The sequence below is a fragment of the Vulpes vulpes genome, chromosome 1 (assembly GCF_048418805.1).
Source record: "Vulpes vulpes isolate BD-2025 chromosome 1, VulVul3, whole genome shotgun sequence".
NCBI lineage: Eukaryota > Metazoa > Chordata > Mammalia > Carnivora > Canidae > Vulpes > Vulpes vulpes.
The window spans coordinates 8,756,643-9,032,822 of NC_132780.1; the positions used below are offsets into that span (position 1 = coordinate 8,756,643).

At 50.4% G+C, this 276,180-nt stretch overlaps 14 protein-coding genes, 1 non-coding gene and 2 pseudogenes across 44 annotated transcripts; 10 read left to right on the forward strand and 7 right to left on the reverse strand.

Moving 5' to 3' along the window:
* Window positions 1–18,602: 18,602 nt before the first annotated feature.
* Window positions 18,603–23,732, reverse strand: LOC112928301 (large ribosomal subunit protein eL36-like; annotated as a pseudogene).
* Window positions 23,733–24,237: 505 nt separating this feature from the next.
* LOC112928300 (interferon lambda-1-like) lies at window positions 24,238–28,318 on the forward strand. The gene is made up of 6 exons (XM_026009924.2): window positions 24,238–24,408; window positions 24,673–24,744; window positions 25,750–25,899; window positions 26,005–26,082; window positions 26,174–26,266; window positions 27,772–28,318. The coding sequence occupies exons 1-6, from the start codon at window positions 24,238–24,240 to the stop codon at window positions 27,871–27,873; spliced, it is 666 nt and encodes a 221-aa protein (XP_025865709.2). The 3' UTR covers window positions 27,874–28,318.
* A 5,115-nt stretch (window positions 28,319–33,433) lies between these two features.
* On the reverse strand, window positions 33,434–45,355 carry LRFN1 (leucine rich repeat and fibronectin type III domain containing 1). 6 transcript variants are annotated; one of them, XM_072752173.1, is made up of 5 exons: window positions 45,209–45,355; window positions 42,605–42,637; window positions 40,138–40,192; window positions 38,299–39,741; window positions 33,434–35,174 (listed from the first exon to the last, which is right to left on the reverse strand). In XM_072752173.1, the coding sequence occupies exons 4-5, from the start codon at window positions 39,702–39,704 to the stop codon at window positions 34,253–34,255; spliced, it is 2,328 nt and encodes a 775-aa protein (XP_072608274.1). In that variant the 5' UTR covers window positions 39,705–39,741; window positions 40,138–40,192; window positions 42,605–42,637; window positions 45,209–45,355; the 3' UTR covers window positions 33,434–34,252. The 6 variants fall into 6 exon arrangements, with proteins under 6 accessions (XP_072608274.1, XP_072608250.1, XP_072608281.1 ...); XM_072752149.1 differs by having other exon boundaries at window positions 42,520–42,637; XM_072752180.1 differs by lacking the exon at window positions 45,209–45,355 and adding an exon at window positions 45,005–45,169.
* Window positions 45,356–50,772: 5,417 nt separating this feature from the next.
* On the reverse strand, window positions 50,773–58,508 carry GMFG (glia maturation factor gamma). 5 transcript variants are annotated; one of them, XM_026010084.2, is made up of 7 exons: window positions 58,254–58,371; window positions 54,500–54,596; window positions 54,333–54,382; window positions 53,448–53,497; window positions 51,687–51,769; window positions 51,142–51,215; window positions 50,773–50,961 (listed from the first exon to the last, which is right to left on the reverse strand). In XM_026010084.2, coding segments are annotated over exons 2-7 (330 nt in total). In that variant the 5' UTR covers window positions 54,501–54,596; window positions 58,254–58,371; the 3' UTR covers window positions 50,773–50,889. The 5 variants fall into 5 exon arrangements, with proteins under 5 accessions (XP_025865869.1, XP_025865867.1, XP_025865866.1 ...); XM_026010082.2 differs by lacking the exon at window positions 58,254–58,371 and adding an exon at window positions 56,207–58,101; XM_026010081.2 differs by lacking the exon at window positions 58,254–58,371 and adding an exon at window positions 55,051–55,138.
* A 460-nt stretch (window positions 58,509–58,968) lies between these two features.
* SAMD4B (sterile alpha motif domain containing 4B) lies at window positions 58,969–98,542 on the forward strand. Its single transcript, XM_072752230.1, has 13 exons — window positions 58,969–59,111; window positions 72,940–73,342; window positions 83,402–83,872; window positions 89,178–89,417; window positions 90,074–90,183; window positions 90,344–90,430; window positions 91,065–91,407; window positions 92,168–92,253; window positions 93,015–93,133; window positions 93,680–93,878; window positions 94,076–94,199; window positions 96,121–96,204; window positions 96,414–98,542. The coding sequence occupies exons 2-13, from the start codon at window positions 73,147–73,149 to the stop codon at window positions 96,440–96,442; spliced, it is 2,088 nt and encodes a 695-aa protein (XP_072608331.1). The 5' UTR covers window positions 58,969–59,111; window positions 72,940–73,146; the 3' UTR covers window positions 96,443–98,542.
* Window positions 98,543–98,734: 192 nt separating this feature from the next.
* PAF1 (PAF1 homolog, Paf1/RNA polymerase II complex component) lies at window positions 98,735–110,966 on the reverse strand. The gene is made up of 15 exons (XM_026010078.2): window positions 110,849–110,966; window positions 103,248–103,577; window positions 102,614–102,643; window positions 102,423–102,515; window positions 101,986–102,107; window positions 101,839–101,905; window positions 101,626–101,727; window positions 101,438–101,543; window positions 101,269–101,337; window positions 101,084–101,187; window positions 100,886–101,002; window positions 100,655–100,783; window positions 99,570–99,675; window positions 99,373–99,463; window positions 98,735–99,295 (listed from the first exon to the last, which is right to left on the reverse strand). The coding sequence occupies exons 2-15, from the start codon at window positions 103,292–103,294 to the stop codon at window positions 98,892–98,894; spliced, it is 1,587 nt and encodes a 528-aa protein (XP_025865863.1). The 5' UTR covers window positions 103,295–103,577; window positions 110,849–110,966; the 3' UTR covers window positions 98,735–98,891.
* Window positions 103,862–107,996, forward strand: MED29 (mediator complex subunit 29). 2 transcript variants are annotated; one of them, XM_072752257.1, is made up of 4 exons: window positions 103,862–104,077; window positions 104,631–104,689; window positions 104,949–105,033; window positions 107,430–107,996. In XM_072752257.1, exons 1-4 carry the CDS (start codon window positions 103,862–103,864, stop codon window positions 107,703–107,705), a joined length of 636 nt encoding a protein of 211 aa, XP_072608358.1. In that variant the 3' UTR covers window positions 107,706–107,996. The 2 variants fall into 2 exon arrangements, with proteins under 2 accessions (XP_072608358.1, XP_025865864.1); XM_026010079.2 differs by having other exon boundaries at window positions 107,360–107,675.
* Window positions 110,967–113,127: 2,161 nt separating the features above from the next.
* Window positions 113,128–115,703, forward strand: ZFP36 (ZFP36 ring finger protein). Its single transcript, XM_026010075.2, has 2 exons — window positions 113,128–113,281; window positions 114,042–115,703. The coding sequence occupies exons 1-2, from the start codon at window positions 113,243–113,245 to the stop codon at window positions 114,993–114,995; spliced, it is 993 nt and encodes a 330-aa protein (XP_025865860.1). The 5' UTR covers window positions 113,128–113,242; the 3' UTR covers window positions 114,996–115,703.
* A 2,890-nt stretch (window positions 115,704–118,593) lies between these two features.
* TRNAI-UAU (transfer RNA isoleucine (anticodon UAU)) lies at window positions 118,594–118,686 on the reverse strand. Its single transcript is given in 2 exon segments — window positions 118,594–118,629; window positions 118,649–118,686. It is a non-coding gene; the product is annotated as a tRNA-Ile (tRNA).
* A 384-nt stretch (window positions 118,687–119,070) lies between these two features.
* PLEKHG2 (pleckstrin homology and RhoGEF domain containing G2) lies at window positions 119,071–129,094 on the forward strand. Of its 2 annotated transcripts, none has more exons than XM_026010073.2 (19): window positions 119,071–119,826; window positions 120,484–120,610; window positions 121,435–121,706; window positions 121,783–121,883; window positions 122,655–122,721; window positions 122,865–122,911; window positions 123,155–123,305; window positions 123,575–123,712; window positions 123,874–124,074; window positions 124,508–124,600; window positions 124,691–124,777; window positions 125,137–125,170; window positions 125,264–125,365; window positions 125,487–125,534; window positions 125,614–125,652; window positions 125,814–125,830; window positions 125,955–126,131; window positions 126,241–127,165; window positions 127,244–129,094. In XM_026010073.2, exons 2-19 carry the CDS (start codon window positions 120,502–120,504, stop codon window positions 128,797–128,799), a joined length of 4,164 nt encoding a protein of 1,387 aa, XP_025865858.2. In that variant the 5' UTR covers window positions 119,071–119,826; window positions 120,484–120,501; the 3' UTR covers window positions 128,800–129,094. The 2 variants fall into 2 exon arrangements, with proteins under 2 accessions (XP_025865858.2, XP_025865859.2); XM_026010074.2 differs by having other exon boundaries at window positions 119,096–119,826; window positions 121,438–121,706.
* Window positions 129,095–132,568: 3,474 nt separating this feature from the next.
* Window positions 132,569–142,010, reverse strand: RPS16 (ribosomal protein S16). Its single transcript, XM_026010072.2, has 6 exons — window positions 141,925–142,010; window positions 135,317–135,621; window positions 135,081–135,182; window positions 133,071–133,167; window positions 132,902–132,949; window positions 132,569–132,779 (listed from the first exon to the last, which is right to left on the reverse strand). Exons 2-6 carry the CDS (start codon window positions 135,362–135,364, stop codon window positions 132,634–132,636), a joined length of 441 nt encoding a protein of 146 aa, XP_025865857.1. The 5' UTR covers window positions 135,365–135,621; window positions 141,925–142,010; the 3' UTR covers window positions 132,569–132,633.
* On the forward strand, window positions 137,222–139,725 carry LOC112928570 (uncharacterized). Its single transcript, XM_026010396.2, has 4 exons — window positions 137,222–137,445; window positions 137,921–138,079; window positions 138,201–138,245; window positions 139,325–139,725. The coding sequence occupies exons 1-4, from the start codon at window positions 137,302–137,304 to the stop codon at window positions 139,577–139,579; spliced, it is 603 nt and encodes a 200-aa protein (XP_025866181.1). The 5' UTR covers window positions 137,222–137,301; the 3' UTR covers window positions 139,580–139,725.
* Window positions 141,836–170,658, forward strand: SUPT5H (SPT5 homolog, DSIF elongation factor subunit). 6 transcript variants are annotated; one of them, XM_026010068.2, is made up of 30 exons: window positions 142,060–142,213; window positions 142,563–142,640; window positions 147,957–148,122; window positions 152,194–152,259; window positions 152,803–152,814; window positions 153,304–153,373; window positions 153,488–153,556; window positions 153,654–153,719; window positions 153,976–154,006; window positions 154,342–154,410; window positions 158,713–158,964; window positions 160,275–160,364; window positions 160,473–160,543; window positions 162,078–162,183; window positions 162,410–162,503; window positions 162,596–162,732; window positions 163,191–163,346; window positions 163,443–163,589; window positions 164,416–164,562; window positions 164,649–164,774; window positions 165,640–165,724; window positions 166,057–166,176; window positions 166,268–166,370; window positions 166,460–166,587; window positions 166,687–166,792; window positions 167,215–167,373; window positions 167,491–167,659; window positions 168,213–168,416; window positions 170,053–170,148; window positions 170,226–170,658. In XM_026010068.2, the coding sequence occupies exons 1-30, from the start codon at window positions 142,103–142,105 to the stop codon at window positions 170,367–170,369; spliced, it is 3,378 nt and encodes a 1,125-aa protein (XP_025865853.2). In that variant the 5' UTR covers window positions 142,060–142,102; the 3' UTR covers window positions 170,370–170,658. The 6 variants fall into 6 exon arrangements, with proteins under 6 accessions (XP_025865854.2, XP_025865853.2, XP_072608412.1 ...); XM_026010070.2 differs by having other exon boundaries at window positions 142,212–142,300; XM_026010071.2 differs by lacking the exon at window positions 142,060–142,213 and adding an exon at window positions 142,235–142,307.
* A 1,437-nt stretch (window positions 170,659–172,095) lies between these two features.
* On the forward strand, window positions 172,096–180,460 carry TIMM50 (translocase of inner mitochondrial membrane 50). Its single transcript, XM_026009923.2, has 11 exons — window positions 172,096–172,248; window positions 173,117–173,276; window positions 173,818–173,849; window positions 174,077–174,098; window positions 177,452–177,510; window positions 177,602–177,721; window positions 178,112–178,216; window positions 178,311–178,409; window positions 178,780–178,936; window positions 179,285–179,391; window positions 180,250–180,460. The coding sequence occupies exons 1-11, from the start codon at window positions 172,141–172,143 to the stop codon at window positions 180,349–180,351; spliced, it is 1,071 nt and encodes a 356-aa protein (XP_025865708.2). The 5' UTR covers window positions 172,096–172,140; the 3' UTR covers window positions 180,352–180,460.
* A 3,816-nt stretch (window positions 180,461–184,276) lies between these two features.
* DLL3 (delta like canonical Notch ligand 3) lies at window positions 184,277–212,248 on the forward strand. Of its 14 annotated transcripts, none has more exons than XR_012000402.1 (11): window positions 192,049–192,381; window positions 199,343–199,507; window positions 199,589–201,606; window positions 203,059–203,083; window positions 203,230–203,283; window positions 203,390–203,464; window positions 203,607–203,680; window positions 208,972–209,017; window positions 209,254–209,295; window positions 210,356–210,575; window positions 210,674–212,248. XR_012000402.1 is itself a non-coding variant. In XM_072752366.1 (11 exons), exons 3-11 carry the CDS (start codon window positions 199,922–199,924, stop codon window positions 210,840–210,842), a joined length of 2,385 nt encoding a protein of 794 aa, XP_072608467.1. In that variant the 5' UTR covers window positions 192,049–192,381; window positions 199,343–199,507; window positions 199,589–199,921; the 3' UTR covers window positions 210,843–212,248. The 14 variants fall into 14 exon arrangements, 8 of the variants coding, with proteins under 8 accessions (XP_072608520.1, XP_072608467.1, XP_072608478.1 ...); XM_072752366.1 differs by having other exon boundaries at window positions 208,972–209,012; XM_072752377.1 differs by having other exon boundaries at window positions 208,972–209,012; window positions 210,356–210,476.
* Window positions 212,249–216,865: 4,617 nt separating this feature from the next.
* On the reverse strand, window positions 216,866–218,062 carry LOC112928386 (EP300-interacting inhibitor of differentiation 2-like). Its single transcript, XM_026010066.2, has one exon. It carries the CDS (start codon window positions 217,961–217,963, stop codon window positions 217,433–217,435), a length of 531 nt encoding a protein of 176 aa, XP_025865851.2. The 5' UTR covers window positions 217,964–218,062; the 3' UTR covers window positions 216,866–217,432.
* Window positions 218,063–218,116: 54 nt separating this feature from the next.
* Window positions 218,117–219,404, forward strand: LOC112928385 (ferritin light chain pseudogene; annotated as a pseudogene).
* The last annotated feature ends 56,776 nt before the right edge of the window (window positions 219,405–276,180 follow it).

Consider the following 276,180-nt stretch of genomic DNA (forward strand, 5'->3'; position numbering starts at 1 on the left):
ATACATCTGTGAAGTCATCACCACAGTCAAGATAATAAACATGTCCATCAGCCCCTAAAGTTATCTCTACCATGTTGTAACTCATCCTTCTTACACTTTCTTGTTTATTAAGCACTCCCAAAATAAGTCAGCAAAGTGTCATGTATACTCTATGATTATATTTATAGGCCACTCTGGAAAAAGCAGAACAATAGGGATAGAAGACAGAACACCGCCAGGGCATGTCCCAGTTTGGCCTGCACTGGCCCTAAAAACCTCTCGGGCTGGGCTGGTCTCTGCAGGCTGTTGGTGACAAACACAGAAATCATCCTGCAGGGTTAGTGCCCATCTGGGAGTCTTTTCCTCTTATTTTATTAGTTTTCTATTGCTGCCCTAACAGATGACCACAAATTTAGCAGTTTATTTTTTTTATTTTAAATAGGCTCCATGCCCAATGTAGGGCTCAAACTCACAACTCTGAGATTAAGAGTCACATGCTCCACCAACTGAGCCAGACAGGCACCCCAAATCTAGCAGTTTATTTATTTAGTTTTAATATTTTATTTATTTATTCATGAGAGACACACAGAGAGAGACAGAGACACAGGCAGAGGGAGAAGCAGGCTGCTTCTCTGCAGGGGGCCAGATGTGGGATTCTATCCCTGGACCCCAGGATCATGACCTGAGCCAAAGGCAGATGCTCAACCACTGAGTCACCCAGGTGCCCCCCAAATCTAGCATTTTTTAAAGATTTAATTTATTTATTCCTGAGAGATGAATGGAGAGAGGCAGAGATATAGGCAGAGGGAGAAGCAGGCTCCCCTTGGGGGCCTAATGTGGGACTTGATCCCAGGACTCTGGGGTCACAACCTGTGCTGAAGGCAGACACTTAACTGACTGAGCCCCAGGCACCCTGAGATTTATTTTTTTTAAGATTTTATTTATTTATTCATAAGAGACACACACACACAGAGAGGCAGAGACACAGGCAGAGGGAGAAGCAGGCTCCTTCTCTACAGGGGGCCGGATGCGGACTCCATCCCAGGACTCCGGGATCAGGCCCTGAGCCAAATGCAGACGCTCAACAGCTGAGCCACCCGGGCATCCCTATTTATTTATTTTTTTTTTTAAATTTTTATTTATTTATGATAGTCACACAGAGAGAGAGAGAGAGAGGCAGAGACACAGACAGAGGGAGAAGCAGGCTCCATGCACCGGGAGCCTGACGTGGGACTCGATCCCGGGTCTCCAGGATCGCGCCCCGGGCCAAAGGCAGGCGCCAAACCACTGCGCCACCCAGGGATCCCTATTTATTTATTTTAAAGAGAGAACATGAGGATGAAGGTCAGAGGGACAGGGAGAGAGAGAACCTTAAGCAGACTCGTGCTGAGCACAGAGCCCGAGACAGGACTCATCTCCTGACCCGGAGATCAGGACCCAAGCCGAAACCCCAAGAGTTTTGCTTGACAGCCATCCAGGTGCCTCATTGTCTTTTGGTTTTCTTAACAGTGACTTTCTTTCTTTTTTTTTTTTAACAGTGTCTTTCAAGAGAGAAAGTTTTTCTTTTCAGTGAATTTCAAGTTATCAATATTTTCTTCTATAGTTTGTGCTTTCTGTGTCCCATCTAAGAAATTCTTATCCCAAAATCACCAGGATTTATTTTTCCTAGAAGCTTCATAGTTTTAAATTTTACATTGAAGCCTATGATTCCTTTTGAGTTAATTTTTGCACATGGAGTGACAGGCCATGATGAGTTTTATTGGCTTGTTTGCATGAGGATGCTCAATTATTTCACCTTTCATTTCCATCACAATTCCTTGGCACCTTTTGCAAAAATCAATTGACCACACATGTGTGAGTTTCGGGACTCTGTTCTGTTCCCTTGATCCACCTATCTATCCTTCGCCAATACTACGCTATTGTCTTGATATCACTAGCTTTATCATAAGTCTAGAAATCAGATGGTGTGGGTCTTCCATTTCTTTTTCTTTTCAAAGAAAAGAAATAAATTTAGGTATTTGCCTGTCGTTTTCCTAAATTAAAAAAAGCCTCCTCTGATTCTGATTCGGATTTCATGGAATCTGTAGGTCAATTGAGAAAGAATTGACAGCTTGACAATTTTGAATCTTCCAACCTATGAAAATGATCTATTTATCTTCTTTGATTTCTCTCATTAATATTAGCTTTCAGCATACAAATCTTGCACATATTCTGTTACATTTATTCCCAAATATTTTGTATTTTTTGTTATTGTAAATATCATTTGTAAATTTTCAGTGTCTAATTATTCATTGGTAGCATATACAATTATAGGTGACTTTTCAATAATGACCTTGTTTCCTTTTTTAAAAAAGATTTTATTCATTTATTCATGAGAGACACAGAGAGAGAGAGAGGCAGAGACACAGGCAGAGGGAGAAACAGGCTCCATGCAGGGAGCCTGATGCGGGACTGATCCCGGGACTCCAGGATCACACCCTGGGCCAAAGGGAGGCATTAAACTGCTGAGCCACCCAGGGATCCCCATGATTTTGTTTCCTGTGACATCATTAAACTTACCAATTCTAGTAGTTGGATTTTTTTTTTTTTTTTTTTTTGTAGATCCTTCAGGATTTTCAATGTAGACAATCAGGCTGTCTGTGATTAAAGATAATTTTATTTCTTCCTTTCCAAGATGAATGTCTTTTATTTCTTCTTGCTTTCTGCATCGACTAGAAACTTCAGCAAAATATTGAATAGGATGGTGAAAGTGGACATCCTGGCATTATTCTCAAACTTATGGGAAAATATTCAGCCTTCCACTATTAAGTATGATACTAACTTTCTCTTATCTATTTTCCCTTCTTTGGATGTGGAAATTATGCCTGGAGTTATGACAGCTGTTTTACCACCAATGAGAGAAAGGCCAAGAAAGTCTATTTTTACATTGTTGAGCCACTAAAGTAAAGCAGTCATCTTGAAATGTGTTGTTATGTGAGAAAAAGAAAATTCCGATTTGGGGATATTCTGTTTCTTGCAGCCTAAGGTATTCCCAAAGTGATATATAGTCAGTAGTTGCCCAGGATAGGTGGAGGGCATTAACTCACAGCCAGGTAATTTGGGGTTGACCAGATGTCCAGAATCAAATGCCTGTTTCAAATTTTCAGAGTTTCTGACACTGTTAGGCTCTTTATATGGTTGAAGAAAGAGATAAAAAATTTAACCAACTTATTCTGGCTACAAGTGGATTGTTCTGTCTGAGCAAACTCTAGAGTTAACTGACATGCCCCACCCTTCCCAGCATCAGAAAAGGCAAGACTGGGGCGCCTGGGTGGTTCAGTCAGCTAAGTGTCTCACTCTTGGTTTCAGCTCAGGTCCTGATCTTAGGGTCCTGAGATAGAGCCCCGCATCAGGCTCTGTGCTCAACATGGAATCTGCTTGAGATTCTCTCTCCCTCTGTCCCTCTGTCCCTCTGTCCCTCCTGCTTGTTGTCTCTCTCTCTCTCTCTCTCTCTCTCTCTCACACACACACACACAAATAAATAAAGAAAGAAATCTTAAAAAAAAAAAAAAAAAAAAAGGACAGGGGATGCCTGGGTGGCTCAGTGGTTGAGTGTCTGCTTTCGGCTCAAGGTGTGATCCTGGAGTCCCAGGATCAAGTCCCACATCGGGCTCCCCACAGGAAGCCTGCTTCTCCCTCTGCCTATGTCTCTGCTTCTTTCTGTGTCTCTCATGAATAAACAAATAAAAATCTTTGGGGGGGGGGGGAAGGAAGGACATCCCATGAGGGCAATCATGCATTCCTGTCTTCTCATCTACCCCACAACCTGCTACCTCTTGTGGTCAACCTGGATTTGCACAAATTTACCTCGGCCTCTCAATCTCCTACATTCACCTCAGTCCCTTTCTCAACCTCTACAATCTGGCACCCAGCCTTAACAACCCACCACAACTTCCAGTGGTAATGTTTGGGAAGCCTTTTATTTGATGAGATGAGAACAAATAATGGGTCAAGTGGCATCCTTTCCAATCTCCTACTGTGTCATCCTGAATTGTAGAAGCTGGGATGCTAAAAACATTTTCCTAACTCCCTTTTCAGTTCTGGATGCAGATGATGATCTGCTAACTAGGTGCATTCACAGAGATTTGAAAGGGAGAAGTGAGGTGCAGGGTTTCCAACCGCTGTTTTGATTTTGTTCTAGAGCAGCATCCCCAGTTTCAAGATTCATAGATGACAAGAGGCAGTGGGACAAGCTCATGATTGCTGAGTCCCAGCCACAAGGCACATTCTTGAAGTCAACAGTCCCACCAATAACCTCATGATCCTGCATCTTCTTGTAACTGTAGCAGAGTTACTCATCAGGGTTCAGTCAGGAAAATAGAACCACTTTATATATTTCAAGTAACAGGGTTTAAATTCAGAGATTTGGTCTCACGGGTGTTTGGAAGGCTGACTGAGCAAAAAAAAAAGAGACATCAGTGTAACCCAATATCAGCAGTGGAATAAAACAGCTATCACCTCTAGCACTGAAGAAACAAAGAATATAGATGGTACTCCTAGAATCCAGGATCTTTGCGACAAGGCCCCACTGGATGGATTCTCAGATCATCAAGACCTGGTTTTGGAACCTCCAAACCTCCAAGGAGGCACCATGGCCACTCATGCTCCCTTCTGAAGGGAGCTCCCTGCAGCAGGTGCCCAGGCTCTGAGTTGAGGTTATGTGACCACCAAAGATACATTCCATGAAGCTGGTTCTTGGACCATTCAGGGTGCACAGCATATTGGACTATTAGTGTGTTTTAGGGGCTACAGAGCAGCTAGTACTAAGAATGCTGCAGTATTCCAGCTGGAGCTAGAGCTGTCCATTGTGTAGTGGATGCCATGATAAATGACCCAGATCCCCATTCAAGAATGAAGAACTTACTTCTCCAGATGCCAGGAGGGCTTAAATGTCAGCTGTCCTTGGGAATCGCCTGAGTTGAAGAAAACTGCTTCACCTAAACTCACACCTCCTCCAGGGGCAGCCTGCATCCGATGACTGGTAAATGTGGGAGTCTAAGGACCCAGATCGCTCATCCCAACTCAAAACAATTCTGAAAGACCATTCAGAGCTGCCACAGGGTGGTGGGCAGTCTTTGTTGGGAATATATCACACCTCCACATCCCCCCTGCCCAATCCTGCTACATTTCTCCTCCCTCCCACAGCTGTTGATCCTGGGATCCTCCCCAGTCTTCTATCTAGAACCCCAGCTGCTCCTGGAAGGATGCTGATCTGAACTAGAAGTGAGAAGAATGTTCCTGTTCCTTCTCCTCTCATTGGCAGAGCTTAATCAGAAGACAGCAAAGAATCCAGGAAAATGCAGTTTGCAGGTTTTCTGCCCTATAATCATGGAGCATGGAATACACATGGAGTAGAGACAAATGAGCTTGGGGCTGAGACTATAGAAGAATAACCAGTCCTCAATTTGCTTCTGAAATCAATAGTCCCACAATAGTCCCTTGAATTCCCTGATTATGGGAGAAATAGCAGCTCTCTGGTGGGCAAGCTCTGCAGCATTTGTTGGAGGGTCATTCCTGGACACCAACCCTACAGCTTTCTCCTCCAACCCTTTAAGTGGTTTTATAGGTGTATTAATCAGGGTTCTCAAGAGAAACGGAACCAATAGGAGATCTATAGATATAGAGATATTAATACATATAATTATCATATATTATTGTGATGTGTTGTGTGTATATATATATATATATATATATATATATATATATACATACATACATGGAGAGAGATTTATTTTAAGGAATCAGCTCATGCAATTATGGAAGCTGACAAATCCAAAATCTGCAGGGTGAACTGGAAAACTGGATACCCTGGGAAGAGACAAGGTTGTAGTTCAAGTCCAAAAACTATCTGCTGGGAGAATTTTCTCTTGCTCAGGGGAGGCCAGTCTTTTGTTCTATTCAGGCCTTTGATTGAATGAGGCCCTCCCACGTCATGGAGAACAATCTGCTTTACTCAAAAGTCCATGGATTTAAATGTTAATCTCATCCAAAAACACCCTCACAGAAACATCGGAATCATGTTTGGCCAAATGTCTGGGCACCATGGCCCAGCCAAGCTGACACATAAAATTAACCATCACAGTAAGTTCCTAAATCTTACTATAAGCCCCCTTTTGTTTAGAGCAGTTTATTCCTCCTACAAATGAACCATGGCTGATATAAATATCAGTCTTTTTGCAAGATATCTGTTAGCCACTTCAAAGTCTTTCTCTTTGCAAAGTCTCTTTGTTGAAGTTGAAGAGTCAGAAAGATAACCTGGCGTGAGATCACTTGGATTCAGGTCCCAGATCTGCCACTTACTAGGTATATGTGACTTTGATCAAATCATTTCACCTCTCTGTACATCACTTTCCTCTGAAATAAGATAGACAAAAATAGCACCTAGCTCATAAGGTTATTGAAAATATAGGTATTTAATATATGTAAACCACTTATAATAATGCTTGGCACATCATCAATGTTCAGTAAACGTTAGCTATCATTCCCATCATCACCATCTGTGGTCCCGAAGCTTTGTCAGCCACTCAAGCTTAATGATTTCCCCAAACACTAGGATAGGGACTCTCGGCCAGTCTTTCCAAGAAATTCTAAGTCAGGGGAGGGAAAATAGGAATAAGGAAGGGAGGAAGGGAACTGAGACAGGCCAATAGATCCAAGCTGTGGGGGAATCTAGCCCCAAAACCAATTCAAGGCAGGGGAAAAAAGCAAGAGAAACTTATTTCTACATTATTGTCAGAGAACACCCAAGAGCTGAAAATTTTTCTATCCATGAAAATCCAGGTTGTTTGTACTAGAACCAGAAGTGACATTTCAAAATCTGCAAGGCATTTTGGCAACACCAATGGAATAATTTATTCAAAAAGGGACCATCAATCAATTTTCATCCTTTGGGTGAAGAGATATTGAGGGAAAAGATACTCACACAGTCTCCAGTATCATTCCACAGATGACTTATTAATTAGAAGGAAGGAAAGAAACCTTCACAAGGGTGAAATCTGGCACACTTCACCTTAACCCAATCACCAAAAAGGAGACAAACTGAAATTATGTTCCTCAGGATGTGGTGCATTGAGGGCACAATGCCGTCTCTGAATTATTCTTGGCAAACAAATGTTTAACCTGAATTTAAATCATGAAGAAACAATCAGACAAATCTAAGCCAAAATATTCTATACAACAACCATCTTTGGACTTTTCAAAAACATCAGTGTCATAAGAGAATAAGACAAAACAAGAAGTCTGGTGCGCCTGGGTCGCTCAAGGGATTGAGTGTCTGCCTTTGGCTCAGGTCATGATCCCAGGGTCCTAGGATCAAGTCCTGTGTCAGGCTCCCTGCAGGGAACCTGCTTCTCCCTCTGCCTATGTCCCTGCCTCTCTCTCTGTCTCTCATGAATAAATAAATAAAATCTTAAAAACAAAAACAAAACAAGAAGGCTGTAGAGATGCTCCAGACCAAAGGACAGAAAGAGACATGTCATCAACATCTAAACACAATGCATGGTCCTTGATTGGATTGGATCCTGGATTTGAAACTATATATATATTTAAAGAACAAAGATATTATTGATATCACTGGATAAATTTGAATATGGAGTGCAAACTAAATAATATAGTGTTGATCCTGTTACCGTAATGTTAAAATTTTGGAACATTGTGATTCATGTCAGAGAATGTCCTTGATTTGAGGAGATTCATAGGAAGTATTTAGGTGTAAAGTACTGTGATATCTGCAATTACTTTCAAGTGGGAGAGAGAGAGAAAGGGAGGTAAAATGTTAACACTGGTAAATCTAGGGGAAAGGCGTAGGAATGTCATTGTACCTACTATTACCGCTTTTCAGCAAGGGTGCAAAATTTCAAAATAATATATTGGAGGCAAATCAATAACTCTATCTTAAAACTTTTACCACGTTTCAAACAATTATAAGGCTTTTTCCTACTCCTTGGGGTCTTAGCCAGAGGTACATTCTAGTGGGAAGTGCATCTCAACCTGCCATTTCTGCTGTTCTCCACATTGGCAACCTCACCATCCCGCCAGAGGTGTGTGGCAAGGACCACTAAGGGCCCGGGCTGTACCCATTCTCCACTTAGCAACAGAGTACTGATTTAATTGCAGATGGCAATGATCCCAGCTAAAAGATATTTACCAGCCTTCCTTGCAGCTTTCTAAAGGGAATGGACAGCTGGCAGTTGCCCTTCATCCCCTTTCCTCCTCCCGTGAAATTGTCACTTTGAACTTGCCCTGGGCTGCAGGAGCCACAATGAACAAAGGAATGACCTGTAGAATGGAATCTTTGTTGAAATACAAGTTGAAGTTATGATTAAAAATGCCAGGCATTGGGGCGCCTGGGTGGCTCAGTTGGTTGGGCATCCGACTCTTGATTTCGGCTCAGGTCATGGTCTCAGGGTTGTGAGCATTGGGCCGGATGGTAAGAGAGTGACTATAAAGATGGAAAGAATTCTAAAGGGTACCCTAGGTCTAAGAAGGAGTACCCAAGGAAACACAAACTTTAAGCGGGGGGTGTTCCCCCCCCACTGGATGGTGGGGAAGTTCTCTGGGTCACCAGGGTCAGAGCTGGTCAACAGTCATGATGTGGGCAGAAACAGCACTCTGGGAGCACACAAGCCAAGGCTGGTGAGTGACTGCACAGAGGGAGTTAAGGGGTTGTGAAGGTGCCTATGGAGCTGGGAGCTAAACAGGACACCATCAGCAGGGTCTGGCATACTGCTGTGTGTGGTAAGGCCAAGGCAGCTCCAGGCCAGGAGTATGGGATGAGGATTGTGTCATCAGGTCACTAGACACTCAGCCCCACAACCCTCACCCTAACCCGTTCTACTCCCCAGCATACACAAGCTCAGGGCAGAGGGCAGGGTGTGAAAGCAGCGACCTGTCTGGGCACAGCCTAAGCCAGCTGAGGCTCCCAGATACCCTACTGCCACCCAAGTTTCCAGAAGCTGGAGATAGCTGTCCCCTGCAGTAATGTGGCCAGGAGAAACCAAGCAGGACCAAGCAGTGAAGAGAAAAGAAACCTAGCAACTAGAAGCAAGATAGGTAACCCCTTTGCCAGGCTGAACAACTTCCTGGCTGGCCAAGGAGAAATACCAAGACCCAGCTCCATCATCAAAGAGCAGGCAAAAATAGTGGATTTGGAGCCAAGAAGCAATAAACTTAAAACTTATACAAATATTCTCTCCCATATTTTGGTAATTTGCCACATTGTGAGGCCCAGCTTTCCTCAGGTAGAAGCCAAACAACTCACACCTCCAGGTTCTCTTTCTCCTAAGAAGTATTTCTGGAGACATATGATCTGGGCTCCACCAATCAGATGCATCTAGGTCAGCTTGGGTTCAAAAGTGAGCCACAATACCCAAAAGAAATGAAAACATATACCACACAAAAACTTGAACAAATGTTCACGGCAGCATTATTCATAATAATAGCCAACGAGTGGAAACAACCCAAAAGTCCACCAAATGACGTGTGGATAAACAAAATGTGGTATATCCATAGGATGGAATACTGTGTCAGCCATAATGAGGTACTGATATGTTCTAACATGGATGAACCTTGAAAACATTACACTAAGTTAAAGAAGCCAGACACAGACATACTATATGATTCTATTTGTATGAAATGTCTAGAGTGGGAAAATCCATAGAGATGAAAGTAGATTAGTGGTTGCCTAGGGCTCTGTAGGGAAAAGGGGTTGGGAGAAAATGAGGAGTGAAGGCTAAAGCATATGGGATTTCTTTGGGAGTTGATGAAATGTTCTAAAATTGATGGCTTTGCAATTCTGTGAATATATTAAAAATCCATGAAATTGTACACTTGAAATGGGTGAATTACATGGTATGTGACTTATATCTTGATAAAGTGGTCACCAAAAAACATATACTATGATGTCAGATAGGGCTAGGGAGTATGAAATACATGAGACCATCCAAAGTCTGAAGCCTTTGCCACTTATAAATCGTTTGACCTTGGGGCACCTGGGTGGCTCAGTCAGGTAAGTGTCTGACTCTTGATTTCAGTTTAGGTCATGATCTCAGGGTCCCGAGATTGAACCCTGCATTGGCTCCACACTCAGTGTGGAGTCTGCTTGAGATTCTCTCTCTCCCTTTCCCTCTGCCCTTTCCCCTCCCCGACTTGTGCTCTAAATAAATAGATAAATAAATAAATAAAATATTTTTTAAAAATAAAAACAAATGGTTTGACTTGATTGAATTGCCTCGCCTTACCAATCCTCCATTTCCTCGTCTGTAAAATTGGAATGATAATAATATCTTCTTCATGTACTGATTGTAAGAACTAAATGAAGTCACTAACAGTAGCTGGGAGATAATAAGTGCTCAATAAATATTGGATTGTGTTCTTTAAAAAAAAGTGAACCACAGAGGAATTGGCCACAAAAGTGGAGAGCAGTCACCTGGTGGCCTCTGCAACAGAAGCCTCTAGTTCTTTGGGGAAGGTTGTGAAGGATGCTACTAGAGTCTGGTCCTGACAGAGATTCTAAGCAGCAGGTACAGGGCTCTTCCCCCCAGAGACCCTTGTGGTGCAGTTAGGGGTTTTTCTAGGTTATTAGCTTCATAATCTGCCTCTCTGCCCTCTCTGATAATCCGTGAACCTCTCGATGTCCTTATCACATGTCTTTGCTCAAACTATCCAGTTGGATCCTGTTGTATGCAACTAAGAGCCTGACACCTACAGGGAGAAAGGAGCTTGTTCAAGAGACAGCAGTGAAGCCATCTGGTAGAGGAGGGGGGTGAAGAGGTAGATGAGATTAGAAGGCCTGAAGGGGTGAGCCCTCAAAGGGCTTTGTTAGGCATGAGAGGTGATTTGAACAGAGGGGGGACATCATCTCTGGCTGTATGTGGACAGTCACAGACTGGTGGGGAGGACCTGGGGGGATCAGGGAGGGGGCTGCTGTGATTGATTGCCTGGGTAGGAGATATCCACAGACAGGGCAGGATGGGGATAAGAGGATCAGAAGTGGGTGAATTTGGAAACACTTTGGAAGTAGAGTCAGTGGGATTTGCTGATGAAAATATGGGAGAAAGACAGACAGAGTGGCAGAGACATAGAAAGGGAGAAAAAGAGGGAAAGAGAGATATGTCCAGGATGACTTGATGGTTGCAATGAAGCCTCAATTCATCAATACTGGAGAGGGTGATCATGAGGTGTCTGTATAATCACGGGTATAAAGCATTTTGCACATTTCATGTACTACTGTCATCCCTATTTACTATGGGGTGTGTTTGGGACAATGTGCGCAAACCCGTCATCTTTGTCTTGGGACCCCCCCAAAAAAAAACCCTCCATGTGTCTCCCGAGATTCCAAGAAATGCCTCTGCCATGTCCCAGTTTCTTTAAAAACTGCTGCCCCCTTACAGGAAAATAGGGCATGGACTCAAGATAACTTCCCTCTCTACCATCAGCTCCAAGGTTCTAAGGATTTACCAGTCCAGGAATCTTTTTTCAAGGAATTCCAGGCTCCCTGCTCTAGCCTCCTTTCAGTTTCTCTTTCAAATTCAATCTCCCATCTCTCACATCCTGGCCACTGCCCACCTGGCCTTCCAGTCCTGCTCAAACCCTGCCTGCAAATTCTAAATTCAGATGGTGCATTTGCTTCACTTATGTAAACTAGTATTGTCCCTCCAGCCAATCCAGTGGTTCATGGGCTTTGCTTGCTTTACAGTCATCTGGAGAACTCTCAAGATACCAATGCTTGAGCCACAGTCCCAGACGTTCCCCTGGTCTTAATGATTATACACTATTCAGTGGTTCTCAGACTTTAGTAGGCATTGGAATCACCTGGAAGTCTTGCTAGCACATAGATTGCTGGAACCTATTCCCAGAATCGCTGATTCTGTAGTTCAGACAATGAGCATCTCTGACAAGTTCCTAGGGGAAGTTGATGCTTTTGGTCCAAGAACCACACTTTGAGAATCCCTGCTCTACACCAAGAGGTAGTTAAAACTCTTGCTCCCAAGAGTGTGATCACAGATGATTGGCATCGCCTTGGGAGAGTGTTAGAAATGCAGAATCTTGGGCCCTGTCCCCGACCTAAGAATCAGAAACTGCGTTTTAACAAAATCCTCAGGTGATTTGTACACTTGTTGAAAGTTTAAGGAGCATTAAGTTCAATCTCAGTTCTACCTATTATTAAGGTAGGGAGATTTGGGATCTGTGGGATTTTTTTAAATTTTATTTATTTATTCATGAGAGACACAGAGAGAGAGGCAGAGACACAGGCAGAGGGAGAAGCAGGCTCCATGTAGGGAGCCCGATGTGGGACTTGATCCCAGGTCTCCAGGATCGCACATTGGGCTGAAGGCAGCGCCAAACCGCTGACCACCAGGGCTGCCCTAACTGTGGGATTTGGAAGTGTCTTCTTGAAGCCTCAGTTTCCTCATGCGTAAAGTGGGGGTAACAGTAATCACTACTTCATAAGATCATAGTAAGCATTAAATGAGTTAACCCAAGTATAACAGTGCTTAGCATAAGATAGCACCAAATAAATGTTCGCTGATTTTGTTGTTATTGTCAGTTCTTTGTCAGCTCCACAAGTTTTTCTAATATGCAGCCAAAGATAAGAAACACTAAGCAGGGCTAAAACCTGCCCCTTGGGGCCCCAGGAGCTATGGAGATGTAGATAAGTGTGGAAACAGAATGAAATTGAGATGCAGATACCAAGCTAGGGGCCAGAGCCCGAAAACAGCAGCAAAGTGCCACAGACTGCAACCCAAGAAATCAAAAGCTGAACCCAATGGGGGAAACTGAGACTCCAAGAAAAATCACACACACAGAAAAGAAGTAGCAATTGTTTGTTTCTACAGCTAGAAATTAGAGGCAAACCTAGGTGAGGTTGACTTTCCTCCCCTGACCAACTATTCACCCATCCATCTACTCATCCATCCATCTTCTCATCCATCCATCCATCCATCCACTCCAACTCATGGCCAATCCTGCCTCCCCTCTCCCTTCCATGTCCTTATCTCTTTAGTCCGTCCATCCAACAAGTAGGACCATAGGTCCACTCCTGGTCCTGGTGACACCTTCAGGAGCCCACAAACCTGGGAAGAGGCTGCCGTATCGTGAGGTTCTCGTCATCAGGCATCAAGAGAAAGGGCTATCACCTTGGCAAATCTTCTTCATGGGGGTTACGAAGGCAAGCTCTGGGATTAGGCAAACCTGTATTTGAATCTGACTCCACCACCTACTAGGTTATTGGCCTGAAACAGATGACTTGACTTCACTGTGCCTGATCCCTCATCTGAACAGTGGGATGTATTTTTTAAAAAATATTTTATTTATTTATTTGAGAGAGAGAGAATCTAAAGCAGACTCTGCACTGAGTACAGAACCCAATGTGGGGCTCGATCCCACGGACTGCAAGATCATGACCTGAACTGAAACCCAGAGTCAGATACTTAACTGACTGAGCCACCCAGATGCCTCAAAAGGGGACATATTTAGAATAGTGGTTAGTATAAGGTAAACATTCGAATGTAGCCATCTATGATGGCTTATGATTTCCTGTCTGTCCTGCTGAAGGCTCAACTCTGTCACTCCCACTCCAGGCATGCCTCTCTCTGGTCCTCTGTGGACTCTCTCACAGAGCTCTTACTATTGCTCATCCTGTGGGTTGAGGCCCCTCCTGTCCTGCCACTGTCCTCAAAACTACTCCATGCTGAGGGATCAAAACAGTTAACACTTGGTCATCCTGGGCACAGAGTAGGGACTCAGTAATATTTGATGAGAGAATGGATGAAAGAATTCTTAGGTACTTAGTGGTCCATGGCTCCCACCCTCCACAGGATCTGACACTGGGTACGCTGCAGCAAGTGAGGAGCTAGGGTTGCTTAAAGATACATGTGAGGGGCAAAGCTGAGCCGAACAGCGGGGTCAGGTGGAGGGAATAGGTGATTGGTGAGAAGGAGACCTACAAGCAGGCTGAACGGAGACCTGAGGACACGTACTTGAGTGGCCCAGATGGCAGACAGAGGCAAGGAGCAAGTCAGAGAGAAGGAGCAGAGTCCAATGGGAGTCTTAGCTCTCTGCCTCACCCGGCCCTGTCATCTGGCTCTCCTCATCAGCCTCTCTAACCTGTCCACCCTCACCTCTCTCCCTCTCCTAACTTGCCTTGGATTCTCTCACTCTCCTGTCCCAACACCCAGCCCCTCCCTACATTTAAGGTTCTCACCTGTTCTTATCCAGCAGTCCCTCCCTTCACCTGTCTTGCCTCCCTGTTCTCTCCTCAGTCACTCCTCACAGATCTCCCCCTTTATCTTTAGTCCTCCACCTCTGTTGTTCTAATCTGTCCACCTTTACTTACTCTCCATTTGTCTCTTCTCTCATATCCTTTTTGCTGACAGGGGCTGCTTGTTTCCCACCCAGGACCCCTAAGTGGCCCTCAGGGCTTCTAGGTGCCCTGGAGTGAGGTCGGAGCTCTGGACCTCAGAGCGGGGATGGGACTTGGGAGGCAGAGGGATATCTCAGACCTGCATGGAAGAGATGAGCAAGAGGTGGGGAGGAGAATTTAGAAACAGCTGTGTAGAAGATGGAAGTCTACTGGGATTGGGATCTGGGGTGGAATGAGGTTCTACAGTACGAGCTGAAAGCTGGTGGAGCCAGTCCACCTCCTCCACCCTTAAGTGACCCAAAGTGCCCCTTTCTGCCCATGTCTCACTGTCTGCCCTTGAGAACGCACCCCTGTGTTTTTTCTCAGGGTCTCCTCCCCCACCGACACTGCAGTGGGGGTCCTGAGAGATACATCAGCGAATCCAAGGTGTCACCATGTGAAGGGTGGGCAGTGGGAGTGGAGTTGAGACCCCATTCAGGGTCCCCTGATGCAGCTCTTCGCACCCCCACGTGGAACCTGTGTCCTGTATCCCTTCACCCAGACCTACCCAGACCACCCAGGTCGAGTTTGGCCATTTTCAGGACCATTGCAAAGCAAGAAAGGCAAATTGCAGAAAAATGTATTCCATATGATTGACACCACTTTTGTAAAAGTAACAACAAGAGTAAGTGGCATGAACCTGCATTTGCTAGAAGTATAGAGAAAACTGTGAGTTAACAATGGTTATCTTAGGGGGTTCGAGTGGGAAACGGAGGGGTGGAGAGGGAAGTAAGAAAGAAATGGAAACAATATCAGCTGAATGGAAAAACAAGCATGGGATCTTTTTTTTTCTTTTAGTACATTTTTATCAACTTTAACTTGATTTTTTTTATTTTAAATACTGAAAACTTATAAGAAGTTGTAAAAATACTTCAGAGAAGTTTCCCGAATCCATCATGTAACTATAGCCCACTCTCAAAACTAGGAACCTGACATTGTCACAATACAATTAACTAGATTACAGACCTTACCGGGACTTCAGCTGTCAAATGCATTCATTTCTTTTTTGTATGTTTTTGTGTATGATTCAGTGACATTTTATCACATGTATAAATAAACATCACAATCAAGATATAAAGATATCTTCTCACTCTGAAGAAACACGCAAGGGCCACCCCTTTACAGTCACACCATCCATCTGCTCTTACCCCTGACAACTCCCAATCTGTTCTTCATCTCTATACTCTTGTTGTTGTAAGAATGTTATATAAATGGAATTATAGGGCAGCCCTGGTGGCTCAGTGGTTTAGCGCCGCCTGCAGCCCAGGGCGTGATCCTGGAGACCCAGGATCAAGTCCCACATCGGGCTCCCTGCATGGAGCCTGCTTCTCCCTCTGCCTGTGTCTCTGCCTCTCTATGAATAAATAAGAAAAATAAAAAAATTAAAAAAAATAAATGGAATTATATAGCATGTAACCTTTTGAGATTGGCTTTCTTCATTCAGTACAATATTCTTAAAAGCCATCCAACTTGTGTGCCTTTCTAGTCCCTTCCTTTTTATTGCTGCATACTATTCCATTGTACAGATGTGTCAATAATGGAATACTTAGCTGTTCACCTGTTGAAGGAAAAGTGGATTGTTTCTAGCTTGGGGTTACTATAAATTACTAATATCAAATAGTTTAGCTAGTACTAAGAGTTTAATGAGCTATTAAAAGTGCCATAAGGGGTGGGGCACTTGGTTGGCTCAGTTGTAAGAGTATGTGACTCTTGATCTCTGGGTAAATGAGTTCAGACCCATATTAGGCATGGAGCGTACTTAAAAAAAAAAAAGTGGGCAGTCGGGGTGGCTCAGCAGTTTAGCGCCACCTTTGGCCCTGGATTGTGATCCTGGGGTCCCACGTCAGGCTCCCTGCATGGAGCCTGCTTCTCCCTCTGCCTGTGTCTCTGCCTCTCTCTCTCTCTCTCTGTCTCTCATGAATAAATAAATAAAATCTTTTTAAAAAGTGCTATGAATATTCATACTAGATTTTTGTGTCAACATTCATTTTTACTCCTCCAGGATAAAATGCCCGTGAGTGTGATTATGGAGTATGCAGTATAAGTGTTTGTGTAACTTTTTAAGAAGCTGCCAACTGTTTTCTAGAGGGGCTGTACCATTTTACATTCCCACCAGCAATGTATGAGAGTTCCAGTTTCTTTGAATCCTCACCAGTATTTGGTCTAATCAGTATTTTTTTTTTAATAATGGTCTAATCAGTATTATTATACTTAGCCACACTAATAGGTGTGTAGTGGTTATTCACCATTTAATCTGCATTTAATTCACCATTAATCAATTAATTCACCATTAATCTGCATTTAATCTGCATTTCCCTAATGGTAAGCAATACTGACATCTTTTCTTTGTATTCATATGCCATCCGAATAGTCTTTTTAGTGAAATATCAATGTCTTCTGTCAATTTTCTAATTGAATTTTTGAATTTTTTAAATTGATGAGTTTGAGAGTTTTTAAAAATTTATTTATTTTTAAAGAAAGAGGGAGAGAAGGTGAGTATGCGAGGGAAGGAGAGAGAATCTCAAGTGGGCTCTGAACTGAGCATGGAGCCATACATGGGGCTCAATCCCATGACTCTGAGATCACCACTTGAGCCCAAACCAAGAGTCAAATGCTTAACCAACTGTGCCACCCAGGTGCCCCTTGGGAGTTTTAAAAAATATTCTAGATACCAGTCCTTATCAGATATATAGTTTGCTAATATTTTCTAGTCAGTTACTTATTTTCTTGTCCTCTTAACAGTCTTTCACAGAGTAAGTTTTAATTTTGATAAAGTCTAATTGATCCTTTTCATTTTTTTAAAAGATCATGCTTTGAATGTCAAGTCTAAAAACCCTGTCAAACATACATATAGACCATTTACATTTAATGTAATTTTTTAAAGATTTTATTTTATTTCATTATTATTTTTTAGAGAGAGTGCACATGAGCAGTGAGGCAGGAGCAAGGGGAAAGGGAAAGAGAGAACCTCAAGCAGGCTCCACACTCAGCACAGAGCCTGACAGGGGACTTGACCTCACAACCCTGAGATCATGACCTGAGCTGAAATCAAGAGTCAGACACTTAACCAACTGAGCCATCCAGGCACCCTTGACATTTAAGGTAATTATTAATATGATAGGACTGAAGTCTGCCATTTTTTTTCTGTTCCTTTTATTTTTCAATATTTGCTTTCCTTTCTCCTGTCTTCCTGTGAATTACCTGGGCAATTTTTAGTGTTTCGTTTTGTTTTATCAATGGTGATTTTGCATATGTCTCTTTGTGTAGGCTTTTTAGTGGTTGCTCTAGGATTTCAATATACATATAAATATAACTTATCATGATGTTTTATTATTGACATTTTACCACTTCAAATGAAATTCAGAAATATTACTATTCAGGTCCCTTTACCCTCTCTGCTTTATACAGACTAATATATAATTAGTCTGAATAAGTTTACAGACTAATACATAACTATCTTAAATATCTCTTAAAATACATTGAGAATAACATCAGACAGTAGTATAATACTTTGCTTTCAAACATTCAACATTATTTTAAAAACTTCCAAGGAGAATAGTCTATTATATTTACTTACATACTTACCCATTCTATACACCTTTCTTCGTTCCTGGTATTCTAAGTTTCCTTTGGTTTTCATTTTCTTTCTGTTTAAAGAATGTCAACAATTCTTTTAATACAAGTCTGCTGGTAACAAGTTTTCCTGGTTTACTTCACTTAAAAATGCCTTTATTTCACCTTCTTTCCTAAAGAATATCTTCACTAAATAAAGAAGTCTGTGTTAACAGTTCTTTTCTTTCAGCAGTTGAAAAATGTGCCACTTGGGGCGCTAGGTGGTTCAGTCAGTTAAGCATCTTGGCTCAGGTCATGATTCCAGGATCCTGAGATTGAGCCCTGCATTAGACTCCCTGCTCAGTTCCGGAGTCTGCTTCTCCCTCTGTCCACCCCGCCCCCCCGGCTTGTGCGCGCGCTCTCTCTCTCTCAAATAAATACTTTTTTTTTTTTTTTTTTTTTAATGAAAACCTCCACTTTCTCCTGGCCTCCATGGATTCTGAAGAGAAATCTACCATCAGTCCAACAACTGTTGCCCTATAAAATGTTATGTGTCATTTCTCTTTGGTTCCTTTCTTTATTTCTTTTTTCAAATTCCAAAAAGTCTTTATTATATACAGAGGGGAGGGGTTCAGTCCTTCTGGATTGCTGCCTTCCTTGTGGCTTCTCAGACATTGCTCATTTCTTCTCTCTTTTCTCTCGGCATGGGTGTGTGTCTCCACCCTTTTCTTGAAGAACTTAAGACACAGTTGTCCTTGGAGACCTTGCGCAGCTCCATGGAACGTCACTCATATGGGTGAAACCATACACCTCTCAGATCACATCCTGCATGAACATGGTGTGCTTGGTGGGGCGCCTGCGGCGGTGGCTATGCCTCAGCTTGCTTATATTCTTAATCACTTTGCTTGCGTTGTTGAGGCCCTCTCCATAGGGTAGCGCAGAGCTGTGGCTGCTGCTCCTCGGTGGCTCCTGCAACAGAACGCTGGCTCCTAACAAGAGTCTTCGTCCTTAGTTTTCAGAAGTTTGATTATGATGTGGCTTTCTTTGCATTTATCCTATTTGGGATTTATTCAGCTTCTTGAATCTGTAGGTTTATGTAGTTACCAAATATGCAATATTTCAGCCATTATTTCTTCAAATATATATATATATATACACATATTTTTTAAAGATTTTATTTATTAATGAGAGACAGAGAGAGAGAGAGAGAGAGAGAGAGGCAGAGACACAGGCAGAGGGAGAAGTAGGCTCCATGCAGGGAGCTCAACATGGAACTCAATCCCGGGTCTCCGGGATCATGCCCTGGACTGAAGGCAGTGCTAAGCCACTGAGCCACCCGGCCTGCCCTTTCTTCAAATATACTTTTTAAGATTTTATTTATTTGAAAGAGAGAGAGAGAGAATGCACAAGCAGGGGCAGCAGCAGAGGGAGAGGGAGAAGCATACTCCACACTGAGCAGGGAGCCCCATTTGGGCTCAATCCCAGGACTCTGAGATCATGACTCCAGCGGGAGGCAGATGTTGAATCGGCTGAGCCACCCAAGTGCCCCAATTTTTTTTTCTCTCTGTTCTCCTCCTGGAACTTCAATGATGTGAATATTAGATATTTTGTTATTGTCCCAAAAGTCCCTGAAGCTCCTTTTGTCTAAAGAGGTACCTTTTAAATTAAAAAAAATCTACTTATCTTTTGTGTAGACTTCGATCTATTTATTCCCTGTTGTTCAGAGTGGATGACTTCTTTTCTTTTCTTTTTAAAGATTTTTACTTATTTGAGTGGGGGGAAGGTGCGAGCTGGGGGAGGGACAGAAGGAGAGGGAAAGAGAATCTCAAGAAGACTCCCCAGTAAGTGGGAAGCCCAGTGCAGGGCTGGATCTCAGGACTCTAAGATCATGACCTGAGCTAAAGGCAGATGCTTAACCAACTGAGCGACCAAGGTGCTCCAGAGTGGATCATTTCTATTGAGCTATTATCAGATCACCAGCTTTTTCCTCTCATATCCATTCTTCCATGGAGAAGAATAAGCTTCTTCCAATGAGTTTTATTTCAGTTATTGTATTTTCAGTTCTAAATTTTCCATCCAGGGGATCCCTGGGTGGCTCAGCGGTTTGGCGCCTGCCTTTGGCCCAGGGCGCGATCCTGGAGTCCCGGGATCGAGTCCCACGTCAGGCCCCCGGCAAGGAGCCTGCTTCTCCCTCCTCTGCCTCTTTCTCTCTCTCTCTGTGTCTATCATAAATATAAATAAATAAATCTTTAAAAAATAAATAAATAAATTTTCCATCCAGCTATTTTTCTTCTAATTTTTTCTGAGACTATATTTTTTTGGAGGGGGGTGCAGAAGGAGAGAGGGAGAGAATCTTAAGTAGGCTCCATGCCTAGCATTGAGCCTGACAAGAGGCTTGATCTCACAACTCTGAGATCATGACCTGAGCCAAAATTAAGATTTGGATGCTTACCTGACTGAGCCACCCAGGTGCTCCTAAGACTCTGTACTTTTAAATTTTTTCTCGAAAAAAAAAATAATAATAAATTTTTTCAAGAGGGTTCATGAGTGCTCCTTGAAGCATTTTTACAAATTACTTTAAAATTCTTGTCAGAAAATTTTATTATCTATATCATCCTGGTGTTAGCATCTACTTATTGGCTTTTTCCATTCTATTTAAGATTTTCCTGATTTTTGAAATATTGAGTATAATAAATTATTTTCTCTTGTACCCTGGATGTTTAGGGTATTGTGAGACTGCAATTCTTTTTTATTTTTATTTTTTTAAGATTTTATTTATTTATTTGACAGAGAGAGAGAGAGAGAGAGAGCACAAGCAGGGGGATCAGCAGAGAAGCCCAATGTGGCACTCCATCCCAGGATGATCCCGGGATCATGACCTGAGCTGAAAGCAGATGATTAACCAACTGAGCTACCCAGGTGCCCGTGTAATTCCTTTTTTTTTTTTAATTTTTATTTATTTATTTATTTATTTATGATAGTCACAGAGAGAGAGAGAGAGAGAGAGGCAGAGACACAGACAGAGGGAGAAGCAGGCTCCATGAACCGGGAGCCTGACGTGGGATTCGATCCCGGGTCTCCAGGATCGCGCCCTGGGCCAAAGGCAGGTGCTAAACCGCTGCGCCACCCAGGGATCCCCTGTAATTCCTTTTTAAATGTGTTACTGCTGGGGCAATAATCAGAGCTCTGTTTACACATCCCTAGTACCACTCACTTTGCAAAGTGGCTCAATCACAATTTTTAGAGTTTTGAATAATCTGTCATATAGTTATTGTAAAATGGTGTTAGGGCTCTTGATGGGGTGGGGATTGCTGGTGATGAGCCCCAACCATAGTTTCAGGGAACTGAGAGCTAGGCTAGATGTCTGAGATAGCTTATCCACGTGGCTGGCAGTTGATGCCTAATGAAGTTGGGAGCATAGTGGTCACAAGGTGGTCATCCTCACATGACAGCTAGCCTTCCTCCTGAGTGAGAGTCTCAAGAAAACCAACCAAGCTGGCTTTTTTTGACTTAGACTCAGAGGTCATGCAGCACTTATGGCTATACATGAGCTACTAAGACCAACCCAGATTCAAGGGAAGGGAACAGAAACATTTCAAAGGTTTTGAAGACCTGTGTCAAAACTATTGCAGTCTTCCTTCTGACTGCAAAGTATTTACAATGTTTCCACATGCAATTTACTCTTCCTACAACGTCATAACTCTCATCTATTTTGCATCAGGCTCATAATCAAAGTCCATGGCCTCATCATTTAGATCAGAGCCAAGTGTTGAGGAGGTCCTATTAATGCCTGGATATTGGAACTCTGGAGCACTTCTGGAGTGAGGGATGCAGTTGCAACTATTTGGGAAAGCAATGGATGAGTATTTAGGACTGCACTGCTTATTGTGGTAGTCACCAGCCACAAACAACAACTCAATTTAAATTAAAGAAAAATGAGGGGCACCTGCGTGGCTTAGTCAGTTGAGCATTGGACTCTTTATTTGGGCGTAGGATGTGATCTTGGGGTCGTGGGATGGAGCTCTGCCTTGGGTTCTGCCCTCTGGTCGGCTTGAGATTCCCTCTCCCTCTCCCCTCCCCCACTCACATGAGAGCTCTCTGTCAAATAAATAAATAAGATCTTTAAAAAATAATTTAATTAATGAATTAAAGAAAAATGAAAGAAAACCCCACTAGCCAAATGTTAAGCACTAAATAGCTCCATGTGGCTGGTGGTTACTGTATTGGACAGCACAGACAGAACACATCCAACCTTGCAGAAAGTTCTATTGAACAGTGCCAACCAGACAATATAAGTTCAGGTATACCCTGTGCCCCAGAAATGCTACTCTGAATATATGTCTTAATTTGGAGTCTCCCAAAAGCATGCCCTAATCCAAGGGGACAGGGGGTTTATCTGGGAGGTATCCCCAGGAAACACAAGTCAGCAAGGAAATTGGGACTGAAGGGAAAAAAGCCAAAAATGGTGCAGGGTCTGGGCTACTATGAGGCAAGCCAGGCACCAGGGCATTTGCCTAAAACTGAGAGTGATCCCCCAGCCACCCTGTTTTCCCATGCTAGTCCCAGCCCTGAAAGGGTGACTGTTATGAGCAACTAGAGCTCATTCCTACTGGGCGGGACCCTCCAGGCACTTGAGGAGTCATGCAGGACACACCTTAGAATCAACCACTAAGGAAAAGGGAAGAAAAAATATTTATTCACCAGCTCCCAACTGTCACTGGTAGAAGATTGCCCCTGGGAGAATTAATCCTGGCTCTTCCAGTCTGTTCTGTTGGCGGGCAGGAGAAAGACCGCAGAAGGAGAAGAAAGATTACAGGCATACATACAAGGTGAGAAGCTGTCAAGGTGTTCAAGAGCTACCCACCAGATCTACAAGTGAGTGAAAAAAAAAATGAGCTGATGGGATATGGTGGGGGGCACCAACTGGGGTGCTATGGTATATCCTAGAAAACCTCCCACTAAGAGGATATGTATGAGCCTTATGGTGATGGGGAGCTAAAGACAACCTAAGTGTCCATCACTGGGGCAGTAGATAAGTAAGAGGGCTGTGGGCACACCATGCAATATAATGTAGCAGTTACAGAGGACTCGGTGTATACCACTATCTGGAGAGACCTCAGAAACACACTGCTATTTTTTTTTTTTAAGGAAGAGTTAGAAGGAAATTTATAACACAATCCCATTTATATAGATTGGAAATACATATACACACACAAAATCAGAAATTATAAAGATACATCTTTGCAGCTATATAGCAAGTGCATTAAAGTGGGTACCTGTGGGTAGGTGGGGTGGGAGTGAGGAACGGCTACGGGAAAGGTGGGGGAGAACCTTAGAGAGTCTTTCATGGGCCAATTGTGATTCTATGTTATAATCTGAAGAGTATGATTAATAACTCTCTGCACCTAAGGGCCAAGAAAAAAAATAAAGGAATGAAAAAATATGAAGTGCCTGCACATCAAAGCAATTCCCTACCTGCTACACAATTATTATTACCTTGGGGGGTGAGTTTACAAGGCAACCAGACTCTGTCTGCCTTCTGGAAGCCCTCCTCATTGCCTTCTCCCCAGGCAGCCCCTCCGGTCCCTAGCAAGTTCTCTGGCCCCCAGCAAACGAGGAGTTCCCTGCCCTTTCATCCTACCCAGAAGGAGAGACAGGAGAGCTGCTGGCTGTGACTCCCAAAGGTTCCCGTCTTCTCCTCTGGCTGTTTATAGAATGGGGGAAAGCAGACGAGACTCCGTTCATAACGCAGCTCAGCCATGACCCAGCTGTGGGATCTCAGGCAGGTCATTTCTTCCTTCCTGTGCCTCAGTTTTCTGGATGGTAAAATGGGGACAACCACAAAATTAACAACCCACGGGAATGTTCAGAGCATAAAATGAGTTCCCAGAACAAGCTTAAACCGATGGGGGGAAGCTCCCTCTCTCGCATCCAAGCAGCCTCACCGCACACGCCCTGCCCCAGTCCCTGCCCTGCTGTGACGGCTTCCTATCCCCCTACCTGCCTTGGCCTCATTCAGTGGATTCCCCAAATTCTGGGAACCCCTAAACTAGGTCTGAGACTCCTTAAGATCACTCCTGGGCTGGAATTTCAGTTTCTCTTTCCTTTTAGGCCAGCTCCAGGCTCATCTGGCCCCACCCACACCTGTGATTGTGAAAATCGCAATTTCATTTGCCTTTTCACTTTACACACATCAGCCAAGATTGCTCATTTAGCCTGGCTAAAAAGCAGAGCCATGCAGCCAGGGAAGGAGTTACCATCTGACCATGGCCCTTGCATGGGTGCTGGTGCTAGTGACTGCAGGCCTGAGCTTGGCCAGAGCAGGCCCTGTCCCCACTTCCAAGCCCACCACAGCCTGGAGGGGCTGTGACATTGGCAGGTTCAAATCTTTGTCACCAAGGGAGCTGGAGGCTTTCAAGAAGGCCAAGGATGTTTTGGTGAGTCCCCATTGTTATGGATTAACCTCTACTCCTCCTGCTTTGGACCAGCTGCTGCCTTGGGACTGTGGGCCTGGGCCGACCTCCATCCTCCTGCTGTGGGCTAGCCTCTAGCTTCTCAGCTATGGGTAACCTCTGTCCTTTCTGCTGTGGATTAAACCCAAGCCCTCCTGCAAGGCCAACCTTCATCCCTGCTGCTCTGGGCTAGCCTCCAGCACCCCCCCCCCCCCCCATTGTGGGCTAACCTCTGCTCTTACTCTCTAGGAATATTCACTAAAAAACTGGAGTTGCAACTCCCGCCTCTTCCCTAGAAACCGGGACCTGAGACAGCTACAGGTGAGCTGGAAGTGAGGTCACCTTTACCCTCACCTGGCCCCTCTCCCTCGCTCCCTAAGTGGCCCCTCACCGCCTTAATCTCACCTGTTCCTCTCCCTCTCTTTCTAGTCTCAACTCGCCAGTCCTCTGCCCCACTCCCTGTCCTTCCTCAACTGCTCCCCTGACCCTATCCCTCCCTTAGGGCCCTTTCTATCACCTTTCTGCCTCTCCCCACATCCCTATCTCTTTCACGTGCCCCCATTACTTCCACTCTTACCTAATTGCTTCTTGTTTTTCTCTTCTCTCTCCCGGGGCCATCTCCCACCCAAGTCCTTTGCCGTGGCCGGCTTGTCACTGTCTACTCTCAATGCTGATTCACTCCTTCTCCCCTCCCACCTGTCCTCCTCACCACTGACTCTCACCTGTGCCCCCCATCATCTGTCATCCAAGGATCTTTCCCAGAGTCCACGCCTCCTTCCTTCTTCACCTATGCATCCAACTGTCCTCCTCCACCTGCTTCCTTAACCTATCTCATTTCATGCTTCCCTGTCCTGTCTTTTCAAACTTCTGTGACCCCCTGAGCCACCTTCCACTTGTCCCATTTCACTCTTTCACCTGTGTCTTGCCTTGGGTTTCCACCTCACCTGATTCCTTCATCTGCATCCTTCCTCACGCCTTCCCTCCTCCTGCCTCCCTTTCACCTGACCCATCACCTGTCCCCATTCTGTGTCACATATCACCTGCACTCCCAACCTGTCCCATTCTTTTTTAAGATTTTATTTATTTATTCATGAAAGACACAGAGAGAGAGGCAGAGACACAGGCAGAGGGAGAAGCAGGTTCCCTGCAGGGAGTCCAATACGGGACTTGATCCTAGGACCCTAGGATCATGCCCTGAGCCGAAGGCAGCCACTCAACCACTGAGCCACCCAGGCATCCCCAACCTGTCTCCACTTAATGGGGCCTTCTTCTTGCCTATACTTCCTCACCTTTCCACCTCTCCTGTTCTTTGTCACCACTCCTCAGGTGTGGGAGCGCCCTGTGGCCTTGGAGGCTGAGCTGGCCTTGACACTGAAGGTCCTGGAGACCATGGCTGACAGGTCCTTGGGGGACATCCTGGACCAGCCCCTTCACACACTGCGCCACATCCACTCCGAGCTCCAGGCCTGTGTGAGTGCTCGGGGCACCCGGGCCCTGTCTGTGGATTCTGGGCATAGGGGACCTCACCCCGCCATCCCAGGCCCTGCCTCACACACCACCCTCCTCAGCCCACGGGTCAAGGCTCAGCCCCCAGCAGGCCCCCGGCCCCGAGGCCGCCTCCACCCCTGGCTGTATCGGCTCCATGAGGCCTCAAAGAAGGTGAGTGACTCGAGAGGGGGATGGATGCCTGGGCCCTGGGTAAGGGACGGGTGGATGCACAGGCAATGACAACCATGTTCCCCTATCACAGGAGTCTCAAGGCTGCCTCGAAGCCTCTGTTCTCTTCAACCTCTTCCGCCTCCTCAAAAAGGACCTGGAATGTGTCGCCGTTGGAGACCTGTGTGTCTAAGGACCAGGACCCTCCCCTTATTTATGCATGAAACCCCAGGTCTACCCTAAGTTATTTCCTCTCACCCCTTATTTATGGAGCTGTAGTACTGACCTAGCTCCAAAACTAATCCTTGTTTTTCTACTTTTATACTTTTTTGTGTGCATATGAACCATTAGGAATTGGAACCTTCTGGAATAGGTGAATTCTTTTTTTTTTTTTTTTTTGTAAGATTTTATTTATTCATGAGAGGAACAGAGAGAGACAGAGACACAGGCAGAGAGAGAAGCAGGCTCCATGCAGGGAGCCCGATGAGGGACTTGATCCTAGGACCCCAGGATCACGCCCTGGGTCAAAGGCAGGTGCTCAAACCACTGAGCCACCCAGGTATCCCTGGGATAGGTGAATTCTTGAGTGTGTGTACAATTGTGAGTCTGTGACTGAGTGTTGGCGTCTTGGTGGTGTCAGTAAAATGCAGAACGGGCTGTGTATATATATGTGTACCTGACGTCTGTGACTGTGTGTGTGTACAGATTTAAGTGAGGGTCTACCTGAACCTGAGTCTGATACCGGATGCATAAAGGCAAATTCATATGTGTGCAGTTCTGTGTGCGTGTGTGCACATGCTTATATGCCTCTCTGTCTATCCCTACCTGTGTGAACTGGACATCGCTCTTCTCCATGGGTACCTAGGACAGATGGAGGTCTATATCAATCAAGATGCTTTATCCTATAATGAATATCAGAAACCCAACTCAAATGGGTAAAGCAAAAATGAATTTATTATCACACATAACAAAAAATGTCAGTAGGCCGGGCTGTTCTAGAACTGGTTAATTCATTATCCAAATAATGGCATTTGAAACCAAATTCTTCCTATTTCTGTTGACTGATTCTTATGCTGGCTGCCTCATGGTCTCAAAATGGCAACCACAGCTCCAGCTGTTACAACCAACCACCTCAGATTTAATGCAATAAAAGGACAACAAAAAAAATAACAATAATAAAAATAAATAAATAAAAAATAAATAAAAGGACAACCATTTTATCCTGCTCATAGATTCTGTGGGTCAGGAATTTGGACAAGGCTCAATGTGAATAGCTTGCCTCTGCTCCAGTGTCTGGGACCCTGATCCTCCTTCCAGAGTTTTGTTTTGCTTAAAGAGTTATTTATTTATTTATATACAGAGATAGGGAAAGAGAGTGTGAGTGGGGGAAGGGGCAGAGGGAAAGGGAAAGAAGTCAACTCTTGGCTGAGTGGGAATCCCAATGCCCAGCTCACGCCCACAACCCAGACATCACTACCTGAGCTCAAATCAAGAGTTTGGGTGCTTGGGACGCCTGAGTAGCTCAGTGGTTAAGCATCTGCCTTCAGCCTAGGGCCTGATCCTGGAGTCCTGGGATCGAGTCCCACATCGGGCTCCTGCATGGAGCCTGCTTCTCCCTCTGCCTCTGCCTCTCTCTGTGTGTCTCTCATGAATAAATAAAATCTTTAAAAAAGAAAATGATTTTGAAAGAAGTTGAAGAGGACAAGTCACCCAGGTGCCCCTCTTACACAGTTTTCAAAAGCAACGAAAACCAGGGCACCTGGGTGGCACGGTCAGTTAACTACCGGCTCTTGACTTTGGCTCAGGTAGTGATCTTGGGGTTGTGGGATCGAGCTCTGCCTCAGGATCCTCTTTTGCTCGGAGTCTGCTTGGGATTCTTTCTCTCCCTCTCCCTCTGCCCCTCCCCCTGCTTGCCTGCACTCTTTCTCTCTTTCTCAAATAAGTAAATAAAATATTTTTTAAGCCAATAAAATAGGGACACCTGGTTGGCTCAGTGGTTGAGCATCTGCCTTCGGCTCAGGTCGTGATCCTAGGGTCCTGGGATCGAGTCCCACATCGGGCTCCCTGCAGGGAACCTGCTTCTCCCTCTGCCTGTGTCTCTGCCTCTCAGTGTGTCTGTCATGAATGAATAAAATAAAATCTTTTTAATTTTTTTTTATTTTTTAAGACTTTATTTATTTTTTCATGAGAGACACAGAGAGAGACAGAGAGAAGCAGAGACACAGGCAGAGGGAGAAGCAGGCTCCATGCAGGGAGCCTGACTTTAGACTCGATCCCGGGTCTCCAGGTTCACGCCCTGGGCCGAAGGCAGAGCTAAAGCTTTGAGACACCCAGGCTGCCCTAAAATAAAATATTTTTTTAAAAAAATTTTAATAAAAATAAATACATAAATAAATAAATAATAAATAAAATAAAAGCAAAGAAAAACTTCCAGAGAAACTCCCTATTGGATGTGCATGCTTGTCTCATTGACTAGAATTTAGTCACATTCCCAAGCCTAAAGAAATCAGTGGCAAGAAAGATAGAAGTTGCCCAGCCCATGGCATGAATTTCTTTCTCCTTTGCCTGACACCTGTTTCTCAGGATTCCCTTGCAATTTGGGATGGCCATCCAACTGAAGAGCTTCTTAAATTAGTTAATTTATGTAAGGAATTTAAAACAGTTCTTGGCATGGGTTAAACTCCATATATGTGCTTATTGCTTTATTTTTTAAAGATCTTATTTATTATTTGAGAGAGAGAAAGCACAAGCAGGGGAGAGGGAGAAGCAGGCTCCCTGCCAAGCAGGGAGCCCAGTGCAGGGCTCAATCCCAGGATCCTGGGACCATGATTTAAGCTGAAGGCAGACACTTAGCATACTGAGCCACCTAGATGCCCCTGTTACTCTTATTATTTTAGAATTATTTTTGGGGCACCTGGGTAGCTCAGTGGTTGAGCATCTGCCTTTGGCTTAGGTCATGATCCCAGAGTCCTGGGATTGAGTCCCTGATCAGGCTCCCTACAGGGAGCCTGCTTCTCTCTCTGCCTCTGTCTCTGCCTCTCTCTGTGTGTCTCTCACAAATTAAAAAAAAAAAAAAAAAGATTTTTAAAAAAGAATTTTTTTCTTCCCTCATGCAGTGAAAACTCTTCCATGTGTTCCCTTCCTTCCTGCCTAGTTCACTAGTATGAGAATGTGAGATCTGGAGCTGTGGTGGCCATTTTGTGACCAAGAGGCAACAAGCCTAGACTATGAAGCTATTCTTCTAAGGAACGTAGAACTAAAGAGTAGGAAATTGGGTCCTTGGCAATATCGATGAGCCCTTGCACCAAACCCCCAAACCTCCTAACTCTAGACTTCTTGTTAAATGAGATTACCAAATGTCATGTTAATTGGGTTTTCTGTCTTTCGCAGCCAGATGTATCCTCACAAATCCATCTCTGTACACCCAGCATAGAACCTAGAGACGGTGGTCAATTAATATTTGATAATATGGGGTGCCTGGCTGGCTCAGTTGGTAAAGCATATGACTCTTGATCTCAGGGTCGTGAGTTCAAACCCCATGCTGGGTGTAGAGCTTACATTATTAAATTATATATATTTATTACATTACTATACATTATTAAATATGTATATATTTAATAATAAACATTTGAATCATATAGGAAATATCTAAATTCTGGCATTGGGCCCTGTTCAATAGGAATGCTGGAATTAAGGATGCAAATCGCTTCTTGGAGATGCCAAGGCCTAAGAAAAATTTTTGAACTGGATGTATTTTGATTTTGTCTGTTTAGCTTCCACTTCTCCTGGCAAAGCTCCTCAATTTTCCTTTGGGGAATAACCCTGTTTTCCTTTTTTTTGTAAGGATTTTATTTTTATTTATTTGAGACAAAGACAGAGACAGAGACAGAGAGTGCACACAAGTGGGGGGAAGGGAGAGGGGCAGAGGGAGAGGGAAAAGTAAACCCCCTCACTGAGCAAGGAACCCTTGTGTGGGGCTTGATCCCAGGACCCTGAGATCATGACCTGAACTGAAGGCAGACACTTAGCCGACTGAGCCACCCAAGCATCCCTAAGCCCATTTTCCTACTCTGTCATTTGGTTGAACACATAACTCATATTTGCTCAATCAGAGCACTCCATCTCCAGAGCACAGTGGCAAGCCCTCCCTTTGCCCCCCCTCATGATAGCTTCTGCATCAACTGTTCCCTGCACCTGGGACATGTCCTACTACTCTCCTGCCACCGCAAAGTCTTCACCTGGCCAGTTCCCATTCATCCCTTATGTCTCAACTAATATCACCTTGTTCAGAAATCCTTCTGCATGGTGCATTGGGGTTCCTATTGCCTTTATAGGCCTACGAGCTTTCCCGTCCTACTTTTCTGGTGACTATTTAGGTTTGATTGTATGAAACTGCCAATGATCTGCCATTTCTAACCTACAAAACTGGAGATTTCATGTGGTTCAACCTAATAGTATTTTAGTAACCCCTTCTCCTCCTGGGACACAAGGCAGACACACATGGCCCCCCACCTGGCCAATCAAAGCATTACATTGCCTTGGATACTACAGTCAGTGCAGGGGCTGCACATGACTCCAGTCAAGCCAATCAGAGCCCGTCCCTGATTTTTTTCTCATTTAGGATTGAAGGAGGTTTTGCCATTTTACCTTTGGGCTATGGTGCTGGAAGCATCAAAGTTATAAGTAAATGGCTGCCCCCCCCCCCCCACCTGTTGTTGAAAAGGATGAATCTGAGCTGGGAGAAACAAGAGAAGAGAAATGAGTGAGAAAAGTATTTGAGTGGAATTGAGTCTGGAGCCCAGTCTGGGCTCCAGACTCAATTCTCTAAGGCCAAATTCCTTGTAGCTTTACCCTTAATTGTCTGCTTCCCAGATATATGAGCCAACAATGTCCACTTTTTATGTCTAACCCAGGGAAGCTGAGTTCCTGTTACTTGCTATCTAAAGACTCTGACTAATACATGTCCCTGAGCCTCTGGGCTCCCACAGTCTCCTTCACTTCTCATAGCAATAGGGCTGCGATGGTCCCCAGCTCCAGGAGGGCAGGGACTGGGTCTTTCTTGGTTACTTCTGAGTCTTCAGTGCCCAGCATGGGGCCAGTCACAATAGAGATACTCAAACATTCCCCTTGGGTGATACTATACCTCTCTCACCTAGTGTACCTGTTCCTTGGGTTTAGAGCCCTCAGTTTTTAAAAACAAGCATGGCATTGGCATTGAAAAATACTGTTCTACAAATGAAGGGGTTACAGGTAAAGGAAGGCAGGAGGAATGTTATCCAAAGGGCTGAACCAGGGACTATGTTGGCTCTGAGCATGTCAACGGGTCATACCAAATCCTGAGGTGGCGGTTCCTGATTCTGTTTTGAAGGCACATACACCCCACCCCAAAGCTGGAGTATCCACAGAAAATCAGACCGTGTACTACCTCTACAGAAAACCCTCCATTGGCTTCTCATAGCTCTGATAATAAAATCTTGACTCTTGACTCCAGCCCACAAGGCTGTGCAGAATCTGTTCCCTGCTTGCCTCTAGCAACACCTCCCCTCCCCCCCCCAACCCCCCTACTTGCTCCAGTCCAGACATCCTATCTCGAAAACATCAAGCACACTCTTTCCTCAGGGCCTTTGCATATACTATTTACTTTGCCTGGAATGCTTTCCCCTGGCTCTTCCTACAGGGGATTTTTTTTCAGCACCAGCATCACATTCCTTGAGCCCCCCACCCCCAACCTAAAGTAGGCCCCCCAGTCAGTCCCTGCCCCATCCCGTTTTCATTCTTTCCATGGCACTTATTTACCACAAGACACATTTACATGCTTGTTTACTGTCATCCTCATCTGGAATATAAGCTCCATGGGGCAGGGGTTTCTTATATAACTATTCTGTTCACTGTTGTATCCCCTGCACAGGGCCAGGGACACAATACATGATCAATAAAGCTTTATTGGGCGAATCAGAAGCAATATAGTCAGATGGTGGGGTGTGCAGTATTTGGAGGCAGTAAACTCTTCCATCATGGCTCTGCCATTTAGTGGCTGTGTCATCTTGGGCAAACTCCTTAACCTCTCTAAACTTTACTTTCCTCCTCTAGAAAAGTGGCTGCACACGCTACACGTATCTGTTGCAGAGTATAAATGCAATCATGCTTACTATCCAAGTAACTCCATTTTGCTGGGTTCTGGGTTGCATACTAATTGCATCAGGGAGGGTTAGTGAGCACAGTGCCTGGTGTGTGGGAAGCCCTCAGTATCCAGGAGTCGTGATGATGGAGATAGAGAAGTGTGGCTGGGCCACTGGGTGAGGGAGCCTCCTGGCCGGTGAGTCTCTGGTGCTCTGTCCTTGCTGCCTCCCACCCTGTCTGCCCAGTTCCAACCCCCTCCCTCCTGCTCCGTTTCTATTTCTGTCTTTCTCTCCTCCTCCCCAGGCCTCAGGGGGCCCCTAGCTGGCAAGAAGCCTTCTTCCTCCTTCTCCAGGATCAGGAAGGAGTTTTCACTGCAGGCCTCCCCATCCCCAGGAGCTGGGGCACCCCACCCTCCCTTCTCCAGCCACGAGCCTCAGCCTCACCTGAGAAACTCCCCTCCCCACACCATCCTCTGTGCTTCCAGCAGTCAGATCCCAGACAGTGGCCCCTGAGCATTTGCCCTCATCCCCTCCCCAAGGCTGACTTTGGATACCCATGCCTAGCTAAGTAAGGTCTTTGGGACCATCCCCTAGCCTCCAGGCACCAGAGGCCATATAGTGTAGTAATGAGGAAAAGAAGTCAAACTGCCTGCTCCCCTATTTCTTCACTTGGGGGCCTTGGGCAAGTGACTTTACTTTTCCCTGGTTCAGATTCCTAACTGTAAAATGGGACCAAACAGGTCTACTTCGAACAGCTAGCTGTCCAACCGCAGAGGAGCTGTGCTTAGCTCAATGCCCATGCGTGGAAAGGACTTCCACCAGCTGTTCCGCAGAATTCTGTGGTTAAAGAACACAGACTCAGAAGTCGGCCTGCCTGCCTTTTCAAATCCCCATTTTGCTCCCTTCCGCGTGGATTCTATGACCCTGGGCAAGTTACTTTTCTGGGCATTTCCTCATCTGCAAAACGGGATAACAGCACTGACATTTAAGGGTGACATTTAACATTGTTGAGAGGATTAAATGAGTGCTTGGCACATAGTAAGCCCTCACTAAATGTTAGCTAATTTTTATTATTCCACACCTCTATGCCTCTCCCGGGACAGGAAACTATGGGGAGTCTCCCTGGTCCCAACTAGCCATCCTCCCTTCAGTCTCACTTGAGTCCTTATGCTGTAATCCAGGTCACACACACACCCCAAGACACACAGACACACACAGAGGTCAGCAGAGCGGCCTCAGACACAGAAAAAAGTTTAATTCTGCTGCGGCGGAGGGTCCCGGCTCCGGCAGGGAAGGGGGGTGGATTTGGTTTTGGATTTTGTTCATGTGGGGATTTACCTGGGGAAAGAGGAAGGAATAGGGGAGTCTGGTCCTTCCAGTGGGACCTGCCCGGGGGAATGTGTAGTGGGAAGAGGTAATCGGGAGAGAGAGGGAGACTGGACAAGATATGGCAGAGGGGGAAGAGACATGGGACAGAGAAAGAAGAGACAAACAGAGAAGGACAGAGACAAAGACGACAGAGGGCGGGACAGAGACAAAGGGAACAGAGAAAGGGGGACCCCAAGCCAGACCCGACAGGACCAGGGAGGTGAACGGGGTGGGGGTGGGGGCTTTGGAGGCCGCCGCGGGACAGAATAGATCTAGTCCAGCCAGATACAAGAAATGGGCCCCTCGCCCCCGCCCCGGGTCCCGGGCGGGGGGAGGGGGCTCGTGTCTCAGTGCTGCAGTGTCGGGGGGGCCCTGCCCCTCCCCGCGCTTCGCTGTGTAAGGCACCGGCTCCAGCGAGGTCCGCGAGCGCGCGGGGGGAGGGGCAGGAGGGGCGAGGAGTCCGTGGAGGAGGGGGGCCCGGCTGCCCGCCCCTAACTCCCCCGGGCTCGGGGGCGTGGCCAAGGGCCGCGGCCGAGGCAGCCCCGCCCCCTCCGGGGAGGGGGAGGCCGCGTCTCCGCCTCCAGTCCCACGACGGGGCGCCGCGCCGTCGCCCCAGTCCAGCCCCGGCGTCCGGGCGTCCGGGCGTTTGTCCGCGGCGCCCAGGCGTCCCGGCGCGCGCCCGCCGCTCACACGGTACTCTCCAGCATCCACTCGGTGCTGGTGAAGGCCAGGCGTGCCCTGGCGGAGCCCAGCCCCAGGTCTCCGTCCTCCCCGGCCGCGCCCCCTCCGGCCCCGTCCAGGTGCGGCGTGGACCGGTGGCGCTTTGTCCGCCGGGCGCGGCGCGGGTAACTGTGGCTCTGGAAGAGCGCCCCGTAGTCCCCGTCGAACGAGTAGCGCTGCTGCGGCCTCGGCCGGGCCGGGGCGCCCCCGGGAACCAGAGCTAGAGTGGGGGGCGCCGAGGCCGGCGGCCCCAGGGCCCCGGAACGGCTCCTGCGAGGGCCCGCCGCGGCCCGACACTCCTCCCCCGAGGTTTCCTCAGACGGCAGCAGGCACAGCGAGGTGGCCGAGCCGCCCAGGGAGCGTCCCAGGATGGTCTCCGGCTCCGCGGAAGCCGCCTCGGCCGCCGCGGCCTTGGCCTCGACCGCCACTGCGGCGGCGGCGGCGGCGGCGGCGGCAGGGGACGCGACCTCGCGCAGCGCCTCGTAACGGTCCTGCGCCGGCGGGGGCGGGGCCTGCGGTGCGCCTGCGCCGTTGGTCTGCGAGCACACGTGGCTGACCCGTGGTGGCGACCGCGAGGTACCCTTGACCCGGCGGCCGTCCCCGTCGCCGTAGACCTTATAGCGGATCATGAGCAGAACGATGAAGACGAGGACCGAGGCGACGATGACGCCCCCGATGGCGATGATCATGGTGCCACCCAAGAAGTGGGCCCTCAGGGGACGGCAGGGCGCGGGGTCCCCAGCGGTGGTAAACTGCACGCAGCCCACCACTCGCGTGGCCGGCAGTGCCGTGGCCCCGTCGTCGTAGACAGCCAGCACGCAGAGGTCGTAGGCGCGGCCTGCAGCCAGATCGTTCACCAGGAAGGTCTGGCTGGTGGATGGGATCATCCTGTAGGAGTAACGGCATCACCCCTGGGTTAGCTCCACTGCGAACCGCACCGCTTCGCTAGCATGTCCCACCCGTGGGGACCAGTGGGGACCAAACCATGCGTGCCCACCGGCATTTCACCCTCTATGGGACAATAGCAGCCATTCAAGCAGCAAATCCCCATCCCAGTCGGGACCCCTGCTACAGGCCACGCCCCTCTTCTTCATGCCCAGCCCTCGAACCACTCCTTGTGGTGTCTGGTCACCTACTGGGTAGTATCTGCGTCCTGTTCCCTCATCTACATATCCTGTCCCCAGCAAAGGAGGAGTGCTATGGCTTTTAAGTCCTGCCCTCAAGGAACATGCCTCCTAGCAGCGGCTCACTTTTATTGGGACAACTTCCATTCAAGGTCTCTAATCTACCTATTAACACCCTTTAAGGGGCCCTGAGACTAGAGGCTGCCTCCTGTTTCCTGTATGTCCCATCCTCACTCAAGTGGGCGCTGAGGTCAACTCACACCCTCTGTCTTCTATTGGGACAATGGATGCTCTTGTCGTTCCTCTTTTCTATGTATTCCCATCATTCCAGGAAACTATGATACAAGCCACGCCCCTCATCTGCATGTCCCACCTGTGTCTATCTCCCAGGACAATTACTAAATCCCTTAACTACATATTCCCACCCACTAGGGGGCCATGGCTATCGGCCACTCCCCTTTTGATTGACCAATGGCTTCCAAGCCACACTCCCACGGTCTACTAGGGATGGCTTCCTTACTGTGCCTAGGACCATGTCCACTCTTTGCAATCAATCACTCTGTGTGCATGCTCTGCCCTATACCACCAGAGGTCATGAAATCATGCCCCCCCCCCCCCCGGGTAAATTTCATCTGTAATTGGGTCAAATGTAACTAAGCAAGCATGCCCCTTTCTTGTATAGGCCCCTGCCCTCCAGTGAGGGACAGTGTAAAGAAGTGGTTATGATGACAAAGTCTGGGACCATGTGTTTGAGTCTCCCCTCTGCTAGCTCTGTGACCTTAGGCAAGTTTTTTAACCTCTCTGTGTGTGCCTCATTTCCCCAAAATGGAGCTATTAAGAACTCCTTCATCATAGAGATAGTGTGAGGTATGAATGAGTTAACACACATCATAGAGATAGTGTGAGGTATGAATGAGTTAACACACCGGGCACCAAATAATTTCATCATTATTAGCTTGCATCCCACCCAGTGTTGGCCAGTAATGCTTACTGTGCCTCACACTTTACTGCCAATTGCACTCTTCCCCATCTGTAAGGCCATTCCCACTACTAGGCCTTGACCCTTTTCTGTTGGGCACATCCCTTCTGTGCTGTTGGCCACCTTCAGCCTTGGCTAAGCCAGGACTGCCACATCCACATTAATTTGCATGCTCAGCACTCAACCTCACAAGCCCTCCTCACCTACAAAACTCTTAGTGGGTCACCAGAGACAAGCACTGCCACCTCAGTGGCCTGGGACCATGTAGCAGGAGTGCCATCTTCTGAGAGAGGCCACACCCCCATCTCCACAGGCCTCTTACCTCTCAGAAACTTCACATTCCCTCCAACTAGGCCACCTCTGCCACCTCTGGTCCTGAAGCCCACCAAGAGCCACCCTTCAACCAAAAGATTTCAAGTAAGGGCCCCACCCCCTCATAAAGGCCCACCCACATTTCCAACTCACCCCCTGGCTGCCATTTCCCACAGTGCCCCCCATTCCATCCGACCCTGGTCCCCTAGCTGTAAGTTTTCCTCTTCCTCTCATCCCCCCTCCCAAAGAGCCTTGGATTCCTCTTGCTCCCCCAAAGTGACCAGTTGCTAGGGGCTCCCCACTTTTCAAGGACAGAGGCTGGCTCCTTAAGAAAGCTTCAGCCCATATGTCTCTAATTGGCTGCAAGACCTAAGCAAGCGCAGAGCAAGCTTCTGGTTGGACGTTACCTCCGCCCATGGCAGCAGCGAGGAGGTTAACCCCTGCTGCACCATAGCATAGGCATCTGCAGTGGGGAACCGAGGACTGGAACCATGGCCTTAAGAGGAAAGAGACCAGGGGTTTGTTGCCCTGCTGGGGACAGAGGGCCACTAACATCTGCATACATGGAGGGTCTGAGGGTCTGTGAACCTCTTCCCACTCTACCACATAATGACCAAGGGTTAGAAACACAAAGAATGAAAGAAAAGAAAAACAGGGGTGGAGAGTCACAGAAACCAAGAGTTATTCACAGAAATGTATTATCCTTCTCCTCTAATCACTGCCCGGCAAACTAGGTGCTCAATAAATGCGTGTTCGATGTCAAAACGGCAGGATTAGTAAGAGAAGAGTAAGGCCTGGAATCCTGGCTCTACCACTTTCTCTGTGACCTTGAGCAAGTGATTTTCCCCCATCGAGTCTCAGTTTCCCTGTCTATAAAATGGGAAGGGGGGATCATCACTGCACCATGGCCGAGTTGGGTAGATCGAATGAGGTAGCAGAGGGCCTAGCACAGAGCAGGGGCTCAGTTCCTATAAGGGAAGGAGGGAGAAAAGGTACAGAGAGAGGCAAAAGCAAGAGAATAACAGATGATGGGAGAAAGTCCCTTTTTAAGGTCTCTATCATGCAGATCTATCCCCACCAGGGCAAGGGCTTCTAACCGGTGGATGGTGGAAATAACTTATGGGTGTCTATAAAATGGGAGAAGATATCATCACTGCTTTGCAACAAAGTGGGGAAGAGCAAATGATCTTTTATATGTTCTTCTCATACTTTTTGTTTTTCTGTTCCAGAATGCACCCAATGGGTTGATAGAGTTACACTGGTGTATAATCTATAAATAGAAATAGAACTATAAATATGTAAGTGTGAATATATTTTGTGTTCCAAAATGTTTAACTAACAAGGTACACAATCAAACACCTTTGGCCAGCAGTGATGTAGACCATGAACCCTAGAGTCCAGGCATCATGCTGGGATTATAACTCCAGCGCCCAGCCCTGGAGATAATGAGAGAGAAGGAGACAGGCCAAATGAGAGCCCAAGGCAACTCTGCATGGCCATCTAGAGAACCCCAGCTGAGCAAGAAGGCCAAGGGCAGTGGGCCGGTAAGGCACAGGGCCCCTAGAATAGGTGGGGGTCCCGGGGCTGCAGCACCCACCTGTAGACAAGGGAGTCATCCGCGGAGCTGTTGTACTGGACCTGGTACATGCGGATGCCGGGCACAGGCCTCTGGGCTGGCCAGCGGATGAGCACCGAGTTCGAGGTGAGCTCAGCCGCCACGAGCCTGCGCTCAGCAGCCGATTCGTTGGCACCGGGTCGGCCTGGCGTGGCGATGTCAGAGGAGCCGGGCTCGGTGAGGGGCGGTGGGGCGGCCGGCGGGGGTGCCATCAGAGGCAGGGGCACCACGCACACCTCCACGGGGGCTGTGGCTTCCCCGGCGGCATTGGAGGCAATGCAAGTGAAGGTGCCACTGTCCCGTAAGGTAGTGATGGTTACCTCCAGCGTCCCGTCCCCCCGCACCCGGGTCCGACTCGAGTTTCCCAGCAGCCGCCCATCGGGCGCTACCCAGTGCACCACCGGCTCCGGATCACCCACAGCGCGGCACCGCAGGCTGACCGCCTGGCCCTCCACCACCAGGGCCCGGCCCCCCGCCTGCCGCGTAATCAACGGGGGTTCACACAGGAACTCCTCCTCCGGGATGGACCAGAAATAGCGATCGGTGAGGTGCTCCGGGGTGGCGCACGTCTCCAGGTCGTCCTCCCGGGTCAGGCGCCGCAGCCAGAGCAACTCACAGTTGCAGTGCAGGGGGTTGCCGCCGAAGCTGACCGTGAGCGGTGTGGGCGGCTTGGGCCCCGAGCCCTGGGACCTCAGGAAGAGCCCATCAGGGGGCAGTTTATGGAGGCGGTTGGAGGTCATGTCCAGGCGAACCAGTTTGTGCAGCTGCACGAAGGTACCTTCCGCGATGTGGTCGATGAGATTGTGGTCGAGCGTGAGGGTGTTCAGGTTCACCATCTGGCCCACGGCCTCCCAGGGCAGGGCCTCGAGGTTGTTGTAGGACAGATCCAGGTCCTCCACCGTGGACAGGAAGGCATCGAAGGCGGCTGACTCCACCCGGCGGATCTGGTTGTTGCCGAGGATCAGGTGGCGGAGGTTGCCCAAGCCGCGGAGCTGGTCGCCGCGCACCTCGGCCAGTCGGTTGCTGTCGAGGTGCAGGGCGCGGAGGGCGCGGAGGTCGGCGAAGGCGCCGGCGGCCACCTGGCCGATGGTGTTACGGGACAGGGTGAGGTGCACCAGGCTGGTCATGTTGGCGAAGTCTCTGCGGCGGACCGCCGCGATGAAGTTGTCAGTGAGCCGCAGCTCCACCACGCGCCGGTCGATGGCCGGCGGCACGAAGAGCAAGCCCGTCTTGGCGCAGAGCATGGTCAGCGTGGGCGCCACGTTCTGGCAGATGCAGCGGCCGGGGCAGGGCTGACCACGAGACGCCCCAGCCCAGAGCAGCAGCAGAAAGGGCAGGGCAGCGGGCGGCGGCGAGAGGAGCGCCGAGGAGAAGGGGCCCGGAGCCATGGTGCAGGGGGAAGGCGGGAGGGGTGGGGCGCGAGACCTGCAAGGGAAGGAGACAGGAGACGGTTACCCCACCGGCGCAGGACTTGGGTCCTGCTAGGAGTCAGACCCAGGTCCCTCCCTCCCTCCCTGACTTCCCGGGCTGCATGGTGGCAGGACCCATCATCAGCTGGCATCCCCTTATTGCTAACAGACAGTATTTCCGGGCTGGTTGGTAAATGACACTGCCCCACCTCTGAGTGTCCTAATCTTTATTCTGATGCTCTTCTAGGAGGCCCAGACCTCTCATGATTTCCCAACCAGAGGGGTGACACCTGGCCCAACCTGGGCCTTCCAGTACTCACTAAATATTTGAAAAATCACAGCTGACTAGGGTTTAAGGTCATAGATTTCAAAGCCATAGTCCCTGGGTTCAAATTCCAGCTCTGACACTTACTAGCTGTGTGACCTCGGGCAAGTGTCTGAACCTCTCTGAATCTCGGTTTCTTCATCTGTAAAATGGAGAGAAAAACAGGCCTTACCTCTGTGAGGATTAAATGGATTAATGAGCATAATGTACTTAGAACCGTGCCTGGTGCATAAAATGTGTCCAATATGCCAGTAATTATTTTCACCGTGATCATCAAGTATCCGATGTGTGCCAGGCATAGAAGTGTGCACTATTATTAAGAATAAGTGCTCTGAAATCAAACAGACTCAGGTTCAAGTCCTGGCTCCCCCCTTGCTAGCTCTGTGACCCCAAACTAATGATTTCCCCTAAACAAGGCCATAATTTCCTGATTTGTAAAATGGGATGATAATCATACCATCTTCGGTGGGTTGTTGCAAGGGTTCAGTGAGCTCATTCATGGGGCCACTGAGCACAGGGCCTTCCACAGAGTAAAAATATTCAATAAATGTTAAGGGTAACCACCCCCCCACACACACCCCTGGGAGTGGCAGAGGGAATGTGAAGGTAGGAGGGGATGAGAAAAACACATTTTCCTGCTCAGCCTTGGGAAGTCCTTCTCTGAACCTTTGTCCAGGGCCCTGGTAAGCTCCCAAGCAGCAGGCAGGCTTTCATGCTCACATCAGTGGGCACATACAGGGCCCCATACATGCCCACACTCACACACACTCACACACTCTCACACACTCACGCTATGCCTCTGCTCCAGGCAAAACCTTCCGGCGGGGATTCCCCTGCGGCGCCTGCAGCCCACGACATGTCAGCTCCCATCACAACACGGGGTGGGTGGGGGGGGTGAAGAAGAAAGGATGGGAAGGGGGCGTCCCTGAAACTGCTTTCACCCCACCCCGTACCCAGTCCCTGCTGGCCCACCTCCTAGGAATCTGCAGTTTGGGGCTGTGGCCTGCTGTGGCCCTGGATCCCCTAGCCTATAGGTAGCTGGACCAAGAGAGTCAGAGAGAGAGGTGAAGAGACAGGGAGAGACAAGTGGGGGGCGGGGAGAGGGGTAGAATGGAGTGGCAGAAACAGACAGAATGAGAGAAAAAGAGAGACAAAGGCACAAAAAAAGGAAGAATCTGAGGGGCGCCTGGCAGGCTCATGTCGGTAGAACATGGGACTCTTGATCTCGGCGCAGTGAGTTTGAGCCCCACATTGCACTGAGCACTTACATAAATAAGTAAGTCTGTAAATACGTAAACGGAAAGGAAAGAAAAGGAAAAGAGAAAGAGTGAAAGGAAGGTGCACAGGCAAGGAGCCAGCCTGAAGCCAAGGCAAACTGAGGAGCTAATAGAGGAGACATACAGAGAAGGGCACTGAGATCAAGAGAGGAAGAGAGGAAGAGGGAGCCAGAGGAGGCAGGATGTCCTAAGACATTACAGAGAGAGACCAAGACGAAGCCAGAAAGAGATAGAGATGGAGAGCCAGTGCCGGGGCTGGAGCGAGCATAAGAGGCAGAGTCAGGGCATCCCACCATCTCTGAGCGCCCCCCTTTAATTTGTCTTGTGCTCCACCTGGGAGACCGCTCCATCTGAGTCAGAAAACCTTGGCCTGAGCAGCGGAGCTCCTGAGCTAGGAGGCCCAGCTCTGCACCTGCTTGGCTGTGGGGTCTCTAAGGCTCGGAACCCCAACCTATGAAACACAAGTACGTGGTTTTGCCTCCCACCGCTGGGGTGGGGCTCAAGTTGAAGGAATAATAACATCAATGGAACTAGCTGGTGTTTATTGAGAGGCAGCGTAGCATCGCAAGGAAGAGCCGGGACCTGACTGGTCAGGCTCATACCCCAGTTCCCTGCTGAGGCCACTTGAATCCAGTGACTTCCCCTCTGTGTGCCTCGGTGTACTCATCTGTAAAATGGGGATAATGATAGCACCTACTTCATGGGGTTGTTGGAAGTATTCAGAGATAACACAGTATAACATATTTAGAATAGTTCCTGTCAGAGTAAACCCTGTGTAAATATTAGCAGCCATTATTATTATTATTATTTATCATTTTCTCTGGCTCTCTCTCAGCCACCAGCAGGTCAGGCGACCAGGAGATCTTCCCGTACGCACGCACATGTGCACACACGCACACACACAAAATGGTAAACTGTGTTTATGCCACTCTCCAAATGCAGGGGGTCACTTCATGTTGTCAGACTCTCTGTACCCTTTTCCGATGTCATCACAAGGCTTCCCTGTCCCAGTGACCGTACCCATCCAGAGAGGAGATGCCTCCAGGCCTGAAACTCCCACTACCACCCACGCCCTGGCTCTCCCACCAGCCCTGACCCAACCATGCTCGTGACCTTGTTGTCACTGTCCCCCCTAAGATTCCCCCCACTCCCACCCCTTGGACACTGCCATACCCTGCCCTGAAATCCATACCAGGCAGGGCTCCAGGCCTTCAGCTGGCTCAGAACAGGCCCAATCACTCCACATCTCTCTCCCCAGCCTGAAGGACCCCACTCACCTCTCTGCGGGGAGTCAGGGCCTGGGCCGGTACCTGCAAAGGAATAAAATGACCCCATTAGCATCCTTCGGGCTCCTCTCTGAAGACCTGCCTCAGAGACCATCTCAGCCACGGAAGTCCCTGGTGTGATCATTCTCTCCACCCTCCTGCTGCAGACTCTGTATAGTCTCAGACAGACTCGGCGAGTCATTTCTGGAATCCAGGGAGTCTGGGCCTCAGGACTGTTCACCCTCCAAACCTAGGAGTCCAGGACTTTAACCCTTTGTCCTCTGTGGGCTTGCCAGGCCAGACTCCAGCCCCCTCCTCCCTCAAGACTGTGGTGTCTGCAACCCCAGACTCTTCCTTCTTCAAACTCCAGAGTCCAACTCTTGCTTTCTTCCTTTCTCAAGGCTCAGGAATCTGGCCTCCCAGCTGCTCCTCCTCCAGATCCAGGATTGAAGGCGCCCAGCCTCTTCCTTCCAGGGTTCACATCCCAGTCCCCCAACTTTAAAGAGCTGAGTGGTATGGAGGATAGGAAAGAACCAGAGGTCCCCATCCTCACCATTACACCACTGTCATACCAACACATGTAGACATGCCAAAACCCACATGGACCCACAATACAATTCTCTCCATCTGGATTTCCATGGACACACCAGCATGGTGTGTGCGCCCACCCTCCGTGGGCCCTTGGCCTGGTGCGTGGACACACTTGTGTCCTTGGACTCTCGGATGGACCCCAGCATACCACAGGTCACACCACACAGGCCCCAATCTCACTGGGCCAAGAACTGAGGTCAGCCTTGTGCCAGAGAGACAGGCACATGGGTGCATATTGCCCTGCACATATGTTTGAACCTATATAACCCCAATCCCCAGAGACCAACACTGACACATAAATGGACTCACAACAGAGACACACACCCTCAAGGTGGACACACCTGCGGCCACAACCACATATGTACAACACTGACTTTCCTTTGCACATTCATACATACTCATGTACACATACAACAGAGGAAGCCATGTGCCCCCTTGCAGACAACCAGATACGTGCACCTATAACAGATATATGCTTGCACACTAGCCAACACACAGGGGCACACACATATAACATATACTCACTTGCACATACAAGTGATACACAGGTACATTCTCTTAAATGCCCAAACACACTCATACACACTCATACAACTTCACATATCCCCATGATGCATGGTCACAAAACTGATACATTCCCACACCAACAGATGCACAAACATACACGCTGGCTGATACACACCTCACATACATACACAGAACTACAAGCATACACAGACACACAAAACTGATACACACTCAAACAAGCACACAGGCACAGAAAGATGCACCTTGCACAGACATTCTGGGATGTTCACTCATTCCAGACACATGCTCACACAACAGCCCTGTGAGGGATTTACACACTTCCAACATGCACATAAAATACTGAACCACAGTAGCATAGGCAACAGATAGGCATAGATTCACACTCACACACAGTCATGAACACACGTCCCTCCTAGCTCTGAGGTACCCGCACCCCACCTACTTCCCAGGCCAAAGAAATCCTAACATCCTTCCCTCCCAGCACATCCCACCCCCCCAACGGAGGCACAAGCCAGGCCTGAGGTCAGAGTTCAGCAGGTGGAGTCTCAAGGGTTGGGGGGCTGAGTCCTAGAGCCCGGCTACAAGGCTGTCCTCCCACTGGCAGCCCAAAGGTCCCCCGGCCTGGCCATCTGTATGCCGGCAACTCCGGCCCCATCTGCCAGGGATCTGGTCGGGTGGGGGGGTGGGGTGGGGTGGGTGGGGAAGGGCCGGGTCTGTGCCCCTCCCCTAGGCCCATCTGTCCATCCCTCGGCCTCTCATCCCTCCATCTGTCCACCTACCGGCCGCCCATCCCCCCCCAGTCACCGGGAAGGGGAAGACATGGCCGTCTCCCCCAAGGACCGCCGAGGACCCCCCAGCTGACATGGACCCAGGGAGCGGCAAACTCCCCTCCCCCAAACCCACACAGAGGCCTGGACCCACAAGGAATGAGCCCCAGCCCCGGCCGGGAACCTGACATGGACGCACAGACACACACCCTCGGAGACATACAACCCGCAGACACACACACACACACACGCACACACACACACACACACACCACAGATGGACACCCGAACGGGCACACCCGGCTACACAAACCCTAGGATGGACATCCAAGCTGGACACAAACACCCAACGCAGCCAGCCCCGCGCACACTCGCTGGAGGGGGGGCGGGGGACCCACACCTGGGCACACAACCCACGCACACACACCTGCACACAGCCCCTGCGATGGGCGCGCGACAGCCCCCCAGACACACAGCCGCAGGGGCAGGCACTCGGGGGGCACACGCGCGCGGCCGGACACAGCACCTCGGCTCGACACCCAGCACACACCCGGATGGCCACACAAGCAGGGCGCCGCACACGCCGGCGCCGGGCACACTCAGGGCCGCGCGAGCGCACGCCGGGCCCGCCGCAGCGCCGCGGACACACTCGCACGCTCGCGCGCTCACACCCGCGCCGCCACCGGCGCCCCCGCCCGCCGCCTCCCGGGCCGCTGCGGGCCGCGCTCACCCAGCCCGGGGGGGCCCCGGGCCCGGCCCCGCCGCCGCCGCCTCGCTCCGCGCCATGGTGGGGGGAGGGCCGGGGGAGGGGGCGCGGTGCCGCGGGGCCGCCTCCCTCCCGCCTCCCGCCCTCCCTCCCGAGCCGCCGCCGAGCTCCGCCCTCCGCGCCGCCCGCCGCCAGAGCCCCGCCGCCGCCGCCGCCGCAAGGGGGGAGGGGGCGCCGGCCGGAGGGGGCGGGCGGGACGGCCGCACCGCCCGGACCCCCGCCCGGGGCGCGCCGCAGACCCCTCGCCGCTGCGGAGCCGCCGGCCCGCCCCCGGCCCCTCCCCCGCCCCACCCCCAGCCCCGCCGGCTTCCCCCGAGACCCCCCAGGCCACGCCCCAGCTGGCGTGGGGACTCGGATCTCCCAGCGGAGACCTGGGATCAGGTCCCCAAAGCCAGGAGAACCCGACCCCATACCTTACCTCCTCTGAGGACCCCAACCGTGGTCTACAGCCACCCAGGACCACAAAGCATGTCCTGCTCTCCTTGGTGACCTCAGACTCTGCCCCATACTCCAGCGGGGACCCCAGACCATATCCCAGCACCCAAGGGGAATCCAGAGCACCCCCCGCAGGGACCCTAAAGCATACCATCACATCCATTAGACCCCAGACCATGCCCCAACTTCCAGAGGAGACCCAAACCGTACGTCAACAGCCCAAGATCATGTCTTACTCCCTTTGGGGACCCAAACCATATCCTACGGCTCTTTGGGGACCCCCAGCCATGCCCTTCCACTCTCTAGGACCACAAACCATTCCCTGACCCTCAACAGGGACTCCAGACCATGTCTAATTTCTAGAGGACCCCAAAATGTCTTATTCCCCCTAACTTACCTCATTACCCCCATTAGACCCCAGACCATCCTCCCCTCTAAGGCAAGGCTTAGTTCCAGAACCCCTGATTTGCCCCAGATTCTTTCTCTGCCTCCTTCCTGTTCCTACTCTTTCTTTTGGACCCTGCAGACCCTTCCCCCTCCCTGTAATTTCCTTGCAACCCAGGATTCCTTGCTCCTTTTTTGGTTAGGCTCCTTTCTTGCCTAAATCCTACCCACTAGCTGACCCCACCAGCCCCTCCCCACTCTCCACCTCTTTCTGAGATACTCATCAGGCCCCCAAACCCAACAAGGCCTCCCCTCCAAATCTGCCTTATTGCAGTCCCCCAGCTCCCTGGCAGCTCAAACCCTTCCCATTTTGGATCCCACCGTATCAACGTCCTCTGCCAAACCCCTTCCCTAACCTCTTCCTAGTTATGTCACTGCTCCAAGCCAGCCCTGTCCCTCAGATCAACAGCACCTCTGCAGAACCTCCTTTTCAGTAAGGAGGTTGACCCCCACTCCCCATTAGATGCCCCCTGGGGACATTCACATCCCCCCTCTCTCAATCTCCAGATTCCAACAACTCCACTCCCATCACCACCTCCACCCAGGCACTATCTCCATCTCCCAACCTGGTTCCTGGTGCTCCCTGATGGGGTGTGGAGGTCCTGGGCTGGGAGGATAGAGAGAGAATCGTAACAACAGCAAAAGCGGACACGCATCCAGCGTTACTGTGTGCCAGGAATGGTTCTAAGGGCTTGACCCACGATTCCATTTACTCCTTCCAGGAACCAGATGAGGAGGTCCCATCACATCCCTATTTTACAGATGAGGAAGTTAAGTAATTTGCCTCAGGTGACATAGGTAACAAGTGGCAGAGCAGGGTAGAGGTGAAGGGAAAAGAAGGAAAGGGTGGGCCTGGGATGGACAGGAGTGGATAAAAGGAGATCCGCAAATATGGGGAAGCAAAGTGGCTGAACCCAAACAGGGAGGGCCCCACTCACCTCTTCTTTTTTTTAATAAGATTTTATTTAGGGATCCCTGGGTGGCGCAGCGGCTTAGCACCTGCCTTTGGCTCAGGGCGCGATCCTGGAGACCCAGGATCGAATCCCACATCAGGCTCCCGGTGCATGGAGCCTGCTTCTCCCTCTGCCTGTGTCTCTGCCTCTCTCTCTCTCTGTGACTATCATAAATAAATAAAAATTTAAAAAAAATAAGATTTTATTTATTCACGAGAGAGGCAGAGACAGAGACATAGGCAGAGGGAGAAGCAGGCTCCCCATGGGGAGCCTGATGCCGACTCAGTCCCAGGACTTAGGATCACAACCTGAGCTGTTTCCCAGCTCCAACCATGACACCTTGCTATTCCCCCAACACACCAGCTCAGTTCAGTCCAGCCCCTGGGGTCTTTGCATCATTTCCCTTTCCCTGGCGATTCTTCCTTTTCATTCAAGTCTTAATTCAAAGATAATCTTTCCAGAGAGACTTTCCTTTAACCTCCTAGGTTTACACCTCCACCCCCTACCAATTGTCCTGATGTCTGCAAATGACTCTAAAATCCATAAAAACCAAGATGGGTTGATGGATGGGGATGTGATAAAGCAAGCACAATAAAATGTTGATGATAGAATCTAGGTGGTGGGTATATGGGTGTTCACTGTGTAAAATTATTTCAACTTCGCTGCATGTTTGAAATTTTTCATAACACATGCCGGGCCGAGGACTCTTCTAGAGACTACAGAGGCAACGAAAAGCGGCCCCCCCCCCCATTTTTATCACATCATCTCATTTCCTATATTGCACTTATCATGCTTATTAATAATCTTGTCTCTTGGGCAGCCCAGGTGGCTCAGCGGTTTAGCGCCGCCTTCAGCCCAGGGTGTGATCCTGGAGACCTGGGATGGAGTCCCATGTTGAGCTCCCTGCATGGAGCCTGCTTCTCCCTCTGCCTGTGTCTCGGTGTCTCTCATGAATAAATAAATAATCTTTTTAAAAAATAATAATCTTGTGTCTTTATTGTTTGTTTGTTTATTGCTTATTCTCTGGTCACTGACATATAAGCCTCCTGAGGGGAGTGGCATGGGCACCAATTTTCTCCAGTGTCCAGAACGGCCAATAGCACCCAGGACGGGCTCAGTAAACACGTGTTCTTGAATGGCTTTCAGAAGAGGGCCTGAGAGCTAGGCCTCTTCCAGACTCACTGCGGAAGCCACACAGAAGTGACACAGAAGCCTGGGGTCACTAGAAGGGAAGGGGGGAACCCCCCAGCAGTTGGAGAATGCCCCGTATGGCCAGGAAATGTGAGTTGGCCTGAAAAGAGGGCAACAGGTGGAAGTTTTCTAAGGTCTTAATTCCCGCCGCAGGCTTACTAATAGAGAGCAGCAAGCATTCTCACACTTCCACAATTAGGCCCCGCCCCAAGCCTAGGCACCACACCCACACCCACACCCCCGCCCCCCCCCCCCCCCGCCCCCGTCTCCAAGGCTCTGTCCAAAGCAAGAACCCCAGCCTATCTGACCTCAGGATGCCCCTCAGGCCTAGCTCCTACTCCCTTCGCCCCAGCACTTCTCCCTGTACCTTAAACTCCACCCCGAAAGCATCTAGCCTTCCGTCTAGGCAGTGGCCCCTCTTGCCTAGTTTAGATCCTCCTTTCTCAGTTCCGCCCTAAATCCCGATTCTTCCTCTCCAACGTAAGCCCTACTTTCCTTGAAGGTTAGCAGGGAGAAGCGCCCCAGGGAAAGCCTAGAGCCTGGATTCAAAAATTAGACAGGCTGGATCTGTCGAAGCCGAGGTGAAGAAGGTTGGTGGAAAGAGAGGAGGCGGTCTGGTCCCTAGTTTGCTCGGGGCCCCTTGGAGGAGGGGCCCCAAACCTGGAGCCACGCCCCCACTGTGCCGGCTCCCCATTGGATACTGTGTTCTGCTCTGGCCTCTCTGATTGGTCCCTCCGCGATCCCTCTAGCCAAACCTACTCTGCATTGGGCAGTCCCGAGAGCCCCCCTCGCTGATTGGTCCTTGCTTTCCAAACTCCCTGCTCCTGATTGGGCGACTCCTGGTACATGCCTCTTTCTGATTGGACTGTTTGCAATCATGAGCCTGGAGGCTGACAGAAGGGAAAGAGGAGAGGGAGAGGGGAGGAGGACGAAGGTGAGGGGGTGAGTCCCCTAAATCCCCTGCCTGACAAGAGTAGCCATTACCACCAGATTAGCCTTGAGTTAAAGTTCTAACTGTGCAAACCACTAGCAGTGGGGGCTTCAGGCAACCAATGGCTTCTGTGGCTCAGTTTGCTCATCTGTAAGTTGGGGATAATGATAACGATCCTCATGGGGTAACTGTAAGGATTAGATGAGTTAACACTTGTGAAGTGCTTGTGGAAATGCCTGGCACCTAGGAAGCCCGCAATCACAGAGTTAACTATTAGTATTAATCTGATCATGTAAGTGCATGACCTTGGACAAGTCCTTTGGCCTCTCTGCGCTCTGCAGGCCGGCGGTTGCTTGACCTCTTAATTGAACGACCCCTCCTATCCCCAGCCTCCCTCTTCTTCCACCCCTCGCCATCAGAGACTGAGGCTGTGATCAGAGGGAGGAGTAGAGATGTGCCTGGCAGAGATGAGGTGGGGAGGGCACCAGGACGGGTGTCAGAGAGGAGCTCAAATCCGGCGCCCCACAAATACCGGAGTGGGGGGGCTTGTGTGTGCGCGATTTCTCTCTGCAAAGGGCTTATCCTGGCATGGGGCAAGGGGGCAAAGGATGGGTAGAGTGGATGGTTTGTTCTGGCCAGGAGAGCTGGGGAGGGGTTGGAGCTGGGCTCCTGGACCCTCCCTCAGGAATGACAGGGCTGGGGGAGGGGCAGCCCAGGCCCAAGGTCATTGTGTCACTGTTACCATGGCAACGAACACCTCTCAACAGGGAACCTGAAAAGGGGTGGAGGGGGGAGCTCCCAGGTCCTTGGATCTGGGGACAGAGAGAAGAACAGAGACCGGGAGAAGCTCAGAGAAAGAGTGATTTATCTCTGTGAAGTCCTGCCCATCTCAGAATTCTCTGTCTGGTACACTGTGAGTGCTCAATAAATGTCCCTCAGACACAAGATAGAGAACCTGAGAGAGTCAAAAGCCCAGAGATGCCAGAAGAAAGAAGGATCTCTGGCGTGGGGCGGGCAGAGTGTCCCTTTCCTGCCCTTCAACCTCATACCCCTCAGGGGTCCACTGAGAGCCCAGGATCCTCTCACCTTCCCCAGCCTTGGGCCCTCAGTCCTCCCTAACCACACAAACCACCCACCCCAGCAACTCCCTTATGCAATTATGTTTGATCCTTCAAGTTCTTCCTACCTGGGGGCTCACTGAGAACAGTTTTCAGTGCCAGCTAACGCCTGCTAGTTCCTAGAGCTGGGGTGGGGAGTGGGGAGGAGGGGAAACAGGTGCTCTGTCTCCTTCACTCTCAGGAACCCAGGTGTCTTTATTCCCCTCGGAGTGGCCCCCTCCGGGGCTCAATATTCCCCAATTCCTCCAGGAAACCCAGCCCCCTCCCCCACCTCCCACCAACTCCTCCCCAGGAAACCCTACAGGCCCCTCCCCTTCTTTCCGAGAAACAGGTATTCCCCCCCCTTCCTCCTGGGACTCAGCGGGCATCCATTTGGTCTGCCTGCCCTCTGCTGGCCGAAGGCCGGTACTGCAGGGACTGCCGGCTAGCGCTCACAACTAGATACAGAACCAGAGCTGAGAGTGTTCCTGCATTTTAATTTCCTTAGGGTCTCAGAGTTCCAGTTCTTGGGGTCCCAGTCCCCAGTTTCTTCAGGGACTCCGACATCAGGAATTCCGTTCCCCAGCCCAGAGGTCAACGAAAGAAGGACAACTTCTCTTGGAGCCAGGCCTCAGTGAGGTCTTCCGTGGTGCGGATTTCAAACACCTGGGCAAGGAGAGGCCTCTGCATTAAGACCCACTCAGGAACTGAAGGAGTGAGCTCTAGCTCCCTCCTCCCCTCAGAACGGGTGCCCAGACCCTCAGCCCATCCTCCTTCAGACCCAAAAGCCCAGACTTTCCCCCTCCTCGTCCCTAGCACTGGGGAGCCTCAGCCCCAGGCCCAGACCTTTGTGAGCTCTGCAGTCTGCACCAGCCTATTCTTACTCCCTGCATACATCATCTGCTGTTCAGGCTTGCAACCTGTGTGGAAAAGAGAAAAGAGCATAATTGGGGGACCCTGGTTATCACTAAGGCCCTAGTAATGTCATGCAGGCCTTTAAGTTTTCCTAGGGTCCTGGGAGTTGTTCTAACATGTTCTCTTGAAGCTATACCCAGATTGTGGGGGCTTTGTTTGGGGGGGCTTGTTATTCTGAGGGTCCCTGGAAATGGCTGAGAGGCCACACAGGAGTTAGATTCTAAGTAAAAGGGTAGGGGTTAACTTGCTTATACACCTTGGGACTAAGGAGGACCTGTGGGCTCTTAAGGAATCTGAACCCCTGCCTCCACCCCACTACCCTCCCAGCACTCACACCGCACACACACACACACCACGTGCCATACACTCACACAGTCACCAGTCACACACACCTGCACCCACGTATATGTTCTCACACACCCCACACACAGACTCTCAGACCCTCTTGTGGGGACAGGTAGAGAGCTGTGCCTCACCCACAGGACTGGAGAAGATAAAGCATAGAGGGTAGGACACTCGGCCATCCTCGTGCACGTACTTGTAGCTGTAAACCACGAACCTGCACCAGTGAAAGGGAATTCAAATTCAGTACTTTTGCCTGGAGCCCGAGGCCCAATACCCATTACCTGAGTTCACAATCTTGAAATCTTGCCTAAGAAGCTAGGGTTAACAAATGAAACCCAGGATACTGGCCTCAAAATGATGAAAAATAATAATCACAGGTGCCTGTTTGATTCATAATAACCCTCTGACATAAGTGCCCTTATTATCCCCATACTACAGATGGGAAAACAGAGGCCCAGAGTCACTTAGCCAAGGTTCCGTGGATAGAGGGAAGATTTTAGCCCAGGGAATTCAGTGCCAGACTGTAAGGGCTCAAGCACCATGCTGTAATGTCCAGAGCTCTAGACCTCTGGCCTGAGACCAGAGCCGGATCCACAATTTGCCAAGCCCAGTGCAAAATGAAAACGTGGGGCCTCGTGTTCAAAAGGCAAGAGAAGAGCTGTTCCCTTTCCTCTGCAGTCTCTCTCCAAACTGGTCGTGGTCTTACTAAATTTGCTACTTGTCCTTCTGAAGGAGGGACCATGTAGGAGCTGAAGGAGGCTCCAAGTCCCCAGCACAGGCTCCACTATCCCATCAGACTCGACACAAAACACAAATTCAAAGATAAAACTATTTTAAGGGGGATCCCTGGGTGGCTCAGCGGTTTGGCACCTGCCTTTGGCCCAGGGCGCGATCCTGGAGTCCCAGGATCGAGTCCCACGTCAGGCTCCCAGCATGGAGCCTGCTTCTCCCTCCTCCTTTGTCTCTGCCTTTCTCTCTCTCTATGTCTATCATAAATAAATAAATAAATCTTTAAAAAAAAAAACTATTTTAAAAAAATTCAGATGGCAGGCAGCTGCAGAGCAGTAAGCCCTGTGTTCGAGACTCCCTTCTGTGTATGGGGCCCAGTGTGACCACACTTGTCAGACAGCTGGGGAGCTGATCCCAGCTGAGATCTAGAGCCTGAGAGTGAGGGTCAAAATCCTGGGGAGCCCAAAATTCACCCCAGTGGAGATGAAAAATCTACACAGACTAGATTTTATAGGCGTGTCAAAGAGCTCCTCCTACAGAAAGCACCAGACTTAGGTGGCTTCACACAGAATTCTCCCCAATCGTTAAAGGTCAAGTGACTCCTCTGCTACCCAGAGTATTCTCAAGCATTGAAATGAGGAAAATTTCATTTTTTGTTTAATGATGTAAGTGTAATCATGAGACCAAAGCCCAACAGTTTGTAAAAAAAAAAAAAAAAAAAAAAAAAACAAATAAATAAAGAGCAAGGTCTAATATCACATGTGACTATCAGTGTAAAATTCTGCAATAAAGGGACGCCTGGGTGGCTCAGTGGTTGAGCGTCTGCCTTTGGCTCAGATTGTGATCCCGGAGTCCTGGGATCGAGTCCTATATCAGGTTCCCTATAGGGAGGCAGAGGGAGACAGAAGGAGACATAGGCTTCTCCCTCTGCCCATGTCTCTGTCTCTCTCTGTGTCTCTCAAGTAAATAAATAATAAAATGTAAAAAAAAAAAATTCTGCAATATTAGTATACAAACAAAAAGTCCTAGGGTGTGAATTCATGGCCTCAATCCCAGATCAGAGCCTGTGATTAAGGCTGGAATCTGAAGGGTCCCTCAGTCTGTTCCTTCGCCACCACCCCCTCTCCCAGGCCTGACCCTCCCCCTTCCTTCCCCCAGGGTACCTGGGCTGTCTCTCTGGCAACTCTGTTTTTAGTTCCTCTGGAGAAATGTTCTGGGGGGGGGGGGTAGGGGGAGAAAAAGAAAAGACTGTCATTAAGTCAGCACAAACTATGTGCCGAGGCACTTAGTTCAAGAAACACCCATAGATCAACTCATTGACTTCTCCCACAATTCTGTGCAGTAGCTTCTATTCTTATCCCCCCCCTTTACAGGTGAGCAAACCGAGGCCCAGACTTGTTAAGATGCTTGGCCAAGGTGGCAGATAGTGAGCAGCATGATTCAGATTTGAATCTGGATTCAAATCATAACCATGTTGCTGCACTGCCTTTCGGAGGACCTGAGAGAGCCCAGCTCCTAGCCAATCCCCCTTGCCTGTCAAACATCCCCAGCCTCAGCCTCCATGGGCCACCCCCACCCCCACTGCCAATCCTTACAACATTATAAAGTAACTCTTATCCCCGTGGGACTGATAAAGACATCAAGGTGAGAAAAGGTGAGGTCTACCCTTTTAGGAAGGATTCCTGCTAGGCTTTTGACTTATCAGGAAACTTTCATTTTGGTGCCAATAAAATATCGTCGTTGTCATCACTGTCATCATTTCATCAAGCATATTCTAGATGCCAGGCCCTCTTCTAAACCCATTATAAGAATTAAAGCATCGAATCCATAGTCAACCCAAAGGGGTAAGTTCCAGTACCCTCGTTTCAAAGATGAGGAAACAGAGACCCATGCAGATGGTGTCTCTTGCCTAGAGTCACAGCTGAGCTGGGATCTGCCCTCCAGGCCTTTCTGGCCCCCGATGCCAGGCTCCTGGCATCGTCCAGCCCTCTGGTACTCCCAGGCCCACCCTGCACTTCTTGGAGGTCCCGTCCATCCCAGACCCTCACCTGAAATTCTTCCTCAAGCACCACCATCTGCCGGTCTTTATCCACCTTCACTGGAAACAGATGGCACATAGGGGTTAGACGCCCCTCCCATCCACTGGTGACACCAGCCCAGACTTCCTTGTCCCCACCCTCTCTGCCATCCTTCCAGGGGAGGAGATGACACTCACTTATTATGGCCGCATTGTCCGTCTCTTTTCTGAAGCGAAATTTTCTCAGCTTTTCCTTTAGCTCTGGGTCCACCTCGCACACCACCAGGGAATCGGACTGCCAGAGAAGCCCAGGAAGAGCTGAGCTGGCCTGCTCTCTGCCCCCGCCCCTTCCCCAAACCTCAGTTTCTCTATCTACTACTAAAGAGGTGGGCCCTGACAGCTCATGGGACACCTCTGGGGACATTAGGCGGCACCTTTCCTTGAGGCAGGTGCCACCCCTTACCAGCGCACACACCCCAGTTGGGGCTGCCCAGTAGAGGCTGGGTTCCAGCCCTCTAGGCAGGTGCCCTTGGGGAGCACTCGAGGAGACCCTGGGGATTTGCTTGCTCTGGCGTTAAACCCGGAACCAGCATCTCTCTTCCCCCAGCCAGGCCCTTTGCCGCAGTTGGGGTCACCCACCCAGCCCCTGACCATCCCACAGCCTGACCTTCACCCCCGCACTCTCCCAGACCCAGGCCCAGCCCCGCCCCAGCCCCCAGCCCTTCCCATACAACCCCTGGCCCCCTGACCATGACTTTTCAGTCCACAGGCCTCTTCTTTTTCAGTTCCGCTGTCTTCTAGAGGTGGGGACCAGGGCTTCAGGGGGCGGGGTGTGGGGCAGGGGAAAGGTTTCATCCAACACCACATCCTGTTTATGCCCATTCTGGGACAACTGTCTCAGAGGGCTCCTCCCCTTCCTTCCTTCCCCTCATCTGCCAGGACCTCCCAGCTTTGCAATCACTCGGACCGGGGTTCGAATGCCGCCTTGCTGTGTGACCCCAGCTAAGTAACCTCACCCCTCTGATTTAGGATCCTTGTGAGGATTAAAGAGCTTCACACACCTCCTAGCATGGTGGACATGCTCAATACATAGTAGGTAACAATGAGCTCTTTAGCTCCTCCCCTCCTCCAGGAAGCTTTCCTGGATTGTCCCCCTCTGGAATATTTTAATTCCAGAGTAGAAAAGGGGAGCTTAGGGATGTTTGGTAGGCAAACCGCCACCTGGATTCCACAGTGCCCAGGTAATGGTGACTGATTCAACCCCAGGGGCCTAGTAATGGGCTCTACAATGATGGTGTCCAATTCTGTCAGACCCGTACCCTCTTTTTTATTAAGTGCATTTGTGTTGCTCCCTTTCCAATCATGAAATGAAATTCCTAGATAACGTAACCTTCTTAGACACAAATTCCACTCCCCGCCCAAATCAACACAACATCCTGTCATATAAAGGAGAAATAAAAGGGAAGTAATTTACAGGAAGACTCCATGAACTTCAGTGAGAAAATATAAGCCAACAAGAGACTCTTCACAGGGCCCAGCCCCATAATGGGTGGCCCACTGTGCTGGCTCCGCAGGTGGCAGTGATCAAGACTTCTTGAACCCCCTCCCTGGGCACCGTCCCACCCCGTCCCACCTACTGATGGGCGTCACTGGAGCTATTCTCCCTCTCCCTGCATCATCAGTGTTCCCATCCCTACTAGATCTTTCCTCTCAGCCCGCACGCGGGGGTGTCTTCCTTCTTAAAAACTAAGAACTCTGTCCAGCACTGCCCATTCATTTCCTTCCCTTTTCAGCAAAACTTCTCGAAAGAATTGTCTACACTTGCTGCCTCCAAGGTCTCCTCCTGATTTCCTCTTCAGCTCTCTCCCAGCAGATTGTCACTCCTGTTCCCATCCCCTGACATACCCTTGCCGGGGCCACCGATGACCTCTCTGGTGTTGGACCTAAGGGTCAATTCTCAGTCTTCATCAGCCGTGCCCTGTCAGCTGTGTGTGACACCGTCCAACACTCTCTGGGCCCTGAAGAAATACTTTCTTCACTTGGTTTTCAGGACAACACCGTGGCCTGGTTTTCCTCCGAATGTTCTAGCCGTTCCTTTTTGGCCTCTCTTGCTGATTCTTCCTTTTTACGGTGGGGTGTCCCAGGGTTCAGTCCTTCGTCTCCTTCTCTTTTTCACCTACCATCCTCTCCTCCTGATCTCATCCAGTTTCTTGGCTTCCAAAGGGGATATCCTAATTCTTTTTCCAGCCTGGCCCTCTTCCCAAACTCTGGACTCCTATATCCAGCTGCCAACCTGACATCTCCACCTGGATGTCTATCATCCTTAACCTATCTCATTCCTCTCCTCGTACATCAGAATTTGTCAGTTCGGAACTTGGAAATGTAACCAGAACCTGCCCACTCCCCCCCTCCATGGCCCATAGCCCGGTTCCATCCACCTTCATCTCCCCTGAACTCTCCCAGCAACCTCCTCACTGTCCCCTGCTCCCCATCCCACACTCTGTTCTTCATAAGACTGCCAGAGGAAGACAATACACCTCCTCTCTCAAAACCCTCCTAAGGCTTCCAGGTACATTATTTGGGTAAAAGCTAGAGTCCTTACAGTGGCCATTATCTGCCAACACCCATCCTCCATTTCCACTTGGACCTTGTCTTCTACTGCCCTCTTCTTTGCCCGCTCCTTCCCAGCCATGTTATCCTCTTTGTGGTTCTGTGAATAATCCTCCCCCTGGACCTTTGCACTTGCTGGTCCCTCTTTCTGGAACCCTCTTTCCCTATGGTTTACCCCTTCATTTCTTCAGATTTCTGCTCAAATCTCACCTGATCCAAGACGCCTTTCCTCACCTAAAATAGTGCTGACCCCATCACTCCACCCTCTCAGCTTGCTTTATTTATCCCCATAGTACTTATCACCAAGTCACATCGTATTTTTTTTTTAATTTATTGTGTCCCCTCAACCAGAATGTAAGCTTCGGGTATGAATGTAAGCTTTGTTCCGTTATCGAATTTCTAGAACCTTGAATGGCACCTGACATGTATCAGGTACTTGAGTATCCTGGAGTGAATAAACGAACCGGGATCTCTCGAGCACAACTACTCTGCATGCTGTGAAAGCTTTTGCTTAGATGTTGGGGCTAGTGGATGGGGTTTGTGATATTGCCCACCCTGGCTTGAAGTGCATCTTCCTGACTGGCTGCCCCTTCTCAATATTGGAGAGACTGTCGATTCCTTTGCTCATATTTTAGAGGTCCCCCTTTTCTTAGGGTTCTGTTGAGTCGTCTCCATTCCTCATGTCTTCCTCAGGTTAGCTCACTAACACCCACAGCTCCAATTACCATCTTTGATGATCCTCAAATCTTGGTTTCCAGCTCCAATTTCTCTCTTAAACCCCAGACCCAGCACTGCGCAGCCTCCTGGCCCCCGCTGCTGGGTGGCCCACATGGGGACTCAGCATCTTCCAAACAAACCTGCTTCTCCTCTGGGTCTCCTCTTCAGGGAGGCACCCCCAACCCCCAGCCAGGGGCCTTGTCTAGGATTTCACCCTCTCTGCCCGCTCTGCAGCCAGCCAGTCCCAGGGCAGGTTCACTCGGCCTCCTGGGAGTCCCTCTTGTCCTCCCTCCTCCCTGTCCCACAGTCCCGTCCAGGTGCAAACGCCCCTGTCCCACCCCAACTGCCTTCCCGAACTGAAGGCCCCCAGTTTTACTCCCTTCAATCTCTGCTCCATAGGAAAGCCAGAGCCATCTTTCCAAATCCCCAACTCACCATGACTCTCCCTGGCTTGAAGCCCCTCCCTGGCTCCCTAGTGTCCTCAAAGACAAGCCCAAACTCCCTCAAGTGGCCAAACATCTGGCCACAGCTCATCTCCCACCACTCGTGGCCTGGGACTCTATACACTCCGTCCACCCCGATCGCATTTTCTTTGAGTTCCTCTAGCAGGTCATGTCTCTGTCACCTTCGGCGTGAGGGCCCCCGCTCCGCTTAGTCACCAGATCCAGGGTAGTTTGTGGCATGAACAGACTACAATAGTCAAAGCAACAACTCCCATTTGTGGGCGGCCTCCATTGCGCCAAGCGCTTTCCAGGCATCGTCTCAGTCCCATTCCCACTTGAGAGACGAAGCAACAGGCTCAGGGAGGGCTGCGGTGGTAAAGCTGAGACTCCAGAGGCCTGCGTGCCAACCCCTCACCTGGCCACCGGGCCCGGCGGGGCGTTCAAGAGGGGCGGGGAGGCCGGCCTTGAACAGCACATTCAGGAATTGTGACCTAGCTCACGGCCGCTGAGGTAGACGCGCCCGAGACTGCCCCCTGCGGGCCGGGAGGACCAATCCCCGGCTCCGCCGCGCCCGTTGCCCATGGCAACGCCGCGCGCGCCCCGCCCCCTCCCCGCCCGCCGGCCCCGAGGCTCCGGCGGGGCCGACTGCCTGTCAGCCCCGCGGCCAACCAATCCTACCGCGCAGGGGGCGGGCCTCTTGGGCCTCGCTCAACCCTCCGCGCTCCCCTCTCCGCCTGGACCCCGCCTTTCTCCGCGCACACCTCCCGCCCTTCGGGCTGCCCTCGCCGCCCGTTGGCGGGCGCGCCGTTCGTCACCGCGGCGTGAGCTAATGCCGGCGCGCGGCGGCCCCGGCGGGGCGGGGCCAGGGGCGGTGACGCACGGCGCGGTGACGCAGCGCGACGGCGGCGGCGGCGGCGGCGGCGGCCGCGGCGGTGGTCGGTGCGGGAGGAGGGAGGGGAGCTCGCGGGCCGGAGAGGGGGCGACGGCGGCGGCGGGGGCCTGAGGAGGCCCGAGCGGCGGCGGCGGCGGAGGCCGAGGCGGTGAGTCGCGGGCAGGGCCGGGCGGCGGCGGCGGGGCGGCGGCGGGTCGGGGCGCGCGGGGCTCACCTCAGGGCGCCCCAGGCCGCGCGGGCGGCCCCGCCCCCTCAGGGACCCCGAGCCGCGGGTCGCGGCGAGCGCGGGCCTTGGGGGTCCCGGCCCTCAGGAGAATCCCCCACCCCCGACCCCCGAGTCGCCCGCCCAGCCCGCCTGGGAAGCTTCCCTCCGAAACCCTCACGCCCTGGGGACCGCGAGGGGCCGGACCGGGGGACCTTCCCTGTGACCCCTCCCTCCCCCGCGCAGCTCTGCCTCAGACATCTCCCTGGAGGGCGTTCCCGCAGCCCCCCAAAACCCGCCCTAGAGCCCCCTGAAAACCCCCACCCCTCCTGCGGTCCGAAATCTTTCCGAGAGACCCCCCCCCCCCCCCTTGCGTTCCCACAATCTTGTCCAGACGCCGGCTTAGGTCTCTGGAAATCTTCCTCAGCGAACCCCTCCTCTGGCCCCAGATCCCCCATCCTCCTCCTCCGTCCAGAAATATTCCCCGGAGGCCACTCCTCATCTATTCCAACAATGTGTGTCATATCTCCTCCCGGAGCTTCCCTCATAAGCCCTAAAAATCTCCTGCAGTCTCCCTGAGATCCCCTCCAGACCCTGCACATTCCAGAAATCTCCCCCAGAGATCTATTTCGCATATCCCCACAATCTCTCCGCGTCTTCTTTCTCATAGGTCCCAAGAATTTTCCCTCCCACCTACCTCTATACCAGAAATCACCTGGGAGATCCACTCATGGCCCCCAAATCCTTGAGCCCCTCCCCACCACCATGTCCTTTGGAATATCCCTCGTATGCCCTGAAAGTCTTCCTCAGAGACTCTCTGAAATGTCCTCACGTCTCCAAAATTCACCTAGAGGACCCCTGCCCCCAACGCACCAGCCATCTCCGTACACACTCCCCCTTCACAGAGTCATCCCTTAGGAACCTTCTACAGATCCTTCTCAAAGACTTCAGGTTCCCCAAGTCTCACCAGCCTGAAATGCCCTAGAGATCACCCTCATCCCAAAAATCTTCCCCAACACCACCTTCACTTATCCCAAATATCCAAAGATTTGTTGAAATCTCTGGAGAACTCTTATCCAATATACCGAAAGCCTTTTCCACAACCCCTGTTATATATCTCAACTCTTTCTTAGTAACCTACACATGTTCCACAGATTCTTTCAGGATTCCAAAAAAGGCCCCCTATAGTTTCTGATATTTTCCAGAATCCTCTTTAGGTACCTTTGAAAATCCCCCTTTCTAGACTGACTTTTAGTTGAAGTTTCGAAATACCTTAAACCTTAAGATCCTCCTCATGACCTCTGTGAGATGTAGTTTTTCCAAAGAGCTCCTCACATCTTCTCAGAGACCTCAGCAACCCCTCAAGCCCTCCTGGGATAAGCCCTTGAAATCTCAGAGACCCATCCAACACCCCCCCAGAACCCATTGAATCGTTGCCCGGAGACTCCTGCCTTCCTGAGACACTTGTACAAGAAATTTCTGTACTCTTCCTCACAGGTTCCCTCAAGTCCTCTAGAACCCCCTGCTCATACAGTCTTTCCTCACAATAACTGAGTTCCTGCTATTAAAAAGTCCCAGAATTCTTTCTGAAAAACCTTCTACCCTGACATTCCCACATTCCACTTGGAAGACCCTCCTTTCTCATACAATACCCTTTTGAAAACTTTACTCAGACGTTTCTTCTCAAAGGACCTCTGTCATCCTGCTCCGTTACATCCAAGATCTCTCTCAGGAGACCACATCTCCCCCAGACACCTTTTAGAGAATTTCCTTCAAGATTGTCCTGCATCAACAACCTAACTAACCCCAGCACTTTCTGAGATTCCTTCAGAACATTCCCTCATTCCTGCCTGTGACATCTACATCCATTCAGGACCCTATCAGATTTACCGCTTTTAGGGTCCCTATTTACATCCTCTCACCACCTCCATTTTCTTTCCTTTGAAATCAACTTAGAGATCTTCTCAGTTCTGAGCCTCCTTACCCCCATTGTCCCTTCAGAGGCCCCCAGGATCTTCCACGCTTCCCTTTCCTACCCAAAAGCCTCCACTGTTGCCTTTTAATAAAAAGATCCTCAACAGACAGCCTCATCTCTTGAAATCTCACCTCTCAGAGATCTCTCAGACCATTTTTCATAGGTTTCATCCTCAGACTCTTCCTCCTTTGGAGATTGAGAGACCCTTAATGCCCTCCTTAGAGATTTCTTAAGGACTTCCTCCATTTTCCTTTTAGCAGCCTTTTCCCCATTTGAGAGCCTCCTCACTAAATAATCCCTTCCCCTATGGCGGTGGATCTCAAAGCATGGTCCTTGGACCAGCAGCATCAACATCACCTGGAAACTTGTTAGAAATGCAAGTTCTTGGATCCAGCCCAGACTTACTGAATCAGAAGACCTGAGAGTAGGACCCAGCAGTCTGTTTTTAGGGACCCTCCTTGTGATTCTGATGAATTGTTCAAGTTTGAGAACCATTGCTCCCTGAGGGGATTTCCCTTTTGCCACAGAAAGCCCCCTGAGAGATGCTTCAAAGTATGCCTTTGAATTCCTGCCCACCCCCATTTTCCTAAGAGTCCCCTTTGTGAAGTATCCACCCTCCAGAAAGTCTCCTTCCCCTCCTTGTAAAAATTCTGGCTTCTCTCAAAGGTAACTCCACCCTCTGAGCAGTGACTTCATATTCTACCTTTGAATAGTTTCCTTTCAAATCTTCCTCAGCTCTCTCACGTTCTGGCTTCCCCTCCACACCATACGCCACCCTTTGGTGCCTCTTTAAATTGCCATCTCCGGGACACCTGGGTGGCTCCAAGGTTGAGTGTCTGCCTTGGGCACAGGTCGTGATCCCCGGATCCAGGGATCGAGTCCCACATCGGGCTCCCCGCAGGGAGCCTGCTTCTCTTTCTGCCTGTGTCTGTGCTTCTCTCTGTGTGTCTCTCTTGAATAAATAAATAAAATCTTTTAAAAATAAAATAAAATAAATAGCCATCTTCTTGAATACATATGTCCGTCTCTAATCTTCATCTATTCCTCACCATAGGCACCCTCTTTTTAAGGTGTCTTTAGGTCTTTTCATTCTCCGTATCTTTTTTTTTTTTTTTTTTTTTAAGATTTTATTTATCCATTAATGATAGAGAGAGAGAGAGACAGAGACACAAGCAGGCTCCATGCCGGGAGCCCAACGTGGGACTCGATCCCGGGACTCCAGGATCGCGCCCTGGGCCAAAGGCAGGCGCTAAACCGCCGAGCCACCCAGGGATCCCCCTCATTCTCCGTATCTTACCGTCCAGTATCCTCCCTTTTATTTCTTAGAGCACCACTCACCTTCTTCCTTGTAGTTTTCATGTACTTGTCCACTCACCTTCACTGGACTGCAAGTTTGGAAAGTACCGGGATGTGTTTTATTTGTCTCTGAATCCCACAAAGTGGGATCTGTCTTCTGTAAGTTTTTGAGAGTTATTAGAGAATGGGCAACTTGGGCACCCATTCTCAGTTGGCTAAGAGAATAGGCAGCTCTTCCTTCTGCATTTGGCTGGAATCTCTTTAAGTTTTTCAGATCTCACTCCCCATTCAGGTTCTGTATACCTTCCCCACTCCCTCCTGTCTTCTCTTTCTACCAAGCCCTCATTGCCTCTCCTTGTAGAAGTAGTGTCTTGCCCCTTCTACTGCCCTTTTCTTTGTGCTCATTCTTGATTCTGAGCTGCCTTAGGTCCTATTCTTGGTGATCTGCCTCACCCCATCCTGGTTGGCTTCTCAGCCTTTATAAGTCTAGGGCCTCCACAGGGTTCTCAGCTTTCTCTGAGGGATTCTATTTCTCTCTAGGGTCGAGAAGAGGAAACAGATCATAGGAGGATAAACATTGGGGCCTACCTTCAGTGAGCTCAGTACATTAGAGGGCTTGAGCAGGTACATGGGGCAGAACATGAGATATAGATTTTAAATGCTGTGGAAATTTGGCGGTGAAAGAAGGAGCCCTTTATCTGGAAAGACTTCATGGAAAAGGTGGTATTTGGGCTCGGTGGTGTTCCATAGGAGTTGGGACAATGGTGAGTAGCCTTCCAGGCAGAGTTAACAGCTTTGTAATGGGTCAAGGCAAGAAAGTTTCCTTATTTCCCCCCCTTGACATCTCTTCTCTTCACTTAAAGGACAAAGATGAAAGAAAACAGATCTCTTCCATCTGTATTATATTTGCCAGCTGCACTTTTGTATCCCATAGAGTGACAATAACTACTGTTTATTGAGTAATTATTATTTGCCAGTCACTGTTTAAATGTTTCACGTGTATTCTCATCTCATGTTCCTCATAGGAACTCTGAGGTAGGTAAGCTGCAATTAATCTCATTTTACAAATGATGAAATTGAGGACAGGTGGCACAAATAGAAGGTCTCTGGACCCTGTCCATCCCAAGATGATAGTGCCATGAGTCATAGAGTTGGCTTTTCAGTTCAGATAGGGTTGGGTACAGTGAGGCATTATAGCATAATGGTTAAGTATACAGACTCTGGGACCAGACATGATTTGCACGTTATCACTTACCAGTTCTGTGACGTAGCACAATTACTTAATTTCTCTAGTTCTTAGTTTCCACAATTGAAAATGAAACTAATAATGATATTTTATGTTATAGAATTATTATAAAGATTGAATTTGTTAAAACATATAAGGTATCTAGAACAATAAGTGTTTGGTGTTACCAAAAATAAATTGTAAATAAATAAATAGATAGATAGTTCACGGCAGCCAGGATTCCAAAGACATAAATGACAGAACATTAGTTGAAACTGGTTGAAATTTTCTCAAAAAAGAGAATTAATTGGCTTGTGTTACTAAAAAGTCCAGAGCTGGGATGGCTTCAGAAATAGCTTCATCCAGAAGTTCAGACAATTTTCTCTGCCCATTTCTCCAAGGAGTTAGCTTCATCCTCAACAGGTTTTACTTTGTGATGACTAAGATGGCTTTTAGCAACCCAGACTTACATCCTACCTCCTTAACAGCCTTAATGGAAAGAGAACTCTTTCCTGAGAGCCCCAGTTTGAAAACAATTTCTTCCGTGAATAAGTGTGAAATAACAGAAGATCTCTAGGGGACATATTTGGGGCTCTGTACCCTAGAATTCTCTGTTGCTTCCTGAGGTTGCTGTGATTCCATCCAATGATCTTTCTGAGTATTGGTGGTTGTCCCCCTCCTCCCTGGTTCTCCAGCCCCAGTCATTCTCCACTTTGTGATTGTGTGGCTCCCTAGTCTGGTGGTAGCCTCAGAGTAAGGTAGTGGAATCCAGGAGTAGTGTTCAACCCTGAACCTCAGCTTTGGGTTTTCATGTCTCTGAACTTTGTGAGAGGGTTAGGTAAATTACTTTGAGTAGAGTTTTGTTTTGTTGGATTTAGTGTAAATTTGTTGAATAGAGTCTGATTGAGAGCAAGCTACAGAACAACAGTGTATACAGTATGTAAGTCTCAACTCCAGCAGTTAAACAATTTATGGAGGTACTTTTCTAGGTAGTGGACATAACAGCAATGAATGAAATAGTCAAGGTCTTGGAACTCCTGGCACTCAATGTTCTGATGGGGCAGTGGAGAGGCTACATAAACAAAAGAAAAAAAAATCAGTAATATGTGCTAGGAAGAAATTAAAATAGTGTGAAAGAGAGGGTAGCTGTGGCCACTGTTACTCAGAGTGATCAGAATTGGCCCCTGAGGAAGTGACAATTGAGCCTGATAACCTGAAAGATGAGAAGGCACCAGTTGTGGGATGATCTTGAAGTGAGACATTCCAATCTAAGCATTGTTTTAGGTGGAGAAAGGACTTGCTGCAAGGGGGGGGGGGGTGTACGGGGGTGGATTTTTCATAGAAACATTGAGGGTGTGCTTGCTTTGTGTCAGGTGCTATGATAGGAACTGAAAATGTAGCAGTGAATAACACAGCCACAGTCTTTCCTTCCCTCATGGATCTTACAATCTAGGCATTTCTGGAAGAGCTGCAGCCTTTGAAGAAATACCTTTCGATGGTATCAAGCCAAAAACTCCTACGGGGGAGATTAGGATGATTGGGGTACATATGAACCCAGATCTGATTGATGAGAGGGAACCAACCATGTGATGATCTGGGGAAGAATATTTCAGATAGAAAGGTCAACAAGGACAAAAGCCCTGAGATGTGTTCAAGGAACAACAAGGAAACCAGTGTGAGGGAGAGGGGGCAAGGGATTAGAGAGGTTGACAGAGGCTAGATCATGTAGGGCCTTGTGAGCCATAGTAAGGAGTTTACGGTTTCATTTGAGAAACTTGGGAAGCTATTAGAGGGTTTTTAAAGCAAGACAGTGACATCATCTGATTTTTTTTTCTTTTTCTTTATTTTATTTTATTTTATTTTTTTAAGAATGTTCACTGGTTTCTGCAAGGAAAACAGGGGTGAGAACGGAAGCAGGAGGTAGATAAGGGGGCATTACATTGATCCAGGTGAAAAAGGATGGTAGCTTGAATATGGTGGTGGCAGTAAAAAATGAGAGAAATAGAAGTATTTTGGGTATAGAGAAAACAGGACTTAATTAATGATGGGATTAGAGAAAGAGAGAGAAATCCAGGATGATAATAGCTAACAACTCTATGAGATTGGTACTATTATTAAACCTATTTTATGGATGAGAAAACACACAGCAAGGTGAAATCTCTTGCCCAAAGTTACACAGGTAGTAAGTAGTAAGATTCTGTTTCCAACCCAGACAGTCTGGTCCCAGAGCCACTTGAGTTTTGGAAGAGAAAAAGGAGGGCATGTTTAGCCAACATTAAGAAAAAAAGAATTATCGAGACCAGATGAATAGATCTTATGGAAGAGGAAGGGGACCAAGATGATTTAAGAAATTCTGAGTTAGGGGCAGCCCCAGTGGCGCAGCGGTTTAGCACCGCCTGCAGCCCGAGGTGTGATCCTGGAGACCCGGATCGAGTCCCACATCCGGTTCCCTGCATGGAGCCTGCTTCTCCCTCTGCCTGTGTCTCTGCCTCTCTCTGTGTGTGTGTGTGTCTCTATGAATAAATAAATAAAATCTTTAAAAAAAAAAAAAGAAATTCTGAATTAGGGCAGCCTGGGTGGCTCAGCAGTTTAGTGCCACCTTCAGCCCAGGGCCTGATCCTGGAGATCCAGGATCCAGTCCCATGTAGGGCTCCCTGCTTGGAGCCTGCTTCTCCCTCTACCTGTATCTCTGCCTCTCTCTCTCTCTCTCTCTCTCTCTCTGTGTGTGTGTGTGTCTCATGAAAAAATAAATAAAATCTTAAAAAATCTGAGTGGTCCACAGAAAGGTGATAGTTGAATCTGTGGGAGTTGATTCCATTATCAAGTGAGAGCATGCAAGTATAGAGAAAGGAAAGAGTTAAAGATGGGGTTTTAATGAGGAAGACTCAACACATTTAAGTGTGGAATGAGTGAAAGAGAGTAATACATGGGGCAAGGGACACCAGCTTCCTCTCTAGTCCAGGGTTTCCCACAGCTTCCCAGGCTGGGCTTATCCTCCAGGAGGCCCTGCCTGGCTTCTTCCCTCCTCTCTCTCCGTTCCCCAGGACTATTCATACAAAAGCCTCATTCTTGGCTGAGGCAATAGTATGCATATTTTGTGTACATATTTCAGGAGTTTCTGAAAATAATAGTTGGTCTTTACAAAAGATAAGTTGAGCTCCCTTGGCATCTGACATTCTCCTGTTCTTAGGTCAGGATAGTGAATTAACCTTAGGTAACTAGCCTGTTCTGTTGTTCATGAAGTAGGAGTTCCTCAAAGGCTTAGGTGGGTGCTGTAGAAAGGTTGGGAATGGGTAGGAAGGCTGATAGGACCCCCTTATTTATCCAGAGTTACTGACATTAAAGCGTGTACCTTTTGCCCAACTTTTCTAGGCAGTGGAAGGGAACTTAGAGGAAGCTGTAACATTCTTAGGAACAAGCAAGAGTTCTAAAGCCAAATTGTCTGGCCTTGAAAATCTCAGCTCTATGTAGTCTTAGACAAGTGACTTGACCTTTTCTGTGTCTCGGTTTCTCCATCTGTAAAATGATGATAATATTGTGTGTGTACATCTGTAGATATGTGTGTAGTATATGTGTATTTCATGTAAATGCATGAAATATAGCATATTTCAAATGAACTCATCCATAGAAAGCTATTCACATGGGGTCTAGAATATGACAAGATAGGTGATTTAGGAAGGCATGCTAAGCATCATGGTAGGTATTTTTATATACATTGTTTCATTTTATTTTTACAACAAGCTTCACTGAGGAGGAAACTGAGTTACTTCCGGAAGGTCAACACAGCAAGTAAGTATCATCAGGAGAGCCCAGGTTTCAGCCACACCTGACTCCACAGCTTGGTTTCTGAATGAGGAGAACTGACTTGCCAAGACATCTCATATCTGTGGGCCACTTCTTGCTGTTTGAAGCTAAGGAAGGGAGCCTAGTGAGCAGTTTTTCCTCGAACCTCTCAGCCAATTTTGGCTTCATTTCCCGCCCTCTGGGGTTGGTTCCAAAGAAGGTTACTTGATCCCTTAGAGACCAAATATGGCAGCAGTAATGTTGGACTGTTTGAGAAGTTTTTGCCATTGGGGTTCCCCTCTAGTGTCTTTCCTCAAAGGCAGGGAGACCAGAGCAGTGGTGAATTCTGTTTTTGTATGGGAGCAATCACGGCTCTTCCAATTCAAGTGATAGAAACACAACTCAGACTAGCCTCAGCCAAAACGGAATTTATTGGTCCATATAACTGAGAAGTTGGGTAAGGAGACTTCAAGCTAGCTGGATTTGATCCAGGTCTTCAGATGTGAATAGGTCTCCCTCTTTGTCCTTTCATCTCTTGATTCTGCTTTTATCTGTGTTAGCTTCATTCTGAGGCTCTCACTGTGAGGTGGCAGAAGTGGCAGCCAATAACATCAGATGTTGCATAATCTGAGCAATCCTAATGGAAAACTTACTTTCCCCAGTAGTTCCAGCAGGAATCCAGTGAAGACATTCCTTAGCCAGTAGATTTTCTGTGTCTGCTCCTGGAGCCAAGGAAGACAGTTAATTTTCCAATGGTACTAGAAGATAGGAGTGGATGTTTGGCAAGCAGATCCACCAGAATCCACTAAAGTGCCTTGGAATAGACAGTGCTGATGCCTCTTTTGGCCCATCACGAACCCAGGTCTTCCCTTCTCATTGCTGCCAAGCACCCAGAACAGGAGGTAGCTGAGGACCTTGGGCTCTTCGATGGAAGAAGGCCATTTACAGCCCTCCTCTTCCGTCATCATCCAGACCAAATACCCAGCATCCTTCTCCTGTCCTAAAAGTGAATTTCTCTAAAGCCCCCAGTATTTACTGAGGATTGTCAGAGCTACTGTTGGGCATTAGATCCTCTCTGCCAGTCATGCTTTGAGGGGCTTGAAGATATAAGCCAGAGGCCTGAGGAAAGGATAGTTAGCAGGCTTCTTGTCTTTTCCCAGTTTGTGTCCATCTGGTCCAAGGACGGTAGACCACAGGCTTTGTTTATTCCTTATAGTGGTTCATTGTTGCTGTTTTCACATAAATTTGTTTCCAATGTTTGAAAATAGGGGAATTTTAGGGGATCCCTGGGTGCTCAGCGGTTTAGCGCCTGTCTTTGGCCCAGGGTGTGATCCTGGAGTCCCGGGATCGAGTCCCGCATCAGGCTCCCTGCATGGAGCCTGGTTCTCCCTCTTCCTGTTTCTCTGCCTGCTTCTCTCTCTCTCTCTCTCTCTCTCTCTCTCTCTCTCATGGATAAATAAATAAAATCTTTAATAAAAATAAAAATAGGGGAAAAATACAAAATAAAAATAGGGGGATTTTATTTAAAAATCCAAATTCTGGTTCTTCTTTTAAACCCTAACAATACTGGACCCACATTCCCACATGGCACCAGCTGATTACAGCTAAAATAAGTGACTTCCCCCTTCAGACAATGTATGTGCTTTTCAACTCCCCATAGTTCTCATCAGCCTGCTTTATTAAAAACCTGACTTTTGGGATCCCTGGGTGGCGCAGAGGTTTGGCGCCTGCCTTTGGCCCAGGGCACGATCCTGGAGACCCGGGATCGAATCCCACGTCGGGCTCCCGGTGCATGGAGCCTGCTTCTCCCTCTGCCTGTGTCTCTGCCTCTCTCTCTCTCTCTCTCTGTGACTATCATAAATAAATAAAAAAATTAAAAAAAAAAACTTTATAAAAAAAAAACCTGACTTTTATCGAGTGTCATGTTGGAGACCCTGCTCTGTCCCACAGCTTTGCCTATAGCATTTGGTTTGGCAAAGAAGCTAGTCAGCAGCTTATTTGGGGGGCACAGTCCTGTTGCTTAGGAAGAGTAACAACCCAGTAAAAGTTTATGGGAAAGAGTGCACAACTTTGGTCTGTTTGTGGATTTGGTCATCTTTTTGCCGTAAATGCTGTTGGCATATCAAACCTCTCGTCACAAATGTTCTCTCTGAAATAGTAACATGTCCTTCTATCTTATGAGTTGCCACCCAGTGAAGGAATCCCTCCCACTCCCAAGGGATGTTCATCTAGCCTCCACTTGACCACTTCCAGCAGCCAGGGAGCTTATTACCTCCTCACATGGCAGCCAGTTCCATTCTTGGACAGCTATATTATTTTAAAATTCTTCCTTATGTTGAGGCAGCTGCTGTCTCCTTGGGGCTGAAAGCCACAAAATGCTGGAGCTGGGAAGGGAAACTGATTTTTTCAGGCATGTGAACTACCACTCATCCATCCTGCATCCAGCACAAACATTGATAATCAATCACAGTGTTCTTTCTCACTGAGCCGGAAAGTAGAATGCAACCTTAAAACTTTTTTTAATAAAATTCTTTAAAAATTATAAAAATAATATGTGTTTACTTACAACTAGCAAAATGCTACAAAATATCAAACACTATGTATAGTTCTGTTATGTTTTATATATTCTGCTATCCGGATCAAGCATGTTTTTAATAGCTATACAATATCCCATTGTGTGAAATGTGCCCCCAATTTATTAATCATTGCCCTTTTTTAAAAATTTTTATTTATTTATGATAGTCATACAGAGAGAGAGAGAGAGAGAGGTAGAGACATTGGCAGAGGGAGAGGGAGAAGCAGGCTCCATGCACTGGGAGCCCGATGTGGGATTCGATCCCAGGTCTCCAGGATAGCGCCCTGGGCCAAAGGCAGGCGCTAAACCACTGTGCCACCCAGGGTTCCCAATCATTGCCCTTTGATGAGTATTCCTATTCCTTCATTTCTTGAGGATCCTTCTCACCACAATGCTGCAAGCAGCCACTACCAATCGTTTGGAGTTAGCCTGTGAGATAAAACCGATTTGTCGTGTCTGATCCCGTCTAACTCCTTATCTTACATATTACAGAGAAGGGAAGCAGAGTAGCTCAAAGATTAAAGTGAATCAGTGTCTGGAGCAAGACTAGAACTGAATTTTCTTGACTCTCAACATCTCCCATGTCACCTCTCACTTATAGCCACCTTCCTTTGTTCTTCTCTGGAGTAAAAAAAAAAACTAATTCCTCTTCTGTGTGCTACCCTTTCATATTCAAAGTCAGTTATGTCATTCCTTCTGAGTTTCCTCTTCCCCTGGGGAAATTTCCTCAGTGCCTTCAAATTTTTCTCTTAGGACAAGGTTTCTAAATCTGTTTATCATCCTGTGGGCCATTCCTCCTATCATCTTCTCACCTTGAGGCTGTAGAAATCCCAAGTGTGGCTTCCATGCTCTTCACCTTTATTCATTGTTTCAACAAATACATGTTGAGCATCATCTATGTGCCAATCACTGTTCTGGCACTGGGTGACCATATAGCTTGCTTTTTGATGGAAGGAGAAACAACAAACATAAATAAGATGAGACCTGAGGGTATGGAATTATATAGAACAAATATCATTAGTGTGACATTCCTTAGATTGGATGATCAGGGAAGCTCTCTCAGAGGAAATAACATTTAGCTGAGACCTGAGTGACAAGTAGGGGCCAACCATAAGTAGATCTGGGGGAAGAGAATTCCCCCAGTGAAAAAGAAAACTTGGAACAAGATGAGGTTGGAGGGGGCACAGGAGTCTTGCAAGGCCCTTTAGGTCAAGATACGTTCAGGTTTAGTTTAGGTTTTATTTAAGTGCAGTGGGAAGTCATTGGAGGATTTAAGCCAGGAGGTAACATTTGATTTCCTTTTAAAAAATTTTTGGAAAAAAAAAATTTTTTTTTTTTTTTTGAGGGGAGGCGCCTAGGTGGCTCAGTGGTTGAGCATCTGCCTTTGGCTCAGGTCATGATCCTGGAATCCTAGAATCGAGTCCCACATCAGGCTCCCTTGCAGGAAGCTTGCTTCTCTCTCTGCTTATGTTTCTGCCTCTCTCTGTGTGTCTTTCATGAATAAATAAATAAAATCTTCAAAAAAAATAAAAATATTTTTGGGGGCATCTGGCTGGCTCAACTATCTGGAAGAGTGTACAGATCTTGATCTCAGGGTCATGAGTTCAAGCCCTGTGTTGGGTGTAAGGATTAATGAAAATAAACTTAAAAAAAAAAAGTTTGCTCTGTTTAGGTATCCCACAGAGGATCCGCCAGGTAAGTCACATGCATCATCAGATACACCAAACAGCCCTCTTCAGCAAGAGCATGGAAGTTCAGGGAGATGGTAGTAGTTCCCTAAGACCTGAACCCAGCAGGTTCAGTGGGTCTTTGTGTGGAGTTCTCAGTCCTTTGACAGCCAGAGGGAGATGGAGCCAAATGTGGTTTGGGGATAGAGCCAAGGCACTGGTTGCAAGAGAGACAGGGAAATGTGAGTGGAGACCTGGAGCTCAAGACACTTAGAAAAAGGCTTCAGAGTAGTGTCCAGAAATCAGTCAACTGAAGAATAGGTCTGTTGTCTGCCCAGTTAACACAACTCCTGTATAGTTCCTGTCTAAGAGAGGAATTTGGACACTTCTTGGGAGTTTTTTTACTTTGGATGTGACCCTTCTCAGGTTGGCATCCTTTGTGCTCTTAGGAGCCTGGCTGACAGTCTGGCATCTTTGGAAGCCAAGGGGACCTCCTAACCCAGGGGGCTTGGGTCAGGAGTAGCCTTCAGGGGAATGAAGAAGAGGTCTGGGGAGACTCACCTCAGAGCAGAGAAGAGTGAGATCTTAGCACAGCTGCACCTTTTCCAGAGTGAAAGGAGGTGAGATTCCCCCAGCCTGTTGAAAATCTTTGAAAAAGCCTTTGTGCATGTCCTTACCTTTGGGCACTGAGGAAGTTACTGATCAGTTAGCTATTTGCATACTCTTGATCTCCACTGGAGTTACCACCCCATCATCCACTTACATCTTAGCTTTGTGAGTCTTAGATTGAAATAATATAAACTCTATGGTATCCTCTTAGCAGGTGAGCAGTCACTCTTTTCCACTCTCAGAACGGGTGGCCAGAGATCAGCAAGGTCAAGGCATGTGCTGGAGGTCACATGTCACCTGGGACCAGGTCTCCATTAACTCAGATCTTTTTCTATAGTGTACTGTCTCTTCTGTTTCCCATTTCTGGAAAATCCTACCAACTTACTCTGCTTCCTTTAGCCCTATAATAGCCAGGCCCTCTGGGCAGCATCTTCTTAGTCTCTCTGAGTCCTAATCAAGCCTTTTCTCTGGATCTGGAGACTAGAAGGAAAATTAGTTTAGTATCTGGTAGTGGCTTCATCTTTTCCCCCAGGGGCTTAGCAGAGCAGATACTCTGAGAGAAGCCTCCTTATCACCTCAACCCACACTAACCAGGCCAGCTCCAGCCTTTTCATTCTGTCTGACCCCCTTGCTTCCTTTTCTAGGAGCCTGGAGAGGTGTGGCTGGACCAAGACCTCCCCCGATGTGAGCAGGTTTCCTCCTCCCCCCACTGCCCGTTGCCAACACGCCAGGGAACATCCTCAAGCCCTGGCCCTCAGGGGAGAGGTAACAGGAGCCCTGAGCCGAGACCATGTGACGGCGCTGGCCCTCGCCACCGCCGTCCCCCCCACCCTGGCCCTAGGCCCGGCACCATGATGTTCCGAGACCAGGTGGGCATCCTCGCTGGCTGGTTCAAGGGCTGGAATGAGTGTGAGCAGACGGTGGCCCTGCTGTCACTTCTGAAGCGGGTTACTCGCACCCAGGCCCGCTTCCTGCAGCTCTGCCTGGAGCACTCACTGGCGGACTGCAATGACATCCACCTGCTGGAGTCGGAGGCCAACAGTGCTGGTGAGTCTCTACCCCTAGAGACAAGGAATGGGACGAGGAAAGGGAGACCTGGAATGAGCAGATGTCAGAGGGCTGAGGAGGCCCACCCCCACAATGGTGCTAAGAAATGTGGAATGGTGGGTTACTGGGGAGGTCAGTATGAACTGGAAACAACCCATAACAGAGGAAAAATTCTATAGGGTAGCCTATCTATGTGACAGAGGAGGAGACTAAAGTCATTACCTATGAAAGGGGGTTGGAAGCTGAGCAAATAATTCATTTCTCAAGCTGTAAGACACCAGAGCTAGGAGGAAATTTTAGAATTCTTCCAAAATGTATGTATGTACATGTATTTATGTATTTTAGAGTTCTTCCAAAACTTTTCTTTACTCCCAAAGGTAAGTTGGACTTAAGGCATAAATAGCTTCAAGAGAGTTTTGAATTTAGATATAATCCATATCTGTTCCGTAAACACTCAGTAGAGAGGTACTGAGGTTGGTGTTGGGATGGCTGAGCTAGGCTTCTCTAGAACCATCTGTCCCAAGAGACCCAGTCATAGACAAGAGTCAGGCCAGAGAACCCTCTCAGGGGACACTGCTGAAGCCATTCTGGTCTCTAGGCCTCCACAGGGCTGGTTGAAGAGTTCTTGACCTCAGCGTTGGGTGAGAGAACTGGAGGCCAAAGAAGGCAAGTCACGTGTACCTGAAAGCTACCAGAAGGGGACCCAGGGGCTCTGTGTCAGGGCATCCAAATCCTTCCCACCTTCTTCCCCATGATAATAGTTCATATTGAGCCCTTAAAACAAGCCAAGTACTGGCTTTACTTGTATTTTAACTTTGAAAGTAGTCTTTGGTGGCTCTAGAGTTAGACTGTTTATTTTATTTATTTATTTATTTATTTATTTATTTATTTATTTATTTATTTATTTATTTATTTATGATAGTCACAGAGAGAGAGAGAGGCAGAGACACAGGGAGAGGGAGAAGCAGGCTCCATGCACTGGGAGCCCGATGTGGGATTCGATCCCGGGTCTCCAGGATCACACCCTGGGCCAAAGGCAGGCGCCAAACCACTGCGCCACCCAGGGATCCCTAGTTAGACTGTTTAAATCCCAGTTCTGTCTTTTGTGATATAATGAAATAATTTTTCTGAGCCTTGGTTCTTCATCTTTAAAATCAATACATTAACTATGCTCACCTTCTAGGGTAGTTGTGAGCTCTGAGAAGAGTACCTGTCATATAGTAAACGCTCAAAAATGTAAATTTTTATTGTCAGTAACTGATTTAGTCCTCATAACAACCCCATGAAATGTTGTTATCCCCATTTTATAGGTGAGGAAATCCACGTGGGCTGCTAAGATTGGGACTGGGGAGCCACAGAGTTGCCTGGCTTCCCTTATCTCCCCAGGTCCATCTGCCTTTCGTAACAGTCACCTATATTTCTCTGAATTTTTATGTATAAGTCACTGAAGCATCATAGTTATAGGATGAGATGGCTCCTTGAGCCAGGAGTCACATTAGTTTAAGTCCCTCACTGGAGGATGGTGAAAGCAAGAACCTAGCAAGGCTGTGGAAGGCTCAGAGCTCAGCAACTTCACATTCCCCCTCACTCCCCGCCAGGGAAGACACCTCTCTGCTCTCTAGCATCAAGAGCAAGACCTCTTGGTTGTGATATGGCTCTGCCCCCAAAGTAGAACTCCTTTGGAGCAGGCCATTGTCTTACACAGCTTTGGCATACATCCTTAACCACCCCATCCTGAGCTGGCAGTTGCATGTGTACTGGGTGCCAATCTCATCTGTATATCAGAACCACCAGTAGTGTTTATTCTGTTTTTTTTTATTAGAGCATGTTTAATTTTAGTGTTTATTTTCAAGACTTGTAAAATCAAACTGTATGAAAGGTAAAAAGCAAGGTCTCCTCCCTTCCATACTTCCATATTGCCAGCTTGTGTATGTTTTGTGAGATAATCTGTATGTGTTAAGTACACATATTCTCCCTTCAACTGCTTCATTGTTTTGGTCATTTTAATACATAGAGCAAAACACTGTGCATATTAATCAATTTCACTTAATGATGTAACTTGAGGATTTCATATTCAGGATGTATACGTGTATATATATTTCATTGTTAGTGGCTGCATTAAAGCTAGAATAGGTAATATTTATGGAGCCCTACCTGGGTATCCAGCAAAGTTTTATCTTTATTACTCGTTTGACCCTCAAAACAGCTCTGTAAGGTAGGTCTTATTGTTCTTTCATTTTATTGATGAGACTAAGTTCTGGAGAGGTTTAGTGACTTGCCTGGGTCATACAACTGGTCAGAGGTGGAACTGGAATTTGACTTTAGAGCTCTTACTCTTGATCAGTAAGCTCTACCATGTGGTATGTTTGGTCTTGCTCTTACAAACAGTGCTGTAATCAGTACTCTTTAAGCATCTCTAGGATAAATTCTTAGAATTCTGTGGAACTGCTAGTTTGAAGTGATATGCATTTAAAATACTCAGTGGCTCAGTCAGTTAAGCCTCTGACTCTGGATTTCAACTCCGGTTATGATGTCAAGGTGGTGAGATAAAGCCCCATGTTGGGCTCTATGCTCAGCACAGAGTGTGCTCCTCCCCCTGCTCACCTGCGCACAAGGGTGTATGTGCGCCCCCTTCCTCAAACAAACAAACTCTCTTTAAAAATAAATAAATAAATAAATATTCTCTTTTATCACATTGCCTTGAAAGACATGATACACTTTATACCAAGAACTGAGGCCCAACCCAGGTAGTTTGCTTTGGGATTTGGGGAGTAATGCCTCGCCGGGGTTAAGAATTGATAAGGAATAAATTCACTGGTGAATGAAAATATGAAGTAAGGTTTTCAGCCATAGCTCCATGTCAGATGGTGAGAATATTACAAGCTGGTACTTAGATGGAGAGGTAGGGAAAACTTAGAATGCAAGAAGCGAAAGGAGGATGATGGTGCATATTAGAGTCGGCAAGTAGCATGCCAGGAGTAGAACAGAGCATGCCTGGAGAGAGAAGTGATCACAGAGGTAAATTCTATAGAGCCTTGAATGCCTCTTTCATTTTTTTTTAATTTTTTTTATTATTTATTTATGATAGTCATACATAGAGAGAGAGAGAGGCAGAGACATAGGCAGAGGGAGAAGCAGGCTCCATGCACTGGGAGCCCGACGTGGGATTCGATCCCGGGTCTCCAGGATCGCGCCCTGGGCCAAAGGCAGGCGCCAAACCGCTGCGCCACCCAGGGATCCCCTTGAATGCCTCTTTCATAATAGACAGGGGGGGCTCCAAGACCAAGGAGCCCTCTGTCACCTGCCTTGGTCCTACCAGCAAGTAGAACAGCCTCCTTGCCTTATTTGTGAAGGAGGAAGCTACTTCCAAGGCCTAGAGGCCTGCCTTGTGGGAAGAACTATGCACCTTCTGACTTTTTCCTCTTCCTTTGTTCATTATGGCCTTCCCATTCCCTTGTTTCCCAAACTTGCATCACCATCCACCTCATCTGGGGGGTAGTGACTGTTAAAATCCAGTCCCTTACCTACCACCAGCCAGACCCAAGTCAGAATCCTGAGGGGATGGGCCTGGGAACACAAACCTAGGTTCTGCTGACTAGGCGGCTTGAGAGTTGATATTCTGCTGGATGATTCATTTGGCATGGGACTTAAGAATAGGAGTCAGGACATCCAGAGTTCTAGATCCATCTCTGCCACTAACACCTCTCGTGTGTTGGGCCTGCTCCACCCCACTTGAGCCTGAGGATCCATATCTGAAGAGTGAGAGGGTTCTAGATACTCTCCAAGCGCCTCTTGGGTTCTGAAATGACACACCAAAGAAGGTAGAGCCATAGCCAAGTATATTACTTGTTTTGGAGCCCAGTACATTCTTCTAAAAAAATAGTTCTTAATATTTTAGGAGATGGACACTTCAGAGAATCTGTTCCCCCCACCACCACCAAGATGTACACTTATTCCACAGATCAAATCTTGAATTCAGTTGGTACACCAATCCCCAGGGAAGAGTTGCCTCTTATAGGATCTAAAACTCTAGCTTTTTAGATTCTTTCAGACCAGGGTGGCTGAACAGTGAGGCAGATCCTCTGCCATTTTCTGGGTTTGTACTCTGTGTCCCAACCACTCAGCCCTGCCATTTCCTTCAGTTCTCCCACGGGGACGCTGGGTCCACACTTGGGTCAGAGCTGCCCACTGCCCTTCTTTCTCCTCAGGAAGGTCAGGGAGTGCAGAGGGCTTGATCTAGGCAAGTGGGTCCCAAACCAGGCTTCATGTCAGAATCACTTAAGGACTTTATAAAAATAATCTGAGGCCTGGGTCTTATCCCCAGCAAGTCTGATATTTTTTAAGCTCTCTAGTGGGCTCTTGTGTGCATCCAGTAGAGAACCACTTGTCTTAACACTGATACTGATTCTGGGTGGGCCTGGGAAGCTGGTGAGGGTATGCATCCTACTGGGAGTGGGGAGTTGGGGCTGTGGAAGGGGGATCTGGTCTGGGCTATTCTTTTCTCTTAAGCAACTGGAAGGATTTAGGGAAGTCCCCCAGCTCAGGCAGCCAGTACTGGTTTCATGGAAGCAGAATCTGAAACAATACCCAGGAAGAGAAAAACAGTACCCTACGGGTCTCTGGAACAGGGAAAGAGAGACTTCAGCTTTCCCTTTGCTGTCTTCCCTATTCCCTTTCCAGTGCTATGTTCCCTGCCAGTAATCCTGGCTCCTTCTTTCCCCCTATGCTGACTTGGACCAAAAGGGTAGAGCCAGGGAAGCTGAAATCCCCTTCCCTCCCTGTTCCTTCAGCTTCCTGGGCCACATTTCCTGCATTTCTTTCCTCCTCCTGTCCTCTGAGTCAGAGTCCCTGTATCCAGCAGGTTTAAACTCCTCCCTCTCTGGCTCACTGAATCTGGGTGGGGAAACTGAGGTCAGGAGGGGGCCGAGGCTGAATGAGTCACCAGAGCTCAGCTCTCATGTCTCCACCCTCCCCTTTCAAGCTCTACTAACACAGTTCATCAAACAAAAATGTGAGCCCCCTGGCCCTCCCCCTTGTTTGTGCGAGCTGGGGTGAGGTAGAGAAGGGCGTGTTTGCAGCCAAACCCCAGCCCCTGTGACGAGTGCCTGAGGCTGCCACGATTGTTGCAACAGCCCAGCACATAAAAATGGATTTGCTCTTATGGCAGTCTCCAAGATATATTTGGCTCCTATGATTTTCCAGGACCCAGGGTCATGAGGTACTTCTCTCTGGTCACCTGGCTAAGGAGAGTACTCATGGACAGTCTCTCTGGTCCTCTCCATGCCTGCAGAATCCAGGTTTGCAGCTTGGGGAGAAGCAGCCATTGGCATCATGGCATTCCCCAGCCCCCTCCCCCATCCGCCCACCTCCAGCATTTCATCATTGCTTATTGTGCCTCTAGCTCAAAGGAACCAGAGACATGTCTGTTTTTGGTAAATAACTGCATGAAAATCCCCACCCCTGTTGGGAATCTTAAGGGGGAGTCCCAGATGTGCCCTTCTATGTTAACTGCTCCCCACAGCCCCAAAACAATGTGGGCTCTAGATCTTCAACCAGAAGCAATGGCACTAATAGTTAAAATGCATGAAGTACTTAACACATGTCAGGTGCTTTGTACAACTGTCCCATTGAATCTTTACAACAACCCTGTGACATAGGGTTTTTACTACCCTTGCTATACAGAAGGGACCAGGTTCAGAGACGTTAAAGGACTGGTCAACAGTTATGTTGAGCTAGGTCATAGAAGCAGAGGTAGATTTTGAATGCAGGCAAGTTTCCCTTTTGAACCTGTGCTCTTACTCCATATACTCTACTAGGACATAAGACAGGGTTACCTGAGGTCAGGGGATCCTCGAGAGGGCACATTATACACATACAGACACCACTACTTTCCAGGAGACCATCTGGGTTCAATTGTGCAGGTATTCATTGGGCCCCTGCTGTGTCTCAACTCTGGGCCAGACTTTACTGATCTGAGCAGGAAACAAAGTTTCATCCCCACCCGTCATCTGCAGCCCCAGCTGGGCTCACCCCAAGGGGCCTGAGGCTGCGCAAATTCCTTGGACCAGTTCCAGTGCTCACTGATGCTTCCCAGTCATGGGAGGCCCGCCCTCCCCACCGCACCGCTGCACAGACACATGAACACACATTTCCCCAGGGTCAGCCTCCAGTCGTCCAAAACCACTCTCTCCTTTCTCCATAGTAGAACAAGGTCCTTCATTGAGCCCAACCCTTGGGGCTGTTCTGTCACGTCCCCTGGCAGTACCAGAGGAGAAGCTGTGTCCCGTAGCTGGGGTCCTGGCAGTATTCTGAGGTGGGGGAGGGACTAGACAAGGCTTCTCTCTGTCCCAGATGCCTCTGGCTACCCTTTAAGGCCTAAACAACAGCAATTGAGAACATCAGGGTAGGGCTGGTAGGGGGTAGGCTGACTGCTGGAGAAAGGAGAAAAACACCAATCACTGAGTCACATAGTAAGTGCTTACTGTGGGCAGACTGTCAGGTGCTTTACGTGCATTGTCTCCCTAAATCCTCTCAGCCCTCTAATCCCCCTTTTGCAGAGGAGGAAGCATATTGCCCAGGCAACTGTATAACACAGCTCAGATGCGAGTCTTTGACTTTCTGTCCCTAATCTTCATCACTGTATTTCTTCTTCCTTCTCATCAAGAGCAAAAAAACTCTGGGATTAAGTCAGGAAAATGGGGTACCAGGATGTTCGTTCCTTTGTGATTGAGTGCCAGATGGAGGTAGGAGGGTGGGAAAGGTGAAGGCTTCCTGATGTCAGAAAGGCCTGTCCCACCTTGGAAACATCCTTAGATATGGAGATGACCTAAGAGTCAGCCTTGTAGTCATGGGAAGCTGATTCAAGAGAAGATCGAGGAGATGAGGTTTCCTAACCTTGAGTGGCAGGTCCTGCTTGAGATCTGGAAAGCCAGGGACGGTGAAGGGGTGGAGAACAAGAGACTTGGCATTGGAGAACTAGTATAATGTTGTGGGTAAAAGTTCCTCCCACTTCCAGAGGTTGACAGACCTGGGTTCAGTTCTTGGTCTGTCGCTTTGGGGAAGTGATTCCACCTCCTGGAGTCTAGTCCCTCATGTATAAGATGGGGATATTAAAAGAGGGTTGAGGTGAGGTTCTTAGCGCAGTGTGACATATAGTCATGCTCAATGACGTATTGACATATAGTAAATGCTCAATAAATGCTACCTGTTACTACTATTACTGTGTAATATTACTGTTCTGTTTTGGCCAATACTATGGGCATAACAGGAATTGATGACTTTGCATTAATGGATGAATCCCTGGGCACTTGAACAGAGCTTCTCTAGATAGCTTAGAGCAGAAAGTCCCAGGCCAAGAGAATGTGAAGTTATATGGCCAGGAGTTAGGAGTTGTGTGTAATTCATTTTCTTAGAGCTACATATTTAAGGAGAATTAGAAATTTATGTGAACTTCTAGACCATAGATTTCCACACAGGTCATTAAGAGAAAGGGATGGGGACGTGGACGCCTGGGTGGCTCAGCGGTTGAGCCATCTGCCTTTGGCTCAGGGCATGATCCCAGAGTCCCAGGATCAAGTCCTGCATCAGGTTTCCTGCATGGACCCTGCTTCTGCCTGTCTCTGCCTCTCTCTCTCTCTCTCCCTCTCCTTCTGTGTCTCTCATGAATAAATAAAATCTAAAAAAAAAAAAAAAAAAAAAGATGTGTGAACGGGTATTTCTCACGGTTTCATGCAAGGCTCCCTGTAAGAGGAGACCAGTGGCCCTTGGAATCTTAAGCCTTTAGGAAGTTGGGTTGAGACACGGTCAGACGCACAGGGATCCAGATCAGGGCTCACTGGAAATCTATAGATGCCTAGAATTCTGAGGCTCTTTATATATGTCTGTTCCTCTCCATTTCCAGGACCAGGAGTGGGCATGTGGCTTTAGAGTCTCTGTGGGTAGGACGCCTGGGTGGCTCAGCGGTTGAGCATCTGACTTTGACTCAGGGTGTGATCCTGGAGTCCTGGGATCGAGTCCCACATTGGGCTACGTGCATGGAGACTGCTTCTCCCTCTGCCTAATATCTCTGCCTCTCTCTGTGTGTCTCTCATGAATAAATAAAAATAAATAAAATATTTTTTTAAAAAAGAATCTCTGTGGGTATTTGAAAAGAAGGAGCCACGGTAAGATATAATAACCGTGATGTTAGATAGGGCAGCTAATATTTGCTGAGGACTTTGTGTTATGGTCTCACTTAATTCCTAGTAGCTCTGCCAGGTAGGAATGATTCTGACCCGCACTCGACAAGAGAAAGTAAAGCTCAGTGAAGTTACCACATTTGCCCAGAGTAACATAAGTGGGCGAGGTGGGAATAAGCCACATCTCTGCCTGTTCTTTTTCATCACTCACCCCTCTGAGGTCCTAGCTCTGTCTGGTTAGAGCCAGCTCCTTTGCCCCTTCCCAGGACCTTACCAATAGCCCAGTAGCTCATCTCTCAGAACACCCTTATTTGCGAATCATCATCCTGGCTAAGAGTCTGAGCTCACTTGCCCAGTGTGGAGGATGTAGTTGGTCCCAGTCCTTGATCATTATCTCTTTTCTCAAATATTGGTATTCTTTGTCCCTTTCCTTTGCCTTGTCGGCATTTTCTCCCATCCTCCACTCCATTGAAGTGGTAACAAGGTTTTCAAGGAGGATAGTCAGACCTGTAAGGGTTCCTTCCCAAGGCCTCCTTTATGTGGCCAAGTCTTGGGGAGTACCCTTCTGGATCAACAGGTGCAACCTGGCTCATCTCTACAGAGAGACTTAGGCTCTTAAACTGTGGGATGGAAAAAAGACATCACAGATCACTATGGCGTGGAGCAGCAGGGAGGCTTCCCAGATGAGGGCAGATTTAGGCAGTCCATTAAAAGATCTAGAATTTGGATGGCAGAAAGAAGACTGTTGCCAGCTCAAGCCTTGGATCTCAGAGTGAGTGTGGAAACTTGAATGAATGTGATCATGGGGAGAGCCCCAGAGAAGGTGGGAAGGTGGGGGTATCCTAAATCTTTATCTAGAGGACTAGGATGTGGGAAGTACCCTAAAAATGAAGGTGCTGTTGGCTAGGAGTTGTTGAACTGAAGTCCTTTGGTTGTGGTTGCCATTGTGACATCTTGGTATGCTTTTAGGAAGAGAAATCCATGTTGGTGAATGGGAGCCAATTGGAGGGGGAAAATCTGGAGGCAAAGAGACCAGTTTAAAAAAAAAAAAAGGGGGATCCCTGGGTGGCGCAGCGGTTTGGCGCCTGCCTTTGGCCCAGGGCGCGATCCTGGAGACCCGGGATCGAATCCCACGTCAGGCTCCCGGTGCATGGAGCCTGCTTCTCCCTCTGCCTGTATCTCTGCCTCTCTCTCTCTCTCTCTCTCTCTGTGACTATCATAAATAAATAAAAAAAAAAAATTAAAAAAAAAAAATTTAAAAATAAAAAAATAAAAAAAAAAAAAACAGCAAGCAGTTAGTAAATACATTCTTTCTATAATCATGGTCACTTTACATTCTTTATTAGCTCTTTGGCTATCAGAGCAACACTGTGAATTGGGTAGTGTAATTTTCTCCAAAACTTTTCAGGTGAGGAAATCACTCCTCAGTGAGATTCCAGGTCTAGCTAATAAGTTGGAAGGTCCAGACTGTGCTTGCTTCCAGAGCCCAAACTACTAACCATCATATTCCATGGTCATCTCCTGTCAGGAAGGAGGCTCTTTTGATAGGGTGAAGGGGGTGTGCATAGAGGCCATGAAGATAAAGAACGCAAATATAATGAGAAGAGCAGGCCTGGGGATGGCAGGAGGAGCTCGGATTCCAGAGTAGTAAGTTTGGCTAATGGGGAGCCACAGCAGGTGTTGGAGAGTAGGAGTGATGTGGAACCAGGAAAAATTACTCTGGAAATACGGTGAGTGCGTTTGGTGTCATCAATATGAAGGGCAAGCTAAGGGGTCATCAAGGGAGAAGAGATTGGAGTTGAGGGGGCAGGCCATAGGCACCACTCCTGGGTAGAGTCCCCCACCCTGGTTCCCCTGACATTTCCTTTTGTCCCCTCTGCAGCCATCGTCAGCCAGTGGCAGCAGGAGTCCAAAGAGAAAGTGGTATCCCTCCTGCTGTCCCACCTGCCCCTGCTTCAGCCAGGCAACACGGAGGCCAAGTCGGAGTACATGAGGCTGCTGCAGAAAGTGCTGGCCTACTCGATCGAGAGCAATGCCTTCATCGAGGAGAGCCGCCAGCTACTCTCTTATGCCCTCATCCACCCAGCCACCACACTGGAGGACCGCAATGCACTGGCCCTCTGGCTGAGCCACCTGGAAGAGCGACTGGCTAGTGGCTTCCGCACCCGGCCTGAGCCCACCTACCACTCACGCCAAGGCTCAGATGAGTGGGGGGGCCCTGCAGAGCTGGGCCCTGGGGAGGCTGGGCCAGGCTGGCAGGACAAGCCACCCCGGGAAAATGGACATGTGCCCTTCCACCCATCCAGCTCAGTGCCGCCAGCCATCAACAGTATTGGGAGCAACGCAAATGCAGGTGAGGGAGTAGGGATCCCAGGAGGTCATGCCTACTTGGAAAAGGTCAAACTGGGCTCTCTCTCTACTTGCTCTTTGGCCCTGGGCAAGTCACATAAATCTATCTGGACCTCAGCTTTATGAGGCAGTTAGAGGTTGTAAACTGGCTTTGTGGGAGCCATATGTGACCTACAGACGTGTTTTGTTGAGCCTAAACTCAGTGAAACTTTGGTTTTGTCTTTATGTTTGATTTATTAACTTATTTTAAAAGTGTATTTATTCCCGAGAGACACAGAAACAGAGACAGGGAGAAGCAGGCTCCTCACAGAGAGCCCAATGTGGGACTTGATCCCTGGACCAGGATCACTCCTTGAGCCAAAGGCACATGCTCAACTGCTGAGCCACCCAGGCGTCCCTGTCTTGTTATGTTTTTTTTTTTTTTTTTTTTTTTTTTTTTTTAAGATTTTATTTATTTACTCATGATAGACATAGAGAGAGAGAAGCAGAGACACAGGCAGAGGGAGAAGCAGGCTCCATGCACCGGGAGCCTGACGTGGGATTCGATCCCGGGTCTCCAGGATCGCGCCCTGGGCCAAAGGCAGGCGCCAAACCACTGCGCCACCCAGGGATCCCTTGTTATGTTTTAAAATAAATTTGATGACATAAGAAATTAGGGATTTTCCCCTAAAGATCCAGATTTCAGTTTCTCTTAAAAAGTTAAACCTGGCAACTCAAGCGCCGTAATCCTGTAGTAACAATAAGATGGGGTTGAATATTGACCACCCCTTAAAACCCTGCACATGTGCCCCAGCCTCTACCCCCATCACCTTCCTTTGGGCATATCTGATACCTACTGGGCCTCTGAAAGCCTTGAGTTAATAGCCATAATCTAAGGTCCTTTCTAGCTTAGACATTGTGGATTTATGTATATGGCTTCAACTATCAGCACTATTTCTGAGAAATTTGTGTTTGTAAGCCTGTTTATGTAAGATGTAGTTCACGCTGTAAGATATTAGTTGGTAACATTGTTGAGCATTGACTGTGCTGTAAGCACTTTTCTGATATGATCTCGTTTAATCCTAGTCGCAACTTTATCCTCCGCCCCATTCTAGAGGTGATACGGAGACTCAAAGACGTGAAGTCATGTATTCAAGGTTATACACAAAACAAGTAGTAGAACAGTCCAAGGTTCAGACCCCAGCAATCTGACACCAGAGCCTACCCCCCTGACCACTACGCTGTCCTCCAACTAAGTGGTCTGGAAAGGGCTGTGTTGGAAAGCACCCCAGATGCTAGGGTGAGCCAGGAGGAGCAGGTGTTCTAGTGAGCTTTTGAAATAATGGTTGAAATGAACAGGTTGAGAGAGAGTGGCATTTCCAAGGCTTGGTGAGGTGATATTACCTGACTCCAGCTGAGAGATTTCCAAGATTTATTTTTTTTTTTTTTACGATTTTATTTTTATTTATTAATGAGAGAGAGAGAGCGCGCACACAGCAGAGACACTGGCAGAGGGAGAAGCAGGCTCCATGAGAGAGAGAGAGAGAGAGCGCGTGCGCGCATGCGTGCACAGCAGAGACACAGGCAGAGGGAGAAGCAGGCTCCATGCAGGGAGCCTGACGTGGGACTCGATCCCAGGTCTCCAGGATCAAGCCCTGGACTGCCCAATTTCCAAGATTTAACCTCAGCATGGATGGCCTCCTTTGGCTGGCTGGTACTAGTTAAAGCAAGCCAAGAGAGAGTGGCGGTGAAATGTCATCCATGCCAGCAGGTGGGACAAGCCCTGGGTCTCTAGTGCCCAGCTCTGTGGCACCTGGTACACATCCTTGATGCCCTGAGCCTCTTTCCTCAGTTTCCTATGGATGTCCTGGCCACCTGCCTCCCTCCCAGGTGCTGGTAAGAATCGGAGAAAGTGAGGGAAAGGAGGGTATTTCTGGCACCTCTAGCAACCCAAAGTGTGTTAGTCTCAGAGCATCAGTTTCTGGATCCAATTTGGGAAATTATATTAATAACAGTAAGTCAGGATTATTGAGAGTATTCAGTCTTTTTCAAAAGTTGTTCTGAGAACTTTACATATATAAATTCTTTGGCTGAATCATAGAGAAGTCACCTGCCTTAGGTGGTGTAGCCAGAATTTAAATCCAGGCAGTCTGGCTCTACAGCTCATACTTTTAACTACTATGCTACATTTCCTCCACCTAAAAGTGACCCTCCCATAGATGCTCAGACATCATCAAGGGGAGAGTTTACCCAGGCAGGGTGCCCATACATTTCTTCTCCCCAATGAGGACAGCAGCTATTAAAGGACTCACTAACCTGGAACAGTGTCAGATAGGGGGGTTGGAACAGAAGAGAGAAAGGAGTTGGGCATTCCAGGTAGAGGACACAGCATGAAATGAAGGAAGAGGGGCGGAAAATTAGAGTATACAGACAGGTCTGGCTAGGATAGAGAGATGCATAGCAGTAGTAGACATTCATGTTTACCATGTGCCTGCTCCTGTGCCAAGGATATCACTTAGAAGTGGAGACAGAGGGGGCAGATGAAATGACTTGCCCAGCACCATAGTTAATAGGTGGCAGAGCCAGAATTTTAATGCAAGTCGGTCTTGACTCCCAGATCGCAGTATATGAGGGCCACATTCTGGGGGGCCTTGAAGGATAGGGTGAAGCTTTTAAATTTTTACAGGCAGTTCAGGAAACAGGAAACCATTAAAATATTTTTGAGTGGGGAGCAAGGATTGGCCTGTAAGGGCAGGCAGGGTGGGTTTGGGGTGCTGCCAAAGACAGACCAGGGTTTCTTGGAGAGTGTGAGGCCCTGAATCTCCAGCCGGCATTCCTGTTTTTATAGCTCTCATGCTGTGGCCAGCCTCCACCCCAGTGCCTAGCCAAGCAGGGTTCCTCAGGAACTGCACGATCATTCCAATCAGGATAATTTCCTGCCCTCTCAGCCTGGCCTGCCTCCTCCTTGGCTGAGAAGGGAAGAGGAGGAGGCCATAGGCACCAAGACGGGCCAAAAAAAAAGTCTGTACCGAATTCCATAGGGCCCAAAAGGTGCCATTTTCTGGGAACTCAGACTCTTGGAAGAAACTGTGAGAAGAGGACCCCACAGGGATCCCTGGGTGGCGCAGCGGTTTGGTGCCTGCCTTTGGCCCAGGGCGCGATCCTGGAGACCCGGGATCGAATCCCACGTCAGGCTCCCGGTGCATGGAGCCTGCTTCTCCTTCTGCCTGTGTCTCTGCCTCTCTCTCTCTCTCTCTCTCTGTGACTATCATAAATAAATAAAAATTAAAAAAAAAAAAAAGAGAGAGAGAAGAGGACCCCACAGATCACAGGCAGAGATGGAGGCTAGTCTTAGGGGGTGGATCAGTATACTGCTCTCTCTTCAGGTGACTACCTGGCTGGCTAGGAGCATAGATACTGTCACAGACGAAGGAGGTGTTTTGGGGCCTGTACCAGGCTGGTTGGCCTTCCTGGGTTAAGTTTCAGTGGAGCACTGGCAGGAATCCCAGCCTTCCCATCAGAAACAAAGCTAGGGTTCTTCCGTTGCTGCCTCCCAACTCCCTCTGGCAACTGGGGCAAAGTGCTTCTGTTCCTGAGCCTTGATGTTCTTACCTACCCACCAGGGTGAGGCGTTTTAGCCTTGTATCCTTATCTTTTTATATGACTTTGGATACTTTTGAATTCCCTGTGTCAGGTTCAGAGGTACCCTCAATAGGTGGGTGCCTGTGTCAGGTTCAGAGGTACCCTCAATAGGTGGGTGCCCTCCTATTGGCATTTATGAAACTGAAGGCTCTTGTGTATCATGACCTGCACCTGACCCTGGCAATGCTGAAATCATTGAGTGAGGTTGCTATTCCTGCAACTGCTTGAAATTGAGAAGCTTCACCCTATCCTTCAAGGCCCTCAGAATGTGGCCCTAATATACATGAGCCCAGCAAGAGGCAGGCTGGTGATGGAGGCAGTAAATGTTAGGCCTGAGGCAGTAACACGGGGCTTTAGGGAATGCAGAGGAAAGAGTCACAGAAGAGCTAACACTTGAATGAGGAGTGAAGGCTGAGGTGGCTGGCAGGTAAGGGTAGAAGAGCAGTGAGGTAGGCAGAGGGAGTAGTTACAAAGAAAGGTCTGGAAGCTCATGGGAACCTTCCCTTTCCTGAGGATGGTTAAAATCAATTTGGAACCATTTTCTTACCTCAGGAATGGGATGGATGGAGAGTATGAAAATCTTGTGGAAGAAGGCCTGGATTCACCCTGAGTCACTGGACTTCATAGGTGGCTGATTTTGGCTCAGTACAAATCTTTGGGAGGTGGTAAGGCCCAATGACGGGGATGTTGAGGAAGCACTTTAGATATTTAATTCGTTATACGTTTCATTTGTTATTTATTTTACAAATGCTAATGAAGCAGCTCCTCCAGGCCAGGCCCTACTGTAATTACAGAGGATACAATGATCTTTAAGACAGGACAAGTCCCTGTTGTCACAGGTCTTGTATCGTAGCAGGGGTGTTCAGTTAATAAGCATGTAAATGAATAACTAGGTTAAATTATTTCAGGTTGTGGCAGGTGCTGAAGGGAAGATAAATAAGAGTCATATGATAAAAAAAAAATAAAAGAGTCATATGATAGAGTAACCAAGATTGGTGGGGGGCAGCTACTCAGAGAAGGCCTTGGAAGAGATGTTGCTTGCTTGAGATGAGTCTTTACGGAGCCAACTGCTAAGATCAAGAAGACAAGAAGATAGAGCAAGTGCACAAGTCCCGAGGTTGGACAGCTTGAGTGTTGCAGGAACAAATGAGGGTTGGTGGGGAAGCAAAAGCTAAAAAGGCTTGAACTGAAGGGTAAGTTGGGGGAGATGAGCAGGGCCCAGGTCCCACACAGGGCCTTGTAGATCTGTAGAAGATTTTGAATTTTATCCTCAGTGTGAAGGGAAGTCATAGATGGTATTTGAAATAAGGACTGACTTGGTCAGATTTGCATTTTTAGAAGGATCAACATGGCTTCTGCAAAGTGAATGAACTGTAGGAGGCAAGAATGAAGGCAAGAAAACAGTAAGGGGACTGTAGCAGTAATTCCAGCAACAGACACCAGTGACAGACCCGGGTGCTGGAAGAGAAAGTGGAAAGATTCAGAGATGTGGCTGAGAGCTTGCAGATAGGTTGGGTGTGGGGAATGAGGGAACGAGCAATACCTGGTAGGTGTTTCCCCTCTGATCCCAGGGTCCCCTCCCACTGTTGGATATTGGGGCTGAGCTGCCATCCATCGCACCAACCGGGGGGCATGATCTCCTGGTCAGATCTCCAAACCTGACCTCTTGCCTCTCCCCCTCTGGCCAGGTCTCCCTTGCCAAATTCACCCCAGCCCGCTGAAGCGCTCCATGTCGCTCATCCCCACGAGCCCCCAGGCCCCTGGTGAGTGGCCGAGTCCGGAGGAGCTCGGGGCCCGGGCTGCTTTCACCACGCCCGACCACGCACCCCTCTCGCCCCAGAGCAGCGTGGCCTCCTCTGGCAGCGAGCAGACGGAGGAGCAGGGCTCCAGCCGGAACACGTTCCAGGAGGACGGCAGTGGCATGAAAGGTACGACAGGGGAGGACAGCCCTAGGACCCTCTGGAGAGAGGCTTCTGCATAGCTTAGAAGACAGAAGGGAAGCTTCCAACTTCCTGTCCCATTACTCTCTACCCTACTGTAGGCAGTGTCAGGTCTGAGGGGAGTGAGTCCCTGCCTTTAGGGCTCTCATCTGCAGAGAGATGCCTATAGGCCCTGGTCTGATGAGGGAGAAACCCCTGCCCTCAGACACCCCAGCCTGACACAGCAATAGCTGATGGAACAGAGGTTCCAGGAAGACTAATAGGGACATCAGTGAGGTCCTTCTAATATATATCCAGTCAAGCAGCTCAGAAGGGTCAGATGTCCTGATATGAGGGAAGGCCGCCTAGAAGAGTGTGACTGGGCAGAAGAAGAAGTGGCTTATGGACCCTTGGCTTTTCCCCACTCCTCCCAGTTTTCGGCAGTTTTTAATGTTACCTCTGGTAACATTCTATACACATATTCCACCCCCGCCTTCAAGGTGGAGTTCCATGGGGCTCAGGAGAAGGTGGGCTGATGTTGGGGCCTCGGGGTCCCGCCATGTATGGAACATTAAAAACTACAAAACACTGCTCCCTCCCATGACCCTTCCTCTGCCGTAGTCACAAGGTCCAGACCCCTGACCTCTTGCTCTCCTTTTCTACAGATGTGCCCTCATGGCTCAAGAGCCTCCGCTTGCACAAGTATGCAGCCCTCTTCTCACAGATGAGCTACGAGGAGATGATGACACTGACTGAGCAGCATTTGGAGTCTCAGGTGAAGCCCCAAGGGACCATCAGGGAGGTGTTGGGGACAACACCATTTTGACATTACCCATGCAGCCCAACCCTCTGGTGTCTCTTCAGGCCTTGTTAGGGCACCCCAAGTACCTCAGCTTCTCATTCCAGCTTCCTGTCCCTTTCTGCCCCTACCACAGAATGTCACCAAAGGTGCCCGCCACAAGATAGCCCTGAGCATCCAGAAGCTACGTGAGAGACAGAGTGTCCTCAAGTCCCTGGAGAAGGTAGGACCTGGTATCCCTATCTCCCAGCTGACTTCCCAGTGGCTCTGGGTGGCCTCCCTGGGGGCCTCCCCAGCCCTCGGGAGGCCAAGAACAAGTTAGATCACAGGGTTTACCTGCCTGTGGCTGAGAGGGTTCCCTCCGTTTGTGTCCTGGTCTTTCTCTCCAGACTTTGTCACTGTTAACTCAATCCTTCTGTTTCCTTTGGGTTTTCCTTTTCTGACTGGTATTTCCAATGGAGCAGAACGTCTCCCTGTGTGCATGATCTCTCTTTCTATTTACTTTCTCACCACTCACTCCCCTTCCATATCTGCGTTTTTGCAGCCTTTTCCCCTTTCCCTGTCACTTGCTTCCTGGTTTCATCCTTGTGGGACCCTGAGGCCCCAGCATCAGACCACCTCCTGAGCCCCATGGAACTCCACTTTGAAGGAGGGTGAAAGGGAATATGTGTATACACGTGTGTACGTATGTGTGCCTGAGTGTGTGTGAGCTTGCAGTGTCCTTACCTGCCTTTTCTAAGTGGTAGGACTCAGGGTTCCACAAGCCCTCTCCAAGGTCTGTCTGACTCCACTTGTATAGTCATTCTATGGAGCTGTGGCAGTCAGCGTGTGACCCTGGATGTGTTTTCCCCACTCAGGATGTGCTGGAAGGCGGGAATCTGCGAAATGCTCTGCAGGAGCTGCAGCAGATAATCATCACCCCCATCAAGGCCTACAGCGTCCTCCAGGCCACTGTGGCTGCTGCTGCTGCCACCACCCCTACTGCCAAGGATGGGAGCCGGGGGGAGCCACCACTGCCAGGTGCTGAGCCTCCCCTGGCTCACCCCGGCACAGACAAGGGCACTGAGTCCAAGGACCCTCCAGCTGCAGAGAGCTACCCCCCTCCACCAGCTCCGGCTCCCACTGATGGCAGTGAGCCAGCCCCAGCTCCCGTCGCCGACGGAGACATCCCCAGCCAGTTTACACGGGTGATGGGCAAAGGTGAGACAACCCAAGGCCCGGCAAGAAGTTCTGGACAGGGAGCCAAGTGGACCCAGTCATCAAATCGAAGTTAAATGATGGGGAGCAGAGCTTTTTAAAGTACCCTGGGGGGATGCCTGGATGGCTCAATGGTTGAGCATCTGCCTTTGGCTCAGGGCTCGTGTCTCTGTCTCTCTCTCTGTGTGTCTCATGAATAAGTGAATTTTTAAAATCTAAATAAATAAATAAATTTTTTAAAGCACCTGAGGATTAGATCACTTCAGAGAGTGCTGAGACCGAGAGTAGTGAGGCCCTGCCCTTAGGTGTGTCCAGGTTGATGGTAGGAGAGAACCCTTACTTACTATTCCAGTGTCTCCAAACTGAGCAGAAGGTGGGACAGTGTGTTGTTAGAAATCGTGTACAGTATGAGGCAAATCCACTGGTTCCTTCCTTCACAGGGGACTAAAGGCCACAGGATAAGTCTGGTGAAACTCCTAGTGGTCTTGGCCTTTCCTGAGGCAGCATGGCATAGCAGACTTTACACTTGGGTCCATATCCTTTTAGCCACGTGACCTGGGGCAAGTGATTCAACCTCTCTGAGCCACTGTGGTGGGCTTTATATATTCTCACGGCAGCCAGGTATCATGCTTCACACATAGCTAGAACTCACACAGCCTTGGTCCTCTTCCAACTTTTGTGCTGGCCAGCAGGGGCTGAGGAAGCTAGAGGTTGGCAGAGAACATGCTGGGGCTAACTCTCCTCCCTTTCCCTTGTTCCTCAGTGTGCACCCAGCTGCTGGTGTCCCGACCAGACGAGGAGAACATCACCAGTTACCTCCAGCTCATTGAAAAGTGCCTGACTCATGAGGTAAGGCCTCCTCTAGGATTCCAAGCAGGAAAAGGCTCCCCCCATCACTCTCAGCATCCCTATTCCTCACTGTGGCCCTCAGGGCCCAGCCCGGCTGTACTCACCCTCTCTCCCCAGCCCTCATCTCACCAGTGTTGGCCCTGGCGGCTGCCATGAGCTCTCCTTCTCAGAGCCTTACTACATATTCCTTCTTTGGGGAACCAGTTTCCTCTTCCTCCTGCTGGTCTCTCAGCTCTCAGTTCAGACATGTGCACCTCAGATGCCTACACTGGCCCCTCACAACAGATTGGGCTTCTCACGCCTCCTGGGCTTCTCCCCCACAGTGCTCATCACCGTTCAGATCGCATGTGTGTCTTTTCCCCAGCTGAACTGTGAGCTCTAAAAAGAAAAAAAAAAAAATTAAAAAAATAAAAAAATAAAAAAAAAAAGGGATCCCTGGGTGGCGCAGCGGTTTGGCGCCTGCCTTTGGCCCAGGGCGCGATCCTGGAGACCCGGGATCGAATCCCACATCGGGCTCCCAGCGCATGGAGCCTGCTTCTCCCTCTGCCTGTGTCTCTACCTCTCTCTCTCTCTCTGTGACTATCATAAATAAATAAAAAAAAAAAATTAAAAAAAAAAAAAAAAAATGAACTGTGAGCTCTGCGTGCGCAGGTTACTGCTGCATCCCAGCATTGCCAGCACAGAGCAGGCAGGCAGTCGGGTGGGTGAATGGAAGGCAGAAAGGAAGGCACACCCTCCCTGCTTCACACTCCCAATTCTAGGCGTTCACGGAGACGCAGAAGAAACGGCTGTTGTCCTGGAAACAGCAAGTGCTGAAGCTCCTCCGGACCTTCCCGCGCAAAGCCGCCCTAGAGATGCAGAACTACCGGCAGCAGAAAGGGTAAGCAGGCGGCCAGAGTGTAGGAACCTTCCTTTCCAAGGCACCGATAGTGCTCAGTATGCTGATGGCGTTCTGGGCTGGGAATCGGTTGTCCTCATTCAGTCACTGGGTAAACCTTACACAAGTCACCCAGTGAAGACTTTCTCGGAAGAAAATCAGGGTGTTCTTCCCACTGCAGCAGGGTGCTGAGCTGACAGAAGCAACATCTGGCCCTTTGCCTGTCCCCTGTCCTCCTCACCTGTGTGTAGAGGGTTGTGAAGTCTCTTTTCTCCACAAATACTAAGTGTCACACTTGAGAATTAAAGTTAGGAGAACTGCTGTAAGTGGATGTGAGGAAACCTTTGTCCACTCCCATCTCTGTCCTGAGGGTACCTCGGGGCAGGAGAACAGTGTGTGTGATGCAAGGATTGGACAGGGAGTCCTTGTTCATAGCGGGTCTGTGTTCTGTTCTTCCCATGGGGATTATGGGAGGGGAAGGGAGGAAGGGATGGACAGAGAGGGGCCCCAACCACCTAAACTGACACCCTGCCTTCTACTCTTTCACAGCTGGGCATTTGGCTCCAACTCCCTTCCCATAGCTGGCTCTGTGGGGATGGGGGTGGCCCGGCGGACCCAGCGGCAGTTCCCAATGCCTCCCCGGGCCCTCCCACCCGGCAGGATGGGCCTTCTGAGCCCTTCTGGCATTGGGGGCATCTCCCCCCGACATGCCCTCACTAGCCCCAGCCTTGGGGGCCAGGGCCGACAGGTGAGCCAGCGGGAAGCAGTGGGCCTGGCGCTTCTGGGATTGGGGTGGTGGTGCCTGAGCTGTGCATGTCCATGTGTTTGCACCTGGGCCTGGCTTAAATGGGAGAGGCTCCTTTGCCAGCTCCACCGAGCCTGGGCCTGGGCCTGGGCTTCTTCCCACTCAACTCACCACTTTCTGTTTTCCCCTGCCCTGTGTAGAACCTGTGGTTTGCCAACCCTGGAGGCAGCAACAGCATGCCCAGCCAGAGCCGCAGCTCTGTGCAGCGCACCCACTCCCTCCCGGTCCATTCATCGCCCCAGGCCATTCTCATGTTCCCTCCAGGTAAGCTGCCCCCACCGTTGGGGCTCCGCCTCGACAACACCCTTAGGTGGCCCTTCTCTCATTCCCATTCCCACTATCCTTCCAGCGCCTCCTTCTACCTCCCATCACTCTGTACCCATCTTCCCACATCATGAGTTTTCTTATACCCTCCCCTCTCCCCCACTGCAGTTTTCCTTCTCAGATCCTGCCTGCTTTCTCTGTCTTCTCTCTCCCCTACTCCCAACCCCGCATTTCCACACCTTTCCTTCCTGTGTCACAGTCTTAGTGTCTCTGCTGGTCTCCGTCACCATCTCCCTAGAGGATTCCTCTCTAAAATACTCAGTCTGGAAGGGGTGGAAGGGGTGAGACAAAGCATCAAGTTTTCCATGGGGGGGAGTCCTGCCTGCCAGTCCACTGGGATTCTTTCATGCAGGAACCAGCAGACTTCAGTTCTTAAACCAGGTTCCACACTAAAGGGTCTGTGAGGTGAGATGACTGTTTTTCCTCTGTTCATAGAACAGTGTAGAGATGAGAGATCAGAATGAGGGTGAAGTTGGCAAGAGGGAGGTGAGAGAAATGCTAGCCCGGCCTTGCTTGCCAAGTGGGGGTGTCTCTTGCCCTGGGCTGGGCCTGCTGCTGGCCACTGAGGCTGCAAAGGCAGAGAAGGCTGTGGGAGATGGGGCACCTGGCTGGCTCATCAGTAGAGCATGCAACTCTTGATCTCAGGATTAGGAGTTCAATCCTCATATTGGAGGTAGAGTTTACTTTAAAAATTTGTTTTTAACTAGACTTGTAGGTGACCCTAAGGTCTTCATGACATAAAGTGCCAAATTAGTGGCTTTCAATTTATGAGATCATGTGAACTGCCATCTGTCAGAGGCAGAGGACCCTGTCCACTGTGTTCATCCTAGCATAGGGCTTGGCACATGGTAGGCATCTGTAACCGGATGCTAAATGACTGGATGGGTGAAATGCACAAGCAAAAAGTTGAAACAGTTCTTTTTACTGGCATGCTGTGTGCTGGACTATGTATCCGACAGCTTTCCTACTCCATCAAATCAGTTCCTCCCGGCTGTGTACATGAGGGCACTGGTGTTATTCCCATCATGTCAGTCATAAATCTGAGACTCAGAGAGGTGACTTGCCCAAGGTCAAAAAAATGTATACTTGCTAAGAACGGCCAGTTAGGTGTCCCAACGTGGCCTGAGCTCAGAGTTCACTGGGGATGTGATGACAGGTGAGGCTGGGAGTGGGAGCAGAAGAGTCTTCTGAACCCAGGCAGAGAGCTCAGGCTTCCTCCCCATAGCAGTGAGGAGCCAAGGAAGGGGTTTTAAGCAGTGTAGGGTGGGGTCAGCTCTGCTCAGGAGTGGGCTGTTTCCCAGACACCAGAACAAGAGGCCCTTTAGAGGTGATTTGAGGACAAACCCCATGACTGCTGTCCTGATTTGCCCTGTCTGCCGGGCCTGCTCAGATGACATCCTGCCCAGGGGAGCAAGTCCAAGTGGGGTTGGGAAGGGTTCTAATTAAGCTTCTGCACCAACTACAGAGCAGGTCATCAGTCAAGGAGTATGGGGCTGCCCAGTGCCTGGGGCCAATGCCCAGACTGTGCCTAAGGCAACATGCAGGGTGCGGCCTCCAGGAAGCGCCCTCAGCTTCCCACACTCCCTTAGCCGGCTAGTCAGGCTTTCTGTTCATTGCTAAGCCTCTGCCTGCTCTGTGCATCCCCGGGCCCGACTGTCCTTCACCCCTGCCCGATCATACTTCCCATCAGAGCGTGTGCCATGTCTCACATGCGGTTCCTCTGTCTCCTGCCTCTCCCTCCCTCCTTCCCTCCCTCTTATCCCTGTCAGCCCTCCCCCCATGGCAGCCCATCCAGTGCTCGGTCTCCCAGGCTCTGCTCTCAGCCTCAGCTCAGCCTTTGCCTCTGTTCTCTCCCCCACAGACTGCCCGGTCCCTGGGCCTGACCTGGAGATCAATCCCACTCTGGAGTCTCTGTGTCTGAGCATGACAGAACACGCCTTGGGTGGTGAGCATTTCCTCTTTCCCTGACCCAGCTCCCACCTACCCAGCAGCGTCTCCGCCTCTGAACTGAGCAACTCAGAGCATCCTGAGGGGTCCCTAGGGGAGGCCAGCCTCCAGGGAGGGCCTGACTGGGATGACAGGCTCCCGGAGCGCCTTTTCTTGGGCCTCCCGCCACTTCCTGATCTTCCTCCCTTCCTCCCTTTCTTACCACAGATGGGACAGACAAAACCTCCACCATCTGACGGGACCCACAACCCAGCGCACCCATAGGCTCCCTGGGCGGCGGGCGGGGGCCAACCCCCAACGGGCTTCTCCGCGACAGCGAGAGGGTGGGCTGGCTCAGCTATACATTCTAGTATTTTTCTACTCTCTCACCCTTTTAACTTTTGTTTAACATTGGCACACGCCTTGCTCACTCCCAGGCCCGTCGAGGGATCCCTGCTGAGGCTCAGGGAGGTAGGGGGCAGCCAGGATAAAGGGAGCAGGGACTGGCTAGCCTGACTGCCCCTCCTTCCCTCCCTCATCCCCTACCTGGCCCCGTCCCACCCCTGCCTCCTCCAGACTGCTGGCCACCCGCCCCTCCTAAGGGAGCAGCTTCCCCCTGTCTTGCGGGGCCTGCTCAGCACCATCTGACATCTGGGGAGAGGAGCGGGGTTGACCACTTGCTCTCCTGGGTTATTTGAGAGGAGCTAAGGAGAAGGTGGTAGATGAGGAGAGGAGCCTCTCTCTCTCTCCTTATCACCTGCCTCTCTTCCCCATTCCCATCATTCCCCAAGGACAGGAGCCACCCTCCTTTCACTCACCTCCTTTTGCCCTGTTTATCAGAGGTTCTCTACAATTAATTTCTTAGGCCTATTTAAGATGCATATTTATATAGTTCTTAACGGTTTTTCTCTCTGATCATTCCCTCTCATTTTTAGAATCCCCAGGCCTCTCTCTGAGCCAAGACAGTGGCAGGGGGAGCCTGAATTTACGAGGGGAGAGGGCAGAGCCCCCTCCTCCAGACCCCCTAGCCCTTCCCCGCTTCCCCCGTCCTGGCTCCCCGGATGCAGAGGTTGAAGGCCAGGAGCCAGGGCAGCCAGTGAGGTCAGGAAGTCTGTTGCCTTAACATCCCCTTCCCGCAACCAACACACCCTTGTCCACTCCCAGGTCTGGTTGCTGAAAGACTTGGGGTAAGGAATAAGGGAAAGGGGATTGTTTGGTTTTTGGTTTCTTTCCCCACCCCTTTTCTTTCATCCTTCCCCACTCCCCCATTCTGTCATGACCTCACTTAAGTGGAACACTATATCATAACCCAGAGATTTGTCCCAGCTGTGGAGTCACACAGACCCTCTGGTCTCTGTTCCTGCTGAGGGGTTGTGCTGGGGCCCAGGTGGAGGGAGGGGATTTGGGGGTTCAGGCTGTGGGGAAGCCAGGGTCCCCTATTCCAACCCCCTCTTCCCACTCAACCCACCCCACCCCCCACTGGGACATTCTCAAGCTTTTCACACCGAAAAGGAAAAAAAATGTTATTTTTAGATACATTTTATGAATAACTTTTGTTATGAATATGGCTGGTAACCATTGTGTATGTTATTAAAGATACAAAATGTTGGGAAAAAACAAAAAACCAAAAAAAAAAAAATTTTAAAACCACCGCCCTCCCTGCACTCTCAGCCCATTCCCCAGACCTTCTTGCCTCTGCCCTCCTGGTCTGGACCTCCCTCAGCTCTGAGCCCAGGGAGGGGGAGGAAGCCAGGGGGTGGGGTGGCCCTGGGGATCTGCTAAGGTCCCCACCTCCTCTCCCAGTGCCGGGCTGGGTGGGGTGTCAGGTTTATTTATGTACCTCTTGCACACTCATCAACCTATGCAAGTCCCCCACCCCGGCCCCTCCATGTTTCTGTGCCTTTGCTCATTCCCCTCAAGCTCCCAGGGCTTCTCCAGTCCCCCTCCCAATAGCCCCGGGAAGTGGGATGGACAGGGGCCACCTCGTTTGGAATCCGCAGGGTGTCCCTCGTACAGGACCCTCACCACCTCCCAGCCAGTCCTGTCGTCTTCACTACCCATCAGGGTGAGCTGGCTCTGCCTGGCATTGGGAGGTGGTGAGGGACACCCCCCCACACACACAATGGGAGGCGAGAGCTGCCCCCTTCCCCCCACCTGACAGCAGAGTGTGCAGGACGCAGGCGGCCCCACTCTGATGAGCAGGACCCTGACCCTCTTCTGTTCCAGCCCCCCCCCCAAGCCCCCTGTCCCCCACCATGATTTCACCCTCCCTATTCCCAGCCCCACTGGCAGAATCAGCTTTGAGTAACTGTACAGTTTTTCTCGCTGTTGGAGAAGACTTACTTGTTGGAGTTTCACTTGTTTAATGGTCTGGGCTTATTTTGGAAAAAAAAAAAAAAAAAAAACAAGAAACAAAAAAGGATTCTGACCTTTGTTATGCTACATTTCATGGAAAACCTAGAGGCCTTAGGCTGAGGCCATCGAGCTCCTGGGACAGGGCGGGAAGGAGAGGTGGAAGCCGAATGAGACCATAGGGCTGGGAGCGGAAGTAAAGGGAAAAGAAGTTGGCTTTATTAACAGCAAGGCCTGGAGGAGAGGAGGGAAACAAAGCGAAGGGTTCGCAAACAGACCACTCAAAGTGCCTTCCTACGCATAATGCTCGCGTTATTATAATCGTGTCTGCACCAACCCTGAAGGGCCTGGGACTCAGTCACTGTCACTGTCAGCTTCACTGGAATCAGAAGCTGCAGCTTCACTGCCATCCTCCTGGGCGGAGTGCTCACTGCCACTGGGAAAGGGACTGGCGCTGCGGCTCCGGCTCCGCTGGCCACCCCCATCACTGCCACTGTCCGAATCGTTGTCACTGCCACGGGCTTGGCCTCTGTCCTCGTCATCAGAATCCGCATCATCTTCTGAATCTGCATCACTGCCAAAGATCTCCTCTTTGTCCCTAGCAGCCCGGGCCTCGTCTTCACTGCTCTCATCCTCGCCGCTACCACTCTTGTCACTCGCCTCGTCCCTGTCACCCTCTTCGCGTTCACTCTCACTGCCTGAGCGCTCATCCTCGCTGCCTTCCTTCTCACTGCTGCTGCCTTTCTCGCGTTCCTCATCTGTAAGGAAGCAGGGAGAAGTGAGACCCAGTTTCCCACCCTTCCAGGACTCCTGGGGTTTGGCCTCTCCAGCTTACCTGAGCCCCCAGCTTCTTTCTCTTCCGTCTCCATCTCTTCTTCCTCTTCTTCTTCGGGTTCGTGGTTCTCCAACTGGGCCTTCCGTGCCTCCTAGAAGCAGCAAGGTTGAGGGGGAAGAGAGTGTTCTGTTAGGCTTGTTTCTCTCCTTACCCATTCCCACCCTCCGTGGGTGCCCTGGGCCAGTGATGCTTGTTACCTGGGCTTCTAATTCCTTCTCATTCATGTCCCGGTGTTTGACCACAAGCAGGGCATTAGTACCGGACTGAACCCCAGCCTTTGCCCGGCGTTTACTCAGGCGGACCCTGCAGTGGGCAAGTTGGTGAGGAGGGGTATGTGGAAGATGGATCTAAAGACCACAGAGGGGGATCCAGTCTGACTTGATTCTTACTATCTCACCAATGTTTAGTCCAGAACAGACCAGAAACAATGTGGGTTGAATGAAGGAAACTACACTCAGGTCGGGTAAGGGAAAGGGAAGGCTAATAGCTCCACAAGTCCCCTGTATTTATAAAGTGTATGTGTATACACAGGTGCGTGCACACACACAACACAAATGTGTGCACATAAGAGATTTCAAGGTGAATTAGTTACCAGCACTTAAAAGCACAGAATCTAGATGGCTGGCTTTGGGAAAATGTTAAACTGTGGCTCCTTTTCCTTCCCATAGCATAGCAACAATAGGATGGAGCCCTTTGCTGGACCAGGTCACGGTGCTCTTGGAGGTTGTCAAGAGCTCCAGGTCACTCAGAGCCCACCAGCCCACTGTGCTACCTTCTACATGGATGTGATCAGAGTTTGGGATCTCTTGCTTTAAACAAACTCAAGGTCACGCTTTCTTTCCCAACGCTTACATTATACTGAGGGCCCTAGCACAGGAGTAAGTAAACAAACGTCTAGCTCTCAGGGGAAAGTTTGTTTGGGGGATAGGGGTGGTGGTGTCACCTTATTAACTTGGATATCCAAGATTTCATTTAAGATATTTATGCTAATTTGATGTATTACTCTGTATTTTGTTTATGCTGACTTTCACATGAAATCTCTTATTATCAGATTGAATTTAGCTATCTACCCTACAGAAAGGCTCAATCTCCTTCCTGGGTTCTTTTTGTTAGAATTCGGTCCAGCTCCCATGCTTGAGCAGGCTTCTACTGCTCCTGTTTAAAATGCAGGAGAGACCAATCCTTATGTACAAATGACCTGCAGCGTAGTTCCTGTGTACCCCAGGATCAGGATTCTAAAGCGCAGGCCCAGGCTAATCTGAGGTAGGAGTGTACCAAGTACCTGGTCTCCAATTCATTGTAGTAAACCCCATCACCCTCCCGGAAGATGAAGAAGTAGTTCTCCTCATAGCCCTTGCTAGCTTTGTTCTTCACATTCCAGTTGTACTCCCGGGCAATCTTGTAGTCATACCTGATGAGGATGATGGGAACAAGGTCACCCCATTTCTTCCTTATGAGGGGAAAAAAGGAGACCCAATTCTCAATCCCCAAAACTTAACCCCAACCCACGCACACATCATCCGGTGCATAGTCCATCTCCTCCTCCTGGTCCCGCTTTCGTTTCTTCAGTGTCTCCTCCACAGGCAGGAAATAAGCCACAAACTGGTTCCCTTCCTCATCCATCATGCCTCTGGATGGAAGAAGAGAAAATGAAGAGTGAGGACAAAGGGGCAGTGAGGAACATGGGTGGGCAGTGGGGCTACTTACTTACCTGATCATGGCCTGAGACATCATCTCCAATGCAGCTGCACCACTGGTGTCCTTGGGGGCTGGGTCTGAGTCAAAAATTACCTGAGCACATGGGTTGATCCACATCTGGGGCAAGAACACTGGCATTAGACTGGGATGAGCAGCGATGGCAGGCTATCTTTGCTGCCTCCCTGCCCTGGATCTGACCTTAAAGTCTGGGAAGACAGGCATGACCTCCACCGGTGTCACTCGGGGCTTGCTGTAATGCTGGGAGATCTAGTGGGGGCAAAAACAGGGTTGGTGAAGAGGAGGACATGGAGTTGTGCTGCACCTTGTTCTGCCTGCAACCACCATCCTACCCCAGTCCCTCAATTACCGACTTCTGGGCATCTTCAAAAGTTTTCTCAATAGCTGTGATCTGGCTATCCCTGTCTTTGTAGATTTCTTCCTCCGTGAACTGTTGCTTCACAGAAACCCCAATCCTACAAGTAAAGAGAGAGGCCTTTAGAGATCACTGGACACACCTGAAATCTCCACTTTCCCTCCTTACCCACCACAGCTTACTTGACCTCAGGCTTCTCATTGGAGATGCCATAACGGTTGAACTCAGTGGAGATGTACTCAGTCTTCCGCATCCATGGCACCACCTTCGCATGCTGCTGGGATCTGGGGTAGAGTATTAGGCACTTAGGACCCACCACTCTCTTCCCATTATGGACAGACAGACAGACAGACACACACACACCTGACGTCTCCAGTCCCACTCAGCACACTCACCTCTTGGAGCTTGTAGGGGCCTGAATCTCCTCTTCCAAAAGCTTCTCATCAGCGGGATCGAGGAGTACTAAGGGAGAACAAGAGGGTCGTGAGGCAGGACCTGACCTTTGCTGGCCTAGAGCAGGTCCTCCCTGCCTTCCCACACACCATTGGGGTCGATGCGGTAGGTATCCGGGTTGATAAGGTCAATGGTGACCCCCAGGTCTGGCTCAGTGAGGAGGTCGTGCTTGTGTTGTTTTTCCAAGGAAGTCGCTTTATACTGGACAAACCTGGGTGGGGAAACACACATTGTGGCTTCCTGATTCCAGCTTTACCCCTCACATCCCTGCTTCCCAGAGCCTAAGCCTCTCCAGGGAGGAACTCAAAATGGGGAGTTGTCCCCCACGCTGGGGCCAGAAGCCTGGCTCTTCAGTGGGAAGAGACTTGGACACTGCTTGTTTCATTCATTAACAAGTATTTATGGAGCACCTACTGTCCTGCTGCTAGGTGCTGAGAAAAGAGCAGTCAACAAGAAAAGCAATCCTTGCCCTCAAGGAACTCATGATCTAATTGAGGTATTTCACCAACCTCCATCTCCGCCTCACCTGTTCTGGTCAAAGGGGTAGGTGATGAACTTCGGGTCGAAGGGGATGTCAGGGAGGCTGTTGCAGTACTTGACTCGGCAGACCACTCCGGACCTGGGAACACAGTGGTTCAAAACCTGGCCCCTGCTGCCCCACCTCTGCTCCCAGCCCCCACTGGCCTACCCCTTCTGGGAAAACACAATGGGGCTCACCTCTCCGGCAGAGTCCGGTGAGAATTGGGCCTGGTAGGTAAGAGAGACACATTGACAAAGATGGAAAAAACCGGACAGAAGAATGAAGGAGGTTTTTTTTCCCCAAGTTTTTAAAAAAGGGAAGGTGGGGGTGACACATGGTAAATCCTTTGGGCAGGGGTGCTCCAAGTACTTTAACGGAAGGAGCCTAATACTCAGCTCCTCCTAGGGAAAGTGCAAACGCTTTCCTGAATGAAGCCAACTGCTCAGTCGCTCTTGGAGGAGAGTCTTCAAGTGCTTTAGTAGAACTACGTGCTCAATCGCTTTTGGCAAAGGGGTTCTCGAAATGCTTCACTGGAGTAATAAACGCACAATCCCTTTTAAACAGTCTCCCCATAGCCTAATCCCTGAACTCCATGGCAGGGAGCGGGGACAACACCCCATCCCTGAAGGAACCCACCCCTGTCAAAGGTAAGCGCTCCGTGACGTCACGGCGTTCGCGGCGAGGGTCTCACATCACGGGCAGACCCGGGGGCCGGGGGCGTCGTAGGAAGACACCCGCGCCCGGCCCCACCCCCGCCGCCCGCCCGCCCGCCTCGCCGAAACCTGGAGACACCCAGAGGCAAGCGGAACAGCCAGGTGGCGTGGCGCCTACCTGTGGCCATCCTCCCGCTGGGCCTGAGTCTGAATGGTTGGCGCCATGGCGACAAGGCGAAGGAGGCCCGGACGGGGTCCTTGCTGAGCCGCGGGGAGACGCGGAGGGGTGTGCCGACGTCGGCGGACGCCTAATCCGAGGGAGGCCTCGGGGTTGGCGCCGCGCTCAGTCGGGGTAGGGTCGAAATGAGGTCGCCTGGTGAGAAGAGTGCCAGTGGAGACTCGGCTAAACGAGAGCAGGCAGCGCCAAAGACGGACTCGCAGCTCCGGCTCCACCAACTGCCGCCAAGACGCTGAGGACCCGACAGGTCGCCTCAGGCCGCGAGCCCTTCTGGGAAATAGAGTCCGGATTAGACCCACACCCGGATTGGCAAACGGCTGGGTAAGGGGCGGGGCGATGGAGGAACAGCCTCTTGTGATTGGCAATCGTCAATGTGGACGTCTAATTTGAGAGTCAAGGGGGAGGAGAGGGAGAGGGGGTTATCCTTTCCTCCCATTGGCTGAGTGGCTTGGGAGGCGGAGCTAAGTAGCAAACGGGACCTGGAGACAGAGACGCCAAGAAGAAACCGGGAGAGACGCTCCTGTGGCGCACTTCCGGCGCGCTGGGCGAGGAAGATGGCCGCGTCCCAGCAGCAAGCTGCCGCTGCTTCGTCTGCCGCGGGTGTGTCGGGTCCGGGTTCGTCTGGTGGCCCGGGTCCGCAACAGCAGCCGCAACCACCAGCACAGTTGGTGGGGCCTGCCCAGAGCGGGCTTCTGCAGCAACAGCAACAGGACTTCGATCCAGTGCAGCGTTACAAGATGCTCATCCCGCAGTTGAAGGAGAGTCTACAGGTGATTGGCCGGGAGCTGTGAGAAGCTAGAGGGGTCTTATTCTCTGACTCCAAGGGGGAAGGCAGAGGGCCTCTTTAGTCTGGGAGAGAGCAAAGGAGCGTTGGAGAGGCAGGAAGGGGGAATGACGTTTGGTCCTCTTGATGAGGCCAAAGCGAGGCTCTGCAGATTGACAGTGTGAGCGGGATCAGCGCGGATGTTGGGCCTGGGAATGGCCGGAACCGAGTGGGAGGGAGTTTAAAGGAAAAATAAGGCTCTGGTTGTTAATACGCGAGGAAGAGCCTGGCCTGTACAGAGATTCTTTCCATGATTGGTAGTTGAGGCAGGAGTGTAAGATCTGTCGGAGATTACTGGGAGGACCCTCGGTGAGAGCGGGCTTCTAGGAAAATCCTGCTACTCTGGATTGACAGGAGAGGTGCCAAGTGATGAGAAGGCTTGAAATTGAATAGATCTTAGGAAAGAGTGTAGATCTACGAAACGCACTTTTGGCAGATCTACACCCCCTTCTGTTTCTCTATTTCGTGCCTTGTTTTGTTTTGTTTTGTTTTTTAACTAGACCTTGATGAAGGTCGCAGCCCAGAACTTGATTCAGAACACTAACATTGACAACGGACAGTGAGTATAGCCGCTCTCCCTAGTCTTAGAAACTCACACGCGGATCCCCACCCACTTAGGCCCACTTCCTTCTATTTTCAAGCCCCACTCCTTAGCGACCACCCTTGCTCTTTTGCCTCTTCTAAAACAGTCCCTTAGGCCGTGCATTGGGGTTTCTGGGCCTAAACTTGGTTTCCTGATGGATACTTGGTTGGGTAGACACTGAAGTCCCAGAGATTGGAAATTCATTCTCCAGTCACCTTCTTCTCCTGGACTATAGAAAGAGCAGTGATGGACCCATACAGCGCTTTGACAAGTGTCTGGAGGAGTTCTACGCACTCTGTGACCAGCTGGAGCTCTGCCTGGTAAGGGGCCTCCTAGACGCTGGGTGACCACAGCCCTGCCTCAGTCCCCAGGTCTCTGGAAACCCTGTCAGTCGGCACACATGGGGCACCTCCTATGGGCCACTCTTGTGTTTCAACTGATGCTGGGGACATGGTGTTGCTCTGATCCTTGCCTTTACTAAGCTTCCAGTTCAGTGGGGTGACATACCTCCCCAAATAGTGACAGCTCAAAGTGGTCAGGGCTAGGATGGAAGAGGCACAGGAGGAGTCAGGATTAAAATGAGGGAAGTTCGGGGGATTGCGGAAGCCCAGAGAAGGCACCTGACTCTGCCAAGGATAGGGCAGGGAGAGAGTGGCTCAGGGAAGTTTACAGGTAGAGAGCACATTGGAGCTTTGACTGGAGCAAAAATGGAAGAGGGTGGGTGGTTAAGATCACAGACTCTGGAATCAGATGGATCACCAATCTCTACTTGTGACCTTTGGGTTTCTCCTTTAAGAAATGGATTTTGAAAAAAAAAAAAAAAAGAAATGGATTTTGGGGAAAGACAGCAATATCAAATATGTAAAAAAACAACATGGTACTAAGCATGTGGCAAACGTTTCCTGTAGTATCATCATCATCATCATTTTAAACTTGGTTTGAAGGAAAAGTCAGAATTTGAGAAGTCTGGTGGTGGTAGAAAGGTGTTCCACCATAAGGGACAGCTTCTACTTTAATTTCCCATATCGGAATGTCATGAAATTCAGTTTAGCTGAGGTGTAATATGCATTAGGGCTTGTGGGATTTTTTTTTTTTTTTTAGATTTATTTATTTGAGACAGCTCACGTGCACAAGCTGGGGGAGCGGCAGAGGGAGAGAGAGAGAGGGAAGCAGGCTCCCCGCTGAGGACAAAGTCTGACACAGAGTTTGATGGCAGGACCCAGAGATCATCACCTGAGCCAAAGTCAGGCACTTAACCAACTGAGCCACCCCAGGGCTTGTTGGCTTTTGAATATAGCCCTGAGGGTGGTGGGGAGCCATGGAGGGTTTTAAGCAGGGAAGAACATGGCCCTGCTGGCTTTTTTAGGAATATACTTCTGGCTGCCAGGTGAAGGATGGGTTAGAGGAGCCAAGAGTGGAGGCTGGAAGCCCAGGGAGGCCACCAGGACAGGATTCAGGTAGGCCAGGCTGCACCAGGACAGGGCCATGAGGAAGTGGGGAAGAACAGATGGGAAAGCTGCTCAGAAGGCTTCGTTAACACACCATGGGGCTGCCGGACTATGGGAGGAGTCCTCTCCAGGATGAGGCCCAAGGCTGTAGTTGGAATGGCAGTGCCATTCCTGAGACAGGGACCCAGGAAGAGGAACAGTTTGGTGAGGAGAGTGTGACAGCTCAGGAATTTCAGGGGAGGCTGGGGATATAGATGTGATGTTACTGCGGAGGTGGGAACTGTGTAGTGCATGTGGGTGGGACAGCCCCTAGAGGGCATGAGAGCAAGAAGAGATGGGACCTGGGAATTGCCCCGTTTAAAGCTTGAGCAGGAGCATCTGGGTGGCTCAGTGGTTGAGCGTCTGCCTTTGGCTCAGGCCATAATCCTGGGGTCCTGGGATCAATTCCCGCATCGGGCTCCCCGCGGAGAGCCTGCCTCTCCCTCTGCCTGTGTCTCTGTGTCTCTCATGAATACATAAATAAAATCTTTAAAGAAAATAAACATTAAAAAAAATAAAGCGGGCAGCCCCGGTGGCTCAGCGGTTGAGCACCGCCTACAGCTCAGGGCGTGATCCTGGAGAGCCGGGATCGAGTCCCACATCAGGCTCCCTGCATGGAGCCTGCTGCTCCCTATGCCTGTGTCTCTGCTTCTCTCTCTCTCTCCTCTCTGTGTATTCTCATGAATAAATAAATAAATAATATTTTTAAAAATTTAAAAAATAAAGCTTGGGCAGAATAAGAAGTTCTTAGAGCAGCCAGAGAAGGAGGAAAACCAGAAGCAGGTATCATCAGAGAAGCCACTGCCAGAGTCAAGGCTGGAGTTAGGACAGTCACAGCAATAGCAGCTGACATTCATCAGTTAGCACTTAATGAAGCGCTAGGACCTGTGGCTGTCTCACACACTGTTCTCACGGTTCTCACCCGATGAGGCAGCAAAGGTAGTCATTAAACCCATTTGATTTTCCAAAGGAGGAAACAGACTCCGAGAGGGGAAGCTGCATGCCTGAGGTCACCCAGCAAGTGACCAGCAGGGCCAGGCTCTGACTGCAAACCCCTGGGAGTCCAGAGGCCCAGCCAGCTACCCCATGCTGGCCCTTGGGGTGGAGTTGGGAGCACCAGGAGGGACACTGATACCACACCTTGCCTGCCTGTCCACAGCGCCTGGCACATGAGTGCCTGTCTCAGAGTTGCGACAGTGCCAAGCATTCGCCAACTCTGGTGCCCACAGCCACCAAACCAGATGCAGTACAGCCTGACAGCCTGCCCTACCCGCAGTACCTGGCAGTCATCAAAGCCCAGATTGCCTGTGCCAAGGACATTCACACCGCTCTGCTGGACTGTGCCAACAAGGTCACAGGCAAGACACCGGCACCACCTACAGGCCCTGGGGGCACCCTGTGAGCTGGCAGGGCTGGGAGTGGGGCAGGCCCCAGGGGAAGGGGACAGGGAGGGAATGAAGAGTGACCTCAAAGCAGCCTCGTCTCCGACTTTTCTTCCCGCCTGAGTTCTGTGGCCCGAGCCAGCAGGGGGCAGCAGAGGCCAGCAGGGGGCGCGCAGGGCGGGTCCTTGCTTCCCCTGGCAGCCTGCGGTCCTGTCCTGCCGAGCCCAGGATGCACTTTGGACCCCCCCCCTTGATGACCTCTTACAGGGCTCGGCCCCAGCCTGCCTGGGCAAAGAGCCCTGACCTGCCTCTCTCCCTCAGTCTTTCCTGACTTTGTCCATTTGGGGGTGGTCTCTCTGTATTTGCTCCCTTTTCTAGCCGTTTCTCTGTGTGTTTCTAAGGCATGTGTCTGTTGTCTGCCTCTCGTTGGGTCTCTTTTTGTCCATTTCTCTACCTCTTTGGTCCTGTTTCCCTGTCTCTGACCATCTCTGTCTTAGTCTCCTTTTGCTCTATTCTCCCAGTTCTAACTGGGACTCTAGTATGAAGGGGGCTAGATTCTGGGAGCCAGACCCCTAGGCTACCTGGGGCTAGAGGAAGGAGTTTCATTTCCAAGGGCCACAGCCAAGTCCAGGGATCCCCAGCACCTCCTTTGTCAGCCCAGCACCCCCAGTCCTTAGCCCAGGAAAGGGGAAGTGAAGGGGTTCTAGGCCCTGACCTCAGCATGCCTGGTCTGGGAGCAGCTTACTCCCCCACCCGAACCCGGAGCCTGCGTCAGCAGCACTCAAACTAGGGGCATTGTGCAATCCGTGGTGAAGCCTAGCCCAGCTGGATGCCTGGGTCCCTGTATTTTTAGCCCCAAAGGAGAAGTGAAAAGGCCCCAGCAGGGGTGAATCATCAGTCTTGGGGAAGAACCCAGGCGCCTGGGCCCCAGCTCCCGGAAGCAGGCCTTGGGGAGGGGGCTTCAGGGAAGGAGTGGCCCACCAGGCTCCCCTTTTCCCTGAGAGCAAGCCTCGGGAGCCCAGCCATGGCTTTCAGGCCTGGGCAAGTGCAAGGCGGAGCTACCAGCCCAGGCCCAGCTGTTGGGGTGAGTCAGCCGGGTTGCGGGACTGCCCCACCCAACACCTTCTGTGCCCTGGTTCCCATCTCGCAGCCCAGAGGCGTCCTGTCCTGGACTCCACATCTGCAAGGAAAGCCTGGGTCTGTGAAGACCTCTGATTCAGCCAGAGCCCAAGTCCCTACACTAGAGTCCTGGGAAATGGCCAGCCTGTGTGTGTGTGTGTGTGTGTGTGTGTGTGTGTGTGTGTGTACACACCCCAGGGAGTTCCTTCCTTGAAGTCCCAGGCAGGCATGTAGGGCAGACCCCCAGGAAGGGCAGCAGGCCTCTCTGGGCACTAGCTGAAGATGCTGCCCACAGGAATAAATGTGACACAAATGCAGGGCACATGTATGGAAATTGGCATTACTTTGTTAAAAAAAACTTTAGTTTGAGAGCCTAGGTTGGGTGGCGGTCCGTGGGTATTCATTATCATTATGATCTGTAAATAGATGTTACGTGGGTTATTTGTTAAGTAGATGAGAAGATTTACTTTGGGGGATAAAAGTCCTTGACAGAGGTCACGAAGTCCTCACTGAGAGGCTGAACTGGAGCCAGCTTGAAGGCGAGGGAGTAGGCATGTGGGCATTTGGAGGAAGAACGTCCCAGGGAGAACGTGTGGGCATTTGGAGGAAGAGCATCCCAGGGAGAAGAACATGAGTGCAAAGGCCTCGAGGCAGGAATGTGCTGATGTGTCTGTGGAACAATGCGGAGGCCTGGACCACAGTGCAGGGGGCAAGGGTAGAAGTTGCGGAAGGTCACAAAGGACCTTAGTGGAGATTTTTACTAGATCATCAGACCAGAGGGAGATTACACGGCCTGGTGCCCCACCACGCACTCCAGGGAAGTGGGCACTTGAGATGCATGGCCACAGAGGGCAAAACAGACCCTGGGGACATGGGTGCCGGTGGCCCCCTCTCCCCCAGCAGAGAACAGCAGAACCTACCATCCTACAATCACAGAGTCCCCAGGTTCTCCGTCCCAGTGACAGTCCCCCAAACAGACTCTAAAGGAACAATCCAACCACACGAATATACAAACAACTCTCTAATCACCACTTAACCCACTATCTTTCACCCCATCGCAGACTTTGCCCATGACTGGCTGACTCAGCCCTCCGCTCAGCTCAACATTATCGAAAGTAGCCTTAGCTGCGGCTAGATAATGCTTCTCAGGTACAAGTGTGTGCGTGTGTGTCTCGGCTGGGCCCATGGAGGGGGCGAACAGTGACCGGCCACCCTCCCCGTCATGTGCGCCCTAGACGTCAGGAACCAAAGTTCACCAGTTTCACTGCCTTGTGACTGGTCCTCAGAGGGAACCTCAACCAGATTTCTGGCCTCCCGTGTTCTCAGCTTCCCCCCAGATAAGGACACACACGCTTGGGAACACTAGTCACAGCACACACAGCTCCGGCGACCCCGCACCGGGCCCAGCCTCCTAGAGTCCCACAGACGCTGAGGCACAGGGCTTCCCGGTGGGGGCGCACAGATCCTCCTCCGGCCAGAAGACAGGGCAGCCAGACCCCTGACCCCGCGCTCCTCGAGGGGTCACTCCAGCCCCCATAGTGCTTCAGAGCTACACGCAGATGTGCGGCAGTTCATGTAAGTCGCACGCTGCCGCGAATGCCGCCTGGAAGACACTTGCAGCGTACACATGCCCACAGCCAGGGATGCTCAAGCAGCCTAGTCAACCGCACGGCGGCAGGTGGTTTCACACATCCCTTCGCGCAGCCGCGGCAGGCGGGCCTGTCCTCACGCAGGAAACGGGGCTCACACACTCGTGTCCCACACCTACGTCCCCCTCACTGTGCACCGGCCACACCGGAGCGCGCGCACACAAACAGCCACACGACGGCGGCCGCGGCCCGCCCACCGGCTGGCCCCGCACTCGCACCCTCGGCCGCGCCCGCTCACGCCCAGGCACGCCGGGCGCGCACACGTGCCGCGAGTACACGCTCCCCTGCTCGCCCGCGCACTCGCACCGACTCTCACACCCCCGCGTTTCCCGTCCCCGCTTGTTTTTCTGGAAACTGCTCTCCGTTCCCCTCCCCCTTGGCCGGAAGTGCTCGCCGTATTTTTAGCCTCTCTGGTTTCCGCCCCTTTCCTCCTCCCTCCGCGGGGCGGGGAGCTGCCCCCAGCACCCCGCGGGGGACCCCGGCCATCCCCTTCCCCACCGTCATTCCAGAGGGGATTCCCGGCCGCCGCTGGGGCCACGGATTTTCCCGCTGGCTACGTGGGGAGCGGGGAGGAGTCCAGCCCCGAACTTCCTCCCGGGCCGGGCGTCCGGGGCCTGGACGGGGTCGGGGGGAGCCAGGCTCCTCGGTGGGAGGGAGGAGGGGCTGGGGGCTCGGGCTGGAGAGGGAGGGGGGGCTGGGCGCCCGGGCTGGTGGGTCCGACGTAGGAGGGGCTGGGGGCCTGGTGTCCGGGATCTGAGCAAAGAGGCGGTTTGGAGAGCTGCCCCGTCCTCCCCCAGATCTGAGCAAGGAGGGGGCGAGGCCCGCGGCCCTGGCTCCCACCCCCTGCGTTTGGGTGGCGGTCGGCCCTTCCCCGCGCAGAGCCCCCTCCAGCCTCTAAGAGCGTCGCCCAATCCCTAGCGTCCTGGCTCTCGGGGCCGATGACTAAGCAGATAGAAGAGGGGACGGGGTGAGCTTGACTCAGGGATGGGAAATGCTCCCTGTCTCCAGGCAATCGAAACTCCTCTGGGATCGCGGCCGGAGCCGAGCCACACTCCGGGGACCCCAGGGTGTCCCCCCCCCCACCTCCCGCTCTCCCTACCGCCGCAATCCCAATAGCAGCCCCGGAGTTTGGAGCCCGGCCGGGAGGCGGGCGGCAGGCACCTCCCCTTTCCCCCTTTTTCCCGTTGTCCCCGAGGCTGTGTTTACAGGCGACACAAACCCTGGTTACAAGAGAGGAACCCGGGCGTCCGGGCCGAGCCTCCTCGTCACCGCTTCCAGGAAGCCCCCCTCCCCCGCCCCTTGCGAATGAGTCACGGCGAGCGGGAGGCTGCAACCGTGCCAAAGGCGCCCGCAGCCGCCCAGCTCACGGGACCGGCCGGGAAGGCCCCTCGGCCCCAGAACGCGCCGCACAGGGATTCCCCCGAGCTCCGTCCGACGGGGCAGGTCGGTGCGCCGGGCAGTGTGTCCGCCTCGGCCCCAGCGCGCGGCCGCAGCCCGCAGAAGTCAACTTTCCGCCTGGGTAGAGCCGCACCCCGCGGCAACGACTTCAGCCCCCATGTGTTTGCACTCCGGGCACCCAGCCCACCGAGATCCCCTTTAAAAGTGAACTTTCTCCCCAGGCCTTTGTAACAGAGGGTCACGCAGGGCACCCCCTCGACCACAGCGGCCTTGCCAGTGTGGGGAGTCACCCCTGCAGACTGGGAGTTCTCAAGGCACACCCCTCCAAAAGACGCCCGTGCGACCACCAGTTGGGGGGGGGGACGCCTTCCTTCCACCTCCAAACAACTTTCCATCGGAGGCAAACCCTCGTCCACAATAAAAGACACGCGCGCGCGCGCGCACACACACGCACACACACACGCACACCCCGCCCTTCCCAATCTTGAGTTTTCTCAGAGGACGAACTTTTACTAACAGGTTCGACAACAGTAACTCGGCCTGGGTCTCCTCGTGTGTGAAACGGGCACAATGCGTCCTCGAGTGGATGGCCGTAAAGTACTTTCACGCAGCAGAGCTGGCGGGCGGGTACCGATCAGAGGGGCCATCTGCAGCGTGAGCTCCAGGGGCCCCCTTCCTGCCTCGCCAGGGATCCGGGGCCCCCGCCCCCGCGAGTCTCGGGGGCCAGGGGGCTGGTGACCAAGGTCTCCCGAGCTGGGCTGTTTGAGTGAGCCCGAGCCAGGCGCGCACGTCCCGGAATCCCCCACCTGGCCTGGGTCGCCCTTCCGTGTTGCTCCTACGGGATTTCTGGCCTGTCGGTGTTTGCTTCCCCCGGTTCATCCCCCCGCTTTTTCAGTTTACGCGACCCTCCCTCTCGCTTCCCCCTCTTTTGAGTTTGTCCCCCTGGGACTGTCTCTAACTTGCTTTTCCGTCTCCCAACTTCCCCGCCTCTCCCTGCCTCCGGGGCGCGCGCGGCTCTCCCGCCACGGCCGCGGCCCCGCGCGGTTCTCTCCCCGGCTCCGTTCCCGGCGCTCTCCTCTCCCCGCCCCCGGCCGTGGTCCCGCGCACGCCCTCTTGGCCTCGGCCCGTGTCGACTCCCAGGGGAGCCCTGCCCCCACCACGGCCCAGCTCGCTTCTCCGCGCCTCGCTCTCTCCAGCCTTGGAAACTGGGCCGACACCCCCCTGTCCCCCCTGCCCCCCCTGCCCCCACCCCCGGGCCGGGGCACTCCCCGCTTGCGGCCGCCCGCGGGGCCGGGCTCCGGTGCGTCCTGGCCGGGGGCCGGGCGGGCCTTGCTGGGGGCGCGCGTCCGGGAAGCGCCCCTTCTGGCCCCACCCACCCGGCCCGCCCCCCCTCGCCCGCCTCTATAAAAGCCCGGGCTCGGCCGGCCGACCGCAGCCTGACTTCAGCGCTCGCCCTCCCGGCCCGCTCCTCACCCCTCGGCCGCTCGCGCCGCCATGGATCGCGCCACCATGGACCTCACCGCCATCTACAAGGTGAGCCCCGCAGGCGACCCCCGGGGCCCGCCCGCCCCCCCAGGGCGACGAGCGCTAGTGCCCACAGCTCCGGCCCGGCCCGGGGGCCCTGCCTCCCTTCCCACAGCCGCGCGGCTCTCAGGAGGCGAAAACAGAGCCCGCGACTTTCGGGTCTCGGCCCTCGGGAGTCGGGAGGCCGGGGGACTCGTCGGAGTCCAGGGCTGCCTGGAGGCGGAAATGGCCCCACACCTGGCCTGACCCCCAGTGGTTGCTGAGGGCGCGGTTTGGCGCGGAGGCGGCCCTGGGCGCGGAGTCCCGGGGTGAGGGGGGGCCGACTCTGTCCCTCCGCCCCTCGGGCCAGCCAGAGCCTGGGAACTCTCGAGTGCGAGGGCTTCCCGACTCCGCGGCTAACTTTGCCCGCTTCTGCAGCTGTGAAACTGGAGAACCCGGTGCGAGGGGTCAGCTCCCCAGGGGCCCAGAGGCTCGAAATTGGGAGGACAGTGGTGTTGTCTGACTCTGGGGTCTTGTTTTGATCCGGCCTGGAGAGCCGGGGACTCTGGGTCCCTCGGGAGACACTTCTGTCGCGGGGGGGCGGGGGGGTGGTGAGATTCTGAACTTCCAAATCGGGATCCCTGCCATCTGGCACCCATATTTTAATGTGGGCAGGTGGGGCTCAGGCCGGGAGCCCACAAACCGGACTGGCAAGCTCTTAGGTGCCCTGCAGCTGGGGTGGGGCGTCACCCAGCATTTTCGGTTTCTTAACCGATCCTTGTTCCCACAGAGCCTCCTGTCGCTGAGCCCTGACATGCCATCTGACCACGGAGAGACGGAGTCCATCCCAGGCTGGCCCCCCTCCGGGCTCTGGAGCCCCAGCTCACCCGAGAGGAGCCGGGTTGGGATCAGTGGCCGCCTGCCTGGCCGCTCCACCAGCCTGGTGGAGAGTCCAAGCTGTGGCTGGGTGCCACCACCCCCGGGTTTCGCACCCCTGGCTCCCCGCCCAGGCCCTGAACTGTCGCCTTCACCCACCTCACCTACTGCGACTCCCACCACCTCATCCCGGTACAAGACCGAGCTGTGTCGGACCTTCTCCGAGAGTGGGCGCTGCCGCTACGGGGCTAAGTGCCAGTTTGCCCACGGGCTGGGCGAGCTGCGCCAGGCCAGCCGCCACCCCAAGTACAAGACCGAACTCTGCCACAAGTTCTACCTCCAGGGCGGCTGCCCCTACGGCTCACGCTGCCACTTCATCCACAACCCCAGCGAAGATCTGGCTGCCCCCGGCCACCCTCATGTGCTGCGCCAGAGCATCAGCTTCTCCGGCCTGCCCTCCGGCCGCCGACCGTCACCACCACCAGCAGGCCTGACAGGCCCTTCCCTGTCCTCCTGCTCCTTCTCTCCCTCCAGCTCCCCACCACCGCCACCTGGGGACCTTCCACTTTCACCCTCTGCGTTCTCTGCTGCCCCTGGGACCCCGGTGGCCCGAAGGGACCCCACCGCAGTCTGTTGCCCCTCCTGCCGAAGGGCTACCCCCAGTAGCGTCTGGGGGCCCTTGGGTGGCCTGGCTCGGAGCCCCTCTGCACAGTCCCTGGGATCTGATCCTGAAGAATATGCCAGCAGCGGCAGCAGCCTAGGGGGATCCGACTCGCCTGTTTTCGAGGCTGGGATTTTTGGGCCACCCCAGCCACCTGCAGCCCCCCGGCGACTCCCCATCTTCAACCGCATCTCTGTTTCTGAGTGACAAGTGCCCGCCCAGTACAGATCAGCTGGATCTCAAGGGGGCCATTTCTCTTTTGCTGTGGGTTCCACAGGGGCCCCGGGGCTGTGGGGAACTTGGGGGACTCAATCAAGTAGCCTCCCCCTACCTTCCAAAGTGCATTAACCCACTCCCCTGACCCCACGCTGGGGCAGGTCCCCAGTGTGCAAGCTCCGTGTTCATGGTGTTGGGGTGGGGAGTTTTCTGGGTCTTGTAAAAAAAAAGTATGTAGCAGATTTGAGGAAGGCAGTGAGCCCTCTACCCACCCCTCCCTTTCCCAATGCTGTGAATAATAGGCTCCCACTGCCCCCTCCCAATTTCTCCTAGACCCTGAGGTTCCAGAGTCTGGTGGTGACTGGAGCCTCCCCCAAGGGGGAATCCTGGTGCTCGAATTTCCCTCCAAAAGCAAGTAGCCAAAGCCATTGCCAAACCCCCCCACCCCCAATCCCCCCCAGCCATTGGGCCCTTTATTTATGACGACTTTATTTATTCTAATGGATTTTATAGTATTTATATATATTGGGTCGTCTGCTTCCCTTGTATTTTTCTTCCTCCTTTTTGTAATATTGGAAACGATGGAATAATTATTGTTATAAGTATGCTATAATAATATATTAAGTAATATATTGTTAAAAGTTTATTTTTGTGGTTTTTGGAATTTTTAAATAAAAGGAATCTGTGTGTAAACTGCAATCCCGGAGTCCTCTGCGGTCCAGAAGCGGTCGAGAGGGGCGGGGAGTGTTTAGAAGCGGGAGAGGGTAGGGTCCGCCGACGGCCCCTCCGCCCCCCTCCGCCCCGCAGGCCGAGCCGCCCGCGGCGCTTACCTGGCAGGAAGTGACGTCACCGGGCCCGGCCGTTCACCTGAGAGGGCGGGCCCAGGTGAGGTCACGCTCGGATCTCGGAGAGCCAGCTGCCGTCCGGCCGGGCTCCGTGACCCACAGCCCTCGGCCGGGCGCGGGCGGGACGGCATGTTTCCGTCCCCACGGGGCCGAGGGAGGAGGGCGGGGCGGAGAGGACGGAATGTGCCGGGGAGCGAGCCCAGGGCGCACGGGGGCGGCGCGGCGGGGGGGAGGGGGCATCCCGAAAGTCGGGGCGCCGGGGGTGCCGGCGGCCTTCCGGGACGTGACAGCCTGGGGTGGGGGGTGAGGGGGACTCAGGCTTTCGGGACCCGGGGGGAGGCGGCGTGAAAGCCTCAGGATTCGACTCTCGGAGTCTCCGCGCCCTGGAATCCTGGACTCTCGTGGCTCGGAAACCTTGCGGGGCGCGCCCAGTGCCGCCTGCGGCTTCCCGGCCCGACCTCCGAGGGGCAGGGTCGTGGCCCGTCGGGCCCCGAGGACTCGGCGTTGCGGGCCGTCGGCGTCCGGGGGCCTTGGGGGCGCGCGGCCGAGGCGGGGGACCCCCCCCCAGAGCCCGGGGCGGGTCGCGGCCGCGTCGGGCGGGGCCCGGGGGACCGCGGCGGCCTCGGACCATACAAGGCAACAGGCGGCGGGACCCACCCTGCGGCGGGGGAGCAGGCCGCCCCGCGCCCGGAAGCCGCCCCGCGTCAGCGCCGGCGCCCCGCCCCCCTTCCGCCGCCGCCTCCCCTGCCCCTTCCCCCGCTCCCCTCCCCCACTTCCCTCTCGGCTCCTCGGCCTCCCCCGTCAGTTCCTCCTCCCCTGACCCTCCCGCGCCGCCCTCCCCTCCCCCTCCCCCTCTCCAAGGCCGCCCCTCCCCCAGCAGCCCTCTCCCTTCCCCTGGTTCCCCATCCAGCCCCCCCCACCCCTTCCCCCTTCCTCTCTTTCCTTCAGTTCCCCTCCTCTCCCTGCCCCCCCCCCCCCACCCGGCCTGCCCTCTCCACCCTGTTCCTCCCTGCGTCTCACTCACTCATTGTCTGCTCGGTTCCACCTCTGCTCCCCACCCCTCTGCGCCCTCCTGCTGGGGTCCTGCCTCTGCCTCTCCCTCTCCAGTCCCCCCCTCCTCCTCTGCCCCCCTCCCCTCCTCCGGCCTCCGGGCCCTCTCCTCTTTGGTGCTCTCTCGCCCCCTGGCCGGCCCTGGCCATTCATCTCCCCTTCCAGGACACTGGCCTCCCCTCATTTTTAGGAAAGGGCTCAGATCCCCACGCTTAGGAGAAAGGGTTCGAGTAAAAGACAAACACGGAGACCCAAAGACACTGGGGAGGCGGAGAGCAAGAACAAGCCGCGCAGACGTCTACAGAAGACACGAAAGAAAGAGAAACTGACATCTCTGGCCCTTCCCTTAGCAAAAACAAAACAAAACAAAACAAAAAAACCAAAAAACAGGTTCTCTGCCCCTTCGAAAAACAGAAACTTCATCTTTGAAAATGACCCATACGGCCAGCTACCAGTGCCAAACACCTGCGAGTGCCCTTGGCTCCTCTTTGTCAAACCCACACCCCCGTCCAACAGCACTTCTGTCTGATTCATCCTGTACAGAGATCCACCTGCCTCCTGGGGGCCTCACCCGGGTCCCATGCTGCGGCCCCCACCTGGGTCCCATCCAGCATCATCTCCCCCCTGAACCTTCCTAGTAGCCCCTTCCCCCTCTCCTGGCTCAGGAACCTCCCTCCCCAACAAGACAACCACAGGGAACCTGTCCTGCCGCCTGAGTCAGTCAGGTCACATTAAAGGCAAAGTCCCAAGTCCTCACCAGCCTACAAGGCCTGGCTCTTATCTTTGGCCACTCTTGCTCCAGTCACTGGCTTCCTAGCCCCTCACCAATATAGCTGTCCTGCTTCAGCCCCGGGGCCTTTCCACCGACTGCTGCCTCTGCCTGGAATATACCCCCCAGGTATCCTCATGGCCTACTTCCCTCCTTGAGGTCTCTGCTCAGATGTCTCCTCAGTGAGATGGTGTTTCACTACTAGGATCACAATCCTCACTGAAGCTGGAACACCCTCATCTCATCCTCCCTACTTTGCTCTGCTTTTTCCCGGACATTCACCACCATGTAATATATAAAATGTAGTTTTCATGTTTACATGAAACCTCATTGGAGTGTCAAACCCTCAGAAGCAGGGACTTGGTCTTGTTAATTGCTCATGCCTAAACCCTAAACAGAAGTCAGCCACGTATTGGATGTTTAGCATTTGTTCAAAGAAACACATCAATGCAGGAAAAGGGAGGAAGAGAGGGAGTAGAAGTTAACTCCAAGACACAGGCGGAAAAAAATTAGTAACTATATGACGTGATTGATGTTAAGTAAACTTACAGTAATCATTTCACAATTTATGAATATATTGAATCATGTTGTACAATACGGTGTTATATGGAAAAAAAAAATCCAAGACAGAAAAGATGAAGAGGCAGTGCCATACACAGTTTGCGGAGGACACTACACCTCTACAGAAGTCTTAAACTGAGATTTGCAGACCCATTTAAGAGGCCATACTACCCTCTGGCGGCCCGGATGGAAACGGCACCTCCCCGCAACACAGGCCGCTCTCCCGGGCGATCGCGAGTTCCAGGAGTCTTTCCAGCCCGAAAACTCCGAAGATCAAAACATTCATTCCTATAACTGACGATGTGATGTTTTTGGTGATTTTTAAGATGTATACATTTCTAAAAAGAGGCCGAGGAAAAAGAGATGCTCCAGGTGAGGATCGAACTCACAACCTCGGCATCGCTCCGCTCGCACTGTCGTATAAGTACCGCGCGCTAACCGATTGCGCCACTGGAGCTCCGGCCGCACCCTCGCGTCGCGAGGTCCTTCAGTCGTTCTTGGCCACGTGACTTTACTGGACAACTCCGCCTTTTACTGCATATGCAAATAAGAATCTTTTGGTTGACCAATGGGAGAAAGCGGGCTACCAGTTCCGGATTCTCACGCCCCGAAGGCCCTTGCTGTAAAAGGGAAAAGTAAAAGAGAGGCGTTTGGAATGCGGGGGCGGGGCCTGCCTGGGACTCGCCTTCTCATGAATATTCAGAGCCAGGGGAGGGGTCTTAACCCTTTACCCGCTGGCCGGCCGGAAGGCAGCCCCTCCCCCCCGCGGGCGGGAACAGGATATGAGCCCGGGCGGCTGGGGGGGGGGGAGGGGAGGCCCCAGGCGACCGCCCCCCGCCTCACAGCTGGGACCGGACTCTCCCGCCACAGATGTGGCGCCGCCGCCGCGGGAGCCCCGCGGTACTCGTCCCAGAGCCTGAGGGGCTCAAAGTCGTGGACTCGGGAGTCGCGAGTGTGCACCGCGCCCTGAGAGACCCCGAAGCGCAGGCTAAAGGAGCCCAGATAGCCAGGTGCCCAGCGCCCCCTCCTGGAGGAGCCGGCAGTCCGGGACCTCAGACCGGCGCGATCCCGGAGGCCGAGCTTCCCGCACCCCGGTTTAAAGAACTTCGGATCCTGGACCGGTGACTTCCTCCAGGGTTCCCAGACACCCGAGCCCAGACATCCGAACTTGGCACACGGACTCCTAGCGCCCCAGCCAGTCTGGGGCTGAAACGCCCACTACTTCAAGGGGACCCAGGAATTTGGGACCCCGGCCTGGAGATGGTTTAACCTCTGCTCCTGGAGTTGGGAGAACTCGGGAATCCGGTCGCCCCACAGCCCTACCTAGAAGACTCAGGAATTTGGGTCCGCAGCGCCCCATCCGAGACCCAAGAGTCGGGACCCCCAGCATCCCTCGTTTAGAGGACCGAGCAGTTCGGACCGCTGCATCCCATTCTCCGAGAGACCCCGGATTCTGGTCCCCGGAGCCTGAGAACCCGAAGTGCACGCCCCTGACTCGCGGAGACCGGGGAGTCCGGCCTTGCGCCTCCCCGGGGACCGTGCTGGGGTCGAATAAGCAGCGAGCAGCCTCGGCTCGGGGCTGGAGACTCCCTGGGAGGTGAGGGGGGAGGCGAGGGGCCCCGACGGGCTGGGGGAGGGGGCGGCGCCGCAGCCGCCGAACAATGAGGGGGCGTGCCGGCGGGGGGCGAGCGGAGGCGCCGGCGGGAGTTTGGGTCTGGAGGGGTGTGGGAAGGCGCTGGGGACCCGGGCTGCGGCGGTGGGGACAGTAAGCGGATCGCGGAGGGACCGGCCGGAGGAGGGGAGGTGGGTCGAGGGCTCAGGGCCAGCGCCCCAACTCGCAGTCCCGGGCGGGGGAGGGAGCCGTCTGCAGGACCCTGGCATCCGGTCCCCCAGCCTCCTCCGCCCTCCCCTGGGACCCCGCGGCCTCCCGCCCACGGCTTTTCCCAGCCCTGCCCCTCGCCCTCCGCTCCAGCCGGAGCCCGAGCGTTCCCAGGATCCCTGAGCCGCCGGCCCGGACAGACCAGGCTCCCGGCTTCACTCTTCTTTGTCTCAACCTTTCCATCTTTTCCTCTGTGTTGCCTCTCCTTGTGCCCCTCTTTCTAGCGCTCGGCCTCCGTCTGCCCCATTCGTTACTCTCGGGGGTCCCGCGTGGGTTTAGACCGTGCTCCCAAGTCCCTGGCCCAATCTGTGAGTGTGGGCGGCGGGGGAGGCTGATGGGGTCCTCGCATCCCAGAAGGGGGTCTTCCTGCTGCAGCCGCTGAGCCGCTCAGCCATGCCCGAGGGAGCCCGGGGACCCAGCCTGTCCAAACCCAGCCCTGGCCTTGGCCGCGGCCCCACAGGTGAAGTGTGCAACTGTGCAGCTGTGTGTGAGACCCAGACAGGTGAGCGTGCAAGGGAGGGTGGGGGTCTGCTGGGCGTTTGTCCTTCATTCCGGGCACTGCAGCCCTCGGTGGCTGGCCGGGTGCTGGGCAGTGCTGACAACACAGGGTGACAGGGACAGTCCCAGCCCTGCCTACGCAGAGCTCTGCGCGGGCGGATGACACCGTCCCCAGACGGGGACAGCCCAGAGGGGGAAACCCAGGTCAGGGCTGGGACAGGGTGTAGGGGGGGTTGGTAGAGAAAGACCCGTCCCCTCACTGTGGGAGCCCCGTCTGGGAAGGCAGTGGATGCTGTGTGGAGGAGGGGACATCTAAACAGAACCGAAAGATTAGGAGGACGGAGTTGGGAAAAGCAAGGAAGAGTATTCTTCACGGAGGGAACGGTGTGTGCAGAGGTGAGAGAGGCTGTTTGGGTTTTTTTTAAGTGAGTGAAAGCAGTCGAATAGGACTGGTGAGAAGTGGTGTGGCTGTGCGAAGAGAGCAGAATGGAAAGGTCTTTAATGGCCGCGTTGCATAAGGCCCTGTGGATCTGATAAATTTGGACTTTATCCTCAGGATATGAAAGGGTTATGCTTGGAGTGACAGGGTCAAATGGGCCAATTAATAAAGATCTCCCAGGCTGACACATGGAGGTGGATTAGAAGAGTGGAGGCCAGAGCCCAGAGAAGACCTTGAAGGGAGAGGACTGGACAGGACCAGAGCAGACCAGGGCAGAGGAGAAGGGAACCCAGGGGAAAGCCCAGGCTCAACCGGGTGGGGGTGAGTGTAGGGCTGAGAGCACTCGCTGTGTTTGGGGAGACCCTCCCTGATCTGCTCCACACCCCCAGCAGCCCCTGCAACCCCGGCCATGGCCTCCCCCCGAGGTTCTGGGAGCTCCACATCCCTCAGCACTGTGGGCTCCGAGGGGGACCCGGCTCCGGGGCCCACCCCAGCTTGCTCAGCGTCCAGGCCAGAGCCCCTTCCAGGGCCCCCCATCCGCCTGCATCTGTCACCTGTGGGCACCCCGGGTTCGGCCAAACCCTCGAGGCTGGAGCGAGTGGCACGAGAGATCGTGGAGACAGAGCGGGCCTATGTCCGGGACCTTCGCAGCATCGTGGAGGTGAGGCAGGTGGGCACCTGAGCCCAGTGGGAACCCCGGCCGGCCTCCACCCCCATAACCCCAGTCACCCCCACAGGACTACCTGGGCCCTCTGCTGGACGGTGGGGTCCTGGGGCTGAGCGCGGAGCAGGTGGGCATACTATTTGCCAACATCGAGGACATCTACGAGTTCAGCAGGTCAGAGGCAGGAGGGATGGGCCAGGGCACCGGCCGGCAGGGTCAGGGGCGGTGGGCTGTAGCCTGACCCAAACCTTGGAGCCCCATCTTGCCCCGTCCAGGCTGGTACCTGGGCTGTAGCGCCACCGGGCAGGGATCACGACGGGGAGTGAGGACCCAGAGTGGCGGAGGGTGAGGGGGATGGAGTCTGAGGACCCAGATGAGGTCTAAATATTGGGGTGTCTCAGTACCATGTCAGGTCTGGGATCACGATGGATCCGGGGCTCCCGGGCCTGAAGATCATGCCAGTGTGAGCATTTTCATCACCATCCCGTCCTGGGAAACCCCTCAGTCCCAGACAAACCAGATGGTTGGCCGGGACCCAGCGAGGACGAGGCTGGGATCCAAGGATCTTGACACCTGCGAGCATCTTAATGAGATCTTGAGATCATTGCAGGAGATCTGAGAAGTCATGACAAGCTCTCAGGATCTTAAGATCATCACAGCTCTGAGGGTCATGATGCCCCTCTCCTGGGGTCATATCACAAGATTCCACCCCCCCCCCCCCTCAAGGCTCATGTCAGCTATAACAAGATTTTGGGCTGAGGAAGGTGACGCTGTCCGTGGATAAAGGCTGAGCAGGTTGTGATCTCCCGTGTAGCACTCAGAAGACTCCCTTTGGATAGGTGGCCCCTTGAGAGATCCTGACAGCCAAGTCCCCAGCTTCCTGGAGTCCTCCCGCAGGGGGCTTGGGGGCCGGGGCAGTCCCTCACCTCCCCCTCTCCCCCACAGTGAGCTCCTGGAGGACCTAGAGGGCAGCCCCAGTGCGGGGGGCATTGCCGAGTGCTTTGTGCAGAGGGTGAGTCAGGAGTGACGGTGCCCAGTTTGGGATGCAGTGGCCTGGGTAGGGGGTGGGGCAGGGCAGGCCTGGGCCAGGCCTGAGGGGCCCACGGGGTGGGGCAGTCACACCTCAGCTCTCCCCGACTCCCGTGTCCCCCGCAGAGTGAGGATTTTGACATCTACACGTTGTACTGCATGAACTACCCGAGGTGAGGGGTGAGGAGCCCCTGCTGGGCCCCAGGCCTTGCCCACTGAGCGGATGCGGATGCGCCAGCCAGCCTCCCTCCACCCCCTCCACCTCCACCCGCCCTGCTTGACCCCTGCCTGACCCCCCCACCTCTCCCTAAGCTGCCCCTGACCGCCCCCCAGTCCCCCAGCCCCTGCAACCCTGGCCACTCCCAGCCCGCCCACCGAGGCCGCCAGCTGACCCCTGACCCGTGCTGTGCCCCCAGCTCCCTAGCCCTGCTCCGGGAGCTGTCGCTGTCCCCGCCCGCAGCCCTGTGGTTGCAGGAGCGCCAGGCCCAGCTCCACCACTCGCTGCCCCTGCAGAGCTTCCTGCTCAAACCTGTTCAGCGGATCCTCAAGTACCACCTGCTGCTGCAGGTCAGCCGTGGCCCTGGGGGGCTGCTCGTAGTGGGGGGGGGGGGGTCCTGGTGGTACATCTGGAGGGTGGGCCAAAGGACAAGTCCCCTAGAAACCGGGACAGCAGTTGGGGCCGGGGCTTCTGGCGCCAGCTGATTCCACTTTCTGTCTCTGCTGTTTGTCCCCTTCTCTGGGTCGCCACGTCTGCCCCAACCTCTGTCTGTCTCCTGTCGTTCTCATCTTTCTCTCATGTCTGTCCCCTCCCTGGGTGCCTGGTGGCTGCCTGGCAGGAGCTTGGCAAGCACTGGGCGGAGGGCCCGGGCGCCGGGGGCCGCGAGATGGTGGAAGAGGCGATTGTGTCCATGACAGCCGTCGCCTGGTACATCAATGACATGAAACGCAAGCAGGAGCATGCTGCGCGCCTCCAGGTGACCCCAGCGGGGGAGGGGCGGCTGGACGGGGCAGGGGGGGCCTTTGGCAGGGGGAGGGTGGGGATCAGTGCTCCCCGGGTGGCCTCGGAGGGCCGTGTTGCTAACGCCCCTGTCTTGCTGTGCCCGCTTCTGCCGTCGCACCTGGCGGGGCCCGGCAGGAAGTGCAGCGGCGGCTGGGCGGCTGGACCGGCCCGGAGCTCAGCGCCTTCGGGGAGCTGGTGCTGGAGGGCGCCTTCCGAGGCGGCGGCGGGGGCGGCCCCCGACTTCGAGGGGGCGAGCGGCTGCTCTTTCTCTTCTCCCGGATGCTGCTCGTGGCCAAGCGCCGGGGACCGGAGTACACCTACAAGGGCCACATCTTCGTGAGTTCAGGGTTGGGGGCGAGGCCAGAGGGTTACCTGCCAGCTGTGTCGTATATACCAGTGTCCTTACAGGGAGGACCCGGGGCACGGTCTGCAAAAAAGGGACCACCCAGCTTAAAAGGGCCACATTTTCTTGAGTCCAAGGATGGGAGGGTGAGGTTTAATGAGGGGTGAGGCCAAGCAGGATGCAGGTGAGGACCTGGGGAGCGGGGGCTGGATTTGCCCACCTGGCAAGCATCTTCTTGATCCAGATGAAGGGGAGGGGCCGGTGAAGGAGGGCAGAGCCCAGCCTGGTGGGGAGGCTCACCAGGGGCAAAGAGGACCCACCACGCAACGTTAGGGGCACATCTGTCTGGGAGGTAGGGACCCAGATACGCACAGGAGGCCTCTGCCCAGTCTCAGGTTGCTGCCCCTCTGTCTCCCCTCACCCCAGTGCTGCAACCTGAGTGTGAGCGAGAGCCCTCGAGACCCTCTGGGGTTCAAGGTGTCCGATCTGACCATTCCCAAACACAGGCACCTGCTCCAGGTGAGTGCCAGGTGGGGCTGGGCGGTCAGGGTTCCCCTCGGTCCCTAGACCTCACACCCGGCTCCCTACTCCACCCCATCCCACCCCCAGGCCAAGAACCAAGAAGAGAAGAGGCTGTGGATTCACTGTCTCCAGCGCCTCTTCTTTGAGAACCACCCGGCCTCTATCCCTGCCAAGGTACAGCTCCTGCCCATCCGTGGGCCTTCAGCGTGCTGGAGGACTACCCCCGGGCCCCCCAGTACCGCAAGACCCTGAGTGCTGGGGGACCCACTTAGACTGTGATCGATAAATCACAGAGTCAGGCTGCCTGGGTTTGAATCCCAGCTCCACCCTGCGGCTCTGTGACTTCGGGCAAGTAACGCAACCTCTCTGGTCTCAGTTTCCTCCCCTGGAGGAATCAGCACCGACCCCCCAGAGTCGTGGTGATTGCTAACAATCATCAGCCTCACACGTAGCAGCACCCGTTACCGGGACTAGGACAGGGGTGCTCAGAGATGAGGCCTCTGGGACGCCACCCTTGTCCTTGTCTCTTTCAGGCGAAACAAGTTCTCCTTGAAAACAGCCTGCACTGTGAGTTGAGGCCTTGGGTTGGGAGGATGTGGGAGCAGAGGAATTCCTCCCCAAGGAGAAGGAGATTATTGGGTTCCAAATTTCTACCCCTAGGTGCTCCTAAAAGTAAGCCTATCCCAGAGCCCCTGACACCCCCGCTTGGGTCTCCCCGACCTCGAGACGCTAGAAGTTTCACTCCTGGACGAAGGAACACAGGTAAAGACGGAACCCTGAGGATCCCCCAACCTCTTCCCCCAGCAGCTGCACCCCCAGCCTTCTCCTCCTTCAGGAGCTGGGGCTGGGCCCCTCACGGGCTTCTAACCTGCCTCTCCCACAGCTCCGTCTCCAGGACCCTCTGCTACCCGCCGTGGCCGCAGACAGTCCGGTGAGTGTCCTCCACCTAAAGGTTGACTGGAGATTGCGGTGGGAGCTGGGCCCCTGACGTCACTGTGTCCTCTCCCCAGAGCCAATGAAGGACCCGTACGTTATGTTTCCACAGAACGGTACGTGACCGCCCTGGCCCAGCTGGGTGCAGCCCTGTCTGTCTTCACGGGGGATGGCCCATGTGCATGGGGGAGGGGTTGGCAGGGGCAGCTCATCGGTGGGGCAGGAAGGGCCTTATTCCTGCATCTCACTCTTCTCTTTCTCATCTCTCCATCCCCAGCTCAGCCTAGACTCAAGGTAAGAAGTCCCCTAGGGAAAAAAAAGTCCTCTAGGACAGGGTCTGGGGACCCAGACTCCTGGGTCTGGGAGGAGGGGACAGGGCCCTCGACTCCTACCCTCCATCCTCTCTCCTTGCTCACAGCACGCTGGCAGTGAGGGGGAGCTGTACCCCACCTTAGAGCCTCAGCCACCAGTTCCAGCTTCCGGACCCCCTGAGGACCTGGAAGACACTGGACCCCCTACCCTGGAACCCTCTGGGACCTCGATCACTGAAGAGATCCTGGAGCTGCTGAACCAGAGAGGCCTCCGGGATCCAGCGGTGAGCTGGGCATCCCAGCATCGTGTCCTCGGGGCTCTTGGCTGGGGGTCGGGGTGGGGGGCCAGCCCGCCCTGATTATCTTTGGCCTCTTCCACACTGCCCACTACAGCCATCGCCCCACGACATCCCCAAGTTCCCTGGAGACTCCCAGGTGCCGGAGGGCAGTGACCCCCTCACATTCCAAGCCCTGCCCAGCCGGGACTCTTCAGAAGAGGAGGAGGAGGAGGAGCTGGAAATGGACGAACGCGGGCCTTCCCCACTCCATGTCCTGGAGGGGCTCGAAAGTTCCAGCGCAGCTGAAAATCCTGACGTTCCCGGCCTTACGAAAAGTCCAGATACACCCAACCTCCCTGAAATTCCCAGCCTGTCTGAAATTCCCAAGATTCCCCACCTTCCCAGTCTGTCAGACATTTCCAGTGTTTTTGAAATGCCCTGCCTTCCAGCCATACCTAGTGTCCCTGACATTCCTAGTCTTCCCAGCGCTCCCACCCTGCCCTGTGACTCATGGCTCCAGGGACCTCTGCGGGGGCCCGATGAGGCCCTGGCCACCAGGAGAGAACTGTTCCCTGGAAGCAGTTCCACAAAACTGGGAGAGCCGTCCTCAGGCGGCAGGGCAGGGCGGGAGGAGGCTGCGGAAGGGGAGTCGTTCCCAGACTTCCAGCCGCAGGATGTCCCCCGAGATCAGGGATTCCCGGATGAGCTGGAATTCCGCTCCTGTTCGGAGATCCGGAGCGCCTGGCAGGCCCTGGAGCAGGGGCAGCTGGCCCGGCCGGGTTTCCCGGAGCCACTGCTCATCCTGGAAGATTCGGATCTGGGCGGAGGCAGCGGCGGGAGTGGGAAGGCAGGAGCCCCGAGTTCGAGTTCGGAGCGGGCGGCCTCCCGAGTGCGAGAGTTAGCCCGGCTTTACAGCGAGCGCATCCAGCAGATGCAGCGGGCTGAGACCCGGGCGTCGGCCAACGCCCCCCGCCGCCGGCCGCGCGCCCTGGCCCAACCGCAGCTGTCCCCCTGCCTGCCGCAGGAGCAGGCTGAGCCAGGTGAGGTCCAGGTGTGTGTCCGCAGAGACGGCCCACGCAGAGACGGGAGTGCTGACTCGGTTCTTTCTGTGCACACAGGGCCCCTGCCTGCCTTTGGACATGTGCTGGTTTGTGAGCTGGCCTTCCCGCTGACCTGTGCCCAGGAGTCTGTTCCTCTGGGTCCCGCCACCCGGGTTCAAGCCGCCACACCTTTGTCTAAGCAGGGAGGCTGCCTCGGGGGCGAGGGTCTAAAGGTTTCAAATTTGCCTGAGCAAGACCATCTGGGCATCCGGGTTCCTTCTGCGGCCCCGTTGTCTGAGCAGAGAGGCCTCTGGAATATACAGAGTGTGGCCGGAGCTGCCGCAGCCGTGCCGAAGCAGGAGGACGCCCCAGGTGTTCGGGTGCTGGCTACAGCTTTGCCTGCTCAGGAAGCCCCCCTGGAAATCCAAGTTCCAGGCACCCCTCCTTTGGCTGAGGATGGAGGCCATGTGGACATCCGGGATCCAAGCAGCCCTGCTTTGCCCAGGCGGGGATGCTGTTCCGATGTTACGGTTGTAGCCACGGCCACTATGCCGAAGCAAGAAGGTCACTTGCGCGCCCAGACCCCAGCCGGTACCCCGCTAACTAAGCAAGGAGGTCCCCGGGATGTTCAGTTCCCAGCCGGTGGCTGCGATCAGGCCGTGAACGCTTCGCTTATGTGTGGAGGGAACCATCAGATCCCAGACAGCACCCCACTGCCCCTGCGACACGAGCTCCCGGACATTCAGGCTCCAGGTGCCTCACCTGTGCCTGCATGTGGAGGCCACCTAAGCCATCAGGTCCCAGCCGGTGCTCCACTGTCTTCACCCCAAGACTGCTCAGACGTTCAGGCTCCAGACCCCTCGCCTTTGCCTGCACACAGGAGCTGCCTAGACGATCGGGTCCCAGCCAGCACGCCGCTATGTGTGCCCAACCCAGACGTTCCAGCTACCACACCTTTGCCCCAGCGACCAGGCCTCCCGGACACCCAAGTCCAGGCCCTCCCACCTTTGCCCGAGCAGGACAGCCTCCCAGACAGCCCCGGTCCATCTGCTGCACCTTTGTTGGAGCAGAAGAGCCTCACAGAAGGGCACGGTCCAGCTGCAATGCTTTCGCCCGAGCAAAGAGGCTCTCAGGACATCCAGGGCCTGGTACCCACCCCGGGCCAGAGCGCCGTGGTTATGTCCAAACCGGGAGGCCACCTGGTCTCTCCTGTAGTCCGGTCAGAGACTTCAGAGTTGACCCCGCCCCACAGTCCCGCTCCTCCAACCCGTCAGCTCCTGGGCCCCAATGCAGCTGCCCTCTCAAGATACCTGGCAGCCTCGTACATCAGCCAGAGCCTGGCTCGGCGGCAAGGGCCTGGGGGGGACGCTCCCGCAGCCTCCCGGGGTCCCTGGTCCTCCTCTGCCCCCGCATCGCGGGCACCTTCACCACCGCCCCAGCCCCAGCCCCCACCACCCCCAGCCAGGAGGCTCAGCTATGCCACCACGGTCAACATCCACGTCGGGGGTGGTGGGCGGCTGCGGCCGGCCAAGGCCCAGGTCAGGTTGAACCACCCCACTCTCCTGGCGCCCCCCCAGGAATCTGTGGGCCTTCGCGGGGCCCAGGGAACTCCTGATGCCCCTTTCCACACATGAGCCGGATGCCAGGCTTCTTGAAAAGCAAGGATCTCAACCAGATGCCACCAACCCTCAGAACTTCACCCTGAAGTCCAGACACTGAACACAGGTGTAAAAATTGCTGCAGCTTTTCAACTCCTGGGAGCTGCTTTGGCAAATGGTCCTTTTTACTTGCCTTGATTAACTCAACAGGGATGGGGAGGGGGATATCATTAATATTTTGTTAATATTATGAAATTCTGTATCTTTTCCCATTCTGGAGGCAGTGGGAGATGACAAGACAATGAATGCGAAGCTCTGACACATCCGTGAATCAGTGGTTCTGAATACTGGAGGCATCTCAAATAGTCTTTGAGAATTAGAACTCTCCATTACCATTCGGTGTTTGCTTTCAGAGTTCAGGAACTGCTCAATGTCATCCAGAAAAGCCAAGTTAAGCAGCTTCATTCCAAGTAGACTTGGAAGGCCATTCCCTTAGCAGTTCAGCCTGTTCCTGTGTCCCAGCTCATCTTGTTCAGCAGTCTCCGTCCATCTCCTGCCTGGCTACCTATTCCAACTTCAATCCATACGCTATGCTTTATTTCGTCCACTCTGTCTCTTCATCCACCCATCATCCTAACCCCCCATTCTCCTACCCATTCATCCATTCCTCCACTGTCTCCTGTCCATGTTGTCCAACCAACCCTTCTCCACTCATCCATCCCTCCAGATTTGCATCTCTACCCATTCATCTGTCTCTCACTGACTCAGCCATCTAATCCATCAGCGCAGCAACCCAGTATTCTCTACCACCATCCATCCTGCCTTAGATTCTTTTGGGTCTTGGAACGACAAGATTTCAGGGATTGTTTCACACTAACACTAGAGTGAATTGGGTTTGGGATTCTGGGAAGTCTGTTCCACATCGGATTTCACTCCCCGACACATGAATGTTCCAATTCTTGTGCCCACCTACACACATCGGATCTTCATACCCCCTCGCTCTAGTTCAGGACCTCTACAGTGCCTCTGTGCCCCCACTCCCAAGAAAGAAATTCAGGTCAGAGACAAAGGCTTTTATGTTAGAATCACTCTGCCTCCTCCCAGCAGTGGCATGCCTGGCGAGCAGCCGAATTTAAGCAGTTTCTTTGGTAATAGACTAGCTTCGTTCCTTGAACGTTAAACGTCTTGTACTTAGCACATTGTCTTACTTAATTTTCTCTGGAATTTCCTGAGGCACCACAGCGTCATAGCTGAGTTCAAATCCTGACTTTTCCAGTTGCTATATGACCTTCAAGTCTGGAGTCTGGGTCTTCTCAACTGCTACAGTTGAGAAATTCTAACAGTACCTGCCCTGTAAGATCATTGTTTGTAAAGATTCAGGGAGCACAGCCTCACTTCCCAAATGTATTTGAGCCTCTGACTCACCAGGGCATTGTTCAACTCACAGATCCCCAAGGACTCAGGCTCTTAGTTCCACCTATGGACTCAGAACCTCCAGGGCAGGAGCCTGGGAATCTGAAGTTTGAACAATCAGCTAACAGGAAAAAAAAAAAAAAAAAGATTGAGTACCAGCTGCATAGCACGAGCATTAGTCACTTTATGTGAACTCATTCACTTTGAATCCTCTCAAAGTCCCTAAAAGGCACGTGAGAATGGTTTCTGATCCTCACTTTAGAGAAAAACAGGCGTATATAGAGAAAGAAGGATTTGCCTAGTCACCTAGCTAAGAGTCCTCTTACCTAAGTGATTCTCCTATGCCAGGCATGGTTCAAGAAAACACTTTCCTTGGAATAAGGCTTGTAGCCTAGCACTCCCAGGGCCCCAGGTAAGTCTTAGTTGAGGAAAGTAGCCTAAACAAGGCCTGGCTCAATAAATACTAGCTGCTAGCTTCTTTCATTTGTTTATTGGATGGTTACTGAGCCATACAGCAGGGCCTGGGCCCGCTTGCTGCAGCCTCCCAGAGGTCAGGACGGAGGCTGGCCCTCCCCTCCTCCGCCCCCAGCTGCACATTCCCAACTGAAGGAAAGTTCTCAGCCTGACCCGGGCTCCCAGTGGCGCCGGAATTCCCGGTATTTGAGGAGGCGGCAGGGAAGGAGAAAGAGGCCGGCTACTCCATAGCCTCAAGTGGGGAAGGAGAGGCGAGCCCCCTCAGCCTTTCCAGATGCAAGATGCATCCCAGCTGTGCTTCTGGCACGGAGCCAGGAGCCTCAGAAGGGGGTCCCTCAACCCTGTAGGAAAACCTTGGACATCAGGCCTGCTTCAACCCCTCCTGATCCCTGCCCCTGGACTCCTACTCCCACCTGCCAGACTCCCAGCTCTCCCTCACAGCCCAAGCTGATACCTCCTCAGGTATACCTTCCTTGCAGGTCTACTACAACCTGCCCCACGTAAGCCCAGCCTTCTTCAAAGCCTCCAGTCAGTTCCATCAGGCTCTGCAGTAGGCCGCCAGTACCCTGCTGCCCTCTTTGGGACACTGAGGTTAATGCCAGCTAAACCTTTAACCCTTTACACCTTCAGTGCAAAACTTGGTGAGCTGCTCTTGTGGCCACCAGGTTAATTTTCATACCTACCATCTAGATACCTGCCCGCCACCAATCTCCCAGGAACACTTAGCTGGGCATCTACTTGGTGCGGTGCCCATCAACCCCACTGTCCATCTCTAAGAAGCGCTGAATATACTCTCTGTTACCAGTGCCGTCCTATAGAATTTTCCTCACAATCAAAGTGTTCTCTCATCTGCGTAGCCCAGTATGCCAGCCACACTAAGCTACTGTATTGAGTGGGGCATATACAAGCTTTCTTATAACTGCCCCACTAGACAGTAAATTTCAAGTTCCCTCTCATATATATATATATAAAAATCTGTAAATTTTTCCCTCAGCCAGCAACGTTCAACTGCCATACAATGTTCTTGCTAGTACCCCCAGCAGCCAGGGGAATAGTGTGGCACCCTGGGGACAATGACTGGGGTTATCCAAGTTGGCTGCAAGGTTAATGTGGGCGGAGATGCCCTTCCCTCTCAATGAAGGGCTCTCGCTTCCTGCAAAAATGGGAGGGGAAGCGCAGAACAAAAGTTAACTGAATCCACAAGCAACACTTTACTTTCCTATACATACACCAGCGCTGTCCCACAGAACTTTTTTAAACAATGGAAACATCCTGTGTTATATGTGTAGCCCAGAAGTAGCAACCGAGAGCCTACTACGTGTTGGCTCTTACTACATGGGAGGCACAACGGGTGAACAAGTCCTCAGTCAGACACACGTTCTGAGCCCTGCAAAGACAGCCACCACACAGTGTAAATCAGGACCTTTCCCCAGGAGGGAGTATTGACAACCTGAAGGGATGGTCAGGGGAAATGCCACGCCCACCCCATCTCCCCACCACATCTCAAGCCTACCTACCTACAGGTTGATATTAAGAAAAATTCCTTTCCAATCTATGTGTGGCCCAAAGTGTGACTTTGGAATGCACCTAAATTGTTTCTCTGGTCCTTGTTAAAGTTTACCAATCTTACACATTTCCCACTCCTCCCTGACATTCCATGAAAACAGCAGCAAAGGGACTGGAAAAAAAAAAGACAAACTCACCAAGACACCCCACACAACCACTCAACCTCAGCTGTGCCCACGCTGGACTCCACTGGAAGTGCAGGGAGATGGAGAGCAAGCCTGCTCCCACCTGCCTCTCCAACCCGTCCACACTAACCCTGGGGTGATGCCGGCTTACCACCCAGACTGACACTGGGCCGGGGTGTTTCTTTCCTTTTAGCCCAAGACCCACCACAAACAACCAAAGCACAACCTTTGAAACCTTAAGTCCCACGACAGCGGTTTATTATAAAGATGAACCCTCATCCTCACAACAATTTCATCGGTAGGATTTCTGGTAGCGAGCACGGGCACCAGGACCGCCAAACTTTTTGGATTCGCAGCGCCGGGGATCTGCCACCAGCAGGGTCCGGTCGTACTGGATAAGGATGTCTTTGATCTCCTTCTTGGAGGCCTCATCCACATCTGGGGGAAGGACAGTGAAAGGTGAGAGCGGTGGAAGCATCCCCCAGTCTCTGGGCTGAAGATGGGGGCTGGTCCTCAACCTGCCACCCACCCACCCATAGGAAGGAGCCGTTCTCACTCACATTTCTGGTAATAGGCCACCAGCGCCTTGGAGATGGACTGGCGGATGGCTGTGAGGGAAATACACGCACAGAAGAGTATATTAGCTTTGAGAAGGCCCAAGAACAAGGCCTGGCTCTCAGAGCCACCTGCCCATCCGTCCCCCCCATACGCCCAATTCCTGGAACTCACCGTAAATCTGGGCCACATGACCACCACCCTTCACTCGGACACGGATGTCCACCCCGGCAAATCGCTCCTTACCCAGAAGCAGAACAGGTTCCAGTAGCTGGAGAAACAGGGGACATGACAGGATTTCCTATCACAACCTGGACAGCTGACTATCTCACTGAGCACCCTACTCCTCTCTCTCCAAGTAACTGCCACCACTGACCTCAAAGCACTAGTGGGCAAGGAGATGCACGGCCAGGAGAGCAGGGAGCACTTGAAGATGGATGAGAGACTCCTGAAGGCAACCTGAGCTGGGCCCTCCTATTTCTGTCCCTCTGGGCCTCAGTGTTCCCATCTCTAGGACTGGTTCTTAAAAGTGTTAGCATTTTAACTGAACACGGCAAACCTCTACAACCACCAAAACTACTGCAAACGTTGAAAAGCCACTCCTGGACCATGTCTTTTTCTGGATTTCTCCCTTGAGCTCTCCTCCCAGCCCTCTGAGCCTCCCATTTCCAAATTACAATACTACACACCCTATGCCATGCTATCCCCTTGCCGGCTCTAGATGTTTTGCAAGTGCCTGCGTGCTCCTGTTTTACCTACTCTAGGTCTCAGCTCACAGATCCCCATCAGCACCTCCACCCACTCCCCAAGCCTGTCCTGATCCTTTCACGCAAGTGGAAGCATTCTCGGGGCTCTTCCATTCCAACCCAGACTACGCTGGATTAGTGTCTGGTACTGGGTCCAGTCTGCTTCCTCCAGTGGACTAGGAGCTTTATGAGGGTAGGGCCTGGGACCACCGCTCTGTACACAGGACACACAAGCAAAACTTTTGTATAACTGACAGGCGGTAAGAGTAAACCACAGTACTCGATTATCTACTATGCCAAGGGATCTCAGACTCTATCCTATTAAATTCTAACTAATAAACCTACTACAGTAAAGTTATTTTCCGCACTTAAAAGTAACAATTTTACCACAACCCTACACACTGGAAACTAATGTAACACTGTGTGCCCACTACACTAAAATTAAAAAGTCAAAGGTAATAAAATAAAAGCAACATACTTTATGAAGAAACAAATACATTTATTCACATGTTAAGCAGTTTACACTAACAACCTAATTTATCCTCACAACAGTCCTTCAAGGTAGTAGGTACCCCACTTATATAGAACCCAAAAATGAAGTTACTTCCCTCGAACAATAACATATATAAAACAGGCAAAAAACAGACTCTGCTCTTTCCGTTCCGAGCTCAAGAAACTGAGGCAAAAACACGCAGGGGACCACGAACCCCTTTCACAGCAAATCACAACAAACCCAAATTCTGTTCCTGTTCTTCCAATATTTAATTGTTGACCATCAACAGTGTCCAAACCCTACTCTTACAAAGTTTTAAAAAACCCTGACAGAAATAAGAAATTGATTTCTGTCCTCTGAGTCTACACTCTAGCAGGAAAAAAGACGTTAGATTGTGAACACAACACACGTCCCGCATTAACTTAGTGCAAGAAACCAGAATTCACCAACTCCTGTTGGCTTTCATTCCCCCCAGTGAGTGGACTTCCAAAAATCCGAGTTTTTAAAGCATCTTCATTTTTTAAAAAAAGACTTTATTCATGAAAGACACACAGAGAGGCAGAGACACAGGCAGAGAAACAGGCTCCATGCAGGAAGCCCGATGTGGGACCCGATCCCAGACTCCAGGATCACGCCCTGAGCCGAAGGCAGATGCTCAACCTCTGAGCCACCCAGGTGTCCCTGAAAGCACCCTCTTTGGATGCTTTCCAAAGCAAACGTGGATATCTGCAATATCCACGTTTTCACTCTGCCCACTCAAGCTTTTATCACGGTATCTCAAACCCCCGAAAACCACTTCCCAAGGCCCCTTTTTCTCTGCCCCCAACTGTTTCTAAACATCCTCCAGCTTCCAAGGCCAATGAACTCCAGGAACCGACTTACTTAAACATCTCTTTCTAGCTAGAGGCCTCCACTCAACCCAAACGCCCCTCCCCAATCCAGCACCTTGTACTGCAGCGTGCGTGGCTCGATCATCTCCAGGGGCCGCCCGTTCACCTTGATGAGGCCGTTGCCCCGCTTGCAGTGCGCCACGGCGGTGGCCGTCTTCTGTGGAAAGCAAGGGAGCAACAGCGCAGCCACGTGAGCTTCGGCCCCAGCTCCCAAGTCCACCCCAGAACCCGCCCGTAGGCTTCGGCCGACCCCCGCCTCCCTCCGCCCCTCCCTTCGGGCACCCAGACTACCTTACGTCCGAAGACCTGCACGGACTGCAGAGGACCCTTGGACGGCATGGCTGCGACGGTAGGGAAGAGCTCTTCACCGCGCGGCGCTGCAACCGGAAAAGGAAAATGCGGGGCCGCCCCAGCCGCTTTTCAGGGTCTGCGCAGGCGCTTTGGGAGCTGCGTCGCGACGGGAGAGAGCTTGACGGCACACATTGCAGCCAGGGGGCGGGACTTCGGAATAGCGGCGGGAAGGTGGGTCCAAGGACCGGAGGAGGCGGGACCTGGGAGCGGAAGGGGCGGGGCCTGAAGTGCGCTGCGTGCAATCGCTGGAGAAGGAAGAAGACGCGCGGTTCTTCACACTCATGGTGGTCGTTGCCCACCGCCGCCACGTTTGCCTTTCGGCTCTTTAAAAATCTCCCTCCACCCAAAAACTCGAGTCTCACGGTCCTCAGAAGAGGCTCCCGTTTACCCCTCGCCACTGGCTATCGTCCTCCCCTGCTCCGCAAATCCCCCTCCCTCGGAATCGCACCTACGGAACCCACAGCAGGAAGTCAGGCGGGATTTCCAGATTCAGGATTCAGAACCCACCTGCTCCGAGAATCCTCTCCCAGAATTTCCTTTTAGCGCCCCACGCTCAGAATCTACTTTTCACCAGAATTTCCTTCCTTTTAGAGTCTCCTCCAGACTCCCCCCTCTTCAGAGCCCTCACTCAGTTCCTCTTTCCCCGAATCTTCGTCCACTCAGGGGCCCCGGAATCTACTTATGCCCGCAATCCACCCTTCCTGGAACCTCCTCGGTAGAATCCCCTTTCACAGAATTTCTCTCCCTTTTAGAGCCCCCCTCCTTCAAAATCTACTTTTCTTAAGAATTCCCTTCCCTTTAGAGCCTCCTCTTCCCAGCAACTGCCTCCCCTAGGATGTTCCTCCCCTAGAATTCTCCACACCTTAGAGACCCTCCCTTCATTTCTTTTTTAAAAAGATTTTATTTATTCATGAGAAAGATTTTATTCATTATTTATTCACAGAGAGAGAGGCAGAGACACAGGCAGTGGGAGAAGCAGGCTCCATGCAGGGAGCCCGATGTGAGACTCGATCCCAGGACCCCAGGATCACGACCTGAGCTAAAGGCAGATGCTCAACCACTAAGCCACCTAGGTGCCCCGAGACCCTCCCTTCAGAATGCTCCCCCCTTCAGGGTCCCTACCCTAGAATCCCTCTTTCTCCAGGGACCTACTCACCAAGCTCCTCCCCACAGAATTCATCCCTAGCACCCTCCCATCCCATCTGAGGAATCTCGGGATTGAGTTGCCCTTTTACTCCCCCACACTCAGGATACTCCCTCCCCAGGCAAAAGGCTTGTCTCAGAGCTGCAGAGGGGCCACAGTTGCTTCAGTTTCTCTGGCAGCACTGAGTCAGAAGTCCAAGGTTCTTTTTTTTTTTTTTTTTTTTTTATGATTTTATTTATTTATTTATGAGAGACACACAGAGAGAGGCAGAGAAACAGGCTCCATCCTGGGAGCTCGGCATGGGACTTGATCCCAGGTCTCCAGGATCATGCCCTGGGCTGAAGGCGGTGCTAAACCGCTGAGCCACCGGGGCTGCCCATAAGGTTCTTTTTTTTTTTTTTTTTTTTTTTTTTTAAAGATTTTATTTATGAGAGACACAGAGACACAGGCAGAGGGAGAAGCAGGCTCCCCACAAAGAGCCCGATGCGAGGCTGGATCCCGGATCCCAGGATCAGGACCTGAGCCGAAGGCAGACACCCAACCGCTGAGCCATCCAGGTGTCCCTGAAGTCCAAGGTTCAAAGGGCTGTGGTGACTCAATTTGCACCTGGAAGGTGGAGACTGGGTGGAGGTTAGTGGGCGGATCTGTGGCTGGAGGGAGAATCCTCCAGCCCAGAGTCCAGCTCCAACAAGGTGAGAGAGGAGAGGTGGAGGGAGGGAGCACCCAGACGCTGACTTGGGGGGACAGACAGACATACAAAGCACAAGAGAGACAGACACACATGAAGGAGAAAGACAAAGAAGGGGCCAATGGAAAAGAGGAAAAAGAAGATAGACACAGGGTCAATTACAGATGGACCCAGAAAACACAAGTGACGGCGATTCGGAGGCAGAGAGGCCAGCCCTCAGAGAATGAAGACAGACAGGTACAGGCAAGCATGGAGATTTCAAGATATTTGAAATATGGAGAAACGATGTAGGAATAGAAGTAGAAAGGAGAGCAGATCCCCAAATATGCACCTGCAAACACAGATAAAGCCTAGCAGGGGTGTTTTCCAATGAGAAGACAGGCCATGGGATTCACGTACTCACACACTCTTATGCTGCCTGATGCACCTGTTGGGGGAGGAGGGTGGGATTAGACTTCCCCAAATCCTCTAATCTCTCTGGGCTAATCCTCATTTGCTTGCTGAGTCTTTTATCTTCCTGTGTGTGTGTGTGGGGGGGGGGGTGTCAGGGAGCCCTCTGACCTGGACCCTCCCTACTGTAGCATGACCATCTTCCCTGGCCTCTTGAAGAACATTCTCTGAGTATCTGTGGGTTGAGTGGAGCTGGACCAGAAGGGGTCAGGACACTTCAGTCTTCCAACTTGCTCTGTCTCTTTGCACTTCTTGCTTCCAGGACCCTGGGCTGGGACCAGAGAAAGCCTGGGTGGTGGGCAGGGTGCCCGTGTGGCCTCTCTGGACCATCCTCCTGCTGATACGGCCCTTGGGAAGCCTAGGATCACCCCTCTGTCCTCGGGAGGCTTTCTACTTCTTAATTGCCATCATGAAGATGCTGGTGAGGAGGAGGGAGGGGAGAGCCAGCAGATAGGCAGGGAGGGGGTTGGGGGGGGCATGTTTGAAGAAGGGTCCGGCTCTCCCCTCCAAGATCTGATTCTTCTCCCTGCCTCAAATTATAGGGAAACAAAAATGATGGCACTCTTTACACCCCAGATGACCTTTCGGTGAGTATTTCATTAGCTCCTTACTGGGCGTTGGAAATTTAGGGAGAATCCACTAACTCAGAATACATGTTGGCGGCAGGAGGCAGTGGGGCTGGTGTTTGGCTGTCCAGTTGCTGACCCAGCTCCCAGCCTTCAAATAGATTTTGTTTGCTGCTGTCTCCAATACCTATTTTTTTTAAAAGATTTATTTATTTATTTGAGAGAGAGAGAGAGCACACTTGCAGATGCATGTGAGCAGTGGGGAGGGACAGAGGGAGAGGGAGAGAATCCCAAGCAGACTCCCTCACTTAGTGGGGAGCCTGATGTAGAGCTTGATCCCATGAAACTGAGATCAGGACCCCAGCCAAAACCAAGAGTTGGGACGCCTAACTGACTGAGCCACCCACGTGCCCTGTGCCATCTCCCAACACCTAGAACATAGGTGGCACATAGCAACAAATGATGATGGTGGTGGTGATGGTTAAATAGTGCTCCATCTGCCAGGCATTGGTCTAAATGGTTTAAGTATATGAGCTTGTTTACTCTTCACACTGACCGGGATCCCTGGGTGGCTCAGCAGTTTAGCGTCTGCCTTTGGCCCAGGGCGTGATCCTGGAGTCCCAGCATGGAGCCTGCTTCTCCCTCTGGCTGTGTCTCTGCCTCTCTCTGTGTGTGTCTTTCATGAATAAATAAATAAAAATCTTAAAAAAAAAAAAAAAACTCTTCACACTGACCCTATGAGGTAGAAAGGTCCACCGTATATGGATGTGAAGAACATACACCACACAAGGATCCCACATCAATTAGGGCAGTATTCACATCCAGGATATATTCATCAATTTCTGGTAGATAGCAGTAATGTATTTTGTTCTAACAAAATCAACACTTTAAAGTAATTTAAGAAAGAAGTGTCATTTTCTAGGTATAGGTTTGCATTAGCCCTGAAGGTAGGAATTATTCAGAACTCTGTTTCACAGATTAGAAAACTGAGGGCCAAAGAGGTGAAGGGGCTTATCCCAGGCCATAATTCAGAAACCCTGGGGTTGGGATTTTGGGATCAGACCCTTGCCCAGAGACACCAAGTCACTCTGTCCCCACAGGTGTGTCCTGCTGAGACTCTGGGGTGCTTCCGGCTGGAGCTGTCTGTGATCCAGTTCGAAGAGGGCCCATCCTTGGGGATTGCAGTGTTCCGGCTACAGCGTCTGCTGGATGCCCTGGGGTCTCGGCTGTGGGTGACTGGCCAGGGCCCTTGTCCACCCTGCGAAGGACATCCTCAGAGACCTGTCCCTCTCTTTCTGTTGAAACTCTTAGAGTTATTACAGGGGGCTTGTGCTCAGCACCTGCCCTCAGCATGAGCCTGGGAAGACACAGACTCCCTGGTACTGCTGGAGAGGCTGGGTGGAGAGAGGGAGAGAGGACTTGGGTTTCTAGCCCCAGTTCCCAGTCCTAAGCCTTCTTCTAGGCCAGAGGACCCCATCTGGAGCCCAAGGAGCCAAGGTGGAGAGGAGAGAAGGAAAATAAGATCTGAAACCTGAAGTCTCTGACCTCCTGGGATGGGGGTGGGTAGATAAATCGGCTCTCACCTGCCTCTGCTCTCCCTCTCAGATACTCCCTCCTCTCTCCTCTTCTGGTTAAGGACAGAATTGCACAGATGTCTTCTAACCTAATCCCACCCCTAGAGGACAGACAGAGAGAGGCTTGTGCCTGAATACAAATAATTACCACCTGGAGAGCTTTGAAATAATACTGATGGCAAGGCCCCAACCCAGAGATTTTGATAATTGGTCTCTGGTGGATCCTGAACATCCATAGTTTTAAAATCAACTTCATTGAGGTGTAGTTTATGTACAGTAATAAGCATACATTTCAAGTAGACATTTCATTGAGTTTGGACAAATGTATACACACAGCCACATTTCCATCACCCCCAAAGCATCCTTCATGCCCCTTCCCAGTTAATCTTCACCTCCAGTCGTAGACACCCACCAGTCTGCTTTCTCTCTGGATTAATTTTGCTTTCTCTAGGGTTTCATATGAATGGAATTGTACTATGTATATATATTTACATATATTCTAGTGTCTGGTTTCTTTCATTCAGCATGTTTTTGAGATTCATTCATGTACCAACCAGCAATTTGTTACTATTCCATTGTATAGATGCACCCCAATTTGTTTATCCACTCTCTTCATGATGGATATTGGGCTGTTTCCACTTTGGGGCTATTGTGCATCGCTCTCTACTTGCATCTTATGTACCACTGGGGCTGAGGGTTGAGAACACCTGACACACAAAGGAAGAACTTTCTATGGGGAGAAAATTACTGTTTCCTGGAGTAAATGTCTTTTTGCAGCAAGGTCAGTAAGCATTTTATATGTAGAATCCTATTTTGAAGGGCTGCTGTTTAAAGGAACCGAGCTTGGGGGACAGTTGGGTGGCTCAGTGGTTGGGCATCTGCCTTTGGCTCAGGGTGTGATCCTGGGGTCCCCGGATCAAGTCCCACATACAGCTTCCTGCATGGAACCTGCTACTCCCTCTGCCTGTGTCTCTGTGTCTCTTGTGAATGAATAAAATCTTAAAATATAAATAAATAAATAAATAAATAAATAAATAAATAAATAAATAAATAAATAAATAAAAAAACCGAGCTTGGGATGCTTGGGTGGCTCAGGGGTTGAATTTCTGCCTTGGACTCAGGGTGTGATCCTAGGGTCCTAGGATGGAGTCCTACATCAAGCTCCCTGTGGGTAGCCTGCTTCTCTCTCGGTCTATGTTTCTGCCTCTCTCTGTGCCTCTCATGAATAAATATATATACAAATAAATAAATCTTTAAAAAATGAATAAAGGTGAACACATCTGGGTGGCGAGTGTCTGTCTGCCTTTGGCCCAAGGCGCGATCCTGGAATTCTGGGATGGAGTCCCACATCGGGCTCCCTGAATGGAGCCTGCTTCTCTCTCTGTATCTCTGCCTCTCTCTCTCTCTCTCTCTTTCTCTCATGAATAAATAAATAAAATCTTTTAAAAAATGAATACACAAACCAATTTTATAGAAAGGAAGACATAGAGTGACCAGCCCCTCCCCAGTTTATATTGGTTTCAGTCTGGGATTGTTGGATCAGGGAGTGTATATTCATTCCCTGGTAGCTGTCTTGTGAGCCAGTTGGTGGCCAAACCACGTATTACCCTGTACTAGGTGCATATTAAAATTTTGTAAATTGAATCCAGGTGTCTCAATGCTTATGCAAGAAATTTTAGCAATTTTTTTTAAAGATTTTATTTATTCATGATAGAGAGAGAGAGAGAGAGGCAGAGACACAAGGAGAGGGAGAAGAAGGCTCCGTGCCAGGGGCCTGACGCGGGACTCGATCCTGAGACTCCAGGATCGCATCCTGGGCCTAAGGCACGCGAGAAACCGCGAGAAACCGCTGAGCCACGCAGCAATGTGTTTTAAAAGTTTGATTTTTTTCCCCCTTCATCACATTAATTTTTCTTCTCTCTCATCGCCTGGTCCTCTTTGCCACCTGTCAGACAAATAATTACTAATATGTAAATTCCCGTTGATTTAAACTTAGGGATTTGTAAAGGAAAGCAAGCGTTTTTAAGCGTCACTCACACTTGGGGAGGAGTCTTAGGTCTGCCATTGCGCAGTTAGTTTATTTTTCTGAGCTTCAGTTTTCTTGTCGGCAAAATGGGGGTACTTACCTTCTAGGAATCTTTTAGAGGATCTAGGGAATAAAGCCTGATTTATCTGCTAATTCATTATTATTTAGTCATTCTCTGACTCCTCGCGGCTTGGCACACCACATCAGTTAAGTACAAGCTCGAGCTCCTGGTTGGAAATGCCCAACGGAGAAGGGGAGGAGTCTTTGACACTCCCAAGATGTCGACTCCATGCTCTACGTTAAGCAGACCTGCCACTTTCAAGATGGCGCCCAGGAAGTGCATCACCGGAGACGAGCTCCGGAAATCTCGCGTTAGGCGAGGCCAACGGGTAAGTTCTCGCGAGAGGGCACGTCAGTCCCAGCCGGGCGTCGTGTGAACAGCTGCTGGTACCGAAGGCTGAGGTGGAACCGGAGCGGTGAGGGGTGGGTCGGTCGCCGAGGTGGCAGCACCCAGGGTCGCCGGGGTCCAGGGAGGCTTAGAGCCCGGATTCGGGGACTCGGAAGGTGTACCAGGTGGCTTAGGGATAGCCTTTTGAGACCACGGTTGCCAGAACGAGGCTGCCGGAAGTGCGCTAAGGGATTTTTCTTCTCCCCGGGAACTGGCGGGGAAACTGAGGCTGGGGTGGGGCCGTTGTTTGGGGGACGCACTGAGGCCGCCGTCTTTTCCTGCAAGAGCAGAAGATGTCGGACAGCGAGGACAGCAACTTCTCCGAGGAGGAGGATAGTGAGCACAGCAGTGACGGCGAGGAGGCCGAGGTGTGTGGCTGGGACTTGGTGGGGAGGCATCGTGCCTGGGGCAGGACCAGGGCAGAAGGGCCCCTGTGGGAGCTCGGAGGACATCAAAACGAGCTCTGGCCTCTGGCAGTTTCCAGCTTGCTGATAGTGATAGAGAAGTAGGCAAGCCTAAGTCCAGCAGAGGGATGGGTGCGCGAAGCCAGGGATGCGCCAGGTACAGTGAAATAACAGGACCCAGCAGAGAGCAAGCACTCCCTGTTCGCTTCTATTTTGGGGTGTGCATTTCATTTCAGAAATATATTTTTAGTGCCTACACAATTCTTTGCCCTGGGCCGGCACCAATAAACAAAACAGATTTTGAAAGTTCTTTGCTCCTTGTTTCTAAGTAAACATAACTAATAAGTTTATTGTTTAGTAAGGCAGAGGGTGCCCTGGAGAAAAGTAGCGAAGGGGAATAGGAAGTCTTGGTCAGTTTTAAGTAAGGTGAGCCTGAGAGGGTGATGTTTGAAAAAAGACATGTTGGAGGTGAGGGAGTGAGCCATGTGTAGAAGTTAAAAGTGTTGCAGTAAGGGGGGCAGCACGTGCAGAGTTGGGAGCGTGGGCCTGCGTGTTCAAGAAGTAGCAAGGAGAGCGTGTGCCGCAAAGAAGTAGCAGGAGCCAGATCATATAGGATCTTGAAGGTTCTGCTGAGGAATTTGTTCTGGTTGAGTGGGACAGAGCCGTGAGAAAGGTTTTGAGCAAAGAAGGGGTGTGATCTCATGTTTTGAAAGGATTACTCTGGCTTTGGCTCTATTTGGTTCATCTGATTTTAAATATTCTGCTGTTGCCTATTTTCCTCTTTTGTTTACTTCTGGCTTTTTCGCTGATTAAATAAATGTTTGAGCAGCTACTCCTGTGTTCCAGATTCTTCCTTAGGTGTTGAAGAGAGTGGAGCCAGGCAAATTTTCTTTCAGAGTTTACACTTAGTAGGCAACAGTTGCAAACTAACAAAGAGATGACTTGATGATTATAAATGTTTCTTTTAACCTCCAGAAAGGTAAATCAGGTTTTTTTGTTTGTTTTTGTTTTTGTTTTTTTAGATTTTATATATTTATTCATGAGAGAGAGAGCGAGGCAGAGGGAGAAGCAGCTCCATGCAGGGAGCCTGACTTGGGACTTGATCCCCGGTCTCCAGGATCAGGCCCTGGACTGAAGGCAGCGCTAAACCGCTGAGCCACCTGGGCTGCCTCTAAATCATTTTTAAAGTTAGTTGCCAACACTTGTAAGGACTATTTCATGTAAAAGTCATGATTTTCTGCTTTTCTGGGAAAGTGAGAGGAACCAGCAACATGAGGCCCAGGACTGTTCTACCCAGCAGCTCTTTTTTTTTTTTTTTTTTTTTTAAGATTTATTTGTTTATTCATTCAGAGAGAGTGAGAGAGAGGCAGAGACACAGGCAGAGGGAGAAGCAGGCTCCATGCAGGAAGCCCGATGTGGGACTTGATCCCGGGTCTCCAGGATCACACCCCGGGCTGCAAGCGGCGCCAAACCCCTGCGCCACCGGGGCTGCCCCCCAGCAGTTCTTGGCTTAAGAAGTGTCAGCCTGCTGTAGAATGGGGAATTTTCTCCCATTTCCTGGTATATATCAGTTGCCATTTATCATCATACCTGCCTTGTGGTGGATTTAAGTAAACACTTCATATACTTGTGTCCTAGGAAACATCAGGTAGAGAGTGCCATGGATTTCCTTTGACCTGCTCCACTTACTTTTGTTCTTTTCTTACTCTCTGTAGGTATTTGATTGTCAATCCTTGTGCTCTCTGGGGAATCCTCAGCCTCCAGTGAAGAGTTGAAGGAATTGGGAAGCCATCGTCAGGGTGGGGCAAAGTGGGAGGATGCTAGGAAGGGATTTTGCTTCAAGCAGCACTGGGTTCTTGGTTTCTCTGACTCATGGCTTCAAGACACTGTTTGTGGTTAGATCCTGGTGGTAATAAGAAAACGATCCCTGGGTCCTTTTCCTGGCTGGGGCATCTGGTTTGCTGTGTCCAGATCTCACTTCCCAACACCACACCAGGCTCTTGACTCACCTGCTGGCTTGTCAGCTATCACCAGATGAGGCAGGAGGACAGTGAAAGGCCAGCCAGAGATAGGACTGGATAGGCTTTTTGGACAGCCAAATGTTAGCATGGTCTTTGAAGGACCAGGCCTTGTGGAACAAAGAAGGTAGGGATGGCAGACGATGAGCCAGTGCTGAGGGGAATGAGCCGTTTCACCATTCTCAGTCCCAGTAATCTGCTCATTCATTCGATGAACATGTTACTAGTATTGCTGTCATGGTGGGTCACAGGCTCCTTCATGGAGCTCTCTGTCCTGGGGTAGAGATAATTGTACAAACAGATGGTTACTTCAGGGGATTGTGAGGATGCCCAGCGTAAGAGCATGTTCAAGCTTCAGGATAACACAAAGATAGTAATGGGAGCTCTCTCCTCAGTGATTGGGGAGCCAGGTTTGAAGAGAAGGTTTTGCTGGGACTGAGCCAGGAGAATGATGACAAGGTTCCTTGAAATCAAGCTGTGGTCCTGTTGTAGTTTGAGTTGTTAAAAAGTGGGACATTGTAAAAAAAAAAAAAAAAAGTGGGACATTGTGTACTAGTCAGGAATATGTATGAAACAAATATTTCAGTTGCTTCAGTTCCTATCCCTGGACTGGGTGATGTTAGAAACCTAGCAATGCCTAAGGTAGCCTGGGCCCTGCTCTTAGGGAGCTTACAGTGGTACAAGGCTGTGATGGAGGAAGCTCAGAGGATATGCCTGACTTTGCTGGGGATGGGGGGTAGCATGACTTCCTGAAAAGGGGGGTATTTTGATTGAAATATGAGTAAGAGTCAAAGGAGAATAGCTTTTTTTGCAGAGGACCAGCATGTGCAATGGATAGTACAGAGAGCATGGTATGAGTAGTTCAGTATGGCTGGGACCTAGCATTTGGGTGAGTGGGGAGCCTAAAGAGGCAGGATGAGAAGGAGAGGCAGTGGGCAGAGTGTGTGCTTCTAGTCTAGGCTGCTAGGGAGCTAGTTCTTTACCTGAGGGCAGTGGGAAACCATGGCCATGTTGTTTCAAGCAGGGAACCAAATGACCCATTTTTGTGTTGATCATATTTAGTTTCCCAAGACTATAGGTTACATTCCAGGTAGGGGTTGATGAGAGGTGGTTTTAGGTGGGATAAGAACAAGACCTCAAGCCACATTGAGTCATCATGAAGTTATTTCCTGTATAAATTGCATGTCCTGTCTTTTGGTTGGGTCACAGAGAAAGTTTCATTTTGGTGCTACTGTGCCTTGAACACTTATAATAAGAGCTTGTCTCCAAGTTTATTAGGCAAACAGGTTTTTGGCTTAGACCCTGCAGCAGGCAATAGTATCATACTAGTGCTTAATAACATTGTTTTGCTTTTATCTTTATGGTTACTTTTTGCTTATAACAAGTTAACTTTATTTATTTTTAAAGACTTTATTTATTTACTCATGAGAGACAGAGAGAGAGGCAGAGATATGAGCAGAGAGAGAAGCAGGCTCCATTTAGGGAGCCTGATGTGAGACTCGATCCCACGGGACTCCAAGATCACACCTTGGGCCAAAGGCAAGACACTCAACCACTGAGCCACCCATGTCTTGTCCCATGACAAGTTAACTTTAAAAACGTTTTTACTTGTGAAATATTTCAAAATATGGAAAAGTTTTTCTGTTAAGTTAAATGAAAATTGGAGTGAATTTAAAGAAAATAGCAGATAAATGGGTTGTACTGATGTGAACTTGGCAAGAAGGCATGAAGTTAATGAGGAAAAGATTGAAGTTGGCAAACACTGCTTTGTGTGGATCATCTCCTTTTGTGACTGGTACAGAAAGAGGGCTTAGAGGCCAAGAGACCAGAAAAGAGGCTGGGCAAGGGGCTGGGTTTTGTTTAGTTTTAAAGATTTTATTTATTTATTCATGAGAGACACAGGGAGAAGCAGAGACACAGGCAGAGGGAGAAGCAGGCTCCATTCTACGCAGGGAGCCTGATGTGGGACTTGATTCCAGGACTCCAGGATTACGCCCTGAGCTGAAGGCAGGTGCTCAACCACAGAGCCACCCAGGCGTCCCAAGGGGCTGGGTTTTAGAGGGCAGCGTTCTGGCTTATGCTGGGGGATATGGGGATGGGGAAGAAGGGACAGATTGGAGGGATAATGTTCCAAAAGCAGGAAGGTCAAGAGTTTGGTGCCTCCTGGAAGCTAGAGGGAGTCAGCAGAAACCTAGGGGAGGACATTGAAGTCAGTGTAGGACATGGTGTGTGTGTGCTCGGAGGACCTCTCGGGGAGGCATCTGTGGAGGCTGCTGACACATGGGGGCCTCTAGTTCTGGAGGAAAGTGGGGAACCGAAAACAGATGGGGCATCACCTGCAGAGACTGAAGGCGAGACTATGGAAGGTAAAGTGGCCGAGGGGGAGAGTGTCTGCAGGCAGAAGCAGAGTGGGCCCCCTGCTGAACCCTGGGGACTGAAGCCAGTACTTGAGGGTTGAACAGAGGAGGAGGGGCTTGCAGAAGATCAGCCAGAGAGGTTGGAGAAAAGCCAGGGGGATGTGATGTGACAGATGCCAAGGGAAGAGCTTTTCCCTAGGGAGGATCAGTGGTGTGAGGTGTTTTGTAGCTGAGGAGTAAAGATTGTGCATAGAATTAGCAACAAGAGGGCAGCCCCGGTGGTGGCCCAGCGGTTTAGCAATGCCTTCATCCTGGGGTGTGATCCTGGAGACCAGGGATCGAGTCCCACATTGGGCTGGCTCCCTGCGTGGAGCCTGCTTCTCCCTCTGCCTGTGTCTCTGCCTCCCTCTCTCTCTGTATCTCTCATGAATAAATAAGTAAAATCTTAAAAGAAAAAAAAGAAGAATTAGCAACAAGAGGCAGGCAGTAACTTCGGGGAGCAGTGTAGACTGGGATTAGAGATACAAGAATCATTGTTGCAGAGATGTCCACCAGCCAAGGGAGCGGAGGAGATGGCCTAGGGAATTGTAGGGTGCAGAGAGATGAGGGCCAAGGAGCAAACCTCGTGGAGCTGCAGCATTTACAGGCCAGGTAGAGGCTAGCAAGGTGGTCCAGTGGAGCATGGAGTCTGACCGGCTCCTGGGTATTGGTTGGGCGGATTGGGGGGATGGCAGTGCTGTCATTGAGATAGGATGGCTGCCAGAGAGGCCTGGCCAGGGCGGAAGGGAGTGTATGCAGAGCACAGGGGGTGATGACTAGCTGGTGTCAGACTTGGGGGTGGGGGACTTGGTGTCTGGATCTGGGGGTGCAGAACCTTGGTGCCTCAACCCTACCTGACTCTCCAGGTAGAGGAAGAGCGGCGGAGTGTAGCAGGCAGTGAGAAGGAGGAAGAGCCGGAGGAGGAAGAGGAGGAGGAAGAGGAGGAAGAATATGATGAGGAAGAGGAAGAAGAAGATGATGACCGGCCTCCCAAGAAACCCCGCCATGGCGGCTTCATTCTGGACGAGGCCGGTATGTCACAGGACTGGCGAGTGCTGAGCGGAGGCTGGACTTCCACCTTCACTTCTGTTTCTTGAACATACTTTAAAATTTTTTTTTTTATTTTGGTAAATGTCAAACACACACTGGTGGGATAGTATATGGAAAGTCCAAATACTAATCACATAGTGTCAAGAGTAAATAGCTTAGTACCAATCCTGTTTTGATTTTTCCTACTCACTTCCACTCACTGCTTGATCATGTCAAAGCAAATACCAAATGTAGAATTTTGCTTTGAAATATTTCTGTGTTCCTAAAACATCAGTCCTTTAATTTTTACTTTTTTTTAAGATTTTATTTATTCATGAGAGACAGAGAGAGGCAGAGACATAGGCAGAGGGAGAAGGAGACTCCATGCAGGGAGCCTGATGTGGAACTCGATCCTGGGACTCCAGGATTGTGCCCTGAGCCAAAGACATGTCCAGCTGCTGAGCCACCCAGGCGTCCCTATCAGTCCTTTTAAAAATTTTTTTATTTTTATTTATTTATTTATGATAGTCACACAGAGAGAGATGAGAGAGAGGCAGAGACACAGGCAGAGGGAGAAGCAGGCTCCATGCACCGGGAGCCCGACATGGGATTCGATCCCGGGTCTCCAGGATCGCGCCCTGGGCCAAAGGCAGGCGCTAAACTGCTGCGCCACCCAGGGATCCCTCTATCAGTCCTTTTAAAATAAATACACAGTTACAATACCATTATCATTTCTTAAAGACCTGAAGTCTGTGCTCATCGTGAAAACCTCTGATGACCTAGATGTAGGCAGCATGGGAGTGGAGGCCGACAGGCCTGGATTCCTTTGGCCTGGCTCTGCTCTCTTCCTTGTGTGGCTCTGGATGAGTTGCTGTTCATCTCTCGGAGCCCCTTTTCCCCTCTCTACCAGGGAACAAACAGTCCTTCATAATCCAGCAGAGATATTTGAGGATTTTGGGGGGGCCAAATCAAGTAATGGCAACCCAGAGTGAAATCCCCAGCCTAGAAGCCCCTCAGAAAAGGTGGTTATCTATTAACAGTATACAGGCTCACATTATATTTACTGATCCGTAAACTTTTTTTTTTTTTTTTTTACTTTCAGCGATTTTGTAGGTAGATATAACATAGATAAGTTAAATAAGTTAATTCATTTAAAGTTTTCTGATAAAAAAAAATATATAAAGTTTTCTGATCAACTTTTGGCACCTCAGTGCTCTATAAACTTTAGCTACTGTCATCATCATCATCATCATTTTGGAAATACCCATTTTCCCCCAGTGGCTACATGGTAGTATTTTCTCCAGAATCTGTTTTATTTAACCAATCTCTTCTTAGACATTGAAGTTTGTGTTTTTCGTTATTACGAGCAACACTGCTGGGGAACACCTTCCTATGTGTTTAGATGTAGACACAACTTATTACCTGAACCAGGGTTTTTTTTTTTTTTTTAAAGATTTTATTTATTTATTCATGAGAAACACAGAGAAAGAGGCAGAGACATAGGCAGAGGGAGAAGCAGTCTCCCTACAGAGAGCCTGATGGGGGACTCGATCCCAGGACCCCGGGATCACGCCTTGAGCTGAAGGCAGACGCTCTACTGCTGAGCCACCCAGATGTCCCTGGACCAGCGGATCTTAATCTCTTTTGTATTGCGGCTCCTTTGGGAATCTGAAGTCTGCAGACCCCTACCTAGAATTATGCTCTGAAATGCTTAACAGAAAAATAGCATACGATTCCAAAGAGAACATTTCTACTTAAATACAGTACCTAAATATTCGCAGAACGTATGGGTTTCATCATGAATGTGTTGAAATAACAAGGTTTAGTGGAGGGTCTGATAAGAATCTAATTTTGAAGTAACAATGGATGCAAGTGACATCTTGAAATATCTGTAGCTGTAACGTGAAAATATCTGAATTTGCTGTTAACATTGTCGTGATTTATTTCCATTGCTTGTAATTGACATAAATACGTTTTCTTTAGAGATTAGAGAAGATGTATTTTATCTAACATGGCCCCTGAAGATTTTCTACATGGTAAATCTCTATAAGTCAAACTGCTGGGCAAAGGGCATGTATATGTTTTTAAAACCTTTTGATGTCTGTGTCCAGATATTGGCCCCCATCTGTGAGAGTGCTTGTTCCCACGCCCATGTAAAGTAGAACTTTTTTTTCAAAGATTTTATTCATTTATTTAAGGGAGGGGCAGAGAGAAAAGGAGAAGCAGACTCCCCGCTGAGCAGTGAGCCCATTTGGGGTTAGATCCCAGGATCTCGAGACCATGACCTGCAGATGACAGATGCTTAACTGACTGAGCCACCTAGGCACCCCACGTAAGGAGAACGACTTGGAATGCCAGCCACCATTTTCTTGGGAGAAGATTGGGGAGCAGAGGGGCAGGAAATGCTTGAAACACTCCCAGTCCCCCCTTAAAGGCTGAGGGGAAGGAGTCCTTTGAGAAGAAATCTTAGGTAGCTGATGGGCCCAGATCGAGAAAAGGGATAACATGCTGTGTGACACAGACACGGACTACTAGGGACAATCATGTTTCGGTGGGGGGAGTGGCATTGGGCATTGCCCATGGTAAGATGTGTGGCAGTGCCCATTGACGTTTAACAGGCAGGGACCCTTCGATCCAGCATTTCTTTTTTTTTAGGAATTCACCAGACAATTAAACTTGCACAGGTGCAGAAAGATATGAGGCCAAAGATAGTTGCTGCAGTCCTGTTTGCAGTTGTAAATGTCTGGTGACCTAAATGTCCGTTGATGGTAAGGACCTGGTAAAATGTGTTATGGGGCAGATCATCAGCAAATGCGGCATATTCTCCTATGGAAGAGCCCCAGGCTGGTATGATTGCTTAGAAAAAGAGGAAAGTACCCAACAGTGTGTTAAAAAGTTGCATTGGGGCAGGTAGTGGTGGGGGATTTAGATGCATCTTTTCTATATGCACAGATGATTTCTAGGCAAGAAACTGGTCACAGAGTTGCCTCTGGGGAAGGGGACTGAGCTAGTGGGAGCTAGATGGGAGGGAAACTTCATTGCACACATACATCCTCTGCTTTGGATTCTTTTATCACATGGGGGATATCACTCTTCAGCTTTTAGCATAATATTCGCTATGTACGAAAGAGTATGAGTATCTTAGTGAAGAGGTTTGGTGCATGAGCCCTGGAGCTAGCCTGTTTCTCAGGGACCAGTTGAGAGTCTTTGGGCCAGTTAGGTCACTTCTCTGGGCCTCAGAGCCATCACTGTAAAAATCAGAACGGTGGTGGTACCTCCTTCAGAGTCGCCCAGGGGATTCAGCTGGGACTCGGTGGCACGTACAACAGAGCAGTATGCACAGGACACTAAGTGTCAGTGTTACAAATGTAAGGGGAAGATAACAAAACCAATAGACTGTAAACCCTGTCTTTAAAAAAAACATATAATGGTCTTGATAGTTTGGAGGAAACTTTTGTGCTTATTTTGATCTGATATATATATATTTTTAAGTTTAGTTTATTTTTTTTGTAATCTCTACACCCAGCATGAGATTTGAACCAATCTCATGGTTCAAACCCCAAGATCAAGAGTCACATGCTGTACAGACTGAGCCAGGCTGGTGTCCCTGATCTGATTTTTTTTTTTTTTTTAAGATTTTATTTATTTATTCATGAGAAACACAGAGAGAGGCAGAGACACAAGGCAGAGGGAGAAGCAGGCTACTTGCAGGGAGCCCAATGTGGGACTCGATCCCAGAACTCCAGGATCATGCTCTAAGCCGAAGGCAGACACTCAACCACTGAGCCACCCAGGCATCCCCCGATATGATTTTTTAAGTGTACTTATGGGTGGGGTTGAGGGAGAGATGGCTTTTAGAGCCAGGTGGAGGTGGAGCTGCATGGAAGACCTGATCCTGTGGCTTGAAGCAGCTTGGTGGCATAGGGCAAGAGCCTCACCTATGCAGGCCTCTGTCATGATCTGCAGGGTAGGTGGTTGTCTTGCCAATCTCCCAGTGATGTCTCCCAGGAGCCACTGTTCTGAGGTTGCCTTTGCTGCACCCACCTCCCTGACTACTTGGCTTTTCTGTTGCAGATGTGGATGATGAGTATGAGGATGAGGACCAGTGGGAGGACGGAGCAGAGGACATTCTAGAGAAAGGTGTGTGGGGGCCCCACCTCTGCAAGACCACTTTGGGGTGTGACCAATGGTCTTGAGAGCCCATTCCCCACCCATGCCCTGCACCACCCCCACCCCCCACCCTCCTCACCTCGCTTCTTTCTGTCGTTGCCAGAGAGACCAGCTCTGTACCCTTTTCCTTTTAGGCCCATGAGTTGGGGGGGTGGGGGCTGTGGGTGGTGGGTGTGGTGGGAAGAGGACTCTGGGATCCCAGGGCCCCAGTGAATCCCTTCTCGGGGTTGTAGGGGGGTGGGCTCTGTCCCGAGATACCCCCCACTTCCTGGGCCAGTGACCCTACTTCCCTGTTATTTTCCGTTTTGTGCGCCTCATACATTTCGGCTTCTCCCCCAACCACCTGATGCCTGGCCTTTACTTTTGATTTTCAACCTTCCTGTGTCCCTCCCTTCCCCTTCCCCCAACCCATTGGTTGATTTCGCTGCTATAATTTGGCTCATACTTTGTCTGCCCTCGCCCACCACCACCACCACCACCACCACCACCACCACCTCCTCTTCCTCCAAGTAGAAGAGATTGAAGGTAAGAGTCTGAAAACTGTGAGTCCCCGACCCTCCTCCCATATCCTGACATCTTCCTGCCCACAGCACCCTCCCTAACCCCTGACCCCCAACTAGCCCTGGGGGCTCTGACTCATATAGGATCCAGAATCAGGGAGTCCTGAGGCCAGGTCTCCAGCCATTGGCCTGGGAAAGTGTGTATGTGTTTGTGCGTGTGTGTGCGAGCATTGTGGGTGGCAGGGATAGGTGGAGTGAGATGGAGTTAAGGGCATACTTAGTGGTTGTGAGACAGGGAATGGCTGGATGCCCCTACCTGTTGGGCCCTGTCCCCAAGTCTTTTTTGTGAGAAGCAGGATGCTTAGCAGGACAGTAGAGGGTGAGGGTTGGGGGTTCGTAAGTGAGGTGTCTCCTGCCCCAGGGCCTAGCTCCGGCCCTCTCAGCCCCTATCACTTTCTCCACATCCCTGCCCCTCACCTCCCTGTATTCACCCCATTTGCACATTTTTCTGCAGCTTCCAATATCGATAATGTTGTCCTGGATGAAGACCGTTCTGGGGCTCGCCGCCTACAAAACCTCTGGAGGTAAGCAGGGAGGCAAAAGGGTGAGATTGGCTCCCAGGGGAGATCTGGGGGCAGGTCAGCCCACCCTCCTCTCCAGCCTTCAATTCATGTTTACTTTCCCCCTTCACATCCCAGGGACCAGCGAGAGGAAGAACTGGGCGAGTATTACATGAAGAAATATGCCAAGTCGTCTGTGGGAGAGACGTAAGGGCACGGAGTGGGGACAGGTGGTCCCTTTTCGGGAAGGGTCAAGGCTCTGACAGAGCATCACCCCCCTTCCCAACTACTCTCCCCTCTCCAGGGTATATGGAGGATCCGATGAGCTCTCAGATGACATCACCCAGCAGCAGCTGCTCCCAGGAGTCAAGTAAGGGAGGGGTGGGATAGGCAGGCTGAGATGGGGGAAATTTTGTATTGAGAGTGGGGGCATGTACCTAGGCAGACCCAGAGTGCTGGATGATGGGGACTGGTGGCAGGTTGGCACTTGCCCTCTTTCCCCTGCTTATGGATGGCAGGATGGAGAAGGGGGCATGGAGGGAGGGGAAGAAAGATGGGTGTGGTGCTTCAGGTCTCTCGTGATGAGGCCATTTCACTGAAGGGGTTCCTTTTCCTCTCCTGTTTAGGGATCCAAATCTGTGGACTGTCAAATGTAAGGTGTGTACTCTGGGTAGCAGGGGGGGAGGTGGCCTTGTCCGGGAGAGCTTGCCATCTTTCTGTCCTGGGTCTCCTGGGCCTGTGAGTCTCTGCCTCTTCATCCCCCACCTCCCAGCCCCCTTCCCCCCTCTCCGCCTATCGCTCACTGTCTCTCACCTGGTCTGTCCTGCTGCCCATCCCTCTTGCTCTGGACTTCATCTCTCTTGCTCCTCTCTCTCTTTCTTCTATTTTATCTTTCTTGCCTGATGACTCTGCCTTGCTGCTGTCTCCTACCCCCTTTACTGTGTCCATGTTTCGTGTCGTCATCTCTCTGAAGTCTGTGTCTCTTCTTCCAGATTGGGGAGGAAAGGGCCACAGCCATTTCCTTGATGCGCAAGTTCATTGCCTACCAGTTCACAGACACGGTAAGTTGGGTAGGCAGGTAGCTTGGAAAAGAGAGTGAAGCCCAGAGGGAGGGACAGTATAGATCCAAGGGTACCAGGTACCCTTGCAGCCAGGAGCAGTGCCCGTAAAGTGAGCTGCTTTAGCTGGAAAATGACCCCTCCCTGGATTTGAAAGGCTCTTCAGTGCCTGACAGAGGTACCGTCTTCACTTTTTTTGCCCTTCTGGTAGGGCTCACCAGCCCCTGTAGCCCCCCAGAAGCCAGCCTTCTTAGCTTCCTGAGCCTTTTCTGCCTGTTCCCCAACCCTGTTCACTCACAGCACACAAAACAGGAAGATGCTGCATTAGGTTCTCAGATCTCTCTTTAAATTCTTGGAGTTTAAAAATAAATAAATAAATAAATAAATAAGTTCTTGGAGTTTGAATCCTGCTCCCGCTGTGTCCTAGCCCTGTGACCCTAGATCAAGCCACTCCCCGTTTCTAGGCACCTTGCTTGCCCTTCAGCATCATTAGGATTAAGTAGCTTTGGACATGTCCAGCTTTCTGCTGGGACTTGTCCTGCAGCTTGTGTTCAGTAAGTATAGTTATTGTCTGAGATGTAATTGTCAGTTTTGGAACAGGGGCAAACCCTACAAAGGGTATACTCCAAATTCACGAAACATGGGCGGGGGGTGGGGGCTACTACCAACCCTTTGCTGGCTGGTGATTTTCTCACTTACTATGATCCATGTTGGGCCAAATGCATTGCTTTTACTTGCTGAAGCAGTGGATGTATGTCAGTGGGACTAAGTGGATAGTTTGTAGGATTTGCAGGTCATTTTAAGTGTGCTCAAACCTCGATTGTGCATCCTAGGCAAAATTCCAGTGACCATTTGAGTCATGACTGATTATTGTTTTTGTTTTTGATGACCAAAGAAGTATATGTGTGTTGGAGAAGGCCACATCTCCATCCCTGAGTCCCAGTTTTCAAAAGGAATTACTGTTGGTGTGTGTCTTTCCAGGTCATCTTCTCTGCAAGTCAAGAAATGTCAGTTTTGGGGGGTGTTTTTTGTTTGTTTTGTTTTGTTTGTGTAAAACAATATTATGTAGTGTATGTATTATTCTGTAGTGAGTGTTTTGTCAATACCTTAAGTATCTTTGTATGCCCAGCAAATATAAGGCTGTTTCTTTTTTCCACTATTACAAGCAATGCTGAAACAAAACAATTACTAACAAAACAATTAGTTTTGTTTTGTTTTTTTTGATTGTGATATAATTTCCGTACCATAAAATTCAGGGTCGTGGTGTATGATCTTATGTGTTGCTAGATCCAGTTATGCTTTTTTATTAAAAATATTTGCATCCAAGGCCACTTGGGTGGCTCAATCAGTTAAGCATCTGACTCTTGGTTTCGACTCAGGTCATGATCTCAGGATGCTGAGATCGAGTCCTGCATAGGGCTCCCTGCTGTTCCCCCTGCTTGTGAGGTCTCTCTCTCTCTCTCTCTCTCTCTCTCAAATAACATCTTTGGGGGGAAAAAAAAGATACTTGCATCCACATTTGATACTGTTTTGGTATCAAGTTAATAGTAGATTCAAGGAATGAGATGGGAAATATTCCTCCTTCTAAAAAGAGTCTGTGAAGGAACAATATTATTAAAATGTTGGATAGAATTCACCAGTGAAGCTATCTAGTCCTGGCTGTTTGTGATAGCCTGGTGATTTTCTGTTTGAGTGCATGTATAAATTTTTCAATTAGAAAAAAAAAGAAAATTTTCAATTAGTTATTCAATATATTTACTTCTTAGTGGGTCTATTCAGATTTTCTTTTTTCCTTTTTTTTTTTTTTTGAGATTTTATTTATTTATTCATGAGAGACACAGAGACAGGCAGAGACAGGCAGAGGGAGGAGAAGCAGGCTCCACGCAGGAGCCTTATGCGGGACTCGATCCTGGAACTCTAGGATCACAACATGAGCCAAAGGCAGACACTCAACCAGTGAGCCCCCCAGGGCGTCCCAGATTTTCTGTTCTTTTTGAGTCAGTTTTGGTAGTGCATGTCTTTTTTGCGGAAAACATTCATTTCGTTGAGGATATCTAATCGCTTGGTGTGATTATGTACACTTGCTCATGTACATAGTAGCATAGTATTGCTTCATTATCCTGTAAAGTTGGTGGTGATGTCCTTTCTTCCATTCCTGGTTTTACTCATTTCAGTCTTGAGTAACTTGAGTCTCTTGTCTTTTTCTTGGTCAGTCTGGCTACAGGTGTGTCAAATTTGTTAGTCTTTTCAAAGAACCAGCTTTTGGTTTTGATGGACTTCTCAATTTTTCTTTTATGTCTTTTATTTATTTCCATTCTGATGCTTGTTATTTCTTTGTTTTTCTGCTTGCTTGGTGTTTAGTTTTCTTTCCCTTTTCTTTCTTTCTTTCTTTCTTTCTTTCTTTCTTTCTTTCTTTCTTTCTTTTTTCTTTTTTCTTTTCTTTTCTTTTCTTTTCTTTTCTTTTCTTTTCTTTTCTTTCTTTTTTTTTTTTTTTTTTTAAGAGTGGAGAGAGGTAGAGGGACAGGGAGCAAAAGAATCCCAAGCAGGCTCAATGCCCAGCTTGGAGCCTGACATGGGGCTCAATCCTACAACCCTGAGATCATGATCTGAGCTGAAATCAAGAGTTGGGATGCTTAATAAACTGAGCCACCCAGGCGTCCCTCCTTTTCCAGTTTCTTAAAGGTGGAAGGTTAGGTTATTGGTGTGAGACTTTTTTTCTTTTTTACAGGTGTAAATTTACCTCTAAGCACAGCTCTCTCATATCTCTTCAGGTTTAGTGTTTTTGTTTTCATTCATCTCAAGATACTTTTTTAAGATTTTATTTTAATAAAAAATCTTAAAATCTTTTAAGATTTTATTTATTTGGTAGAGAGAGAGAGAGCACACATAAGAAGGCAGAGAGGCAGGCAGATGTAGAGGGAGAAACAAGCTCCTTGCTGAGCAGAGAGTCTGATGTGGGGCTTGATCTCAGGACCCTGAGATCATGACCTGAGCTGAAGGCAGACACTTAACCAACTGAGCCACCCAGGCACCCCTCAAAATACTTTCTAGTATCCCTTGTAATTCTTTTTTTTTATATATATATTTTTTTTTAAGTAATCTCTGTACCCAATGTAGGGCTTGAACCCCATAACCATGAGATCAAGAGTCATATGCTCCACCCACTGAGCCAGCCAAGCACCCTGTAATTCTTAATTTAAATACATTGGTAAATTAGGAGTGTATTTCCACATAGTTGTGAATTTTCTAAATCTTTACTGATTTCTAATTTCACTTCTATGTGGTTGGAGGATATGTCTCATATGACTTCAATTCTTTTACATTTATTGAGACTTACCTTAATGGGCTAACATATGGTTTATTCTGGAGAATGTTAAGTATACCCTAAGAATGTGCTGTTTGACAGAATTCGATGTGTGTGAGGTCTAGTCGGTATACAGGATTGCTTAAGTGCTGTTTCCTTGTTCATCTCCTGTTTAGTTCTGTCTGTTGTTGAAAGTGGGGTGTTGTCCCCAGTTATTATTGGTGAACTATCAATTTCTCCTTTTATTTCTGTTGCTTTTTGCCTTGTGTATTTTGAGGTTCTATTGTTAAGTTCATACAGGTTTGCACTTCTTGTATCTTCTTGGATGATTGAACTTTACCAGTATAAGACATCCTTGTTTGTCTCTGGTAACACCTTTTGTCTTAAAGTGTGTTCTGTTTGCTATTAGTATAGTCATTTCAGTTCTCTTCCATCCAGTTGTTTTTTTATACATGGTATGTGTTGTTTACCTTTCTTTCCTTTTTTTTCCCCCCTTTTTTGGGTGGCAAGGGGATGTGTGAGCAGCAGGATGGGAGGGGCAGAGGAAGAGAGAGAACCTTAAGCAGGCTACACACCCAGCATAGAGTCCAACATGGGGCTCCATCTCACAACCCTGAAATCGTGACCTGAGCTGAAATCAAGTTTTGGATGCTTAACTGACTGAGCCACCCAGGCGCCCCTCTGTTGGTTTCCTTTCTACATCACTATGTGTAGATTCATTATTTTTTTTTTGGTTTTTAGATTCATTATTTTTTAAGTGTTACATTATATTTCGTGGAATGGTTATGCTATAGTTTGACAAATCCCTCTTGGGGGCATTTAAAAATTTCCAGTCTTGTTTGTTTGCTGTAATCAATAACTGCAGTGGACATCCTTGTGTCCGGGTCATTTCACAAACATTTCTGTTGGATAAATTCCTGGGAGAGAGTGCTGTAGTGGCAGCTGTTACTGTTCATGTCACTTGTGTCTCACTGTCTCCTGCTACTGGGTCGGTCCTACAGCCCCTGCAGATTAAGTCAGTGGTGGCACCAGAGCACGTGAAGGGTTATATCTACGTGGAGGCCTATAAGCAGACACATGTGAAGCAGGCCATTGAAGGTGTAGGCAACCTGCGGCTTGGCTACTGGAACCAGCAGATGGTGCCCATCAAGGAGATGACAGATGTTCTCAAAGTCGTGAAGGAGGTGGCCAACCTGAAGCCAAAATCCTGGGTCCGCCTGAAGAGGGGCATCTATAAGGACGACATCGCCCAGGTGCCAGGGGTGGGGGTGGGGCTGGGTAACTGAGGGGCCAGGGCTCTTTTACACTCCTGCTCCCCTCTTTTGTCCCCTTCCTTTTCCTTTGGTCGTTCCCAGCCCCTACCTGGTGCACAGCAGACCTCCACTCAGGTTAGGTGATGCAGAGCCTAGATTTTATTGGGAACACATAGGAAATAGATGACCATCTTCTGTGCATGTTCAAAGCATGCTGAGTAAAAATCTGAAGGAGGTAAGGGAGGGAGCCTTGTGGAATTCTTGGGGAAGAGTGTTGCAGCAGAAGGAACAGCATGTGAATAGGGCTGCCCTGGTCGAAGCAGAGTACTCAAGGGTGAGAGTGGTAGGAGGTGGGCTCAAGGAGGGAACTGTGCTTGTGGCCCATCCTAGGGCTTTAGCTTCTACTGGAGATGGAGGGACATAGCCTGACTTGGAATTTAATAGGATTATTCTGGTAGTTTCATTGAGAATCAATTCCTGTTCTCAAGCTGGGGCAGTATTGTCCGGCAGGGGACTTTTCTTGGTTGTGTCAACTGAGGGGGGTAGTTACTAGCATCTAGTGGATAGAAGCCAGGGTTGCTGCTAACGTCCTCCAATGTAGGGAAGAGCCCCCACAACAAAGAATTAGCTGGCTGTCAAACCCTGGACTGCATCAGATGGGGCTATAGAAGCACAGAGACCAGTGAGGAGACTGCCACCATAGTCCTGGGAGCAGGTTATGGTGGGACAGGCCCTGAGTTGCAGTTGAGAGGAGCAGGGAGAGGTCAGATTTTCTGAAGACAGAGCTGACAGGAGTTGCTAGCACACTGGAGATGGACGGGAGAGTAAGAAGTCAGTTCAGAACGATTCCCAGGCTGTGTGCCAGTGCAGAAGGAGTGATGGAATGGGAGAAGACTAGAAGAGGAGCAGGATTGGGGGTAACCAGGAGGTTAGTTGTGGTTGTACTAGCTTTGAGGGGCCTTTTATTTCTTTTTATTTTTTTAAGGATTTTATTTATTCATAAGAGACACATAGAGGCAGAGACATAGGCAGAGGGAGAAGCAGCCTCCCTTCAGGGAGCCCAATGCCGGCCTAATCCCAGGACCCCAAGACAGACGCTCAACCACTGAGCCACCCAGGCGTCCCTGAGGGGCCTTTTAGACATCCAAGTAGATACGTCAAGCAGGCACTGGGTAATCTGCTTCAGAGTTGAGGGGAGACAGGCTACAGAGAATGGGGAATTGTCAGCAGTCCAGTTTCTTCTCCATCATCCCCCGTCCTGCCCTTCTATGTCTAGGGCCAGAGCCCTCCTGACCCCCTCCTCCCTTCAGGTGGATTATGTGGAACCCAGCCAAAACACGATCTCCTTGAAGATGATCCCCCGCATTGACTACGACCGCATCAAGGCCCGCATGAGCTTGGTACCAGGGGGACACACTGTGCCTCATGGGTGGGGAGGATGCTCCATCCTGCTGGGGGCTGAGTGCTCCTCCTTCACCCTTCCCACCCATGCCCCCTCTCCTCCACAGAAAGACTGGTTTGCTAAAAGGAAGAAGTTTAAGCGGCCTCCCCAGAGGCTGTTTGACGCCGAGAAGATCAGGTAAGTGTCCTTGGGACCTGGCTGGGCAGAGTTCCCTGAGCTGTGATGCAGAGTGCACCTTTGCAGGTTCCCCCAAGGGAATGGGCCCCCTGACCCATCTGTGGCTTATTTTGTGAGTGGTCAGCTTGGGAGTATTGCCTCAGCCAATTTAACATCCCTGGGCCTCTGGCTCCTGTGCTATAAACATCCACAGTAATGATCCCTGCCTTTTGGGATTGTCGCAAGAATCAGATGAGTTACAGAGCACGTGTACCCAGAATAGCACTTGGCTTCAGTATCACATGCTAAAATGGGGTTTCTCAGCCTGTCAGGCTTTGTAAGGTCTCTTTCCCTGACCTTCTGATCCCTGGACAGCAGAGATGAGGCCACAGAGCCCTTCCTCGTCAGGATGTATCCCTCGCCCTCCCCAGCTGGAGGAAGCTTTGGAGCAGCGCAGTGACCCCATTGTTCCAAGGCTAGCCAGAGGGCTCCTGATGGGGAGGGAGGGAGAGGAGGAACTGGAGGAATGAGAGCCGCACTAACCCTTTTCCCACTGTCCTGTTCTGGAACCCCTCGTGAGCCACCAGATGGTTTTTCATTCTGTTAAGGGGATTATAGAACATCTTTTGAGCTGCATCCCAGGACTTGGCTAATACGTCATATGCCTAAATTGGACCTACTTACCCTCCTGCTGTCCCACCTGATCAGACCTCCTTTTCCTGAGCGCCCTGACATGGCCTGCAGAGCTGGCTTGGGCCTCTACCAAACTCAGTATTCAAACAAGAAGAGGGTTGAGTGAGTGGCAGGAGGAGCTTGGCCTGCTCCCCCACACTCCCTATTTTGGGAGTGGGGCAGGCTTTCCCTCCTCACTCTAGAAGCGTGGGCAGAAACTGAGTGTCCCCCACCCCATATGCAGGGCCAGGAAAATTAAGGCATAGGCTTGGGAGTCTCATCCCCCGCCTTTGAATCCTGACTCAGACCACCCTCGCCATGAGGTGTGCCCCAAGCGAGCCTCACTCTCTCATTTCCCTGGGAAATGTGGATCATGTTAGTGACATCAGAGACTTTGGGGAAGAGTCCACAAGGTATGTGGCCAGGTGCAGGCTGAATGCTCCAGGCATGTTAACCATTGGCACCGTCCAGTACTCCAGGCATGTTAACCATTGGCACCGTCCAGTACGCCAGCTAGTATTCTCTGAGTGCCTCTGGTGTGCGTGTGAGGTGTTGCTCTAGAGGAAAGATCAGTGAATGAAAAATGTTAAAGGTCCGCCCTTTGGGAGATGTATCAAACAGTAACTCATCAGAGGGTAAGGTGTACTGTGCTGAACAGTTAGGTAGGGAGAGGGCAGCAGAGTACAGGGAGGAGCCCTTGGGCTTGGGACAGGTCACTCGATGGGATGGGATAGGATGGGATGGGATGGGATGGGATGGGACGGGACAGCCATCCTGCGATCCTCTCCCTGCTCTGCTGTGTCTGCCAGCAGAGGAGCCTGAGACTCAGCAAGATTCTCTTTTTAATTTCCCTTGCAATCTTCTCTCCCCCACAAAATCCCAGGTCCCTGGGTGGTGATGTTGCCTCTGATGGTGACTTCCTTATCTTCGAGGGGAACCGTTACAGCCGGAAGGGTTTTCTCTTCAAGAGCTTTGCTATGTCTGCTGTGGTGAGGGTCCCAGAGGGCATCTTGCTTACCATGGTGGGGTGCAGGGAGGCCAAGTCCAGGTCCCAGAGCAGTGGGTTATCTGGGTCTCTCTTGCTTAATCTGCCAAGCCGTTAGTGTAGGAGTGTCCCTGGGGAAATAAATCTCACCATCTCACTAGCCCGCATGGCTGGGCTGTGACACTGACCTTTGTCTACTTCCTCCTCTTCCCTTTGTCCTTGGGGCTCAGATCACAGAGGGTGTGAAGCCAACACTCTCCGAGCTGGAGAAGTTTGAGGACCAGCCAGAGGGCATTGACCTTGAGGTGGTGACCGAGAGCACAGGTACTTGGTCCCTGTCAGTAGCTCAGGCCTCCAGAGGACGGGGTGGCTTGTGGCAGGCAGCCCTCACATCAACCCGGCATCTATCCCTGCAGGGAAGGAGCGGGAACACAACTTCCAACCTGGGGACAATGTGGAGGTGTGTGAGGGTGAGCTCATCAACCTGCAGGGCAAGATCCTCAGCGTGGATGGCAACAAGATCACCATCATGCCCAAGCACGAGGACCTCAAGGTAGTTACCACACGGCCCATATGTACTTTTGGGTTGAGAGCATGGTGTCATCATAGCATAATCTAAGCTGGCTGCCTGGTTTTAGTTTGCTTTAAGGGTGTGGGTGTCTGTGTCTGTCTGTCTGTTTTGAGGGTTTGTCCAGGCTAGCATGATGTGTCTGGGGTGAGGCTTTCTCTGGCTAGGTCTGAGGAAGTGTTTAGTCTGTGTCGTATGTTTTGGGGATAGGCTTTCTGTGTGTGGAGTAAAGGGGTATCCAGGCTGATTTCCTGAGTCTGAGGTGAGCTGTCTCTAGGGCAGCCTGAGGGTTGTGCAAGGAGTCTGTGGTTGGGTGGTGTAAATCTAGAGTGGGTTTTGGCAAGGTCTTTTCTGAGAATATGAGCGGCTTCTGGAGATGGGGAAGCAGGTGGGCCATAGTAGCTTTTCTTGACCTGCTCAGTGTCCCCATACCCAATCCCCAGGACATGCTGGAGTTCCCAGCCCAGGAGCTCCGGAAGTACTTTAAAATGGGGGACCACGTGAAGGTGATTGCTGGTCGATTTGAAGGTGACACAGGCCTCATTGTGCGAGTGGAGGAGAACTTTGTCATCCTCTTCTCTGACCTCACCATGCACGAGGTAAGTGGGGGACTGGGGTCGAGGTGGAACATGCCCAATGAGACCCAGGCTAAAGAGCCACTTGGACCCTGCTTCACCCTTTCCTGTTTCCCACAGCTGAAGGTGCTCCCCCGGGACCTGCAGCTCTGCTCAGAGACGGCATCGGGTGTGGATGTGGGGGGCCAGCATGAGTGGGGGGAGCTGGTGCAGCTGGACCCCCAGACCGTGGGTGTCATCGTGCGACTGGAGCGAGAGACCTTCCAGGTGTGTGTGTGTTGTACTCAGTGGTGGGGCCTGCCTTCCTTCCTCTCCCTTGAGCTCCTCGTCCTAGGGAGGTGGCAGATCGTGGTGGCTAAGACCCACACTGCTCTGGGTGGCAGATCTGGCTCTGTCAGCCGTGGCTGGCTGTGTGGTGTTAGGCAGGTGGCATGTCATTACCCTCTCTGTACTTGTTTCATACCCTGTAAAATGGAGAAATCGGTATCATGTATTTCGTTTGTTGAAGCCCTGAGATCAAATATTGTAAACACAGGTGCTTGCTCAAGGGCTGGGGGCTGCAGGTGCTCTCCTCCCCTCCATCCCTTCCCAGTGGATGTGGGAGTCAGAGTCCTAATGCTTAGGACCCTGGACTCTGGATTCATATCTTGGTCCTATTGCTCCATGCTGTGTGACCCTGGGCTCGTGACTTGCCCTCTCTGGGCCTGAGATCTGCCCCCTCCCCCTTGTAAAATGGGAATCATGACCACATCCATCTCAGAGGGAAGTTTTGAAGCTTCAGTGAAATGTTGTGTGAAGAATTTAGTACATGACCTGGCACACAGAGATGGGTAAAAATTATGTTAATATTTACTCCTTTACCCATTTTTCAGGTCTCTGATGGAGTCTCTTCCCAAAAGTGTTTTGAAATGATTGGGAACATTTTTGTTTGACGCAGTGCCTCGGCAGCAGTGTCCTCAGAGCCAAGGAGGCTAGATTTCCGCAGAGCTTGAGATGGTTTCCCACAAGGAAGGATCATTCCACCTTAGGAAAGCCCTACTCCACATCGCTTCTTTCTACTCTCACAGCTCAGCATCCCCCCCTCCCTCCATAGGTGCTGAACATGTATGGGAAGGTGGTGACCGTCAGACACCAGGCTGTGACACGAAAGAAGGACAACCGCTTTGCTGTGGCCCTGGACTCAGAACAGAATAACATCCATGTGAAAGACATCGTCAAGGTCATTGATGGCCCCCACTCAGTGAGTATAAGCTCCTGCCTGTTGACCACGCCTGAAATTGCTGGGGTGGGCATGGCCATGAGAGTGACCGTCCTTTCCCCACTCAGGGCCGGGAGGGCGAAATTCGCCATCTCTTCCGCAGCTTTGCCTTCCTGCACTGCAAGAAACTGGTGGAGAACGGGGGGATGTTTGTCTGCAAGACCCGCCACCTCGTCCTGGCAGGGGGCTCCAAGGTGAGGCGGGTGTGATGGCCTCCTGGCTCTTGGGTTCCTGGCTCAGCTCTCCAGCCTTCTCTGGCCCCCGCAGTGACAAGAACGGGCTTGTGGAGGGTTAGAGCGGATATCAGGCTCAGGTCATTGGTAGAGTTTACTGGGATTCTGAGCTTTTAATCAAATCATTCATCTATTCCGTTTTATTGAGCACCTGTTAGGTGCCTGGCACTGGAGATAGAATAATGAACAAAAAGTCTCTGCCCTTCTAGAGATGCTACCCCAGAGATGAACAGATCAATAGATACGTACATCGTACAGTGTGAGGTGATGATAGGCAATCTGAAGGAAGGTTAAACAGGATAGGGAGAGAGACAATAATGGGGAGAGAATAACGGGGTTGCTGCTTTAGATGGAGGTCGTCAGGGAAAGGCATCTTTGATGTGACACCTGAGCAGAGATCCGAATGAAGGGGCCCAGAGCTGCCTGTCTCTGGGGAGCAGCAGATGCAGGGGCTCTGAGTTAGAACATGTAGGAAAGCTATGCAGAACCAAGTATTGGAAAGGAAATCAGGCCCTGGATCTGGGGAGCTGGGACCAGGGGTGGTCCTCACAGCCCTAAACATTGGGCTGAGAAATTCTCCCGATTTGCAGTTTTTAGGTCACCGGGGCCATAAAGTCCTGGCCAGGGGAGGACCAGGCCTCTTGATTGACAGGCCCACACTGGCACAGGGGTGGTAGTTTCCCCAAAGGGAAATCGAGGCATTGTCACTAGGAGTTGGGAGAGATGGCTGCCAGGCCTGTTCAAGCAAGAGGCAGGCAGAGGCATGGGGGCCAGGAGTCTATCACCCAGGCCCTGCCAGCCAGTTCACTTCTTGTCCCTTCCCTAGCCCCGAGATGTGACCAACTTCACAGTGGGTGGTTTTGCCCCTATGAGCCCCCGGATCAGCAGCCCCATGCACCCCAGCGCTGGAGGTGAGAAAGAGTGGGGCGGGGATGTATCTGGGGGCTGGGGGGGTGGGATCATTCAGCTCACACTCACTGAGTGCCTGCTCGGCTGGCCTGGCCATGTAGGGGCTCACAGAGACCAGGACCTTCCCACACCACTGCCCCCAATGGCAGGCCAGAGTGGCCACAATTGTGCTGGGGCTCTGGTGGGGGCCCCCAGAGGAAGCTCCTGAACCAGTGGGGGTGCACTGGGGGAGTCAGGCAGGTGAAGAGGGGGCTTGAGAGGGTGCTCTGTCAATGGACACAGCATGTGAGGGGAGGACATGACCCTGGGGACTGGTGATCTTCTTCTTCCCCAGGTCAGCGTGGTGGCTTTGGCAGCCCTGGTGGCGGCAGCGGAGGCATGAGCAGGGGTCGGGGACGGAGAGACAACGAACTCATAGGCCAAACTGTGCGCATCTCCCAAGGGCCCTACAAAGGTGACCTTCAGCCTTCAGGGCTGTGTTGGAGGGCTGGGGGAGGGACGAGGTGGAGAACCTCATTCAGCCTGACCTCCGGTCTCCTCACCAGGCTACATTGGTGTGGTGAAGGATGCCACTGAGTCCACAGCCCGCGTGGAGCTGCACTCTACCTGCCAGACCATCTCTGTGGACCGTCAGCGGCTCACTACAGTGTACGGGCTGGGGCAGGGCAGGGCCAGGAGGGGGGTTGCTGGGTGGGTAAGGGGGCCCTACTCACCCCACTACTTCTCTGTGTCCACAGGGGTTCACGGCGCCCAGGTGGCATGACCTCAACCTATGGACGGACGCCCATGTATGGCTCCCAGACGCCCATGTATGGCTCTGGCTCCCGCACACCCATGTATGGCTCCCAGACTCCTCTCCAGGATGGTGAGTGTGCCCAGGGGATGGGCTTAAGGGGTGACATAGGGGTGGGGCTGGAGACAGGACACAACAGACAAACTCATTTCTCGCACTCTCCCATTTCAGGCAGCCGCACCCCACATTACGGTTCACAGACACCCCTGCATGATGGCAGCCGCACTCCTGCTCAGAGTGGGGCCTGGGACCCCAATAACCCTAACACACCGTCGCGGTGAGGATCAGGGGTGGGAGGCATGGTTCTTTGAGCCCGTGTGTTTGTGTGTGGTTGGAGGGGTCTACATGGCCCTCCCTGAACACTCTGCTTCCATCCCCACGCTGTTCATGTGCGAAGGGTTAGGTATGGCTGGGATGGGTGGTCAGATAATCTCTAATCCCCACCATAGTAGCATGCTATGCATCAGACCTGAGCTTGGAGACAGATTTGTGTGACTTAGGTCATGTGACCAGTTGTGTGACCTTGGGCAGGCAGCCTTGTCTCTGCCTCCCAGGCTGCTCAGCTATGAAATGGAGGCCTCTGGTTGGGGCTGTTGTGGGGTGTTCAGTGCCATTGTGAGGTGTTCCTTGCTGTTCTGGAAGCATTTGCTACATTGCTGTGATTACCAGTCTTTCTCAACAGACTTCTCTCTCCAACAGGGCTGAGGAAGAATACGAGTATGCCTTCGACGACGAGCCCACCCCATCCCCACAGGCCTATGGGGGCACCCCCAATCCCCAAACACCCGGCTATCCTGACCCCTCATCCCCACAGGTCAACCCACAGTACAACCCACAGACACCAGGGACGCCAGCCATGTGAGTCCACTGGGGCTAACCCTAATCAACCCTTGCCCAAACCCTCTCTGCTGCCACTACCTTCTTCTCTTCTGCACCGTCCCCAGCAGCTGCGCCCTTCTGTCTTTGACTCTCCAGGTACAACACAGACCAGTTCTCCCCCTATGCCGCCCCCTCCCCACAAGGCTCCTACCAGCCCAGCCCCAGCCCCCAGAGCTACCACCAGGTGGCGCCAAGCCCAGCAGGCTACCAGAACACCCACTCTCCAGCCAGCTACCACCCCACACCCTCACCCATGGCCTATCAGGTACTGGTGAGCTTGCATGCCCTTAAGGGTGGTGGGCTAGGGGGCACTTGGGTGGCGCAGTTGATTAAGCAGCCGACTCTTGGTTTCTGCTTACGTCGTGATCTCAGGGTCTTGGGATTGAGCCCTGCATCAGGCTTTACGCTTGGTGAGGAATCTGCTGAAGTTTCTCCCTTTCCCTCTGCTCCTTCGTGTACTTCTGCATGCACGCATGTGTGCTCTCTCTCTCTCTCTTAAATGAATAAACCTTTTTTTTTTTTTTAAGATTTTATTTATTTATTCATGAGAGAGAGCAAAAGAGAGGCAGACACACAGGCAGAGGGAGAAACAGGCTCCATGCAGGGAGCCAGACATGGGACTCGATCCCGGGTCTCCAGGATTACAACCTGGGCCGAAGGTGGCGCTAAACTGCTGAGCCACCCCGGCTGCCCTCAGATGAATAAACCTTTAAAAAAAAGGGGGGGGGGGTTTAGGTTGAGTCTTGGGTCTATGGGGGCAACCAAGCTAGATGACCGATGACCTATTTTCAATAACGCCACCCCCCTTTCACCTACAGGCCAGCCCCAGCCCGAGCCCTGTTGGCTACAGTCCGATGACACCCGGAGCCCCCTCCCCTGGTGGCTACAACCCCCACACGCCAGGCTCAGGCATTGAGCAGAACTCCAGCGACTGGGTAACCACTGACATCCAGGTGAAGGTGCGGGACACCTACCTGGATACACAGGTGGTGGGGCAGACAGGCGTCATCCGCAGTGTCACAGTAAGTGGGGCCCAGGCCGGTGGGTGGGCAGGACCCCTCATTTGGGGTCCCCAACCTCTGTGGTTACTGGTTTTTTTCTTTTTAACCATCTAACCATGTTTTCTGGTACCTGTTTATAGCTGGAAAGGCAAGTGTGGATGGTCTGGCCTGCAGGCTCCACAGGGCAGGGGTTTCTGCATGTTGTGTACATGGCTGGGGCCCCCTTAGCCTGGAGTAGTGACTGGCACCCAGGAGCTAGATTACACGTTAACGTATTCCTCTGAGACCAGTTCAGTAACACGGACGGAGAGCTTCCCTATGCCAGGCCTCAGCTTAGAGCCAGGCACCCTACCCCTAGTGCTCCTCCTGCTCCAGCATTACTGGTCTTTCCATCCCGCACAGTCACTAGGTTCTCTCCAGCCTCAGGGCCTTAGCTTGTCCCTTTCCTCTGTTTGGGACGCTCTTCTTTTCATCCTTCAGGGAAGCCTTTGAGCTATCTCAGGTCTGTCTCTTATCCGTCCATGTAATTTTTTTTCACATTACCTACCTGCTGCCTAAAATTAGCTTAAAGTTTATTCAGTGTGTGATTCTTTGGTTACTAAGCCTGTATTTCATTCCTAAGCAGCCCTAATTCCTAAATGAGGAACCAACAGAGTGTTGGTCTTCTGGTAAATGTTACTTGAATGAACTAGACACCAGAGGGGCAGCCCGGGTGGCTCAGTGGTTTAGCGCCATCCTTGGCCCAGGGTGTGATCCTGGAGTCCTGGGATTGAGTCCCACGTCGGGCTCCCTGCATGGAGCCTGCTTCTCCCTCTGCCTGTGTCTCTGTCTCTCTCTCTCTGTCTCTCTCATGAATAAATAAAATCTTTAAAAGAGAGAGAGAGAGACACCAGAGACCAAGATGGCTCCAGGCCCTGCCCTCACAGAGGCTCACATCCTAGTTGGGGAGGCAGACGTGTCCCAAACAGGGACAGCCTGAGTGACCTGAGCTGGGATACCAGAAGCCCTGACAGCAAGGGGAGCTATGGGAACCTTAGAGGAGGCAACTTTATCAACTTTTGAGGGGTTCAGGAGGGGTGCCTCCTGGAGGAAGCAGCATTTGCACCAAGATCTGAAGACTGGATAGGAGTAAGCCAAGATAAGTAGTGGGGGAGGGGGGAAAGTGTGTTCCAAAGACGGGGGCCTTACAAAGGCCTGGAGATGAGGGAAAGCCTGGCACATCTGGGGAGTTGAAATATGTTCATTGTGGTTAGAACATAAAAAGCCCAGGGGGAAGGTGAGTGACAGGGCCAGAGAAGTGACTAGGCCAGGTCACATGGCAGCCTGGGGAACTTGGACTGTGTCCGGAGGAATCCAAGCAGGCAGGGCAGTGGTGGACCAGGTCTGTGAAGGTGAGGAGGCCCACTTGGGACATGGAGTCACATGCCTGAGAAGCAGTCTCTTTTGGCCTAAGTTAGCTTCGTTCTGGTGCTTCCCTTGCTGATCTGGCCACCCCACCCCCACACCCCACAGGCCCAGGAACCAGGCCCAGCTTTTGACCTTTCCTGCCCATCACCTTAGGGGCAAGTAACTTGTTAGGACGAGCCCTGAGCGGGTGGCCTCTGAGCGTGGGCAGCAGTGCTCTGTTGGACACTGACCAGGCTGTCCCTACCCACAGGGAGGCATGTGCTCTGTATACCTAAAGGACAGTGAGAAGGTTGTCAGCATCTCCAGTGAGCACCTGGAGCCCATCACCCCCACCAAGAACAACAAGGTAAGGAGGTAGGGCAGGGGACGTGGGGGCCTTGGGTTGCTGACATGGACCCTGACCCCCGTTCCTCCCCACCTCAGGTGAAGGTGATCCTGGGTGAGGATCGGGAAGCCACAGGGGTCCTATTGAGCATCGATGGTGAGGATGGCATCGTCCGCATGGACCTTGACGAGCAGCTCAAGATCCTCAACCTCCGCTTCCTGGGGAAGCTCCTGGAGGCCTGAGGAACGCAGGGCGGGTGGACTTGGCAGATTATCTGGCAGATAGAGAGTGGAGTGTCTGTCCCTCCTTCGTTCCATGGCCCTTGGCTCTTGACACAGGGTCTGGGGTCCGGACCAGGGCTAATCTGGTCATTTAGGATTTCTTTTATTTTCCTTTTGAGTTCCTATCTTCCTCCCTGATGTTCATGGGAATCAGAGTAGAGTCTGGGGGAGGGTCCCACCTTCTTGTATCCTCCCTTCCCCAGCTTGCTTTTGTGTTTCGGTCTTTCAATAAAAAGCTGTTTGGTCAGAAGGGGTGTGTATGTGTGTGTCTGTTTTGTAAGTGCGGTCATTTGTAGACCCCACTTACTTCCTGGGCAAATAACTAGATGGGGCACCTAAGCCTCAGTTTCCCCATCTAGAAAATGATGCTGCCTACCCCAGCATGAATGTATGAGGAGACACTGGAAAGATTATTAGAACAGAGTCTGCCCCTCATTGAAGTTAACATCCCACTCTCACTTGAGTTACGTGAAGTGAAAATCAGTAAAACCCCCCAGGAAAACCGAAATTCCTCCTATGGTGCAGGATACCGCAGTTGAAGGTCCTCTTCTTGAGCCCACAGAGCAGCGACACCAGAATTTCTGTGGCTTGTCTGGTGGCTTGAGGGTAGAGACGAGCAAGCTGGAGAATGGGGCTTCAGTACCCTGACCTTCCTTCACCTTATTCATTTGACAAATGTTTTTTTAATTAATGCAATATAAAACATTTCAAATATTCGAAAAGGGGGCAGCCTCGGTGGTGCAGCGGTTTAGTGCCGCCTGCAGCCCAGGGCGTGATCCTGGGGACCCGGGATCAAGTCCCACCTCGGGCTCTCTGTGGAGCCTGCTTCTCCTTTGCCTGTGTCTCTGCCTCTCTCTCTGTGTGTCATGAATAAATAAAATCTTAAAAAAAAATTGTTTAAATATTCGAAAAGATATTACAACCCCTAGAACATCCATGCCTCACCCACCACCCAGCTTGGCAGTACGTAGTACAGTACGTAGGAGAGAGAGCTTTAAACAGCAACCCCAGTCCGTGCGTCCCCACCCCCACCAGAGGGGACCAGAAGCCTGACCTTAGTATTTTTCCCTAAATGTAACATGGTGATTTTCCATGCTTTCAAAGTTCCCATAAGCAGTATGAGACTTCCCTTCCTTTTAAAGTAAGGAGGGAGAGTCTTCGCGGCCACCTGTCGCCCCTTACTCATGGATTTCTGTCTCGATAAGCCCCAACCCGGGGAGGCGGCCGCTGCTCCTTTGGCCTAGCCTTCGCTCTAAAGCGCTGGCTTTCCAGACCCTTCCTAGAGCAGCTCAGGGGAGGAGGGGCAAGAAAGGGCTGCGAGGTCGGGAGAGACTCGGCCTCCAGGCTCCTCAGGAGGAAGGGTTTGGGAGCGCTGGCTTTCAGCCCGCTTCCTGGGCGGACCACGTGGGCGAAACGAACTAGCTCGCTGCTTTGCTCTCAGGACGCGATCCGCAGCCACAGGGTCCTACGCGGCGGCCTCAGCTTTGCCCCCGGCCCTGCGTGAGCCGCTCCGCGCCGCTGCAGGGGCGGGGAGGCGTGGGGTCGGCGGAACGCCTGACGGCGGCGCGCCGGGTCGACCCGAAGCGAGGACGCGGGCAGCTCTGCTCCGCAGCCCTTTGTCCTTCTCGGGCTCCCGTCCGCCCGCCCCACCCCCGAGCCCCCATTGGCCCAGGCCGCGGCCCGGCCAGGGCGACGAGAACGAGTGGGCGGGGCCTCGTGGCGTCAGCGCAAGATGGCGGCCTCGGCGGTGCTGGCCTTGCGCTTGCGGAGCGAGCTGCGGCGCGGCGCGCGGGGGCTGTGCGCGAGGCTGGCGACGCCGCCGCCCCGGACCCCGGACCAGGTGAGCCGGATGCAGGTGGCCCGCGAGTGCGGGGGGTGCCCCTTCCTGAAGTTCTGGGCGGCCCGCGCCGCGCGAGGATTCTGGGACGCAGCACCTTAGGGTGCTGAATGGAACGCCGCCCGCGTTTCGGGGCGCTTCCCTGCCTCCCGGGTGGGCAGCGCTTGCGCCCCCGAGCTAGATCCTGGGGGCCGAAGTGCGTCCTCTGAACGCCACCTCCTCTGGACCCTACGTGGGTACCGGGGGAAGGGAGGTCACCTGTTTCCCATCTCGGTGACCTCTCAGGTAATGCTTGGCGGGGAGGGGCCCGGGATGCTGGGGTCCCAGACTGGCCTGGGGGTACTGTCCCCGCGGTGGTGGCGGTGATGATGAGGTCCATGCCCGGGCTTTTGATTCAACCTGCCTCCACACTGACGGAGATCCGGCCTTTCCGACCTCACTCCGTGCCCTTACTTCCCCAGGCAAGCGATGGCCGCTCTGTCCCCACTCCCAACCCTTCCCCTCTGTACCCCACTGCTGGGAGCCCCCGGCATCCTCATGACTTAACTACCCGTCCAATCCACTTTTGTGCTCTCCATCACCTTGCTCCCGGCATTCAGGGAAGCCAGGCTCCCTGACTTCATTTCCCTGCCCTGCGGGATCCTGGGCGCCCAGCCTATCAACCCTTGGGCACCCGGCCCAGGACAGTCAAGTTCTTGACTATTCTAAGAAACCCAATCCCCTGGTTGCCTGTGCAGAGAAGCAACACCCTGAGGCTATGTGGGTGTCTGCTTCCTGGCTCCCAACCTTGATTCTTCTCTGACCAGGGTGCCAGAATCATCCTGACCTTTCTCACTTCTCTTTCGGCTAATCTACCTCCTCTCAATTGCAGGCCACGGAAATTGGGAGCCGCTCGGGCACCAAGGCCCAGGCTCAGGGGCCACAGCAGCAGCAGCGGGGCACAGAGGGTCCCAGCTACGCCAAAAAAGTCGCACTCTGGCTGGCTGGGCTGCTCGGGGCCGGTGGGACTGTGAGCGTCGTCTATATCTTTGGTGAGGGACATATGCCTGTTTCCCAATTTTGTTCCCTTGACTCTCTCTTCTGCAGAACCTCTCCCCTTTCTCTTAAGAGTTTGGCCCATCTTCATTCCCTGGCTCCTCCCTCCTTAAGGCAGCCAACTAGAACAGCAGCCTTGGAAATGGGAGACTTTTCTTCTCCCTCTGCCCACTTTGCTCAAGGTTGAACTCTTAGTTGGTTCTGCACCAGGATACAGAGAGTCATTTGGAAGAGGGGAAGATGGGGAAGGAGAGGCCTGGAGCAGCCTCCTAAGCTACCTCTTCCTGCAGCACCCAAAACTCCAGCCCTCCCCGTAGTCCCTTCCTCCTTCAGAGACTGAGGAGACCCTGCCTCAGTCCCTCTTCTCTTGGAAACCCAGGATCCTGACTACCGGCCCCATCCTCTCTTGACCTCTGGAGACCATGCCTCTTCCTTCTTCCCTCAGACCCAGGAATCCAGGCCCCCTGCCCTCTTCCTTCCTCAAGACTCAGGAGACCGGGCCTCAATTTCTCTCATTCCTTCCTGTCTCCTTTACAGGAAACAACTCTGTGGATGAAACTGGTGCCAAGGTGAGGAGGAGAGAGACCCAAATGGGACCCTAAGCCTTGCCAGGGGTCCCATCCTGTGGGTCCTTTCCCCTTTGGTCTGCTCAGGCTCATTGCAGGTCTCAGGATGAGCCTCTCCCTCCCAGGGACCTTTGCCTACAACTCCCAGGGCCCTGGAGATTCCTTTTTTGGGTTTAATGGGTTTCAGCCTCTGCCATCCCAAACCGTACATTTTTGTCTCCACTTTCCAGATTCCTGATGAATTCGACAATGGTGAGTAAAAACAGCCACAGGTTCTGAGGTCCCCCCGCTGAACCTCCCCATCCTGCAACTTATAGGGATGTTACCCTTCCCTTCTGGTGCCCCCCACCCCTCCTCCTTTCTTGGGGGGTGGGGGAGTCAGCTGGATGGCTTTGGGGGGAGGGGCATTACAAAGCCGCAGTCCTCTTCAGTCCTCTTCACTGGCCCAGGAGCAGATGGTCAGGGAGAGATGGGGGAGGGGAGTCCACCGGTAGGAGTGCTTGGAGAGAGGGGGGCCTGTCTACCACCAGACGCATGGCTTCCTGTGCCTTAGATCTGAGCGGCTGCAGCCCTTAATCCCCTCCTCTTTCTGATGGCCTCCTCTTTCCCCCTAAGCCCCCCACCCCATCAGGCTCATTTCCAAAACAATGTCTTTCCTCCCTCCCTTTTAGTTAACCAGCTTTTGGGAGAGAGTTTCTGGCAAGTTAGATAAGTAGAGAGTAGTTGTCAGTTCTGTCACACCTGACCCTTCTCCAGAGAAAAATATAATTGGTAGGTCCAGAAAGCCACCTGTTCGTGCTGGGGAAGTTTGCAAACCCACATGTTAATACATTGGTTAGTTAAGCTGGCCAGGTGGGTAAGTAATGGTGTTTTAACCGGGTAATCTTCCTAGTTTATTTTTTTTTTTATTTTTTTTTTTTATAATTTTTTTTTTTTTAAGATTTTATTTATTTATTCATGATAGTCACAGAGAGAGAGAGAGAGAGGCAGAGACAGGCAGAGGGAGAAACAGGCTCCATGCACCGGGAGCCCGACGTGGGATTCGATCCCGGGTCTCCAGGATCGCGCCCCGGGCCAAAGGCAGGCGCCAAACCGCTGCGCCACCCAGGGATCCCCCTAGTTTATTTTTATTTATTTATTTTTTTTAAGATTTTATCTATCCACTTATGAGAGAGAGAGAGAGGCAGAGATAGAACCAGGCTCCATGCAGGGGGCCCAATGCAGGACTCCATCCCTGATCCGGGGATAATGCCCTGAGCCAAAGGCAGACACTCAACCGCTGAGCCACTCAGGCGTCCCATATTGATTTTTTTTTTAAGATTTTACCTATTCCTGATTTAAATAAATCAACATACTGATTTAAATTGGGCGGGTAAAAATGATAGATAGATAGATAGATAGATAGATAGATAGATAGATAGATAGAGCGGGTAAACCTGCAGGTTTAAAATGTGTGTGTTTGCTAGCATAACTAGATTCAACATTTTGGGTTTTGTTTGTTTTGTTTTTGTTTTTTTTATTCATGAGAGACACAGAAAGAGAGGCAGAGACACAGGCAGAGGGAGAAGCAGGCTCCTTGCAGGGAGCCCAATGTGGGACTCAATCCTGGGACTTGGATCACTCCCTGAGCCAAAGGCAAATGCTCAACCGCTGAGCCACCCAGGCGTCCCATCAACATTTTGGTTTTGAAAAGGCAAGCCCTTACATAGGCAGTGGTTTAACTAAACTAAAAGTACCTAATGAAGCAGGCAGTCAGATAAACTTCCTGTTTTAAACTGGATTCAGGGCAGCCCGGGTGGCTCAGCGGTTTGGCGCCACCTTCGGTCTGGGGTGTGATCCTGGAGACCCAGGATCGAGTCCCGCGTCGGGCTTCCTGCATGGAGCCTGCTTCTCCCTCTGCCTGTGTCTCTCGTGGATAAATAAACAACATTAAAAAAATGAATATACTGAACCCAGTTTTTTTTTTTTTTCAATTTTTATTTATTTATGATAGTCACACAGAGAGAGAGCGAGAGAGGCAGAGACACAGGCAGAGGGAGAAGCAGGCCCCATGCACCGGGAACCCAACGCGGGACTCGATCCCGGGTCTCCAGGATCGTGCCCTGGGCCAAAGGCAGGCGCCAAACCACTGCGCCACCCAGGGATCCCAACCCAGTTTATTTTTATTTATTTATTTTTAAGATTTTATATATTTATTCATGAGAGACATATAGAAAGAGGCAGAGACACAGGCAGAGGGAGAAGCAGGCTCCATGCAGGGAGCCTGATGTGGGACTTGATCCGGGTCTCCAGGATTATGTCCGGGGCCAAAGGGAACGTCAAATCACTGAGCCACCTGGGCTGTCCCAGTATATTCATTTAAGCCAGGATTTTTCAACCTTGGCCCCATTGGTACTTTGTTTTGTTTATTTTATTTTATTTTAATTTTTTAAAAAACTTTATTTTTTTTTTAAGATTTTTTTTATTATTTATTTATGATAGTCACACACACACACACACAGAGAGAGAGAGAGAGAGAGAGAGAGAGAGGCAGAGACATAGGCAGAGGGAGAAGCAGGCTCCATGTACTGGGAGCCCGACCTGGGATTCGATCCCGGGTCTCCAGGATTGCGCCCTGGGCCAAAGGCAGGCGCTAAACCGCTGCGCCACCCAGGGATCCCAAATACTTTATTTATATATTCATGAGAGACACAGAGAGAGAGAGAGACAGAGACACAGGCAGAGAGAAGCAGGCTCCATGCAGGGATCCCAGTGTGGGACTCGATCCTGGGACTCCAGGATCATGCCCTGGGTCGAAGGCAGATGCTCAACTGCTGAGCCACCCAGGTGTCCCATGTTTTGTTTTGTTTTAAAGATCGTATTTATTTATTCATGAGAGAGACAGAGACATAGGCAGAGGGAGAAGCAGGCTCCATGCAGGGAGCCTGATGTGGAACTCAATCCTGGCACTACGAGATCACACCCTGAGCTAAAGGCAGATGCTCAACCACTGAGCCACCCAGGCATCCGTCCCCCTGTTGGTACTTTGAAGCAGGTAGTGCATTGTTGTGGGGAGTGGTGGGTGCATTGGAGGGTGTTGAGCAGCATGGTAGGCCTCAGTCCACTATTTGCCAGTATCGTGGCCATCACATGTGTCTTCAAACATTGCCTCGAGTCCCTGGAAGATACTGGACCAGATTTCTCCGAGTTGAGAACCACTAGATTAAGAGTATGTAAGTGTATATGTGTATTTAGCATGGTTTCAGTAGACTTAGCATATTAGCTTTAACTGACAGATGTAGAAGAAGCCTAGTGGTTCAAAACGGACTGAACACGGTGGTATAACGTCAGCAGAGTTACATGTATGCATAAACATTCTGTTTTATAGCTGGGGTGGTGTGTGAGTAGAAGTATTCACATTAGAATTGGGCAGGTGAATAAAAGTATCTACTCCTGCCTGGCGGTTATGTCCCTGCCTTCTACTTTTTGACTTAGAAATGAGCTCTTTCAAACCAGGTGGGTGTATAGACTTGTTTGTGTTTGGTAGGTAAATAAACCCCTGGTTTGTTGGGGAGGTTGAGCAGTGGCTCATCTTGGAATCCCTTTGTGCCCCTGTATCCTCCTAGATCCAATTCTGGTACAGCAGTTGCGCCGCACATACAAATATTTCAAAGACTACAGACAGGTGAGCAGGAACTCTGAGTCAAGTCCCCACCCTCCAGCCCCAGCCCCTGCCTCCTTGTCTGAGTGCTCCCATTCCGTCCCTGTCCCCACAGATGATCATCGAGCCCACCAGTCCCTGCCTCCTCCCAGACCCTCTAAAGGAGCCGTACTACCAGCCGCCCTACACGCTGGTCTTGGAGCTCACAGGCGTCCTCTTGCACCCTGAGTGGTCGGTGTGTCCTGGGGAAGGCAGCGGGCTGGGGACACTAGATAGACATGGGTGGCCAGATCTCGATACAGTTGAGAGCAGAGACTCTGGAGCCAGATCCATCATGTGATGTGGGGAGGGGGCGTCTCTCACTGGTTTTCTCAGCTGTGAGACTGCCCACCCTGTGGGTTGTTGTGAGCGTGGCTGAGCACACAATATGTGCTACACCCTCCAGACTCCTAGACCCTCAGTCACAGCCATATGCTTCTGAGCACCCCCCACCCGGAGCTACAAAGATGGGGGAGAGCACTCTAGTTCTGGGGATCCCCTGGCTGGGGCTTTGTTCTCTTTGGGGTTTCTGAGTCTTGGCGTTTCACTGTCCTCACTGACTCCACTGTCCTTCCTGCCTCCCCAGCTGGCCACCGGCTGGAGGTTTAAGAAGCGTCCAGGCATCGAAACTTTATTCCAGCAGCTTGCCCCTTTGTATGAAATCGTCATCTTTACATCAGAGACTGGCATGGTAAGGCCCCGGGACAGGGGAGGGATGGTCGGTGTGGGAGGAGATCCAGAGGGTCAGGCTCACCCTGATCTTGTGTCTCCCATCCCACCCCCAGACTGCATTCCCACTCATCGACAGCGTGGACCCTCATGGCTTCATCTCCTACCGCCTGTTCCGGGATGCCACAAGATACATGGATGGGCACCATGTTAAGGTGTCATGGTTGGGGGGGCGGGGCATAGGTGGTCCTCTGGGACTTGGGGGGTGGGGTACTGACGCCTTCTGAGGAAAAGAAAAGAGGCCTCAGCTCTGACCCCAGCCTCAACCCTTCTTCTGCCCCAGATCTGATTCTGACAGGACTTTAGCCTGCCCTCAGCACAGGCTGGGCTCCTAGGTTCTTCTCCCTTCCTGGGTATCTGGGGATGGGAGTGGGGGGAAATGAAGGCTCTCCAAAGAAGACAGTTGGGGGTAATGGAGGGATATGAGGTTTGGAAGCTGTCTGTTGTCGCTGTGTGGAGCTGAGTGTCTTTGGGATTGTAATTGTAGTAGCTTACACGAGACTCTGGGCCTGTGTGTACTTGCAGGATATTTCATGTCTGAATCGGGACCCTGCCCGCGTAGTAGTTGTGGACTGCAAGAAGGAAGCTTTTCGCCTCCAGCCCTACAATGGCGTCGCCCTGCGGCCCTGGGACGGCAACTCTGATGACCGGGTCTTGTTGGACCTGTCTGCCTTCCTTAAGAGTGAGGCTAATCCCTGACCTCCTGGCTACTGGCCTTGGAGCCCTTGAGTCTCAAGAGGAATAATAGATGCTTAATTCTGGCTGCCTCCCCCCACCCACATGTAAAATTGGGTACTTGAGATATGAGAGATTCACAAGCATCCTGCAGTCTTTAGAAGTTTCTGAGAATGTTTGGGGTGCTCTGGAATATTTAGGGGATTCTTGGGGGGATGTCCAGGGGAGCCCTTTTAGCGTGTTAAGAAATGTTCGAGGTAGCTCTGACCAGCCCCAGGGTCTGACCTTTACCCTCGTGGGCTCTGCTTCCCTGGGGCCTTTCTGCCTGCCTGACCCCTACCTACTGTGCCCACAGCCATTGCGCTGAACCGAGTGGAGGATGTCAGGACCGTGTTAGAACATTACGCCCTGGAGGATGACCCACTGGAGGCTTTCAAACAGCGGCAGAGCCGGCTAGAGCAGGTGGGTGCTCAGACTGCAGATGGGTGGGGTCATCACGTCAGTTCCCAAGGGAGGGCCCCTAGAGCAGCCTGTCTCTGCTCTGGCTGCAAGACCTTGACCAAGGACCTGGTCTTCCACACAACTGTCCTGTCGGGCTCTTGTAATGGGGAAAGAGGTGGTTGATTTCCACAGCCTGCTTTGAGAGCAGGAGGCAGGAAAGCCAAGCATGGATCTTGGAGAGGTGTAGTCCATGATGATTTCAAGCAGATATGAGGGCCCAGGTTTTGTGTGGACAGGAGGTTTGGGTCAGGCCTGGAGAATGGGGATCCCTGGACACTTGGCCCAAGGGACAGGGCAAGGAGTTCTGGTGTTCTCAGTGTGATCCTGGTAATTTGGAAATGAGGCTGAGAATATGGATTGAGCCTGGGAGAGAAATCCTCTGGGGTCTAAATTGAGGTTGACCAGATTCTGGGTTGGATGCCTGCGAGTAGGGCTGGAGCTCCTGAGTGCCCAAAGGATGAGTCTTTGGAGATTTGGGCCTGGGATTCCCCCAACATTCAAACTGGGGTCCTTTGGCTGAGGGCTGGACACTGGGGCTCAGAGACCAGAACAGTATAGTCTGATGAAGAGCCTGGGGTCTCACCAGCATCTATGTTTACGGTAAAAAGGATCTGGGGGGTAGGTTCCCGGGGTTCAGGAGAGGGGGATCATGACAGTACCAGGACTTGAATCTGGGCTCCTGTGTCTGGGCTGGCATTCTAGGAGCTTGGGGAAGGGGTTTAGGGCTGGGCAGAGGTTTAAGGAAGATGGCCCCTTGGATGAGGGAGTCTAGGAGAATACCCAGCCCGGGCTGACCCTCCTCCCTGTCTTTCACCCCAGGAAGAACAGCAGCGCCTGGCTGAGCTCTCCAAATCCAGCAAGCAGAACCTCTTCTTTGGCTCTCTTACCAACCGCTTATGGCCTCGCTCCAAACAGCCCTGACTTCTGAGCCTCTTCAGACTCACTGCCTGGGTCCTGGGCCCGAGGCCCCAGTGCTCCCAGATCATGGCTTGGGCAGCCACATCCAATAAAGTCCATCCCAGATGCCACACTCCTGTGTCCGGAGAGTCTCCAGATGGGGGCATCGGGGTGAGGTCCGGGACTCTTGGGACATTGTCCCACAGTGGCTAATTGGCTGCCAAGCACAGTGTCGGTTGTTTGATGGATCAGGATTGGTTTTGAACCCTCGCCTGGGAATCCGCAAACCCAGGTCCTTCTAGCCATGGCTTGTGTGCAGTGTGACCTCAAAAAGTACTTCTCACTCTTTCACCCTGTGAGTCCTCATCTATGGAAAAGGGAAGAGAGGTCAACACTGGGGATTTAGAGCCAGGTCACTGCCAGGGTGTTGTGTACAAGCGCGAAGCCTGGGCTCCTTGGGGTTCTGGGGGGACCAGAGGGCAGCTGTTACCCCCTCTGCCAGCTGTGGCCCTGTGAGAAGGTGGGCCTGGAGTTGCTTGATCAGCTTTTTCAATAGAAGCCAGAAGGTTGTTTTTGTTTTTTGTTTTTTGTTTTTTTAATTTAGGGTTTTTATATTAAGTCTCCCAATTTTTAAATGTTGGGTCCTAACTAGGACAGGCAGACTGTCGTAGCCCTGAATGGTGGCGTTTTCTGTGAGACTGATCCAGTCCAGCAGCCAGTGGTCATACGGCGTCATGATACTGAGGACTGGAGTTTCTGTATCATTTTAATTAACTTTAACTTAAGCAGCCATGCGTGGGTCCTGGCTCCTGACGTGGACGGCACAGTTGCGTGGCACTCCACAGTATGGGATCCGGACTGTCCAAGTTCAAGTCCCAACTTCACCACTTCTGTCTACCATGGTCTTGAGCAGGTTACTTCACCTCACGTGCCTCCATTTCCCCGTCTACAATGTTAACAGTACCTGCCTCGTAGGCTAGGCTTGAGGGCTGAGGGAGGCACTCCATGGAGGCACCCGGATGGTAGCTGTGTACCTTCTGCCTCTGCCTCCTCATCTCACAAATGGGGGTGATGGGAGAACTGATCTTGGAGCAGCTGTGAGGGGTAAACAGGACAGCCCGTGCTCAGGCGGTGAGCCTTCTTACCAGGTGACCACACTGGCTCTTCACAGACTGCAGCATCCTGGACCAGCTTGACGGCCCCCACACCCGGCTGGCCCAGCCTCTCCTCCAGCCAGCACTTAGTGCCAGGACCAGCTAAATATTTTGGTGTTGCTCTAATAATTAAAATGTAACTTTGTGGGCCAGATTGATGGAGCCTTTGAACTCTAGATTTTTTTAAAACCTTACTGATGTCTACAAAGAAGTTAAAATTTGCCTAACTTCCCAGCCCCAAGGTCTACTATCTATACCTGGGGCTAGGTTTTAGGGGTCTTGGTTTACTCATTCATCAGAGATTAATGATAGTACCTCTCTTGTCCATTCACTCCTAAGTCTTAAGTGCCTGGCCTTGTTCTAGGCAGTAGGGTGCATCAGTGAGCAAATTAGGTAAAAAGCTCTCACCTCGTGGAGGAGACAATGGTAAGATATTTCTCAAGGTAATAAATGCATTAAGAAAAATAAAGTATGGAAAGTAGATAGAGTGGTTTGGGGACTTGTGCTGATTTAGACCAGATGGAATAGTCAAGGCCTCTTTGGAGGGTGCATTTGACCATAATGAAATGAGGATCTCTGAGCGTGTCAGGCACAGTCACCTCGGGGCCTTTGCACTTGCTGTACTGGCAGGAATATTTTCCCAGGATCCATATCATAGCCCCTCTTCCCCTACCTCAGGTCTTGCTCACATGTCACCTCAGTGTGGCCTATCTGGCCCTAAGATCGGCCTGTAAGGAAAAGTCCTCCATAGCCAAAGACACTCAGGAAACTCTCCTCCAGTGTACTCCATACACGTGACAGAATCACCTGAAATCCCATCATGTCTGGCACAAACCTTCAATAAAGCCTGGCTATTTCTGTGACCTTGAAAATGTTTCAGCTATCTCAGACCTGGAATCTGTTATCTTCCCAAGTTACTACCCAAGGCAGGAATTTACCTTCTCCCACAGCAGGTTCTAAAGATTGTCCAAATTCTATTTGAATGTCTCCTGTGATGGGAAGCTCACTCCTCCATCTATTCCAGTACAGGGCCTACTTTGCCTCCTGGTAGTTGGCCCAGGGGTGTGGCTCTGCTTTGGGCCACAGAGCCAGTTAGGGTAGGGGGATGTGGACGGAGGGCCACAAGTGTCAAACTTAGGGTCCTGGAGTGTATGTTTTCCTTCCTTCTCTTTTTCTTTGTAGGTTCCACACTCAAGTGTGGAGCCCAATGCAGGACTTGAACTCACAACTTGAGATCAAGACCTGAGCTGAAATTGAGAGTGGGACACTTTACTGACTGAGCCACCCAGACACCCCTCAGAGTGTATTTTGAAGGCACTGGGGAGCCTTGCAAGAGTCCGCAGGAGAGGGACCATGGTCAGATTTAGCCTTAGACCCCATATGCCAGAAGGGTCATGGCTGGGAGGAACTGGGGGGCTGTGGGACTCAGAGGAGGTACCTGCCACCTTGGTGAATGTCAAGGAAGTGCCTGCAGGAGGGGGAACTCTGCTGAGAACAGAATTCAACAGAGGAGGGAGTGGAAGATCTATGCGAAGACAGAGGCTGGGGGCATCCACACAGTGACCATGGCCCTCCCCAGCCTCTGAGCAGACCTTCCATGACTCCAGTCCTCAGGATTAAGAGGAAATTTTTTTTTTTTAAGATTTTATTTTTGTGGTGCCTGGATGGCTCACTTGGTTGAGCATCTGACTCTTGATTTCAGCTCAGGTCCTGCTTTCAGGGCCTGTGGGATGGAGCCCTGGCTGGTGGAGCCCTGCATCCCCTGCACTGGGCTCTGCGCTCAGCGGAGAGTCTGCTGCTCTCCCTTTCTTCCCCCACACTCCCCTCCCCGCCCCCTCCCGACCACTCGCCCTCTCTCTGTAAAATAAATAAATCTTGGGACACCGGGGTGGCTCAGCCGCTGAGTGTCTGCCTTTGGCTCCGGGCATGATCCCAGAGACATGGGATCGAATCCCACGTCGGGCTTCGTGAATGGAGCCTGCTTCTCCCTCTGCCCTGTCTCTGCCTTTCTCTCTCTGTGTCTCTCATGAATAAATAAATAAAATTTTAAAAAATTTTTTAAAAACGGTTTTTAAGTAATCTCTCCACCCAGTGTGGGGCTTGAACTCCCAACCTCGAGATCCAGAGCCTCTGGCTCCAGAGGGAGCCAGCCCAGCGCCCTAAGAGGGGGCTCTAACTCTCCTTCATTAAAGCTGGCTGAGCGCCAGCCCCCTCCGGGGTCAGCCGGGCTGTACCCTACTGACCATCCTGAAGAGCTCTGTAAGCCGAACCCCATTTCCCCGAACAATTATTAGCCTCGAAGCATTAAAATGTTTTCTCTGGGGCGAAAAAGGGAGTTGGCGTCACCTAAGGGCTTTACCCAGCACCTGGCGCTGCGCGACTAAGATCCAGAAGCCGGAGCATCTGCGCCGCCCCGGCCCTGGCTGGCCTTGGCCCGGGGGTGCCCCCTGCCCCCACTGTGAGGGAGCTGGGGGCGCCCCTGGGCTGTGAAGACGGAATTTCCTGCCCATTTGCTCCTCACACCTTCCGGAGGCCAAACGGGCGGCCCAGCTGCGGCTCGGGGGGAGGGGCCGGCCGCCCGGCAGATGGCGGCATTTACATACAGCTGGGGCCGCCCGGCCGGGCGCCTCCCCCGGCCCCGCGCGGCCCCGGTGCGGGCTTTCGAGCGGCGGCTTTGTCTCCGGGCGGGGAGCGCACGCACCACGCATGTCCACACGCACACGAGGGCCACAAAGAGCCCCGGATCTTCATCGTATCCACACGTGGCTACGCCCACGGACCTCCCACACCTGATCTTCACACGCGCACGCTCGGTTATTCGCAGCTGACACAGACCCCGACACACACACACGTACCTGCACGGACCACCAAGTTAGAGATTCCTATGACTCCACTCAGGGGTCCAGGATCTCAGGCTTCCTCACCCACGCACAGAGAAGCATCCAGGACCCCCAAAGTGACACAATCCTGAAGTCACGGACGCCTCCATCCTCCCATGCAGGTGCACACGCGTACCCCCCCCCACACACACACACAATGACCTACAACCTCACAAATCGTCTTAACCGCATACCGGTGTAGGCACACACGATCACAGGCGCAGCCTCAGCAGGCGCGCCGGCTCACCCCACACACAGGCGCGGAGCTTAAAATCATATATAACCTCGCACGCCGGCCCCCTGGCCGCACCCCATCCTCAGCCACACACAGTCGTGCCAGAGCCACACGAGATCACCACGCACGGCATTGCCTGTGCCCACATCACAATCTCACGGGGGCTCCAGCACGCTCGCCTTCCCCTGCGACCTCCTCCCCTAGGGTCTCCCGGAGCCCGGCGGCTGCCCGAGGGGGCGGAGCCGTCCCCTCCGATATAAGGCCGGGGAGCCAGCAGCTGCGGCTCCAGCACCCCCCGAAAGGCCATGGTCAGCCCGCAGATGCCCCAGCTCCTGTCCCGGACGGTGATCCTGGCGCTTATGTTCCTTCCCCAGGTCAGAGCAGGAGTGGAAAGGGAGGAAGGGAAGGGGTGCGACCCAGGGGTCTTGGGGCGGACGGACGCCTGGGCCTCGCGCCTCCTCATCCTGTGCCCCTTTGCGGCCCCAGGCCCGGCCGGCAGGCGTCTTCGAGCTGCAGATCCACTCTTTCGGGCCGGGACCAGGCCCGGGGGCGCCGCGGTCCCCCTGCAGCGCGCAGGGCCCCTGCCGCCTCTTCTTTCGGGTCTGCCTGAAGCCAGGGGTCTCCGAGGAGGCCGCCGAGGCTCCGTGCGCCCTGGGCGCGGCCCTGAGCGCGCGCGGACCGGTCTACACCCAGCAGCCCGGAGCCCCGGCGCCCGACCTGCCGCTGCCCGACGGCTTCATGCGCGTGCCCTTCCGGGAAGCCTGGCCGGTGAGAACCCCGTGCCGGGGGCCTTACCCAACCTCTCCGGCCTTCTACCCTCCAACTTCTATGGCCCCAACTTTGCCCCCACCCAGGGACCCCAAATTCCCAAACCAGTAACTATCATCTAGAATCGTACATTCTTAGACCTGTAAATCCTACCCACAGGGCACCCCAAATTTCTGACTCCAGCTTCCACTTTGGGGATCCCAAATGTTCTGACCCCCACCCTGCATGCTTGGGACCCCAGGTTCCCAGAACCTCAAACTCACCCTCTGTAAATCCCAAATTCTTAGAACCCTTCCTCTGTTCCCTGGGGGTCCCGAAACACTGGAACCCTTATCTTTATCTTTAGATCTCTCTGCACTTAGGGACCTTGCCACAGCTTGTCTTTGGGACCCCAATCTCCTCTCACCTTATCCCTTCTCACATCTTCCAGTTGGGGCCCATATTCATGACTTCTACTTCCAAATTCCTACCTCCCATCTCCCAACCCCAGAAGCAGACAGGTGAACAGAACTTTGCTTGAATTCTAGACCCCTGTCCTTTGGGCAAGGTGGCTTTCCCTGTCCCAGCCTCAGTTTCCCCATCTGTAAAATGGGATCATCCTGGTACCTTACAAAGGGATTTAACCCTTTGAGGGATTTAACCAGGTATCTCCAATTTAATGTTTACCCACAGGAAGCGCTCAATAGAGGAAGCCCACACTGTCCTTCCTTCCCCGAGCCAGCCCCTCTGGGAATTGTCCCTTGTCTGCCTGGTCCCTGGAATGATGACCACCCCTAAAGTCTGGCCTTCATCAAGCACCCATCCTGACCACTGTCTTCCTTTCTTTCTTCTCCTTCCTTCACCCAACCAGGGCACCTTCTCTCTTATCATCGAAACCTGGAGAGAGGAGTTAGAACAGATTGGAGGTGAGTGTCTTCAGTCATCAGACTGAAGTGAGGAGTGTGGGGGCTCCAGGGAGTTGGGGCCCGATGTAAGGTCCACGACAGTGACACGTGGCCATCTGTGGGGTGGAGCATTCACGGGATTGCCCATCTGTGATGTCCTCACAGCTCCCGGAGTGGGGTGCTGGGTGTTGGTAGCCCCAGGACTCTAGGCATGTCGGTGTAGAAGTGTCCTTGTGCCGGACGTAGGAGTCTCTGGCCTGATACCAGGCAAAGGACACTCTTCCTATCTTGGAATCGAAGCCACCAGAGCAGGATATAGCACCTCACAGGTCAGCACTGTCACCATCTGAGTTCGATAAGCTGGGGTACAATGTCCGTTACTTCTGTTTTCTTTTCAAAGCTGTCATGACGTCCACGTAGAGGTCCCAGGAGCCCTGTGGGATGTTCGCAGGTTCCCCAGAGACAATATTGAGCAAAGGTTTCAGGGAGGGAGATGGGGTGGTTTTATTCTTAATTTGAGGGGATTTGAGTGTCATGTACAGCTCACAGCCAGGTCTGTGACCATTGAGGCACAGAAAGCTCCTGTGGCACAGTGTCGGGGTGTGACAGCTTTGCTGGGGACAAAGTGCCACTCTCGGTATCCGGAGGCTTCAGACAAGAAGGGTAATTTGTGGTCTGGTAATTGGGGTCTCTGTCACCGTTTTGATATAGGAAGATCCGAGGCACGGTTTGGGCGTGTGTTACGACCTCCCTTCAAGGGACTGGAGTTGCCCCTTGGCCATAGAGATCTCGGATGTCACAGGGTCTTAGGGGGCTCGTTACTACTTTAATATAAAAGATTCTGGGGCAGGTGGGGGGTATTTCGGCTTCTGGGGGAGGACTGTTATCGCGATGGCCATAGGGGGCCAGAGGGTCCCAGTGGGACGGCGACATCGTTATGGGAGGTCGCGGCCTTGCCAAGGGGTGGCCGCCATCCTCAGGGCGCTGTCGGGGCCTCGCTGAGAGGGGCAGGGAGAGGGCAGAGTGCAAGCTGCGTGGGCACCGCCCGAGTCCGCCGCCCCAGCGCCGCTCCCTTGTCCCCGCAGGGCCCGCCTGGAGCCTGCTGGCGCGCGTGGCCGGACGGCGCCGCCTGGCGGCCGGGGGCCCGTGGGCCCGGGATGTGCAGCGCGCAGGCGCCTGGGAGCTGCGCTTCTCGTACCGCGCGCGCTGCGAGCCGCCCGCCGTCGGGGCCGCGTGCGCGCGCCTCTGCCGCCCCCGCAGCGCCCCCTCGCGGTGCGGTCCGGGACTGCGCCCCTGCTCGCCGCTCGAGGACGAGTGCGAGGCCACGCGTGAGTGCTGCGTCCCAGCGCCCCCCACCTGCCGCCCTTCCTTGGCCGCCTCTCACCGCCCGCTTACCTCTGCAGGCAGCCGGGTACCCCGACTCAGGGTGCTCTGCCCGCGTCCGCAGACGCCCCCTCCGGGAAGCTAAAGCTGCTGCCTGCTGGCCAGGTCCCCCCAGGCCCCGCTCCAGCCCCCTTCACCCCTGCGCCGTCCTCACCCCCCTCCCACGGTCCAGCTACCGCCCCCTCGGGGAAACTGAGGCGCCCAGACTTCTCTCCAGCCCTGCCTGGGCACTCCAGCCCCCTTCCCTCTTTCTAGGGCACTTTTCTAGGAACCCCACACCCATTTCCCATGCTGGGACCCACCCCGGGTTCCTCCTCTAACGGGGGACCACAGCCCTTTCCAGATGCTAGGACCCTTTAAACTCTTCTCATGCTGGGGCCCTTCTCACCCCCCACCCAGGAGCTTTGGAAACTGCAGTTTCCCGCACCCCCCACCCCCTATCCCCGCCAAGGGATCTTTATCCTCCTTCTCTGCAACTTGCAGGCCAGATATCATTGGTTTCCAAAGCTTGGATCCTCAGACCGCCCCCCAAACTTCTGAATCCCACGGAAGCCCCTAGGACTCCCAGGCTTATCCAGATGCTCCCAAACCTGCCCTAAGCCAACACCTTCCCATTTCGCTCGAAAGGCCAGGGGCCCCTCCCCAAACCCTCATCACCTTCTCTCATTCTGCTCTCACCAAGCTCAGACCCTGGGGACCCCACTCCATTCTCCTTCCAAGAGCACAGACTCTGGAGCTCAGTGGCCTGGGTTCACATCCTCCATCTGCCACTTCCCATCTGCCTCTCTAGGCCTCAGTTTCCCTGTGTGGAAACTGGGGGGTCACAATACCATCTAGCCCGGGGGTGGGTGTTGTCACAAGGATGAAACAAAGCAATGCACAGAAAGTGCTCAGAAACTTCTCTGATTCCTTTCCTCCTGAGCTGCCCTCGTCACTATTACTCTTCCCTCTGCCTCTCCTTCCCCCATAGCGGCATGTCGAGCGGGCTGCAGTCCAGACCACGGCTTCTGTGAGCAGCCCAATGAATGTCGATGCCTGGCGGGCTGGACTGGGCCCCTCTGCACCATCCCAGTCTCCAGCAGCTGCCACACTCCCAGGGGCCTGTCCTCTGCCACCACCGGATGCCTTGTACCCAGGCCCGGGCCCTGTGACGGGAACCCGTGTGCCAACGGGGGCAGCTGTAGTGTCAGTATCACCCCCTCCTACCTCATCCTGAGGGAGTTCCGGGTGGCCCCCTGTCTGGGGCTCCCTGAGATCACAACCTGGAGAGGGCTGGGGGCAGCTGTCAGGGGAGGGCTGCCTGGAGGTGTCCAGTCTTCATCTGGGGCCTTGAAGTGGGATTAGGGAATGGGATTGGGAAGAGCCGATGCAGTGGGTGGCACCTAAAGGGGTGGGCATATGGGTGTGGTTACCAACTGTCCCCCACCCCCTGCCCCTGGAATGAGGGGGCACCCTGAGGACAACTCAGGGTGCAAGGAAGGGAGGGGGTGGGAATTTAGGATGAGGGGGCATCAGAGAAGGCTTCCTGGAGACGGGCCCAGGGCTGGGGCTTCTGAAGTCCAATTTGGCCGAGGGGCAGTGGAGCAGGTGGACCAGGTGAGTGGCCTGGGGTCAGCAAAAGTGTGGCGGTGGGAATGAGTCTGGTGTGTACTGGGATAAAGTGGAGCCCAGTGTGGGCTCCCGGACACTGCCGCTAAGGGACAGCGAGAAACAGGGTTCAGGTTAGGGGGAAGGCCTGAGAAAGGGAGATCCAGAGAAGGCTTCGTGGAGGAGGTGGGCTTAGGGCTAGGACCTGGAGGTAGGAGGTGGCTCTGCGGACAAAATCGGGGAGACCTGCCTGGTAGCATCTGTGGGCAAAAGTGTAGAGGAGGGAATGGGATCTCTCGGGGCCCCCAGAGCTTCCCCTCTGCGGGGTTGGATGGGCAGATCCAGAAACGCCGAGTGATTTCAGGAGGACTTCCCAGGTGAGGCCCCTGAAGACTGGGAGGTAGGTCGGGACCAGGAGCAGCCCTCCATGGTCAAGGTAGGAGGGGGGATGGGATTTTGCTCCCAGGAGACCCTGTGCTGAAGTCCCCTTGCTGCCACCCAGGAGACCCCAGGATCCTTCGAATGCGCCTGTCCCCGCGGGTTCTATGGATTGCGGTGTGAGGTGAGCGGGGTGACATGTGCGGATGGACCTTGCTTCAATGGTGGCCTGTGTGTGGGAGGCGCAGACCCTGACTCTGCCTACGTCTGCCACTGCCCGCCCGGATTCCAAGGCTCCAACTGTGAGAAGAGAGTGGACCGGTGCAGCCTGAAGCCATGCCGGAACGGTGAGGGGGCGGGGCGGGGCGGGGGTCCCTGCATGGTCAGTGGCTCACACGGTCCTGGGTGGGAATCTGGCTGTGCTTTGTCTGGCCGTGGCCTGCGAAAGGGACTCTCTCTGCCCAGTCTGTTTGTTCTGGGCAAGGTGGTGTCCCGATCTCAAAAATACTTGAGTCAGGGACACGTGGCTGCTCAGTCGGGAGAGCATGTGATTCTTGATCTCAGGGCTGTAAGTTCAAGCCCCATGTTGGGTGTAGAGATCCCAGGACCCGGAGATCATGACCTGAGCCAGAGGCTGACACTTAGCTGACTGAGCCACCCGGGGGCCCCAGCTCAGTGCATTCTTATAATAATAATAATAATAATAATAATAATAATAATAATAATAATTCTCTCCAAGACACGGGGCGTGCACTCTGGGCTGAGTGGTACTAGGGACACGGCAGTGACCCGGGCAGCTCTGGCCGCGCCCTCAGGGGGTACCAGCCCAGAGGAGAAGCCACGCTTGTCCTTGAAACCCAGAGCCGTCAGGGTTAGGACGCGGGAGCGCGGGGCTGGGATGGAGAGTCGGGAAGGCTTCCTGGAGGAGGGGGCATCCGAGCAGAGACCTGAAGGCTGAGCTGGGGAAGAGACACGGTGAAAAGAAGGGGAGGAAAGGAGTGAGGGGCACAAGGCACGGGCAGGGCCGGCGCTGCAGACGTGTTCGGGGACGCTACGTGAGAAGGCCGGCGGCGGGAGATAAAGGGAGATCGGAGCGCGGCCTCCATCCAAGACGGGACGGGCCTGCGCTCCGGCCACTCCCAGGGGCTGGCCCTGGAGGCGGCGGCGGGGACCCCGCGGCCGGCGGGCAGAGCCGAGGGTCCCCGACGCCGCTGACGCCCCTTCCCCGCAGGCGGGCTCTGCCTGGACCTGGGCCGCGCCCTGCGCTGCCGCTGCCGCGCCGGCTTCGCGGGGCCGCGCTGCGAGCACGACCTGGACGACTGCGCCGGCCGCGCCTGCGCCAACGGCGGCACGTGCCTGGAGGGCGGCGGCGCGCGCCGCTGCTCCTGCGCGCTGGGCTTCGGCGGCCGCGACTGCCGCGAGCGCGCCGACCCGTGCGCCGCGCGCCCCTGCGCCCACGGCGGCCGCTGCTACGCCCACTTCTCCGGCCTCGTCTGCGCCTGCGCGCCCGGCTACATGGGCGCGCGCTGCGAGTTCCCGGTTCACCCCGACGGCGCGGACGCCGGCGCGGGGGCGCTGCCCGCGGCGATGCCGGGCCTGCGGCCGGGGGACCCGCGGCGCTTCCTTCTGCCCCCGGCTTTGGGACTGCTGGTGGCCGCGGGGCTGGCCGGCGCTGCGCTCCTGCTGGTCCACCTGCGGCGCCGCGGCCCGGGCCGGGACGCTGGGCCCCGCCTGCTGGCGGGGACCCCGGAGCCGTCGGCGCACGCGCCGCCCGACGCCCTCAACAACCGCAGAGCGCAGGACGGCGCGGCCGCGGGGCCGAGGTGAGCGGCCGCGCGTCTCCCGCTGCCTGGTCAGCCCCGACCTCGTTAGGCCTTCCCGCGCGGTCCCCTCCTTCTCTCTGCTCCCGGCCTCTTCCGAGTGCGTCTTCCCGCAGCTCCCCAGTTGGCTTCGGGTCCTCTCCGTGGCGGGTGGGGCAAACCCAGACGTGAGAAGACGAAGGGCCTGGGCCTGAGGCTTTTCCTCCCGCAGCCAGCCCGAGGGTTGGAGTCACCCTGAAGATGGAGGCTCGCGTGCCATTTACGTCATACCCGCCCCTTCCGTCTACGCCCGGGAGGTAGCTACCCCCTCTGCCTTCCCCGCACACTCTGGGGGCGCTGGGCGGAGGCAGCCCCTGCGCTTCCCGCAGCCCCCCTTTCCTCCGGTCTGCACGAATGAGGAGGGTGGAGTCTGGGACGTCCTTGAGGCTTGTCTTGCAGCCCTCTTGCTGTCCTTTGGAGCTACTTCCCTCTTCTCTTTGGAAGACCCTAAGGGCTTCTAGAGGTCTCGGTGGGGAGAGCCGCAGCCCGCAGCCCGCAGCCCGAGCTCCGCTGTTTCCCACTCACTGGGGGGCGGGAGAGGAGGCCCGGGGGCAGCCCTTTCTAATGCCTCCTACTTATTTCACTTCTAGGCCTGACCTGCCCCTTCTCCATCAGCGCCTGGAGATAGAACCTGGATATTTTTCTGTTTACCTGGTGGTGCCCAGTCTCTGCCTCAGACACCTTGGAGCTGGAGGGGTGGCCGGGAGAATTTTCCCTTGGGGCGTTGTACATAATGGTTATTTAAATCCTATTTTTTTCCTCTCTCCATCTCTCCAGAGACATCTATAAAGGTTCATATTTTGTATCAGCTTTGACTCCTTGGGCTGAGTGCTTTGGACTTAGTGTTGGGACGGAGCGGGGAGATACTGTGTCCTGAGAAGACTAGGACTTTGCTGGAGGGAGCAGAAACACCTCAGAGTGGCTTAAGTAGGAGGATTTAATAGTTCACAAAAATGAAAGATCTTGTGGTAGGGGTGGCTTCAGCAGGGCTGCATTCAGGTACCTTCAGTACCTCTTCCCCAGTTGTGTCTGGGAATAACTTGGTTGATTTAAATGAGGCTTCCTTTGGCTCTGGCTTGTCACATGGCCTTGAGGGACCAGGAGGATTAGGGACCAGGCAGAAAGGTTTATTATGATTGGCCAGGCTTGGTTGTCCAGTGCGTGGTGGGAAGTAAGGCCAGTCAGCCTATCCAAATCAAGTGGGGCACATGGATGGGTAAAGCAGTGTCCCTCCCTCTACCCAAATTCTAGGTTTGTTAATAGATATGAGTATTGCATTGGGTATTGCATTGGGCCGGCAAACCAACTGTTACAAGAACAAAAACTCAATAAATTTGAAGAGTTAATTGGCTTCATTAAGTGATTCATAATTGGGCAGCACCCTGTCTGGTGAGTAGAGGGGAGCTGGGAGGAGTTGTATAAAATAGAAGGTTTTTATAGGAAGGAGGGTGGGATGAGAAAATGAGCAAAAGAAAAGGAAGGGTTGTTCCAGGGAAGGTCACCTTCAGGAAGGGCTGGAGTCTTATTGGGGAGTTACCTCATTTTGGGGGGGGATGGAAGGGGTCCATGTGATAGATTCCATCATTGGTGCTGACCAGAGAATTCCTGACCGGCCTGTTGAGACATATTTTTGAGTGAACTTGAAACTGCAATTAAGTATTAAGTCCCAGTTTGGTGACATAGCCTAAGTGATGCCATTTTGTGCCTGGGTTTTTTGTTTCTTTTTTTTTTACTATTTTATTTATACATGAGAAACACAGAGAGAGGCAGAGACACAGGCAGAGGGAGAAGCAGGCTCCCCACAGGGAGCCCAGTGTGGGACTCATACCAGAACTCTGGGATCGCGCCTCGAGGGGAGGACAGACACCTAATCACTGAGCCACCCAGGGGTCCCATTTTATTTATTTGTTTGTTTGTTTGTTATCCATGATAGAGAGAGAGAGGCAGAGATACAGGAGGAGGAAGAAGCAGGCTCCATGCGGGGAGCCCGACTCGGGACTCAATCCCGGGACTCCAGGATCGCGCCCTGGGCCAAAGGCAGGCGCCAAACTGCTGAGCCACCCAGGGATCCCTGTCCCTTTTTTTTTTTTTTTTAAGATATTATTTTTTTTAAGTAATTTCTACATCCAGTGTGGGGCTCGAAATCACAGCCCCAAGATCAAATGTTGCATGTTCCACCAACTGAGCCAGCCAGGCTCCCCAAGCCTATACTTTCTTTTTTTTTTAACACAACAGAACAGTCAGAGTGGAAAGAATCCATTTTGGGATGCCTGGGTGGCTCAGTGGTTGAGCTGCTGCCTTTGGCTCAGGGCTGGGAGTCCAGGGATGAGTCCCCCATTGGCCTCCCTTCAGGGAGGGAGGGAGAAGAGAGCCTGCTTCTCTCTCTGCCTATATCTCTGCCTCTCTGTGTCTTGAATGAATAAATGAATAAAATCTTTTATTTATTTTTTAAGATTTATTTTATTTATTTATTTAGAGAGGCGGAGAGAGACACAGGAGGAAGGAGACACAGGAGGAGGGAGAAGCGGGCTCCATGCTGGGAGGCCCATGTGGGACTTGATCCCGGGACTCCAGGATTACACCCTGGGCCAAAGGCAGGCGCTAAACCACTGAGCCACCCAGGTATCCCCGAATAAAATCTTAGAAAAAAAAAAAAAGTTTCATTTTACAGAAGAGAAAATTAGGCTCGGAGAGTTGGAAGTAACTACTGCAAAGACAGTGTGGGGTTTGGGGCGCAGTCATCCTGCATGATGCCTTTGTGCTAAAGAGCTTGTAGGAATTTTTTTTTTTTTTTAGATTTTATTTATTCATGAGAGAGACACACAGAGAGAGGCAGAGACACAGGCAGAGGGAGCCGGATGCGGGAGTCGATCCCAGGACTCCAGGACCATGCCCTAGGCCAAAGGCAGGAGCTAAACTGCCAAGCCACCCAGGGATCCCCAACTTGTAGGATTTTTGTGGATCCGTGTTGCGCTTCCCTGTTTCTATAAACCAAAATGCAGGGACGCCTGGGTGGCTCAGGGGTTGAGCATCTGCCTTCGGTGTGATCTTGGAGTCCTGGGATCAAGTCCCACATTGGACACCCCTTGAGGAGCCTGCTTCTCCCTCTGCCTATGTCTCTGCCTCTCTCTCTCTCTGTGTCTGTGTGTGTCTCTCATGAATGAATAAAATCTTTAAGAAAAAAAACAACAACCCCAAAATGCAGCTATGTTGGCTGCCTGCAACACCCTGATGTTTATAAGGTATCACAAAATAAAACATCAAAAAAGTAATTTAATATAACTTCTAACGTGAGAAAAAAATTCACATTCCTTTTTTTTTTTTTTTTTAAAGATTTTATTTACTCATTCATGAGAGACACACACAAACAGAGGCAGAGACACAGGCAGAGGGAGAAGCAGGCTCCATGCAGGGAGCCCGACGTGGGACTCGATCCCGGGACTCCAGGATCACACCCTGGGCCTAAGGCGGCGCTAAAACCGCTGAGCCACCCGGGCTGCCCTTCACATTCCTTTAGATCTAATGGTCTCAGGTCTAGGACTTTATGTGTAAACTTTGACTTGAGCACAAAGCTCTCTGTGCACAAAGCAGTGATTTGTAACAGCCAAAGGCAATAAACAATCTAAATGTCTGATAAGAAGGGACTGGTTATTTTAATTTGGGGCATTTATAAGCAGGATATTTCACAACCCTTAAAAATGCTGTAGATATGCTAATATGAAATTATCTTTGATAGATTTTGTCCAAGGGGGAAAAGTAGAAGGTACAGAAGAACCAATAGGGTGCTACCATTTGTGTTTTAAAAATGGACTATATGGAGTTCCCACTTCTGGCATGGAAGGAGCTCGGCGGACCTGCCTGCTGGCACACTGGTGGAAGTTAAAAAAACAAAATGACAAACCAACCATTTGAAGCTTCTGGGAATGATCCGGAGGGCACATAGCAAATTAATAAACATTTATTCAAGAAAATCGGGATGCCTGGTGGCTCAGCAGTTTGGCACCTGCCTTAGGCCCAGGGTGTGATCCTGGAGTCCTGGGATTGAGTCCCACGTCGGGCTCCCTGCATGGAGCCTGCTTCTCCCTCTGCCTGTGTCTCTGCCTCTCTCTCTTTCTGTGTCTCTCATGAATAAATAAATAAAATCTTAAAATCTAAAAATTTGGTGAACACAGGGAGAATCAGTGATGGGTGAATCAAGACTCTTCTTCCCTCCCCAGTGCTCCCACCATCACCACGCCCCCCCCCCCGCCCCGCCCCCCGCGCGCAGCTCCGCAAACCCCCTCCCATTCCTGACTGGGCTCCCTCTCTGCCCCCAGCTCCCAACTCCCAGTTGGAGGACTAGCCTGGGAAGGGGTAGGGCAGGGTGTCAGCCTTTCTCATCCTGCCCCCAACTACATGTTGCTGAGGCTGAGTTCTGGGGGAGCACAGCCACGAGGTGGGAGCGCCCATCTTCAGCCCAGCCCATACTTGTGGGGCTGTATTTTGGTCATGGTATGGCTGAAAATACTGGGGCCCTGGTTGCCCCTCTGTGACTCCCAGGGCAGTAGTTTCACATCAAGAAAGCAAGCCAGGGGGCACCTGGGTGGTTCAGTCATTTAAACTTCTGCCTTTAGTTCAGGGCATGATCCCAGGGTCCCTGAGTCTGGCTCCCTGCTCAGTGAGGAGTCTGTTTCTCCCTCTTCCTTTGCCCCTCCCCACTGCTTATGCTCTTTTCTCTTTCAAATAAATAAGATCTTTTTTAAGATTTTATTTATTCATGAGAGACACAGGCAGAGACATAGAGGGAGAAGCAGCCTCCTCACGGGGAGCGCAATGTGGGACTCGATCCCAGGATCACGTCCTGAGCCTAAGGTAGATGCTCAACTGCTGAGCCACCCAGGCATCCCTAAATAAGATTTTTTTTTTGCGGGGGGGGGGGGGCGGGGGGAGCATCTTGGGTGGCTCAGCGTTTAGTGCCTGCCTTGCGCCCAGGGTGTGATCCTGGAGACCCCGGATCGAGTCCCGCGTTGGGCTCCCTGCGTGGAGCCTGCTTCTCCCTCTGCCTGCATCTCTGCCTCTCTCTCTGTATCTCTCATGAATAAATGAAGTATTTTTTAAAAGATTTTTTTTAAAAATTAAGATCTTTTTTTTTTAAGGGCAAGCTAGGAGATCTGGGGCTGCCGCCTCATCCCACTTAGGACTCCCCTCCTAAAGTGGGGTCCCTCTGAGCAAAGTCAACCATCCTCCCCACCCCAACCATCCTCCTGCTCAGAGATTTTGTCTGCAGGAGAAGCAGGCTGCGGAGCAGAGAGCTCCATGTCTTTCCGTGGCTCTCTTCAGGACAGAATATGGAGAAGTTCAAGGCTAAAGTTGCCTCGGAAACAGCAGAGGTTGTGGTGGAAGGCCAGAGGGAGGAGACTGATAGATTCTGGCTACTTTGCCAGAGAGCCAGGGAAAGAGGCAGCTGGCAAGAGCCCTCCCTGGGTCAGAACTAATCTTAAACGTATTTGGGGAGCTTGGGAAGTAACCCTTCCAAGGATCCCTAATTTGATTGGATCAGTCTCCCCGCCGTGTTGAAAATTATTATGAGACCAGTAGAGCAACAGCTGATGATTGGTGGAGCCTACTAGCCAAGCAAGGTCAGAGAAAGACCTAGAGAACCTGCCCAAACCCACCAGCCCAGGATGCCTGGGCACATCTAAGGCCTTGTGCCTCCCACCCTGGCTCTACACTTGTTTGCTATCTGAAATGTCCAGTTGCTGACAACAAAAAAATGAGCTAGGTGAGGAAACTGGAAAATAAGACCCATATAATGGAGGAAGGGGAGGGAGGCAACAGAAACTGTCCCAGAGAGTGACCAGACCTTGGGATGAACAGACAAAGCCTTTAAAGTAGCCTCCTCAGGGATGCCTGGGTGGCTCAGACTCTTGATCTCAGGTCAAGTCTTGATCTCGGGGTGGTGGGTTCGAGCCCTGTGTTGGGCTCACACTGGGCATGGAGCCTTTCAAACCAAACCAAAACCAAAAACCCAGTAGCCGCAGCAAACATGTTTGGAGAGGGACAGGCAACCGTGAGTAACGGAAGTACAAGCACCGAATCGAGAACACCAACGGACAGGCAGGTGTTATTTAAAAAAGAATCGGATGGAAATTCTGGAGTTGAAAAGTACAATATCTAAAATGCAAAATTCTCTGGAGGGGCTCAGTAATAGATTTGAACAGTCAGAAGAAAGAATTCTCAAGCTTGAAGATAGAGTAAAAGAGGTTGTGCAATCTGAACTAGAGGGAAAGAGCCGGAAAAGGAACAGAGCCTCGGAGAAATGTCTTAAATGTGCACAAAGCATTTTCTATCAGAGGCCGGCAGATAACATGCTCAGTAAGTGTGAGCTCTCAATATGACGCTGGCAGAGAAAAGCCCATTTCACAGAGAGGCAAACTGTAGCCCAAAGAGGGGTAGAAACTTGCTTAGCATCGTGCAGGAAATTCGGTGTGTCTCACGATTGTTTTAAGATTTATTTATTTGTGAGAGAGACACACACACACACATACACACAGAGGCAGAGACATAGGCAGAGAGAGAAGCAGGCTCCTCGCAGGAAGTCCCATGTGGGACTCGATCCCTGGACTCTGGGATCACAATCTGAGCCAAAGACAGATGCTCAACCACTGAGCCACCCAGGCGTCCCTTCTCATGATCTTTATTTATAGTGTTTGAGATGCAGGCCCAAGGGTTAACACAGGAAGTGCTCAGGGCTCGCAAAGCACAGTAGGTCATAACTCTTCCTTTTTTTAGACTTATTTATTTTAGAGAAAGGGAGGGAGGGAGAGAGTGCACGTGAGTGAGTGGTGGAGAGGGGCAGAGGGAGAAGCCTAAGGACACTCCCTGATGAGCCTGGACCCTCACCTGGGGCTTGGTCCAGGACCCGAAGGTCATGACCCAAGCTCAGATCAAGAGTTGGGACTCGGGATACCTGGGTGGTTCAGCAGTTGAGTGCCTTGCCTTTGGCTCAGGGCGTGATCCTGAAGTCCAGGGTCGAGTCCCTAGTCGTCGGGCTTCCTGCAGGGAGCCTGCTTCTCCCTCTGCCTTTCTCTGTCTCTCGTGAATAAGTATAAAATCTTAAAAAAAAAAAAAAAAGTTAGTTTAGTTTCCTTCCATGGAAACTAAATTTAGATTTAAATTAAAAAACAAAAACAAAAACAAAAAAACGAAAAAAAAAAAAAACATCCATGGGACACAAGGGCGGGGAGGTTCAGTCAGTTAAGCAGTTAAGCCTCTGCCTTTGGCTCAGGTCATGATCTCAGGGTCCTTCGAGCGAGCCCCACATCTTGCTCCCAGGGAGCAGGGAGTCTACTTCTCCCTCTCCCTGTGCCCCTTCCCCTGCTCTCTCTGGCTCTGGCTCTCCCTCTCCCCCAAATAAATAAAATCTTAAAAAAAAAAAAAAAGAAACTCTTCCATGTTTCAAAATAAGTTCTGCACCTGACCTAATGGTATTGGAGCAATGCCGGAGTCGTGGTTTTGGCAACGCACCACGGTTACATCTGATGTTATTATCAGCTTTCAAGCTGGGTGGAAATTATACAGGATTCTCTGTACTATTTTTCCAATTTCGTGTGACGGTAAACTTTGAAAAGACAAATATTTAGGAAGCACCTCCTGTGAACATGCCAGGCCTTGTTCTAGGAGCTGGGGATTCAGCAGTGAACAAGTCCCCATGGAGGAGCTCCCAGTGCGATGGGGCCAAGTGGTTCAAGTGCCAGGACTTGAGCCTGACAGTGTCCATCTGAATCCTGGCTGTGCCGCTTACTAGCTGTGGTTATATGTGTAGCACTTAACAGTGTGTAATTGTAAACTCTGTTTTTTGTTGTTGTCGTTGTTGTTGTTTTTTACTATTATGTTTCTTTCTCTCCAGATAACCCGGGTACCCCTTTAGAGAGCCCTCTCTGCCCCAGGCTGGTTGGAGCACCTTTTGGGATCCTGTAGATTACTGTGCCTCCTTCACCGCATCTCTGAGCCCTCTGCGGGATGCCTCCCCTCCTCCAGCCCCCAGGCTGCGCTGTCCGTCGTTTGGTGATAGGTATGTTTCCCTCATTGGGCTGGGAACTAATCACTGGACGGGGCCTTTGCCGATGAGGACTCTGACCTCAGAATCTCGCAGGACAGGACAGTGCACACGGCAGGCCCTCAAGAAATATATACTGGACATGTGAATGTTAGCGACAGTGAGAACACTGGAGGGGACATCTCTGCTTCTTACCTCGGAGGTGGGGTTTTAGGGATGGGAATTTTTGGGTGAGACCTAGAGGTCCCTCCCACCGCCTCCCCGGCCCAGAGCAATGGAACCTGAGCGCCGGGTGGAACACGATGTCACAGTGCCCCCTTGTGGTCACCTTCCATTTTAGAACCCTGGTGTGAGTGAGGCTCTCCCTGCCGGAGGAAGGAGGACCGGGCGGGGATCCCAACCCCCGTTACCCCGGGGCCCCTGCCCCCCATGAACAACCAGGCGAGGGCCCCACCCCGCACCTCCGCCCGGGTCTTGGCCTGGGTCCGGGCTTCGACCCCCGTCAGGACCTCGATCCCTGTCCGGACCCCAACGCCTGCCCGGGCCTCCTCCACTCCTGCCCAGACCCCACATCCTGCCCAGATTCCGACCTCGGCCCGGACCCTGAATCCTGTCCTGATTCCGACCTCCTCCCGGGCTCCGACTTCCGTCCAGACCCCAGCTCCGGCCAGGACCCCGAATCCCGTCCAGATGACCAGCCCGGCCCAAACCCCGACTCCCATTCCAGCTCTGGCTCGGGCTCCGACTCCCGTCCAGACCTCAGCCTCGGCCCGAATCCCGAATCCGGTCCAGACGCCCACCCCGGCTCGAGGCCCGACTCCCATCCCGACTTTGGCCCGGACCCTGACTCCCGTCCAGACCCCGGCCTCGGCGTGGACCCCGAATCCGGTCCAGATGCCGACCCCACCCCGAGCCCCAGTTCCTGTCCCAACCCAGCCCCGGACCCCGACTCCCATTCAGACCTATGCCCGGACCCCAACTCCCGTCCAGACTCCGAATCCCATCCAGATGCCGACCCCGCTCCGAACCCTGACTCCTGGCCCGACCCTGGCCGGGCCCCCGGCCCCCCTTCCGACCTCCGCCCGGACCCCGACTCCCGTCCCGACCCTGGCCCGGCCTCTGGCCCCCCTTCCGACCTCCGCCCGGACCCCGACTCCCGTCCCGACCCTGGCCCGGCTCCCGGCCCCCCTTCCGACCTCCGCCCGGACCCCGACTCCCGTCCCGACCCTGGCCCGGCCCCCGGCCCCCCTTCCGACCTCCGTCCGGACCCCGACTCCCGTCCCGACCCTGGCCCGGCCCCCGGCCCCCCTTCCGACCTCCGCCCGGACCCCGACTCCCGTCCCGACCCTGGCCGGGCCCCCGGCCCCCCTTCCGACCTCCGCCCGGACCCCGACTCCCGTCCCGACCCTGGCCCGGCCCCCGGCCCCCCTTCCGACCTCCGCCCGGACCCCGACTCCCGTCCCGACCCTGGCCCGGCCCCCGGCCCCCCTTCCGACCTCCGCCCGGACCCCGACTCCCGTCCAGACCCCGACCCCGCTCGCAATCCGGACTCCCGTCCGAACTCCAACCCGGATCCGGACCCCGACTCCCCTGCAGATGCCGACCCAGGTCCGGGCCCTCATTCCGGCCCGGACGCCTACTCAGATCTGGACCCCGACTCCGGCCCGGACCCCAACCCCAATTTCATCCCCGGGGGAGGTCGAGGCCGCGGCCGCGGCCCCTGCCTCGGAATCCTTCGGGAGCTCGGCCCTGCCCCTGGAACCGCCCCCAGAACCTGCCTCGGAGCCCACGACGGCGTCGCCCCACCAGGATCTTTCGCCCACGCCGAGCGTGAAGCCCCTCCCATCGGTCACAAATGGGTTCGGGTCCACCCAAGAGCCCCTTCCTGTCCTCACTCCACCGGCCACTGATTTCCTGGGGCCCACCCTTGGGTCCACCTCGAGGGCAGACTCCTCGGCCACCAAGTTGACCGATTCCACATCGGAATCCGTTCGGGTGCCCATCCCGGGGACCGACCCCTTCGCGGCCACCGCCTTACCCACGCCCACCAACACCTTCGCCCCCGTCGGCGAGAGCTGCTCGGTGGACAAGATCGCGGTTCGAGTGATCTACTGGTGAGGGCCGTCCGCGTCCGCCCCTGCCCTCCTGGGGGAGGGGCGCGGCGCGGGGGCTTCGAGGAGGGGGAGGCGAGGGAGTCGCCGGTCCCAGGTTGGAAACGGGGCTCCACCTGCCCTTTTCTCTGGGGCCAGAGATCTGTGGCTTCGCATCCCTGCTCTGAGCTGCGCTCATTCACCCTCATTCACTTTTCCATCCTGGAGCGCGCGGCCGCCCTGGGCCATCCTGTGCCGCGCCGAGCGCGGAGCGGAGCCGCCCGCCTTCCCCGCAGCCCCCGCTGGGGGGCGCATCGCAGACGCAGAGCTGCGCCCCGGAGGACGCGGGCGGGGTGATTTCAGGCTGGCCCCTGGGGAGGGCCTCTCCGGGCGGTGAGAAGGAAGCCTCTGGGTGAAGAAAGAGCTGGGGTGGCGGGAGGGGCCGAGGTAGCCAGGGGAGGGGAGCCCGAGTGCAGAGGTCGAGGGAAGGTGGCTTGTGTTCTCACTGCTGATCCCAGCGCTGACAGTAACAGCAGTGACCTGGGGTGGGGGGGGGAGGCTTGTTTTTCCCTGCAATCCCCGTGCCTCTCTCCTGCTTAAAATGTCCCCTTCTCTCCCCTCTTCTCCCAGCCTCACTCTTCCCGCACCCCCCTACCCCCACCCCCGTTTCTGTCTGCCCAGGCCATCTCTCCAGCTCTCTCTCCCCAACTCAGTGTTCCTTTCCCCATGTTGTGTGTGTCTCTTTCTCCTTCTCCCCATGTTTCCTCATCTCCCTCCCCCTTCCCTTTCTCTGCCTTCTCCTTCCTAGCTCTATCCCTGACTCCATGGATTCATGAATTCACTAATTCATTCATTTATTATGCACCTACCTTGTGCCAGGCCCTGTCCTCGGCACCAGGGACATAGCAGTGAGTAAGACAGACAATCTTTGTCCTTGTGGCACTCACATTCTGGTGTGCAGGGGACGGGAATGAACAATAAATATGACACCCAGTAACTATCTGGCATCTTAGAAGGTGATCAGTGCTAATGGCAGAAGGCATGGGGAGGGTCACAATTGTAACTGGGGTGGTCAGGAAGGCCTCCCTGAGAAGGTGATGTATGAGCAAAGATTTGAAGGAGGGGCGAGAAGGAGCCATGTAGATACCCGGGAAAGAGCATTCTGCAGCGGGAGCAGGCAGTGCAAAGGCCCTGAGGCAGGCCTGCCTGGAGTATTGGAGGAGGAGCTCCGAGGTCCCTGTGGCTGGAGCACAGTGGGCCTGGGGAGAGTGGCGGAGATGGGGCAGATCCCGTGGGGGCTCATGGACCATGCAGAGGACTGGTGTTTTCCCTGCGTGAGCTGGCACGACGAGAGGGTTCCAAGCAGGGGAGGGATGGGATTGGACTCATGTGCTCCCTCTGGGCTTGAGGAGATCCTGATGCAGTGTCTTCCCTCCATCTCTCTCTGCCCTCCCTGCTCTTACCCTCGGCCTCCAGCGGCCTCTGAAGCTATGGCCTTCGGGTAAGTAGTTTTTGACTTTGGAGGGGGTGGGGGTGAGAGTATACGACATGAATCTGGAAGGAGGTACTGTTTCCCCCTCTCCCCAAGACCTGGGACCCCATGATCCTGGGATCCCGTGACCCCATGATCTCGTTTCCTCTCTGCAGTACATTCTACTGAAAAAAAGTCTGGAGCAGCAATTTCCAAACTGTCTACTCTTTGTGAGTGTGCCCGTGGCCTGGAGGAGGGGGATGGTCAGGGGTCCGAGAACCCAGGAGCTTGGGGGGAGCTCTCACCACCCCCCAACCTCCAATATTCCCTCCCCAGGAGGAGGAGAGAGCTGCCCAGGCTACAGGGGAGTTTGAAGTGTTTGTGGATGGAAAACTGGTCCATTCAAAGAAGGTGATTCTGAGCAAGGGTTCCAGACAGGGAAGGAGGGCCTTGCTGGCATCCCTGGGGGTGGGGGTGAGGGTGAGGGTGAGGGTGGGTGGCTGGGTGGATGGGGGAGACAAACATGTCCGTGCTCTTTTCCCTCCGTGCCCAGAAAGGTGATGGCTTTGTGGATGAGGCCAGGCTGCAGAAGATTATGAATGTTATCGAGGAGGAGGTCAGGAAAAGGTAGCAGGCAAATGGCAAGCTGGAGGAGAGGTGAGGGAGGTGAGGTGGGGGGAGCAGAGGGGGCGGTGGGGAGGGCTGGAGGCAGGGCACTGGCTTGGAGTCAAGGGCACCCTAGTCCCAGTCCTGGCTCAGCCCGTCCTCCCAGTTCAGATCAGGGCAAGTCATCTATACCCTTTTCTGAAGTTGTGTCTTCTGTAAAATGGGTTTGTTGAGATGCTTCCACAAGATGCCTCATAATGTAATAAATTTACATGGGTCAGTGGATGTCAGCTAACTTTTTTTTCAAAAGAGCTCTAGACTTTTTCCTTTCTTTCCCTTTTTTTTTTTTTTTTTTTAGCTTTTAATTGTAAAGCTGTACCATCCAGTAACAGCCCGGAGCTCTGCATTTACAGTTAATTAAAATGAAATACAGTAAAAACTCAGTTATTAGTCACACTGGCCACATGTGGCTACTGGATTGCACAGTGCAGATATAGGACTCAGAAAGTTCCGTTGCTAATGTTGTTTTAAGGTATTAAAGCATATGCACAGTAATTTCTTTTGGGTTTTTATTTATTTTTTATTTAAAAAATTTTTTTAGATTTTTATTTATTTACTCATGAGAGAGAAAGAGAGGCAGAGGGAGAAGCAGGCGCCATGCAGGGAGTCCGATGTGGGACTTGATCCTAGGTCTCCAAGATCAGGCCCTGGGCTGAAGGCAGCGCTAAACTGCTAAGCCACCCGGGCTGCCCTGGATTTTTATTTTTAAATGTTTATTTTTAAAAATTTATTTACATAATCCCTACACCCAACGTGGGCTCCAACTCACAACCCCGGGATCAATGGTCACATGCTCTTCTGACTGAGCCAGCCAGGGGCCCCAGATAGTGGATGTTTTCCCCCCAGATACTGGATTTTAGAAACCACTTACTATAGGGGTCCCTGGGTGGCTCAGTCAGTTGAGCATCTGTCTTCCTCGGCCCAGGTCATGATCCCAGAGTCCTGGGATCCAGCCCCCCATCAGGCTCCCTGCTCAGTGGGGAGTCTGAGTCTTCCTCTCTCTGTGTGCTCTCTCTCTCTCAAATAAATAAATAAATAAAATCTTTTAAAATAAAACAAACAAAAAACCCATTTACTATATACACATTTTCAAGCCACTACTCATTTAATACTTTATCTGTTATGTATCCATTTTTTATAAAAAGTTTTCACCTTTTTGGGGTATAAGTGATGTGTAAGAGATAGTATGTTGATGAGTTTTAACATATGAATGTACCTGTGAAACCACCAGGCACCCCAGATACCTCTACATTTTCTGGATTTTTTGATGTTTTTATTTTTATTTTTATTTTTTTAAACTCCATCTTTTTTTTAAATTTTTATTTATTTATGATAGTCACACAGAGAAAGAAAGAGAGAGGCAGAGACATAGGCAGAGGGAGAAGCAGGCTCCATGCACCGGGAGCCCGACGTGGGATTCGATCCCGGGTCTCCAGGATCGCGCCCTGGGCCAAAGGCAGGCGCTAAACCGCTGCGCCACCCAGGGATCCCTTTTTGATGTTTTTAAAAAACATTTTATTTATTTAAGAGAGAGGGAGAGAACAAGCAGGGGGAGGAGCAGAGGGAGAGGGACAAGCAGGCTCCCCACTGCGCAGGGAGCCAGACATGGGGCCCTGACCCCAGGACCTGAGATCATGACCTGAGCTGAGCAAGACACTTAACTGACTGAGCCACCCAGGCTCATTTCTAGACTTCTCATTTTCTAGACTTCTTACATAAATGGAGGTGATAATGTTTTTAAACATATTTGTTGGAAAATTTTAGACATATACACTAGTTCAGAGATGAGTATAATGAGTTGCATGTACTCACCAACCAGGTCTTATTTTTTTATTTTTTTTTTTTACCAACCAGTCTATTATCAACCTACATTCATTCCACTGTTTTCCTCCCTGCTTTTTTTTGCATGTGCGTGTGTGTGTGTGTGTGTGTGTGTGTGTGTCATGGTAGTATGAAGATATATTCCAACCTCACGTTATTCCACCTGTAAATACTTCGGTATGTATCTCTAGTAAGTTTTTAAAAAATATTTTATTTATTTATTCACGAGAGACAAGAGACACAGGCAGAGAGAGAAGCAGGCTCCATGCAGGGAGCCCGGTGTGGGACTCGATCCTGGGACCCCAGGATCACACCCTAAGCTGAAGGCAGACGCTCAACCGCTGAGCCACCCAGGGATCCCTAATGAATGAGTTTTTATTTATTTTTTTTTAATTTTATTTATTTATGATAGTCATACAGAGAGAAAGAGAGAGGCAGAGACACAGGCAGAGGGAGAAGCAGGCTCCATGTGCCGGGAGCCCGATGTGGGATTCGATCCCGGGTCTCCAGGATCGCGCCCCGGGCCAAAGGCAGGCGCCAAACCGCTGCACCACCCAGGGATCCCCTGAATGAGTTTTTAAAACAGAAGTACAGGGGCAGCCCCGGTGGCTAAGCGGTTGAGCACTGCCTTTGCCGGGACATGCTCCTGGAGACATGGGATCGAGTCCTGCGTCGGGGTCCCTCCATGGAGCCTGCTTCTCCCTCTGCCTGTGTCTCTGCCTCTCTCTCCCTCTCTGTGTCTCTCATGAATAAATAAAGAAATGAAATAAAACAGAAGTACAAAGCCATTCTCACACCCAACAGAAACTTTAATTAAATTAATTTCTTTATTAAAGTTAAATCAATTAATTAGTTAAAATTAAAAGATTTTAGTTAGTTATTTGATAGAGAGAGAGAACACAATCAGGGACATCAGGCAGAGGGAGAGGGAGAAGCAGGCTCCTGCCAAGCAGGGAGCCTGGTGTAGGGCTCGATCCCAGCACCCTGGAATCATGACCTGAGCCAAGGGTAGACGCTTAACCAACTGATATCCCCAGGTGCCATTTATTTATTTATTTATTTATTCATTCATTCATTCATTCATTCATTCATTCATTAGAGACACAAAGAGAGAGAGGCAGAGACACAGGGAGGGAGAAGCAGGTTCCATGCAGGGAGCGCGACGCGGGACTCGATCCTGGGTCCCCAGGATCACACCCTGGGCCCAAGGCAGCGCTAAACCGCTGAGCCACCCGGGCTGCCCTATTTTATTTATTTTTACATAGGTTTCCTGCCCAACATGGGGCCTGCACTCATAATGCTGAGATCAAGAGTTGCATTCTGCATCAAGTGAGCCAGCCCCTCAAAATTTAAACAAATTAAAAAAATTTTAATGGCATCTAATACTACTCAAGTGTCTCAAAAATATCTTTTTAGGGCAGCCCCAATGGCGCAGCAGTTTAGCACGGCTTGCAGCCGGGGGTGTGATCCTGGAGACCCAGGATCGAGTCCCTCGTCGGGCTCCCTGCATGGAACCTGCTTCTCCCTCTGCCTGTGTCTCTGCCTCTCTCTCTCTCTCTGAATAAATAAATTAAAAATCTTAAAAAAAAAAAAAAAAGAAATTTAAAAAAATATCTTTTTAGAGGTGGTTTGAGAATCAGGATCCAGACAATGTCCACATTGTATGTTAGGTTTTTTTTTTTTTTTTTTTTTAAGATTTTATTTATTCATGAGACTCACAGAGAGAGGGAGGCAGAGACACAGGCAGAGGGAGAAGCAGGCTCCATGCAGGGAGCCCGACGTGGGACTCGATCCCAGGACTCCAGGATCAGGCCCTGGGCTGAAGGCAGCTCTAAACTGCTAAGTCACCGGGGCTGCCCCCCCCCCCCACTTTTTTAAAAATTACAAACAGGGTTTGGACCCCTATTATGTGCCAGGCTCTGACTAGGTCTTTGTTCAAGCAGCCATGCTGGGGTGGGGGCAGGGCAGGCAGAGGAGAGGCCTGTGTCTCACATCTGCCAATAAGCACAATACTATAGTGGTTGTGCATGCAGCTTCCAGGGGCACAGCGACTTAGGTTCAAACCCTGGATCCACCAGCCATACAAGGCGAAGCAAATGATATTAGATGTTGTGAATTAAAGACCTGTCAAAACCCTTCTTCAGTAAGTGACGACTGTTGTTATTGGAATAAGTCGTGACTGTTTTACTGAAGCAGAGAAACCAGTTCAAATTGGCTTAAGAGAAAAAAATCGGCTCATGAGAATAAAAATCTAGAGGCTTCATGCAGCTTCAGGCATAACTTGATCCAGGCACCAAAACATAGTCATTGGGAATCTGATCCTCCCTTACTCTGTGTTTTGTCCCCCCCCCCCCCCCCCCCCCCCCCCCCCCCCCCGGGCCAACTTTATTCTCAGACTGGCTCCTCCTCCTGGTGGCATAAATCCTGAAGAAAGTTCCCATTGGAAAACAAAGAAAGAAAGAAAAAAAAAATCATAAAAAACTTCGTTCCTATTGGCCTGGATTAGGTCACATGTTCATCCCTGAACCAATCACTGAGGCCCAAGGGAACATAGTGCACCTGATGGACGTTGCAAATCCGAAGGGTGGATAATGGCTAAGTCAGTGCTGTGTGGCTTCAGTCCCAGCTCTGCTATTTATTGGCTGTGTGACTTAAGGCTGTCACCTCTCTCTGCCTCGGGGACCTCCTCTGTAAAGCAGAAACTACGGGAGCCTTTACCTCCTTGGATTTCATTCTACCCGACAAACACTTGCTGAGAACCTACTGTGTGTGCTCCAGGTGGTGGGGACGATAGGACCTCGGCCCTAGTGAAGCTGGTAGTCTAGTGGTGGGGACGGACAACCAACAAGACGCCAGGCAGACAGAAGATAAAAATAAGGAGTGAGACGAGACGAAAGCAAGAAAGGAGCGGGCGGGTGCTGGGAGTTCTTTGCAATCCGAGATTGGGTGGTCAGGGAAGACCTTTTGGGGAAGAGGGTATTTAAACACTTGAGGGGGGTGCCTGGGTGGCTCAGCGGGTTGAGCGTCTGCCTTCGGCTCAGGTTGTGATACTGGGGTCCTGGGATCCAGCCCCATATGGGCTCCCCCCTCAGCAGGGAGTCTGCTTCTCCCTCTGCTCCCTTCCCCCACTCATGCTGTGTCTCTCACTCAATAACAGAAAAAAAAATCTTTTAAACACTTGAAAGAAGTAAGGGGTGGGACTGTGCATATCTGGTGCAAAGTATTCCAGGCAGAGGGAGCAGCAAGTACAAAGGGCCTGTGGTAGGACTGTCTGGTGTGTTGAGAAATGGCAAGGAGACTCAAGGGGGGAGCGTTAGGACGGTGCCTGACGCATAGGAAACCCCAACATAAAGGCTGTTTTTGATGATATCATTACTTTAAATAACCACTATTTATTGTATCTCAGAAAAATTTCTCTTTCTCCATTTCAGGAGCCTCAGCGGGATGCCGAGAAGGGCTGAAATGTTGCCAAGTCAGGTCCTTCTCTGATGGGGGCTGGGGCTGGGGCGGGTCGGGGAGGGGTACAGGGAAATACATACAGTCTGCCTCCCTGCATCCTGGGCTGCCCGCGTCTAGTGTTGGCACCCCGTCCCCCCAGGTGTGTGGCCGTCGCCTGCTCCTGGGCTCCCAGCATCGCCAGCGGCCTGGACTGGGTGGTGGTGGCGGGGAGCAGGGGCAGCTGTGAAGAGAAGCCTTGCCCTGTTGCTCCCCAGGTTTGCACCCCGTCATCTGGCCTCAACTCCTTGTGCTCGCAGGTCCGTTTCTCCCTTGGCAGCTTCTCCATTTCCCATCCCTGGCTTGGGATACATTTGGAAAATTTCCAGTCTTAGCGGTATTCTTTGAGGGGGTGGGACAGAAATGGGGGTTGTGGCAGGTGTCAAACCCTCGACGTACCAAACTTCTTTACACCCTGGAGCCCGCATTCTCGATCCCCAATGTTGGGAGGTGTCTCGGCGACCAGGACGGGGAGGGTGGAGGGCCATTTGTGGATTTATGGGACAGGGATGGGCCCCCCACTCTGCACCTGGTGCCGTGGGGTCACTGGGCACGTGCCAAGAGGTCATTGCAAGGTGTGGGAGTCAGACCTTTGCTGCCTAATTGCTGTGACCTCCAATAAGGGACACCACCTCTGGGAGCCTCACTTTCCTCCTCTGTAAAATGGGCATCACACCACTATTTGATCGTGGAATTCCCAAGGCCTGGCACAGAATAAGTAGGTTTCAGTTGGGGTGCTCCTCTCTGCAAGTGACAGCAAGCCAGACCACCAGTGGCTCACCTAATAGGACAAATCAATTGTTTTCCTTATGAACTGGTAGGAGGGGCTGGAGCTGGCTGGCTGTCCAGCGATGCCATCAGAGACCCAGTCTTTCTGGATTTCTTTTTTTATTTTTTAAAGATTTTATCGATCTATTCATGAGTGACAGAGAAAAGAGAGAGAGGGAGAGAGAGGCAGAGGCAGAGGGAGAAGCAGGCTGCCTGCAGAGCAGAGCCGGATGCGGGACTCGATCCCAGGACTCCGGGATCACGACCTGAGCCAAAGGCAGATGCCCAACCCCTGAGCCACCCAGGCGCCCCCTGTATTTCTTTTCTGCCATGAAAAGAAGTGTTGGCTTTGGGGCCCCCCATCTGGGGCTTTGGGGCTCACACAGTTTCATTGTTGCACCTCTACCCATTATGTGTGTATTGTAGATGGAAGAAGGTTGAACAAGGAGGCCCCTCCCCCGCCCCCCAGTCTTCTGCTGTGACGCCAGGACGGTGCCCTGTCCCCTGCCCCTCTGCACCCCCTCAACCTCACCTCCCTGGCCTCCCCTCCAGGTTGCCGGCTCCTGCTCCTTCTCCCGATCTCCTCATTGATAATGCTCACAATTTCCTGCAGCCTGGCCTCATCCTTCAAGCCATCACCTTTCTGGGCACAGAGGGGAAAGAACACGGACATGTTTGTATCCCTCCAACACCCCCCCCATCCCAGCACCACCCACTCTCCATGTCAGATCACCTTCTTCAAACACTTCAAACTCCCCTGCTGCCTGGGCGGGTCTGTCCTCCTCCCGGGGAGGGAATGGTGGGCGGGTGGAGGGGAGAAGGGGAGACCTCAGGGTTGGGCTCAGCACGGGGTTTGGCTCCAATGAACAGGATGGAACAGGATCTGCCCCAGCACAGTGGCCGCCGTGGTGGTGGCTGGAGGGAGGTCGGACACGGCCCCGGGACTTCCAAAGTGAAGCTCTGCACCTCTCCGGAGTCTGGACTCTGTTCCCGGCAGCGATTAGCAGGTGCAGCTCATGGGCAGACCGGAAAACCCTAAAACTGACCAGTTAAAAGCACAGACCCTGGAGCCAAATCCCTGCCTGGATTTGAATCCTGGCTTTGCCACTTCCTGGCTCTGGCATGGCTCTCCATGGCTCTCCCTGTGCCTCAGTGGCTCCATCTGTAAAATGGGGAACATAATAGCACTTAGCTCCTAGGGCTGTGGAAAAGAGTCAACAAGTTAAATATGTGAAAATCTCGGAAGACGCACAGAAGCCATGTGAAGGTTAAATCTCTTAGGGTGTATTTATCTGCTTGAAAGAACAGAAGTCCTGCCCAGCTCCTGTAAGCAGAGAATCCGGGGGCCGTGTGTCTGCGGAGCCCAGGACTGGTGCTTCAGTAAATTCAGAAAATTCTCATGCCGTCCACAACCCCACACGCAGACACGAAGTGACAACCATGAGAGAGGCACCTTCATGGCCCTTGTTTGTCAAATCTATTTCCCCACCTTCATTTGTCTGCCTTTCCCTGCACCAGAGATGAGATACTAGCTTTCTGAAGATTTTATTTATTTATGAGAACACACAGAGAGAGGCAGAGACATAGGCAGAGGGAGAAGCAGGCTCCCTGCAAAAAGCCCGATGCGGGACTCGATCCCAGGAACCCAGGATCAAGCCCTAGGCCGGAGGCAGGCGCAACCGCTGAGCCACCCAGCCAAGATGTTAGCTTTTCTCAGCTGGTAAAAGCCCTGGTCTTGGGCTACGGTACAGAGGATGCCCCCCTCTCCCCCCGCATTGATTTATCCATCCCTTTCTGGTGACATCTGCCCTCCAAGCTTGGTGTCTCCAGCCACAAAATGAAGACAAAGACTTGGCCATCCCAGCTGTGGCAGACACCACTAGGTGTCCCTCCGTATATCTCCTCCCTTACTCCCAGATAGCCCCCAAAGGAAGACTACAGTTCCCAGCCTCCTTTGCCACTAGGCGTGGCCACAGGACCAAGTTTGGACAATAGGAAGTGAGAAGTGATATGTGCAGTTTTGGGGTTGTGCTCCTACGAGAAGGGGTGCCATCCAACCTTCTGTATTGAATGTGGAATTTGATGGTGCGCCATCTTGGTATGAGACAGGGAACATTCCATGGGGCTGGAGTTGGGAGGATGGAGCAACAATAGGGAAGGGGCCCGGGATCCTTTGGTGGAGTTGCCAGAAATGGACCGTTACAGGAGGGAAAAGTAAGCTTTCTTGTTTAAGATGCTGTTATTTTGGGTCTGTCACACGCTGTCAAACCTGAGTCATAACAAATGCCCCAGGATTGGGAGGATGTGATGCACGAGTTAGAGCAATGGGTGAGCCAGAAGGTTCAACTGTGGGGTTTTTGTTTTTTTACTATGTCATAAGATAAATGTAAGATTTCATAGTAAGGTAGTAAGTACTTTAATAAAATATTTACTTTTTAAAAAATATTTTGTTTATTCATGAGAGACACACACACACACACACACAGAGGCAGAGACACAGGCAGAGAGAGAAGCAGGCTCCATGCAGGGAGCCCGATGCGGGACCTGATCCGGAACCCCAGGATCACGCCCTGGGCCAAAGGCAGGTGCTAAACTGCCGAGCCACCCAGGGACCCCCTAAAATATTTACTTTTAATGGTAGGCAGAATTCTAAGGTGACCCCCAATGACCTACACCTTCATATAATCCCCTTTCCCTTGAGTGTGGGATATGGGAGTGTGATGGGCTAGTACTCCCATGACTGTGTCATATTAAATGACAAAAAGGATTTTGCGCCAATTTTGAGTTAATCAAACTGGAGATTACCCCAAACAGGCCTGACACCAAATGTGTGGGTTTTATCTAAACCAGGAACCCACTCTCTGGACACCAGCTGGGTGTCCTACCATTCAACTCAGTGCTGACACTATTTCCTGGAATTCGCATCAGATCCCACAAGTTAAGGGCTGAGCCTCACAAGTCTGCCCCATGTCAGATGCCACTCAGGACCCCCAGGTTGTCACCAGCACTTCTCACCAACAAGCTCTAAGTTGAGGGGTTCTCCTAGCCCCTCCTCAAGTTTGGTAGTTCACCAGAATGATTCACAGAGCTCAGGAAAGCACTTTACTTACTATTACTGGTTTATTATAGAAGACATGACTCAGGAACAGCCACAGGGGAGAGACGTAGGGCACGGTGTGCTGGGAGGGGCACGGAGCTTCTGCGTCCTCTGGGTGTCCCATGCTCCCCACATCTCATGGTGTTCACCCACTTGGAATCTCTCCAAACTCTGGTTTCAGGGTTTTTATGGAGGTTTCCTTATGTAGATGTGACCGGCTGTGGGTAACTCAACCTCCACCCTGTCTCCCTTCCCCAGAGGTTGGGGGTAGGGCTGGGAGCTTCTCATCAAGGCCTGGTCTTCCTGGCAGCCAGTTCTTATCTGGAAGCTAGCTATAGGGCCACCGAGTCACCTCTTTAGGACAAAAAATGGTCAGGACACCTGGGTGGCTCAGGGGTTCAGCATTTGCCTTCAGTTCAGGGCATGATCCCAGGTCTGGGGATCGAGTCCCGCACCGGGCTCCCTGCAGGGCCCCTGCTTCTCCCTCTGCTTGGGTCTCTGCCTCTCTCTCTGTGTCTCTCATGAATAAATAAATGAAATCTTAAAAAGGAACAAAAGATGCTCACATCATCCTCATCATTCAGGGAATCCCAGGTTTTAGGAGCTCTGTGCCGCAACCAGGGACAGAGACCAAGTGTCATTATACCAGAAAGGCTGTTTCTACTTTGAGGTGGAAATGCTTCTCACCTGGGGGTTTGCTCACGTTGGCGTCCTGCCACCCATCCATTTCTGGAGAAATAGAAGTATTCTTCTCTTTCCTTGCAGAAAATGATGGCTATGGGCAGGTGGGGACAGGAGGAAGGGGAAACCACTTAGCCATTTTTATTAGCTCACAGAGAACTACCTACTTTCCTTTTCTGCGTCTCTCAGTCCTTGAAGAAAGCAGAGACTTACCCACGATCCTAGTTATATCCACTTTGGAACTGATGGTCCAAAGCCATTTCTACTGGACACCCAACGGCAGGTGATCATTTCTCTAAAGCAGCTGAGTCTGGGACTCTTGCTAGGATGTCCTATACTCAGGTTTTCATAAAAGAAAACTTAATTTGGCCGCATGACAATATGCATTGACACATTCTAAGGATGTGCGTTGGTCTGGGAAGTCTAGATTCTTGTGTTCCCCTCAGCTGAAATTCTGAAAGTGTATATATTTAACCTCTTTAAGATTTCATCACTCAGAGAGATGTAGAAGGAATGGAGTGGGAGAAATTTAAGAGACAAACAGAGCATTGGGTATTAAGCCTGGGGCCTCACAGATAAATGCCAAAATCAGAGCATGAACCCAAGTAGTCCAACGCCCGAAGTGATGTGGTTTATATGCACCCTCCCTAATGCCACCCCCCCTCCCCCCAGTCCCGCTCCCCTGCTGAGAGGCTAGCCCCACTTTCAGGTCCATGACCTTTGGTGGGAAGAACACATGATCTGTAGTCAGATGGACCTGGAGGCTTCTGGCCTCAGTGTTCTTTTCTGGACAAATAAAGGACAAAATGTCTGAGCAGTTGGGAACCATGGAAGTCTGAGTTCACACGATGCTTCCTGTTTGGGCAACAGCCTCTTTTTCTCTAAACTCGAGTTCAGCTTCTCTGTGGGGTAGACACCTGCAGTGTCTGTCTCAGGCCAGATCCCGGGAGAACTCTGAGACTAGGTCACTTGATAAGTAGAAACTCCAGGCTGACCTCCCACACTCAGGGAGACAGTTTTGACCTTGAGATGCCCACCACACCGGAGAAAGTGAAACCTGGTGCTTCACGGAGATTATTTGTAGTTTTATGTGTCACGACGCACTTTCATCTATTGCATGCCGCCCTCCGAGTCCAGCAACTCCCTTCTGTTACCGTAGAGCGCAGGGAAAGGCATCTGATCAAGCAAGTTAGGAAAAACGCTGCAATCGGACTCTGTGAGGACACGTCTGTCTTCTAAGTACCTACAACTACTGCTTTTACCACGGGGAAAAGGAGGGAAAGTGGCGACAGGACCCTCAACCTCTCCACCACAAGTACGGGCTCGGTCAAAAGGAATGTTACCAAACCTTAGCAAGATAATTCCGGTGGATTTTAAAGTGTTCCAGAATATAGGAAAGGAAGGCTTCCAGATTATTTATATGATGTGATAACATTAATATCTAAAAGTAACAAATACTGGGATGCCTGGGTGGCTCAGTGGTTGAGTGTCTGCCTTTGGTTTAGGTCGTGATCCCGGGGCCCTGGGATCGAGTCCCACATCGGGCTCCTCGCAGGGAGCCTGCTTCTCCCTCTGCTTATGTCTCTGCTCTCTCTGTGTCCCTCATGAATAAATGAATAAAATATATTTTTTTAAAGATTTATTTATTTATTCATGAGAGAGAGAGAGAGAGGGGGGCCAAGACACAGAGGGAAAAGCAGGCTCCATGCAGGGAGCCCAACGTGGGACTCGATCCCAGGACCCCAGGATCACACCCTGGGCTGGAGGCGTCCCTCCCTCTCTCAAAAACAACGACAACAAAACAACAACTTTGCCTGAAACAAGATAAGTTGACTTTGACGCTGATCAGTAAGGTAAACAGAAACAGCCAAAAGCTCTGAAAAAAGAAGTATAACGAAGAGTTTTAGCACTTCCAGATTTGAAAGTACGTAGTTGAAAAATCGAAAACACTGTTTAGTATAAGATGAAGCAGCATCTTTAAACAAAGTTAGTGGGGAAAATATGGACTAGTTAGTAACTGGTATTAGGACAGCCAGTAGCCATCTAAAAAAGGAATTTTGAATTCTTACCTCCTACTGTACATCAGCATAGATTCCAAGTGGTTCAAAGACTCAAATATACACAAACTATACACACCCCCTCCCCCAAGAAAACCTTGAGATTCAAAACCTTACCAGTTTAAAAGAGGACAGCAAACAAAAACAAAGGGAAAACTCTCCATGCCAAAAGGCTTTCAGGAAAACCAAACGCAAAAGACCAGCTGGGAAAAAATACCCATCTTGCATTATAAGCAATTATCATTATCTCATATCGCTATGACATAAACAGCCACTGGAATCAACAGAGAAAGAACAAAATTCTTCAGGCGAGAAATGCATAAAAGATATAAAGACAGTTCATGGAAAAGGGAATATACAGAATTCTCAGAAGAGATTCTTCACTTATAAGAGAAAAGCAAATTAAAACTGATATTGGGACGCCGGGGTAGCTCAGCAGTTGAGCATCTGCCTTCTGCCCAGGGTGTGATTCTGGAGACCCGGAATCGAGTCCCGCATCGAGCTCCCTGCATGGAGCCTGCTTCTCCCTCTGCCTGTGTCTCTGCCTTTCTCTGTCTCTCATGAATAAATAAAATCTTAAAAAAAAAAAACAAACTGATATTATTGGGGCACCTGGGTAGCTCAGTCGGTTAAGTGTCTGCCTTCAGCTCAGCTCATGATCTCAGGGTTCTGGGATCAAGTCCCACATCCAGCTCCCTGCTCAGTGGACAGTCTCCTCATCCTTCTCCCTTTGCCCTGCCTTCCCGCTGTGCTCTCAAATAAATAAAATCTTCAAAAGAAAGGAAAAGAAATCTAAAGAAACAGAAAAAGATGGGGAACCACCCAGATGCCCATCAGTACATTTCTAGAGAATTACAACATAACCAGCCACAGGATGAAACAAAATGCAGCTCTAAAAAAGAACGAGGAAAACGGAGCCATTTGGAAGGATCTTCAAAATACATTCTTACTGAAAAGAGCAACGCATAACTTAGTAAATACACCAACTTTTGTGAAGAAATGAAAAAAACACAACCCGCCCAAATTCGCATTCACTCGTGTGTACACAAGAAAACTTTAAGACAGAAGAGGCAACTACAGATGTGGGTTGTGGTACCCACTGGGTTGAGGGGACAGGGATGGAAGGCTTTTCGGAGTATAGTTTTACATTTTGGGGCTTTGTGAATACATTTACCAGAAGAAGCTTGAGTAAAAATAAAAAAAGAAAGAAAATTCACAAACTTCAGATGTTCTCGAACACATATTTATCAGGGAATATGTACAACAGTGACACTGCCTGCCATTTGAAATGCCTCAGAAAACACAAAATCCATTTAGACTACAACCTTCCGTGGAACCTGAACCAGGAGAGCACGAGTTCTGCCAATTTCAAGTTCTGTCCGTAGCCTTCCGGGGTCTTCCAGGGCATCCCCGCTGGGACTCCTCACTCCTCCCATCATTATTTGATAATCCCTTCCATCATCCCGGGCTCTGCTATCGTCAACACTTCTTCATCCAGTCTCGGTTTCCTAAAACCCATCCTTCGCCTTTCGGGGAAGCAATTCTGGAAAGGCCTCTCCACGCCGCAGGGCAAAGAATCTGTCATCAATCGCAAACTCAACGTGGGGAGGAGGCCCGAGGCTTTGAATCTACCCCTTCTCTCTTTCCTGGTGCTTTTTCGTGATAAACTCGTCCCCTGCCACTCCGCCAGGCCAGGCTTTATCTCATATACGATGACTTTTTAAAATGCGGCGACAGGATTTGGCGTTAGGTCCTGAACGCAGGGGCTCCCCCGGAAGCAGTTCCATCGCCTGGCTATTCCCTGCTGATGAACTTATCGCAACCAAGTTCTTCTATCAGGGGATTGATAACCTCGGATGCAGTGAGAGCTATTGTAAACGTCAAAATGTCAAAATCCATCCTCTGGGGATTCCGCTGGTACTCGGCGTCGAACGCGGCTTCCCGGGCTCTGCAGGCTTCCACAAACCTCCGGCGGCGCTCCTCCAGCTCCTGGATCCTGCCCGGGGCGATCGGGTAGTGCTCCAGGTAGTGGCGGAGGAACTGCTGGTAGTTGATCCCTAGGACGCTGAGCGGGTGGCGGAGGCGGAGGTACGGCAACGCAGCCAGCCCGGGGCCGTTGGCGGGCCGGGGCCGGGGCCTGGCCTGCGCGCCCTCTTCCTCCGCCGGCCCCGCCAACTCGCGGGCCTCCCTGGCCGCCGCCGCCGCCCCTTCCCCGGGCTCCGCAGGCCGCGCCGGCGCGGGCTCCCGCCTCCCGCCGCCTACCTCCGCCTGCCCGACGTCGCGGGGGCCATTCGCCGCGTCCGTGTCGGCGGGCAGCTCGGACATCTCGGACCGCGCGCTCCGCTCGGCCGCCGCCGGAGCCACCGCAAGAGCGCGACCGGCCGGGATGGCGGGCGTGCAGCCGGGTGCGCGTGCGCGAGCGGGGGTCCTACGACGCACCCGGGGAGCAGTGCGCACGCGTCATTGCCGGGCGCCCGCGCTCCCGCCAGGCGCCACCTGGCGTCCGGAAGCGCCGTCGCGGCTGAAACTGCCCGCGGCCGGGGGGGAACCGAACGTCGAGGGGCGCAGCCATATTTTCCACTTGGACCAGCCTAACGTTTCCGAGGAGAGCCTTCCAAGACGGCTTCTTGTCGGCTTTCCCGAGAGCCCATCCAGGATGCTTCGCTCTGAGCTTCGTCTCCGGTGACCGTAATGCCCCACATGCAGAGCGCCCGGCGGGCCCCTGGGCCTGCCCTGTGCTTCAGCCGACCTTGGGCTGAGCAGACGCAGGGACACCCCTTATTCCCGGCTCCGGCCACCTTCCAGCCGGTTTTACAGCCTCAACCCCCCGAACCGCCTCCTCAGCCACCCTCTGCCTCCGGGGGTCCTGCGGGGTGCAGCCAACCCCGCTTTGTGAGCATAGCCCCTCGTTGCACATCAACTACGAGCTGTCGGGGTCGTCAGAATTATTCCGCCGAGGTGGAGTCCTCCATCAACTGCCTGGCCAACATGCACCTGCGGGCCTCCAACACCTACCTCTCCCTGGCCTTCTACTTCGACTGCAGCGAGGTGGCCCTGGAGGCCTTGGGCCACTTCTTCCGCGAGTTAGCCCGGGAGAAGCACGAGGGCGCCCAGCGGCTCTTGAAGTTGCAAACCCAGCGCGTCGGCAACGCCCTGTTCCAGGACGTGCAGAAGCCGTCCCACGACAAGTGGGGCAAAGCCCTGGACGCCATGGAAACTGCTGTGGTCCTGGAGAAGAACCTGAACGAGGCCCTTCTGGATCTGCATGCCCTGGCTTCTGCCCAGGCCGACGCCCATCTCTGTGACTTCCTGGAGGGCCACTTCCTAGGCCAGGAGGTGAAGCTCCTCAAGGAGATGGGCGATCACCTGACTAACCTCCGCAGGCTGGCCTGCCCCCCGGTTGGGCTGGGCGAGTATCTCTTCGAAAGGCTCACCCTCAAGCATGCCTGGCAGCCTCTGGAGCCCAGCGGCCTTTGAGGACCCCCCTCTGTGCCAGGGCCTCTGTTTGTTTTGTCCAGCTGCCGCCAGGCAGCTTTTTAACCACCCCGGACCGAATGGAAACAATAAAGCTTTTTCCAGGGGGAAAGAAAAAAAACGCCGTCTGTATTATATACCAAAATATTCTAGATTCATGGGGGTTTTTTGTTGGGAGGGGGAAAGGGTGTTCTTTATTATTTTCCATTTATTCATTTGTCTAGCTTCCCCACAATAAGCCTCTTAACTACCGAAGCTCTATAATTACACTCCCTTCTTGTAATCTTGAAAATTGCTTTGGCTACCTTTTTTTAAAAATTTTTATTTATTTATGATAGTCACAGAGAGAGAGAGAGAGAGGCAGAGACACGGGCAGAGGGAGAAGCAGGCTCCATGCACCGGGAGCCCGACGTGGGATTCCATCCCGGGTCTCCAGGATCGCGATTGGCTACCTTTTTAAAAAAATATTTTATCTATTTATTCATGAGAGACACATAGAGAGAGGGAGAGACACAGGCAGAGGGAGAAGCAGGCTCCATGCAGGGAGTCGGATGTGGAACTCAACCCAGGGACTCCAGGATCACGCCCGGAGCCGATGGCAGATGCTCAACTACTGAGCCACCCAGGCGTCCCATACTTTTTTTTTTTTTTTTTTTAGATTTTATTTATTTATTTGAGAGAGAGAGATCACAAGCAAGGGGGAGGGGCAGAGGGACAAGCCGACTCCCTGCTGAGCAGGGAGCCCTGGGACTGGATCCGAGGTCCTGGGGATCATGACCTCAGCAGAAGGCGAATGCCTTCTTCTGCTAGAGAACCTAGGAGGCCTCTTTGGCTACTCTTGGATTTTTTTTCTAAATCTTATTTGTGCAATATAACATATGCAGAAAGATATATGAAATATAAATGTACAGGGATCCCTGATGGCTCAGCGGTTTAGTGCCTGCCTTCCGTCCAGGGCATGATCCTGGAGTCCTGGGATGGAGTCCCACATCAGGCTCCCTTCATGGAGCCTGCTTCTCCCTCTGCCTGTGTCTCTGCCTCTCTCTCTGTGTGTATGTGTCTCTCATGAGTAAATAAAATCTTAAAAAAAAAAAAATACACCTGACTGAATTACCAGAAAGCGAACATCCAGTGTAACTACCATTGGAAATCAATTTCCGGTATTCCTGAGCCCTTCCCCCTTCTTCATTGTCCTCTCTTTCCTACCCAGAGGTAACTACCATCCTGGTATTTATGGTAATTTTTTACTTGCTTTGCTTTTTGTTTTACTACCTAGGGATAGGGATGCATTTCTGTATTTTAGTTTTCCTTATTTTTTTGAACTTTATGTATGCTTATGTCTGGTTTCTTTCGCACAACATTATTTCTTTGAGATTCATGTTTTTCATTGTGGGTTTTTTTCATTGTGGTTATAAATAGTTCATTTTCTTAAAAAAATTTTTTTTAATGTTAAGTAGACTCAGTCCAATGTGGGGTTTGAACTCACAACATGGAGATCAAGAGTCGCATGCTCCACTGTTGCAGCCAGCCAGGCGCCCCAATGGTTCATTTGCTTGAGAGTTACATAGTCATTACTATTTACTATTTTTTTAAGATTTATTTATTTATATTAGAGTGTGTGCAAGCGAACTGAGGTGGGGAGGGGCAGTAAGAGAGGGAGGGAGAGAATCCTGAAGCAGACTGCTCAGCACGGAGCCAGATGCAGGGCTCCATCTGTGGACTCAGAGATCATGACCCCAGCCGAAAACCAGGAGCCGGCCGCTCAACCGACTGCACCCAGGCAACCCCACAGTCATTACTATTGTTATGTGGCTCAGAATATTACGACATGCATCTTAAATACTGGTTCTCAGTTACTTTCTCTATTCTAAGTTCGTGAGAAAACTTCAGATAGGGAAATCCCACCTTTGATTTTGCTGGTGGTGACCCCCCCCCACCCCCCCTACCCCCCCTCATGGTGCTGTGATTCATGAGCATCAGCAAGTAACCTTAGTGACATTGCTCTCTGCCCTGTCAGGAGTAGCTATTCTTTTTTTCTTTTTTTTTTCTTAAGATTTTATTTATTCATGAGAGACACACAGAGAGAGGCAGAGACATAGGCAGAGGGAGAAGTAGGCTTCCTGTGGGGAGCTCAATGCAGGACTGGATACCAGGACCCTGGGATCAAGCCCTGAGCCAGAGGCAGATGCTCAACCACTGAGCCACCCAGGAGTCCCAGAAGTAGCTATTTTGAGGCAGTTAAGTCTTCTTCACAGATCATGAGGCTGCATTTTTATTTTCTGGTCCAAGCCTACTTGCTGCTTCAAACACAACTTCTCACCAGCATCTCTGCAATTATGTGTGTGGCTTTTAATTTTATGTATGTATGTATGTAGGTATGTATGTAGGTAGGTAGGTAGGTAGGTAGGTATGTATGTATTTGAGAGAGAGAGAGTAAGCAGGAGCAGGAGTGGCAGACGGAGGAAGAGAGAGAACCTCAAGCAGTCTCTAGGCCCAGCACGGAGCTGATCTAGGACTCAATCTCACAACCCTGAGATCACAACCTGAGCCAAAACCAAGAGGTGGACGCTTAACCATCTGCATTACCCAGGCGTCCCCAATGAACATGTTTAAAGAGGAGATGAAGTTTATAAGGAAAGGAACAAGATCCGCTTCTCTCAATGGTTGCAAAACCTCTAGTAAAGAGCCCTGAGTGGGAAATTTGTCCTTAACGTTTTTAACCTAAATAAATAAAACAGCTGGTGATTTTGCCAGCAAAACAGGTTTATTCAGGAAAGGCAGAGAATTGCAATTCAGGACATGCAAACTACAGCAAAACCATAGGCAGGTCTAACAAAGGAGAGGGAGATTGTTTTATGGAGAAGGACAAGGAGGTTGGAAATGGTGTTTTGGATGGAAGCTCATTTTAAAAATTTATTTATTCATGAGAGACACACACAGAGAGGCAGAGACACAGGCAGAGGGAGAAGCAGGCTCCCTGCAGGGAGCCTGATGCGGGACTGGATCCCCGGCCCCTGGAGTCACGCCCTGAGCTGAAGGCACACGCCCAACCACTGAGCCACCCGGGCTGCCCTAAAATGTGTTTCTTATGAGTAGTATATAGTTGAGTCTTGCTTTCTTTTTTTTTTTTAACCCTATATAACTTCTGCCTTTCAGTTAGAGTTTAGATAATTTGCATGTGATTATGAAACGGTTAAGTTTAAGTCTATCATATGGCTATTTGTTTTTTTTTTAATTTTATTCATTTATTCATGAGAGACACAGAGACACAGGCAGAGGGAGAAGCAGGCTCCACGCAAGGAGCCCAATGTGGGACTCGATCCCCAGACTCCAGGATCATGCCCTGGGCCAAAGGCAGGCACCAAACCGCTGAGCCACCCAGGGATCCCCTCATATGGCTATTTGTTATTTACTTGTCCCATTTGTTCTTTGTTCACTACTTCTTTTTTTTCTGTCTTTTAGATTACTCAAGTGTGTTTATGATTTAATTTTATCTTTGTTGGCTTATGAGATAAATAAAAATCTTCATTTTGGAGATGCCTGACTGGCTCAGTTGGTAGAGCATGTGACTCTTGATCTTGGGGCTATAAGTTTGAGCCCCATGTTGGGTGTAGAGACTACTTAAAAATAAAATATGAAAAAAATCATTTTAGTTTAGTGGTTGATTTGGGGATTTTACTATATGTATTTAATTTATTACAGTTTACCTTTAGGTGGTATACATTCCATAAACAGTATAAAAATTAAAATTTTTGGGATTCCTGGATGGCTCAGTAGACTAGCGCCTGCCTTTGGCCCAGGGCCTGATCTTGGGGACCCGGAATCGAGTCCCATGCCGGGCTCCCTGCATGGAGCCTGCTTCTCCCTCTGCCTGTGTCTCTGCCTTTCTCTGTGTGTGTGTGTCTCTCATGAATAAGTAAATAAAATCTTAAAAAAAGTAATAAATAATAAAAAATAAAAATTTTACTGTAGTGTATTTCTATGTCTCCCCTGATTTTTATGCTATTATCATGTATTTTATTTTTATATATTATAAACTCTGCAATACATTGTTATTTTTATTTATTATTTTAATTCAACAGTCAATTACGTAATTACACATGTAGCAACAGTTTCCAGCATTCTTTCTTCCTTTGTGTAAACCCAGATGTTCATCTGGTATCATTTTTCTTCTCCCTCAAGGATATAAGGATGTTAACATTTCTTATAGCATGGGTCTGCTATGGAGGACCTTTTTTCTTTCTTTTTCTTTCTTTCTTCTTTCTTTCTTTCTTTCTTCTTTCTTTCTTTCTTTCTTTCTTTCTTTCTTTCTTTCTTTTCTTTCTTTCTTTCTTTCTCTTTCTTTCTTTTCAGATTTTATTTATTTACTTGACAGAGAGAGAGAGAGAGAGCCAAAGAGCACAAGGGGGTGGGTGGGAATAGCAGAGGGAGAGGGAGAAGCAGATTCCCAACGACAAAGGTCTCAATTTCAGGACTTCAGGATCATGACCTGAGCCAAAGGCAGATGCTTAACCTACTGAGCCACTGAGGTGCCTCATAAGGACCTTTTTTTTCCTGAAAAACATCAAGAGTTCACATTTGTTTTTGAAAGATATTTTTCACGGATTAGAAAAAACACACTTTAGGGGCTCCCGGCTGGCTCAGTCAGTTGAGCATGCGACTTTTGATCTTGGGATTGAGAGTTCAAGCCAAATTCATTGGGCATGGAACCAACTTAAAAAAGAAAAAGAAAAAAGAGCACCACAGTAATAACCATCCCAGGCAAGATCCACTGATGGATGCTAAAATCAGGAGGAGGAACGTGAGGTGAGACAGGCTATTTGCACAGCCTCAAAGTCTCTTCCCATATTCATTAGTTACTGTGATGGTTTTCATATATGAAAACAAAGTCTTTGACATTTTTCCCTCCAGGAACTGAGGAGGGACAAGTGTGCAGGAGTCTCATGCAAAGCCAAACACTATTGTCAAGGGTTTGATCTTTACCTGAGAGCAACGAGAAACCATTGGTGTGTGACAAGGGAATGTGACATGCTTCAATATGCATCTGAAAGGATGCATCTTGCTACATCCTGGAAAATGGGGTGCGGGAGGCAGGTCACTTGAGTCTTGGCTACCACAGTTGTGCAACTGGATGATGTGGATAAGCAGGCCTAGGGTTTGACAGAGAAAGTGGCCACACCCAAGGGATGTTTAGGAGGAAAACCTGACTCTCATGGATGGAAGGGGACTGGCTTTCTGACTTGTTTGCCATGGATGGATGATGTCGGCAGTCCCAAAGATGGGAAAAGCTGGAAGATGTTTGTTTGGAAAAAGGAAATCAGGATTTTGATTTTGGAGATAACAGTGATCCTTTGAGATAGTCAAGATGAGATCAGAAGTCAAGACACACAAGGCTCCAGCTCAGAGGAGAGGCTGATAACAATATCATTGTGATTAAGACAGGAAATTTTGGACCGGAATTGGCTGGATTCAAAGCTTGATTCTATTTGTTAGCCCAGGGGTAGAAACCAGTTACTTCAAAACGTTTGTCCGACATCACAGGGTTTATGTGAAGATAAAGAAGATAATATACTATCTTTGCCTAGAGTGGATTAGTTTCTCATGCAGTGAGAATGAGGGGCAGGGTGGGGGGGCGGGGGAAGACACATTCTTTTAATCCAAATAGTGTCTGAGTTGATTAGATTCAGTCTTTGACTGCTCCGAGAGCTGATTGGTTCACTTCTTCCCCTAGGGTGTATTCCTCTGGGGCTCCAACTTTAGGGGAAGGTGTTAACCGGATCTCCTCCCCCTGGCAAATACCAAGTTCCCATTTTTGTACCTTCCACAAAACAGCCATTCTGCTCTGCTCCTGCTAAAGAATAAGCGACTAATGTACACTCCACAGTTAAATCTTCTCAATTGTCCAAAAACATGTCCCTTATAGCAGTTTTAAAGATCATAATCCATTGTACCAGGGTGTCTCAGTCAGTGAAGCATCTGCCTTCAGCTCAGGTCATGATCCTACATTGAGCCCCACACTGGGCTCCCTGCTCGGCAGGAAGTCTGCTTCTCCCTCTCCCTCTGTCCCTCCTCCCTGCTCATTCTCCCTTTCTGTCAAATAAATAAAATCTTTAAAAAAAAGAAGTCCAGAGTCCAAGTGCCATACATTCCATGGGGTTGCTCTGTCTCTTTTGTCTTTCTTAATTCAGAACATTCCTCCTGTCTTGTTATGTCATTTTGTGAAGTTTCCAGGACAGTTGTCATATAAAAGGCTCCGAATACAAGAATGAGCCTGGCGTGCCTGGGGAACTGAAAGGAGGTCAGTATATCAGGATTTTTCTGCATCCCATTATAACCTCTCAGACTTACCTTTACTGCAGCCATTACTGAGGTGACCGGGGCCACAGTTTTCCTGCTAGCTTCACGTAGGTGCATGCTGACAGCACTTTTCCTCAGCACTGTTCTTTGCCTACCACTGGGCTTCTTTCACACTTGGCCCAACAGTCCTGCAGAAGCACTCTCGGCATCCATGTACTTGCAGGGAAATTGATGCCAGGAGGGTGGCATTTTAACAACTGGGGATGACAGCAGATGAACAAATATTTCCTTTTATCTACTAGACAGAGGGTGAAGAAACACTTCACAATTTAGAGGGAAGTGTGGAAACCAAGCTGATGCCAGAAAAATCCTAAAAGGCAGCTGGAGCCTTATAATGGGAAACTGAAGCTGGATCTCTCATTGATCCAGTCACAATAAAGACCTATCACTACTGTGAAAACACATGACATAGTATCATGATACTAAGCCATCTTCTTCTTCTTTAGAAGAAGAGAGAGAGACAGAGAGAGAATCTTAAGCAGGCTCCACACCCAGCACAAAGCCTGACATGGGCTCGATCACACAACCCTGAGATCACGACCTGAGCCAAAATCAAGAGTCTGACTGAGCCACCCAGGCACTTCATAATGTCATAAATTTAAAAGGCTTTTAGTTTATTTTTTATTTTTATTATTTTTTATTAAAAGACTTTTTAAAACAAAACTACCATTGAAACTTAATTTTGGTAACATTTGTAAAAATAAATTTTATTTATTTGACAGAGAGAGAGAGAGGAAGAGGGAGAGAGATATTACAACCAAGGGGAGCAGCAGAGGGAGATGCAAACTCCCCCACAGAGCAGGGAACCCGATGTGGGGCTTGATCCTGGGACCCGGGGATCATGACCTAAGCCAAAGGCAGATGCTTAATTGACTGAGCCACCCAGGTGACCCTTTGGTAACATTTATAACAGATATAGAGTTGGCCTAAAGCTTCATAGTTCATCCAAGAAGTCAGTACGAGGTCTCAGTATCTATGAAAAGATGACCCTGGGATTTCCAGGAACAGTGGTTCTCAAATGTGGTTTCCAGACCAACAGCATCAGTATATTTGGGAACTTCTTAAAATACATATTTGTGGCTCCCAGCCCATACCTACTGACTTAAACTCTCGAGCTGGGACCCAGCTGTGTTTCACAAGCCCTCCGGGCGGTTCTCATGCATGCCAAAGTTTGATCTTTCATCAAAATCTTAAAAAAAAGTTGTCCAAAAGAAATAAAGAATTGTTTTTAACAAGTAGATGAACAACCCAATTTAAAAATGGGCGAAAAACTTGAACAGACACCTCACCAAAGAAGACATACAGATGGCAAATCATAATATGATAAGATGCTTCACATCATATGTTATTAGGGAATTGCAAATTAAAACAATGAGATACCACTCCATACCTATTAGAATGGCCCATATCTGGAACACTGGCAGTACCAAACGCTGGTGAGAGTGTGAGCAAGAGGAGCTCTCATTCATTGCTGGTGGGAATGCAAAATAGTACAGCTACTTTGGAAGACAGTTTGGTGGTTTCTTACAAAATTAAACATATCTTTAAAAAAAAAGTTTTTATTTATTTAATTAATTAATTATTCATTCATTCATTCATTCATTCATTCATTCATGAAAGACGCACACATACAGAGGGAGGCAGAGACACAGGCAGAGGGAGAAGCAGGCTCCATGCAGGGAGCCTGATGCGGGACTCGATCCCGGAACTCCAGGATCACACCCTGGGCCAAAGGCAGGCACTAAATCGCTGAGCCACCAAGGGATTTCCCTAAACATATCCTTTTAAAAATTTTTTAAAAAATTTATTTATTACCCAGGCATCCTAATTAAATATATTCTTATGATTCAGCAGTTGTGCTCCTAAATATTTATCCAAAGGAGTTAAAAATTTATGTCCACACAAAATCCTGCATACAAATGTTTATGGAATGTCTATTCATAACCGCCCAAACAAGATGTTCCTCCGTAGGTGAGTAAACTGATAAATAAACTGATCCATCCGGACAATGAAATATTATTCAGTGCTAAAAAGAGATAAGCTATCAAGCTACAAGAAGATGTGGAAGATCCTTAAATGCATATTACTAAGCAAAAGAAGCCAATTTGCAAGAGCTCCATACTATATGATTACAGCTATACGACATTCAGGAAAAGGAAAAATTATGGAGACAGTAAGATAATCAATTGTAAAGTCTACTTAGAAAAAGGCAGGGGGGATCCCTGGGTGGCTCAGCGGTTTGGTGCCTGCCTCTGGCCCAGGGTGTGATCCTGGAGTCCTTGGATCAGGTCCCACATCTGGCTCCCTTCATGGAGCCTGCTTCTCCCTCTGCCTGTGTCTCTGCCTCTCTCTCTCTCTCTCTCTCTCTCTGTCTCTGTCTCTCATGAATGAATAAATGAAATCTTAAAAAAATTGTAATGTCTAAAATTTTGTTGATAATAATGTAGCAATGTAAATTTCTTAGTTTTGGGAAATGTACTTGGCTATGTAAAATGTTAACATCAGAGGGAGCTGAACAAAGTGTATAAGGACACGTTCTATCTTTGCAAGGTTTCTGTAAGTCTACAATTATTCCTTTTTTTTTTAAATTTTATTTTATTTATTTATGATAGGCACACAGTGAGAGAGAGAGAGAGGCAGAGACACAGGCAGAGGGAGAAGCAGGCTCCATGCACCGGGAGCCTGACGTGGGATTCGATTCCGAGTCTCCAGGATCGGGCCCTGGGCCAAAGGCAGGCGCCAAACCGCTGCGCCACCCAGGGATCCCCTACAATTATTCCAAATGAAATGTTTATTCAAACAAATGGAAAACCACTACAAACCCTCCCTGGAAATCTTAGAGTCCAGGAGGCCTCAGTGACCATTTCAAAAGATCACACAATTAGAAATAAATTCAACAAGGTACATAGGGTCTTTGGGAAAGGGTAATCTCCAAGGCTGGATCCTGGGAAAATCTCAGAAAATATGGAATGTATGCTTACATGTGTCCACCGAAATACATGTACAGGAATGTTCATAGCAGCACTGTTTGTAATAGTCCAAGTTGCGCAAATACTCATTGACATTAGGATGAATTTATAAATTGGTACATTTACACAATTGAGTATAATACAGAAATGAGAATGAATGAGTAAACTATTGATGGAAACCATATGTTTAGCAAAGGAAGCTAGACAGGAAAGAGCACCACACTGTGTGATCCATTTAGATAAAGCTCGGAGGCAGAACTACTCTGATGTCATCAGTTGGAAGAAGAGTTACCATTAGATGGCAGACACTGGAGGGGCATGAAAGAGGCTTTTAGGGTGCTGGTCATATTTGTGTTTCAAGATCTGGGTGCTGTGTGTGTGCGCGCGCGAGAAATCACCAACTGTGCACTCGTTTGTGTACTTCTCTATACGTATGTTAAAGAAAAATAGAAAATAAAATCGTGGTTTATAAACTGGACATGCCTGAGACAGGCTAGTGGAAGTGTCCTGTGGTCCAAAGTACTACCTACAGTGACAAACTACATATAGTTAGTTAGTTTTGGCTTTTAAAAAATTGAGTGAAATAAGTCAATCGGAGAAGGACAAAAATTATATGGTCTCATTCATTTGGGGAATATAAAAAATAGTGAAAGGGAATAAAGGGGAAAGGAGAAAAAATAAGTGGGAAATATCAGAAAAGGAGACAGAACATGAGAGACTCCTAACTCTGGGAAACGAACTAGGGGTGGTGGAAGGGCAGGTGGGAGGGGGGTGGGGGTGACTGGGTGGCGGGCACTGAGGTGGGCACTTGACGGGATGAGCACTGGGTGTTATTCTGTATGTTGACAAATTGAACACCAATAAAAAATAAATTTAGGGATCCCTGGGTGGCGCAGCGGTTTGGCGCCTGCCTTTGGCCCGGGGCGCGATCCTGGAGACCCGGGATCGAATCCCACGTCGGGCTCCCGGTGCATGGAGCCTGCTTCTCCCTCTGCCTATGTCTCTGCTTCTCTCTCTCTCTCACTGTGTGCCTATCATAAATAAATAAAATTAAAAAAAAATAAAAAATAAATTTATTAAAAATAAAGTATGCATGGTAAAACTTCAAAAAATTGAATTATAGTTGACACACAAGGCTACCTTAGTTTCAAGTGTACAACATAGTGATTCGACAAGTCTCTACCTTTAGGCTGTTTATCACAAGTGTAGCTACCACCTGTCACCATGAAACCCTATTATAATGGCATTGACTATGATCTCTATGCTGTACCTTTTGTTCCTATGACTTATTCACTCTATAACTGGAAGCCCGTGTCTCTTACCCCCTTCACTCATTTCGCACACTCCCTACCCCATAATTTCCTATTTATTTTTAAAGATCTTTTAAAAAAAATTGAGAGACCGAGCACAAGCAGGGAGAGCTGCAGAGGGAGAGGGAGAAGCAGACTTCTCACTAAACAGGAAGCCTGATGCAGGGCTTGATCCTGGGACCCTGGGATCATGACCTGAGGAGAAGGCAGATACCTAACTGACTGAGCCACCCAGGTGCCCCATAATTCACCAACTTAGAAACATGTTCACAATTCTGCAATAGACACTAAAAACAGTGGACCCTTGAACAGCGCAAGGGTTAGGGATGTTGACCTCTGGCATAGTGGAAAAAGCCACGTATAGCTTTTGACTCTCCAAAATGTAACTACTAATAGCCAACTGTTGACCGAAAGCCTTATAGATAGCATATAGTTGATCAACATCTATCTTGTATGTTTTATGTATTATATACTGTATTTTTACAAAAAAGTAAGCTAAGGGTCCCTGGCTTGCTCAGTCAGTGGAGTGTGTGAGTCTTTTTTTTTTTTTTTTTAAACATTTCATCTATTTATTCATGAGAGAGAGAGAGAGAGAGAGAGAGAGGCAGAGACACAGGAGGAGGGAGAAGCAGGCTCCATGCAGGGAGCCCAATGCGGGACTCGATCCTGGGACTCCATGATCGTGCCCCAGGCCAAAGGCGGGCGCGAAACCGCTGAGCCACCCAGGGATCCCTTTTGTTAAAAAGGAAATTAAAAAAAATATTTTATTTATTTATTCATGACAGACAGAGAGAGAGAGGCCGAGACATAGGCAGAGAGAGAAGCGGGCTCTCCATAGGAGGCCGATGTGGACTTAATCCCAGGACTCCGGGATCACATCCTGAGCCAAAGGCAGATGCTCAACCGCTTAGCCACTCAGGCGTCCCAAGTGTGTGACTCTTGATTTCAGGGTTGTGGGTTTGACCCCTGCATTGGGTGTAGAGATTACCTAAGAATAAAATCTTAAAAAAAAGAAAAATAAAAAAAGGTAAGCTGGAGGGAACCCCGGGTGGCGCAGCGGTTTGGCGCCTGCCTTTGGCCCAGGCCGCGATCCTGGAGACCCGGGATCGAATCCCACATCGGGCTCCCGATGCATGGGGCCTGCTTCTCCCTCTGCCTGTGTCTCTGTCTCTCTCTGTGTGTGTGACTATCATAAATAAATAAAAAATAAATAAATAAAAAAAGGTAAGCTGGAGAAAAGAAAACGTGGTTAAGAAAATCATAAAGAGGGGCCCGGGGGGCGCGGCTCTCGGCCCGGGGAGGCGGCCGGGCCGACTGCCGGGAGCTGCGGCGGCAAAAAAAAAAAAAAAAAAAAAAAAAAAAAAAATCATAAAGATGGGGATCCCAGGGTGGCTCAGCGGTTTAGTGCCTGCCTTTGGCCCAGGGCGCCATCCTGGAGTCCCGGGATCGAGTCCCGGGTCGGGCTCCCTGCACTGCTTCTCCCTCTGCCTGTGTCTCTGCCCCCCTCTCAATCTGTGTCTCTCATGAGTAAATAAAATCTTAAAAAACACTTAAAAAAAGTGGATTGATGATGTTCAACAGACCCACTTGTTCAAGGGTCCGCTGTAATAAAAAGTTCTATTTTCAAAATCCTGCAGTAGCAAGGTCAATTATAGCCGCCCTTTCCTCCAGGAGTTCAATATTTTTTCATGCCCCTTAAACTCTTGTTATGAGCAACTACCAGGGACTGGGTCCTCTGTAGGTTTTGAGGATCATCGGGGAGAGAAGGAGCACCCCCCAAAATGGAGAGAAGCATTATCAGAACCCATACAAATAAACCCAGAAAGGTTAAAATGAGGTACGGGAATGCTGGCACATAAAACAGAGATCCTGACCTGGTTCAGAAGATCAGAGAAGAGTTTTTTAAAAAAAATTATTTATTTATTTATTCACAAGAGACACACACACAGAGAGAGAGAGAGAGAGGCAGAGACACAGGCAGAGGGAGAAGCAGGCTCCATGCAGGGAGCCTGACGTGGGACTTGATCCCAGGACCCCAGGATCAGGCCCTGGGCCCAAGGCAGGCGCCAAACCGCTGAGCCACCAAGGGATTCCCCTCCTCCAATGTTTTCATTCGGTTCTTTGGCTCTTTCAAGACCTCTCCAAGCCAGGCTAATGAGTGTGTGGGGATGAACGATGAGGGTGGAGTGGGGAGGCAGGTGAGATGGGCCAAGGCCAGAGTCCCAGCTCCACTTCTGAGAAGTTGGGTCCACATTGGGTGTGGGGCATCCAGGGAGGATGACCAAGCACTAGAGCCAACTCGTCCATCCAGTTAGACCCTTCTTATGAATAAAACCTGTCTTGGAGAAGAACACCATGGGAAGGAATAAAGAAGAGAGCAAACATGTCTTCCAGAGATGGAGAAAATACAGAACAGAGGCACAGGGAATGGGAAGCTCAGAGGCAAGAGGGAGGTATGATTGAAAAAAAAAAGGCAATTTGTATGTTGAGTTCCATTGCTCAGAACTCTCCTTGGGTTTTCAACTGTCCCAAACCCAAACTCCTTAACAGAATTTACGAAGATGTCTATGATTTAGGCTCTGCCAAGACCTTCACCCTTGCCTGCTCTTGCCTCATTTGGGAACGGCCAGGTAGCGGGGTGGTAGGGGCTCTCCCATGCTCCCCATCCTCTCTCCCCTCTGGTACCTTATCCCTGGGCCCTGCTCAGCACTGGGCACAGAGGTTCTCTATGAGCGCATATTAATTGGATTTTTGGAGGGTGTGGCGTTAGGGAGGGGCAGAGCAGGGACCTGATTGCATCAAAACTGGTCTTAAATGAGAGGTCCCTAACCCAGCAGATACATAGATGAGTTCAGGAGCTTGGAGAACACACAGCTGAAGTCATTGCACTTCAAGAGGACAGTATGGCAGGTAAGCTGGGGCAAAGGTATGCTGCAGTCCTAGGGGTTGAGCGGTTGGGTTGGGGACAGGCCGAGGTAAGTGGGTGGGATTTCGGTAGCCTCTTGCCAACATCAGGTGGTAGGTTTGGGAAACCACTGGGTTGTGCCAACAGCAAGCACTGGAAAACTATTTGTAACTGGATTCCACCATTACCTTGATTTTGTTTTTCCAAGTCTTTCTTTTTTTTTGAAGATTTTATTTATTTATTCTTGAAAGACAGACAGAAAGAGAGAGAGAGAGAGAGAGAGGCAGAGACACAGGCAGAGGGAGAAGCAGGCTCCATGCAGGGAGCCCGGCATGGGACTCGATCCCAGGACCCCAGAATCAGGACCTGAGCCCAAGGTGGATGCTCAATCGCTGAGCCACCCCCGTGTCCCTTTCCAAGTCCTTTTTAACACCTGGTACCGTCAGATGTTCAAGTGTCAACCATTTGGGGGTGTTAAATAGTGAAATTCAACTGGGTAAATTGTTAAGATCTTACTGGCAATATCTGATGTTTCATGAATCAGGCAGCATCTAATCTAGCAGACAGAAAGGGCCTCTGGGGAGCTGTAGTAAGAGAAAGACTTTTCTGGGCAAACAAGTGAATTGGTTATTGCAGGGTTGCTTTCCCCTGCGGGATGGCAGAGGTCTACCAGGTGGTTCCCTAACTAGTGGTGATCAAGCAATTCCTGATTGGTTTAAGGTTTCATTCTTGGGAGAGCAGAAACTCAAGTCTCAGCATGTGATGTGGGGAGAGCATGAGCCACTCCTTTTTGAGCTCCTTGTCCTTTTTGTTTTTAAAGATTTTATTTATTTATTTATTTATTTATTTATTTATTTATTTATTATTTATTTATGAGAGAGAGAGAGAGAGAGGCAGAGACACAGGCAGAGGGAGAAGCAGGCTGCATGCAAGGAGCCCAACGGGGACTCAATCCAGGTCTCCAGGATCGCGCCCCCCCCGCCAAAGGCAGGCGCCAAACTGCTGAGCCACCCAGGGATCCCCCTTTTTAAAAAAATATTTTATTTATTTATTCATGAGAGACAGAGAGATACAGAGAGAGAGGGGCCGAGAAATAGGCAGACAGAGAAGCAGGCTCCCCACGAGGAGCCCGATATGGAACTTGATCCCTGGACCCCGGGATCACATCCTGAGCCAAAGGCAGATGCTCAACCGCTTAGCCACCCAGGCGTCCCAAGTGTGTGACTCTTGATTTCAGGGTTGTGGGTTTGAGCCCTGCGTTAGGTGTAGAGGTTACTTAAGAATAAAATCTTAAAAAAAATAAAATAAAAAAGGTAAGCTGGAGAAAACAAAACGTGGTTAAGAAAATCATAAAGATGGGGATCCCAGGGTGGTTCAGCGGTTTAGCGGTTGCCTTTGGCCCAGGGCGCCATCCTGGAGTCCCGGGATCGAGTCCCGGGTCGGGCTCCCTGCACTGCTTCTCCCTCTGCCTGTGTCTCTGCCCCCCTCTCTCTCTGTGTCTCTCATGAGTAAATAACATCTTAAAAAATACTTTATTTTTTTTTTATTTATTTATGATAGTCACACACAGAGAGAGAGAGGGGCAGACACAGGCAGAGGGAGAAGCAGGCTCCATGCACCGGGAGCCCGATGTGGGACTCGACCCCGGGTCTCCAGGATCGCGCCCTGGGCCAAAGGCAGGCGCCAACCGCTGCGCCACCCAGGGATCCCTTAAAAAATACTTTAAAAAAAGTGGATTGATGATGTTGAAACCCGCCTTGTTCAAGGGTCCGCTGTAATAAAAAGTTCTATTTTCAAAATCCTGCAGTAGCAAGGTCAATTATAGCCGCCCTTTCCTCCAGGAGTTCAATATTTTTTCATGCCCCTTAAACTCTTGTTATGAGCAACTACCAGAGACTGGGTCCTCTGTAGGTCTTGAGGATCACCGGGGAGAGAAGGAGCACCCCCCACCATGGAGAGAAGCATTATCAGAACCCATACAAATAAACCCAGAAAGGTTAAAATGAGGTACGGGAATGCTGGCACATAAAACAGAGATCCTGACCTGGTTCAGAAGATCAGAGAAGAGTTTTTTTAAAAATTATTTATTTATTTATTTATTCACAAGAGACACACACACACACACACAGAGAAGAGAGGCAGAGACACAGGCAGAGGGAGAAGCAGGCTCCATGCAGAGACCCTGACATGGGACTTGATCTCAGGACCCCAGGAACAGGCCCTGGGCTCAAGGCAGGCGCCAAACCGCTGAGCCACCAAAGGATTCCCCTCCTCTAATGTTTTCATTGGGTGCTTTGGCTCTTTCAAGACCTCTCCAAGCCAGGCTAATGAGTGTGTGGGGATGAAGGATGAGGGTGGAGTGGGGGGGGGGCAGGTGAGATGGGCCAAGGCCAGAGTCCCAGCTCCACTTCTGAGAAGTTGGGTCCACATTGGGTGTGGGGCATCCAGGGAGGATGACCAAGCACTAGAGCCAACTCGTCCATCCAGTTAGACCCTTCTTATGAATAAAACCTGTCTTGGAGAAGAACACCATGGGAAGGAATAAAGAAGAGAGCAAACATGTCTTCCAGAGATGGAGAAAATACAGAACAGAGGCACAGGGAATGGGAAGCTCAGAGGCAAGAGGGAGGTATGATTGAAAAAAAAAAGGCAATTTGTATGTTGAGTTCCATTGCTCAGAACTCTCCTTGTGTTTTCAACTGTCCCAAACCCAAACTCCTTAACAGAATTTACGAAGATGTCTATGATTTAGGCTCTGCCAAGACCTTCACCCTTGCCTGCTCTTGCCTCATTTGGGAACGGCCAGGTAGCGGGGTGGTAGGGGCTCTCCCGTGCTCCCCATCCTCTCTCCCCTCTGGTACCTTATCCCTGGGCCCTGCTCAGCACTGGGCACAGAGGTTCTCTATGAGCGCATATTAATTGGATTTTTGGAGGGTGTGGCGTTAGGGAGGGGCAGAGCAGGGACCTGATTGCATCAAAACTGGTCTTAAATGAGAGGTCCCTAACCCAGCAGATACATAGATGAGTTCAGGAGCTTGGAGAACACACAGCTGAAGTCATTGCACTTCAAGAGGACAGTATGGCAGGTAAGCTGGGGCAAAGGTATGCTGCAGTCCTAGGGGTTGAGCGGTTGGGTTGGGGACAGGCCGAGGTAAGTGGGTGGGATTTCGGTAGCCTCTTGCCAACATCAGGTGGTAGGTTTGGGAAACCACTGGGTTGTGCCAACAGCAAGCACTGGAAAACTATTTGTAACTGGATTCCACCATTACCTTGATTTTGTTTTTCCAAGTCTTTCTTTTTTTTTTTTTTTTGAAGATTTTATTTATTTATTCTTGAAAGACAGACAGAAAGAGAGAGAGAGAGAGAGAGGCAGAGACACAGGCAGAGGGAGAAGCAGGCTCCATGCAGGGAGCCCGGCATGGGACTCGATCCCAGGACCCCAGAATCAGGACCTGAGCCCAAGGTGGATGCTCAATCGCTGAGCCACCCCCGTGTCCCTTTCCAAGTCCTTTTAACACCTGGTACCGTCAGATGTTCAAGTGTCAACCATTTGGGGGTGTTAAATAGTGAAATTCAACTGGGTAAATTGTTAAGATCTTACTGGCAATATCTGATGTTTCATGAATCAGGCAGCATCTAATCTAGCAGACAGAAAGGGCCTCTGGGGAGCTGTAGTAAGAGAAAGACTTTTCTGGGCAAACAAGTGGATTGGTTATTGCAGGGTTGCTTTCCCCTGCGGGATGGCAGAGGTCTACCAGGTGGTTCCCTAACTAGTGGTGATCAAGCAATTCCTGATTGGTTTAAAGTTTCATTCTTGGGAGAGCAGAAACTCAAGTCTCAGTATGGTGATGTGGGGAGAGCATGAGCCACTCCTTTTTGAGCTCCTTGTCCTTTTTGTTTCTTTTTAAAGATTTTATTTATTTATGAGAGAGAGAGAGAGAGAGAGGCAGAGACACAGGCAGAGGAAGAAGCAGGCTCCATGCAGGGAACCCTATGCGGGACTCAATCCAGGTCTCCAGGACCACGCCCTGGGCTGAGGGGGGCGCTAAACTGCTGAGCCACCTGGGCTGCCCTGTTTTTTTTTTTTTTTTCCTTCAAGATTTTTAACATATTTATTGGAGAGAGACTTTAAGCAAGGGAGAAGCAGGCTCCCCGCTGAATAGGGAGCCTGATGCGGGGCTTGATCCCAAGACTCTGAGATCATAACCTGAGCCGAAAGCAGCCTTTTCACTGACTGAGCCACACAGGCACTACTCTTTTTTTTTTTTTTTAGAGATTTTATTTATTGAGAGAGGGCCCACACAAGTGGGAAGGGGAGAGGGAGAAAAAATCTGAGGTAGACTCCAAATGGAGCACAGAGCCTGACCTGGGGCTCGGTCTGAATTTCTTTTTCTTTTTTTTTTTTTTTTTAAGATTTATTTTTATTTTTTATTTTTTAAAAATATGTACTTAGGGACACCTGGGTGACTCAGCGGTTGGGCGTCTGCCTTCGACTCAGGGCATGATCCTGGGGTCCCGGGATCCGGTCCCACATTGGGCTCCCTGCATAGAGCCTGCTTCTCCCTCTGCCTGTGTCTCTGCCTCTCTCTCCCTATGTCTCATGAATAAATTAATAAAATCCTTTAAAAAATATTTACTTATTCGAGAGAGAGAGTGTGCAAGAGCAAGCACGAATGTGAGCAGGCAAGCAAAGGGTGGGGGGCGGGTGGAATGAAAGGGAGATTCTTCAGCAGACTCCTGGCTGAGCATGGAGCTGACACAGGATTTGATCTCATGACCCTGAGATCATGACCTGAGCCAAAACCAAGAGTTGGGTGCTCAACTGACTGGGCCACCCAGGCACCCCTTTAAGACTTTATTTTTTAAGCAATCTCTACACCCATGTGGAACTTGAACTCATGACTCCTGAGATCAAGAGTCACATGCTCTGACAGTCAGGCACTCGGAGAAGTGCTATTTCTTGTCTAAGGACATGAATATAATTTTATTCATATTTTCCTTAAATTTTTAAAAACAACTTAATTTTAAGAATAGAAAGAGCTGTATTGTGTCTCAACACACGCACTTATTGGAACTTGTAACTGGCTCTTCTGATAGATGTTCCATGTTGCTTAATACTGAACTAATGAAAATATTAATTCACCTTCTTTATATACTGATCTCTCAGATTGGTAGATTATTTCAGAATCACATCTGCATCCTTCCTCAATTTCATTCTCTATAATTTATAAATACAGGTATAATAATAATTTGATTAAGTCAATATCAATTCGTTTTATTCAGACTTTTGTAAATATAATTACTGCAGATTTAGTTCACATCTGAATGATTCATTTAATATAAACTTCATAATTTGAAGTGTTAATAATTTCCTTTTTTCTATTATGCTTAAGATGCAGCTTTCTTAATTTTCAACCTTACAGTTTATCAATTTGTTTTCTTTTTTTTTTTAATTCATGTATAGAATTTTTTTTTAATTTTTTATTTATTTATGATAGTCACACAGAGAGAGAGAGAGGCAGAGACACAGGCGGAGGGAGAAGCAGGCTCCATGCACTGGGAGCCCGATGTGGGACCCGATCCCGGGTCTCCAGGATCGCGCCCTGGGCCAAAGGCAGGCGCCAAACCGCTGCGCCACCCAGGGATCCCCTATCAATTTGTTTTCTGGTATATTCAATCTTTTCCCCCAAATATCCAAACCCATTAATCGAGTAGTCAATTGAGTTCATTTTCTTGATTGTCTACTATACAGGAGTCTTGCTCTTATCCATGGGGGGATTACGATCCAAGACCTCCATTGGATGCCTGAAACTGTGGATAGCACCGAATCCTCTATGTATTTTTTCTTAAACATACATTCTTCTGATAAAGTTTATAAATTGGGCACAGTAGGGGATTAATAACAATAACTAGTAATAAAATAGAACAACACTGGGGTGCCTGGGTAGTTCAGTTGGTTAAGTGTCTGCCTTTGGCTCAGGTCATGATCCCAAGGTCCTGGGATCAATCCCCAAGTCGGGCTCCCTGCTCAATGGGAAATCTGCTTCTCCCTCTCCACTAGTTGTGCTCTCTCATGCTCTTTCTCTCTCTCTCTCTCAAAAAAAAAAAAAATCTTAAAGAAAAAATAGAACAACTTTAACCATAAGTTGTTATAAAAGTTATGTTAATTTAAAAAAATTTTTTTTTACCAAAAGTTTCATTTATTTATTCATGAGGCACAGAGAGTGAGAGAGAGAGAGAGACATAGGCAGTGGAAGAAGCAGGCTCCATGAAGAGAGCCCAATATAGGCCTTGATCCCGGGACTCCAGGATCATACCCTGGGCCAAAGGCAGGTGCTAAACCGCTGAGCCACCCAGGCATCCCTCAATGTAGTCTTAGTTTCTCAAAGTATTGCACTGTCCTCATCCTTTTTGTGATGATATGACATGATAAAATGCTTATGTGGTGAAGCGAGGTGAGGCAAATGATGTATGGATTGTGATGTCTATGTTAGGCTATTATAGAACTTCTGACAATAGGTCAGAAAGAGGTGATCCTCTTTCAGGATCACGAGTGACCAGGAGTCACTGAACCAGAGAAAATGAAATCGAGGATAAAGGGAAGCTTCTGCATAGAGCTTGTGTCATCCTCCTGAAATTGGCCACCTTGTTTTCTAGGCCTGGTGTATGAGCATCCATCTGGGACTTCTCTTTACACTCTCTTTTCTGCCATACACATTTCCCCCTTTCTTTTATTTTGTTTGTTGGAACTACATCCTCACATGGTTCCTTAAGAAAGGGTACATGGCAGGTAAGTTGGCTGCAACTGCCTTTATTCTTTTCTCACATGAAAGGATAAATTTGCATGGAGAATTCTACATTAAAAATAGGTTTCTTGGGCAACCCGAGTGGCCCAGCGGTTGAGCGTCCGCCTTCGGCCTAGGGTGTGATCCTGGAGATCTGGGATCGAGTCCCATGTTGGGCTCCCTGCATGGAGCCTGCTTCTCCCTCTGCCTGTGTCTCTGCCTCTCTCTCCTCTCTGTGTATTCTCATGAATGAATAAATAAAATCTTTAAAAAAAAAAGAAAATAAAATAGGTTTCTTAAGAATGTTACAGTCTTTGGGGCACCTGTCCGACTTAGTAAGGCACGGGACTCTTGGTCTCGGGGCTGTAAGTTAGAGACTCACATTGGGTATGCATATTACTTAAAAACAGAGTCTTAGGGTACCTAGGTGGCGCAGTCAGTTAGGTGTTGGACTTCTGATTTTGACTCAGATTATGACCTCAGAGTTGTGAGATGGAGCCCTGGGTCAGGCTCCACACTGAGCGTGGAGTCTGCTTGAGATTCTCTCCCTCTCCCTCTTCTTTCCACTTCACTTGAGCACTCTCTCTCTCTTAAAAAAATATATGTATATAATAAAAATAAATATTAAAGAAAGTGAAAGTCCTGATTCACTGTCTTCTGATACACAGTGTCACTTTTCTGAAGACCAATGGAATTTTGATTATCATTTCTTTGTATGGAACTTTTATTTTCATTTAGAAACTTTTATATGCTTGGAATGCTTGGGTGGCTCAGCGGTTGAGCATCTGTCTGTCTTTAGCCCAGAGAGTGATCTTAGAGACCCGGGATCAAGTCCCACATCGGGCTTCCTGCGTGGAGCCTGCTTCTCCCTCTGCCTGTGTCTCTGTCTCTCTCTCTCTGTGTCTCTCATTAATAAGTAAATAAAAATTTAAGAAGAAGCTTTTAGGCTTTTCTATATTTTTTTATTCTGATATTTTGGAGCAATGGGTCCTTTTTATCATTTATTGTGCTCATCCTTGAGTAGCCTCAACCTGGAGACTCTTACACTTTATTCTCAAATCGTAAATTATTTATTTTATAATACTTTCAAGATATTCTCTGGAAAAAATTTTAAGTTAAAGAGGTACTCTGTAGTCCAATATTGCTGATATTAGACATCCTTGATTAAATTTTTATTTTTAACTTTCCATTCTTTTTGTCCATGCTTTCTCAAATTTTATTCTTTTTAAAAACTTTTTATTTATTGTTTTTTAAAGATTTTTATTTATTTATTTGACAGAGAGGGAGAGCAAAAGCGGGAGAGCAGCAGGGAGAGGGAGAAGCAGCCTCCCCACTGAGCAAGGAGCCTGATGCAGACCTTGATCCCAGGACTCTGGGGTCATGACCTGAGCCAAAGGCAGATGCTTAACTGACTGAGCCACCCAGGCACTCCTCTCTATTTTATTCTAGTTTTTGGAATATTTCTTTGACTTTCTCTTCCAATTCTTCTATTGTTTAAGGGCTTATTTTAATTTTATTTTTAAAAGATCTTATTAATATATTTGAGAGAGAGAACACAAGCAGGGAGAAGGGGGAAGGGGAGAAGCAGACACCCCATTGAGCAGAGAGCCCAACACAGGGCTTGATCCCAGGATCCCAGAATCATGACCTGAGCAGAAGGCAGATGCTTAACCAACTGAGCCACCCAAGCCCCCCTATATTTTAAACAATAGTAAAAACTCTCACTCTGTACCTATTATGCACCAAGTCTGGAATTAATAGACTTGCTTTCTAGATACTCATATCTTCCCCAAAGTAAGCAAATTATATGGGACCATTTTCCTGGTAGATAAAAGAGGCAAAGAATATAAATGTAATGATATTCCCAGAGTGACAAAGCTAATAAATGAGATAATCAACATTCATTCTCAGGTCACTAAGCTTCATACCTGCTCCCCTAACTGGCCTCATTAATAAATGTTCAAATCAATAGCTTCAGGTCATTGGTCACATGCTGACCAATGCAGATAGCGGTGCCCCTTAGCCTATGGCTGATTAGGGCAACAGGGTCTCAAATACTCTGTGAATCATATGAACTTAAATGAATCCAATGTTGGTATCACATCGCTATTTTATCCCAGTGAGAACAGATATCTTTTCTCCCACTGGTTCATTTTTCTAGGCTATGAGTTTCCAGTATATTCCTCTAGAACAAGTGGTCAGTTACTTGCCCTTAAACCAGGCTTGAATCGTTTACTAGTAGAAGAAACTGAATTTCAGGGGTGCAGAGCAACCCCAGCAAGATGAAGAGTAGGTTCCATGAGTCAACTTTTTGGATCAAGCTCCTAACTCCCAGGTCAGGCTCAGGTAAGAAATATACCTTTGAGTTGTATTATCTACAAAAGCTTTTTGTCCATTCCTTTTGCAGAAAATCAAAGGCGTGCTCGCCGGGGCCGTACCCATTTCAAAAAAGAACAAGTTCAGGCACTGCAACGTGTGTTTGAAGAGACCATGTACCCAGATTGGGTTACCATGGAGGAGCTTATTTCAATTACTCATCTTGATGAATCAGTAATAAAGGTATGTCCCTGATTCTCTAGAGAGCCCACCTAATCCAGAGCTTCACATACACTTTAATCATCACATAATTCCTATATATATATATATATATATTTAGATTTTTTTATTCATGGGACACACACACACACACACACACACACAGAGGGAGAGAGAGAGAGGGGCAGAGACATAAGCAGAGGGAGAAACAGGCTCATGCAGGGAGCCCGATGTGGGACTCGATCCCGGGACTCTGGGATCACACCCTGAGCCAAAGGCAGACGCTCAACCGCTGAGCCACCCAGGTGTCCCAGTGTTCTATATTTTTATTCTTTTTTTTTTCAAAGATTTTATTTATTCATGAGAGACATACACACAGAGGCAGAGACATAGGCAGAGGGAGAAGCAGGCTCCCTGCAGGGAGCCTGAGGCAGGAATAGATCCTAGAACCCCAGAATCATGACCTGAGCCAGATGTTCAGTCATCCAAGTGGAACCAGACCTTTTTAACCCCAGAATCACAATGCTACATGGGACCTTTTCGGGACGGAGCTCAGGTAATCCCCTTGGGGTCTGTTCCTGTTTATTTCTAAGTTCTCCTTAATTAGGACATTCACAGTCATTTAGATGCCTTGCTACTAAGTTCCCACAGAGCATTTGGGGTATGAGAACCCCTGGATAAATCTTGAAGGCCCCCCAAGCTAGACTCCTACTCCATATTCCCAGTGTTCAGAATTCTCTCTGAAAATGCTAAGCATCCACCAAGACAGAAGCACCTTGCCTGATCCCCTCCTGATCCGGTGTTTGAGTGCTCTGTCCTATTCCACCTATTGCAAGCATCATCTTATGCTCCCTTTGCCCCCTGGAACTCAGGACAGCAGAGGATAGAAGGAACTTCCCTTGTTCAGATAACCGAAGAGATGCGAGACTAGCCTTCTCATGCCAAAGGAACCTAATTCCCCTTTAGGAACATGAGGATTCCCCTTTGGACCCACCCTCCTTTATTAACTTTTTTCACCTCCTCTCTAGACTTGGTTCAAGAATCAACGTGTCAAAAGGAAGAAAGAGCAGCAAAAAACTGGATCAAATTCATCACTAGAATCATCAAATCCGACCATTTCAGGCAAGGAGGAGGAGCCCTCCTTAACTGTAACTTCAACAAACACTCATCCCAGGAGTTCCAACTTTTTGGATGCCTGTGACCATGAAATGCCTCAGTCTTCTGACAACGGCCAGCCTGGTCCCTCCAGATGGGGTTCATCTTGGTATTCTCTGCCTCCTGACCTCCAGCAGATATGTCTGGGGGACTCTGATCCTCCTTGGGCCTCCAGTCCCTATGACATAGATCAATTCATGGAACTATATGCCTTACCTGGGGATGATGACCCCCGCAGCCTAGATCAATACCTCTCCCCCACGTGCCTCGGTTGAAGTATACGGCTGACACATCCATTTATTTATTGAACAACTGGTATGTTCCAGGATAGGGTTCTATGATCCAATTTTTCATCAACTGAGAGACATTTCCAAATGCATTTAATAGCTAGCTCTGTGAAAGCACCCCAACTAAGTCAATACCATATAGATACAGCTTCGCTGCACTTGTACCCTATGGACCATTTTATCTCTATTTTTTCATTTTATCTCTTAAAAAAAAAAAAAACCTAGAGTGACATTAGCAAGACTAGGAGGTCCCAACTCTTGCATCTCCACAAACAATGATTTAACAACTACTTCCTGGTGAAAATAGCTCAGAGAGAGCTCTGGAGTACAAGAAGCTGCAGCAACCCAGGGGAGCACAGAACCCAAGGCCTTATAGAAAAGCACAGGAGGCATTTTCCTTGTGTCACCTCATCCTCCAGTTCTACAGAGTTTGCTGCCAAGAGGGATCCTCTTGGTTGTGATGCACTTCCGCCACCCCACCAGCACTTCAGGACAAAAAGAGAGTGGGAAGAAGACTCCAGAAGCTTTCACCATGAGGACCCAAGTGGCCCTTGTGGCTGTCAGGGACATCTACAATTTTTGCCACTGAAGACTCACCCAGTGTTTGCCCAGAATCCACGCTGCTGAGTTCCTGTTGGAGGAAGTTATAGAAAGGATGTGACTGCTGGTCAACCCCTGAACTGGATACCAGCAATCAGAGGCTCCTTAGGCCCTCTCTGCCCCTGGAAAGTGCATTGCCCTTCCCCATTTCTAATGTAAATTCTCTCATTTATTAAAACTTCCACTTACCAATCTGTAGTAGCCTGACTTTCTTTTGTCTCTCCTTGCCCTTTGTACAGTGGCCAGTTTCAAATTATACCTGGCAAGCTCCCAAGGAGCTTGTAAACCAACAGCCCCTGGAACAGGAGCTGAGACTTCCACCCTGTTTACACCGGCCCTGGTCCACCACATGAACACCCGCACCCTTGCTGGCTAGGTGATTAGGAAATGGGATGAATAAAAGGAACATTGATGGGGCTAAAAGAAAGTTTTTTTTTTTAATTAAGATTTTTTTATTTATTCATGAGAGACACAGAGAGAGAGGCAGAGGCACAGGCAGAGGGAGAAGCAGGCCCCTACAAGGAGCCCAATGAGAGACCCAATCCTGGGCCCAGAATCATGCCCTGGGCCAAAGGTAGACACTCAACTACTGAGCCACCCAGGCATCCCAAAGGTTTTTAATATAGTACTACCAAAAGTACCCTCTATTGGCCTCTTGACATTAAAAAACTTAAACAATTCTGTTCTATTTACCTTAGTTTGGAGAAATTTTAACAGGCAAGAGTCAGACCATCATGAGAAACCTGCGCTGCAATTGCCTCAGACAATGATTAGGCGGATTAATCAAGATGAAGATTGAGGGGCACCTGGGTGGTTCAGTGGCTGAGCATCTCTGTGTCTCTCATGAATAAATAAAATCTTAAAAAAAAAAGATGAAGATTGAGAAAAGGTCTCTTGGCACAACCCTCCCTGGAAACCCAAAGTCTTGTGCAAGAACAGGTAAAATGGTTAGAGAGTGGAGGAGTTTCCAGGACTCCTTGATATGGGTATCAAAATACACCTGATATGAGGCTGAGAGAACATGAAAATGCACGGGTTGGTGGGTTTACAGAAGGTGAATTTTTAAAAAGGATTTTATTTATTCATGAGAGACACAGATAGAGAGGCAGAGACATAGGCAGAGGGAGAAGCAGGCTCCATGCAGGGAGCCCGATGGGACTCGATCCCAGAACTCTGGGATCACGACCTGAGCCAGAGGCAGACACTCAACCACTGAGCCATGCAGGCGTCCCAGAAGTTGAAATGTTTCACCAGGTTTTTCTGTGAAGTGGTGGTATCTCACCTGATTGTGTCATGGGGTGGACATTGTGTTCCAGGGGGAATGTTTCTCCTACCTAGTATTGTAAAATAGAAAGCATGTGAATCTGCCCTTCAACAATATTAACTGGACATGCTAAATCCAGAACTAGTAAGATTGCCTGAGCCCATGTAGCACAGAATGGAAGCCGGCAGTGTTAATTCCTTGTGCAATTGCCCTATGGGGAGTGTCGACTGGGGCTCCTGGCAAAAGCCTGTGAGGATCTCCCAGCAATGACTATTAGGGCTCTGGATTAAAGGATTTCCATTGGAAAAGGAAATTTGCTATCACTGAGCTTGCTATGGATGCAATGGAAACTGTCCTGACTAAAGGACATGAAATAATCTTGAAACCAGAAATACCCATAATGTCTTGGGTGATGTTGGCGAAATGCTTTACTGAGGATAGCAGTGCCCAGAAGAGTTCCATAATACAATGGAAATCGTTTATACAAGAACTTGCTGCCTGGGAAATACAAGGAGACATGAGCAGAGAGCCTCTTTTCCTCCATGAGAGGAGCCCCTGGATTCTAGTGTCACTTGGACACTTAGAAACAGCTCTCAACTGGCTGATCAAGTGCTGTTAGGTCTGTAGGTGAAGTTCCAAGGTGAATGGCGAGCATCCTGTTTGGAAGACCACTGCTTTTTTTTTTTTAATAAAGATTTTATTTATTTATTCATGAGAAACACAGAGAGGAGAGAGAGACAGGCAGAGGGAGAAGCAGGCTCCATGCAGGGAGCCCGACATGGGACTCGATCCCAGGTCTCCAGGATCACACCTTGGGCTGAAGGTGGCACTAAACCACTGAGCCACCCAGGCTGCCCAAGACCACTGCTTTGATTGAAGAAAGTTTTTTAAAAAAATCAGCTCAGTGGACTGAATTGCATGCTGTTTTCCTAGTAGGAAAGAGGATTTGAACAGTAGAATGGGCTCCTACGTTTGGGTTGTTACTGACTCTTTGGGTCATTGGCCAATGACTTGGCCATATGGCCAGCAGAAGGACAATGGAAACTCTCCCTATCAAGGTATTCCCATTTGGGGCATGGACCTATAGAAATCCTTAAGGGAATTTGTGGGGTGCATTAAAGTAGGACATGTCAATGCCTATCAGGAGAATCTCCTTCCAGATTTGGAAGGTGATTGGATTCAATAAGCGGGTATTTCTGTGTGCTTGCTTCTAGTGACCATGAAATGAGTGGATATTTCTGCAACAAAGCAGATGTGGGTTGGATCTAGACCCATTTCTCTTAGACCTTCTGGACATAAAATGTCGATTAGAGCTGTCCTGTCTGCCAAAATAGAGACAGAGCCTGCAGATGGTTACGTGGCCGATGCCCCGATCACATGCAGACTCGGTGATGTCAGCTACGGTGTAATCTCAGTGCTCGGAGGTTGTGCAAGAAGTTCTAGTTCCTTGGTACTTAGGGGTTGTGCAAGAGCACTCTGTTCTTTCTGCAAAGGAGGCCAAGGTCTACAGATGCACAAAGGGAGGTCAGTAAAATAACTTCTGTGACCTTGAAAAAAGGAAAACATTTTGCTAAAGGATGGCTGGGCTAATCAGAAAGCCAAGGGGGCTTCAAACAGACTTGCTGGCCTCTGGCCTGGGAAAGTTCTGCTCCTTTATTCCCCAAGGACAGTGGTCTGCAAATCTCAAAGAAAGCAAATTAGTTCTGTTACAAATTAAGGGCCTTAAGTCAGCAAGCAAGGAGTGTGTACCTTGAAGCAAGTTAACCCTTTTTTTAAAAAAGATTTTATTTATTTATTCATGTGAAATATATATATATATATATATATATATATATATATATATATATATAGAGAGAGAGAGAGAGAGAGAGAGAGAGAGAGAGGGAGAGAGAGGCAGAGGGAGAAGCACACTCCCTCAGGGAGCCTGATGTGGGACTCGATCCCAGGACCCTGGGACCATGACCTGAGCCGAAGGCAGATGCTCAACTGCTGAGCCACCCAGGTGTCGCCTGCAAGTTAACCCTTAAGACGGGCTGGAGTGCTGTTACACCATAAAGCACTAGAAGACCGCATCAGTTTGGACAGCTGATTCTCATCTCTTCAGACAAGGAACAATTCTACAGCCCACAGTGTCCGACAAAGGACAGAGAGAGCTCCTCCCCCGAGTACCAGCGTGACAGAGAAGTGAAATGGGCAGTTAAAACACTGATTGTCTAAAACGGGGAGGTGCAGGGGCACCTGGGTGGCTCAGTCAGTTAAGCATCTGACTTTCCACTCAGGTCATGATCTCAGGGTCTTGAAATGGAGCCCTGCGTTGGGCTCCGCACTGAGCATAGAGGCTGCCTGGGATTCTAGTAATCTCCTAGTATCCTTTGATTTTTTTTAAAATAGTCATTTTGTTTTCAGGGATCTGTGTTTGAAGATCAGGGGGTGGACTGTGAGAGTGATATAATGACAGAAATACAGTTGGCCCTTGGACAACCGTGCTGACCCTCCATGTAGTTGAAAATCCGTGTATAACTTTTGACTCCCTAAATGATACCTTTTTAAAAAAGATTATTTGCTTATTTATCAGAGAGAGAAAGAGTGAGAGAGAGAGAGAGAGAGCACGAGCAGGGAAGAGGGGCAGAGACAAGCAGACTCTGCACTGAGCGCGGAGCCCTAGGTGGGGCTCAACCCCCCTGAGCTAAAGGGAGATGCTTAACTGACTGAGCCACCCAGGCGCCCCTTGACTCTCCTAAAGATGTAACTACTATTAGCCTCCTGCTGACAGGAAGCCTTACCAATAACATAAACAGTTGGTTAACATGTATTCTGTGTATGTGGCATATACTGTATTCTTACAAAAAAAGTAAGCTGGAGAAAAGAAAATGTTATTAAGAAAATTGAAGAGAAATCACATTTACAGTGCTGGATGTGTATTTAATGAAAACAATCAGCATATAAGTGGATCCATGCAGTTCAAACCCATGGTTTTTTTTTTTTATAAAGATTTTATTTATTTATTAATGAGAGACGCACAGAGAGAGGCAGAGACACAGGCAGAGGGAGAAGCAGGCTCCCTGCAGGGAGCCCAATGTGAGACTCAATCCCAGGACCCCAGGATCATGCCCTGAGCCGAAGGCAGATGCCGCCCAGGCATCTAAACCCATGTTGTTTAAGGGTCAACTGTATATTTTAGTCTTCCTCCTTGGTTCCTGGCTCACAGCACTCAAAGTCCTGTAATTTCATAAGTGACTAGAGCCATAGGGCTATCTTTTGTTCTAATATTTGGGTTTTGTGCTCAATTCCTGAACACAGCCCCAGGGCACTGAAAGAGAAAGGAGTATCTTGTTCCTATCAAGTGTCTTGTTCCTATCTTTTTCCTTTCAGCCAGTCCGGAGTTTATGTTAACTTGGTGACTCTTGGGGAGCTCCTACATAACTGCAGGACAGGGGTGGGGGAGGTGGGGGATGCTGGTTGCCAGGGAACTGACCATGGGATCAGAGGGTTGGAGCTCCCAGCCCCACAGCCTGACCCCTGGGGAACAGAGAGGAGCTGGACGTTGAGTTGATCACTAATGGTCAGGGAGTTCATCAATTACACCTACGTAATGAAGCCTCTATAAAAATCCTAAATGAAAAGAGTTCGGAGAGCTTCTGGGTTGGTGAACAAGAACAAGTCGCATGCTGGAAGGGTGAGTATCCCAAACTCCACAGGGGCAGCAGCTCCTGTGTCAGGACCCTTCTGGACTGGCCCTGTCTGCCTCTTCATCTGCTGTTCATTCATATCCTTCAATAGCCTTTTAATTCTTTGTTCCTTTTTTCCTTTTTTTAAATTTAATTTTATTTTTTTTAAATTTTTATTTATTTATTATAGTCACAGAGAGAGAGAGAGGCAGAGACATAGGCAGAGGGAGAGAAGCAGGCTCCATGCACCGGGAGCCCGACGTGGGACTCGATCCCGGGTCTCCAGGATCGCGCCCTGGGCCAAAGGCAGGCGCCAAACTGCTGCGCCACCCAGGGATCACCCCCCCCCCTTTTTTTTAAAGTAAATTCTATGCACAACATGGGGCTGGAACTCACAATCCTGAGATCAAGAGTCACATGACCTTCTCTCTCTCTCTCTCTCTCTCAAAAAAAAAAAAAAAAAAAAAAAAAAGACCCATGCAAGCAAAGTCAAGTGATCTATGACAAAAAACCAGACAATTCAATAGAGAAAAGATAGTGGTCTTTTCCACAAATTGCTAGAACAACTGGACATCCGCTTGCAAAATTATATGTTGAGGGGATCCCTGGGTGGCTCAGCAGTTTAGCACCTGCCTTCGGCCCAGGGCGTGATCCTGGAGTCCTGGTATCGAGCCCCACATTGGGTTCCCTGCTTGGAGCCTGCTCTCCCTCTGCCTGTGTCTCCGCCTCTTTCTCTCTCTCTCTGTGTCTCTCATGAATAAATAAAATCTTTAAAAAAATTATATGTTGAGACACTTATGCACATTTCACAAACTTGACACAGAATAGACCATAGACCTAAATTATTAAACAATAAAATGTCTAAAAGATAACACAGAATAAAATCTAGGTGCTTAGATTTGGTGAGAAGCTCTTAGCTATAATACCAGAAGCATGATCCATTAAGAAAAATGGGTATGTTGGACTTCGTTTTTTCTAAAGCTTTATTTATTTATGTAATCTCTGTATCCCATGTGGGACTCAAACTCACAACCCGGAGATCAAGAATTACGTGCTCGCCGACTGAGCCAGGCAGGTGATGGCTGGACTTCATTAACATTAAAGATTTTTGCTCTGCAAAAGACACTTTTTTTTTTAAGATTTTATTTATTTATCCATGAGAGAGACACACACACATGCAAAAAACACTGTTAAGAGAACGAAGAGACAAGCACGGATTGGGAGAAAATATTTGGAAATCATTTGACCAAAACTTGCATCTAAAATATACCAAAAATTTGAAAAAAATATATATATACCAAGAATTTGTAAAACTCAATAGTAAGAAAACAAACAACCCAATTAAAAAATGACCAAAGGGGGATCCCTGGGTGGCACAGCGGTTTGGCGCCTGCCTTTGGCCCAGGGCGCGGTCCTGGAGACCCGGGATCGAATCCCATGTCGGGCCCCCGGTGAGTGGAGCCTGCTTCTCCCTCTGCCTGTGTCTCTGCCTCTCTCTCTCTCTCTCTCTGTGTGACTATCATAAATAAATAAAAAAATTAAAAAAAAAAATGACCAAAGGGGAGCCTGAGTGGCTCAGTCCGTTAAGCATCTGAATCTTGATTTTGGCTCAGGTTATGATCTCAGGGTCGTGAGATCGAGTCCCGCATCGAGTTCCGTGCTGGGCATGGAACGTGCTTAAGATTCTCTCTCTCCCTCTCCCTCTACACCCCACCTCGTTCACACACGTGTGCTCTCCCTTTCTCTCTCTGTCTCAGAAAGAAAAAGGCCAAAATATCTGAACAGACGCCTCACCAAAGAAGATATACAGAAGGCAAATAAGCAAGCGAAAATGCTCGACACCATCTATCATCAGAGAATTGCAAATTAAAACACCAGTGAGATACCACTACAGGTCTGTGACAGCAACTGAAACCCAAAGTGCTGACGGTGCCAAATTATTTCGAGGATGTGGAGCTCTCATTTGTTGCTGGTGGGGATGCAGGGTGGTACAGCCACTTTGGACGGCCGTTTGGCATTTTCTTACAAAGCTGAACGAGCCTTACCATATGATCCAGCAACGGAACTTCCAGTATTTATCCCAATGACTTGAGCATTTACACCCATACCAAGAAAAAAAAAAAAAGCTGCACGTGAATGTTTAGAGCAGCTTTCTTCATAACTGCCAAAAACTGAAAGCAACCCAGATGCACTTCAGTAGACAAACGGATAAACTGTACATCTATACAATGGAATATAATTCAACATTAAAAAAAGATGAGCTATTGGAGTGCCCGGGTGGCTCAGTCGGTTAAGCATCTGCCTTTGGCTCAGGTCATGATGATCCCAGGGTCCTGGGGTGGAGCCCGGAGTCCCTCTGCCCCACCCTCCCTGCTTGTGCTCTATCAAATAAATAAATAAAATATAAACCAAAACCAAAAACCAAATGTTTTTCTAGAGAACAGATTGGTGGTGGCTGGAGGTGGGGGTGTGAGCAAAATGGGTCAAAAGGTACAAACGTGCAGTTAAAACAACAAGCCCTGGGGATGTAATGTTGAGCACGAGAGTCTAGTTAACAATACCATGGTGTATATTTGAAGGTTGCTAAGAGATTAGATCTTAACAGTTCTCATCACAAGGAAAAAAATTCTATTTGTGGGGATGGTAACTAGTTACTGTCACGATCATTGGGCAATATATGCAAATATCGAGTCATTATGTTGTACACGGAAGCCTATAGTATAGTTACACGTCAATTATATCTGCACAATTTTAAAAAATTGTAAGTAAACAGTTGAAAGTATTTCTTAAACTGGGCGGTGGATACACGTCTGTCCACCTTATTATTCTGCTATATGAACAGTGCAGAAAAGTAAACCTTCCGAAGTGGGGGCAGGGGGCGGGGTGGGGAGAGACCTTGAGCCAGTTCCCTGCGTGTGGCAGAGGTTCCTGTCCTTGGACGAATTGGAAGCTGCGCCTTACACCGCGGCCAAGCAGGGGCTCTGATGGTGGGACCCGGACTGAGTTAGTGTGACCCTAGAGGGCGCCAAGACACGTCCTGAGAGTTTGGGACAATTGGTGTGACCAAGGCCTGGGCGCCGCCGGGGCGGTCACTACCCATATTTGGGCTCCAGGGGGCGCTACTCGCACACACGGTGCAGGACGGTCCTCGATTCCCTCCCCGGCGGGTGGGCAGCCCTGGGCTCCCGGTGCAAGCGACCGCCGCTTCCCAGGCCCACGACCTGGCCGGTGGATGAACACGAGTGGACGTGAGTGTAGCCACGCCACCTGCCGTGCCCGGGGACGTTATATCCAAATTTCTTTCTTCCTTTTTTCTTTCTTTCTTTCTTTATTTTTTTTCTTTCTGAGTTCGATTTGCCAACATATAGCATAACACCCAGTGCTCATCCTGCCAAGTGCCCCCCACTCAGTGCCCATCACCCAGTCACTCCATCCCCCCCGCCCACCTCCCCTTCCACCACCCCTTGTTCATTTCCCAGAGTTAGGAGTCTCTCATGCTCTGTCACCCTCTCTGATATTTCCCACTCATTTTCTCTCCTTTCCCCTTTAATCCCTTTCACTATTTTTTATATTCCCCGAATGAATGAGACCATATAATGTTTGTCCTTCTCCGACTGACTTACTTCACTCAGCATAATACCTTCCAGTTCCATCCACATTGAAGCAAATGGTGGGTATCTGACGTTCTATCCAAGTTTCCTGCGGTGTTTCCAGCAGTGTCACCCACCCCCCTTACCCTTGATGTCCAATCAGGATCGAAGGCTGGATCCTTGTACCAACCCAGCAGAGGATATCTTACACCAAAAAAAAAAAAAAAAAGTAAGTTTAGTAAGTAAATAAATAAATGAAAATGGGGTTTCTCCATGAAAGTATTAATGGCAATAATTGGCATATGAAAAAGTAGATCTGATTACATCAATAACCAAAGAAGTAACAAAGGAAGTAAAAGATCTACACTCTAAGAATGGCATTAGGTAATTTATAGCCAACTCTGCCATATAGTCAAAGAATCCCTAGGTTGTGGAAAGCAGTCCAGAAAGTAGAAAAAGAAAGGACACTCCCAAAATCTTTTGATTTTTTTTATTTTAAAGATTTTATTTATTTATTCATGAGAGAAGAGAGAGAGAGAGAGAGAGAGAGAGAGAGAGAGAAAGAGAGACAGGCAAAGGGAGAAGCAGGCTCCAGGCAGGAAGCCCGATGTGGGACTCCAGGATCATGCCCCGGGCCAAAGGCAGCACTAAACCACTGAGCCCCCCAGGCTGCCCCCAAAATCTTTTGAATGTTTGGCACCATTCCCGTAGCAAACTTAGAAAAATAGGATTAAAAAAGCTAGGGAAATGGCACTCATAAAACAAATAAATTTTCCAAATAAAATATTAACCAGTCGAGCTCAGTAATGTTTTAAGACCATGATTCACAAGAAATGATTGGGATGCTTTCAGGAATACAGAAATATCTCAACATTACAAGATCGCCAGCGCATCCCAGCTCACTCACAGGTTAAAGATGAAATAATATGTGATCGTCTGAGAAGGCAGAGAAATGTTGCAAATTAAGGGGAGAGGCCCACCGTTCAAGCACCTCCTCCCTCTGCCTTTCCTCCAGCTTTTTCCAGCTGCTGGGGTAGGAGCACAAATTGGCCATTCCTTACAGCTTGCAGGAGAAAGAGCGAGAACAGGAGGGGAGTCAGAACTCTGAACTACCTTGACGGCAGCCAGCAAAGCAGGGAAAGCTGCACAGGTGGGAGACGAGGGAGAGAGAGAAAAGAGTGAGCACTGAGTGTTATACTATATGTTGGCAAATTGAACTTTTTCAATTAAAAATATATATATATATATTAGGGAGGTGGAGAGAAGCGGGGGGTGGGGACCCTAGGAAGGTGACTGAAGCTCAGAGGGAAACATAGAGACAGAGGGGGAGACCGAGGAGCAGAGGTCTTGAGAGATGGTTCCTCATCTGAAAACCATCAGAGTGATGTTCACCAGCTACATGGTAAGGGCTCAATCAATGGTGTCCACATGATTTTTTAAAGTTTTTTTTTAAAAATTTATTTATTTATTCATGAGAGACACACAGAGAGGCAGAGACACAGGCAGAGGGAGAAGCAGGCTCCCTGCACGGAGCCTGATGTGGGACTTAATCCCAAGACCCCGGAATCACGACCTGAGCCAAAGGCAGATGCTCAACCACTTTGCCACCCAGGTGTCCTGGCGTCTACATGTTTTTATGAATTCTGAGCTACTCTGATTTTTCACCTTTCAAGATCTCTAGAAATCTGATTTAATGCTGTCATTGAGGGCATCTTACAGTTAGTTGCTCTCCGCTGGACAGCAGTCCTGATGCAGTCATCCTTGCTTGGTTAGTGTTCCTGGGGATGTGCAATCCTCTAATGTTTCAGCACAAATCACTTAAAAACCATTTGGAGAAAGGAATATAAATTCTGGTTGTTGTCCTGAAATCTTGGCATTGACACACAGTGAAGGGAAGGAAGCGGAGCTGGGAAGCAAATCCAGAGACAATATTTGAGCACTTTCCTAAGAAGTGCTCCACACTCCACGGACAAGGCTCTTGATAGCACAAGGACAATGGTTTTTTTTTTTTTTAATTTTTATTTATTTATGATAGTCACAGAGAGAGAGGGGGGGGGCAGAGACATAGACAGAGGGAGGAGCAGGCTCCATGCACCAGGAGCCCGACGTGGGATTCGATCCCGGGTCTCCAGGATCGCGCCCTGGGCCAAAGGCAGGCGCCAAACCACTGCGCCACCCAGGGATCCCAAGGACAATGTTTTTGAGACCAAATATCAAGGACTCTAAGTCAGAAGATGAGAAAATGAGTCAAAATGTCTGCATTGATGGATGGATAGATGGATGTGTATAAAGCAGGTGTAAAAAAAATATATGTAGATTAGTGGTAAATCTAGGTTGAATAGATTTATGTTCCCTCCAAAAATCTTTCAAATTCACTGCATGTTCAATAATTTTCACAATCAAATTGTGGGGAGAAATGATGCAGAAATCAGATTCTGAGTATGAGGAGGTCATAGAAATACCTTAATCAGTTAATCATGATTGTATTTTCCATTGTAGATATCAAAGAGTGATCTGTTAAAAAAAAAATCTTGTTCCCAGGGCGCCTGTCTGGCTCAGTTGGTGGAGCATGGGGCTCTTGATTTTTGGGTTGTGAGTTTGAGCCCCATGTTGGGTGTAGAGAGTATTTAAAAAATAAAAAAAAATCTTTTTCTAAATAAATCTAAATGTGCTCTTTTAGTAAACATATGCCATATATATATTTAAAGATTTTATTTATTATTTATTTGACACAGAGAGAGCACAAGCAGGGGGAGTGGCAGGTAGAGGGAGAGGGAGAAGCAAGCTCCTCGCTGAGTAAGGAACCCGATTAGGGGCTCCATCCCAGGACCCCAGGATCATGACCTGGGCAGAAGGCAGCTGCTTAACCGACTGAGCCACCCAGGCGCCTCTATCTAAATATTCTAAGTTATAACAAAGCATCGTGTCAGTATAACTGGGAGCAGTTTTTCTTTTCTAGCGGTAGAGCCATGCTGTGTTTCTTAGGCTTCTTAAGTTTGATCAAATATAGCACATTATTTTATAATCAAAACAAACGTCAAACTCAGCAACAAGCACACCTTAGTGCTCAGATCTTGAGATGAAGTTGAAAATCTTTGGTTTTGTTTTTCAGTTTCTAGTTTTCAAGATCTTAACATTTTTGTCATTTTTATGTTTTGCTTTACTGAAAAAGAATTGAAATCCTGCCTATTTCTGTTTCTGGACAGTGGAAATATTTTGCTGTCTTGGAACAGAACTTCTGTCTTCTGGAAAAGTCACTGGAATGACACTTCAGTGACAAATGTAAAGTCCCTAATTGGTGATTTTCATTTTGTACTTTCTATGTGTCCCGTGCTTTCTTCCTCCTCTAGTCTTCCTCAACTGCTCCCTTTTATGTTATGTGAATATTTTCTAATGGAGCATTTAAATTTTTTTACTGATTGTTTTCATTAATTTTCTGAGTTATTTCCTGAGTGGTTGTTTAGGGCTTACCCTATACATCTTAACTAATCAGAATGAGCCTCAGATTCATACAAACATTATTCCAGATACATAAGACCGTTCCTATATAGCTCTAGTACCTTCCCCCGTCTGTGTTGTATTATTGTTATCCATATCACAACCATCGATGTTACCCAGAATGCACTGTTATAATTATTACTTTGTATGATGTTACATCTTTTAAAGAGGCTGAGAGGAGAGCAAGTATATATTTGTATCTTTTGTTATGTATATTCTTCTTTTTTAAGATTTTTATTTATTCATGAGAGACACACAGAGAGGCAGAGACACAGGCGGAGGGAGAAGCAGGTTCCCGTGGGGAGCCTGATGCAGGATTTGATCCTAAGACCTTGACTGTGACCTGAGCCGAAGGCAGATGCTCAACCACTGAGCCACCAGGTTGTTGTCGTCGCCGTCTTCTTCTTCCTCTTCCTCTTCTTCTTCTTCTTCCTCTTCTCCTTCTTCTCCTCCTTCTTCTTAAGATTTTATTTATTTATTCATGAGAGACACGGAGAGAGAGAGACAGAGAGACAGAGAGACAGAGACACAGGCAGAGGAAGAAGCAGGCTCCATGCAGGGAGCCTGATGTGAGACTCCAAACCGCTGAGCTACCCAGGGATCTCCTTCTTTTATTTTTTTTAGCTTTTGTTATATTAATATTTTTATTTGCCATTTCTGGTTCTCTTCATTGGCTCTTGTTCTTTTCAAGTTACTAATTGGAGTCATCTCTATGGCCGAGTTTGACTTTGCTCCAACATACTTCCTTTGTTGGTGTTATTGGCAATTATTATTACTGTTTATATATATATATATATATATATATATATATATATATATATATATATATATATATATTTGAGGGGTTGTGGGGAGAGGCAGAAGGGGGAAAGGAAGAATCTGAAGCAGACTCTGTGCTGATCGTGGAGCCCATTGTGGCTGATCTCACGACCCTGAAATCATGACCTGAGCCAAAATCAAGAGTCAGACACATGACTGAGCCACCCAGGTGCCCCTGTTATTGGCAATTATATCACGACTCTGTATGCTATAGGTCCAATAATACTATATTTATGTGTACATGTGTGTGTTACTAGAATATATTTCTTAGAATAATTCTTAGATTATTTTTTTCTGCCCCTTACTCACCTCTCTTCTTGGCACTCCCATTATGTGTATATATTTTGGCTTAATGGTGTCCTGCATTTTTCTGGGGTTCTGTTCATTTTTTTCTCCATTCTTTTTCTTTCTGTTCTTTGGATTTGTGATATCTATCTTCAATTTGCTAATTCTTTTCTTCTGTCAGTTCAGAGCTACTGATAAGCCCTGTAGCAAGTTTTTCATTTCAGGTACTGTACCTTCCAGTTCCAGATTTCCATTTGGTTCTATTTTATAATGTCCAACTCTTTTTTTAAAAAAATATTTTATTTATTTATTCATGAGAAACACAAAAAGAGAGACAGAGATACAGGCAGAGGGAGAAGCAGGCTCCCTTCAGGGAGCCCGATGTGGGACTCAATTCTAGGATCCCGGGATCATGACCTGGGCCAAAGGCAGATGCTCAACTGCTGAGCCACCCAGGTGTCCCTATAACATCCAATTCCTAATTGACTTTTTTAATTTGGTGAGTCATTGTTTTCATACCTTCCTTTTACTTTTAAATATTTTACTTACTTATTTTGAGAGAGAGAGAGCATGAGCGAGAGATCAGGGGAAAGGGCAAAGGGAGAGAGAGAATCTCAAGCAGACTCCATGCTGAGTGTGGAATCTAATGTGGACTCGATCTCACAACTTTGAGATTATAACCTGAGCTGAAATCAAGAGTCTGTCGCTTAACCAACTGAGCCACCCAGGTGCCCTCTTCCTTTTGCTTTTAAAATCATGATTTATCTTGGTTATTTGAACATACTTATAATGACTACTTTGAAGGCTTTGTCTGTTAAATCCAACATCTGATCATTCTCACAAGCAGTTTTTTTTTTTAAGATTTTACTTATTTATTCATGAGAGACACACAGAGAAAGAGAGGCGGAGACACAGGCAGAGGGAGAAGCAGGCTCCCTGCAGGGAGCCCAATGTGGGACTCGATCCTGGACACCGGGATCATGACCTGAGCAGAAGGCAGACATTCAACCACTGATCCACTTAGGTGTCCCGGTTGCTTGCTTTTTAGGGGTCATACTTCCCTGTCTTACAGAACTCTTATCATGCCTCCCTCCTAACCAGCACTGTCCCATAGAACATTCTGCAATAATAGACATGTTCTCTATCTACACTGTCCACTATAACAATGTGATAGACACTCACATCATGTGGCCACTGAACACTTAAAATGTGACTAGTATTTTTAAAAAAGATTTTATTTATTTATTCATTAGAAATACACACACACAGAGGGGATCCCTGGGTGGCGCAGCGGTTTGGCGCCTGCCTTTGGCCCAGGGCGCGATGCTGGAGACCCAGGATCAAATCCCACGTCGGGCTCCCGGTGCATGGAGCCTGCTTCTCCCTCTGCCTGTGTCTCTGCCTCTCTCTCTCTCTCTCTTTCTCTCTCTCTCATAAATAAATAAAAAATAAAAAAAATAAAAAAAAAAAAAGAAATACACATACACAGAGGCAGAGACGTAGGCAGAGGGAGAAGCAGGCTCCATGTAGGGAGCCCAATGCGGAACCTGATCCCTGGACTCCAGGATCACGGATCATGCCCTGAGCTGAAGGTAGGCACTAAACCACTGAGCCACCCAGGGATCCCCAAAACGTCGCTAGTATTATCAAGGAACTGAATTTTAAGTTTTATTTCATTTTTAAATTTAACTTTAAACAGCCATGTGTGACTAGTGGCTAACTTCCTGGACAATGCAACTCTAGATCATGCTCAGAGTATGCAATTCTCTAGAATACCCTACCCAAGTGTTCCTCAACTTGCTTCCAGCACCTGTGTGTGCTTCTTCCTGGCCCACCTCACACCGTACACCCAGGCCAGGTCATGCTGGTGTGCACACCTTTATATCCAAGTGGTGGGCAAGAGGTGATTTGGGAGGTGGACCAAGCTTTCACATGGAGATGAGGGTCTCCACATAAATGCATGGATGACCCCTCAAAGGTTCAGGATGTAGACAGAAATGGGAAGAGTGTGAACAACAGGTAGGGAGCCTCCATTTGTATTTTTGGTCCAGGATCCACAGATGTTAGGGATCATTTTGACTGGCAATGTCCCATTTCTTACCTGCGTAGTGGCTACGTGTGTGCTCACTGTATAATTTTTAAGTATGTATAAATGTGCAAAGGTTGTGTGTGTACACATAAAGATATATCATAATTTTAAAAATGATTTAAAATTTTTACTTTTTTCAAGTCCAAGCTCTTCTCGTGACACAAAACTTCATACAATCTGTCTTCTGTCTCTCTCTCTGATCTAATCTCTCGCCATCCTCCTCTTCCCTCTCTGCTCCAACCACACTGACCTTCTTACTGCAGTTAGCAGACCATGTTATAGGAGAGTTTGTTAGAGGGGGCTTAACTGGCCCTGTCTTTATTTTTTAAGATTTGAGTCTGACACACAACGTTACCTTAGTTTCAGGTATCTGGCCCTATCTTTAAAGCCCTTTGTGTTGGCAAAGCAAAGACATACCTGTGATGGGGGTCGGATGAGTGAAAGTACTGGGGGTTGGAGTGGACAGCTAGTGTCAGGAGTGATGTGGCACCCTTCCCGGGGTTAGGAGGAAAGGTGTCTTCTTATATAAGAAAGCTGGAGACAGTTCTGAAGGCTGCCCAAAAAGGAACAGTTGTGGTGGAAGGAACCATCAATCAGGTGCCCTGAACAGGTGGAGGCTGGGGCTACTCTCAGCGGAAAGCTGGGCTCAGAGCTCCGATTACCAGCACAGAGAATCCAACTATCAAAACTGATGCCAGAGGGGAGGGAGAGAGGAGACAGAGGCCTGAGTCAGCGGAAAGAGCGATTCCAGAGCACCTGAGGTGACTGCAGAACCACCAGAATGGGAGCTAGAGACCAGGAATAGTGACATCTAACTCAGTGGTTCTCAAGCTGGGATCCCCTGGATCACCAGCATCACCTTGACCTGAGAACTTGTTCAAAATGCAAATCCCAGGCTCCCCTTAGTGAGAGTCAGAAACTCTGAGGGGAGGGGAAGGCCCAGCAATCAATGTTTCAAGAAGCCCTCCAAGGTGATTCTAACATGCAACCAAGTCTGAGAACCACTGATCTCACTTTAACGAGCATGGACTGGGTGCCAGGCACTCTTCTGAGCGATTCACCTCTAGTAACTCACTGGTCCACACAACAGCGTTACAGAAGAGGAGGTGCACCATTTTACAGGTGGGAAATGTGAGGCAGGATGATTTCCATAACTCATCTAAACTCAGAGCCAGAGGTAGAGATGCAGCTGGAACCTCAAGCTGTGCCCTGTCTGCACCACCACGCTCCACAGCAGTGCTGCTCCTGCTTCTGCACACAGCCCCTGGAGGGCTTCCTAAAACACGTGCTGGAGCCCATTCCAGAATCTGTGATTCACTAAAGGCGAGTCCAAGAATCTGCATTTCTCACGAGGCCCTGGGCGATGCTGATTCTCCTGGACCAGATTCCACACTAGGAGAAGCACGGTGCTGTTATACTGCCTTTCTCATGTGAGGATGGAGTCCAGTAAATGGAAATGTTGACCAGGGCTTTGTGAGAAAATCCATGTGCACAGCCACCTGCTGGGACTCGTGGCAACAAATGACAGAAAACCCAAATTCAAACTGGCTTAAGTAAAAAAGACACTTCTAGGCTCACGTAACTGAAACAGGTAAAGTTTGCCTTTAGGCACAGGTGGATCCAGGGCTGACGTTCTGATTCTCTCTTTCTCCATCTCTCGCTCTGCCTTTTTTCTGTGTTGTCTTCATTTCCAGGCCACCTTGCTTCTCATAGTGGCCCCAGGAGCTTAGATTCTCAAGCTAGGAACCACATCGCAAAAAGAGCTCCCCCTTTTTCCTATCTCAGTCCACTCTGGCTCACTGGCCAGGCTAGGGTCACAGGTCCATTTCTGAACAATTAACTGTGGGCAGGGAGATGGGAGATTCTCATTAGCCAGGCCTGGGTTATGGGCTCCCCCTCTAGAGAGCCAGCATGGGGACTCAACTACATCCAAAACATAGACCCAGTGTGTGTGTGTGTGTGTGTGTGTGTGTGTGTTGGGGGGGGGGGGTATTTGGGGTAACCAGAAAAGGGAATGGATGTTGGACAGGCCAATATAACCAGTGTCTATTACACCACCATTTGGCAATGGGAAGGCAAATGTGTACCTACTCCTTAAAACTCTCTTAAGATGGGTCCAAGAACAAGACCATGGTAAAAGAGAAAACCCAGAAGCTGATATATTTTATTATTTCATTTTTTTAAAGAATCAGGCAAAAATGACCTATGGTGTTAGAAATCAGTAGGGTGACGGGGATCCCTGGGTGGCTCAGTGGTTTAGCACCTGCCTTTGGCCCAGAGCTGATCCTGGAGACCCGGGATTGAGTCCCACATCAAGCTCCCTGCATGGAGCCTGCTTCTCTCTCTGCCTGTGTCTCTGCCTCTCTCTGTGTCTGTCTCTCATGAATAAATAAAATCTTAAAAAAAAAAAAAAAAGAAATCAGTAGGGTGGTTACCCATGGGGAGAGGCGGGTATATCAGTTACTTATTGCTGCATAACAAACCTCCCTACACTTTGTGACAGAAAACAGTGATAACTGATTACTATTATTACTTTTGTTGTTGGAAATTGGCTGAGCTGAGCCAGGTGGTTTTCGCTTGGGATCTCTCATGTGGTTATAGTCGTCTGATGGTGGTTGGATCTGGGGTCATCTTGAAGGCTCCCTTGTTCGTAGGTTTGGCGTTGATGCTGGCTATTGGCCAGGGTGCTCTCACAGGAACTTTTCAGGTGGCCTGGGCTTCCTCACATGCCAGCTGGATTCCAAAGGTAAGCATTCCCAGAGAGAACCAAGGAGAAACTGTATTTTTTTTAAAGATTTATTTATTTATTAGACACAGAGAGAGACAGGCAGAGACAGAAGCAGAGGGAGAAGCAGGCTCCATGCAGGGAGCCCGATGTGGGTGTGGGACGTGATCCCAAGACTCTAGGATCATGCCCTGAGCTGAAGGCAGATGCTCAACCACTGAGCCAACCAGGTGTCCCGAAACTGTATTGTTTTCTTATGTTCTGGCCTCAGATGTCACATAGTGTAATTTCTGCCACACTCCCTTGGTCACAAATGTGACCTGGTCATAAATGTCTGCTCAGGATCAAGAGGAGCAGTCACAGACTCCATCTCTTGATGTGGAAGTGGCACATTGTAAGAGGAGCACTTGGAACTGGAGATATGGTTATAAATATTTTTAGAAACTATAATGTACCACAGGGAGGTAAGGCTGGGAGGGGGCATGAGGGGGGTTTCTGGGGGCCTAGTCATGGGGGGCCTTCTTTTTTTTTTAATTTTTTTTATTTATTTATGATAGTCACAGAGAGAGAGAGAGGCAGAGACACAGGCAGAGGGAGAAGCAGGCTCCATGCACCGGGAGCCTGATGTGGGATTCGATCCTGGGTCTCCAGGATCGTGCCCTGGGCTAAAGGCAGGCGCCAAACCGCTGCGCCACCCAGGGATCCCATGGGGGGCCTTCTTAATCTAGATGTTATTTAAAACCAGTTGTGTATTTTTTTTAACTGCACCACCATGTCATTTCTGAAATCTCTGTACATACAGTTCCAGACTTTTCTCTTCCTTCCTATCTCAGCTTTACTGTCCTCTCCTCCAGAAAACGACCAGTGATATCCCACACCCCCTCCCGTCCTTAGTCCTCTCAATGCCACCAGGCCTAGTGATGCCTTGATTATAGTACACACCTTACCTTTGGCTGTCCTATTTGCATCTTTCCCCCAACTCTAGACCAGAAGTCTTCTAACCTTTTGACCACACACCCCACAAAGGTCTCCCATAAGCATCCCCACTATATGTGTGTAACTGACAGGTTGCACTGTACTAACATGTGCAATATAAAACATGATCTCAGATAGAAATGTTTAAAAGGATGAGATAAAAGTGGTTCTGAATTAGACTATGTTTTCCAACACCTAGAAGGTTTGTCTTGAAAACCCCTAGAGAACCAGAACTCTCTTCAAAGACCCATAACTGACCATGAGTTTCACAAGGGCAGGTGATGTTTGTCTCACTCACCTCAGTACCCCCAGCCACGGAGCTGGATATGGAAACTTATTCACCTACCTACACTAAACTTAAGATCTGTGTGCTTTACGGTATATATTAGTGTACTCTAGTGAAAATAAATGTTCTTAACACAGAAAGGTAGAATTTTCTCTGAAAATTCTGTACATACAGAGCTGAAGGACATCAGAGAAAAGTCAGATAGAGTGAAACCTTGAGCCACCTCTGGCCCTCCCAACAGAAGGCTGGATGCCAGGAGAAACTTCTGGCAGGGAGCCCTGGATAGTGGCACCACAGAGAGGGGGAAGCAAGAAAAGGTGGGGCTTGATGCTAGGCCATTCTTGGTGATGAGTCATAATTGACTGTAAAATGTCAATGTAAGCAGACACCTGGAGTGGCACACATACTGCTTCTCCCATCAAGAGATGATTGAGTGCCCTCTCCTTGAATCCAGGCTGTCCTTCCTGATTTAACCACAGAATACAGAGGAAATGGCCTTCTGGCCTTCTGAGGCTAGACTGTTAAGAAGCCTTCCAGTTTCTGATGGGGTCTTTTGGAAAGCACACTCTTGGAGTGCTGCCTCTTGGAACCCAGCCACCATTTTGAGGAGCCCAAGACACATGGAGAACCACATATGGGTACTCTAGCCATAGCCTGTGGCCATAGTCGGTGTCAACGGCCAGCCATGTGAGTGAGCCATCTTGACATCCAGCCAGTCGGGCTTCCAGGTGACTGCAGACCCAGCTGATATCTGACTGCAGTGGTATGAGTGTCCTTTAGCAGGAAGTACCCAGCTGAGCCTAGTCAACCCATAGAAATGGTTCTATGACATAATAATAATAATATTGATATAATAATAACTTGACATAATAACTTGTTTTAAGCCACTAAGATTTGGGTGGTTTGCTTGCAGCAGATGACTGGAGCCATTGGGATGCCTCCAGTGGCTCATGTGAGGTGAATACAGAAACCTTTCCCCTAATCTTAAATATGTGACTGCAATGTTGGAATTCTTTGAAGGTGACGGGTGGTCACAGCAGTGTATCTACATCCAGGAGGCATTCAGTGGATGGCAAGACCAAGCACGATAATCTGCAGTCTTTTTTTAGGGCTCACTCAGTTAAATGGAGGACCTGAAACCAACTTCACAGGGGTATTGTGAAGATTCAAAGAAATCATGTAGGTAAAGCCCTCAACACAGGGTGTAACACATAGCACGGGCCCCCTAGAAGGTTAATGGTAACTCATTCACCATGCAGGTCGCCTGTTACGATGCATCTGACTACAGATAAGAGGACCCACAAATCAAAAGGGCTTGAGTCAGAAGGAAACATGTTATTTCACAGAGGAAGAAATCCGGGGATGCCTGGGTGGCTCAGCAGTATAGCGCCTGCCTTCGGCCCAGGGCGTGATCCTGGGGTCCTGGGATCGAATTCCACATTGGGCTCTCTGCTTGGAGCCTGCTTCTCCCTCTGCCTGTGTCTCTGCCTCTCTCATGAATAAATAAAATCTTAAAAAAAAAAAAAAAAGGAGAAAGAAAGAAGTCCAGAGGTAGGCTGTCCCAGGTTTGTTAAATTCAAACATTTAAGAGAAATTGAATGAAAATATACTTCAATCAAAATTTTACTTAAAGGGACGCCTGGGTGGCTCAGCGGTTGAGCATCTGCCTTTGGTGCAGGACGTGATCCTGGAGTTCCGGGATCAAATCCCGCATCGGGCTTCCTGCATGGAACCTGCTACTGCCTCTGTCTCTCTCTGTGTGTCTCTCATGAATAAATAACATCTTAATTTTTTTTAACTTATAAATACAAATTTATTGAATGCCAACTAATTGCTACGCACAGCTCTAGTAGCTGCAGATACTAGACACAAAGTCCCTTGGTGGGGTGTGGGGTGGGTAGTGCTCAGTGACATTATCAACAACTTAGGTCCTTTTTCTTTTCTGCCCTATCAGCCTGACAGTGGAGACACCAGACAGTGGCACCTGCCCCTGGTATCATCTAACGCAGCAAATCCAGGGGAAGAACAAGGAGTTTGTTCAGGATCTTTTCTTCTTCTTAAGATTTATTTATTAATTTGAAAGAAAAAGAGAGAGCGGATAAGCAAGAGGGGGAGAGGGAGAGAGAGAATCTCAACCAGACTCCATGCTGAGTGTGGAGCCCAACACGGGGCTCAATCCCAGGACCCCAAGATCATGACCTGAGCTGAAACCAAGAGTCAGATGCTTAACTGACTATGCCACCTGGACGCCCCTGGGCCCATCTCTTCTTCTTCTTCTTCTTCTTCTTCTTCTTCTTCTTCTTCTTCTTCTTCTTCTTCTTTTTTAATTAATTTATTTATTCATGAGAAACAGAGAGAGAGAGGCAGAGACAACAGGCAGAGAGGGAGAAGCAGGCTCTAGGCAGGAAGCCAGACGTGGGACTCGATCCTGGGTCTCCAGGATCACGCTCCGGGCTGAAGGCGGTGCTAAACCGTTGAGCCATCCAGGCTGCCTGGGCCCATCTCTCTCTCTCTCTCTCTTTTTTTTTTTTTTTTTTAAGATTTTTATTCATTCATGGGATCCCCGGCCCATCTCTTCTTAATTCAGCCTTATTGAGGCATAATAATTTAATAAATTATTATAATTAATAATATAATTAATAATATATTTATATATATTATATAAATATTTATATAATATATAATTAATAATTAATAAATTATTAATAAATAATTTAATGCCTCCATAAAATATACCCATTTTATGTGTGTAATTCAATGAGTCCCAAAAGGTTCTCTCTTGCCCTTTGCTGTTCTAAGATATAGTTTGTCTCTTATTTTTGTATGCCTAAACACTGTCTCCTTGTGCCTGGTTTTGAGATATATATAAATATGTCATTTTAAAAACTGATTTTATTTATATATTCATGAGAGACACACAGAGAGAGGCAGAGACGTAGGCAGAGGGAGAAGCAGGCTCCATGCAGGGAGCCCGATGTGGGACTCGATCCTGGGTCTCCAGGATCACGCCCTGGGCTGAAGGCAGGCCCCAAACCGCTGAGCCACCCAGGGATCCCTAAAAATGTCATCTTAAATGGAATCTTCTGAGATTTGTTCTGTTCACTCCACATTATTTTTCTTTTTGTGCATCTGCAGGTCTTTCCTTTCCACTGGTGTAAAATACTCTTCTGTGTGGCTATACCACAGATTGCCCCTTCTCTCAATGGACATCAGATTTGTTTCCAATTTTCTGCTGTTGAACAGCATCACTACAAGTGTTGTGGACACCTCACCTAGAGTGCATGCCCATGTTTCTTCTGGGGAAGTGCCTAGGGGATGGAGATGCGGAGTAGAAGGGACTCAAATCTTCAACCTGGCTGAACTTTCAAAGTAATACCAAACCATTCTCCAGAGGGTTGTAGTGACTTGCTCTCCCACTTGAAGCATGTGAGATGCCGTGGTAATCCCTGTCCTCACCTGCGGTTATCCTAAATTTTGCCAATTTGAAGACATAATATAGAACCTCAGTGTGGCCCTTTCTTTTCTCCTCTAGGTGTTTATATAGTTACGGGCTGGCTTTGGTCAGATGGGTGGGATAAAGATAGAGGAGGAGGGGAACGTAGTGATTGTAATTTTGAGTCTATGATGGGTGGGGACACGGGCAGGGTGGGGATCAAACAGAAGGGATGTGATGGATGGCGGGGGGATAGGGCAAGCAGGCTGGGATAAGATGAAGATGACCTCAGTGTGGTCTTCACTGGTCTTCCCTTGATTATAAAACTATTAAAGCAACAGAAGAATCTCAAAGAAGACCAACAAACTATTTCTTAATGACATTTTTTAAAAGCATTCTTTTTTTTTATTAAATAATTTTTTTTATTTATTTATGATAGTCACACAGAGAGAGAGAGAGAGGCAGAGACACAGGCAGAGGGAGAAGCAGGCTCCATGCACCAGGAGCCCGACGTGGGATTCGATCCCGGGTCTCCAGGAACGCGCCCTGGGCCAAAGGCAGGCGCCAAACCGCTGCGCCACCCAGGGATCCCCAAGCATTGTTTCTAAGCAATTAAAAGAAATCTCAGACTGTGGAAAATCTTTACCAAAATCTGTGTCATACCAATAACAGCTGGTATGTATTAACAAAGATAAGTCCCCATTCAGGACTGTGCCATCAGCAGGGGTACCTGGGTGGCTCAGTCGGTTAAGCATCTGCCTTCTGCTCAGGTTGTGATATCAGGGTCTTGGGATCAAGCCCTGCATCAGGCTCCCTGCAGAGCCTGCTTCTTCCTCTCCCTCTGCCTGCCACTGCCCCTGCTTGTGCTCTGTCAAATAAATAAAATCTTAAAAAAAACAAAACAAACAAAAAAAAACCTTCAGAACTGTGCCATCAAAAGAGGACACATGCTAAGAGAGGAGCCCTGGGTAACTCAGGGGCAGAGGCAGAACAATTCTACGAAGAGAGCAATGAGACCCACAGCATGGTTACTGCCCGTCCAGTGAAACGGGAAGAGCAGTGACAATGCTGTGCTGGCGTCAGGGCCCATCGAAACAAGACCTCTAAAGCTACCTTCTCAGTGTAGTTCCAGACTTGGAAGATGTGCACAGCCTACATCTTACTTGCCATTTCTTCATTCAGTTAACAAATATTTAGTAATCCTGTGCCAGGTTCTGGAGATGTAGTGGTGACCAGGACAGACTTTGTCCCTATCCTCATGGATTTATCTGTCTAAAGAAGGAGACAGGAGATGCTGACATCACAGATGGTCAAGGCTGACATGGAGGAAATCCAGACTTGTAGAAGCACAGAAGGGGCACCTGGCCCCCTTACCCCCTGGCCCTGCTCCTAGGGTGGGGAGGGTCAAGGAAAACTTCCTGGAGGTGAAGACATCTCAATTGAGACCTGAAAGATGTACAGAGTTAGTTGTGAGGAGGGGGCTGGGAGAAAGAGGGGTGCTCCAGAAAAAGGAAAAAGTATGTAGGATATTTAGAGGTGACAGGGAGTCTGGAATGTTCCAGATCAGCACCATCCAACAGAAACAAGAACCCCAAATGTGAATCACAACGTCATTAAAAAAATTTTTTGTAGTCATGTTAAATAAAAACCCAGCTGAAATTAATTTTAATAATATATTTTATTTAACCTGATATATCCAAAATATTACCATATTAACATGTGGTCAATATAAAAATTATTAATGAGATATTTTACATTCTTTTTTTTGTACTAAGTCTTTGAAATCTGGTGGGTATCTTACACTTCAGGTGTATCTCAATTCACACAAGCCACATTTCAGGTACCTGATAGCCACATGTGCCTGGTATCAAGTGCACTGAACTGCGCAAGACCCTTGCTACTCAAAGCGCTGGCATCACTTGGGAGCTTGCTAGAAATGCAGAATTTCAGGTCCTTCTCTAGCTCAACTAAGTCAGAGTCTGCATTTTTACAAGATCCCAGGGGATTTATATATGCATTAGTCTGAGAAAATGGGTCCAGTTCCGCCCAGAACACTTCTGTGGCTTTCTATTGCCCTCGTGATAAATGCCCAGCTCTTGACCTTGGCAATCACTCACTCATTCATGCGTTCATCACCACCACTGAGCACCTACTGAGTCCCAGGCCCTGTACTGGGTGACGCCGGGGGCACAGCAGGGATAAAGACGGACTTGATTCCTGTTCTCATGGAGCCCCCAGGCCATGAATCGAGAAGTACCCAAGTCCCTGTTTCATTTTGACTACGGTAAGGATAGTGTGCTTGAACTGAAGTTACAGAGTGCAAGTTCAGGAGGCCTGACCTGGTTTGAGTGGAGGGGGCATCCAGAAAATAATCCAAATAAGGGAAGAGGCCACTATCATGGCAAAATGCCACAAGCAGATTAAATGTCTCATTGCAGAGGGCGGGCCAGCCAAGCTTGTCCACGCTCACTAAGAGGGATCATTTTCAGGTTTTGGAGAAACCAGGAGAAAGGCCTGGGGGATAGGGTTACAGGAGTCGAGCCAGGGACAGAGGCGGGCAGCACACAGATCCATCTGCATTTGGAAAATGAGAGGAAAGGGAAGAGAGAACCAGGAAGGTGGTCATTTGCCAGCAGGGGTAGGACTTAGGGACAGAAACTGCAGGCGATCTTTTTCTTAAAAAAAAAAAAAAAAAAAAGCAGGGGGGTCTTCTAATAAAACATATCTGGGTTTGCTTTAAAGTAACTGAGCAAGGGAGCAAATGTGCAGCCAGAGTGGCCACAATGGATGAAGCCGGGAGATAGGGACATGGGCATCCATTAGATTTTTCTCTCTGCTTTTGTGTTTGTTTGAAATTTTCCCTAAAAGCAAAACAAGTTAAGTGTTGTTCTTTACAAATGATTGGGGCTGTTGAAAATGATTTTCAGTGGATGGAGGAGAAAGTAATTTAAGCCCTTCCTTGGAAAAGAAGGAAGTGCATTATCAGAAGTGTTGGGCGCCTCCGTTAAGAATGGGGCCTGGGAGGAAGGTGGTGGAAGGTAGGCAATGCAAGCGACCAGACTCTTGGGTTCAAACCCTGGAGCCAGGGAACCCGAAGCAACTGATGTCAACTCCAAATGCCTCACTGAAACCCGGGGCTGATGACAGTAGCTGCCTGAGGGCTGTGTGGGTTACTGAGTGCACGTATGCCAAGGGCCGAGGATGGTGCCCGTGCGAAGAAGGTGCCGTGTAAACGTGGGCAGTTGTTATAGCGAGGAGTGTCAGCCAGATTCAGAACCACAGGATGTCTCCAAGCGGATGCATTCCTGGTTCCTTTATACGGGGTTCACTGTCCCAATAGTCACTGGTATCAAGTGCCATTAAAGAGAAGGCTCCTCCCTGCGCTGATATAGTTCATTAGCTTTTCTTCCCTCGTATGAAACCCTGTCACACAGGCTGGTGGTTCAGATGCGTGTGACACACTATTTAAATAAATTACCTAAATTGTGTTTACAGACACTGTGAAAACCAATAGTAGAAAATCCCTTCAGTTGATGTGATTCAAAAGAAAGCTTACAGTACTCCTTACACGTTCATTCTGGCCCGAGGACTGCTGACAGCGCGCAGAGAAACAGACCCCTTCTTTTCCTGCTGCTGCAGATGTTCAAAGGAATAAAATGACTCCTGGAAGTTTTCTCCTCTTAAAAATCGAACACAAGGGGATTTTCTCCCCCTTGTTAGTCCCACAAGAACTACTGGTGTGACATGAGTGAGTGATAAAAACAGTCACTGCAAAAATTTCTTTAAAGGCCCCCGCCCCCTTCTAACATTTAGAAATAACCACTGGTTACATTTTACTCATCTTCCTCACAGGTGATGGTGTCTGGAATCCTTTCAAAAGAATCTGAGTGGGAAAAAGTGGGTCGGGTGGGATTGGCTGGACTGGAGGTCACTGGGGCTGTAGAAGGATCCACGCAGAGGACCAGGTGACAGTGCTGGTCACATTCAAGGAAACAGAAGTTGAGTGTGTCTGGAGCTTAGGCAGTGCGGGAGAGAGGCTGAGGTGATGGTCAGGGGCCAGATGACACTAGGCCCTCGGGATCAGTTGGAACCTTGTCCTCAGGACACAGAGAAACATGGAAGGGCTTCAAGCAGGAAGACACGATCAGATTTGTGTTTCACAAAACTCCCTCTAACTGCCAAGTGGAGGCAGGTTATTGTGAGAGACAAGAGGCCAGGAAGGCCAGGCAAAAATGGGGTTGGACCAAGGCAGGGCCACGAAAGGGAAGAGGGCAGGTAGGAGAGACATCCAAGGCCTAGTGCATAAGCCATGGAGGTTGATGGGTTGGGCTGGGGGAAGGGGGCACTAGGGCGGGGAGCATCAAGGATGAGGTCTAGGGTTCTTTCTGGAAACTTGGGGTATGGAAGGGCCATCCCTGGAGGAGAAGTAGGTGAGACATGGTGAGTCCAGAGGCCCACGGATGACTCAGGGCTGAGGGCGGGGCTTCATGAACGTCCAGGATGCCCAGATGTGGAGCTTGTGGCAGAGAGTGGGCATCACCAGTACAGATACAGGAAAGAGACCATAAAAGTGGGTAAGGTGGCCTGGGGGGGGGGGGAGGAGAGAAGAGCCCCAAACACGTAAGGGACTGGTGAAGTCAGGAACTTCTTACAAAGGAACAAGACAGAGGAGAAAAATCAAGGGACAGTGGCATCACAGAAACCCAGTGTCCTTAGAGAAGGCAGGAACGGCCAACGCTGCCAATTTTTGACAAGATGGCCAATAAGATGAGCGCTAAAAGGTGCCCAATGAGCCAGGTTCTCATTGTCAGAGAAAGAGTTATAAAGAAAGCAAGGGAGGGGGAAGCAGGAGCCAACCCTCCGGGGCTAGATCACAGTCAGAGCTGGCAGTGTGGCCTCAGCACGGACACCGACATCTACATACACGCTCAGAAAAGCAGATGTGTGTGTACACGCTGTATACAGACATGTATGTGTGTATACAGACATGTATTTCCTTGCTCTGTCCGCTGAGAGGGACTAGAAGCAGTGAAACCCTGGTGATGAGCACACCCGGTGGGCAGATCGTGGTTTCTACTACTACCCTCCAATAGAATGAACCAGGTCTCTCTGGGAAATAGGGGACTCTCGGGTTATACAGAAAGCGTACAATACATATCCACGAGTCCATACCGATATAAATTACTGACTATACAAATAAAATAAATGCGGTAGGAAGAACAGATCTTCATACAGAATTCCAAATAAAAAAACATGGAAGGACTGAGGGAAATAGAAAAGCATCATTAGAACAGCACAGTCAGGGCGCCTGCCTGGCTCAGTCTGTAAACACGCGACATTTGATCTCAGAGTCGGGAGTTCAAGCCCTGTGTTAGGCCTGGAGCCAACTTAAAACAAACACTACAGTAATAACCATCCCAGGCAAGATCCACTGATGGATGCTAAAATCAGGGGGAGGAACTCTGAGAGACAGGTCATTTACACAGCCTCAAAGTATCTTCCCATATTCATTAGTTTTTGTGATGGTTTTTCATATAGGAAAGTCTTTGACATTTTCCCTCCAGAAACCGAAATTTAATTCTCCTCCCTCTGAGTGTGGGCTGATCCTGTGACTTGCTCCTAACACACGCAGTGAGGAGAGGCAGACTGTAACACTGCCGGTGAGAGACCTGGTGGGTGCCGCCCTCATGAAATGAGCTCACCCGAATCTGAGTGGGATTTTTTCCCGAGCCTAGAACCCCAGTCCAACTGGGAGAACAATGGTAGACAAACCCAGGCTGAAGGACGTGCTACAAAATACCTGACCAGTACTCCTCAAAACTGTCAAGGTCATGAAAGACAAGGAAAGACTGAGAAACTGTCAAAGATTGGAGGAGACCAAGGAGACATGATGAATAAATGCAATGGGGTATCCTGGATTGGATCCTGGAACAGAAAAAGAACATTAGTGGGAAAATGGCTGGAATATGAATAAAAGTCCAGACTTCTGTTACTACAACACTAACCAACATTAACTTCTTAGTTTTGACAAATGTACGATTGTTGTTATGTCAGATGTTAGCCTGAGGTGCAGCTGAGTGCAGGGTATATGGGGAAGTCTCTGTACTATCTTTGTAATTTCCCTGTAGATCCAAAATTATTAAGTAAAAAAAAAATGAGTTATCTGCTCTGCTGACTTGGCTCTAAGTTGTCACAGCGGAGTCCCTTGCTCCCTTCCTCTGGCTCGTCACATCTCACCTCATGTGTTCTCTACTCCTGGAAGTTCTTCCTGAGAGCGACAGCGAGGTCACGAGCTTCCTCTGGGCTCCCACAGCCCCGTGTCCCCCACTGGCCGTGTGCTCTGTGAGGGCGGCGTGGACGTTGCCATGGCCGTGTCTGTCTCCCTGACTTCTCCAGGAATGCTGATGGTGGCAGAAGCTGCACTGGATCCCCATCACTTCTCCCAACCTCACCCTGTCCCTTCTGAGCCCAGAGCCCACCAGATCCCACCTTCCTGGTCGCCCCCACCCCATTCACCCAATGCAGGGCGAGCTACACAGATGCTCTAGCCCACCCACCTACCAAACGGGGCCAAGCCACCCCCTCTACCCACACGCCTGCCCTCCACACGTCGCCTGTCAGAAACGCTTTGTAACCGTGAACACTGCGGGTGACTGCCCAGTCCATGGCTCTGGCCAGCAGACAGACATCACTGTAGGAATCCTCCAGCTACAGCAGGTCAAGCAGGGTTGGATGCTGGACCCCAATTCAATTCTCAGTCTGGGGAATTTGGAATGGGGACAGAGGGGCTGCAGGGCACTGCACCCGAAGGTCGCATAGAGTCAGGGTGAGTCTCCTCTGGGCCAGCCCGGCTGCCTGCAAAACGCAAAGGGAGGCAGAGTCCACAGAAGGGGACTCCCCCACAGAGGAAGGAGGAAAGCAGAGTCCCTCCCTGCTGCTCTCACAGGGTCCTAGTCCATTTCTTTCCATCATCACCCATGACCAATCACCTGTGGGCTCTTGTCTTCAAAGTGTATCCTGAGCACTGCTCACTCCTGCCCCTGCCCTGGTGCGGGCCACCATGGTGGCTCACCGAGATTACTGCAGCAACTCCCCCAGGGACCCGTGCTCTGGCTCCCAGACCTCATCTCCACCTCCACTCTCCCTCAGTGACCTCATTCTGGGTCTTAATGCCACAAAGATGCCAGTGACTCCCCCACATTTGTATCTCTAGCCCAGATCTGGCCCCTGAATGCTAGACTCATATCCCACGTGCTCAGAGAGTCCACAGGGACACTTAACAACCCCCAGTCTCTCTGGGTCTTCCCCACACAGTTCCTGGCACTCCCTCCTCCCTTTGCACAGGTTAAAAACCTTAGAATTGTTGACTCCTCTTTCTCACCCCACACCTGTACCCCACATCCTGCCTACTCTTCCTCGAAATTATATCCTAAATTTGACCCCACCTCTGGCCAAGCCAGCACCATCTCTTGGCTGGACTAGTGCAGTAGCCTCCACACCGGAGTCCTGCTTCCATCCTGGTACCACATTGCGGCCAGAGGAATCCTATGAAGATGTTAGATCACATTGCTCTTGAGCCCAAAATGCTCGGATTGCCTGCCCCTCACCCTGCGAATCAAATTCAAGTCTACCCATCATGCCTGCAAGTCCTGGGCCCTCGTCCCCTTCCTGCCCACTGGTTCACTCTGGTCCAGTTCATCCCTTCCTGCTCCTCCAACACACCCCGCATACCTCCAAGTCTCTGAACTTGCTCTTTTGTTTTACTTGGAATGTACCTTCTTACCAAAACATACGCATAGCTGGCTTCTTCCCTTTTGGCCAGGTCTCTCCTCCATTAAAATTTTGCCAGAGAGGGGATTTCCCTGGGTGGCTCAGCGGTTTGGCGCCTGCCTTTGGCCCAGGGCGCAATCCTGGAGTCCTGGGATCGAGTCCCGCGTCAGGCTCCCTGCATGGAGCCTGCTTCTCCCTTTGCCTGTGTCTCTGCCCACCTCTCTCTCTCTCTCTCTCTCTCTATCATGAATAAATAAATAAAATCTTAAAAAAAAAAGAAACAAGCTACACAATTATTAAAAAAAAAAAAATTTCGCCAGAGAGCTCGTCACTTTCTACCCCTCCCCTCCTCAACACCTCCTGCCACCACTCTCCCTAGCTCTTATCATCAATGCCAACCTCCTTACCACCCACCTTCCCCAGGAGAATGGAAGTTCCAACAAGGACAGGGCTTTCGAGGACCGCGTTTGCCATTATAATAATGGAACCCGAAACAGTGCTGGGAATGCAATAAGTGTTCAATATCTGATGAATCAACAAATAAAGGAATCAAACCTTAGAAATCAGTTAGGATATTGGTTCCAAGCAACAGAGAGCCCAACTCAATTTGGCATAAATGATAGATATACCGGCTCCCGAATGATAAAGTCCAGAAGTAACTCACTTTGGGGGAAACCTGACCCAGCACCTCAACTGTATCACCAAGGACCCATCTGTCTTTCCACTACAACTTCCAAGAAATCAGCTTCCCCCTTGTGGTCCCAAGGTCGCTTGCTGTCTACGATAATCCTGGCTGCAGGCTTCAGTAATTTTCATCCCTACGTGTATTAGGCACCCACTCTGGCAGACCCTGAGATGAATATTAGAACCTCCGTGCTACAATGACGACATGGAGCCTTGGAGAGGTGAAGTCACGTGTGTCAAATCACAGCACTAATAAGTGGGTTGATCATGATCATATTTATCTTACTGCCCCCTTTTTAACGATTATGGAATAAGATCTGTCACACACTCGGCACTTACTCCATGCCAGGTATCTTGCTGGTGCTCTGTTAACTTGTCTGTGTTCTCGTTTCCTCCTGTGTGTGACAGGAAGAACCATATCCTCACACAGGGTGACTGTGGGGCTTAAATCAACTAATATGTGAAATGGTTAGGATCTCAGAAGGCTTGTTTCAGGGAGCTGCTGCTGAGTAACAAATCATCTCCAATCACAGCGGCTTAAAATAACAACTACGGTGTATTTGCTCATGATTCTGTGCTTTGAGCAAAGTGGAGAGGGCAAAGTGAGTCTCTAGTCTATACGGTGGGAGCTGGGCTAGAACATCAAGATGGCATCGCTCATGTGTGGCCCATCAGCTAACACAATGGAACCCCTGGGGGGTGGCTGGGCCTCTTTCTGTCACCTCTGTCTCCACACATCTCTCTGGAGCGGAGTACCTGAGCTTCTTTGTACAGCAGCCCAAGGTCCCAAGAGAGTGAAAGCAGAAACTGCTGGCCTCTTAAGGCCCCAGCCAGCACAGCATCATTCTACGGGACTCTGCTGGTCAAAACAAATCACAGGCCAGTCTAGATTCAAGATGAGGAAGAGACTCCACTCCTGCTGGGAGAAGCCGCAAAGAATGTGCAGCCTTCTGTAGTGCAGCTTTTTTAACTCAGGAGAGCGGCCCTGTCATTTGTCTCGCTACTTCAATCCTTAACCACCTATTGTCAGTTCGCCCATATGACAGCCAGAGGGATCTTCTGACAGACAAAACTGACTG

What these genes read in the sequence shown, in the direction of transcription:
- LOC112928300 (XM_026009924.2), top strand. Translation starts at nt 24,238, where the DNA reads ATGGCCCTTGCATGGGTGCTGGTGCTAGTGACTGCAGGCCTGAGCTTG. An exon ending in GGGACCTGAGACAGCTACAG is followed by an intron (nt 24,745 to 25,749) that starts GTGAGCTGGAAG and finishes ACCACTCCTCAG; the next exon opens with GTGTGGGAGCGCCCTGTGGC. An exon ending in TCGCCGTTGGAGACCTGTGT is followed by an intron (nt 26,267 to 27,771) that starts GTCTAAGGACCA and finishes TTTTGAAAGAAG; the next exon opens with TTGAAGAGGACAAGTCACCC.
- LRFN1 (XM_072752173.1), bottom strand. Translation starts at nt 39,704, where the DNA reads ATGGCTCCGGGCCCCTTCTCCTCGGCGCTCCTCTCGCCGCCGCCCGCT. An exon ending in GATGACTCCCTTGTCTACAG is followed by an intron (nt 35,175 to 38,298) that starts GTGGGTGCTGCA and finishes TTACTCCTACAG; the next exon opens with GATGATCCCATCCACCAGCC.
- GMFG (XM_026010080.2), bottom strand. Translation starts at nt 58,386, where the DNA reads ATGCCTGGAAAGCGCTTGGCGCAATGGAGGCCGCCCACAAATGGGAGT. An exon ending in CGGGGGCCCTCACGCCGAAG is followed by an intron (nt 54,383 to 58,253) that starts GTGACAGAGACA and finishes ATCTGTTTCCAG; the next exon opens with TGAAGGTGGATAAAGACCGG. An exon ending in AGACTGCAGAGCTCACAAAG is followed by an intron (nt 50,962 to 51,141) that starts GTCTGGGCCTGG and finishes CTCCTTGCCCAG; the next exon opens with GTGTTTGAAATCCGCACCAC.
- SAMD4B (XM_072752230.1), top strand. Translation starts at nt 73,147, where the DNA reads ATGATGTTCCGAGACCAGGTGGGCATCCTCGCTGGCTGGTTCAAGGGC. An exon ending in GGACGGCAGTGGCATGAAAG is followed by an intron (nt 89,418 to 90,073) that starts GTACGACAGGGG and finishes CCTTTTCTACAG; the next exon opens with ATGTGCCCTCATGGCTCAAG. An exon ending in TTGGGGGCCAGGGCCGACAG is followed by an intron (nt 93,879 to 94,075) that starts GTGAGCCAGCGG and finishes TGCCCTGTGTAG; the next exon opens with AACCTGTGGTTTGCCAACCC.
- PAF1 (XM_026010078.2), bottom strand. Translation starts at nt 103,294, where the DNA reads ATGGCGCCAACCATTCAGACTCAGGCCCAGCGGGAGGATGGCCACAG. An exon ending in TACCCCTTTGACCAGAACAG is followed by an intron (nt 102,108 to 102,422) that starts GTGAGGCGGAGA and finishes TTCCCCACCCAG; the next exon opens with GTTTGTCCAGTATAAAGCGA. An exon ending in ATGTCTCAGGCCATGATCAG is followed by an intron (nt 101,003 to 101,083) that starts GTAAGTAAGTAG and finishes TCTTCCATCCAG; the next exon opens with AGGCATGATGGATGAGGAAG.
- MED29 (XM_072752257.1), top strand. Translation starts at nt 103,862, where the DNA reads ATGGCCGCGTCCCAGCAGCAAGCTGCCGCTGCTTCGTCTGCCGCGGGT. An exon ending in ACTAACATTGACAACGGACA is followed by an intron (nt 104,690 to 104,948) that starts GTGAGTATAGCC and finishes CCTGGACTATAG; the next exon opens with AAAGAGCAGTGATGGACCCA. An exon ending in ACCAGCTGGAGCTCTGCCTG is followed by an intron (nt 105,034 to 107,429) that starts GTAAGGGGCCTC and finishes TGGTGCCCACAG; the next exon opens with CCACCAAACCAGATGCAGTA.
- ZFP36 (XM_026010075.2), top strand. Translation starts at nt 113,243, where the DNA reads ATGGATCGCGCCACCATGGACCTCACCGCCATCTACAAG. An exon ending in ACCTCACCGCCATCTACAAG is followed by an intron (nt 113,282 to 114,041) that starts GTGAGCCCCGCA and finishes TTGTTCCCACAG; the next exon opens with AGCCTCCTGTCGCTGAGCCC.
- PLEKHG2 (XM_026010073.2), top strand. Translation starts at nt 120,502, where the DNA reads ATGCCCGAGGGAGCCCGGGGACCCAGCCTGTCCAAACCCAGCCCTGGC. An exon ending in AGCATGCTGCGCGCCTCCAG is followed by an intron (nt 123,713 to 123,873) that starts GTGACCCCAGCG and finishes GGGGCCCGGCAG; the next exon opens with GAAGTGCAGCGGCGGCTGGG. An exon ending in TCCTGGACGAAGGAACACAG is followed by an intron (nt 125,366 to 125,486) that starts GTAAAGACGGAA and finishes CCTCTCCCACAG; the next exon opens with CTCCGTCTCCAGGACCCTCT.
- RPS16 (XM_026010072.2), bottom strand. Translation starts at nt 135,364, where the DNA reads ATGCCGTCCAAGGGTCCTCTGCAGTCCGTGCAGGTCTTCGGACGTAAG. An exon ending in CACGCACGCTGCAGTACAAG is followed by an intron (nt 133,168 to 135,080) that starts GTGCTGGATTGG and finishes CTGTTTCTCCAG; the next exon opens with CTACTGGAACCTGTTCTGCT. An exon ending in GGTGGCCTATTACCAGAAAT is followed by an intron (nt 132,780 to 132,901) that starts GTGAGTGAGAAC and finishes TCCTTCCCCCAG; the next exon opens with ATGTGGATGAGGCCTCCAAG.
- LOC112928570 (XM_026010396.2), top strand. Translation starts at nt 137,302, where the DNA reads ATGAAGGAGAAAGACAAAGAAGGGGCCAATGGAAAAGAGGAAAAAGAA. An exon ending in CAGAGAATGAAGACAGACAG is followed by an intron (nt 137,446 to 137,920) that starts GTACAGGCAAGC and finishes TCTTGCTTCCAG; the next exon opens with GACCCTGGGCTGGGACCAGA. An exon ending in TTGCCATCATGAAGATGCTG is followed by an intron (nt 138,080 to 138,200) that starts GTGAGGAGGAGG and finishes CTCAAATTATAG; the next exon opens with GGAAACAAAAATGATGGCAC.
- SUPT5H (XM_026010068.2), top strand. Translation starts at nt 142,103, where the DNA reads ATGTCGACTCCATGCTCTACGTTAAGCAGACCTGCCACTTTCAAGATG. An exon ending in CAGCTGCTCCCAGGAGTCAA is followed by an intron (nt 153,720 to 153,975) that starts GTAAGGGAGGGG and finishes TCTCCTGTTTAG; the next exon opens with GGATCCAAATCTGTGGACTG. An exon ending in CCTACCAGTTCACAGACACG is followed by an intron (nt 154,411 to 158,712) that starts GTAAGTTGGGTA and finishes TCGGTCCTACAG; the next exon opens with CCCCTGCAGATTAAGTCAGT.
- TIMM50 (XM_026009923.2), top strand. Translation starts at nt 172,141, where the DNA reads ATGGCGGCCTCGGCGGTGCTGGCCTTGCGCTTGCGGAGCGAGCTGCGG. An exon ending in TCTTGCACCCTGAGTGGTCG is followed by an intron (nt 177,722 to 178,111) that starts GTGTGTCCTGGG and finishes CTGCCTCCCCAG; the next exon opens with CTGGCCACCGGCTGGAGGTT. An exon ending in TTACATCAGAGACTGGCATG is followed by an intron (nt 178,217 to 178,310) that starts GTAAGGCCCCGG and finishes TCCCACCCCCAG; the next exon opens with ACTGCATTCCCACTCATCGA.
- DLL3 (XM_072752419.1), top strand. Translation starts at nt 184,901, where the DNA reads ATGGTCAGCCCGCAGATGCCCCAGCTCCTGTCCCGGACGGTGATCCTG. An exon ending in GGACGAGTGCGAGGCCACGC is followed by an intron (nt 187,576 to 188,600) that starts GTGAGTGCTGCG and finishes CTTCCCCCATAG; the next exon opens with CGGCATGTCGAGCGGGCTGC. An exon ending in CCAACGGGGGCAGCTGTAGT is followed by an intron (nt 188,816 to 189,719) that starts GTCAGTATCACC and finishes GCTGCCACCCAG; the next exon opens with GAGACCCCAGGATCCTTCGA.
- LOC112928386 (XM_026010066.2), bottom strand. Translation starts at nt 217,963, where the DNA reads ATGTCCGAGCTGCCCGCCGACACGGACGCGGCGAATGGCCCCCGCGAC.